General features: G+C 34.5%; 2 protein-coding genes and 1 long non-coding RNA gene across 5 annotated transcripts in view; 1 reads left to right on the forward strand and 2 right to left on the reverse strand.

Annotated features, from left to right (window-relative positions):
- The window catches only part of T3dh (Type III alcohol dehydrogenase), a 35,199-nt gene extending 14,645 nt beyond the window's left edge, over window positions 1-20,554 (reverse strand). The window contains exons 1-5 of the mRNA XM_069819160.1: window positions 20,229-20,554; window positions 14,661-14,781; window positions 8,819-9,027; window positions 6,989-7,185; window positions 797-965 (exon numbers count right to left, since the gene is read on the reverse strand). Coding sequence (XP_069675261.1) covers window positions 797-965; window positions 6,989-7,185; window positions 8,819-9,027; window positions 14,661-14,781; window positions 20,229-20,281 — 749 coding nt within the window. The 5' untranslated portion in view covers window positions 20,282-20,554. The remainder of the gene's footprint in view (window positions 1-796; window positions 966-6,988; window positions 7,186-8,818; window positions 9,028-14,660; window positions 14,782-20,228) is intronic.
- Window positions 20,555-53,829: 33,275 nt separating this feature from the next.
- LOC138695325 (uncharacterized) lies at window positions 53,830-64,295 on the forward strand. Its single transcript, XR_011331133.1, has 6 exons — window positions 53,830-54,363; window positions 55,598-55,652; window positions 55,742-55,857; window positions 56,422-56,553; window positions 59,439-59,534; window positions 64,054-64,295. It is a non-coding gene; the product is annotated as an uncharacterized lncRNA (long non-coding RNA).
- An 8,707-nt stretch (window positions 64,296-73,002) lies between these two features.
- Gp150 (glycoprotein 150) lies at window positions 73,003-236,757 on the reverse strand. 3 transcript variants are annotated; one of them, XM_069819159.1, is made up of 3 exons: window positions 188,245-188,406; window positions 98,936-99,017; window positions 73,003-80,457 (listed from the first exon to the last, which is right to left on the reverse strand). In XM_069819159.1, the coding sequence occupies exon 3, from the start codon at window positions 80,432-80,434 to the stop codon at window positions 78,134-78,136; it is 2,301 nt and encodes a 766-aa protein (XP_069675260.1). In that variant the 5' UTR covers window positions 80,435-80,457; window positions 98,936-99,017; window positions 188,245-188,406; the 3' UTR covers window positions 73,003-78,133. The 3 variants fall into 3 exon arrangements, with proteins under 3 accessions (XP_069675260.1, XP_069675258.1, XP_069675257.1); XM_069819157.1 differs by lacking the exons at window positions 98,936-99,017; window positions 188,245-188,406 and adding an exon at window positions 236,602-236,757; XM_069819156.1 differs by lacking the exon at window positions 98,936-99,017 and having other exon boundaries at window positions 188,245-188,405.
- Window positions 236,758-248,509: the final 11,752 nt, after the last annotated feature.

Here is a 248,509-nt window from a genome sequence, read left to right on the forward strand (position 1 = left end):
ACATTTTAATGGGTTCTAAAGGAAAATGTCCAAGACAGAGACTCAAACCTTGTAAGTGTATAGCATTTTAATGGGTTCTAAAGGAAAATGTCCAAGACAGAGACTCAAACCTTGTAAGTGTATAGCATTTTAATGGGTTCTAAAGGAAAATGTCCAAGACAGAGACTCAAACCTTGTAAATGTATAGCATTTTAATGGGTTCTAAAGGAAAATGTCCAAGACAGAGACTCAAACCTTGTAAGTGTATAGCATTTTAATGGGTTCTAAAGGAAAATGTCCAAGACAGAGACTCAAACCTTGTAAATGTACAGCATTTTAATGGGTTCTAAAGGAAAATGTCCAAGACAGAGACTCAAACCTTGTAAGTGTAGAGCATTTTAATGGGTTCTAAAGGAAAATGTCCAAGACAGAGACTCAAACCTTGTAAATGTACAGCATTTTAATGGGTTCTAAAGGAAAATGTCCAAGACAGAGACTCAAACCTTGTAAGTGTATAGCATTTTAATGGGTTCTAAAGGAAAATGTCCAAGACAGAGACTCAAACCTTGTAAGTGTAGAGCATTTTAATGGGTTCTAAAGGAAAATGTCCAAGACAGAGACTCAAACCTTGTAAGTGTATAGCATTTTAATGGGTTCTAAAGGAAAATGTTCAAGATAGAGCGGTTTTCAGGATATAGAGGTGTCCAACTTGAGAGCTTTTACTGTACTTTGAATTTTAACGTCTTATACAGATTCACAGAGCACTTATAAGTCAAAGTCAGACGTGTACAACTATAGTGGATGTCACTTCTCTTACCCACTGTAAATGCAGACCCTTTCTGGCATTGACAACGTATGAAGGGGATCCACAACACCCAGAGTTGGCCTTATAGCACGGTTCGCTATACCAGTCTTCGCTTTCAAAGGTTCGTAATCAAAAATACTGACTCCAGTGGTTTCACTGCCGGTACCAGAGGTTGTAGGCACTGCAACAAAGTGACACAGTTATTAATTATTGCAATATTCTCGTACAGACAGCAAGAAACGCAGTTTTTAACACATTCGTTAACCCTGTTCTGATTATTAACCAGGAAGAAAATAGAGATAAAAGCAGTAATTATGTCTTGGTGTGTTGTCTAGGGTTGCCAGATTCTCAAATTGAAAATAAGGAACAAATTTATGACTACTGTAAACTAGAGATTAGAGTAGGTGATTGCTGATATTGGAATCCGATGAGAAAATATATATTCTTTAAACAAAACCACAATAAACTTTATTACTTAAACAAAACTTGCATTACCTCTGCTTAAATTTTGTACTGATTATTTTCCAATTAGATATATATACAGCTTGCAATAAATTTGAACTCATCAGTTTCATACTCACTGCTCTTTCTAGCCATATTTAACAAAGCATTTTGGGAAACAGTATTATCATAAAATTACCTGCATGATTTTTTTGCAACTTTAAATATGATATGATATATGATATATATTCATTTGTCAGTCAACTTTACAATTCACAGTTATTGTGGGCCTTCACATTTCTGTTTTTCGATCCACCATCCCTTTAATACATACAACTCTTTTCTATTTATGTATTCTTTGCCGAGAATTTCTTGATTACTTTCTAATGTCTGTTATGACTGAATTGCTATATGTCCTTCCCCCTCTATCCTCTTCTATTCTCTCCCTCCTACCTAGACTGTCTCCCTTCCATTTCTCGCTCACCTATTAAATATTGCATATTCCTTCCTTAATAATTTGCGTTATTTATTTATTTTCTTCTCTACCCTCAAATCCTACCTACTATTAATCATTGTTTTCACGCTATTTTCTCCTACATTACTTGCTGACTTTTCTGTTTACTCTATTTTACAACACTTACATCACTTTTTTTTCCTACCCTTTGTTTATTTACGTATTGATCCCTTTCTCTTCGCTTCACTCCTAAATTTTCTATTCTATTCCTCTTTCCATATATTTATTTCTATAATACTCCTACAGTTATAGTACCCCTCATTCTACTCTCAACCCATAACATTGAAAAACATCAAATACAGTATCTAATTCACTTAATTACACTTGCAATTTCTCTCTCATTCCACTTCACATTTGCAACTTTAAATAAGTCAACAGCTCGTTCTTCTATCAAGTTTACTGAGCTCCTCTTTCTTTGAATCCTCCATTTCAACTTCACTACAGAAAATATTCTTTCAGTGAAAGCATTGGATGGAAACACACTCAGTACAAATTTTACCAATACCAGTACCGAAACATTTTTAAATTTTTCTTTGTCAATCAAATCAATAACAAGAAACCATCTTTCAGCAATGGACATACTCATAACATTTTCCTGAAAATCAGTATTTTTATCATGGCAGTAAAAGTCCTTGATTAAAAAGATTTCTGAGTACAGTAGTAGCAAAAAAAAAAAAAAAAAACCGGACCGCCCTTGTAGCTGATTTCAGAGCCTTGTTCACTCCAGAGCACGATAGACTGGTAACTAAGACTTTCGTGATTCGAAACCTACCTGGGAAGGAAACTCTTTTTTGTTCCTTATTCAAATTTATTCCCAATACTTTTCGATTGCAGCGATATTTTACTACTTAATTAACTTATTATTCCCAGAAGATGAATTTTACCAGCAATCGAAAAGTATTGGGAATAAATTTGAATAAGGAACAAAAAAAAGTTTCCTTCCCAGGCAGGATTCGAACCACGAAAGTCTTAGTTACCAGTCTATTGTGGCTCTGGAGTGAACAAGGCTCTGAAATCAGATACAAGGGTCGATCCGGTTTTTTTTTTGCCACTACTGTACATGCCATCAGTAGGTTACATAAATATGTTGTCAACAAGAGAAGGTGATTTGTCATATGGTACCTATTTTATACCATACGTGGAACAAAAAAGAATCATACCGTACTGTTCCTTAAAAAAACCTTATCCTACATCTGGCAACCCTAGTGTCAGATGCTAGTCCAAAAGTTTATGCCCAGCATATTTCAATTTATGTGAAAATGAATTTTATTATATATTTTATTGGAGTGGAATTAAGTTACATCAACCTCAATGGAAGTATAGTGCCAACCTCTTTAATATAATCTTTATCAGTCAATCTTCTTAATGTATTGAACAGGATGCTGATAATGTAAAGTCCAGTGTGGCCTTCAGTTAGAGTACTTTGTTTGGGCTTCGTTATAGTTGCATAGCATTAGTGAAGATGTTATCATTATCAATACTTAGCAGAGCTGAGTCTTATGCAATTTATATTGAAAGTGACTTTAATTCGTTTCGTTTAGGATTTATGGATGTGCAGCATAAAATAATGTATTCCAGATCTACTTCACGATTATTACACCATATACAAATAGTACTAACAAAAAAGTAGACTGTTAGACAATATTAATAGAGAAGAGATGGGAATACAATAAAGTTACTTTAATTGCATTTATAGACATAAGTAAAGCTTTTGACTCAATTGACAGGAATAAAATATGAGAAGCTTTAGAGAAACTCAAAATTATAGAAATATGTTTGCAAGAATTAAAAATATACATATATTCACATTGCATAAATTGTGTAAGAGTAGAAAATAAAACGTAAAAAGGAGTTAGACAAAGAACTGTACTCTTTCCATTTTGTTTAATGTTGCATTAGATGTCTCGAAAAAAATCGAAAAATCGAAGGAGAATTGGGAGGAAAATTTAAAAGGTACGCAAAACGCGTCCTTGCAAGGGGTTGGGGGCTGTACAAAACTAAATATGTGAGCTCCAAGCCTGTTGGCCACTAGTCTCACTCCGGGTTACGCTGCTCCCCTGAAGGAGCTCTAGAAAATTTTGAAGGGGAAGCCGAAATTGGACGTAACCTCTTAGGTACCACATACGCGAGGGGGGCTGAGATTGATCAATTGATCACGGAACGGGGCGAGGAGGAGTTGGCTGGTGTTTGCCGTTAGGATGGCAAGACGCCGTCATCTGTTGTTCGATGACAAAGCAGGTGAAGGCCGTCGGAAGAAGCGCCGTGAAATCTAAGCTGCAATTTGAGAGGTCCCTGTCCTTTCAATTTGCGACTTATTGAGTGACCTCGTATGTTTAATAGACTATTAATATTATCTGAACTAGGGCATACATAATTTATAATAAAGGTGGAATATATATGGGGAAGGGCATATAGGTCCGTGGCCCATTTCTTATAGGGCTCATCCCGACATTTGTCTTACGCCTGAGGAAAACCACGGAATACCTTAGGCAGGATGAGTTGTCTCATATAAGAGACTAGCCAATTTGGCTATTATGTAGGAGGTCATGAGCCTTGTTGATTTGTCTCAATTTCGAGACCAGCCGTTTGGCTATATGATGGCTCAATTGCGAAGAGGGGGGAGAGATGTAATTGTTAATTAGGGAGATTCATGGGGATATGAGTGCAGGTCCGTGGCCCATTTCTTTTAGGGCTCATCCCGACATTTGTCTTAGCGCCTTAGGAAAACCACGGAAAAACCTTAGGCAGGATGATGCATTAGATGAAATTCTAAAATTATGAAAAATAAAGACACAGAAGAAAATCTGAAAATTTTGACATTTGCAGATAATATATTAATATAGAAAAAAAAGTAATTGAAATTACAAAAAGAGCTGGAAGAATGACAGGAGAATTAGAAAAATATTGCCTACATTTAAATCTTGATAAGTGTTTAGTGATGAGGATTGGAAGAGGACAGTCAGATAGTGGTTATATTAAGATCGGAAATCACGTTTTTAAAGAAGCTGAGGAAGTAGATTATCTAGGGAGCCGGATTTCCAGATATTTATTTATTTATTTATTCTGGTGTAGTTAAGGCCATCAGGCCTTCTCTTCCACAACACCAGGAATACAAATACAATAATATAAATAAACAGAAATAAATACACTATAATATACAAAGTAAAGCTGCTCAAGAAATAAAGAGAGAGAAAAAAACACTATAAACAAAGTAAAGCCACACAAAAATATACAGGTTGCAGTCACACAAACTTTAAATGAGTGATTAAGTATCATAATTAATTCCATCCTAACTAATTAACTAACATAAACAAGAAACAAAGGAAAAATTAAACAAGAAATCACTAATAGGATTGGACTGAGTGCTGAATTTTATAACACAATAAAACATATTTTGTGGAACTAGGAGGTGTCAAAAGGAATCAAAATTATGATGTATAAATGTTGATACATGCCTATAGTCACGTACAGTTCTGAAATCTGGTCCATGACTAAGAAGGACTTAAGTAGAATCCAGGCAGGAGAAATGAAAACAATTAGGGACAAAATCAGAAATGAAGTTATTAGAGAGACATTAGGAGTTCAAAAATTAAAAGATACAATAACGAAAATGAGATTAAAATGGTTCGGTCATTTGAAAAGAATGAATGAAAAAAGAATACTAAGAAGGGCATTGGAAATGAAAGTCAAAGGTATAGACTATCAGTCAGAACATTAGGAAGACCCCGGACAAGATGGTTAGAACAAGTACGCATAGATTTAAAAGAGAGATGCAGTAATTGGAAAAGAATTCAAGAGGAGGAATTGTGGCAAGACAGGCCTGACAAAAGTAATATCGGTGTAGATATAACCTGAGAAAATGTGACCTGTTCTGTTTGTGGCTCTTGTTAAAAATGTCGGAATATGTCTTGGCAAGTTTTTGTACATCAGATAATTTGGTTTCTTTGTATGACTTCTGTCAGAAGACAGCCATAGATTTGTAAAATGTTAACACAGTGAAGTCGTTATCTATTTATTTAAATTTTCTCAGTTATTTAAGAGTTAGTAGGTAATTTGTCATTTCACATTTCACATAGACCTCTTGAGCAGAAACTTATGATTGGAGCAGTACATATCAAATATATGGCGGGTATATAAATTATACAAATAATACATCTAAAATTTGTAAATAATTGATTAAATGGTGATCTTACTCGTGTTAATTATGTAAGCATGTGCGGCTTACAGCTGTTTCGGTGCTATTCGACACCATCCTCAGAGCCTACTAGATTTTGGCGCTATCTTAACTTCGCTGCCTGTTGTGTGGGTGCGTTCGTGTGATGAAGAGTTGTGTCAAATAGTGTGTGTGTTCTGAAATTGATCTGTGTGTTGAGAATTTGATTAGGGTGTGTTTTAGTGTGTCTGTATATTTCATATTGTTCTAGGGTGTTGAGTTTTTGGTTTTTGGGTTGTATGTGTAGGATTTCCATGTCTGTATTTATGTTATTGTATGTGTGGTTAGCATTAGTTATGTGTTCGGCATATGTAGATGTATTGTGTCCTCTGGTTATTGCTTTAATGTGCTCTTTGTATCGAGTTCGGAATGATCTGCCTGTCTGTCCAATGTAGAAACTGTCGCAACTATTGCATGTTAGTTTGTAAACGCCTGTGTGGTTGTATTTATTTGTTTGTGTTGTTTGTGTGTTGAGAAGTCTTTGTAGTATACCCAAAAACCACGAGTAAGATCACCATTTAATCAATTATTTATATTCAAGTATTAAAAGTAGTGTACGAAAGATTCAACATGGATTATTAAAATTTGTACTGCAGTTGTATAAATAACTACATTACTTAATCTAGTCTATTTGTCTTTTCATATTATTTTATGTGCAGTAATGATTTAACTGTTAACTAGGACAAAAAACCATTTATTTATGGACTAACAACACTACATATTGTTGTCTTTCTGCCATAAATATATGTTAATTTATTTTTTAAATTATATTCGTTCATGAGGAAAATATATGTCGTCTGAAAGTTACATGGACATTTTATTTGTAAAAAAATTGTATCTTTCTGTTGCCTATATATTTTCTTAGCTATTTAAAGGTTCATATGGTTCCACTTTACATCTCCTTCAACTGTTGAAATGTTTGTAAAGCGATATATCTATATATTAATCTATGAGGATAATATATGTAGTCGTAAAGTTGCGTGGACGTTTTATATACACTAAATCCTGATACTGCAATTACTATAATTTGACTTACCAGCAATGAGAGGCTTCAAATTGCAGGTAACAGGCTTTCCCTTTCCAATGGGTTGATTTACATAATCAAGAAACTCAGCTTCTGGGTCAGAGCAATATAAGTTTGCAGCTTTGCATGTGTCGATTACAGACCCACCACCAACAGCAACAAATGCGTCAAATTTGCCAGCTTTCGCAAATTTTGTTGCAGCCTGCAAACTGTTAAAATAAAGCACAATACAGTAAAGTATTAGTTGTGAAGTCCGGTAAGATTAATTTTCAATGGTAACACTGATTTTTATTTAATGTTTGTATACAGTCTGCATGACACTTCAAAAGATATACTGTGCAGGGATAAGAAATGCTTTGCTTTGAGATAGTTATAGGCGTTTTACGAATCTGTGAGCCAGGTATGATCTTCACAAAGTGAATTCTCTCTTTCAGCACTGCTGATTTGAATATTACAACTTTTTACTTTTCTTAATATATAAATTATGGAATGAAAATCAAAATCAATTTTGAAATTTTTCATTGTAAAGTACACGTTTCTTGTTCTTAGCATACAGAAAAGGCAGATTCTAACATGCAGAGCTTGTCTGTTTGTCTGACTACAGTACAATGTAAACATATTTTGTTTATATAATAATAAAAAACTAATATTTTTTAAATTGTAGAACAAAATGACAATTTACTTGGAATCGAGTGAAACAATTTCCTTCCTTAAATAGTTCCTTGCTTAGGATAAGAATGTCAAAGAAAAGAAACGATCTCCTACAACTTTGCATCAGAGAAATACATTAAAGAATTTTGTGTCCAATAAAAGCTATAGAGTAAGAAATTACGAGTTAATGAAATCTACATGAATAGTTTTGAAAAATTAATTTAATCTTAGTATTTAAAAGTGTTCACTGGATTATTTTATTTTACATACTATCGTATTTGTCTTCAATATTCAATTCTATGAATTTATTAATTCGTAATTAAGATTCAAATTCTAATGGAAAATTTAATAAATTAACGAAGGTATCTGTATACAAATCACTGAGGCAACGAGATACAGCTCCCATGTTATTCATTGAAGCACATTTCCCTTCCACTTTTCTAAATTGACTGAAAATTCCTCTCTTTAAATGGTTATTTTACTTTTACAAAAAGTCAGAAGTCGCAGGGTGCCAAATCTGGGCTGTATGGAGTCTGGAAAACTTGGTTGATGCTATGTTTCGTTAAAAACCATTCAGAAGACATAAAGAATGAGCAGATACATTACCATGATGAAGCTGCCAGTCACCACTTGCCTGAGATCCTCCATCAAAGTCTCGGAAATAACAGTCCTTGGAATTCAAAAATCTTCTAATTCTCACACTACCACTCACTGATTTTCGTTGATTACAGCCAATATAAGTTTAATATTTTTGGACATACTATTTATTCAATGGCTTTCAGAACATTGATCACTTTCAACCGATTCCCAGCCAATTTTGAAGCATAAGGACCATAGTTTCATCTAAGCTTCTTAATATTCAAATAGTTTTTGCGGATGAATGTCCAAGTTAGAAGGAAAACTTGTTCAGTCATTGTAAATGTGATGAGGATGACCATGCAGTACACAAGTTCATTCAAGGCATCTCACTGCCAATTGAGTAGCCCCATGGGAGAGTGGCTGTTCAACCCTCTGATTGGTTACAAAGTTACATAAAGTTTAAGTACCGGTAACTAGTTTTGGATACATTCCAGGCAGACTTAATATTTAATATTACGCATTTACTATCTTTATCGTGAAAAATTATTCAACAATCTATATATTATATTTATACTTATCTTCATCATGTTTATTGTAAAATCACAGACTTACCTGGCTTCTGTAGGTTCAACTCGAACTTTATCATAGACTTCAAATTTGACGCCTTCTTTAGTCAGTGAATCTAATGTCGTTTTGAGTGGTGCCAGCTTTGCAATGTTGGGATCTGTCATCACGCACACATTCTTAGATTTCATGTTTACCAGATCCATCCCAATCTCCCGTGTTACCCCTGGTCCATAACGGATGGTGGAACAAGCCATCTGCACAATAGAAATATATAGCTTAGCATCATATGAGTTTATCTCTAGGCATATGGAAGGAGATCGAAGAAAATTAACACAGTCATACTTCCTACAATAGATAGACGCAACAGGTAAACATCAAACCAGTTACATAATTTTTATTGTAGTATCTCTTATGTTGTTTTCTAGTGTCTTCATTTGTGATCAATGAATAGGTACCTTTCTGGATTGTGTTACAGAGAATAGCAGCTGAGAAGTAGACTTAGAAATCTTATGAACTGTTACTTTCTTGCAACATTCCTAAAGTTTCACTTACGGTACTCTATTGAAACGAAGTGCACAGAATTAGCAGGTATTATTATGAAATATATTGCTTGCTTTTTTATTTAAATTTCATTTCATTTATTGTGTTCCATAGATTTTACATTAGAATTGAAGCTATGAGATGTGGAACAAGTCGAGATTATACAGGGACATCATTTTATTTTTACTTCAATTTTTATTGTAGCAAACTTCCACAAGCCGCAAAGTCATCTTACAGTCAAAATGAACAGTACAGAGTGAGTGAGTATAGTATGTTTCAGAAATATGATCACATTTTTCAGAGAAGAAAGAGCATTCATTCACTATTGAATCATATTTTCGCACAGGTACTGTGCGTCCATTTAGTGACGTCGCATCCCGGTTTCCCCCATCCGTTTATGCTGGCCCCTCTGTAAAGGCTAGTGGCTGAGCTATCTTAGCTCTTTTCTGAAAACATTTGCTGTTAGGAATTGGACATCTACCTAATATTATACAACTATTTAAAATAATTTAAATAAAAGGGCATCGTTAAGTAAGGAATTGTAACGTGATTTCCCCCCTTTCTAAGACCCTCCTACATAACCACATGGACGGGAAGTAGATAGTATATGAGTAAATTTATCTATGTAGATCGGGCAGAAGTGAAGATTGAATTGACAGTACGTAACGTACACTCTTATAGAGTAGGTACAGAATTATTTCAACAGGCGTAGGATTATGGCTCCACCATGTCGCCTAATTTGAGTGCTTTGCATTATTTCTTTTGGGTTACTGTGAAACAGTTGTATTTGCTAAATATCCTACAACAATAGAAGAATTAAATACAATAATTACATTCAAGAAACCATACATTCAATTTCAGAAGATATTCTTGAGAACGTTTTTGATAATATGCACAAAAGATTTGAAGCCTGTATCGAAATGAACGACCACCATTTTCAATAATTTGTTTAAATATCCATATTTTAATTATTTTTAAAATTTAAATGAATTGTATTTTGATTTAAAAAAAGCCGACGAAAATGATCAAATTCAAAATCGTAACATTTCCTAGTTTATGTAAATGGATGCACTAATTTTCTTCCCTCCTATACCTAGTGAAGTTATTTGTATTGTATTTTACACTAGTGTCGTCAAACTTCGTTCGTGGAAGGGGGTAGCAAACAGTGTTTTCGGTTCTCAATCGTTATTCCAAAGGTATAGTCAGGTTAATATTGAAAATGTTAGTAAAAACAAAATGATGTCCCTGTACAATTTTTTAGCGAGAGTAGTATGTATAAGACTAGGCTTCGGTCAATGAAGAATATAATTTCGAAACTAGTCAGTCAGGTAATTTCCTAAGTTAACACAGTAAAGAAGTTATAAAGTTAATCAGTAATTATAAAAGTGTAATATAGAACAATGAAGTTGACTGACAAGTGAAGAAAGCACGAATTTCAATCATTTTGGTTTTGTGCAGGGTGGTTGTACACTAAATGGAATGACCCTTGTTGCACTGATACACTGGAATTGCAGCAATAACGTCTGTCCTGTATGTAATCGTTTGTGTCTTAAGCTGAGTTCGTAAATATGTGTTAAATGGATGACTCTCTTTTTTCCTCAACATTTATGAAAGTAAACACTTCCACTTCGTTGCTGTTTGTTGAAGACATTACCGGTACCATTTCCAAGAAAAAGAGATGCCAGGTACTTTTATTGTACTCGTATATTTTGTGTGTGCATAAATTACTGCAAGTGAAGTTAGAGAACCAATGTTACTGTAAGACCCCACAGTCTACTCTGAAGTATGAATTTCCTGAAGTCTAATGAAGTGAAATTCTGTTTTTGAATCTGGGTGGAATCCATTACCATTGAAGTTAAGATGATATGCGAGACTGGTAATAAACAAAACTGAATTTTAATAGGCTCTAAAAAAAACATTCGTTAAATGTTGCCCTGAACCCTCTTTTTCAAAGACACTAATCCTTAAGGTGTCGGTAATCTGTAATGTTGGAATCCTGACTTTACTTCCCTCCTGAAAGAAACAGTGCTAAAATTTCTTATCACTTATCACTCTAAATCATCAATTAAAAATGAGCTCGACTAGAGTTTTATATGAAGAAATTTCAAGTTTCTATTTTCGTTCTTTTTAGGCTATTGAAGTTTCCAAATTTCACTCTTGTAATTTCGAAGATAATTGAAGAGGAAGAAAACATTTGAAGGATTGAAATTAGAAGATTAAATAATCAAATATTTTTCAAAACAGGTATCGGTTAGCTTTATAAGATAAAATATCAGCAAGTTCAATTTGAAGTTTAGTTCAACAAGAGCTGTTGAGATAGCTTTCTAGAAATGTTCTCGTTGACCTGACAAGATTTCACTAATTTCTCATAATAGTCTATAATCAGTAGAAATAAAATGGGAACTCGTAACACTGCCATCAGATCCCAAGAGTAACATTATGATGTAATCATGTCAACTCGTCTATAAAGCTAAATAATGTATATGTGCAACTTATTCATACATAGTGATGGAATCAAGGGGTGGCCCAGGGACGAAATTCCGTCAAAACTTCCTCCCCTCCCTCCAAGGATTTCAGGTCCATCTCAATTATTTAATTTTAAGCTACTTATGGTAAGTTCAACTAAAAAGAACTGAATTAAAAATTAACGGATCCTTAAAATAGATAAGCCTAAACAACAGAACAATAGCAGCTTTCCATTAGGCTCATACTACAATGCTACAGATGATGATGATGATGAGGACAGTGCGTTAGTGGAAGTTCAAAGCATTACCATTTGAAAAATATCCTGTAACTTATTTGCATCTCCCTTCGTTATTTCATTCTTTCCTCCTGGGAAAAATATTCAGAAATCGTCACTGCAAATATATTTCATAATATACAGTACCGTAATTTCCCATAACTATGGTCCAGGCACCCAACTATGGTCCAAAACGCATTATGTATTACTTATTCCCCCAAGAGCTCGGTGTTTGCCATTTAAGGCGCCACTGTGATGGAATTATGTTCCCCATAATGCTTCTATCTACCATTACACGTGACAATGATATGGATGCTTAACAAGGTCAGTGTGCATCTTTCTATTGAATGCGTGAAGACACGAAATCATTCAGTTTGTGTTTGTCTGTTTTATTAAGCTCTCCTCTGTAGAACTGGTAAATTATAGATATATGATTCTTTGTACAATTAAACCTGGCTATATAGTGTTTACTTTCACGTAATAATTAGACTGGCAGAGGTTAAGGACTCTGCGTGAAAAATGTTTAACCTCAAGGCTAGAAGTCAGTCCTCAACCATGTACCACAATTTTTCGTGGACCATAATTGTATTTCATTTTGAAATATTTGTTTTAATGAAATGTGAACAATTTGATTATTTACTTCTGCAAATACGGTATCTCAGTATATTCTAAAACACCATTTAACATTATAGTCCAGTAAATAAAGAAACAGACTGTTCCAGCATCAATGGTACTAGCACGAATAATGGTCCGGTAAAACGAAAACTTCAGGGTAGAAGGATCACAATCGTCCCTGTAAGTGACTATGAGAGCGATGAAATTGAATTGGATACAGATTATGATGTTTCCGGTGTACTCTCCATATTTACAGACAGTGAGTCAGATGTGGAAAAGAAGACGAAATCTGTTAAAATAATGCTAAAGGCATATAGTTATATGGTAGTTACTTATGAGGAGGAATTGTGGCCAGGGAAAGTTTTGGAAATGAAGAACAATGGAGCTGTTGTTTCTTGTACAGTAAAAAGCGGCAATTACTGAGGGGAGGCAATATCCGCTATTAGTAACATCTGAGTGGTCACAAAATCAGTTGAACATTTGGAAGAAAATTGAAACAATTTGTAAGTTTTTACACCTTTTAATTACTCGTATATCCATTGTTTGGCGTTGAAAATAATACTGCAAATGATAATGAATAAGTTTTTTTTTTTTTTCTGGGAAGCAATGTTTTCTTCATTTCATAATGGGTTTTCTGATTCTCACCTCATAAAAAAAATTGAGAAACTTTAGATGGCCTGGTATTTTTGCCGGTGAGTGTAGTTGTTCATTATTGCAGGAAAATGACTTTCAGATTTCACTTGTTTATTGTGTGTTTATGCAATGTGTACGAATAAAAAGAATCCATGTAGTTTTCATTTATTTTTAATATTTCTGTGCTAGATTATGTTTCTACCCTTAAATTAGAAACTCAATTTATTGATTTACGAATAATTACAGCTCCAGCTATAGTCCATTCATGCTTTCAAGCATGAATATATGAGTGGACCATAGTTGGGCAACTCAGAATACAACTATGTACCAATGCTTATTATTTTTTCAACACTTGTAATTAAATAATTTCAAACACATATGTCAATATTTATTTAATATACACTTACAAGAGTCCGAAGCCAAAATTTCACTTAATCTGGATGAATAGTATTGAATATACAAAGAAAAATGTGACATTTGTGGACCATAGTTCGGGGAAACTACGGTAATTAATTTTCCTACCACATAGCGTTTTAGACTAGAAAGATACTGTGATTTTCCTGATTCTTTATACTGTTAATTTTTCAATATAAATTTTAGGATAAGCCAAATGGAAAGGCACTTATACTGTAATACTTGCCGCAGATTTTTAGGTTCAGAACTACTGTATTCTATTTCTATAGAATTATTTAGGCATTTTAAGTTCCAGTAGCCAAGACATAAGAATTTAATAGGACCTACAAGACCTCATTTGGAAGGTGCCACATAAAATAATAGATTACTCTTTTCACTTCCCTGTTAGTACGATGACTTATTTATTTTTTCGAATAAATGATTGTAAAATAACTGAATTCATAGCAAATACTTTTCAGTGTCATTCAACAAATATAGTACCAATATTAAATTATTGGCATAACTCAATGTGAGTGTTTAGTTACGTTATAAAATGCGTGAAAGTACCATATTTTCAGTCTATAAGAGGCATGGGTTTTAGAACTTTTATAGGGCGGAAAAAATAATTTTGATACATCTCATCTCAAGCACAAAATAGCAGAAATTTTTAAAGGGGAAAAAATACTTCTTGTAGGGCGGTAAATACGTTGTTTGAAAAATGTGTTCACTTAAATAGTGCTGCAAACTTTTTCTTTCCCCCCTCCCTAAGAGACATAAGATCCTATATACGTATGTAGTATTTTAGAAAGCTTTAAATTTAAAGTAAAAAAATAAAGAAATAAAGAAAAACTAGAATACTTGAGTTCTTTAGATCCTAAAATTTTGGTTTATTTTTTATCTTAAATTATATATCTAACTTATTAAATTATAAAGATTCGTATTCTTACAACTCTTTGTGAAACTGACCTCGAATGCATAATCTTTTGAAGCCTTGGCGTCTGGAATTGAACTTGCATGAGATCGATGGTCGATAATACTTGATACGCCATAACTGGTTCCAGGATGTGCATGAGCAGGACATTTGCACCTGAAATATAAGACCAAATTAACAAATGTTTATTTATTTTAAATTCTGTAATTTTTTCTTTGTATAAAGAAAATGGTACTGTTTTCAAACCCCTTTGATTCAAAGTGAGATTTCTAATAACGATTTTCATGCTACTAAAGTGGCCTTTTAAAATTAAATCTCAAAATATGTTACATAAATTCTAAAATCATCTAAATAATGTTTATTACTTACTACTAGACTTAAAAATAATTTCAGTGCTTTCAGTATTGAAATTACAGCGAAAAACTATAGATCCATCAGCAAAATGACCCTTATACATATCTTCTTCAAATATTAATCAGGGCTTGGATGTTATTAATTAGCTTTTGCTAACTACGTTAATCCGTAGAACTGACAAAATAATATTTACCTGAACTAATCAGAACTAAACCATTTAATAAAATATCAAGTTTTAAAGAATTTTGGTGTACCATTATTATTTGATATATTGCAATCATACAATTCCATTATATAACGTGAGACTGAGAACATAAAAGAATGTTGAGATGATTTTAAACTCTGAAAAGTTTAAATCTAAATATCGATTCTTAATACGGTATTTTTTTCCATGTAGTATTGAAAAACACTCGAGCTCAAGCATTGTTCGAATCCCGCTTGGGCACATTATCTGAGTTGGTCTCTCCTCCCGCCAGTTTTCCCCAACTGTAAGCTGAATGTCAAGTAATCTCATAGCGAATTCTCGTACTCCTCTCGCCGCAATATCATCTCTGTCAACTAGAGCATCGACACTAAATAACCGCATAGTTGAGAAAGCTTAACTAAATAAATAACAAGCTTAAAAACCCTATTTAAAAAATATATTTTAGACTTATTGAACAGTTCTCGTTAGGTTGGCTCTTATCCATCAACGAATAATAACATATTAAAAGACCATAATATATACTGCATTTGGGGATATGCAATTGCTTATCTGTTTTTGAAAATGCTAATTTCATATTATGCAACAGGTGACAAGATCAGGAATGAATGAATGAATGAATGTTAGCCATATTGTCCCATGTTGGGCACAGGCCTCCTTTGATGGGGTTAGAACCCCCTCGACAGGGATGGCTCAAGTGTACTCGCTTGGTGAGCCAATCCAGGCAAGCTATATTATATATTAAATATCATATTATATTATGTTAATTTTCCTTTGTTAACTGCATAATAGTAGAACGGAACAGCTTACCTGCGGCAATCTTTCAGGGTGGTCCTCTCAAAATCAATACATTTAAGGAAAGATTGAGAAGATTAGGCTAAAAATTTAATTGTAGGTTCAGTGTAATTATCTAACAAGTTGTAAGTTGTGTCATGTAATTAATTAAGTTGATATGCAATTAATTAAGATGACTTGTAGCCTAATTACTTAAGTTGATAATAGTTGGGTTTAATATAAGTACTTATAAGTTAGATTTACTTTTGCTTATAGTACGCGTTATTATAGCATAGTTCTTATTTATAGTCCTAGGTTTATTGCATTTATTTAGGCCTATAGTTAGATTTAAATTTACGTTTATTTTATTTTTTTATTACTGTAATTATTGTAATGTTATTATTGTATATTATGTATCACTGCCGCTGGGTGTATACCCAATTGTAGTGTTAATAAATACATACATACAAAATATACCCTATAATCAGTGCTGGTTTTTTTTTATCAGTGATAAACACGAAATGTCACTGATTTATGACAGCAAGTTTGTCGCGAATTTTCGCGAAAATAGGCTATTTCTGCGAAAAAAATGTTCGTTTCTGCGGTAATTTTTAGAATCATATTAAACAACTACAGTATATTACTTCTAAAGGTGTTAACTGCAAAAAATAGGCAGACAAATTATTTGGGAATTATATTCAGAGGCAGTGCTTTTCTTCTGGAGAAAAAGGTGGTGGAAGGAACTTTGTGTAGAATATATTACCCTATAACGGAAGGGGAGATGATTACTGCCTAGTGCAAGGAAATTTTGTCGTTTTTAACATACTTTTCGTCCAACTTTAAGACTTTCAAGGCCTAAGCGGAGTTCAAAACAGAATTATGTTAAAAAACATATTCTCAGTTCCACCAGAAAAAAAGCACTGTTCAGGGGTATATTTCAGATCTGGTGGGCCCTGACAGTGCCAGGATACTATTTTTCCAGGCTGGGTGGCAATAGGGCACTTTTATGATCTTCATATTATCGTCAAATTTTGCATTTACAAAAAGTCATGTTTTGTTCATATTTAAACAATTTCATAATGAGGTCTACTCCGCAGATCCAACAACCTCTATATCAGATTCGAACCCATGCATTTTCGTCTAACATTCCATTAATATTCCTGCGGAAATGGTGGTAACGGCGACAACGACGAAGACAACTATTACCGGTATGGTACTACCAAAACTACAGAGCCAAGGTACTTTTTTGTTTAGAAATACAATACCGATACTGATTATATTATTTTTCTAATGGCCTGGCCTACAGGAAGGGTTGCCAAATGTCCCAATATGGCGGGGCATTCCCGATTTTCAGGAAATGTTCCCATGTCCTGCTCTTACTCGTCACGGGACTCAGAATGTCCCACTTTTAAAGATATTACCCATCCCTAAGCGGAATTGAAATTCGTAGACGACGCAGAACAATAATGCACCACGCACCATGTTCAGACTTGAGTGGTATCCAGATTTAAGAGAATACTCTCCTATTACTTTAAGTTTGTACTTTGATGTTTATATGTTAATCTAAACCACAACATGTCGGAGACTGTCGGACATTGTCTAGTTTCAAAAATAAACTAAAATTGCACTTTTTCAATTCAGATTCCTTTCAGTTATAAGCCCTTTTCTTTGCAATAGTTTTGTGTATGTATGTATATATATATATATATATATATATATATATATATATATATATATATATATATTTCTTTTCCTTCCTTTCCCCTTTTTTGTTCTCTTGATCACCAGATAAATTTATCATACCCTTTTTATTGTGAATTTTATTTAATTTTCGTATTTTTTTATAATTATTTTCTTACATTCCATTTTGTTATATTCTTCCTTACGTTTTTCATATTAACTGTTTGTACTAAATGAGTTGCTTTTACTATATTCCAATCTATTTTAATTTCTTTTTTTCTATTATGGTATTATTTTCATGTTGTTTAGTGTCGATTTTATTATACTATTATTATTATTTTTGTAATATATTAGTATTCTGTTCTTTAACTTTTTGTTACCTTTTCACTGCTTGTATACTTTGTGACCTGGAAGGGTGTAAGAGAAGGCCCTATGGCCTTAACTCTGCCAGTATAAATAAAGAATTATTATGATTATTATGATTATTATTATTATTATTATTATTATTGTTATTAAATGTTACTTAACAAAAATGTATTTTTGTTTTGTTTTTTAATAGGGCCTAATCAATTGTCATATTAAATTACACAATATTGTAAATTATAACAATGTTGCAAACTGCAGCAGTGCTGACATCCACTCCTTCATAGTTTCCTTGGACATTGTTCACTTTATTTCGTTTTCTTTCCTTTTAGTCTTTATCGCCATTGTACGGCCAATGACTCTAGTCAAGTGCCACTGCATTGAATAAAAAAAAAACAATGTTGCAAATAAAATACCGTACCGGTACTATATGAGATTGTTGCTAATTAAGGTTGTGTATGAATGTATGACATTGCATGGTGAAAAAAGAAAACAAACGAAATTGTCACATTTTTAACCGTAGGCCTAAGTGCTATACAGTACTTTATTAATTTTTCACGAAAAATTTGAAACATTTTCACCAAGAAACCTTGCCCTGCCTATAAGTGGTTATCATAGCAGTATGTACGGTTTTTCCTCTTTACTACTACAGTACAGTACCAATATACAGGGTGAACCGTAAGTAAATGCCATTAATTTCAAGAGAGTATTCTTTGAGATATTTAAAACAAAAAAAGTATAATACAATTTTGCTCGGTTTTGCTTCCTTTTCGAGATAAAAAAGTTTTATATGAAACATTTCATAGCGTGTTTTGGGAAAACCATTAGTTTAATTCCCAATATGCTCAGTCAGTTTAAGAAAGCAGAGTATTATGATAATAAATGACTGAAATAATTTTAGTTTTCTCCTTTAAATATGCAGAAATTTGATCCCAACAAATGTACTGTAACATTGTAAAATTCCTTTGCAGTACGAAAAGTTATTTGTTCGAATCAAATTTCTGCACATTTAAAGGACAAAACTAAAATTCTTTCAAACATCTATTGTCATAATTCACTGCTCTCTTAAATTGACTGAGCATGTTGAAAATTAAATCAATGGCTTTCCCAAAACATGCTTTTTATCTCGAAAAGGAAACAAAATTGTATTTAACTTTTTTTTTTTAATATCTCAAACAATAATCCCCTGAAATTAATGACATTACTTACAGTTAACCTTGTGTATACGTATGTGCATATTATCGTTTTCATAATACGGTATACGATTTGGTTAAGGGGACACTCAACTTAAAAATTGCAGAAAAAGTGTCACAGAAATGAAAAATTAAATTTCTACACTAATTTACGTGACAGAACGAAATCAATACGCAGAATTCTTCCCCGATTCATTGAGAAGTCACAGTCAAATGCACAAAGCCAAAAAAATAAAAAATGATAATTAAAAAGGTGATATTTCAATTAATGATTGATTAAAAATTGAAATATTTTTTTATTTTGAAAAGTATTGGATCTAATGAGCTGAGATTTTGCATGTTACTTTCCATGTGTATATTAAACTTTTTCTCCAAATTTGAAAAAAATTGGTTAAATAGGAAAAAAGTTCCAAAATATAGTTGAGTGTCCCCTTAAATTCTGCCAAAGCGGTATACATATGGTCACAAAGAATATTTTAATAAAACAAGAGTTATTTTCCTTAGCCAAACCGCTTTGGCAATTTACGGCTGTAAAATACAGTATTAAGTTACGAGTCAACCAGGCAAAGGCCGGATCTTTTAGTTGCACACTTTCTGCGCACTTCGAACGCAATAGGCGTACCGGTATTATATAACTTTTTTTACTTGTAATCCAAGCTACTTTTTCCTTTCCATGATTAAAATATTGATTCTATGAGGTCCATATTTTATAATCAAGTGCACTTTCTATTGCCTATACAATACATTATTTGCTGATGTAGGTGCTGTGGCACCTGTTGGCACACCAATTTTTATTTATTTATTTATTTATTTATTTTTTTTGCGCGAACCTTTCCACATTTTACGTACCGTATCGGTATCGTTAATAAATCATATTCTCTTATTATATTCTCATAGTATACGTCCCAATAGTAACAAAACAAATTCATTTAGGCCTATATCCGCTCACCAATAAACAACTTATATCCGTTCACCAATCCCCACTCACACATTTTGTGGAACACATTTAAATAACTATGCACGAAATTCATACTTACGATGCACTTGAAATGACTTGTAGAAGGTTCAGAACTTTTCTCCGTGACACCATTTTCTGCTGCTTGTGATAGAATGACTTTCTTTCGTCAGTGGATGCAGAGACAACGTCAAAGTCAAATTATTTAAGCTAATAACTGCACGTAGTTCAAAGCGTGATTGCTCTAGCACAGCAGCGACAAGACAAGATCGTAAACAGTCTGCAAGGACACCACACGTCATCAGTTTGCATAAAGTACAGTCTGTTGCTACAGATAACACAGATCGCTTCAAAGTCTTTTCAAACAGTATAATGCCAAGACTTTGTACTGAACTCCCTACCGAGTATTACGTAAGAGAGTGTAGGGAATTATTCAATATCAACTGCATGTCTATGTCTTGATTCCCTTAGCGACAGACTGCTGCGCGTGACGCCATATTGAATGTCATATGTTGTCCTCACTCCTCACCACGTAAAATACACCAACGTCATCACACGGCCTTGTTTGAAACGTGGTTCAAAATTGCGCGGCGTACGAACTAATACACAATAGTAAATTTCGTGAGTTTCTTTAAATAACTTTATACGACGAACTGTGAAACGTGCAGGGTCGGGTTCAATTCCTGGTTGAGACAAGTTAGCCTACCTGGTTGAGGTTTTTCCCGAGGTTTTTGAAAGCAGAATTGCTGGGTAACTTTCGGCTTTGAACCTCGGACTCATTTCGGCACTAAAATTACTACACTTCTCTTTTATCATCGTCTCCGTTTCTTAACCATATTTCCGGTTTGCTCCGATGTAGAGTCGACTGTGGGCCGCCACTGAACTTGAACCCCATGGTATGTGGTCATCAGTTGCTGGTAGTACTGCCACAGTCTAGTATATACGGGCTATTCCATCTCAAATCGACCGAAATATAGAGAAAATTGACCTTGCAATTTTTAAATACAATGAAACTTTTTCTGTCCGTTGACAACTGTGATACAATGCTTTGTGCAAAATTTAAGGCATCAGAACTTCATAGTGTTTAAATTAAAAATATTTAAATTTATCGTATTTTCATAAAATTAGCAACTTTAAATTGTTGTGGCTCCGAAACCCTTTCACCCAAAGATCAAAATCATGGTTTATTTTGATGCTGAGGAATTATAGTTTATATTGACATGTAAACAGTTTTTCTTACTTTTTATGGAGAAATTTAGATTTTTCTTCATTAAGACGCCTTTGCCCACGAAAACATATTTTTAAAATATATAGTTAGATTCCGCATTGAAAGTACAAATAAACACTTATTTTTTACTGGTGCACCGTTGATAAGAAAGTATTGAAAATATCAAATAAAGAAAATAAATAGTACGCGCGTGAACTAACCAGCTGACTGTAGGTAGTCGAGACAAGCAAGGCCAGGAGACAAACATGTCATGTGTTGTCTAGCAGTCATTGCTGGGTTAGCTTTATCACAAGTTTTCATAAACACAGAAGTAAAATGACGCCCAATGCTCGCTTATCTTCAGCTCTCGGCCAGTGTGTGGGGTACTGCGCCGTTCAAGTCTAGGCGTGTGAAAATAATCTATTTAATACCCTCGAAACTTACTGGCGAGCCACTAAGCAAACAATGCCGAATCCCTCTTAATAATGTAAGGTTTTTTCTCAATATTTTTTACATTTTTACAAATGGGCAAAAAGCCTAAAAGTAAGTAAAATCAGATCTGTCTCTCTGTATACAATAAAAATAAGTATTACTTCTTATCATAACCTACTAAATGTCAGCTTCAAAATGAGCTCCCGTTCAATGTTCTGCAGTAAACAGTTCCAGAGTTCTGAGCGCTGAAAGAGGCTTGTTTTTATAACATACGCTAAATTTGTCGCTCAATAGTACGAAAACCGTTTGACTTTCGATAATATACAAAAAAATGCCAGGTTTTTTACTGATCGATTTCATGTGGAATAGTCCATACAGTCACGAAGCTTGGGATGATTTTCTGCATTTCTCGCGATAGTTGCTAGCCGCTTGGAGCGCTGTGAGTAGGTACTAGGAACAATAGACTGTGCCACTGACATCGTGATTTAATACAGGCCGTAAGGCAGACCAAGTGACTCGCTTAACCCGATCACGAAGGGCAGCGTTTCAACCATATAAAATAGTTGGAATACATAAAAGAGTAATATATATTTCTCTAAAATGTAGTGTCAAAGTAGCCCATAGAGACGGCCAACTTTGAACTACAAAGAAAACATATGACATGTCAAAGTAACCCCAAGTAGTATTATTTGACGGAAATCATACCATTACGGGTTCATAGCCGAATGATCATTTCGTGTGATTAATAGTAATATACGTTACAAGAGCGGTATGTTGAAGTTTTCATGTTCGAGGAAAAATTTGAAAAAGCGAAACGTAGTTGAGCTTTTTTAATTTCCGAGAATTGAAAGAAAACATACCGCTCTTGTATCGTACATTATTTTGTGCTAAGATCGTTTATTACATACCTGAAAGAGGAATTTCTAATTAGTTGCAATGAAATCTCCATCTTGGTTTCTGTTCAATGACGGCAAATTTGCAAAACAAAAATATCTATCTTCAAATTTCTTGCTTTAAAATGTTTTCTGGGTTTACTATACTCCAGCAGGCCGTGATATACGTCTGTCTTTCTTTTCCCCAGTCTATGATGAGTCTGGAATATTGTTGATTTTTTCACGGCTTCCATAATGTTACTTGCATCACGAATGCAGTAACTTTAGTGGAGTTCTAGAGTTTACTTAATTTTTGCAAATATTTAAAAACAATAATTAACAGCGCAATTTAGGTGAAATTGCAGTGGTAAGTTTCCAATTTATAATTATTACTATATTGAATGTCTCTAAAAATAATATGTTAAAAGCCTAAAGCAGTAAAATCAATATGTCACTTAAGTGGTAAGAAGAGGGAAAATGTTATGTGTGTTAGGTTGGGAATACTGAATGTGGAATTTTAGACTTTCCGCGGATTGGTTTTGTGCGGAAACCAAGCAAATACGCACGATCCCGCACAAAAACATTTTGCATATCAACGAACGTTACAAAACTTACATTTAAAAAACTTAAAACTATGTCAAAGTAGCTCCGGTTTACAGTACGATTGTGGATTGGCTTTTCCATTAACATATTATTCATACTGATTCTTGAATACTTGCTCAGTATTTCAACCTACGCAACAAATTACATTAAAACAACACATTACTTTATCGCATGTAACAGCCATTTTTCAAAATATAAACCATTTTTAACAATCTTGTTTAAACTCTTACCTATAAGTTTATGTTTGCCAAAATTCTTCTTATGTTCAAGATCGAAGTGCTGTCTGATATTAAGTTTTATATAAATCTCAACTGAACAGTTAAGGCATTGAATTTTACCTTTCTTCGTAATAACAAAATACGAGTAGTCTTGTTCCCACGTGTCTTGAAAATTAAAAAGAAACCTACAATTCTGCAGTGCTCGGGAAAAGTGACACAAGTCAGATTCCACAAACCTTTTTTGATAATCTATTGACAACTTACGGAACATCTGCTCGCTTGGGAAAAAATACATATTATTTCTCCCATTACAATAATTCATACAGAAAAAAAATCAAATCGACATAAACCAGTGTAAGTTGTCAATAAATTATCAAAAAAGGTTTGTGGAAACTGACTTATGTCACTTTTCCCAAGCACTGCAGAATTTATTCGCCATATTCCACCACTTTACAAACCCCTGATTATAACGCTATGGTACCGAGTTCAACCTCTACTTGCTGTACGCACAGGTAGAATATTTGTTGAGGGAGAAATGAATGGGTGGTGTATACAGTGCCCGCGCGGGAATATAGTGCCCATCCTTGCCTAAAACCGTAATAGATTTTAAAATGAAAAATCCACAAAATCATCACGACAGCTTATAACCAGGCCGATTCTCATGATATTTCCTATGACGTTAGATAAGCAGTAATTTTTCGTCTTGTTTCTTTCCCTTTTTAATAGAGAGTTTTCATTTCGAATGGATTTTTTTATTTTGTTTATTTTACGACGCATTATCAACTGCTATGATGTCTAGCGTCTGAGTGAGATGAAAGTGATAATGCCAACGAAATAAGTTCGGGGCCCAGCGTCGAAAGCTACCCAGGATTTGCTCTTAATGGATTGAAGGAAACTCTCGAAAAAGATCTCAACCAGATAATTTGTTTCAACCAGGATTTTAACTTGGATCCTCTCGATTCTCGTTTCGTTAGGTTGGGGTTATCAGCCTGAACGACTTCAGGCTGGTATTAATTATTGTTTTATACTTGTTGGCGTCTCTGCCTTTATTGGTTGGTATATTTTATGTTTATAATTTTCTAGGTCTATTATATAGGCCTATTCCTTTATTGGTGAATAATTTGTTTTATTTGTGTATAATTATGGCATTTTTGGTTAAGATACCAATATTTTTAGTGCATTTATGGTTACCTGAGGCTCATGTAGAAGCTCCAGTTCCAGGTTCAATAATTTTGGCTGGTGCATTATTACAGTTAGGAGGATATGGTTTATTACGTGTATTTGTTATTTTAATTATTTTCTCTGTATTTAATTATATTTGAATTTTTATTAGATTAGTTGGTGGTGTAATTATCAGTTTAATTTGTATACGTCAGACTGACTTAAAATCTTTAATTGCTTATTTTTCTGTGGCTCATATAGGAATTGTTATTGGTGGATTAATTAATAACTTTATATTGTACTAACCATTACCCCATAGCTGTGGATAATTTCGGATGGATAATAGTACATTATGCAACGAGCCTGTAATGAAGGTACTTAAGAAGTGAGTATGGATATTTATGAAACGAGCGCAAGAGAGTTTCATAATTTTCATACGAGCTTCTTAATTACCATTATAGGCGAGTTTCATACGACTTTTTATGCTCGACCATATTTCTAACTTGATATTATTAATTTTAATTGTATCTGACCTTCAGCAATGTTCCGTATGTTGTGAGATGTGCGCAGACGCGAAAGTATTGATTTTTTCCGAGGAACAGATGTCCACATTGACCTTGCTAGGCCATAAGAACCTACAGAGATAACATTGAAATTAAATTAGACATTGAAAAACGAGATGACAAATTGAATTTATTTGAATATTATTTACAATTAACGCTAATTATTATAGTAACAGAACATAACCTTCTGCGACAGTATTGGATTTCCAGCCTCCGTGACTTTTCGCTAATTCTCTTTCGATTGCATATCCGAGAATAATCGATACTTGCGGTTTTATAACGGTAGAAAGCTGACCTGTCATTGGCTGAACAGTTGTAACCTGAGTCGTCATTGGCTGAAAGACCTGACCTTTAATGAGTAGGTGTACTTTAATGACATGCATTAAAGGTCTGCTACCAGGTGTATAATTACTACGTTTCGGCATGGTCGAGCATAAAATAGCATTTCTAAACAAGTAGGTCCACTAGGGAAAGAATTCTTCATATTTTCCTATCTTAGTTCCTTCCAGTGATGTTCTTAATTTTATTGTTTATTTTATTTTTATTGGGTTATTTTACGATGCTGTATCAACATCTAGGTTATTTAGCGTCCGCATGAAATGAAGGTAATAATGCCGGTGAAATGAGTCCGGGGTCCAGCACCGAAAGTTACCCCCAGCATTTGCTCGTATTGGGTTGAGGGAAAACCCCGGAAAAAATCTCAACCAGGTAACTTGCCCCGACCGGGATTCGAACCCGGGCCACCTGATTTCGCGGCCAGAGGTGCTGACCGTTACTCCACAGGTGTGGACTATTTTATTGTAAGATTATTTCTGATATAAATAATTATTTACGATCTCGCAGTGGAATAAATGATCATAATATTCTCAGGATACATTATGTTTTTATTCTCAACTTGAATAAGGAACAGATTTTTGTGTAATATTTAAGTCTTCTTATAGATAAAAACAAACGCTGAAATGTACTTAAAATAAATTACAATATGTATGGCAGAAAGGGAAGGACTCCTTCGCCTGGGATTTGTGGATAAGGTAAGCGTCTTCGTATTCAAACAGTCCGTGGTTTTATCTCTGACGTAGCGAATGGAAAAAAATTCATCTTCCGTTCACGGTGCTGGCTATTTGTCCCTTCTCATATGAGAGGTTTGGTGCAAGAACCAGTTAAGTCCAGAAAAAACACGAAGTAACTGCAAAAACAAAGTTTGACGTCCATTAAAGGGGTGTATTTTTAGAAATGGTAAAAAAGTAGTTGTACTGGACGATTTCTATATGTTGTGTGTGTCACATATGAATATGAATGAAAAAAAATACACAGGTACATATTAAAATTAAGAGTGTTATCCCAAAACGCGTTCAGTCCAGTTTTATGGAAGGACCGGGCTAATTTTTGTATCCACCAGTCTACGAACTGGGCGAGTTTTCAAGTGACATGCACAATAACACAACCTCTTATACAAGATTTACCGTTGTTTTGAAAGAAAACATGCTTAAATACAGGGACATCATTTTATTTTTACTTGCATTTTTATTGTACCTGCATTTCTGAATGTACTTCACTCTCACCCCTTCACTAATATCCTTGCTCCCGTCAGACACACAAACTTACGGCCGCTGTTGCATTCGAAGTCTTCAAGCAGTGAAGTAAACACTGCAGTGTATAGTGTGTTTCATAAATATGATTGCGTTTTCTATAGAAGAAAGAACCTATATTAATAATATCGTACTAAAAATTATATTCAAGAAACGATAAATTCAATTTCAGAGAATATGCTTCAAAATGTTTTTAATAATATGCATAAAGAATTGAAGCCTGCATTGTAATGAACGGCAACCATTTTCAGCAACTTGTTTAAAAATTCAGATTAGCTTTTTTTTGAATTGAGGTGGCTAGAAGCAAAGGAATGCTAGTGACATTTGTAATAACATGAGTTAAGTGCATCCAGTGTAAGCAAAAGTATCTAAAATTTTAGTGGCAAAGGGATATTTTAATCGCATCACACATTAAAATTTAAATAAAAAATTTCACCGATTTTACGAAAGCTTAAACATTTAAACCCCATTTTCTCAAAAGTAACTTAAGTGCACTTACAGCCCTTTACTTATGACCCCCTCAATTTAAATGTACTCTCTATATTGTATGATAACATCAATAATTAATATGCTAAATAAAGTAGACATTACATAACGAACATAGCCGCCTGAAAAGTTCAGTTTTTGAAAAAAAAAAAATGTTACTACTCTACTGTATTTTGATAAATTCCGTAAAAGTGATGATCAAACTGAAAATCGTAATATCGTATTTCCCTACAACATAAATGGATACACTACTTTTCTCTCCTCCTATACCTAGTAAAATGATTTGTTTACATATTGCACTAGTAACATCAAACTCCTGTAATGGAAGAGGGGAACAGTGTTTCCGAGTATAGCCAGGTTAATGTTAAAAATGTTGGTAAAAATAAAGTGATGTCCCTGTATAAATCATAAAAATGACCAAATGGGCAGAGAGAGTTTTGGGATCTATTATCAAAACTGGTGCATACATGCACAGTAAAATAATGTTTAAAAGCGATAATCAATTTACTTTTAGTATTTAATTTAATACATAGAAATATGTAGGCCTAGTCTACTGTCATGGCATGCATATCACTGATGTCGCTTAGCCCACTCTTACTGGAACGGAATACCTTGAGCACGTCTTGATGTAAACAGCTAGCACTGCAGTTCAAAGCTCGAGGTTGTGGGGTGAGTGAATATCGGCATCTACCCATCTCCTACCGTCCTCCCCATGTCTGTATTAAGGGATTAGGTACAGCTTATAGCAGTAAAATTTTGAAAATATTCAACATTTGTTTCCATCTTTACTGTATCTTGTACGATAATGAAAATTAGTATGTGTAAAACACTGTCCTTCTGCTATATGAAATATATATATATATATATATATATATATTTACGATTTAAAAAAATTATTTACTTTTTTTTTTTTTTTTTTTTTTTTTCAAAATTCAGTTCTCTGTGCAGTGATGAAGCGTTTCTCACATAACTAAAAAATTATCCAACATTCTCCGATTAAATTTTTGTGTGTATTTATGCATGTCATATCTACAATATGATGCAAGATCACTTCTCTACCTTTGATAGATTATCTGATAAAAATAAATTCATTAAAAATGGTCAAATATTATTTTCTTCTAAAGCAAAATAAAAAAGAACATTATTTATTAAGGAATGTAGTTGAAAGAGCATGATATTGTAAACATGAATTTCAGCAATAAAATAAAAGAGAGATAACATGAAAAAGTTAACAAGTTTATGAGTTATAAGGGAAACGCTTCATCACTGCACAATGAACTGCCAACATTTTGATCTGAAAAAAAAAATGTAAATAATTTTTTTTTTTTTTTTTTTCAAATCGTAAAAATATTTTCTTCATATAGCAGGACAGTATTTACACATACCAATTTTCATTATTGTACAAGATACAGTAATGGAGGAAAAAATGTTAAATATTTCCAAACATTTTACTGCTGTAAGCTGTACCTAATCCCTTAAGAACATAAATGATTACATGGATGATGAATCAACTCCCTGTGATAGTTATACGTACCTCTTTTTTTTTTTTGTTACCATAACCACTTATTCATGGTTCCTCCATTTGTATTTATTACTGTGTGAGATATTGTTTTCTTACACCGTGTCGTAGATGAAGAAATATCCAATGTTTCAGAATCGACAAAGGACAACGAGAACAACCCAGGTAACGAATACTGGGTGTTCATTTCAAAGTGTGTCATGACGTCACTGTTATGAATCAACGATTTGAAGCGAGTTTCAGCTTTTATGTCAGAGAAGCTGTCTATTAATCAAGGCGTTCAATCTGAACTTGAGAACGTGTACGGTATAACTTGAACGTCGTAGCAACAGATGGCGGTCTGTACTGTCTGTGTGCTACCATAACCTCTTTCGAACTGTGTTTTGCGGGACCAAGTCGTACGCAGGGTATTTGTGATCATCGGTTGGTACGGCAACATTCCACAATACAAATCAAATGCTCCGTGTCCATGTTGACCGTCGAAGTTAATGTCAACAAATACGTAAGAAATCGTCTTAACCCTCTCCCCATATCCCGACAGTAAGCAAAAAACCCACATCAGTACGTGTTTCCAAACAGTTCACATTCCTGCCACTACCGGCGTTACCGTACATAGGCTATCAGTGAGTATTCTTCAGAATGAACGCCGTACTTGCTATGCAACTTCTCTAACGCATAGGTAATACACCTCTGCGGAAGTGTAGGAAGATTGAATTCTCTAGGCTCATCGACTAGCCATATGACGGCATACAGCGAGCAATGACACACTTTGAACTGAACACCCAGTACAATAGGCAGTTTCCTCTTTACTTGCTTTCACTCTTGTTGAAAGTAATACGGAACTCCGAAACTGAGGATGATTCTGTATCTGTAATTCGGTGTAAAATATAAAAATCTATCAGCATAATAAACACCGTGGAAGTATTAAATCACCAGAGAGCGCAACTTGTTGCCCGATTAAACAGGTTTGCAGTTTCTTTACTGTACAGTAGGTACGGGTTTGTTTACTTGCGCGTGAGTAGAGTCATGGTCAGAGATGGAGAGGGATAGACAGAGATCACAGATTTTCGTATAATGACTTCAAGTGTAGAATTAATACAGTAATTTCTGGTAATATAGGGGAGTCGGTGGAAAAATTAATTAACCATTTCAGTTTGGACTTAAACACTAAAACACAAGAACTACGTACGGGCTATTCCATATGAAATCGATCAGTAAAAAACCTCGCATTTTTTAATACTCTAATTGTTTCCCTACTTTATACAAGATGCTGAGGAGAGTGCATTTTCAAAAATATACTATCGAAAGTCAAACGGTTTCGTACTATTGAGCGACAAATTTAGCGTATTTTATAAAAACAAGCCTCTTTCAGCGCTCAGAACTCTGGAACCATTTACTGCAGAACATTGAACGGGAGCTCATTTTGAAGCTGACATTTGGTAGGTTATGTTAAGACGTAACCCTTATTTTTATTGTATACAGAGAGAGAGATAATCTGATTTTACTTACTTTTAGGCTTTTTGCAAATTTGTAAAAATGTAAAAAAAAATATTGAGAAAAACCCTTGCATTATTAATAGGGATTCGGCATTGTTTGCTTAGTGGCTCGGCAATAAGTTTCGAGGGTATTAAATAAATTATTTTCACACGCCTAGACTTGAACGGCGCAGTACCGCTCGCACTGGCCGAGAGATGAAGATAAGAGAGCTTTGGGCGTCATTTTACTCCTGTGTTTATGAAAACCTGTGATAAAGCTAGCCCAGCTATGCGCTACTAGACGAAACATAACGTGTTTGTCTCCTGGCCTTGCTTCCCTTGGCTATCCCCTGCCTCACAGTCAGCTGGTTAGCTCACGCGCGTACTATTTATTTTCTTTATTTGATATTTTCAATACTTTCTTATCAACGGTGCACCAGTAAAAAATATGTGTTTATTTGTACTTTCAATGCGGAATGTAACCATATATTTTAAAAATACTTTTTCGTGGGCAAAGGCGTCTTAAGGAAGAAAAATCTAAATTTCTCCATTTCCATGAAAAGTAAGAAAAACTGTTCACATGTCAATATAAACTCTAATTTCTCAGCATCAAAATAACCCATGATTTTGATCATTGGGTGAAAGGGTTTCGGAGCCACAACAGTTTAAAGTTGCTAATTTTATGAAAATACGATAAATTTAAATATTTTTAATTTAAACACTATGAAGGTCTGATGCCTCAAACTTTGCACAAAGCATTGTATCACAGTTGTCAACGGACAGAAAAAGTTACATTGTATTTAAAAATTGCAACGTCAATTTTCTCTATATTTCGGTCGATTTGAGATGGAATAGCTCATACGTATTTAAGCACATCAGTAAACTAGTGATTAAGAAAATTGAAAATTACGAGTTACATGATTCATATTCATTGTTTGTAAATTTTAATGAATTATTCAAGCAACCAAATATTGTACAAATAAATGTTGATAATGTTAATGCACTCACAGAAGAGGTTAAAACAATGAGTTACTTCAAGAATATATACGGATTGCAGTGTAGAATTTCTTACTTTGAAATAAATAGTTTTGAAACAATCATCCAACACTTTCAATGTTAAAGCTGATGTGATTGAAGCATTACGAGCTTCATGTTGAATTACTCCGAATTTAATCTGCTGTGTTGCAATGTGTTTGGATTCCTTGTGAATCTGTTGACGCAGAAAGATTTTTCTAAAGATGTAATTTGATTTGTTAGTGACCTCAGGCGCAGAATGAAAGGAAATAATATTGTGATTTCTGTATAAGCTCGTACCTACCAATTATCATTTTAAGATTAGTTTATAATATCCGTAATGCAATATCTATTACGTTATGGCATAGCGGAATGGGGCAGTATTTCTAAATCCATAACAAAGCTATTGGAATTAACTTTACAAGAGAACAATAAAAATTTGTCGAAAAAACTATTGGTTACGCTAGTAAACTCTATTACTTGGAATTTAACTTTTTGAAGTTGGAACACATGAAAATGTCAACGCGTATTGGCATACATTAAATACAATAAGGAACATATTATTTCATTTCAAAGAGTCGAAAAATTTAACGGCTGCTGATATAAAACATGGCGTCTTTATATTTATGTTTTATTTAAATATCTGACATGTTCATTATTGTTTGAAGTACGAGTATATAATAGTTTTTTAATGTATCATTGTTTCTATTACATATAATATGTATTTGAGTGATTTCCTGATTGTAATAATTAAATGTATATTTAAATTAAAATAAATAAGTAAATCATCATCATCATATTCCAGGCACGAAATTAGGCCATTGTTGGCCTGTTTCGGTTCCAGCTATACAGGATCCAATAGACGTTTCTGTGGACGTCCAGGTCGTCGTCGTCGTCCTTGAGGGTGGTATTTTAGCATTTCTTGGGGTGTCCGGCCAGCTTCCATACGAGAAATGTGTTCAAGCCATCTGTTTCTGTATTCTGTAATTTTTTCTTCTAATGGTTGCATGTTGAGTTCCTGCAGTATATCCTCGTTCCTCTTGTGGTCCAGAAGTGTGTATCCTGCAGTTCGTCGCAGATATTTCATTTCAGCTGCTCTTAATCTGCTGATATCTCTTTGTTTCAGAACCCAAATTTCGCTTCCATAGAGGAGAGTTGGTAGTGCAAGGGTTTTATATAGCTTTATTCTGGAATATTTCTGTACTAAACTTGATTTTATGGTATGGTTTAGCGGTCCAAATATTTGTAAAAATTGGTTAATTTTTCTGCTTACATAATTCTCTCCTTCGTATGATATATTATATCCTAAGTATGAAAAGGAATTTATCTGTTCTAAAATCACATTTTCAGTAACAATTTTGCTTCGGATTGGGTTTGTACCTTCAAATGCCATTATTATTTTTTTTTTGGTGAAATCTTCCTGCCATGTTCTTCTATGATATTATTTAGTTGAAATATACCCATCTGTAAATTGTCTTCGGAGTTTGCAACTAATACTTGGTCGTCCGCGAAAAGAACTGTGTTTAGTCTTATGGGGCCGTATTCATAAACATTCTTAGCGCGGGCTTTCGGTGGATGATCAGCGAACTAACGTTTTTCGTATTCATAAACCAGTGTCAGCGATATGATATGATATATGAATCCTATTTAGCACGCTCGTAGCCCGGGCTAGCGAAATGTCTATGAATAGCACCCATGGAATTTGAAATTTGAATTCCTAATTTGTACTCCTCACACCAAAGGCGTATTATTTCATCCATGTATATATTGAAGAGACTTGGTGGCAATGGGCAACCTTGTCGTACTCCTTGAGTTATGGATCTATAGTTAGAAGTAAAATTATTAAATTTTATATTTAAATAAATAAATAAATACATAAATACAGGAGGAAAAAAATTGTTTTTATGTATATGTATACATTGTACTGAACATACATGCCGCATTGAGCTACCATGCTTCTATCTAAATAAACTATGTCTTAAAACTATATAATAATTTTATTTCTCAATATCCTGATTTAGAATATAAGTAGAATGAAATTTAAACTTGAAATTAAACAAATGAAGAAAAATTAGCATAGGGTAAGTAATTAATAGATGAATATTAATTGTGTTTACGTAGGAATATTAATTATAAACTCTTTCAGTAGTTATTTCAAACTCTTTCAATTTGTAAATTACTGATTTTTTTTCCTAGCGCATATTGTTTATAATCTATACTGTTCTATTTTCATTACTTCAAGTTCTTTATTTTTCCTCCTTCTTGCTGCCGATCTATATGTAACATTAAACTCCGGAATACATGTGTTGCTCATACGGGGTGAATTAATTTAACTTAATTTTATGGTTTAATATTTAATATCTTCGGTATTGTAATGTATTTAATAGATTTTTGTGTATTTAATAGTATTTGCATTCTATTTTGTAGCTGTATTAGGCCTATACTTTCAACATTTCTTATAACATTTCAGTACTGCTTGTCAGATACTGTGTAATTTAAAAAATATATATATCGTGTATAAATCACAAAAAACTAGGAGGACTGGAATCGTCTCAAACTTATGAACAGCAGCAAAACGACATCAAGAATTTACGCAAATAAAAAATGTATAGTACACCCTACAACACGTAGTAATTTCAGAGTGCGCTGCTGTCGAGGAAGTAGTTCCCATATTTTGTTAATTTATTAAGGTTAACTGAAACCAGTATGTAATATATAATTATTTATTATTTGTAATATGAAGTAAATTACTAAGTTTAGCTTACGATAAAACATTAAAGAAGACTATTAAAATAATTTACATAAACACGTGTAGCCATAGGATTGGTAGAAGATCACGTGACATGATAAAAATTGAACATCGGGATCGGAATAATATCCAGGTGGATACTGCCTTCACTACCCTTCGTTCATTTCAGGTTTTGAGCTTGTGGGCATCAGTTCAATAGTGAGAAGCAGCAACGTAGGATCAGCTGGTCTAGACGCAGTGAATTCGGCACGAGATATATTTGCTGTCTGGGTATTTATTACGAGCGCTTTTAATTCTTCACGAAATGCGTCTAATCTTAAAAGTGAAATTAACTTCTATAAGACTTCACGTGCAAAATTTAACGTGAATTTAGGATATACTGTATACTAAAACGCTAATGTTTTCGGTTTTATTTTGTATTTTTGGATGTAACGGCATCTATGAAGTTTCACAATTGTGAATGCTAGTATTTTTAGTTACATTTTTAGATTTAAATAAAGAAATTTTAATTTGAGGAAAAACGTTTCTGAAAGTTTAATTTTAAATAATGAAGAAAACTGTGGTTACAGATGCGTACTTGTTTAAATTTCTTATTGACCTATAGTGTAAAATGTACAGAAAGTACAGCCCAAAGGAACGAAAATGCTAATTATTTGCAATTATTTGATGTGAATATAATCAGCAGTTTTCAGTGTAAGCTTTTCGGTGCTTCGTTTGTAAATGTGGAAATCTATTTCATCGTAATTTAGAAAACTAGAAAAGCTGTCAGTTTTCAGAATCTCACTAAAGACTAGATCTTGAAACCTTTTGAGATACGTACCGTAATTTCTAATACGAGAAGGAAATGCGGATTATTTTTATTGCAATTGTTCTGAATTTCACACACCCGTCTCAAATGTCTTAACTTCCTGAAATTAAATTAATTTTCATTAAATGCACTGAAGGAAGCTTGACTTCATAAAACGGGCATTTACTATTAAATTCCGCAGTTAATTTCATTTACGTAACGAAGTTTTGCTATTCCACTTGGCAATCAAATTTGCTTAATTGTCTTGTTTAAACTTAAGTCTGGAGTATGCATCGACATTACCAGTGTAGTAAGTATTCACGCTTCACTGATGAATATTTCTCTGCTCGCGAATAAATATTCTATCTATTTTCTTTCCATTGCAAATACTTAAATGGCTAAATACTGAATCACATTTGATGTCTATACTTCATCAAAGAACACGCTTAGAGGAACTAATAGCTTCTTATTCGGTCTTTGGGTTGTTTCGGTTCTGGTTGTAATATTAATGTAGTTGTAGCATTTTGTAGCTTGGTAGTCTGTAGTTCCATAGTGTAAGGTGGATGGTTGATCTGTTTTGAATTCTATTACACACACTTAACATTTGCTGGCGCACATTTAAAACTGAAGTATTAGACATTCAATGTGATATCTTTAAAATAAAGTTCTTTTCATTGTTAATTTGGATCTCAAGCTTCCTAATTTAGTCTATAAATCATAGATTGACAGTTGCTTGTTACAAAGTTCGGTCTTCAAATCATAAGATTTTTTTCAAAAATAGAAACATTGTATAGACTCTAGTTCGTTAACAAAATGGACGCCTGTGTAATGGAAAGAGATAGACATAATTTCATAAAATTTGTTCGAAGTTCGAAAGTATATCTAGGAAAATTATAGTTGGCTTAAAACTATCGGAATGTAATAGTAACTTCATTTTTCTGCAAAATGAATTCGATACAAGGTAAAGTTAATAAATTACCTACGAATCATTCCAATAAGAACGCAAATTATTTTAAATTTCATTTAGTAAGGATTAAAAAATGGTAGCTTAAGGTACGTGGTCTCAAATTTTATCCTAATTTGATACACTTCAGCTTATCAGACCTTCATAAACCCTGACTGCAAATATATCTAAAATGCCTCGAAGTTAACAATATCGGACCTGAAGAGCAGAAGAAATTACTCTAAGGTAAGATTACTAGTCATTGAGACCAATTATAGATATGTAAAATGAGGCACGAGTATTTCATTAATCATTCTTTGACTATATATTTTTCAGACTTTGGACTACAGATCCTGAACCTGAGACAGCCTGTTAACTTCCGAGTGGATGTCTACTACAGATCGTGAAGTCTGAAGAGGACTCTTCAAGTTAGTTCGGTTCTTTGCTCTCGAACAAGGCTGTATTAAAAAGCTAAAAAAAAATATTTATATTCAGAAATTACTCTTTTGAAATGCTTTTATCTTCCAAATTTTGTTGGCTACTTAATTTAATATTGTATGTTTTTTAAAATTTCAATGATGTGCAGCATTAGATTAAGAGAAAAGCTACACTTTCGGTAGTTAGAATGTTACTAGTATTTAAATATTTTTTTCCCCTCAGAATCTATAGTTTCTTTAGAAATAAAAATTGGCTTACTTTGTACACTCTACATCTTCTGCATGTCGCAAAGTAATTTTTTGTTTTTGAAAGCCTAATCATTATTTCTTTAGTTATGCAAATTTGTGTAGTATTTTGTCCAGTCGGACTAAGTTTACGTAACTCGTAGTACACAAGACAATTTTATTGGAACTTCGTGCATGTATATTCTCCGGGTAAACAAAACTCTAGAAAGTTTAATATAGAATGTAGAGTAAATTTTTAAGAAATGGTACACTTCTGAAGTCAATTCAATACATTACTTAAAAATAAAGCATACATTTTATATTATGTCTCGTGACTTTTGTTTACAGAAAAAAATCAGTACATAAATTGAGTTTCATTAAAATATCTTAAGTACTTGAGTTGTCGAGTAAAATGTGTCTGAACAAAATAATCCAGATATTCAAATTTAAAAAACGATAAGTATTGAAATTAAAAGAAGACTAGATTCGTTATTGATGTACAGATGCTTCATACAAACTTTTATTTCGTCAGAACTTGCAGATTGAGGAAAATAAAATTGAAATGCAATCAAATTGCATTAGCGGAAGGTGTACCTCGCTCCTTAAGAGTTCCTCATTGTTGTCTTATAAGTAAATATTTCGGATTTATTTTCAGGTTTGTTCCAGCATCAAGGATATACAGCTCCAAACCTGCACGATCGCCAGCTGGGTCAGTTTCCCCTGGCCCCTCCAACTGGACTTCCATCTCCACTCGTTTCAACCGCAGTCCAATGACGAGGCCTCCACGAATAGTAGGACTGAACATTTTGTCCCTTTTGTTGCTTTATGGTCAGTAAGGGTCGCTGGCTGAACCATTCAGAATTTCGCGAACCACCCCTGGCAAGGTGGTTGTAGTTTCGTGTAGGGTTTTAGTTTATAAGCGTCAAGTTGGCTGGCCTGATTAGAGATGTCACTGCATAATTAAGGACGTAGTACTGCATTCTTTTGTTTGTGTTGTGATTTTCCTTTTTTTTCCCCGCGCGTCGATCAGGTTGTTAGGCCTTGCTATTTGAGGTTGTTAGGTTGTGATTTCATGTTAGTTGTAAGACGTGCCAATGTGCGGGGTTGCATTGGTAGAGCAGTGCATCGGCAGGCTGTATGAGACTTGACAACCATGTGGTTCAGTCAGAGACGGACATAAGGCAACAGTGTGAAGAGGTCGGCATTACACTGACAAAGTACAAAAACTCGTAAGTGCTGAGAATCTATTTTCAAAAATGCAATGAAACTGTTTCGTGTTAAATTTGCTTGATATACGAACAGAAGTATGATTGATGAAACTACTTCAATAATTTGACATATTTTCATGAATCTTATTTGTGTTAATATATGAAGCAAACATGACAATAGTTTTATTGCTACTCTGAAAATTTCGGCTATCAGGACTTGTCGATGTTTTGCACTTTGTCCAGCGATTAATTCTTCCAATTTTGTGAATTCATAAACTTCAGAAATGTTAATTAAAATCACTCCTAATACTTGCTAGTAAATATCTGAGTGTAATTGGATTGTCTATATTGTAAAACAAGTAACATTGCAAGATGGACAAAAGTAACTTCAATTGACACTAGTAATCATGATGGATTGAAATGTAAAGTCACGAATGCGATCTCTTCACAGAATCTATCGGCATGCGTCAGGGTAGGGTTGAAATGCTGAAACGCTTCGTTCGATTTCGAGTGATGGGTATGGCATAAAACTCTTAACCTAACTAGTTCACTTACATTAGCTGGGTACCTTCTGAAACAAAATTTATTTTACCTAGTCAGAAATAACCTGGTTAATTTTTACACTAATTAATCAGAATCTCATCGAAGACTCGTGCAATTTGGAATATGAATTTCATTAAATCACAGAAGGTATCCATACATATTAAATTGACGCATGCAATGGATTCGTCCCCTTGGATTGCAGAGAGAAGCAGCTGTAGTTCTGATCGTAAACATAATGGAGCACAATTTAATGGTAAATGTAACTTGTGAGTAAATATAATGAAGCTTTGAGACTAATATTGGAGATACATATTTTAACACAGTTAATAATGAATGAATGAATATTTAATGATAATGTAATGAATTGAGATTTAATATATAAATACAATGAGAATTAATATATAAATACAGTTCACTTATGTCAATGTGATGAAGCAATTGAGTTGATAATAATAAATAATTGAATGTTTTGATGGATGATGATGCATATTATGTTTACGATCGTGTTAATTATTGTTGTTAGAATGCTGTGGATCTCGACCGGCTTATTGGCTGCCGGCTTCGGTGAGCGGCGTTATCTTCCGATCTCGTTATGTGTGTGTTCTCGCCTATTACGCGCATCTTTAGTTCTCAAGCCCCCGTAGGTAGTGAGGAAGGCGTGATCAGATGCATATCAAGGTGTGAGTAGATGCTACGTGAGCCATAAATGCCAATTTCTTCCAAATTTATAAAAGAATATTATGTAGTGGCGGCCATTATTAACTTTCCCCTTCATGATCCTGTGACTCAACGTGTCGAAGGGGTGGCAACAAGGAAATGTGCCGGAAATACGAAGTTTGAAGAACGTAATGTGTCGTGAAATTCTTTCGGAAAGAATTTTATGAAACTGACGTCTGCGAAATGAGAATTTGGCCGATTTAAATCTGTTTTTTAACGCTCAGTGTGTACTCTAATAAAATTATACTAGTCTCTTGAGACTGAATATGTTGTATGCAATACGATGGTGAAAAATGTTTGCATTATGTATAAATCTATGTGAATGCGATCATAAATTAAGGGAATATGATGCTGAAATATAGAGGAAAATGGTAAATTTGGAACAATTCCTTTGCATTGTGGTACTGTTCGAAACGTAGATCCATTACATAACACTTCAGTGGAACGTTTGATTTCATTAACCGCAGGGACGTCAATTTGTATCATATGGCGCACAGTGCATTTTTAAATGTCTATATTTGATTGTATATTCTAATAAATTTAAATTTTTTTGCTTTATTCTCAATAGCAGTTGTAAATTATAACACTATTACTGCTACAGGCACGACATTTGTTACACACACGTAGGTCATTAGGAAAACTTCCTCTCAAATATTATTTTTTGCATTTAATAAATATGCCTTCATTTCTTATGAATGTAGGTTTACCTCTAAAATTTATTAGTCGGATGTAATTTATCATAAAATTGTGTCAAATTGCTTTTAAAAGTATTGTCGCAGACATGTTCAATTTATTGCAAATTGGCTGAGATACATCCATTTAGCCTAATGCTCTTTATTTTATTATTTTTTTCGAAATATGGCAACGATTTAATAACTTGTCTTGAATTTCATTTCCTACATTATTACAGAAAATGAAGATTGTGCATCTATAAAAAAAAAACTTCAAATTTCAGTATCTTCTTCCCTTTCACATTTAATGCGAATATTAAACGTTTCCGGGACTATTTCGTATCTTCGTATTCGATAATTGATCTTCCTTAGTGGAATAAAACTAGAAATTAATTTTCTCTTAAACTCGTGTTCTGAGGCACATTTTCTTGGCGAAACAGGATCAATATAAACATTGCGGACTTTTATTGGAAAGTTACGCCTTATTTGTATTCTTATTTCAGGCGTTGCCCTGGAGACTGAAGATGCGTTGTGCCGAGGGATGCTGTGGGAGCATGGAGTGTACCGAAACATTACAGGCCTAAGCATTGGACATCAAGTGGACAGTGTTGGTAACTTAGATTATCTTGGCATAAACTAACATATTATGGAGAACTGTTGGAAATTTGATATTTTGTAACTGCTTTAATTTGGAGCCAATCATAAAAATATTCTTAGAATAAATTTAAACTAAAAACTAGGAAAATTAAAAGACCAGTCGCAGTCTGATGAATTCAGATTCTTTCCTGAAGATTGTCGGGTCGAATTTCTGGTTGTCCAAAATCCTGTTGATATAGAGGTTGATAGGTTGAGATTGTAGACTGACATTGAAATTATTTTACTGCAATGATAGTGAAGGTATTCGGTTATAAAAAAATCATAGCATCACTTGCAGATTTAGTAAATTGTAGTGCACCCAGGAATTGTAGGGCTCGTACCCATAAATATTTGTCAAGACCCTGTCCCCTCGGAAATATTTCAATGAATATTTATAAGTTTTATAATTTGAATACAGTACTAAGAGAACAAGTGAAGGAATTATTAGTTTGGCAACCTTGTTTGCTACTGAATTTGAAATATTACTTTCGCGAGAGAAATAAAAACACTGTTTATAAACGTGTTCAATGTTCTATGATCAAAAAAAAAATGTAGCGGAGTAGAAACCCTTGGGCATGTTTTGGGTTATTGCCCTAAAGGAGAACTACTGAGGAAAAAATCGCCACCATAAAGTGAGAAGCTCCATCGCAACCACTCTTCGGAAGGCTAGGAGATTTACGAAGAAGTGCACTGCTTGGCTGAGAATGGGTCAACGAGAAGAGCAGACATTATAGCCATCGATCGCCGGAATCAAAGAAGCCTCATTCTTGACCCCACTGTCCGTTTTGAGAAGGATAATCAACAAGCCAATAACGTTAACGATGAAAAGAAGTCTATTTACAACCCATGTATTCCTCACTTCAGTGAGAGATACGAAATGAATATTAATACATGGGAAGTGAAAGGACTTCTTTTTGGCGCTAGGGGAACTTCATTTAAGTTAACCAAAACCATTCTCCTTTCTCTTAAATTTTCTAATGAGGACATTAACAAAATTTGTCTAATGATATTGAGAGATTCATTACCCATTTTACACAATCACTTGTATAATACTATGTAATTTTTTTTCTTCGTTTCATTACTCTTAAATGTATTTTCATCTCGTGTTTCTCCGAAATCAAATTGTACTTTATTTTTAAATTTATCATCGTTCCGTATTCTCTCCGCAATCATATTGTATTTTTCATTTAACCTCTGCTTTGTATTCTGGATCCTAGTGTTCAGCCGTAGATTTCGGCCAAATGTCCCAAATTGTGGAATTTGTTGTAAAAATAAATTCAGTCATAATGTACTGAAGAATTAAAACTGTGTAGTGTAGCCTAATTGAAATATATTTCGTGGGATTGCAAGGAAAAGCCGTTAACTCTCAAACTTACTTTTGCGAATTTAAAAGTTGGAAGGTCGCTAAAAATCTGTATTATAGAAAGTTTTTATTATATAAATGTAATTTCGTATGCTTTATAAATAATAAAGCTGGTTCTCCCAGATTGTACAACTGCTTCTGTAAGGGCTAATGGCTGGACTCTATTAATACTTCCTGAAAAAAATTTGCTGATCGAAATTGGACGTTCTATGTAATATTAAAAGATTATTTAAAATATCTTAAAATGGACATTTTCTTTGAGCAATTGTCGTGCATCCCCCCCCCTCTTTCGATGATCCTGCGACATAACCACTCGGACAATACAAATACGGAATTAAGGAGGGAGGATGGTATTTTTTGGTGAAAAATGAGTAAATTTTCAACAAAAAAAAATTCTTTAAAATACTTCGTGATATGTATGGAATGCATAGCATAAAATTTTGTGGGTATTTGTGCCCTTATCGGATGTTGAGTCTCCATTTTTAAACGTCCTGCGTTATGGATTTTTAAATCACTCGCCCACTTTAGTTTCCGGTAAATTAAATTTAAAAAAAAAAAAAAAAATTTTTTTCTTTAAAATGCCCTTTGATATGTGTGGAATGCATTGCATAACCTTTTGTGGGTATTTGTGCCCTTATCGGATGTTGAGACGTAATTTTTAAACTTCCTGCGCTATGGATTTTAAATCACACGCCCGCTTTTATCGGTTTTCTTTTTTTTTTTGCTGCATTGCCAGACAAAAATGGATATAATTTCTGAACTATTAAAGATACATGCATGAAATTTAGAACACACATTCTTTAGACTATTAGGAAACTTATCTCTGTAACAGAATTTTAATTGATTTCATTTTAAAAATGTGTTTGTTTGCAAGAAAAGAAATCAGAAAATTATTAAATTTTAATTGTTTATTTTACGAACATAGGGACTAATATCAAAATTCTGTTAGTTTGTAGAACATGCTTTTGCAAATACATTGCAAAAAACTGTTTGAATCTGTCTTTAAAAACGGTTTAGATATATTGGTTTCAGTACAATCCTGCATTGGGTATATTTGTTCAAATCTGGGTCCCCAAATAATTTTTTTTTTCAAAATATTTTTATTTGGTTGAGTTGCCACAGCTATGAGCTCTCTACATACAAAAAATTATTTTATACCAAATAGGAAAGGAGTTTTAAAAAAAAATACCATCCTCTCCCCTTAAAAATGGGGCAGTTTCGGTAGCAGTCCTTTATGTAGGCAACAAGCTTCGCAAGATTATCCACAAGTAACATACATTTAGGGCCCTTGTTTACTGCACATGCGCAATTCGCTATGTCTGGAACTTAGTAAAATTAGGTGGCCCAAATTTTGTTCCTGGGTCTGCTTCCAGTTTAGACACAAATGTGCATGATGTTGAGTGAAAAGTTTCCACTGTTCAATTCATAATGAAGCAGTCAAAAAGGGGTGTTAATGGAAAATTTCATAAAATGTCTATAATTTGTGTACCAACAGTTCTTTTAACCCCATTTTTATTTCTCGATGAAATTTTTTTAATCTAAATTTTTGTCAATGGTTGGAAACTCTTCCTTACTCGAAGGAATCAAACCTCACTAATCTGTTTCAGAAAACGTGAGAAGTTCTTGGTTCCTCAACAGCCAGCCGATGAAGATAAGTCAGGGAGTTGGAGTTCATATCAGCATGAGCCTTGCATGTGGAATGAAGTTTGAAGCTAGATCAGTGAGATTTTCAGCGTCAGTGTCTCATTTCATGGATATAATCGAGTACGCAGTGAACATAATATGAACTGTAGAAAAAAAACTTGCTTTGATGTAGCGTTGAAATATTGTAATTTTAAGAAAATAAATTGTTTAAAATCTTACATATTTGAATTTTTGTGTATTGAGAGAATCTTACAAATTTCCCACAATCTGCAAATCCTTGACCGATACAAGATCCTAACACTCTGGTAATTTTGACTGGACCAACGCAATTTATTAAACTAGGACTCTTCATATTTTAACTTTTTTCTCAGTTACTCTGCGGTAAATGGCAGACGGAATTTTTAATTATATACCTTGACGTGATAATGTAATTGAGTTAATACCAATTACCTTGATATCGTACCCTCTGTAAAATAGTGCTCACATCTCAAATGTGAATTTTTTAGTTTAAGGCATGGACTGTCTTTCAGTGCACCATAAGGAACATTGTGTAAATCGAACTTCAATCAAAATGGGGGAAAAAATCTAAATTCTTCCTATATCATGTCCTAGTTAAAAGGATTTCATAATTTTCTGAAAAATGATACATAAAGTTCTTGTAATGAATCATAATTTTGAATTGTATTCTCAGTTACGAAACAAAAGGTATGAATTCTTTAAGATTGTTTGAACCAAAATGCAACACTGTTACAGTATTTAATCATACTAGTAATTTAGGCCCAAGAATATATAACAAATTTACATTTAAATATCCTAATCTTGTCAATTCTAATAGTTCTCGTATTAAATTTAAAAAGTTGCGAGTATTTATGGATTTTATAAAAATTGAAAAAATTGTAAATTTAAATTTGTATATGCTAATTGCATAGTAAACAGACGACAAATTGTATTGTATACTTGTTTATTTCAATTCAGGAATCCGCCCCTGAGCACGAGTTCTACTCTTTCAGGTTTCTGAATGTTTTCTGTATACGTTTATAAAAAAAGCCGTCCTAAATAAGGTTCGAATAGATCGGCCTACTAATCAATTCATAAAGAATAATCATTAAAACCAATTGTGTGACAATTTGAAAGGAAACGGAAAACATTAGGATAAATGATGAAAACATAGGAAATCATTTACAATAAAAGTTTGTTGGGTACAAATGATTACTAATTATAGCTAAGGATTGTATTGTTAAAATTATTAGCAAAATGAATGAATAAAAAATAAGAATATAAATCTGTGATAAGATGTCAAAACTGAATTTTAATTAAAATACGGGCAAATTATTTTTTAGAATTCAGAAATGAGAGAAGATTTTAATGTCTAGTGCATGTCGTATAGTGTTTTTTTTTTTTCTATTTCTATTGAATTAAATGTTTTCTGAGCAGAATAAATGCAATGCAAACGTTCCACTTGTGACAATGGAATGACCCTAAAATAATTAAATCTGCAATCAAAACTTGCAGTACAGTTACTCAAAACTGCAAAACACTTCTCAACCTTTAGAATTCAAAGACAACAATGGAGGATAATAACAAAGATAACTGATCCAAAATGTTCTCTTAACCATGATCATTAAAGCTCTGAAATGTCAGGTTATGATGGTCTTACAATTTAAAGTCCGTTATCTGGTAGTGCGTAATATGTTAGGAATCCAAATGAGGTTATTTAGTTCTTTTGTTTCTTTACCCATCCTTAACATGAACTTTGTAAAATATTTATTTTGTTATTTATTTTATTCTGCCAGAGTTAGAGTTGCATAAATATTTGCATAAAATCTCCGAATGCTATGAAGGAAATAAATGCTGCGACGTTAGAGTGGGCGAAGAGGTATCGATCTGATTTTTGACAATTGAATCATTCTTCCATCCATCCACCCAACCCTCCTTCCATCAATTCATCCACCCACTCACTCACCCCTCCATCTATGCATCCATCTACCCACACAACAAACCACCTACACACTCCTCCCTTCATCCAGTTCGTTCATCTATCCGTACATTTCATTCATTCATAGAGTTCTGCTTAAAGTCAGGTCTCACTGCAAACCCAGCATTATTCAGTATTTTCTATTAAGATTTACTAAGTGATATTTTATATTTATTCAGTATGAATGAATTGCAGTTGATGATTCTTTGAAAAATTATCACTTTAACGGCCACTTTCTGAAGGCATAGTGAAACTGAGGTTGAGAGAAGAAAGAAAAAAATCACAACCATTGACTTGACATCAATTTTGAAATGTTTCGTTTTAAAGAATGAAATACTCCGTAGAGTAGATCATTCAAAGAAGCAGATGCTAGAAATTGTCCAGATTCTTCTTATAAGCATTAGTAAAATTTTATTCACTAAAAAAAGTGAAATGTTAATGCAGTACTAAATGCTAGAAATTGTCGCTTTGCTAGAATTTAACAGTACTTACAATTGCTTAAGTTTTATAATCGTAGCTCATGGTAAGTATAAATTTGTTTTATATTAACTATAATACTTCATCATAAATGGTAGGAGCCCATGCAAAACTAACAGTCTGAACTATAGGCCTAATCTAAGCAATGTAATTAATTTACAAGGAAAGGTGGCTTTGTTTGATTGGAGGGAACTCGACATGCGTCATTCTCCTCGTGATGAGTTGTGGGTTGTTTTTATTTTTTATTTTAGGTTATTTTACGACGCTGTATCAACATCTAATGTTATTTAGCGTCTGAATGAGATGAAGGTGATAATGACGGTGAAATGAGTCCGGGGTCCAGCACCGAAATTTACCCAGCATTTGCTCATATTGGGTTGAGGGAAAACCCCGGAAAAAACCTCAACCAGGTAACTTGCCCCGACCGGGATTCGAACCCGGGCCACCTGGTTTCACGGCCAGACTCGCTGACCGTTACTCCACAGGTGTGGACTTGTGGGTTGTTTCAGTTGAGTAAAAGAAACAGGTGAAGACCTGCATTTTACACCGTTTTCATGTAATCGATTTAATTTTGCTTAATAATATAGCATTAAATATCATTTTTTTATTTCATTGTACCGTACTTCGGAAGTTTTGCATTTGGATTATAAACTATCTTTGGGTGAACATTTAAATTACTAGCGAAAAGTTTGAAATTTAATAAATCCGTGCGCATCATTAACAAGTTTCGAAGCCACCATTAGTAAAAAAAATAAACCCAAATTCGCCTATATAGAATAACGGATAAACCGGTTCTGCGTTGTGGTAGCGAAGTAAGCATGGATAATCTCAAAGACAGACGTAAGCAGATTAACAGATTGCGAGTTGAGATTCATGTGTCGAACAGCCTGTTACGCAAAATGGGACAAGAAGGAATGGAATGGAAGTTACGGGAGGGAGGCACTATGGCCCAGCACTGCGTCCTGCTATGATCTATTGCGCTTACCCTCAAGTTAGGCGCATTCCCAAACTCACACCGAATGACTTCAAGTTTCGCTGCGTACTGCAGGCAACCCCACTCGTCCCTAGGCCAGCCCCCTCCGTGCGTCACCAGCCGGCGATCGGGAAATGCTATGGAATGATGACGAAATGGAGAAATGGTGACGGAATGATGTAGATGCCTAATATTGAGAAAAACGGGAGAACCCTGAGGAGAAAATCCAACTGCGACCTTGTCCGCCACAAGTGTTACTATAGAATTTTCAATGGGAACGCCCAGAACTGGTCGGGACTCGAACCTGGGCCGCCTGGAAGCCTGACCACCCAGTCACCGCAGCAGTCACGTACACCAGTCATGTCAATTGATGCCCATAGGAGCAAGCGCTCGCTTCAGAGCCCAGGAGAGCCTGAGCGCTTTACAGCGGAAAGGAAAGAGACAGACGAAAGAGGTGGTATATGCCGCTTGGCCGAGCTATATTCAGGGATGGCCAGCACTGATTCAATGGATAAAGGGAAGAGGACTTATTAAAACTGTATCCATGTTAACTTTTAGATTTGTTTGAGAAGTATAAGTCCATTATAAGAATGTAAGTTTTAATTTTAATGCTCATTTTTCACAAGTTTGACTTTTTTATTCAAAATTGATATTTTCTCGACTTTTTTTTTTTATAGAAAAGTGAAATTTTCAGATATAGCCTATTTATTTAGTAGCCTTACATAATGTTTTCGTAAATCTAATATACCGTATATACGTATTACTGAAGATAGTGTATTGAAAATTTTGAAAATATTCGCATGGAAATTGTTTGTAAAAATGAATTAACAAAGCAATTACTGTTATATTATAAGTAAAATATACATGCCCATGTGTTGTAAAAACGTCAGCTCTATAGCTTCAGCACATTTCGAGAAATAATTTAATACTCTGATGATAGGAAGTTGCTCACCAACATCACCTTAAAAGCATAATGCGATAAGAGTTTTGTTATGGAATACTTGTTACACTCAAAACATATATAGCACTTAGGTAACGTTGCTTTGTACTGTAATATTCTTTTGATTAGTTTGTTGATTACTTTTATAGGACTAAAGGTACCATCAATATCAATTCCAGCTTATCATGTCATACTCAATCTTTTTTTTTTTTTTTTTTGGGATGTCACTTTCTTTATGAATGATGTGTTTCATCCATTTAGTACAGTATACTGTAATTGTACTACTAAGGAATTTATATTAACATTCCTTCTTAACTCTCTATTATGTTATCAACATTTAAAACACAACTGCAATATTAAGAAATTGATATTATACTTTTGTTTTACAGACAATATAGATAAAATCAAACAGAAAGAAGCCATATAAAAATAACGACATAAAATTTCACGTTCCGTTTGAAGTTTGTGCACCACTGTTTTCTTAATCCAACAGGCTGCTTATTCATATACACAACCCTTCCTCTTTCCATACTTAGCGCTTGATGTCCGCGCACTACGTCAAGGTCAGAAAATGTGCTTGCTTTGACATCACTACGCTAGGGAGTTGGCCGAAGTGTTCACACAAAGCCAATAATTTTATGCCAGTCAACTGTCTTTCAAATACTGTCTTATTGTCCGGCCTCGTGTAAATGCGGCTTTACCCTACTACGACGGAACACAGTGAGCACGTCTTGATGTAAACAACAAGCGGTTCAGAGCCCGAGTTTGTGGGGTGAGTGAGTGTATGCCTTTAGAATCTGTACATTCCCTACCGGCCTTCATAACTGTATTAAAAGTGCTGTATGTATAAATGATTACACGGACGATGAATCAGCTCTATTTTACTACCCATACGTGTGTCGTAATTATATATTTTATTAGTTACCATAACCACTTACACATGATCCCTCCATATTGTTACTGAACAATTTTTATTACTGTGTAAGAGATATTTGTTTCCAATTCACTGTGGGCTAAAGCAAGGAGATGCAGTATCACCTTTACTTTTTAACTTTACACTAGAGTATGCTATTAGGAAAGTCCAGGATAACAGAGAGAGTTTGGAATTGAACGGGTTACATCAGCTGCTTGTCTATGCGGATGACGTGAATATGTTAGGAGAAAATCCACAGACGATTAGGGAAAACACGGGAATTTTACTGGAAGCAAGTAAAGAGATAGGTCTGGAAGTAAATCCCGAAAAGACAAAGTATATGATTATGTCTCGTGACGAGAATATTGTACGAAATGGAAATATAAAAATTGGAAATTTATCTTTTGAAGAGGTGGAGAAGTTCAAATATCTGGGAGCAACAGTAACAAATATAAATGATACTCGGGAGGAAATGAAACATAGAATAAATATGGGAAATGCCTGTTATTATTCGTTTGAGAAGCTTTTATCATCCAGTCTGCTATCGAAAAATCTGAAAGTTAGAATTTATAAAACAGTTATATTACCCGTTGTTCTGTATGGTTGTGAAACTTGGACTCTCACTTTGAGAGAGGAACATACATTAAGGGTGTTTGAGAATAAGGTGTTTAGGAAAATATTTGGGGCTAAGAGGGATGAAGTTACAGGAGAACGTAGAAAGTTACACACCACAGAACTGCACGCATTGTATTCTTCACCTGACATAATTAGGAACATTAAATCCAGACGTTTGAGATGGGCAGGGCATGTAGCACGTATGGGCGAATTCAGAAATGCATATAGAGTGTTAGTTGGGAGGCCGGAGGGAAAAAGACCTTTAGGGAGGCCGAGACGTAGATGGGAAGATAATATAAAAATGGATTTGAGGGAGGTGGGATATGATGATAGAGACTGGATTAATCTTGCTCAGGATAGGGACCAATGGCGGGCTTATGTGAGGGCGGCAATGAACCTCCGGGTTCCTTAAAAGCCAATAAGTAAGTAAGTAAGTAAGAGATATTTGTTTTCTTACACAGTGTCATAGATCAAGAAATACCCCATTAAATTATAAATTACATATATTTTTCCGTGGCATAACATCCCATGGATCGACGCTAAATAAAGTACTTGATGCAGCTTCATTAAATAACCGAGTAAGAAAGAAGGCATCCCATGGAGGGCAGGGCCGATCAGCCGGCTGTCATCTCACATCCACATGCCTCAGCAAAGATGAAATGAATTATCCCATAGCACGACGATCCAATCGTCCGGTATAATTGGATTTCACTACGCGTTGTGGCTCCCCAGATTCATCACGATGCTGGCTGCTTACCGGTAGGACACACTGGTAGAGAATTCATGAGGAAATTTATTATTATCGTACGAGGACTCGATGCAGAGCTAGTTCCGTAGTAACTTCTTGATGGCAGGTTAGACATGCGGAAGAAGTACAGGACTTGTATTAAGATTTAATTTAACATAAAATTTAATTGTAAATATACATATGAACATAGGAAAGATTGGAGAATGCTGGGTTTGCGGTGAAAGACCTGGCCTTGGACAGAAAACTATGAATGGATGAAAGTGAATTATTATTATTATTATTATTATTATTATTATTATTATTATTATTATTATTACATTTACTGTATTATTATTGCTTGTTTCGTCAACAGTCCTAAGACTGGTTTAAACCTCACTTGACAGTTTGACACAATAAGTTAGCCTATCTTTCATGAACAGTTTTCGAGACTTTGGACCCGATACAATAAGTTTACTGTGCATGCACTATAGGTTGTTGACTCGCTGCAGGTAGATAGAGATGTGTTGAGGTAACAACGTTGCTATTTAGAGTAGAGTACAGTAGTATGGGGAAACACACATATGTACATTCTGAAAGTAAATATACATTACACAATGACAATGTCAAAAGAATGTGAAAAGCATTTATTCTCCTGTCTTTTATAAGCATTTGTGTTTAATTAGCCTATACACAATGTTAATGGTGGAAATAAACATGTAGCAATTTTAATTTTTTTTTCATTTATCCTATTGGTCGTCTTTGGAAGTGCAGTTACAGTACCGAATTGCAATGTACCTACTACAAGATACATTTTAAGTGTCTCAAACGTAAATCTTTTTCGGTTATCTGCCAAACACAGTTTGTACTGTGACAAGCTACGCTCTACGTCGCATGATGTGATAGGAGAAAACGAAAAAACCTAACATCATCGCAGTCTCTAAGAGATAGTCCTTTATTCTCGGGTGACTCTATATCCACTAATTTGCTGTTTATGTTACACAATGTTCCATATCCGTTATTTTTACATAAAATTGATTTCCACTTCTGTTTTACACGTTCAGTAACCGTGTACTTGGTGTCTCATTAATTCTCTGCATCATTTTCTAAATTAATTTGAGGGTTTCCAGCATCTCTTGCTCTGACTTTTATAACCGTGTAATAGTTTCAGACACAGTTTGAAAATAGGTTAGTATGAAAACCAAATTATTCGTCAGAACCTTCAAATCCAGAGCGTTTTTCTTTGCGTATTTGTTGGCATTCATTCTACAGTACACCCATCCACTGTACGCTTTACCACTACACTCAGTACGCCGTTATGCGGATTTCCCACTGAACTGCTCTATTGGGTCCGAAGTCTCGAAGCCTGCTCATGAAGGAACTTAGCCAGAAGATAATGGTGTAGGGCGGCTACTTCCTTTCCCCTTACATAGCATACATCGCTTATTATTATTATTATTATTATTATTATTATTATTATTATTATTATTATTATTATCATCATCATCATCATCATCATCATCATCATCATCATCATCATCATCATCAGAACAATTTATAAGTTAATACATTGTACATGTTAGGCTTAAGCCATGATGACATTATTATTTGAATATACAATTTCTTGAACCCTGTTTACTCGAAAGTACATTAGGGTTATAGTTATAGCCTGAGTTCATTTTATTATAATGAGAATTTATTTGACGTGGGTAACCAAATCTTGCTACTTAAAATTAGCACTTATATCTACTACATTAATTTGAATTAATTACAAGTTCTTAAACATCGAGAAGGATAGTGTTGAATTAACAAGCGTGCTTTGGTAGCCAGTAAATTTTAAAGTGTGGTTCCTATTCCTGTATCTTTTCCACGTGTGTTAACATACACGAATATAAATACATACTTTAATAGTAATTATTATACACAATTTATTGCTATAAAATATGCTATCACCACTCCAATGCCTATGTTGTTGATAGGCCTATTTATCTGTCATATTATTACAATCATTATTTCATTTGTATGGATTTATTAAAAAAATTGGAAAATTTATAGGAACTAAATTCTGTAGAAAATACTTAAATTCTTGTGACATTTTCATTAATATCACACAATGCTATACAAATTCACTTTAATCACAATATTAAAATTTACAATTACAATTACAATTGTACGTGCATCATCTCTAAATTGTGGCTGTCCCTATTTAAACAATTCTTCTACAGTTAAATATCGACCAACACCTTAGAGGGGACAAACATATTGCATTAATTCATTCATTCATTGTTTTATGCCCAATGGCAATATTTCATTGCAAACTCACCATTCTCCAATCGTTCCTATTTTCTGTATTCCTCTTTGGCTCCACATAATCTGATCCATACATCTTATTGTTGTTTATCATCTTATACCTTCTTCCGCTCCAAACTTTTAATGAAAATAATGAAAATGTGTCTAAAAATCGACTGATTACACAACTAAACTTCTTTATTCGGAATGTAACATTTTCAAGTCGAAGCAGATATACAAACATACATAAATAATTCTTTAATAAGAACAAGAAAAATTTCAACACATTTTGGAATAATTATAATAAGAGAAGGAACATGCTATCTACTTTATTTCACAGAATCGAAAAGTTTAACCCTTAAATTCGCAAAGTATCCTATAGGGTACAACAGGTTGATGGGCTATATGCTATAATTTTAATAGTACAATAGACAAAAAATTGGTAGGAAAATTAAAATTGTACGACATATTATAAAATATGGACAGTGCGATAGTTGTTTTCTTTACAGTCCGACACGGCTTAATAAACTAGTGTGAGAAATGAAGTTTTCCTAATTTAAGGGTTAACGACTATATATATGAAATGTTGCTTCAACTATGTCTTAAGACTGTATAATAATTTAATTGCTTAACATCCTAATTATAGTAATATATACCTAAACAGAGTGACATTTAAAGTGAAATTAAATAATAAAGAAATTAACATAAGGTAGATAATTAACTGCTAGATATTAATTTTATTTACTTAGGAACATTAGTTATATATTCTTCAAATTTATAATGACTTATTTTATCGTATTCCGAATATTGTTTGTAATCGATACTGTTTGATTTTTGTTATTTCAGTTTCTTTATTTTTGTTTCTTTTCCTTTCTGCCGATCTATAATGTTGAACTCCCGAACACGTATGTTGCTCATATAAGAATTTCATTTAAGTTGATTTTATGCCTTAATTCGATATTTATCTGAGGAAGAACAATTGTTCGCATACATCTGAAGTCTGATTTGTGTAATTTGTAACTAGTCAGTAATGTATGCAATGGGGACGGAAATGAACTGGCCACACTGCCACATTATCTCCTGGCCTAGTTTCCTCATACGTGGTGCCTTGTTGGTATCACTTGTGAGGTTCAGACCTGTCTTCGGACAGTTGACAAAACAACTTATGCCTTAATTGATAATATATTTATTACTGTTTCATGCGTATATTAGCTTTTGCATTCTACTCTTGCTTCTAATACATTTCATAATTGCTTTTAATATTTCAATATTGCTTGCGAGATACTGTGTAAATTATATGAAAAATAAGTTGAATGAATCACATTATAAGAGGTAAAAATATTGAAATCGTCTGAAAATTATGAGCAGCAGCAATATGACGTCAAGAATTTATTTAAAGAAAAAATTTGTAGTACACTCAATATCATTTCAGAGTGCGTTGCTATCGAGAAAGTTAGTTCCAATACTTTATTAATTTATAGAGATTAACATAAATCTGTATATTACATATTTGTTATTCGTATTATGAGATAATTAGTAAGTTTAATTTACGATTAAACACTAAATAAAACAATTAAAATAATTTATATATTACACGTGGAGCTACATGATTGGTAGAAAATCACGTGACAGGGTAAAAATTGAACATCGGGATTGGAATAATATCCAGGTGGAGACTGTCTTCAGAATTCTTCGTTCATTTCAGCTCTTGAGCTTTGCGGGCATCAGTTCAGTCGAAAGAAGCAGCTAGTCTAGACGTAGGGACTTCGGAATGAGATATATTTGCTGTCTGGGTATTTATTGTGAACACATTTAAGACTTTATAATAGCGGTTTGATGTTAAATATGTGATCGGTAAGGTGCGAAATTTTAGCGTGGAATTAGGATATAGATCTGCTTACACGTTCATCTTTTCGATTTCGTCTATTTTGGATTTAATGAACTTCATACCGTTCAGTTATTACGAACTCTAGTATTCTTATTCATTCATGTTTCATTCATATTACTAATTTCTCGCAATTATTTGATGTGAATATAATCAGTAGTTTTCAATACAAGCTTTCGAATAATTAAAGTTCGTAATTTGAACGTATTTTACTACAGATTAGACTAAATTAGACAAGTTGAAAGTTCTCAAAATGGTTCTCAATTTTTCGTATTTAAACTTATTATAAATTCTAATGTAACGGGGATAAGTTGCAAGAAATTTCGTTTGTAACCGTACTGGATTTCACTTAAGTCTCCAATATGTAAGTAACTTCGAAATTTAATTAAATTAATATTGCACTATTAAAAGTTTCACTTCAGAAAACGCAGCATTTAACAAGACCTCGATTGAATTCCATGCATGTAACAAATTTGTTCATAATATTGTCAATCATAAAAATTGAACTTTCGTAATAAGAATTTTTTTCTTCTTAGGAAATTCACACTCCAGCATTCATGTCTGGAATAAATGTTGAGATTGCACGTATATTAGAACCGTTTAACTGAAAGAGACATTTGAGTGCTAGTAAATTTTTATATTTCACGTCTATTTTCTTTTCATTACAAATGCTTGCAGCTAAATGCTGAATCACATTTAATGTCTGCACTTCATCGAAAAACACACATTTAGACTGACTAATAAATAGCTTTTTAACTGTAGTCTCTGTGGATATTTGTGGTTGTAATATTAATGTAGTTGTAGCATCTTGTAGCTTGCTAATCAGTAGTTCCATAGACTAAGGTGGATGGTTGATCTGTTCTGACTCAAACACACTGCATTTTACTAACAGACTAAACGTTCGCTGGCGCACATTTCAAGCACATCAAGTGTCAGGCATTGAATGTGATACATTTAAAACGGCTTTATTCGTTGTTAATTTGTGTAGACTACATGGATTTTGATTTTTAGATAATTAAAGAATAAATCACAGGCGTAAACGAAACTCTTCCATCACAAACATTCAAAAATTTTTTTAGCAGTAATAATGGCTACCTATGCACTACGTAATAGTTGCTGCTTACCGGGAACCTTTCACTTACTACATAGATTGATATTAAACAAATCTCTAACTTTGTAAGATAATTTATATATTAAAGAGGCACTTAATATTTATTACAGAATTCAGTCTTAAACCATACAGTTCAGTTTTTAAAAACTTAGTTATATTTTAGTTCGTGTTTAAGTGAATGTCTACGTAAAACTCGTAGATAATTGTTACTAAGGATCATAAATAGTCTTGAGTTTAAAAGTGCCCTATATTAGGAAATGTTCACTTAGAACTATCGGAAATGTAAAGGAAAATTTTTCCTCTAAAGTAAATCCGATGAATTTAATAAATTACCGGTACCTAATTCATTTAATTACAAACAAAAATTAACATTTTATTTGGTAAAGATGCTAGTTCATGGTAGATGGGGGGAGAAATTTTGTTCGAAATTGACATTTATACTTAATCTTACTGGAGCTACATAAACCCTGACGGCAAATATGTCCAGGATGTCTGACGTCGACAGTATCGGACCTGAAGAAAATTGATACATTTACTTTAAGGTAAGGTATCTCTAGTCACTCATGCGATTACTGATTTAGAATAGTGAATGGAAATTTCATTATCATGAAGTTCATCGAATCTCTTCCAGATTATGGACCGCAAACCCTGAACCTGAGAACGCCTGGTACCATAGGCCTACCTTCCAAGCGAGTGGATGCTACAGATCCTGAACTCTGGAAAAGAAAACTGAAGAGGATTGCCAAAGTGAGTTCGGTTTTGTTTTTGAACACTCCTGTATTAACTCTTTAAGAATATGTTCAGATATTCATTGGATTTACAAAATTAATTTTTCTTCCAAATTTTGTTAGCTAATTAATTCAATAGTTCATCTTAAGAGCCAAATATTATAAAGGATTGAATTAGGACCGTAAACTTTTCGGTAAAAAATAACAAGATAAAATTTGTTAGAGATTTGCAAATGTTCACGTGGGAGAAATTTACATGCATGCAAAGTTTCATTCAAATGCCTTGCGTGGTTCATAACTTATCTAAACGCTATTAGACTGAACACAGTCCAAGAATTACATTTTTAAACAAATGACGTAGGCCTATTTTCAAATGCTGAAATTTCTTCGTGATGTGTAGATATTAGGCATTCAATTATTTCCAAGGAACTCGGATACTAAGAAACATACCGTTGAAATATATTAGAATTATGTTGAAATGTGTACTCCCTCTTTTCAAGAGGTTGAATTCCAGACTTGCTACAGTAAAAAGAATCTCTAGACTTGCATTATCAAATAAGTAAAAAAGTCGTTTATTTTTCAGGTTCCAGCGTCCAGGCCATGTAGCTCCAAAGATGCATGGTCACCAGCTGGGTCAGTTTCCCCTGGCCCCTCCAACTGGACTTCCAACTCCACCCGTTTCAACCGCAGTCCAATTACGAGATCTCCACGAACAGTAGGACTGAACATTTTGTCCCTTTTTGTTGCTCTATGATCAGTAAGGGTCGCTGGCTGAACCATTCACAATTTCGCGAACCACCCCTGGCAAGGTGGTTGTAGTTTCGTGCAGGGTTTTAGTTTATAAGCGTCAAGTTGGCTGGCCTGATTAGAGATGTCACTGCATAATTAAGGACGTAGTACTGCATTCTTTTGTTTGTGTTGTGATTTTTCCTTTTTTCCCGCGCGTCGATCAGGTTGTTAGGTCTTGCGATTTGAGGTTGTTAGGTTTTGTGATTTCATGTTAGTTGTAAGACGTGCCAATGTGCGGGGTTGCATTGGTAGGGCAGTGCATCGGCAGGCTGTACGAGACTTGACAACCATGTGGTTCAGTCAGAGGCGGACATAAGGCAACAGTGTGAAGAGGTCGGCATTACGCGGACAAAGTACAAAAACTCGTAAGTCCTGAGAATCAATTTTCAAAAATGCAATGAAACTGTTTCGTGTTAAATTTGCTTGATATATGAACAGAAGTATGATTGATGAAACTATTTCAATCATTTGACATATTTTCATGAATCTTATTTGTGTTAATATATGAAGCAAACATGACAATAGTTTTATTGCTACTCTGAAAATTTCGGCTATCAGGACTTGTCGATGTTTTGCACTTTGTCCAGCGATTAATTCTTCCAAATTTTGTGAATTCATAAACTTCAGAAATTTCCATTAAAATCACTAAAACTTGCTAGTAAATATCAGTGTAATTGGATTGTCTATATTGTAAATGAAGTAACATTGCAAGATGGACAAAAGTAACTTCAATTGACACTAGTAATCATGATGGATTGAAATGTAAAGTCACGAATGCGATCTCTTCACAGAATCTATCGGCATGCGTCAGGGTAGGGTTGAAATGCTGAAACGCTTCATTCGATTTCGAGTGATGGGTATGGCATAAAACTCTTAACCTAACTAGTTCACTTACATTAGCTGGGTGGGTACCTTCTGAAACAAAATTTACTTTACCTAGTCAGAAATAACCTGGTTAATTTTTACACTAATTAATCAGAATCTCATCGAAGACTGGTGCAATTTGGAATACGAATTTCATTAAATCACAGAAGGTATCCATACATATTAAATTGACGCATGCAATGGATTCGTCCCCTTGGATTGCAGAGAGAAGCAGCTGTAGTTCTGATCGTAAACATAATGGAGCACAATTTAATGGTAAATGTAACTTGAGTAAATATAATGAAGCTTTGAGACTAATATTGGAGATACATATTTTAACACAGTTAATAATGAATGAATGAATTTTTAATGATAATGTAATGAATTGAGATTTAATATATAAATACAATGAGAATTAATATATAAATACAGTTCACTTATGTCAATGTGATGAAGCAATTGAGTTGATAATAATAAATAATTGAATGTTTTGATGGATGATGCATATTATGTTTACGATCGTGTTAATTATTGTTAGAATGCTGTGGATCTCGACCGGCGTATTGGCTGCCGGCTTCGGTGAGCGGCGTTATCTTCCGATCTCGTTATGTGTGTGTTCTCGCCTATTACGCGCATCTTTAGTTCTCAAGCCCCCGTAGGTAGTGAGGAAGGCGTGATCAGATACATATCAAGGTGTGAGGAGATGCTACGTGAGCCATAAATGCCAATTTCTTCCAAATTTATAAAAGAATATTATAAAGTAGTGGCGGCCATTATTAACTTTCCCCTTCATGATCCTGTAACTCAACGTGTCGAAGGGGTGGCAACAAGGAAATGTGCCGGAATTACGAAGTTTGAAAATGTCTTTCAGTTAAGAATTTATAAATCTGAAATTCTCCAAATAAAAATTGGCCATGATTTGAAATGCTGATTTGTCCACATTAGTGTTCTTGTGTAGCTAAATAAAATTGAGCCAGTACCTAATCACTGTAAATGTTGCAGTAAAAAGTTTGATTGGTGGACGAGTTCTTGCTTTTAATGGGCCTACAGATGCAGATGCGAATGCGTCCATAAATCGGGGGAAGATTATGGTGAAAAGTGATAAATCTCAAAATTTTGAAGAATTCCTTTGAAGTCCGGTACTCTCTGAAATGTGAAAGATAAATTATAAAATCCACCTTTTTTTGCCTTGTTGGCAGCTGTAATTAAATTTTTTAAAGCTGTTGTGCACAGGGATTTTGACACGAAACTTTGATTGAAATTTCCAGTATATTTGATTTTATTTTACTCCATACAAAAAAAAAATAATAATTTTGAAAACTATTAACCCTGATTGCATGGTATTTGATACAGGCATTCTTTGATATTAGGAAAGTTTGAAATTTACTTTGCTGATCTTGAAAAATATACCTCCGCATTTCTATGATAGTACTTAACGTGTAATTTTTCTCAAATCTTGGAACAGTCCCAAAATTGTATTTGTGCTCTTAGGAGTAATGTCATAGAAATGTCGGATTTGTTTCTAAATTTTAGCAGACTTAGATATTGATTTTAGTAATTGCTGTTTTTCTGGAGTCCTTTCCATAATTTAAAGTTTTTTTTTTTTTTTTTTTTTTTTTTTTTCCAAATTTAGTGTTGAATTTTACATTAATGGCATTTCTTCGTACAAGAAAATATCTTGCATCAATTTAGCGAATTTCACCATCTTCTTCCGTTAAATTTTGATCAACAATTTTTATTTAATGTCGATATTACAAATGCTTAAGCGTATATTGCTTTACATTCTACTTCTATTTGTATCAGATATTTATTCTGTTTCTTGGTGTGGATGAAATGAGAAACTTTGTCTTAACTTCGTGTTCTGAGGCACATTTTCTTGGCGAAACAGGATCGATCTAACCATTGCTAACTTTTATTAGAAACTTGCTCCTTATTTCGATATTTCAGGTGTTGGGAGGTTGACGATACGTTATGCTGAGGGATGCTGTGGAACTTGAAGTGTACAGATGCATCAACCACAGAACAGGAACAACTGGATAGTTTGTTAGTAACTTTTAACATTATTTCTCTCAAATTTTTACATTATTTTCCTTGGCGTAAGGTACTGTATTGTTGAGCACTGTTGGTAATTTTATGTTATTTACTTAAAAATGGCTTTTAGAAAACCTGGAGGTTCATTGCCGCCCTCACATAAGCCCGCCATCGGTTCCTATCCTGAGCCAAATTAATCCAGTTTCCCTCATATCTCATCTCCCTCAAATCCACTTTAATATTGTCTCATCTACGTCTCGACCTACCCAAAGATCTTTTTCCCTCCGGCCTCCCAACTAACACTATATGCATTTCTGGATTCACTCTTACGTGCTACATGTCCTTCCCAGCTCAAACTTCTAGATTTAATGTTCCTAATTGTTAGGTGAAGAATACAATGCTTGTAGTTCTGTGTTGCGTAACTTTCTCCATTCTCTTATAACTTCATTTTATCCCTAAATATTTTCCTATGCACCTTATTCTTGAACACCCTTAACCTCTGTTCCTCTCAAAGTTTCACAATGCAGAACGGGTGACGTAACTGTTTCATAAATTTTTACTTTCAACATTTTTTAGAGCAGACTGGATGATGAAAGCTTCTTAACAATAGCAGGCATTTCGCATATTATTTTGCGTTTAATTTCCTCTAGAGTATCATTTATATTAGTTAATGTTGCTCTGAAGTACTTGAATTTTTCCACCATTCTAAAGAATAAATTTCAAATTTTTATATTTCCATTTCGTACTATGTTCTTTCTGGTAAAGAGACATAATCATATACTTTGTCTTTTCAGGATTTACTTCCGAACCTCTTTACTTGCTTCAAGTAAAATTCTCGTGTTTCCCTAGTTTTGGTTTGTGGATTTTCTCCCAACATATTCAAATCCTCATAGACAAGCACCTGATGTAACCCGTTCAATTCCAAACCCTCTCTGTTATCCTGGACTTTCCTAATGGCATACTCTAGAGCAAAGTTAAAAAGTAAAGGTGATAGTGCATCTCCTTGCTTTAGTCCGCAGTCAATTGGAAAATTATCATACATAGACTAGCCTATACGGACTCTGTTTCACCGAGACAGATTTTAATTAATCTAACTAGCTGCTTGAGAATATCAAATTTGATAAGAATAATTTGATATCTGTTGTAATTTTGAATCACTCAGAAAAGTATGCTCGGAATATTCAAGCTAAGACTTGTAGAAATCATTTTAAGACCGGTAGCAGTCTGATAAATTAGAGAACTTTTTCCGGTAGAATTTCTAATCCTGTTTAAATTGGTGGTGATATAGCGGTTAACAACTTGAAATTTGAATAACTTTCAAATTATTTTATCGCAGTAATATTGAAAATGTTCGGTCATAAAACTTTCTAACGTCAGATCTAGTAGATTGTAGTTGCACCCAGGGCCTAGCATAGAATTTGCGGGGTCCCTTAAAGACAAATACTTGTAAGGGCCCTGCTCCCTCGAAAATATTTTAATTAATGTTTAAATTCTATAATTTTAATACAAACTAGAAATAGCAAAGGAAATTTTTATAACACTTTGAAACGTTGCTTGTTACTGAAATTGAATTATTTTGGAAAGGAGTAACAACTTTTATGAACATGTTTAATGTCTTACAATCGGTAAAAAAATGTAAATTTAAAAATAGAGGCCCACTTTGTCGAAAAATTAAAACGAAGTCTGTGTAGTTTAATGAAATTGCTGTAAAGTAGTATCATAGTTGAAACGTCACATTTATTGAAGGTGTTAAAAAAGTCTGATAAACATGGGTGCTAAAATTCTTCCCCAAGTATGAACACTTGTTCATCATAGATGTTCAATGTAGTTTTCATTAAAAAAATTAATATTCAAAGAAGTGGTAGTAGTCTTCAAAACAAGTGTAATAGCAATTTTCTCTAAAATTAAATTGCATTCACCGCTGTGAAGTAATGGTTAGCATGCCTAACCTTGAAACGAACGGGTCCGGATTCAAATCCTGGCCGGGATAAGTTAGCTGGTTGAGGTTTTTTCTGTTTTTTCCCTCAACCCATTAAAAGCAAATGCTGGGCAACGTTCGGCGCTGGACTCTGGATTCATATCTCTGGCATTATCACATTCATCTCATTCAGACGCTAGATAACCATTGCAGTTGATAAAGCGTCGTAAAATAACCAATTAAAATTGTTTTGGACGAAACAAAATCTTTGATATTGATATTTTAAGACTAGCATACCTTCAAATAAGAGTACTTTGTCGTTTATTGGGTATACAATAGGAAATGCAGTAAACATAGGGTGACGAGATTTTATTCCCCAAGACGTAGGACGGACTTCAGATATTAGAATTTTTTAAAAACTTTTATGGTTTATCCATTTAAGTCTTGAGTAGAAAATGATTACCAGCATTGCTCGAACCACTTCATAATCTGCAGCTTAGTTTTTAATCCAGGCAATTTTATTAATCTCTTGAAATTTGAAACTTTAATACGAGTATTCCGTCATTTTTTAAATGACTGGTGAAGCCTAATTTAAAGTTTCACATTTATTTACATTGTGTAAATATATGCAGGATTAAATGGAATAGTTAGGGAAAATACGGGAATTTTACTGGAAGCAAGTAAACCGATCGGTTTGGAAGTAAATCCCGAAAAGACAAAGTATATGATTATGTCTCGTGACCAGAATATTGTACGAAATGGAAATATAAAAATTGGAGATTTATCCTTCGAAGGGGTGGAAAAATTCAAATACCTTGGAGCAACAGTAACAAAAATAAATGACTCGGGAGGAAATTAAGCACGGAATAAATATGGGAAATGCGTGTTATTATTCGGTTGAGAAGCTTTTATTATCTAGTCTGCTGTCAAAAAATCTGAAAGTTAGAATTTATAAAAGTTATATTACCGGTTGTTCTGTATGGTTGTGAAATTTGGACATAGGTTAAGGGTGTTTGAGAATAAGGTGCTTAGGAAAATATTTGGGGCTAAGAGGGATGAAGTTACAGGAGAATGGAGAAAGTTACACAACGCAGAACTGCACGCATTGTATTCTTCACCTGACATAATTAGGAACATTAAATCCAGACGTTTGAGATGGGTAGGGCATGTAGCACGTATGGGCGAATCCAGAAATGCATATAGTGTTAGTTGGGAGACCGGAGGGAAAAAGACCTTTAGGGGGGCAGAGACGTAGATGGGAGGATAATATTAAAATGGATTTGAGGGAGGTGGGATGTGATGATAGACTGGATTAATCTTGCACAGGATAGGGACCGATGGCGGGCTTATGTGAGGGCGGCAATGAACCTTCGGGTTCCTTAAAAGCCATTTGTAGGTAGGTAGGAAATGGAAAAGTCTTGTAGATTTTCAGAGCGAATAGCTCATGTTGTAACAAAAAAAAAAAAACTATCATATTGGTGGAAAGTTCATAGTTTTTTTTTTAGAAAAAAATCTCAAATGTTTAACACTCTCTTATTCGAAAACTGTTGCGAGTAAGATAGTGATTTTTGTTCATATGTATAGGGAAACTAATAAAGAATAATTTATCCATCTGGCGTATTTCAATAGCGTGGACGGTTTTGGTGCAAACTTAATTTTAAAAAACCTTTAATTTCAAGCCATTGTGGTAACTTCGAGGCAGAGAATAGTTCACCTACCGAGAAAGAGTTCGTTGACCTCTTGCATCTGTATTACGAGTAGTATGTTAGAGGCGTTTGTCAGCCACCGGAGTAGCTCAGGTGGTAGCGCGTTTGCCTGCTGATCCGGAATTGCGCTCAGTTGTGGGTTCGATTCCCACTTGGGCTGGTTGTCTGGCTGGGTTTTCAAAGGTTTTCTCCCCATTGTAAGGCGAATGTAGGGTAAGCTATGACTAATCCTCGGCCTAATCTCTCCAAATACAATCTCGTTTCCAGGAATTCCATCGACGCTAAATAACCCACTATAAAATAGTTGATGCAGCGTTGTTAAATAACTAAGTAAAGTTGCTCGGCTAGCAGTGGTGGTGTACCAGAAATTAACACTTCGAAAGCAGTTAACTCGTTTTCTTTTGGAAAAATTACTCTGACAGCCTGTAACGTTTGTGTCTTAGAGGGATTCCATTAACCTTCAAAACTTGTTTAATTTTAAATTAAATATTGCAACTAACATTTCTAAAGTCTAATTAGCCTTTATCTTCTTCGAAATTAGTCTAATCGAATAATATTAATGAAAGTCAATGAATATAGACTTGCCTTTTAACTTACATGCTAATTACTCGTTTGCCACCTTACTAAACCAGATTCCAATATTTCAGTTCATAGGGCACAAATTTATGAATGTGGGGATAAATGGAGCGGGAGTCGGAGGCCTACAGAAGTTTTATAATGTAACAGTAAAATTGAATACAACAAAATTGTTATAAAATTAGTGCAATTGTTCTGTATATTAAGTTCATTTATTCCGATGTTAATTTTATTTCCTGTTGAAAACTAGTTTACATCTCAATTTTTTTAGTGATCAGAAACTGTTGAGTTTACTTGAAAGAATCTTAACATTATTATGACTGTATTTCAGGAAACGTGTGCAGTTCCTTAGCTGCCAGGTGATGACTCGTCAGGAAGTTGGAAGCTCGTGTCGGGATGTCAGTCATTCACGTGAATGAAGATTGGAACAAAAGCGATGTGAGGTTATGTTCATTGTGCAATGCAATGTTTCACGTAGTGGAATTAAATTGTTTGAAGTGGGGATGCAGTGAACATGTGAACTATAGTAAAACTTGTATATTTCCGTGTAGCATTTAAAAATTGTAATTTTAAGAAAATAAAGCTGTGTTTAACGAATCTATTGCAATTTTTGTTCATTTAAGAAATCTTTCAAATTCCCAGAATATCTGTAAAACAAATACTTTCAGATTAAAAGGTCTGAATATACTGGTGGTAAATGTGAACTAATATGGTTTATTAAACTTCTCATTGCTTAATTTCAATTTCCTATAATTACTCGAAAATGAAGGAAAAGTTTTCGAATTATTTACCGCAGATTTGTATTGGGGGGGGGGGTAATAACACAGTTCGAGTGATTTTAATTTTGCACCCCAGTAAAATGGTGCAGGATCTCAAATTTTCATTTTGAAATCTTCAGTGCTACAGATGGAAGAATAAGAAAAATCTTTTATTTTTTATTCTTCTACAAGAAGTTGCCACAAAGACGAATAATTGAGGAAAGGTGTAAAAAAATTAACGAAATCAATACCTTTATCTGACTTAAATGCTGAGAAAGAATAAATTAAAAATTACAAAGCAAAAAAAAAATTGTGCAGATGTCAATCAAGAAAAGATCAACATTTATCTGCCAACAGTAGATTACTTCAAAGCAAAATACCAGCTTGAAAACGTTGAGGTGATTGGTCTTATTGGAGCTCGTGGTGTGATTCCCAAGTTCTTTGAAAGCTTCAGGAAGACTTTTGAACTACCACAGACACTACTGATATAACTTGTTTCGAAACGCTCTTGCCAAATTTTGAGTCGTCATTCACCGTTTAATTTCTTTTTCTTCACTTTATAATTCATATGTGTTTATTTTAATTTTGTCGACAAAATTCATGTAAACATTTTATATTATAAAATTCATGTAGGGGAGTATAGAGTCCTTCTGGGCTACCTCCAATAGGAGGCAGTGAACAATTTAAATTTAAAAAAAAAAAACATTAAGACCACTGGAGTAACGCCTTGTTCTATAAATGTCTAAAAATTGCTATAGAACCTTCAATAGCCTTTAGGCTTATCTTCTAACAACGTATTAAGGCCAACATCTTTTAAAATCTGGGCCGTCAGTTTTGGTATTCTGCCCCGAGCTCCGACGAAAAGGTCTTTGCTTTCTAGATCTAGTTGGCACCGTTCTTTATAGAAATCCACAGTAGGGAGATGAGCTTTTCTCTTTGTCTATTTCCTGTGATTGTGCGAAATGACTCTCTAATTTAGTTCAAGAGTTTTAATTTTCTGAGAAATAGCTGACTTGCTGCAATATTTTAATGGGGTGCTTGCAATTTCCTTCAAAAAGTGATGTGTAGCGAATAATAGAATTTACTAGGTAATACGTCGTGTAGTATTTTGTGTATAAGGGTGTTTTAGCATTGAATATTTCCTTGCGATTCTCCTTTTCAGCAGCGAGACAAGTACATAGCATCACAGTCTAGTATATACAGTCGCGAAGCTCAATACGTAGTAAATATGCAAACATTAGATAGTTGCTCACTACTAGGATCGCTAATATCGCCTCATTACAGGCAATGCAAAATAGTACCGTCACAGTCTATTGCTTCTAGCACCCTCAAAACTCAAGCTTCGTGACTATATAGTAAACTGTGATAGCATACTGAAATTTAATCGAGTGTGATCCAAAAATGCGTTGTCTATTTTTATGAAAGTACTAGCACAGTCTAGTATATAGTCACGAAGCTCAATACGTAGTAAATATGCATCCATAGATAGTTGCTAACCACTAGGATCGCTATCACCTCATTACAGACAATGCGAAATAGTACCGGCACAGTGTATTGTTCCTAGCAACTTCACAACTCAAGCTTCGTGACTGTATATACTAGACTGTGGTACTAGCATAGTTGTTTTTATCCACTGGTCTACTGACTGAGCTAGTTTTCAAGTGACATGCACAATAACAGACTTTTAGTCGAGGATTGGAAGTTTCAAACATAATCATATACCATGTAAAAATATGGCCAAATTGTTTGTAAGATCTCCAGCGTTTTTACACTAATTTGTCTTAATGAAAATGCAAGAACCTGACTAAAATTAAGAGCCCTAAGGCAAAGGGAAAGTGTAAAAACTACGATTTCAGAATAAAATCGTACCGCATCACAAAAGATTCAGGTTGTTCCGAAGTGAAATTTAAAATTTAAAAATAGTGGACTAGTTTCTATTTTTTTTTTGTAGAGCCATTATTTAACATAGTATACACAAACTACAGTATTTTGATCTCAATTGGTAAATATTTTAATCCCTGATGTCATGAATATAAGATCGGCCATTTCCATGTTACGAAATGGCGACATGAAATGAGAACCACCAGAGCCTTTTCTTTTTCAATGATTGTTTCTTCATAAGTACAGGTCGAATTTGACCCTTTTCTTTTAAAAGAAGTGTAGGAGATCATATGACAACTTAGAACCTAAAATATTTCAAGGCAACGTAACTCTACCAATAGTAGAGTGAGCAAATTCTGCAGTGCTCGGGAAAAGTGACACAAATCAGTTCCCACAAACCTTTTTTGATAATTTATTGACAACTTACGGAACATCTGCTCGCTTGGAAAAAAAAAAAAAAACATAAGTATTTCCCCCATTACTATAGTTCAAACAGAAAAAAATCAAATCGACATAAATCAGTGTAAGTTGTCAATAAATTATCAAAAAAGGTTTGCGGAAACTGACTTATGTCACTTTTCCCATGCACTGCAGAATTGATAATGTCATGTAAGAGGAACCGGTATATTTTTTACTTATTAGTGGATTTGGATGGTTGTGGAGGGATGCTAGAAATTTTGTACGAAGAGTTTTGAGATAATCTAAGAAGTATAGCAAGATCGTCATACAGTTGACTATTTCGGATGAGATAGTCCGCTCCAGTGATGGTTCTACAGATGGCTCGTTGAAGTCCGTCTAGTCGTTGAAGATGTCGTGTATTTGCTTGAACCCATATTTCACAGCAGAATGTCATGTAAGATCGAATTAAAACTTTGTGCAGCATTGTTTTGATATTTAAAGATGTATAACTCTTGAAAAATCAATAGAGAAACATATATCTTACCTGAGCCTCCACTGTCGAAAAGACTTTTTTTGGTAACGACTGATAGATGTAAGTACAGTTGCTCCATGTAATTCCATAACGGTTATAACGTGACTTCTTTTGCAGTTGCTAGATGGCAGCATAGTCAATTTGTTAAAAGTGGTTGCCTTGAAAGCCCATTAGGCTGCTCAACCTGTTATGTGATCAGAGCTTTAATTCAACTTCTTGCTTAACAAGAGTGCCAACTTAACCAAGAGCACTCATGTTAATTCTCCATTTTTAAAGTCTAAATTCAGTGGCGGAATGTTGGTAAGAAACGATGTTAGTGCTCTATGGCAGATGCAGAGGTCAGTATAAGTAGCGAGTAACAAGATTAGGCTACAGGAATGAACCCCTCTCTCTGTTATAGCTCTCTTGTTTGAAGTACATCGTCGTCATCTAGTGGACAACGAAAATAGAAAATATGTGAATTTGTGGTGTTTTTTCATTATGAATCTAGATGTCTAGCATAATGGTACCGGTATGTAATATATATAGATCATTTCCATATTGAAGAAGTGGTGATGAAGGGGTAAATAGGATTGGAAAGAAACCGGATCGTGGCCCATGAAATTGATCCTAACCCAGCATTCGCCTGGAGGGACATGGGAAACCTCGGAAAATAGGTACCAACATACTGTAGATTGTATGGTAATGAAGGTGCTGACTATCTTGCAAGTTTTGGACAATTATTAGGGCCTATTATTTTTTGTGAGAAATTAATTAAGCAATCTCCATGTGGGAAAAGTATTGCAAAAACGAATTTTTATAGATAAGACAATCAACAGCATGTCGATACCATTTTAATCTCTTCCAGATATGAAGAGCAGTTTATCACAGTGGATATGTTAATAGCTAGAGACCGACACAATACTAAGACAAATTTTTCCAATATATGGAATTTATTTTGGCAAAATATGAAATATGTCAATGCTGAAATACCTTCGGATTTCGTTTCTAAATCATTTCGAGTAGGTTTACATCATTATTTACAAAATAAACCTTTAGAGATTAATGGTTTTGTCTATACTTAATAAGTCACCTAATAGAATACGAATACAGCAAACTGCATAAATAAACAGTACATCAGAATCATCAAATCCCTACCTGAATGCAAGAACTCAATTATTTACGCTGAAGAGAACAACAAATCTTTTACACTGACTGGACTCAACACTGGTTACAATACAAATAACTTTTCTGTATTTTCTGGTAAAATATTACACCTTCTGTCAGCTGATATTATGTTGTATGATGAAAAACCCATTAATTTGCAAAATGAGGAAAAACTAAGTAGGGAGCAAAATTGATGATTGATACTCGTTTAAAATATTAATTTACACGTATAAAATAAGGCATGACAACACTGAAAAGACTTTCACTCCATTCGAAGGAATGAACAAAGGCGAATAGGAATCACTTATTTTGTTTTGGCTTCTCAAATTTATTGACGCGAGTTCAATGACTCTAAAGGGGAATTTGGAGATTTTACTTGCCCTTGGGAATCCTGTAATTGATTGAAATGGGTGGCCTGGTTTTTTCAAGTGTTTCCTGGAAAATATCTCTATTGTCACGTTATAAAATGTAGAAATCGCGGTTCAGTGGCAGTTGTAAAAGTATTAATGAAGAAGGGAAAATTGTAGAAAATATAAAAATTTTACCAACATATTGTGAAATATGAAAATTTTTGCGTTAATTGTATTCCGCATATCGTGAATCGTAAAAATAATAATTGTTTCCATGCCACTAGCAGAAATGGATTAGAACATGAAATTTCATATTTTGCCTGTCTGTATTAATACTTACTTACTGGCTTTTAAGGAACCCGGAGGTTCATTGCCGCCCTCACATAAGCCCGCCATTGGTCCCTATCCTAAGCAAAATTAATCCAGTCTCTACCATCATATCCCACCTCCCTCAAATCCATTTTAATATTATCTTCCCATCTACGTCTCGGCCTCCCTAAAGGTCTTTTTCCCTCCGGCCTCTCAACTAACACTCTATATTCATTTCTGGGTTCGCCCATACGTGCTACATGCCCTGCCCATCTCAAACGTCTGGATTTAATGTTCCTAATTATGTCAGGTGAAGTATACAATGCGTGCAGGTCTGTGTTGTGTAACTTTCTCCATTCTCCTGTAACTTCATCCCTCGTAGCCCCAAATATTTTCCTAAGAACCTTATTCTCAAACATCCTTAATCTCTGTTCCTCTCTCAAAGTGAGAGTCCGAGTTTCACAACCATACAGAACAACCGGTAATATAACTGTTTTATAAATTCTAACTTTCAGATTTTTTGACAGCAGACTAGATGACAAAAGCTTCTCAACCGAATAATAACAGGCATTTCCCCTATTTATTCTGCGTTTAATTTCCTCCCGAGTGTCATTTATATTTGTTACTGTTGCTCCAAGATATTTGAATTTTTCCACCTCTTCGAAGGATAAATCTCCAATTTTTATAGTTCCATTTCGTACAATATTCTGGTCACGAGACATAATCGTATACTTAGATAAAACCAATGGCTCACCTTGGTTTTCTCACTAGTTGCTGGATCAGTATTACATCTGTACCCTACTTATCGATGGAAACCACTCTCTGTATTAATAACCGTTATTAAAGGAGGGTAAAACCACATGAGATGTTGGAGAAATCTGAGCGTGGAGTGTTCACAGTAGGCTGCTAAGATGATTGAAACCATTCATTTATCACTGGCTCACTATATAAACTATAAAGAGAAGGTATTGTGATGATGAAAAGAAAGTCGATTTATACATTTTTACGGAACACTCATTGTCAGCAGTCATGATATTGAAAAGAGTAGTTTTGGACCTGCCATCTGCAGTTTCTCTGGCAAATCCTTGTGACTTTTATTGGAATAGCTATTGTAATCGACAGTAATGTGTACGTAAACTGTTTTAGCATCAAGAATGCTATTTTACGGTGAATAAAAATCTTAAATTTCAGTATAACAATATGCAAAAAAAAAAAAAAAAAAAATCTCTCTCTCCCCCTCCTCTCAACCCTCCCCGCCATCTCTCTCTGCACGCAGTAAGAGAAAATCCTTAATTGATTAAATGGCGATCTTACTTGTGTTAATTGTGTAAGCATGTGCGGCTTACAGCTGTTTCGGTGCTTTTCACACCATCCTCAGAGCCTACTAGGTCTCGGCGTCATCTCGAACTTCGCTGCCTGTTGTGTGGGTGCGTTCGATTGTTGAAAAGTGTTGAAATTTTGATCAGGGTGTGTTTTAGTGTGTCTGTATATTTCATATTGTTCTAGTGTGTTGAGTTTTTGGTTTTTGGGTTGTACTATGTGCAGGATTTCCATGTCTGTATTTATGTTATTGTATGTGTGATTAGCATTAGTTATGTGTTCGGCATATGTAGATGTATTGTGTCCTCTGGTTATTGCTTTAATGTGTTCTTTGTATCGAGTTTGGAGTGATCTGCCTGTCTGTCCAATGTAGAAACTGTCGCAACTATTGCATGTGAGTTTGTATACGCCTGTGTTGTTTGTGTGTTGAGCTGTCTTTGTAGTGTGTTTTCTGTTCTGTATGCTATGTTGTATTTCTGTTTTCTGAATGAAGATGCGATCTTGTGTGTGTTTTTGTTTTCGTATGTTAGTGTGATGTATTTCTTGTGTCCTTGTGTTTGTGTTTTGTGTGTGTTTGTGTTTGTTGAGTTTTTGTTTTGTCTTCCTTATAATGTTGCCTATTATGTTTGGGTTGTAACCTTTTTCTTGTGCTATGTATTTGTGTTCACTTCTTCATTGTAGTGTTGTTGGCTCATGGGCATGTTGAGTAATCTGTGTACCATTGTCCTGAATGCAGCATGTTTGTGTTTTGTGGGGTGATTAGATGTGTTTGTTGTCAACTTTTGTTATGGTGATATCTAGGAAATTTATGGAGTTATTGTTTTCGAGTTCCAGTGTGTATTGGAGTTTTGGGTGTATTTTGTTTATGTATTGGTGTACTTTGTGTATTTGTCGTTTGTTTCCTTTGTATAGTATGAGTATGTCGTTTACGTATCTGTGCCAGTATATTACGTTGTCTGCATATTTGTTGTGTTCATTGTTGAATATGTATGTTTGTTCTATGTTGTGTAAAAATATCTCTGCACATGCTTACACAATTAACACGAGTAAGATCGTCATTTAATCAATTACAGTGAAACCTGCCTTTGCGGTCACTTCATTTAAACGGCCACCTGGCCAAAAGGCCAATTTTCTCTGGAACCAATTGGATTTTCCATAAGATCAATACAAATTCTCTCTTTATTTAGCGGCCACCTCATGCTTCGGCCAGCGGCCGGGGTCTCTTTGGATTGGAACCTGACTATAACAGTCACTGTCCAACAAAAATTTTTTTCACGGATACTGTCTGACCTATTTTTTCGATGGTTAGAGAGAGCAATATCACGAGTACAACAGTACACCCTCCATATCTTGGGGTTAGTTGGTTAGTTTTATGACTCTTTTGTCACTTTCCACTCCGACCCTGCACAGCCATAAATTCTTACTCGTTTTTAAAGGATTGAAACACGGACGTTTTCTATCGAAAATGTCACAGTATGTTTTAGGTCAGTAGTTAACCATTCGACATTTTTTTATTTTTTTTCTCCTCTTTCCATCTTTTTCTATTTGGACCAGCTTTTACGAATTTTTCTTCTTTTCATTCAGTTGATTCAAAGGAACTGTGACGTTAGTTTGAGTCTAACAATAAATCTAGAGTGGTATTAAGTTTAGAGGTGAGACGAAAAATGTTTGAAGAAAGCGAGAAGGGAACATCTGCGAGAAAAATTGCAGAAATATTCAAATGTGGAAGGACACAAATACACGGTATAATTAAGATGAAATATTAAAACAGTGGGAGGAAAATATGCATGGTGGCCAAAAAAAGAAGAGAGAATATGTGTTTAGTAATGTGAATGATTTCGTTTACGAATGGTTCAAGTGTGCGAGGGCGAAGAAATTGAGTTTTGAAAAGGCTAGTTGCAACAATGGAAGAGGCTGACATTAATATGCACGATTCTTGTACGCGCACAGTCCTAAAAAGTCAATGAAATTCAGTACTTTTATGCTGATTCATAAAAAACCGCAACCTTAATCAAGCGGCCACCTGATAAAACGGCCATTTTACAAGGTAACTTCAGATGGCCGCTTTAGACAGGTTTCACTGTATTTATATTCAAGTGTTAAAAGTAGTGTACGAAAGATTCAATATGGATGGAATCCTTAGCCTCGTAGCATTGGTTTATGCCTTTATAGCGTATGAAGGAAGTCACACACAGACAGAATTATAGGTTAGATGTTTCTCGTCCCATCAAGTTCCCAGTTCAGCAAAATATTTTGCAGTACATCAGTGGTATACACTCTGTTCCAGGCAGATCCTACAATACGCCCGTTGCCGCCTTGAAGGATGCAACGAGACGGAAACTCTCTCTCATGTATTGAGTTCTGTTGGAAAAGCGTAACAACATGTAAGTACAACAGATTGAGAATATCGGTAGCCATTATTGTCAGTACACGAGGTTAGGAGGTTTTTGAGGAAGTTCATTGTATTTCCGAAGTTGGTTCCAACAGAAAAGCAGACGTTATTGCTATTAATAAACAATACCATGAAGCAGTGATCTTGGATTCAACTGTATGCTACGAAAGAGATAATAAACAGGCCATACAAGTTGACCATGAAAAGAAAGGCATTTATTAACTCTTAAATTGACAAAGTATCCTATAGGATACAACAGGTTAATAGGCTATATGCTATTTAATAGAACAATAGAAAAAAAATTGGTAGGAAAATTGAAATTTCACAATGCAATAATGTTGTAGCCTACAACATATAAAATATGGACATTGCATTAGTTGTTTTCTTTACAGTCCGACAAGGTTTAATAAACTAGTGTGGGAAATGAAGTTTTGCCAATTTAAAGGTTTATCTTAGCGGTATGTTCCCTATTCCTTTTAGAACCTGGATTGTCATTGGTCTATTATTTGGTGCAAAAGGATCTCTGCCGAATTCATATACAAATCCTTGAAAACTTTCGATTTAAGATTTGCAACCATAAATAGAATTGTCATTCATAAAGGATTATTCTGTACATATTTCATATTTGCATTTTGGAAGACATTATTTCAAAAACAGCCCTTGTCAAAAATGTTGATTTTTCAGGAGAATAAAAAAACAACCCCCAGCCCATGTAAATTATAACATCGAAATAAAAAAAATGTAGACTCTTTCTTCACGATATAAGAATCAGATATATGATAAACACATATACGTTCTTACATATTAGAGACCTATAATTAATTATTGAATGTGGGAGCGTGTGACATGGGCTATTTTTGTATTAAAATAATACAAAAGAAGATCGTAATAATATTAATTCAATATTTAATATTGTATTGTAATATCAGTAAATTGTCAGGAAATCACAACACACATTAATAACTTTTATCCATGACCATAACGAAAAGCATGCCTTTACTAAATACTTTTGCGTTTGTAAAGTAGGCTTTTATTCAACGTTACTTTATTTCACTAGTGAGATAAAGACTTTACCTCACAGTATGAACTTTATCTCACAGTTCATTAGTATTTTCCTAGTAGGCCTACCCGGGTACACACGTATACTTTTCCATTGAACTATTACTCAAGAAGTTAATATATTAGTTACTAGATGTCACTACCTCTACTTCTTTATCATCATTTCTTAAATATACATACACTCAATCTCCTTCTCTTTTCTCTATCTGCTACGTCGTAATTTGTACATTACATCCATACCTAATATGCATCTTTTTAAAATTTTGTAATAATTTACCTTTTGGGATGCGAGGAGACTTGAACCTACAAAGTTGGGTTTATAGGATTTTAAATTTTAAAACTTTAAAACGACACGCGTTAGCCAACTGAGCTAAACAGGCACAATGATTAATTAAGTTTTAATATTCCTCTTAAGTTTACAGAAGTAAAATGTGAAATTATTTTAATCACATTAGTTCCGTGAACACTTCTAAATAATCCCTGAAACTTCAAAAAGACGAAAATACACGTTTAAAGTGAAAAAATATATATTAAAATTATATAATTAATTATAATTTATTTATCCAACGCCTTAGATACCATTCTTTACTAATCATGGCCTCCTACATGATGACCTACCTAGTAACGTATTGATTCTAAAATCCATGCCATGGTATGTGATTACATGAGGACTTATTTTCAACATATTTTCTTTTATAAAACATAATTTTTCGTTATGGTCATGGATAAAATTACGTATGGTACTTGTGAGCGTGATCTTTATTGCACTCGTGTAATTTAAGCACGAGGCTGACGCTTCGTGCTTAAATCTTTCCACTCGTGCAATAAAGATGCACTTACCTCACAAGTACCATAAATAACTACTTTTCTCCACTGCTGTTATTGGACCCTTCAATATCTACAACATGTGTATTGGTAGTTTCCGTTTCTGAAACTGGTTGGAGACTTTCAAAGAACCGGAGACTTCCTAGAGATAATAGTCCATACAGTTTTTTCAGGTCCTCTAATTTTTATTGTTTGATCTTCAAGGGTTCATTGTAAAGAGTGACAAACGTTAGTTCTTGAGGTATTGATACCCTTTTATGATTATCCACAGATCTCCATGGCCCCGAATAACTGTCCCTTAATCCTACATGTGGAGAGTCTCTGTCAATACTATACATTCTCAGTTGCTTTAGCTTCAGTTGACATCTAGAAGACTGAGCAAAATAGGGCTCCACTGTAGCCTTGATGATGTTGAGAAGATCTGGTGTATGAACCCTCTTCACTTCAAAAGGTTTTGGATGAACTCTGCAGCTAGTTATTATATCATCCCACTGATTTGGAGTTTGAACAAAACCAGTTCGTTTTTTCTTTGCAATTAACAAAAAGTCCTGATCGTTTGACAAAAATAGTGGCCCCTTATGGGGAACAAGTACATAACTCGTTTGAACATTCGAAAACAGTGTACTAGCATGTACAAGAAGTACACCATAATAAAATGTTTATTTTTGCCTGGACAGCCATCTGATACTACTGTAGGTGACCAAAGAGCAAAGACATAACTTCATTTTGTCCCTTCTTACCAACTGTTTCATGATAGGTAAACAGTGTTGCCTCATCATTTGACAAATCATGTACTCCAAAACAATAATGCCAAAGCTGGCGAGAGTAATAGATTACATTGGATCTTAGATATGGGACAGGCAAATTCTGCATGTAATCGAAAGTCAATACTGTAGCTATGCCTCTACGAGCTCTTTCTTTGTATGATCGTTTCATGTCATAGAAAGCCTCTGTTTGAAATATGTATTTGTTTCTGGTCATGTGTTTAACATTTTTCATCATTGCTTTCATAAGCTTCTATCTGTTGGGTCAAGGTAACACATAAGGTTCAGGTATCAGATCTAGGTAGTCCGAAGGAAATATTACATTTTTCTGCAAAACTATACCAGTAGGTAAGGATACTTGAATGTGATGTACCTCCATAAACATATTGCGCATTTCTTTAACTGAAAGTGTTTCTAGTAGGTACAATTATGAGGATTGATACTGCCAGGGTTTGAATGATAATCGATGCATAATCAGTGTTTCAATTTTCTTTGGAACCGCCTTCGGGCGATTAGTGTGTTTATCTCTGGAGTCAGTAGGAGATTTCTGATAGTTCAGCAATTATGCCTGTACAGTAGGAAGACGCCCTCTTGTTATCTCATGCAAACTCATAAACGTATTGCGACAATACATCTTTGGATATACCATCTGAACTTATTCTCACCTTATAATGCAAGCTGCTACATCTTTCCCTACGTGATTAGTATTTTATTTTCCCTCTAAATTAATTTTCTAAATAAAATCTTCCTTTCTACATTTCGTTTTCTTTTCTGAAAATTTAATCCACTTCCATCATTACTAGCCATGATGTACAGTAGTGGCAAAAAATAACCGGACCGACTCTTGTAGCTCATTTCAGATCCTTGTTCACTCCAAAGCACGATAGACTGGTAACTAAGATTTTCGTGGTTCGAATCCTGCCTGGGAAGGAAACTTTTTTTGTTCCTTATTTCGATTGCAGCGATATTTTACTGCTTAATTAACTCATTATTCCCAAAACATGAATTTTACTAGCAATCGAAAAGTATTATAAATAAATTTGAATAAGGAACAAAAAAAAGTTTCCTTCCCAGGCAGAATCCGAACCACGAAAGTCTTAGTTATCAGTCTACCGTTTTCTGGAGTGAACAAGGCTATGAAATCAGCTACAAGGATCGGTCCGATGTTTTTTTTTTTTTTTGCCAATACTGTACAAGAGACTAAAATGGAATGCTCAATGGCTTCATTGTTGCAATATGAAACATTTAAATATTTATTCAATGTAACACAAGCTGCCAATAATTATTATATAATGCATAATGTACCTAATCAATTAAGTGCTGAAAACATTTAACAAAAGAACAACCCATGTCAGCTGACAAGGGCAATTTTTGTACGAAAGCAGAATGACATGGGCTGTCTTTGTAGAATCGGTGTTTTTTCTTATGGCTACTGCACCTGACACAGATCGTTTTTGGCTTTTAAACACATTTCAGATTGTTGCAAAAATGCGCCTTCACGTGATGGTGCTCTTAACTCATTTTCGTTAAAAATTGACAAGGGCTGTTTTTGTAATAATGTCTTCATATGTATTGCATCTTATTGTTAAACGTAAGAATTGGACATGTTCTTTATTCTATGCTATAAAGCAAATGTAAGAATATTATGGAACGAATAGAAAAAAAAAAATTCAGTTCTAATCCTCAAACACCATTTGTATTTTAATTGTAATTAAAATTGTTAACAATTCAATTATGTATTCACTATATATATAGAATTTTCACTTTTTTAATCTTTTGGTTACCCCTGATATAGGGACAGATGAATTGTTTTTAGTAAATCTCGCTACTTTTTCAGATCAACATCTCAACTAAGGAACGTTACGTGAGACCATAGACATCTTTGGCAGAAAAAGTATCCCCCCCCCCCCAAATGCACACACATACACACATAAAATAGGCCTTCGGAGGCAATTACACTTCTTATACATATTTAGAATTAGATCATATCACAAGGTTTGTTTTCTTTCTCGAAAATGAGCCTAATGTAAACAGAACGTTTTTATATTATCTCTGTTGTTTTGTATAATATTAAATTTATTACACATGATATACAGTAGAAATAACATATCATAAACACTATTTATCAGTACCACAGCATTTAAATATAAAAATGCTTTTGCAAAGTCTCAGACTGCAGCCATTTTAGTTCTTGCTTATATATAGATATCACATCACTGTTACCAAAGTTCAACATGCAACACTGTAAAAGTATAAGATCCTTGCATTTATTACTTAGCACAATACATACAAAGTGACATTCTGTGTTGAACATTCCTATGGGAATTTTTAGATTAAACACATCTTCTCATACCATGTTTTAGTTTGTAGATTAGATTTTTTTCCCTGAATAGTTACACTCTATCAATTATAATTCATTCTATAGCATTTTCAGTTGAAAATAGAATTGTTTCAGAATTTCCTCAATTCACTGACTATAACAAAATGACTATAATCCCATGTTCAGAACCTAAACTAAACCCTTAACTTGAATAAGCTTAAAAAGCATTTAGTACTGTCTTAAATAAATGCTATATTGTATCCTATTGATGATAAAAAAATACAGCCTTTTCATTCAGTCCTGTGCATGTGTGAAAAAAATACTGGTGCTTACAAACACTTCAACATTCCAATGTTTCATACAGATTCTGGAACGATGTTCGAGTGATGAAATGGACTACTTTGATATGAAGCACGGTTAGCTGGTTGTGCAGCTGATGTTGGGACTATTCCATTAGTTTCTTTTTCTGGGAAGGTGTATGTTTTCTGTTCAGGCGCGTGCTGTTCTGGGAGCTTGGATGGCATTACTGGGGTCGTAGGGGTGTGTGGATCTTCGTAAAGCTGTTGATAGACTGTTGATCCTCCACGTCTGATTCTTGGAGTATTGCAAATAGAATTGTGTCGTTTAATTATTTTATTCCTGTAGCTGTTCTTCTGCCTGGTCCATCGGAGCAGGAGAGCTGCCAGCACTACCAGCGCCAAAATTATAGAAAATGCCGACAGTGATACAATAATAATTGGCCACATGTAATTTGTCTTTGTGGGTCTGACACGCTCCATGTGGATCTCCTCTTCGAAGTAATTCAGTATATCTTCTGAATCGGGTGTAGTTGGGATGAAATAAATCTCTTCCTCTTCAATCACTTCAGTGGAATCTTCACCGGGATTAGTATCTGTAATTTTGTTTGTGGATTCATCTATCTTTGGTAGAGGATCGATTAGGTTCTGCTTTTTGCCACATACTTGTTTCAAGAAAGTTCTCCATCCTAGTTGGTCTTTTCCATTTGTGAATTCCAAAGCATCGTGATTCTTCATTTCTTCACGTTCCTTCTTTTCTGTAGCTTCTGATAATGCAACACCATTTTCGATCAACTTCTTAGTAAGGTTTTTCAAATCGTTGTCACAAGCTAGAGGATTTCCAGTTAGGACAAGAGTCTGCACATGCTCTATGTACTTAAAATCTTTCAAAGACAGATTCTTGATATTGTTGTTCGCAACATTCAAGTAACGAAGGACTTTCAGAGTGTGAAGTTCTGAATCATTTACATCCCACAGTTGCTTCAGTTCACATGACTTCAAATTAAGCTTCGTTAATCTAGGAGTATTAACGAAGTAAGCAGGTGACAATTTCTTGATTGGATTTGCAGAAAGAAAGAGGTTTCTTAGTGATGAACTAGGAGGAAAACTCAACTGATCAAGATGGACAATTTTGTTCTCTGATAAGTCTAGATTGATTATTCTAGTATTCAAGACACCAGGTTTTATATACTGAATTTCATTCCCTCTGAGGTATAACTGTGCAAGCCGATTAAATGCTTTCAAACTGTCTTCTTCCAAATGTGTTAAACCGCACATTGACAAATCCAACAAGTACAGCTCACTAAAATGACCTTTAAATCCTGTCTCTGGTAAATTCTTCATTTCTGGATTATTTCCCAACTTCAGAGTTTCTATCTGTATGTTATAGAGGAAGAGATCATCAGGAAGAGGGCCAGTCAGTTTATTGCTAGAAAGATCCAAATTTTGAAGCTTTTGCATGTTCTTAAATGCGTTTCCATCTACTGAAGTTATAGAATTGCCACTCATATTTAAATTCCTTACATTTGGAAACCCTGCAAAAGTAGCTTCATCTACTGTCGTAAATTTGCACAAGCTGAGATCCATTGTCTGCAAACTTTCTATTCTGACTTCCGCCAAATTTGACAGAGGATTGTTCCTCAAATTTAATTCTAAGATTTCTGTATTGTGTTCAAACATATCCGTTCTCAGCTGTCTCAGGTTGTTGTCGGAGAGGTCAACTTCTGATAGCTCGAGCAATGGCGCAAATGTTTCGTTTGGGATATCAGAAATCTGATTGGAGGCAAGGTTGATGTATTCAACAGTTGTTAGTTTTTTGAACATTGTAGGTAGGAGATTAGAGAGGTTGCAATTTGAGAGGTCAAGATCTAGAAGAGATGGTATATTGAGGAAGTATTCTGAATAGGGGGAAGTTTTATTAGCTTGCATGTTCTCCAAAGGGTTCCGACTCAAGGATAATTTCTCTAGATGTGTATTGTTTGCAAACATGTCAGGTTCTAGAAGAAGCAGACGATTTCCACTAAGATTCAGGTTATTCAAGTTGTGTAGTCCATGAAATGCATTCACATCTATTTTCTCTAACGCGCTGTTCGCAATTGTAATGGAAGAAACACGCCTGAGACCCACTTCAGCGAAAATTCGATTCGTCAGCTGTAGTCCCGCGGAGCTGGGGATGTTGGAAAGGTCGAGATATGCTATCTCCAGGCCAAACTGCTGGTCGCTTCCGAAGGCGCTGCATTTTGCGAGGATGCCTGAGCTCCCTCCAGTTTCACACTTGCAGTATGATGGACAATCACTGCCATTGGCTAGCAGGGCTGATGCTAATAGCACCACGATGTTGTAGAGAAGAAGACGTCTCATTGCGGCAGCCTCTGACCAAAGCTCTGAAACAAAATATAGTAACATTGTAATGATGCACCGAAACAGACTACGAAAATAGAAATTAAATATATTTGAAGGATAAGAATCATCACCCTAGTCAAGTCTTTCATGGGCTGTCTGCCTCTAAGATAGAATAGTACATTATGCAACGAGCCTATAATGATAGTAATTAAGACCCAAGTATTGTTGTTTATGAAACGAGCGCAAGCGAGTTTCATAATTTTCATACGAGCGTCTTAATTACCATTATAGGCAAGTTTCATACGACTTTTTATGCTCGACCATATTTCTAACTTTAAATTATTCAGAAACATTCATTTTATTTGTATCTGACAGAAGATCGGAAGTGACCTTGTTCATAGCTCGAAATTGTGAGATGTGCGCAGACGCGAAAGTATTGATTTTTTTCCGAGGAACAATAATGTCATTGACCTTGATGTAATGCAGAGAATGTATAACCTGGAAATTGATTTAGAATTGAAAAACGAGATGACAAATTGAATTTATTTGAATATTATTTACAATTAACGCTAATTATTATAGTAACAGAACATAACCTTCTGCGACAGTATTGGATTTCCAGCCTCCGTGACGTTTCCCTCGTTGTCTTTCGATTGCATATCCGAGAATAATCGAAAACCTGAACTTTAATGAATAGGTGTACTTTAATGACATGCATTAAAGGACTGCTACCGGGTGTATAATTACTACATTTCGGCATGGTCGAGCATAAAATATTTTTAAATCTTAGAATTATATTATTTTTTTTTTGTAAAATACCAAATATATTTAAAAATTTGAACATATATAGATCTGTGAGATTTGAAAGCAATTATGAAATTACTGCCCAACAGGTTGCTGGCCCGAAAGGGTAGAATTTTATGAGTTATACAGCGGGATATACGAAATGGGATCACAAACGCAATGAAAATGTAATGGAAGAATTACAACTGGAACCTGTAATTAATCACATAAAACATTATCGGAACAACTGGATAAACCATCTGCATCGCATGCGTAAAGATAGAATCCCAAAAGTCATGCTCCACTATCGTCCAAACGGGAAGAGATCTCTCGATCGTCCAAAAAAGCGTTGGGTTCAAAAATTCAACTGTGAGATAGTAACAGGCCATATGGTCTAATACTTGAAGAGAAGAAAAAGAAGAAGAAGATATAGATCTGTAGGAATATTACGACCTGACATTTACTCTTACAAAAGTTTCTTTTTTTTTTTTCTCCTTCTCAAGGTTTAGGTTAAAAAAAAAAGAATAAAAATAATACGTGTATGTCATTCAATATATTCCATAGTATTCGTACATCGCTTCACAGCTAGAATAGGGAACGTGTCAAAAAAATCTTAATAGTAGGCCTACTACAAAGTCTTAAATCCATAGTCACAGTCTAGTTGAAATATATACAGAAGGGTTTTACAATACACCAGTACAATATAAGGGATTAGTATCAATACTCAATACAGAAATATTCATGCAGCGTTGTTGAATGTCATGAATTCACCTACAGAATAGAAGGCTTGAGAAATTGGGTACTTCTTTAATTTGGCCCTAAATAATCTTATATTTGAGTTTGACTTTTTATATCCATAGGAAGACTTAAAAATTGCTACTGCCATATAACGCACTCCTTTTTGATAGCACGATAGACTTGCCAATGGAATATGAAAGTCATTTTTGACGAGTATTTATACTAGGAACTATTGAATTAGTTGCAAAGTTTTAGCGATTAGATACGAGGAAGTTTATTATTGGAAAAATATACTGACAGACCATGGGCATTATTTGTAATTTTTTTTTCTAAATGTCCTACACGATTCCCTGGATTTGGAACATACTAACATTCTAATTACTCTTTCTTGTAGTAGAAATATACTGTCACTATCAGTATAATTTCCCCAGAATATCATTCCAAAACTTCTTTAACATTTTTTTTTTAATATTTATACTTTTATTTTTGTATAAATCATTAGACTGTTGACTGTAGAAATATACTGCCACTATCAGTATAATTTCCCCAGAATATAATTCCAAAACTTCTTTAACATCTTTTTTAAATATTTATACTTTTATTTTTGTATAAATCATTAGGCTGTTGATTTGAATATGGTTATCTTATGTGTTGGAAATCATTAATCTAATTTCCTCGTTGTAAGTTGAGAAAAGGCTACCTTCATCAGTTCTTATACTTTCTCACATAAAATATAGGCCTATTAACATTAATGTGTAATGAATGAAATCTCTAAAGAAAGAAGATGAAAGATGAAAGAGAAACAAACAAGACGAGAAAAAGTGGAAGAGAATAAGAGGGGAAGGGGAGGCTGAATAAGAATAAAAAAGAAGAAAGGACGAACAGAAATAAGGAACAAACATAAAACTATGTTTTAATAGGAAAATAAATAGAAAGAAGATAAATATGAAGAAAAAAGAAAAGAGAGAGAAATATGAATAAGAAAAAGGAAGAACAGGAGAAAAATGAAGACAGGAATAAAAGTAGAATGAACAGAAACAATACAAGATGAAAACAGGAATAGAACATACGAAGCCAGGAATAAATGAAGAGAACAGGGATAAAGCAAGATGAAGACGAGAACAACGTAAAATCAAGAGCACGGGAATAAGACTAGGTCACAACGAGAACCTTCTAATGTAACACTGTAAAGCTTTGACCTTAAAATGATTTATTTACACTTTTGAATTGTCTTTGACCTTACAAGGCAAAGCGAAGTTCACTTCGATCTGCTAATGATTCAATTAAATTAAAGCCCGCCATCAACCGATATTTCAGAAGGCGGTCAGAGAGAGGGGCACAAGGCCGTGCACACAATAGAGGTTAACCTTCACACAACACAATCGTCATCACTCTTCTATCACTGTGAATATACCACTGATGCACGTAGTGTTTAAATTTTGAACTGTGTCAGGCAAATGTTTACAAACGTTGTTGCTGCATTCTAAAAGGATAAGCACGTATGTTACTGACGAATGTGTGTCACTGGAAACGTCTGGTCATCATGTTGTTTCGTGGTCAGAGATAAGAGTTGTTCCTGAGAATTGATAGCCAGTCAGAGTAGGTTCTCGAAGAAACGATGAAGTTTTTGGGATTTGTGATGTTTCTTATCCCAGACTCTGTAAAATGTCTATGTTATAAAATTGAATTAGGCTAATCAATAATGTCTATCAAATGTCTTAATGTGTCTGCTTTTGATCTATATCAAGTTCAAGGCCCCATAAAATTTTGTACGCACAGCAGGCGTGTACGCAAGGGGGGGGGTTTCCGGGTTTGAACCGCTCCCCCTTGTGCGAGTTTTGGGATCCTAGTCTTCAATTGTGTTCCAGGAACTTCACAAAAAAAAGTTACTCAAATATAGATTTTCAACCATTTTTGGAAGTTGTTTGGTGCACTTTATAGTTTCTATTTGGGGGTTGCAAGGACTAGTAAAGTGTATACCATAACCTCTCCTACTCAAATCCCATCCTTACCTTCCCATGGTGCAACCTGATTTTAACAAACGAGACTCTGGGGATAGAGTCACAGCGGTGTAACTGTTCTATCAAAAATGGAGGAAATACCATTTCAGTATGCTGTCCTGACCTGCCATGGCATATATATAAGCGTCCCCTAAGTGGTGAAAGAGGATATGGTAGATGGAGTTATCTCAAAATCTTCCCAGCTAGGTCCGCAGGTGTGGCCCTCCAAACAATTTGGGGGTTGCGTGTAAAGGCTCGTTCACAATGAACCGGAAACGGGAATCGGAACGAAAACGAAAACGATAAAATTGTTAAAATGTGTACATTTAAATGTGAGCATTCACAATTAACGAAAAGCTTGCCGGAGCCCGGGATCGGGAACAGAGAGTTGGCCAAGTTTCAACTTTGGCGTTCACGTTTCCGATCACAGCCCACTGGATTCATTCTATTGCCATCTAAAACCTATTTTGTCGTCGTATATTTTGTAGTTGCTGTGCATCATGGAGCAAGTTTTATTTGATGAGATTCTAATGTTGAGTGTTGAGGAAAATCCTCACGTTTACGATAAGCGGCGCGCCTCGTATAAATATGAGAAAATGAAGGAGAATACGTGGCTTTCAATAGCTGCATCTTTGAACATCGATCGTAAGTGAATCATATTTTATTACTGTATTGTTTGTATTACACACTGCATATTCATGCTACAATTCAATAACTACTGTTGTGTTTATTTTTGTTCTATTACAAATGTTTCTTCTCAAATTATTTTACATTATGGTACACTTAAAATAGGTTGTGATAATAAAGATGCATGGGCATATTTATAGTACCGTACCTAATGAAATGTTTCAGTTGAAATTTCGAAGTTGGTTAACCTGTGTTTATGTTGACTGCCTTGTACTCATGAGAGAACGCCATTGGCAAATTATACACAAATAGCATCAGAATGCGTAATATCGACTTTACATATCGTTATTGACATGCATACCGTTATGCATAGTCGTCTACGTTCTCGGTTTATTGTGAATAAAAAATTTTCATATTCACGTCCTCTGCTTCTCGTTCCCGGTTTATTGTGAACCAGCCTTAAGTGACATAACCGCCATAACATAAGAAAATATGGTGCCTACATTAAAACGGTTATACGTTTTGCTAAAAACTCAGCATGGGTTAACAAGTTCCTACTGACGGCGTATTTTTGTACATTTTTTAAGATTTCCAGCATCCAGCATTATGACTCTTCAAAGGGAATGTCGGCCTGATGATTTTGGTCGTTACTTTATTACGTTTTTTTTTTTATTATATCATACAATGAAACTTCGTGACATGAAATCTATGAAAATATTTTGTCTTTACTTCATACGACAAGAGTAAATCTCTATGACACATATTCAAAAGGCATGCACAGACAGTATAATATGCTCTCATTCTAACTTCCTCGAATATGAAAGCATGCGAAGTAAGTTACTTGAAATTGTCACACATTGTTGAAGCCTTTAAATCATATCGCTCCATTTCAATAAAATCAATAAACTCATTTCATAGACAGTTACATATGACCTTGAAGATGAATAAACAATGCAAGGTTTCTGAACACGCACAATCAATATGTCAGCTTTGACATAAATCGCATGTGTAAAATTGCTTCCATCAAGTTGAAATTAAATGAACATTTATGACTCTCGAGCACAATAAAACGTGCATTTCGATAAGACAATTTTAAACTTCAATTAGCAAAAGGTTTCTTAATAGATTTTAAAATTTACATAAAAACTTAAACATGCAAATACAATACATTTATTTTTATCGAAGAAAGAAACGTTTATTTCTTAGTAACTAAAATAAAATGTGAAATGTTTCGTACACAACTTTTTGAACATATATTATGTAATGTGGTATAAATAGAACCCGGATTTGTAATGCAAAACGCATCACTCTGAAACATGAACAAAGAAATTTTCTGTAGATATTTCGCTCATGTACCAATTCACAAATGGAGTGTAAGAATCCATTTTCAACCAATCAAAGCCATCTGTCACTGCAATATTATGTTTCATATCATTTTTGTCGCTGATGATTAGAAATTGTTCCCACAAATCAATGAGGAACACATTCATTCATAGTGTTCGCTCAAGGGCAGGTCTTTCACTGCAAACCCAGCATTCTCCAGTCTTTCATATTTTCTGCCTTCCTCTATGTCTCCGCATATGATCCATATATCTTAATGTCATCTATCATCTGATATCTTCTTCTGCCACGAACTCTTCTCCTGTTCACCATTCCTTCCAGTGCATCCTTCAGTAGGCAGTTTCTTCTCAACCAGTGACCCAGCTAATTCCTTTTCCTCTTTCTGATCAGTTTCAGCATCATTCTTTCTTCATCCACTCTTTCCTACACAGCTTCGTTTCTTACTCAGTCCATGTCACACGCTCCATCCTTTTCCATATCCACATTTCAAATTCTTCTATTCGCTTCTCTTCACTTTGTCGTATTGTCCATGTTTCTTCCCCGTACAACGCTACACTCCACACAAAGTACTTTAGTAGTCTCTTCCTTGGTTCTTTCTCCAGAGGTTTGCAGAAGATACTCCTTTTTCTATTAAAAGCTTCCTTGACCATTGCTATCCTCCTTTTGACTTCTTGGCAGCAGCTCATGTTACTGCTTATAGTACACCCCAAGTATTTGAAGCTGTTCACTTGCTCTACTGCGTCATTTAGAATTTGCAAGTTTACCTGTTTTACTTTTCTTCCTATGACCATGATCTTCGTCTTGCTGTCTTCGTCCTAGCTTACAATTTACAGTATGCGATGGAATTATATAAATCAATTAGAAGAAATTGTTCACTGAACTTGTTAGCTTACATGCATTGTACCAACTCATTGAAATTCATTCCTGAGCATCTAATGCTCAATATCTTTTTAAACATAGCCCATTCCATCAGAATTTTATTTAAATTCAGATTCTCCAGAACTGATTAGTTCATACACATTTCTGATTTCATTTTATTCATTACCATCTTCGTTTCTGAAATCCAATGTCGTTGTCGCATTTTTGCATATTTACATTGAAAATTTGTTGCATTTTTTTAATCGAGTAGCAAAACGCGACAAATGCGACTGTAGCTTAAACCCTGCTTCATAACGTCAAAGATAGGTACTTCACGTCATTCATGTTCAGTAGCCGATATGAAATGTACTGTAAATTTAACCTGAATTATTTCCTGCGCAGGCAGGTTTAGAATGTATCATAGATAACGCAGAATGACATTTGTGAAATATTATAACTTGTCATGCGTCATATTTTGTGAATTACGTATTCTCTGACGTCACTAACATACTCGTCGCCATACTGAAAGCTACTATGTAAGTTATTATGTTATAGGGATCTTTGTTGCTAAAGTTATAGTAAAAGCCGTAAAATTCGTTCATGAAATTATAAAAGTTGCAACTATTCACTCTGTGACCATGTTGACAAATGTTATACAGGGTGAACCGTAAGTGATGTTATTAATTGCAGGGGGCTATTCTTTGAGACATTTCAAACAAAAAAAGTTCAATACAATTTTGCTCGTTTTTCCTTACTTTTCGAGATAAAAATTGTTTTATATGACACGTTTAAATGGGAATCATTGGAAAGCAGACGTAGAAGAACTAGAATAACATCACCGAAGCTCGGAACTTGGGGACTTGTGTCTCTGCACGTGGCTAAGCGACCGGACTTCAATGTCAACAAACTCCCGCTTCCAGCACGGAGGTACTGTCAGGTCTGCTATAAAAGTGGTTTCTGGCTGGAACAACATATTGATAGTATTATTGTAGGTTGAAACATGTAATTTTATAGCATATCTATACTAATAATAAATCTGTAGCCGAAATTTTTCTGGTAATTTTCGATTTTCCAAAAATAACTGGTCCTAACATATATATTTAACCGCCCTGAAACCGAAAATCGCTTTTTTGAAATTTTTGTTTGTATGTCTGTCTGTCTGTCTGTCTGTCTGTCTGTCTGGATGTTTGTTACCTTTTCACGCGATAATGGCTGAACCGATTTATATGAAAATTGGAATATAAATTAAGTTCGTTGTAACTTAGAATTTAGGCTATATGACATTCAAAATATTTTATTTACAAGGAGGGTTATAAGGGGGCTTGAATTAAATAAATCGAAATATCTCCCTTATTATTAATTTTCATGAAAAATATTACATAACAAAAGTTTCTTTAAAAATAATTTCCGATAAGTTTTATTCCTTGAAAAAATTTGATAGGACTGATATTTAATGAGATAAATGAGTTTCAAAATTACAATAACGCCATCTAAGGCGGTGTACTGAAATAAAAAACAAATGACTTCGTCTATAAGGGGCCTTGGACAACAACAATCGAAAGCTATGAAACATATGGTAGCCTACAGAGAATGTTTCTGTGTTTGTATGAAGTAATATCGGAAGCTAAATTAACCGATTTGTATAATTAATTATTATTTCACCATTGGAAAGTGTAGTTTCTCTAGATGGACATAATGCTATAATGTTATTACAATAACGTCTGACTGAATCCAGGACAGGTAAGATTAAAATAGCTTCTTATGCACAGAAAACTTCATAGGCATTCGTTTCCTGTATTTCCTAAAATAATTTTTATGACCAAATGAGTGGTCTCTGGATCAAAATGGTCGCATTTTATTTTTTTTCAATACAATTTAAATTAAGTAACATAATAAACGATTTATCCTTCTATCAAACACGAATGTTCCCTGGATCAGATGTCCTATTTTAATTGTGTAATTACTTTATATTTATTTGTAAAGGGTGCAGCGGAGCGCACAGTTACGGCTAGTATATAATAAAAATAAACATGAGAAAAATATCAAATTCACTGTTCTGCTCTGCACATTTTATTACAGTGTATGACTACGTACATTTGAAGATTTTCGAACCCATAATTTCTTCTCCTGTTAGTTAAATATGATTTGAAACGAAAAAAAAAAAATTACTTCCACGTTACATGAAGTGACGGAAGCAAACTTAAAATACTGAATGTTTTCACTGTCACTATTTTCTGTTCGATTTTCAGCAGTTGCTAGCTGATTTCGTATCTGAGAAAGATAAGTATGTATATACTAAATTGTTCTCGAAAAAAGTTTTCATTTTGTGTCTCACTACTGGGGCAGATTCCTTACGACTTGATCCATGGCTATGGACAAATTTCCCACCAATTTAAGGGACTGCAATGTCTTTCAATGAATGCCCATTTCCAGCGTCTAGTTTGTGTGGCACAACTTACAAAATATAAACTCTCCATCCGAAGAAAATAATGTATCTCCTCGGAATTCCTCCAAGAAATTTTGTAATTAAAATAAAAAAAAGTATTTTCAAACTTTTATAATACTCATTCGAATAACACTTTCTAATTCCTCGAACAGCCCGTTTACCTGTACTTCTCTGAATATCATTGGGTTTGGCATGACACAGTTTCTTCGTCCGTCTTCCTGTTATTGGATGTGATCACTTTCTTAGTACATACGACTGTCCCTGAGCACTTGCAGCGTGAGCTTTGTGTACGTTGTACCTGTAACCTCACTCATGTACAAGACACGCAAGTCCCCAAGTTCCGAGCATTGAACATCACAGTCAGAAGTGTGTGACGCCTAAGAAAAGTTGTAGTACACTGCTTGAAAATTATTTTACGACTCTTTCATTAGCTGGGATGCAGTATTTTGTAATTTCCGCTGAGTACGAGTTGTTAGTGTATAAGGTGGAGTTGTCATTAATTATTACCGGTACGTTTCAAGATAGGACCTACCCATGTTTGCCGTGGGTATTTACTTTGATAGGCACAAGTATAATTCGTAATATACCGATAATTCGTAAGTTAGTTCAAGGTTAAATAAATCTAAATCTAATGCAAACATTAATCACGGTTAATCCTTTTCTCAAGCTAAGGTGTGTGCTTGTTTATGATACTGAAAATTTCTGTCAATAATAAGAAAAGATAACATACGACTGAAAATGTGGTCATCTTTGATGTATAAATAGATCAGTGTCAGTAAATAAATAAATTAGTAATTAAACACTTCGTAGGCCTAAATTAAACATTTCGTATATTATAAAACAGGTTTACCCTGTATAACATTATAAATGTGTTTCATACGTTATTTTTTGTGTTCGACGAATGTTAAAGACTGTTTAGTTTTAGCTGCAGAAGATGTTTGTCCTAACATAGTCGAACAATTCTAGTTTTAGCTGCAGAAGATATGTCTTAACACAGTCGAACAATTCTAGTTTTAGCTGCAGAAGATGTTTGTCCTAACATAGTCGAACAATTCTAGTTTTAGTTGCAGAAGATGTTTGTTCTAACATAGTCGAACAATTCTAGTTTTAGCTGCAGAAGATGTTGGTCCTAACATAGTCGAACAATTATAGTTTTAGCTGCAGAAGATGTTTGCACTAACATTGTCGAACAATTCTAGTTTTAGCTGCAGAAGATGTTTGTTCTAACATTGTCGAACAATTCTAGTTTTAGCTGCAGAAGATGTTTGTCCTAAAATAGTCGAACAATTCTAGTTTTACCTGCAGAAGTTGTTTGCCCTAACATTGTCGAACAATTCTAGTTTTAGCTGCAGAAGATGTTTGTTCTAACATAGTCGAACAATTCTAGTTTTAGCTGCAGAAGATGTTTGTCCTAACATAGTCGAACAATTCTAGTTTTAGCTGCAGAAGATATTTGTCCTAACACAGTCGAACAATTTTAGTTTTAGCTGCAGAAGATGTTTGTCCTAACATAGTCGAACAATTCTAGTTTTAGTTGCAGAAGATGTTTGTTCTAACATTGTCGAACAATTCTAGTTTTAGCTGCAGAAGATGTTTGTCCTAAAATAGTCGAACAATTCTAGTTTTACCTGCAGAAGTTGTTTGCCCTAACATTGTCGAACAATTCTAGTTTTAGCTGCAGAAGATGTTTGTCCTAACATAGTCGAACAATTCAAGTGCATTAGTCTGTCACCTTACACAGTTGCGGACAGAATAGTGGTACTTAGTTCTGATGTAGAGGCACAATTAATGATTAAAATATAAACTAAGAAGTGGTACTCCTTGGAACTAGAGGAAAGTACAGATAATAAAGATATTGCTCAATTAGCCATATTTAATGTCATTAACCTTTCAGATGATAATGCTACGTCACTGGTGCAGACTGACTGTACTGAAAACGAGCGGCCGCTCATCGACTTAGTGTTGTGAGTGAGGTTGCCCTTCAGTATGAGCTCTCGACCCTGATATAAGGAGTTCCAGTTTCCATAAAAAAGCTAATTTTTACAAAAATGCAACATGTGTCCTTTTTGCAGAAGTTAATTCAATTATTAATTATGTTAATGAGTTTACAAGTTAGTGAACGGTTCATATACATAATTAATTTGTTTGTTTTGTTTAGGTTAAAAATTTAGAGGTTTATACTGAAGAATAGTGTTGGGCTACATTATTTTCATCCAGGAATTTAAAAATGTTTGAATGTAAAAATGAATGGTTTTTATAAATAATACTTTAAAAGTATCTATGCCATATGGTTATTGATTTTATAAAGGTTTATAACGTAGCTCACGACACTACTAAATACGTTTTATTTTCGAACAAGCATTAAGAATCATTGACAATGAAAATTAAACATAACATAAGCTTTAACTTAAAAATGTACTTAAACGTTACGATAAAATCTCATAACATCATTTACGATAGGAACATAAACATAACCGCAAAGATGTCTGGTAACCATGGAAACATAACAACGACATCATTTCCTCATATTCTGTCATATCCGTACTTCAGCGCTCCACGATTGTGTTCTGTTTGCAGATCACGTAAACATAAGCATGAAAGTTTGGAGTTCGCAAACTTTCATGTTAACGTTAACGGCAATGTCAGTGTTTATGTGAATCATTGTGAATGATCCCATTTGATAATCTGGCCGCAAACTTCTGTGTTATGTTACGGTTATGTTTAATTTCCATTGTGAATGGGCCTTTAAACGCGTTACCTGTGTGTTGCGGGATGCATTTCTTTGAATCTCCTCAGCTTATCGTTTTGCCATAAACGGAGGCGATCTAGATTATGAGGAATCTTTTTTTTTTTTAAGTTGTAGGGCGGACGAACTGGTATCTCTTATCAGAACTCTTACGATATATGAACAAGTAAAAAAATATATTGAAATAGATCTTTAGAAATGACAATTGCTTTAACTCAACGTTTTTTCCATGTTTATTGTAAGAGCCGATGTTTGGTGAGATAGCAGTCTTGTAATTCAAATTGATAAGCTAGTTGGCGCCTGATATGACAAAAGATACTAACTTGTTATCGAACTCCTAGCGACAAACTTGGCTCCACTCGACATCTGCCGTATACATGTTGCAAGTGTGAGATGTCTACAGTACATATTCAAGTGCTAATGACACTTTGTTTCTTTGTCTCCAGACGACCATGACCTACGAGCCGTCCTTGCTATCGCCTTATCTATTTATAAGCAATTTTTTCCGAAAGTTATGCTATATTCAATTAAAAGTAGAGGCAGAAGAAATAGGCGGGTTTTAGGTTTCGTACGGAAAGTACTCACCCCACACTTTCTCTAGTGGTTTACGACCTGAACAAAGAGATCTTCCTGTCGCTGCGTTCGAATGTTAGTTATTGACAAATTCTCGTCTGTGATACTACTGTGCTACATATTTTTCTCTCTTTAAACAGAAGAAAGCCACATTTCCTTAACTATGCATTGGTGCTGATATAAATAATGTATATAATGTGTGTAGCAGTTAAAAATGACAAATTTTGTAAAGTCCATTGGTAATTTTATCTATTTATTTAAAGAATATGGACAGATGTAAACAATATTGAATTTTACATTTAAATTAGTATTTTTTATATTGTTTTATTTGATTTTGTGTTTTATTAGCTTATTTATTAAAGACATTAACAATGGAAAACTATTTCATTATTATATTTTACGTAGTAGGTACTAATTATTTTAAAGTAATAGACGCTACTCTTTCATTGTTCGTCAAGCGTTATTATTTATTGGGACCATTGATACACAAATGTTGAAGAAAATATTATACTCCCAATTAATTACATGCAGTAGGACATTGTGAAGTTTTTACACTGAAATAATTTCCTTGCTGTATGTCAATATAAATTAAGATTTATATTAATAAATAATATAAATTAAGCTTGGAATTTAAATCCACATACAGTTTATTTGGAAAACGTTGAGAGCAAGTATCGACAAGTTGGGAACGTTACTCAAAGAAATTGAAGCGACGATATTCTATTTATGTGAGGTTTAAAGATTTTTTAATGTAAGTATATTAGCATAATATAGCGATGGGAGATGGAAAATTTGCCATTATATATTTTTCCAGAAAATTTTTCCGCCTTGCAAATAGTTTGTTTTGCCGTGAGAGTACTGATTAAGAAATAAGCGCTGGCAATATGACATTTTGAGAACTTTACTAATATGATCTAAACTGTCACAACACTATTATATCGACATGGGCTGATGAAAGCCTTTCATTTTAAAATAATTATTGTTGGCTGAGGAAAACATTATAACAATTATGTTATATGATTCGTAATTTCTCTTCTTCGTTATCTGTGAACTCCTCACTCTATTTATAACTCATTCACAGACAGCCAAATCAGTACCCGTACTGAAATTGCGTTACTGAAACAAAAGCTGATATGCTGTTGCAGGTATACTGCATAGCCCTGTCGCGTTCCCCTCCAAGGCGATTCACTCCCTCCAGGTAGGGGAATAGAAAGTGCACATCGCACAGAGACTGCTGCACAGTGTGCAGGGTTTTGACATGCCTCATTTATATAAACGTTACACCACGCAATCATAGGGATTTCCTCAAATTCCCTTTCACTTCTTTTTTTTATTACTTGAAGACGAAGATAGAGCCAATCTTCAAAAGATTGTGATTTCATTTTTTCATCACCAGCAATGGAAAAATTCCACCCAACACTTCTTCTGAATAATTCACCACTGCTTTATCTCTCAATCAAGTTTCAGTTACTGTATTCCAACCACGAGAAAGTCTCCAGGGAATGAGAGGGAGCGGGGTGATGCTGTGAATGAATGTTGATGTCATAAGATGTCATAAGGTCACACACGTGGGTACTCGTATCTCTATTACCTAAGTCTCACAGCACAAACAATAACACTGATATATACATTTTTATACTACCCTAGTTACAAAATTAGATCACGGTTAATCTCCTGGTCTTTTAATCCCTCCATACAGGAAATAACATATGCAGGAGAGCGCATGGTTTTTAAACTGACGTTATAACTCTATATCTACTTCGCTCCAATAGATGACGCAATAGTAAGCACATTCCTTTCACGGCTTATCTCCTGGTTGGAGAACAGTAACAATTTCTAGAGGCACTGGAAACCAGCTGCTGTACAAAATTCCATGGATGCGATAATATTAGACCCTATGCAAGAAGATCGTAAATGGTTGTATTGTCTTAGAAATAACGTATAAATAAAACACGATCGGCAGAATCAAAACACATCAAGTCTGCGTTACCTTGGCTAACCTATACACGGCCTCATAATCGGCAACATGACTATTACTGCAACAACATATTCGTGTTTCCTGTCTTATCTAATAACACACGGAGTGTTTGTGTGACGACCAGTCACATGAACTTAAGTTACTATTGTTAGCTGTAGTTCAAAGATAAAAAAAAAGTGGAGGTACGCAGAGTTGTGAAATCGGAAGGAATTTTCATTGGAGTTGCTAACAAGTGAGTTGTAGGGTATCTTACATAGGCCCAAAGAGATTCAATGATGCACCAAATTCATGAAATATTTAGGCGTAACATTATCTTCTATAATACAACGAGTGCGGATGATAGTTTCTCGATAATTTAATTGAGCTTAACGAATGTATGTTGTCATGATATTTTTTTTCGACAACGAAGGTCGAGAAAAATTATCTTATGACAACATACATGAATTTATAAGCTCAATTAAATTATCACAGAGAAAATATCAAGCACGAATTGTATTCAGTGAGATAATTTCGATGCGAGAAAGAAGCAATTTTGATTTGAATTTTTATAATACAATCATCATGTTCATGTTCATGGCAGTGACTATCTCTTTCATCTTCGCAAAACACAAAAATTATATTACCTTTATTGCAAGGAGAACAACGCGGATATCTGAAATTTAATTTATTTAAAAACAACTAAAATTTTAGGTTATAGTAACATAATGAACCGCTATTAATCCATAGCAGAATGTAATTGAATGAACCAGAGATGTTAGGAATAAAACAAATGAATTATAGAAAAAAACTAAACATTTGAGGTTATATACACATGCATGAGACTAGGTTTTTAACATTAAACGTAAGGTTATAGGCCTAATAATTTTATTAACTCTTTTTCCATCAACTCTTATTTGTAATAATTAATGGTACAATTGTTATAATTAATAACTGTTCCATGTTGAGAGTAAGATGTTAGCGTTTGATTGCTGGTATTTTCTTGGAGTGAATATGCATGAGTACAGGTTTACTATCGAAGCAGAGATAGATGATGGTAAAAAAAAAGAGCGTAAGATAACCAAATGAACGTAAGAGAAAAAATTATCGGTTATTAATTTTAGAGCACCACGCTATGTGCTATCAGTATAATCAGATTCTCATACGTAGGTCGGTCGAGTGTCAATGAGCTGGTGATTGGCTGTATGGCGCTCGCTAGGAATTATCTAATGAACTGCATTTCTCCAATCACCTGATTTCTATCAAAACTAAATTAACAAAACTAATCAAAATTATTGCAATTTTATTTCAATAGCTATTAACGTGAAAGAAATGACACTTTTTTAAAAATAAATCTCAGCTTTAAAACGGGCAGGTATCGCTAATGGCAAAGCTGTGGAATTGGAGTCAGAAGCAATTTTATTTTGGGTGTGGTTGACGTCGGTGAAAATGTACCGATTCCGCACCCTTCGTTGGAAGTGTTATAGGCTATAAATGATTTCCAATTCGCTGATTTCTTATGACAGTGTGCGTTTTCCCTATCCGAGCAGAGATATGCAGCATTCAAGGTCTATAAATTATGCCCATCCTGCTTGCTAAGTACAATCGGGGTCAATGAACAACTCGAATGAGCACATGAATGTATAAAGTAACCATTTGTAATATTAACATAATTTGAATCCGTCTGTGTTAATTCTTTTGTTGATAATTAGCTAATTAGCTGCTGTGGAAAACAAACAAGTTCAGGGAGTAATAAATGAGTTCTATAATTCCAAAATATGTCTTATCCACTTTTGATGTTTTTTCACAGTTCAAGAAAAAAAATTTTCCCATTTTTATATGTTAAAATAAGATTTTTTCATTCTTTAAAATAAATATTTTTATAGTATATAAGTCAGGAATAGAAGCTCAGTAGATTACTTTGTTCAGTAAAGTTTTTATTTAAATGTTAAAATTGGAGAATGCAGTTTTGGAATTATACCTAGGAGAAGGCAAGTTTTGGAAACAACATAGTTGGATAAGGCATGATTTGGAACAACAGAAAAACCTCCAATGTAAATTCAATGTTGTATTGCAAGATTTCAAATCAAAAGTTATACATTGTTAACGGTCAGTACAAAACTTCAATCTTATCTCTTTCAAATGTCGGTAAGATCATGTATTTGTATTCCATATTGGTGAAAATATAGCCTTCTGAAATAGTCCAATAATTTGTAACCACGGTGTACATATATTTTTCACCTAATAAAATTTAAAAGAAGTTAACTTCAAAATAGAAATTAAAATAAATATTTCTGGTGAAGATATTTCGAAGATTCTAGGTCATGTTGTTCATATGGCATTCGGGAATAAACAGAAAAAATAATCGCTCAGAAATTCTGACATTTGTGGAAATTATCCGAGAAATGGTATTTCAACGCATAAAATGCAGCTGCCATTTTGAATTGTTAATCAGTCGTAACAGTAATAGTTATACTAAATCTGAAAATAGCATACAATATACATAGTTATATGAAATTTTAACGTTATTCGTCCATTGTACCATTACATCGATTGTTTTACATGGGCCCTCCCCATCCTTTACCACAGGCTCAATTGACTGCAGTGGCCGGGACGCGAACCTGCGATCTTAGGCAAGATATACTGGCTGGACATATCTTGTGCGCCTTAAACCGATCGGCTAACGAACCAACACAAATTTACCCGATTATGCAGGTATACGAACCTCTTGTTAAGACTGATTGAAAGATTATATGATTTCAGTCAGCAACTTATCGAAGTGTAGGGACAGAATGAATTCTGTCACATCACATTAAATTATATATTTCACACATCACATTAAGTTATATTTCACGAATATTTTCGTCTTATATAAAAAAGTCATCTTCAGGTGACACAATAAAAGCAAACACCTGTGTTCAATTCTGTTTGCTTTTATTGTGTCACCTGAAGATGACTTTTTTATATAAGACGAAAATATTCGTGAAATATAACTTAATGTGATGTGTGAAATATATAATTTAATGTGATGTGACAGAATTCATTCTGTCCCTACACTTCGATAAGTTGCTGACTGAAATCATATAACCTTTCAATTATATTTCCAACTTATCTGAAACTAAATATGACCTTCAAACTCTTGTTTGCAATAGTGGTATAAGACTTCCGGCTTCTAACGGTGAAAGATTCTCAGGCGCATATTTTTGCAGCGGAATTTGGTGAGTGTTTTGAAGTGAATGACGGGAACTTACATGTAAATTATGTAATACAAACATACAAGATGACAAGCGGTATTATATACGTACAGAGACATTGTAGCACAAGAAAAGAACGGAGGAAACTCAAACCCACGAATAATTATATGATAGTTCTTCTACACATAACGAAAGGTACGTAAAATATATCTTTGTAATGCTGTGTAGCTTATATTTACTTTCAGAGCTGTCCAGATTTGTTTACGTACACATTGTTATTCGCGTAATTGACCGCAGAACAAAGTCAATGTCCTCGTACTAGCTCACGACTTCGGCCTATGTACCATGCTGCAGTCAACTTGTGCAGTCCCCAACATTACAAGTATAGATGATAAATAATTAACGAAGGGCATGCAATATATTTTCTCTCCATATGAAGCGAGATTCCGAAATTAGTCCCAACTCAAAACAAATGTTTCACTCAAAGTGTTTATTATCACTTTAATATTGCAGAACTCGCGATTACAAATCAAACGAGTGGTCGCACAGGTCTGTAGCTCCTCTCGATGCCGAGATATTACTGAGAGAAACAGCACGGCACGGCTAATTTTATACTCCACTTCGGCGGTCTCATGTCCGTAGCGTCATTGGGCGAGGGGGAAGGGCGTCATTGGGCGTTATCACACAAGTTGCAGTGCTTCATGGCTTAACTATTAATAATATTAGCATTCGGCTGAGGCTAATAGTATTGTTACAGTAAGATTTGGAATTCTTTTTTTTTTTTTTTTTTTTTTTTTTTTTGTTTCACCTGCGATCCTGAAACGGGTGCCAAAACTCGTTATGAAGAAGACGTAGCCTATATCCTACGTCAACAAATTTTATATTTATTTATTCTCGTAAAAATTCTTTGTTCTTAACTTCTATGATAAAATGTGTAGCTTTCATTAATCAGGTAATCTTGTCGTACCTTAATTTTTATTGTAATTGTAAATTTAATATTAATTGTAATTTTATTCTTCATATTGTAGTTGTAATCCCCTGGTAGAGGGGCAGAGAAGGCCTGACGGCCTTATCTCGACCAGGTTAAATAAATAAATCTACTACTAAATAAATACTACTACTACTAAAAATTCTAAATCAACATTAAGCATTTAAAATATTGTGGCTCTTTGGTTATGTGGTCAGCATGATGAAAAGGCACAGCTGAAGACAGCAAGACCAGAAGTACACCATAGCCTTGATGCATTACAAATACTCACTGATCTACCGAAAATCGAACCCGAGACAGCTGAATTTGCTGCTATAACTGAGACACTGCGGACGAATCTTGAATCTTGTGATCTATAACAACAGAAAACAGCGTACGAGTTGTCAGAAGGCTGCTTGCTTAATTCGGCCTAATTTATTACGTTGTGGTCAGTCGCGAATACGCTAAACCGCAAAATAAAGAATAGCACAAGATCAAAGTCTGGAACGTGTTCCGCCAGTTAGAACTAATGGAGCAATCTGTGATCATGGAGTGCGAAGACCAAGTTCTTCGTCCTCGCAAGCGTCTGCTGCCCACATTAAATTGTCATAGTTTACCTTTGCATCCCTAATGTGTTACAGCGCAATATCTGCAAAAAGTTACGTCAAAGCTATCTTTGTGACTGCAGAAGGTTAATGTCATGGGTAAAATGCAGCCTTAACGATGTAGAAGTCACGGTGAATTCGTTTATTGATTCTTGTTATCTTACGTCAAGACCAGGTGTCGGACTGATAACAAAGAAGCTTCGACAATTAATAATAATATTCATATGGTTCAAAAGTAATGCACTGCATTTGTTTTTTCAGCCGCCTTTCATTACAGAATAAAATCTTATACACAGGATGAACAACTATAGTCCCGTCGCTCTTATTTCCGGCAGCCAATCACGTTGCAGATCGGGTACATTTAAACGTGTGCGTCTTGTCATTCGCTATTGATGATGTAATGAATTTCCCAAGGCTCGATAAATACTTAATATAATCGTCCGCCATTTTGGCTCTTTCGTTGGCGTTCGCAGAAATCACACGAGGACGTTATTTGCCGCTCAATTATTTGCTCAATTACAGCGCGTTTTATTTATTATCATAGGAGCTACAACATGATAATGTTTAACTGTGAAGCAAAGAGCGTATTCCGAATCTCACCGGTGAGCAATCCCATGGCATCACGGTGTTCCTAATTCCACCGATGACGTCATTGATGCTCCACCGGTGTCGCACCGGTGCCATCAGCTTGCAGAGGTGGTGGCAGTCTCCATCAGCCGCCATAAGTGAATCTGATTGGTTCTTGTATAGGGCGGGAATTATCAGACGAATGACGTAGTGCACTGTTGTGTCATGGCGGTGTGTTCTGCTTTAGTTCTGCTGTATTGTTTGTAATGAGCACAACGTAAAAACAATGTGTTAATGGCTTATGAGCGAACATATCAACGGACCAATTATTACTACCGGTTGAAGAAATAAGTTGTTTATGATCTCTTTTCTTTGAACGAGATGGCAGTGCGGAAATTTCGCAAAATGTTGCTAGCGTAGCACAGATAACAACTTATACAGTCGCCATGACAGCCATCGATCCTTCCAGCAGTTTTGTTCCTATTCCACTGCAGCGTGACGTCATTGTTATCCACCGGTCCGGTGAGATTCGGAATACGCTGAAATAGATTCCTCATCTGGTGGCTCGGCAACGAAAGAACAAAAATGGCGAACGATATTACCTATCTAGGCTTTATAGAGCCTTCACTTCTTAAGACGTAAGCAAAGGGGAGGAGTCACACCGGAAATAACAGCGACACGACTATAGTAATCAATAATTTCAGGGGTTCAGTTTAATGCAACTTTGCTCGCTTTTGCTTCCTTTTCGAGATAAAAATTGTTTTGTATAAAACATTTCATAGCGTGTTTTGGGAAATCCATTCATTGAATTTCTAATATACTCAGTCAATTTAAGAGAGCAGTGTATTATGAAAATAGATTATTGAAAGAATTTTAGTTTTGTCCTTTAAATGTTCAGAAATTTGAGCCCAGCAAATGTAACATTGTAAAATTCCTTTGCAGAACGATCTGCACATTTAAAGGACAAAACTAACATTATTTCGATAGTTTGTTATCATAATACACTGCTCTCTTAAATTGACTGAGCATATTGGGAATTAAATCAGTGGCTTTCCCAGAACATGCTATGAAATGTTTCATATAAAACATTTTTATCTCGAAAGAAAGCAAAGACGAGCAAAATTATATTAAATTTTTTTTGTTTGAAATATCTCAAAGAATAATCCCCTGAAATTAATGACATAACGTACGGTTCATTCTGTACACACCATCTTGGAACCTTCCTGCGTAACTTCATGTAGCCTATTTTCATAATTTTCCTTTAAAGGACAGTGATGCAGTTAGTGTTCAAAATGAAGTACGTGTAAAGCAGAGAGCTGTGATTGAATTTCGTTTTGCAGAGAAGACCATTGCAAACATTCACAGGCGCTTTAAAAATGTCTATGGAGATAAGCTCCTGTCATGGCTTTAGTGTTCTGAGACTCTTGAAGAGGTAAATCTGCGACTCTGATTGGGTAATTCTGAAATTCTGAAGGGGATAATTCTGGGACTCTGAAGGGATAATCCTGAGACTGTAAAGGGGTAATTGTGGGACTCTGAAGGGGTAATTCTGGGACTCTAAAGATGTAATTCTGGGACACTGAAGGAGTAATTTTGGGATTCTGAAGAGGTAATTCTGAGACTCTGATGGGGTAATTTGGGACTCTGATGGGGTAATTCTGGGACTCTGAAGATGTAATTATGGGACTCTGAAGGGGTAATTCTGGGACTCTGAAGGGGTAATTCTGGGACTCTGAAGGGGTAATTCTGGGAGTCTGAAGGGATAATTCTAGAACTCTGATGGGATAATTCTGTAACTCTGAAGATGTCATTCTGGGACTTTGAATAGGTAATTCTGGGACTCTGAAGGAATAATTCTGAGACTTTGGAGGCATAATTCTGCGATTCTGAAGGAATAATTCTGAGACTCTGAAGGGGTAATTCTGAGACTTTGGACGCATAATTCTGCGATTCTGAAGGGGTAATTCTGAGACTCAAGAAGTAATTCTGGGACTCTGAAGTGGTAATTCTGGGACTCTGAAGGTGTAATTCTGGGACTCTGAAGGGGTAATTCTGAGACTTTGGAGTCATTATTCTGCGATTCTGAAGGAGTAATTCTGAGACTCAAGAAGTAATTCTGGGACTCTGAAGGGGTAATTCTGAGACTCTGAAGGAATAATTCTGGGACTCTGAAGGGGTAATTCTGAGACTTCGGAGACAATTCTGCGATTCTGAAGGGGTAATTCTGAGACTTTGGAGTCATTATTCTGCGATTCTGAAGGAGTAATTCTGAGACTCAAGAAGTAATTCTGGGACTCTGAAGGGGTAATTCTAAGACTCTGAAGGAATAATTTTGGGACTCTGAAGAGGTAATTCTGAGACTTTGGAGGCAATTCTGCGATTCTGAAGGGGTAATTCTGAGACTCAAGAAGTAATTCTGGGACTCTGAAGGGGTAATTCTGGGACTCTGAATGTGTAATTCTAGGACTCTGAAGGGGTAATTCTGGGACTCTGAATGGGTAGTCCTGGGACTTCTGGGTAATTTTGGGTCTCTGAAGGGTAATTCTGGGACTCTGATGGAGTAATTCTGGGACTCTGAAAGGGTAATTCTGATTGACACATTACCTGTAGTGAAAAAATAAACTCAGAAGTTTACATGAAGACTCTAAAGAAGCTTAAGAGACGATTTATGTGTATATTTGTCCCCGGCTGTAGATGCTGATTTTCTAGAGCGGATTCCGTTACTCATTGTACAGAATCCGCCGTATATGACGTCACGGGACGTATAGAAACGTTTCAAGCAATCACTGGGATTTCCTTAATCGTCTGTCATTTTTTGTTATTTAATGACGATATATCAATTACTACGTCATTACTACCGTTGATGGAATTACTTAAAATTCGTCTTACAGTTAGGGAAAAATTTCGGAAAGAATCCGACCAGATAATCAGCCCAAGCAGGAATCGAACCCACGCAGTTGCGGATCAACAGGCTAACGTGCCTACCGTCCGAGCTATACCTGTGGTTAATAACATCTCAAACATTAAAATCAAGATCCAAATTAAAGAAAGGGTTCCTATAATTAAGTTACTGTTTGACACAATGTTTGGTACGTTGTAGCATGATAACTTTTTCTTTAAATGGGCAAAACTAACTTTTTTACGTAGTGGCAAAGGAGAGGAAGTTTAGATTGCACTTTATACCGTAAACGACATTATTTATAACCCTAAATATGTCACGTTGCGCACGGAAGAAAATTTAATGGCAGATTATTTTGTTACGTGAGCTTCCAACCATCTTAATTGTTCATCATTTGTGACGTCAACGTGTCTCAGACAACACTTCCACCGCTCCATGTCTGTAAGTTAACTCTATTAACCAGGAGGAAATAACTGAAAGGTTCTGTCGAATTTCATATTCTTTGGATTTTAAATCCGAATTAAATTCTCAAGAGTTATTTATACTTCAATGAGAAGTGGGGAAGAATTGCAGCTACAGATATGGTTTTCTTAATATCTGTAGCATACTCGTAGTACAATGTAATGGACCGCAAAGGATACTAAACCATGAGAAAAAAGCTACAGAAGTCATCGACTGAACTTGTGAAATATGGTGACTACAACAATCGCTGTACTTTTATCAAACTATTTTTCCCAATGCAGCTTTTCCCCTCGTCTAAAATACGTATCCTGCAATGATTTCCTCAAAAGCAGGCAACAATAAGGCTAATGAATTGTAGTTGTAACCATGGATTTTATTTATTCGTGCTTAGTAATAAGAATCTGGTTTAAATCAAAATATCAGAAATCGTGTTTCAACATATCGGACGATCCTGGTGTAATCACTTCATCTAAACTAGAAAGAAGACTTATGCTAGTGGGTATGTATTTCATATTGTGACAATATTTTTATGATTGAAAATGTTCATTAACGAAAAGTTCGATTTTTAGTGAAGAGTGAAAAATGAATAATACGAGTACAGATTACGAGTTGAACACACCAAAGTAACACTGACTTATATCTACTAATTAAAACATAACTTTTCCTCTTGTACCAACTGCCACATTGGATCTGTGTACGTCATATAATTTCTGAATGCCCATAATATTAACCTCAATTATTTATTCTGAAATAAAGAAACATTAAGCAGTCCACCGTTGTGGAGTAATGGTTAGCATGCCTGATCGTGGAACGAGCGGGCCCGGGTTCAAATCCTGGTTGGGACAAGTTACCTGGTTGAGGTTTTTCCGGAGTTTTCCTCAATTCGTTAGGAGCAAATGCTGGGTAACTTTCGGCGCTGAACCCTGGACTCATTTCGCTGGCGTTATTACCTTCATCTCACTCAGGCGCTAGATAACCACAGCAGTTGACAAAGCGTCGTAAAATAACCAATTAAAAACATTAATCCCATCGAGTTCAATTTCGTCATATCAACAAACTTATCAGCAGTTCAGTTGTAAATAATAATCCACATTTAGTTCGAACTTAGATCTATTTAAATTTTTGTAATCTATCAATATATACAAAGATATTTAAATTAGTAAACTGTAAACTGTAATAATTATTTATGTGTTGTCGCGAAATGACTTGTTAAGTTAAAGCACATTAAATAAAAATATAATATACGGTATATATATATATATATATATATATATATATATATATATATTTTAAGTTTTTGAAATATCGTAGTATAATGAGGAGCGAATCGTAAGATGTGATACATTGAGAAGAATACTGCAAAGAAAACTAATTGATATTAACGTTCACTAGGGAAAAACATTAATTTGGAAACGTGATATTGGGAATAACTGTGTGAAAAAAAATCACTGGAAATAACGTTTTGTCAAAACTTGTCATTGTTTCGAGCAACTACCAAACGTTACATATCCAAGCTTAACAGCTTCGAAAATAGATGAAGAGCGTAAAGAAACGCCTACTTCTAAAAAGTATTTACAGTATTATTTTTCTTTTAAGATTTATGACGTCGAGTCGCCCTAGGTAGCGTACTTGGTATAGCGCTGGCCTTCTATGTTCGAGGTTGCGGGTTCGATCCCGGCCGAGATCGATGGCAATTAGTGTGTTTAAATGCGACAGGCTCATGTCAGTAGATTTACTGGCATGTAAAAGAACTCCTGCGGAACAAAATTCCGACACACCGGCGACGTTGATATAACCTCTGCAGTTGCGAGCGTCGTTAAATAAATCATAATTTAATTTAATTTATGACGTCGAAAATCAAGGCGAAGGGAAATTTCAGATAATGTGACAAGTGATTATTGGCATTGGTGCTTGGAAGGTTACAGAAAGACTAACTTTGCATTTGGGGCCTTCAAAAACTGTGGTTCCCAGTAACATGGTGCATATGTAGACAATGAAAAAATGTATTTATGTATTAAAATAATTATATTGAGTGACAGCCGAATTCAACGTTTACCTTGATATGTCTATTTTCGAGATAGTCTGAATTAATTTAAGGAAAGTCATTCTGATTAGAGAATGTTTGATCACAGCAAAGTGTTTTGTTGTGTTTACATACCAACTCTTATCTGTTTCTCATGCCTTATTGGTTTAAATTACGTTGTATAAATAAAGTTACATCAATCAAGTTACTTTTGTTTCGTCACACAATACGATCTGTCTTCATCTATCATACCCGTGTAGGCTTTCCAAAGGAAGTTTTGACCTTGAAGATTTTGGATATTTCCTTATCAGAAAAATAATTTTGGGTTATGAACCATAAGATTTGAAACTGCTTGCAGGTTATATCATCAGAATTATACAGGGATATCACTTTTTTTTAACTAACATTTTTAATATCAACCTGGCTATATCTTTGGATTAAAGTTCTAGAACCGGAAACACCTCTTGCTCCCCCTTCCAAGACTGGAGTTCGATGATACTGGCCTAAAATACAAGTCACTTTACTAGGTATAGGAGGGAAGAAAAGTAGTTCATCCATTTACGTAAACTAGGAAATATTGCGCTTTTGAGTTTGATAATTTTCATTAGGTTTTTGTTTAATAAAAATACAGTACTGTATTAACACTTAGTGTTTTTACTCACGAATTCAGCTATCCATTCGGACGTATTAATTATGCAGCGTACATTATACTGTCTACAGCACATTAGCGTACAATATAGAGAATGAAGTTAAATTGAAAAATAATCATAATATGGATATTTAAACACATTTTTGAAAACGGTGGCCGTTCATTTCGATACAGGCTTCAATTCTTTTGTGCATATTATCGCACTATAAACTATTGTACCTAATTCCAATTACCAGTTTCGTCCTTCGTACGAGTAACTCATGTTGAAATAATTCTGTACCTACTCTATAAAAGAGTACCTTACGTACTGTAAATTTAATCTTCACTTCTGCCCGATCCGAAATGATAAAATTACTCAGAAATGCTATCTACTTTCCGTTCAAGTGGTTTTGTCGCAGGGTCGTAGAAAAGGGGGAAAATCACGTGATAGTTAATTACTTAACGAGGCCCTTTTATTTAAGTTATTCTAACAGTTGTATAATATTACGTAGTCGTCCAATTCCTAACAGAAATTAATGTTTTCAGAAAAGAGCTAAGACAGCCCAGCTACTAGACTTTACAGAGGGACGAACAGAAGCAGGTGGGGGAAACCGGATGCACGTAGGCAAACGGACCTGCGCGAAAATATGATTCAATATTGAAAGCTCTTTCGTCACTGGAAAACGCGAACATATTTCTGGAACGTACTATACTCACTAACTCAGTACTGCATACGCGGCCTCGGTTCTGTGTGGAGAACGATTGGAAGTTTACTAGTAGAGGAGGTGGGAGTGAAGTACATTCAAAAACTCAGGTACAATAAAAACTGAAATAAAAATAAAATGATGTCCCTGTATTACTCAGAATTCTCAAGACTTTTATATTGTGTTGGTTGCTTTATGCCTGGTTAGCCCAACTGCTTAGTTACACTGGTTGTTCTTTTCACTTCTGCTGCTTGAAACCTTTTTATCTGCCTTCTTAATTAATAATGACCCATTTTGCATATCGAAGTTGCTAGTTTCCTGTAAATATTCATCTGTGCACTGAGGGTTTGTAAACTTGAGTTAAGTTGCTGTATTTCATTTTATAAATCTTGAAATTCTGGATTACGTGTTTCTTTTTTATTTTCATACGACAAACTGTTATGTAAAATAAAATTAAAGAAGGCATTTCTCTTATAATATAGGCTGATTCAGAAGGAATAATAATATTTTACTATATCTTGATTACACAACTTTTAACACTTTATCACTTAGGAATACAATATATGATTACTTTCACGTATTAATTTGAACTAAGTTCATAAATACTTAGTTGACTAAACCCCATTTCAGCTTGGTTCATAGGCCTTTCCCCTCTACTCACACACTCTACCAGCAGTGAAGGGGAAGATGCTACTGTCCATTTCACAAACATTCAACTATTTGACTTTCAACACAGTGACAAATTTCATTATTTAACATTTGTACCAGTAATCTTTTTTCTGAAGTCTACACTAAGCGTTTGTATTTACTCCATTTTGAATTTTGCGTACACCACTTTTAACACTTGAATATAATTAATTGATGAACTACACCAATACATAAACAAATTACACCCAAAACTTCAATACACACTAGAACTTGAAAACAACAACTCCATAGATTTCCTAGACATCGCCATAACAAAAATCGACAACAAACACACCTTCAAAATATGCAGAAAACCAACCATCACCACCACACACATACACAACACATCTAACCACCCCATACAACACAAACATGCTGCATTCAGGACAATGGTACACAGATTACTCGACATACCCATGAGCCAACAACACTACAATGAAGAAGTGAACATAATCAAATACATTGCACAAGAAAACGGATACAATCCAAATATAATAGACAATATCATAAGGAAGACAAAACAAAGACTTAAGAAACACAAAAATACACAAAACACAACACAAACACAAGAAGTACATCACATTAACATATGAAAACAAAAGCACACATAAGATCGCATCTTCATTCAGGAAACAAAAATACAACATAACATACAGAACAGAAAACACACTACAAAGACATCTCAACACACAGAAAAACACAAACAAATAAATACGACCACACAGGTGTATATAAACTCGAATGTAATAGTTGCGACAAGTTCTACATAGGACAGACAGGCAGATCATTCCAAACACGCTACAAAGAACACATTAAAGCAATAACCAGAGGACACAATACATTTACATACGCCGATCACATAATCAATACTAACCATACATACAATAACATAAATACGGACATGGAAATCCTACACACACAAACCAAGAACCAAAAACTCAATACACTGGAACAATATGAAATATACAAACACACTAAAACACACCCCGATCAAATCCTCGACACACAGATCAATTTCAGTACACACACACTATTCGACTCCACAATTCAACACCTTCCGACAATAAAACACACCCTCCTAACAGGCAGAGAAGTTCGAGATGACGCCGCGATCTAGTAGGCTCTGATGATGGTGCGTGAAGCACTGAAACAGCTGTAAGCCGGACAGATATTTCATGTTTAACACGAGTAAGTCCACTAGTTCATCAATTAGGTTGTATTTAATTTTCATTGTTGTTAAAATCAACTGGCACATTAAAAAGCTACTGACAGCAGAAGATAAATGTTTTCTTCACCGCTAGTTGCTACTCTACGGCATACAGAATGGGACAGTCTGCACTGTGTCGTTCCCCTCTAAATGCATACTAGAAGCTAGCATTCCTTCATTTAATTAATTATTAGTTGAAACTTATTGTATGAACGGCACTAAAATATGCCCAAACATGTATCTGTCAAACATCTGTATGGCTGTATTTTATTATTTACTTAGTACTTTATTTAATATTTTATTTTCTCATGTGTCCAGCTTGGGGGGTGCAGGTATAAGAGGTAACTAGGTGCAAGTAGAAGAGGAATGAAATGCCTTTGCATCCTCTCAACTTGTATGCAATGTCGTTTAGTTTCGGCTTGGGAGCCAACTTCAGAACTGCGAAGTCCTTGCGTCTTCCTGTGCCTTCGATAATAATCTGATCCCAACAAATATAACATTGTAAAATTCCTTTGCAGAATGAAAAGCTACATTATTGTTCGGATCAAATTTCTGCACATTTAAAGGAAAAAACTAATATTCTTTCAATAATTTATTATTATAATACAATGCTCTCTTAGCCACTGGCGTAGCTCGGTCGGTTGAGGCGCTTGCCTGCCGATCCGGAGTTGGCTCGGGCGCGAGTTCGATTCCCGCTTGGGCTGATTATTTGGTTGGGTTTTCTCCGAGGTTTTCCTCAACCGTAAGGCAAATGTCAGGTAATCTATGACGAATTCTCGGTCTCATCTCGCTATCACCACTCTCATCGACGCTAAATAACCTCGCAGTTGATACAGCGTCGTTAAATAACCAAGTAAAAAAACAATGATCTCTTAAAATGACTGAAGATATTGGGAATCAAATCAATAGCTTTCCCAACATACACTATGATATTTTTCATATATTCAATTTATTAATTTAGTGTTCTGCCCAAGGGCAGGTCTTTCGCTGCAAACCCAGCTTTCTTCAAACATTTCTATTTTCTGCCAAATAAAACAATTTTTATCTTAAAAAGGAAGCAAAAACGAGCAAAATTGTATTAAACATTTTTGTTTCAAAATATCTCAAAGAATAACCCCCTGAAATTAATGACACTACATACAGATCATTCTGTATACAACCCCAGAAGCTGCCTCTTTTTTGCAACGAAACGATTGGAAGCTCAGCTCCAATCCCACTGTAACTTACTACCAAATACTCTGAATCACACCGTTCTTGTACTAAAAGGTCGGGCATATTTTTTAACATACGAAACATTTTTTTTTATTTAGTGTTCTGCCCAAGGGCAGATCTTTCACTGCTAACCCAGCTTTCTCCAATCTTTCCTATTTTCTGCCTTCCTCTTCGTTTCCTCATGTGATCCATAGGGTAGACCAGGGTAATAAACAGGGGGTAATTGTAAACAAATACTGTGAGAAATACAAAACTGTCAATATAAAAATTTTAATTTGGGTAATATTTAAATTAACATGTTGGCTAACCTACAAAGCAGTTTGGTGCCAAATAGGAGTACCTGCTTAGTTGTGAACGAATGTTTTGTAAGACTCTACAAAAAAAGGTTGAGAAAGAATTTTGCTTCACCTTCATTTTTGGCATTGTAAGTAAACGTACAGTGCTATTTTTAAGAATATGTTGTTTTTATGAGTAACGCATAGTATTTAACATATATTACAATGGTTTTGAGATCTCCCATAACCTCAGTTCATTAAATTATGACGTGTTTACATTTGCCCCATAGTTTTAATTGCTTGGGGGTAATTGTAAACATGTTTTACTATGGTTACATTTCGTACTTTTCAGTAATCAAAGAGACCCCCACCCAACTACACTGTGGAGGATTTCGAGAGGGTTGTCACAGATGTGAAAAATAATAACTACAGTGTTATCCTGAAGCTCAGGAGAGGTACTGAGTTCCTATATCCGTCATATATCATAGGTTAAAGGGACGAAATGTACCAGTGACCAAAATTGGAGTTAGGAGGAGTACAGCTCTTTCTTCTGAAACAGAACCAAAAATGTTCAGTGTCTTATAGTCCGTGCGAAAATTGATGTTTACAATTACCCTTCTCCAACAATTAAAATTTGAAAAAAAAAAGTCACCATTATTATTTTAAACCCATTTTCAGTGAAAAGAAATATATAAAAATAACACAATGTTTCTTTGTTACTGAGGGTTGTGTAATGTTGAAATATATTTGAAATCAGTGAAAAGTGTTTAGAATTACTCTGGTCTACCCTATATCTTAATGTCGTTTATGATCTGATATCTTCTTCTACCCCTAACTCTTTTCCCGTTCACCATTCCTTCCAGTACATCCTTCAGTAGGCAGTTTCTTCTCAGCCAGTGACCCAACCAATTCCTTTTCCTCTTTCTGATCAGATACGAAACAAGCAAAACATTAATTTCACCACAAAATGTTAGCCACCCACTTTTTTGCAGGGAGCCCTTCAATTGCTCGTGTATTTGTGCTGCACTGTTAGACGAACAAGTGAAGCAAGTTTAGGGAAGACAGATTAGCATTCTTCGTAGCGCAGAGTTTCACGGAGACTGGTTGTCGGATATGTACCGAGGAAAACAATAACCAGCCAAGCGAGACTTGAGCAGGCCTCGTTGATCGCTGTTGCAGGACCTCAATGTCTCCAAGGACAGACGAACCGGCCGGCCGACCGGCGCTATTCCATTCTTAGCAGAGCCAGACATCTTCCGGCGACTCAGCTGCTCGCAAAAACCTCCTGTACGAAACAATTACGACTCTTGCTTGCAGAATGAATATGGCACAGGACGACTGGTTCACACTGCTCCGCGCCGAGGAGAAACAGTTTCTAGATTGGTACTTTACATGATTCTGAGGTAGCCTATCGTCTCTTAGGTGCGTCTCCACTATTAAACATTTAACAACAACATGTTACATGTTAAATTGTTTACCGTTAACATCCCAACATGTTAATTGAACATGTTAATGCTAATTTCATTTAACACTTTGTCCACACTGTTAAACATGTTAAACTTGACTTTCTTTGCGTAGTCCACCATAAACAGTCTATGAGATTTTAATATAGATAGTGTTTTATTTTCAAACCTTGGACTATGGACTCAGATGATGATCTGACTTTTGTAATTGCCTCTATTGCTTGTTACAAGGCTTTGAAAAGGAAGAAAATGAGAATGTGGGTGCGGCAATATCTTAGTAAAAGACACTATGCAGGATACATTCTAAACGAGCTTAAAGTTGAATACTGTAACGATTTGGATTCAAAAACTTGCTGAGAAAGTCAGAACACGATTTTAATATAATGCTGCAAAAATACTTCCTGTTACATCAAAGAAATACACAATTTAAGAGCAGTCATTTTATCTCGATTAAAAAAATTACAGCGCGATTGATTATCACAGGACCTACGACATGATAGATGTTGAAGGAGTGGGTAATATCGTATAATTATTCTTTCCGAAGTTTTACGAACTTTAACATACATCACCAAATACGACCATTACTGACGTCAACATAGCATTAACGTTTAGCGTACGACGAGAGTGCGAAAACTCTCTATTGTATTCTCGAGAACAATTAAATAATAATTCCAGTTCTCTAAAACACTCGGCCTTCTTAGTTTTGCCCGTGTATTCTTTTACAGACACATCCCACAAACAAGGCCTTTCCATCAGTGCATTAATTTTATTCTAATGTATTTTCTTTCGTCCACTCCGTTACTTCGAACAACTTACAGCCAACACCAAGGACCAATGATAGTATAAAAATGATCAAGATACGCGCCACAAAATAGGAACTTATACTGTAGTTGTTGCTACGGAAACTGTACGAACTTTGCCGAACTGTACCGACGCTGCACGAGCAAATGAATTGACATATTTTCCATTTCTGCTGGAAAACACGCCAACATGTTAACCTCCTAGTTCGGCCACATGTTGATTGAACACGTTAATGCTAATTTCACTTAACACTTTGTCCACACTGTTAAACATGTTACACCTGACTTTCTTTGCGTAGTCCACCATAAATAGTGTATGAGATTTTAATGTGTGGTAACTGAAATAAATGGAAAGTTAAGAGACGAGATTAGAACGAACTGTGGTTTAAAACAGGGGTGTAGCCTATCCCCAACGCTTTTTAATATATATTTGGACGACATTCTTGATGAATGGAAACAAGTAGTTTATGGGTTTTTTAGAATTGGATCAAACAAAATATTGAATGCATTATGTTTTGCAGATGATAATATAGTTTTAATTTTTGACAGAGAGGACAGGCTACAAAAAAGCAGTTTATCAACTAAACAAAATATGTAAGAATTATTATATGATAATATCAAAATCTAAAACTAAAGTAATGGCGTTCCAGGGAAGGAACTCGGTAAGGACAAAACTAGTAATAGAAGATAAAGTAATAGAACAAGTTTCACACTTCCAATATTTAGGCTGCGTTGTAACTTATGAAGAAGAGCAAGACTTAAATAAGAAAACACAAAAATTTCAACATGTTTGTGGAACACTAAGACGAACATTAAGGAATAAAGTACGAAAAGACACGCAGCTAAGATTTTACACAACGATGGCACTACCAGTGGTGATGTATGGAAGTGAGGCCTAGATTCTGAAGGAAAATGGAAAGAGTAAAATTCAGGCGGCTGAAATGAGCTTCCTACGGCCTGTGAAAGGTTGTACACGAGAAGAACATATTAGAAATGAGAAGATTAGAGAGGAACTAAAGTGTTTCTACAGCAAATAGAAGAACACAGATATAATTGGGTGGAACATCTAGGGAGAATGACAGAAGACAGAATACCGAAGATGGTAATGACATATAGACCTAGAGGAAGAAGAATAATAGTCAAAAAAAGAAGACCAAAAAATTGCTGGACTGAACAGATGTGAGATCGGAACAGACGAAGACCTAATCCGTGAAAGCAGATGATGATGATGATGATGATGATGATGGTGATTTTAATGTAGGTAGTGTCTTATTTTCAAACCTTGGACAATGGACTCAGATGATAATTTGGCTTTTGTAATTGCCTCTATTGCTTGTAACAAGGCCTTGAAAAGGAAGAAAATGAGAATATGGGTGCGGCAATATCTTAGTAAAAGACACTATGCAGGATACAATCTAAACGAGCTTAAAGTTGAAGATCGATTTGGATTCAAAAATTTTCTGAGAATGTCAGAACAGATTTTAATATAGTGCTGCAAAAAATACTTCCTGTTATATCAAAGAAAGATACACAATTAAGAGCAGCTATTTCATCTCAATTAAAAATAATTACAGCGCGATTGACTATCACAGAACCTACGACAATGATAAATGCTAAAGAAGCGGGTAATGTATAATTATTCTTTCCGAAGTTTTACGAACGTTAATATACGTCACCAAATACGACCATTACTGACGTCAACATAGCATTAACGTTTAGCGTACGACGAGGGTGAGAAAACTCTCTATTGTATTCTCGAGAACAGTTAATAATTCCAGTTCTGTAATACAGTCGACCTTCTTTGTTTTGTCTCTGTATTCCTTTGCAGCCACATCCCACAAACAAGGCCTTTCCATCAGTGCATTAATAAATTTTATTCTAACGTATTTTCTTTCGGCCACCCCATTACTTCGAACAACTTACAGCGAACACCAGGGATCGTATAAAAACGATCAAGATACGCGACAAAAAATCGGAAGTTACTTGTTGCTATGGAAACTGTACGAACCTTGCCGAATTGTACCGACGCTGCACGAGCAAGTGAATTGACTTGACATGTTTTCCATTGCTGCTGGAAAACACGCCAACATGTTAAAAGTGTTAATTTCAACATGCTAAGTCAACATGTTAAGTCAATTGAGACTTGAAATGTCCATTACATGTTAAATTCAACATGTTAAATTGTTGTTAAATGTTTATCACGAAAAAAAAATTCCTTTTACTTCACTAGAATCTTAATATTGGTCACACACTGGTGAACTCTTGTAACTTTTAGTTTTCAGTCTGTTATTGAAGGATGCTCTATCAACAACGTGATTATGAGTGTCGGTGGAATAACGAAATGGTATTGGCGATGAGTCCGGGGATTCGCTATTGGATATTCTGACAATCGCCTTACAGTTCGAAAAAATCTCGGGGAAAAAATCCAAGCAGGTAATAGGGCCAACAGGGCTTCGATCCTACGTTGGAGTGCAACAATAGATCACGAGTCACTCTCGTTACCCCTACACACTCGTCGGTGACTGCTCTTGTCCTAAAATAAGGCTAAATTATATTTTTGGTATTGTAGATTCAACTGAATAACACGTCTTACTCATAACAGTAAAGATAATGTTAATATTTGCTTACATATTATAGCGGAAATATATGGAAATGATTAATAGGCCTACTTCTGTTTCCAAAACTGTTTTTAATCCTGTAGATTTTAACATTTTTTTGTTAAATAGGCCTGTAATATTGTAACAGAATTAGTAAAAACTTGTTTGAGTAAGTTTTATTTGCATTGCTAATAAAATTTGCAGGCAATTAACCTCTGAATTGTCTCTGGTACTGGTTATTAAATGTTTATGAAAATAATCATAATCACATTAAAAATTGAGTCTACAGAAATAAAATAAGAAATTCTTGCCTTACCAGCCAACAGTCTTTTAGAATTTATAATGGCCACCGGCGTAGCTCTGTCGGCTAAGGCACTTGCCTGCCGATCCGGAGTTGCGTTCGTGCGCGGGTTCGATTCCCGCTTGGGCTAATTATCTGGTTGGATTTTTTCCGAGGTTTCCCCCAACCGTAAGGCAAATGTCAGCTTACCTATGGCGAATCCTCGGCCTCATCTCGCCAAATACCATCTCGCTATCACCAATCCCATCGACGTAGTTGTTACAGCATCGTTAAATAACCAAGGAAAAAAATATAGGATTTATAATACTGATCTGACGAGCCACTGTCGGATTGGAAAACTCGTTTACAGATTAAAAAACTTATATGATTTTTTTTACAGGAAGACAAAAAAAAGTCACATAAAATATATAATTTCGCTCTTATTTCACAGAAATCCATACATTTCTCATGTTGTACTCGCATTTCGCATTTTATCGCGAATTAAAAAATTATAATAACATAGGCCTACTTAATATCCTTTTAAACATAAAATTACTTATTTTGACAATATTTGAGCACATTTCACATTTATCGTAATTGCGAAAATTTATCACCTCTTAGAAATGGTCCTAATGGGAATACAGTGTAACGCGGAGGAAGGGGAAACGAAAATACTTGTAGAAAACCTGCCCACAGTCACTTCATCCTCCACAAATCTCACAGCAATTGCCGGTAATTAAATTTCCGAGCTGCGTGTGTTGCCAGTGAATCACTCTTTACTTCATGGAAGGGTTAATTGTGTGAAGGCAATAAACGCAAGTACGTTTTCATATTACAGCCTTTTTTTTTTAACAGCTTACCTCTACAGGAAATGTTTAAAATTACCCACACGGAGCATGGAAATACGTTATAGCACTCCCCACTCGCCCAAAGGCACCAGGTGTTTTTCAGATTCGCTGACAGTCTTGTCCTTTGACGGGACGTTTTAATGTTTTCATTTGGTGTGAAATAAGCTATCGCTTGCAAGGCATTGATGTACCGTCTGAAAGGTTTAGCTGATTGGCAAACGAATACGGAATTTTATTACAAGCTGTCTGCTTTCCCTAACTGCTTTGAATTTCGTATTTCCACACATGAATTGCAACTCTGCTATGTTTACACTTCGTTCCATAATATCTGACAGGAGAAGTAAACATTGCCGGCAGAGGAGGAGAGAAGTATAATTGCTATTCAACCAATAGAAGAGGTCTCATTCCACGTTTCTCTTGGAGTTGGGTGGGGGTAGAACGCTTCAGACCAACCAACTTCAAGTCAGGCTTGGAATTAAACCTCTGCCTTTGGTTGAATTAGCAATAATTATACTTCTCTCCTCCTCTGCCGGCAATGTTTATATTTCCTGCCAGACATCATGGAACGAAGTATAGATGTGAGCAGTGTTGCCAAGTCAGCGGTTTTGTAGATAAATCTGGTGTTTTCAGGACTATGGTCAGCTACAGAATTTTACTGTCAACGGCTAGCTATTTATTTGGCGTTAATTTTTTTTTCTGGAAAGATGTTATAATTGTTTTTATGCTCGACCATGCCGAAATGTAGTAATTATACACCTGGTAGCAGTCCTTTAATGCATGTAATTAAAGTACACCTATTCAATAAAGTTCAGATTTTCGATTATTCTCGGATATGCAATCGAAAGACAACGGAGGGAAACGTCACGGAGGCTGGAAATCCAATACTGTCGCAGAAGGTTATGTTCTGTTACTATAATAATTAGCGTTAATTGTAAATAATATTAAAATAAATTCAATTTGTCATCTCGTTTTTCAACTCTAAATCAATATCCAGGTTATATCAAAATTAGTTCATATTATTCACATCAAGGTCAATGACATTATTGTTCCTCGGAAAAAATCAATACTGTCGCGTCTGCGCACATCTCACAATTCACGAGCTATGCACAACGTTACTTCCGATCTTCAGTCAGATACAAATAAAATGAATACTTCTGAATAATTTCAAGTTAGAAATATGGTCGAGCATAAAAAGTCGTATGAAACTTGCCTATAATGGTAATTAAGACGCTCGTATGAAAATTATAAGACTCGCTTGCGCTCGTTTCATAAACAAACATACTCGCGTCTTAATTACTATCATTATAGACTCGTTGCATAATGTACTATTATATGTACTTGCCGACAACAATGTTAGTTAATCACAGACCAGAGATTAATATGGTATCACAATTTTTCATTGTGCTCGTTTGAAGATCTGGTTCATGATTGGCTGCTTGGTTAACCGCACGAGATTTTATGACGTGGTTAAGGCAACGATGTCATTTCATTTGAATACATTAAAACGGCTGATTGTTAGTTATTGATGGAGATAAAATATCAATGTTCTATGTTAACTCGATTTGGTACAATCACGTCCATTTCCTGTCTCAGCCATTGTTGTTGTACAAATAAGGTATGCCACATTCGTTAAACTGTATCCATTGTTTTTGTAAATGTATTGATATGTTTAATCATAAAGAGTAGATAATGAACTGAATTATTATTTTAATTTATGATAACATATTATGATTCATTCATTCATAGTGTTCTGCCCATGGCCTGGTCTTTCACTACAAACCCAGCATTCTCTAGTCTTTCCTACTTTCTGCCTTCCTCTTTCTCTCCTCTTATGATCCATACATCTTAATGTCGTCTTATATTATATATTATTTAATTTATCATTCCGATTGTAGTTTATGTAACACAGACATACTTAAAACTTAAAACCAGACTCATTGTTGGCAGGCACGTCTCCAGCTCAGTGTGAAATCAGATTTCGAACGGACTGGTGTGATTGTGAATGTGATTGTTTCCAAAGTGTCCAGTATGATATACTTAATTCAATTTTGAAGAAATATGCCGCATAAAACTCCATACGTACAAAAGTTTAGAGATGTGTGAAAAAACATAATGTGTTGAAAGATTGGGTGGAAGAAGTTGCCGGTGATAGTTGGAAAGCTCGATGTAAATGATGTAAGGTGATGTTGAATGCAAAATATTCAGATTAAATTGTCCATACGATTTTGCATAGAACATAGAGCCTACGAAGTGATACACACTTTCCATAATTTAGTCTACATTTTTATAAAATGCTTCAGTTCCTAAAATTGTGTAGTTTATACGATAAAAGAGTAATAGAACGGAGAAAAATTCCCTCCGGCACCGGGATTTGAACCCGGGTTTTCAGCTCTACATGCTGATGCTTTATCCACTAAGCCACACCGGATACCCACCCCGGCGCCGGACAGAATCGTCTTAGATTAAGTTCCAATTCTTGAGTTCCCTCTAGTGGCCGCCCTCTGCACTACGTCTGCACACACACACACACACACACACACACACACACACACACACACATATATATATATATATATATATATATATGTATATGTAGTTTATATTTCAAATTTAGAAGTGCTGTATTAAGAAAAATCTGCAGTTTTTCAACTACAGTTTAGCGGTTTTTTAAGCTTGTGCAGCGGTAAATGAATTCTGAGTTGGCAACACTGGATGTGAGATCAACAAAATGTATTTATTGTCATCTTCACTGGCGTTCAAAGATATCTGACCTGCAATTTTCTGATCATATAAGCGAATTTTCTAACCAGAGAACCAAAGATATAACAAATTGACAAACTTAGAAATAGTTCCGCCAGTTTTAAATACTGTAATTGACATTTTTATTGAGACGGGTAAAAAGTCTAACCTCGCCTCTAAATTTATAGTAGTAGCTCGAACTGAAACTAAAATTGATTCACTGGTATCTTCTGTGTGATACATTTTGATTTAAATTGTGCAGTAAGGAAAGCGCTGTATATTTTGACTCAATTGAATGAGCTATACCTTTATTCTGTGTCTGCATTAGCTCGTTTGAAGATCTGGTTCATGATTGGCTGCTTGGTTAACCGCACGAGATTTATGACGTGGTTAAGGGAACGATGTCATTTCATTTGAATACATTAAAACGGCTGATTGTTAGTTATTGATGGAGATAAAACGTCTGCGGTTTCTGTATACCTTTGCCGTGACAATAGCATAACATGAATATTCAGCTCGTGTAATCTAATTGTCCAGAGCCCGTATGGAGCTTCATTTATTGTACAGTAACTTCATTTAGGTCCGCATCACATTTCTACATGTTTTGATAACGCGACACTCAACAGCTCCATTCGGAAAAGTACGCAGTGCCTAAAGCGCAGTTTTAACTCTGCGTGGAACTCGTGGAAGCCATGGTTATGCGTCCCAATTCCGTCTAGGGCAGAGTTCTCCAACCACTGACAAGTATAAGTAGTATGTAATAATTTTCGTAACAGAGTCAATTAATTTTTAACCAAATTTAATTACGATACGTACAAAGACCACCTCTGTGGTGTAGGGTCAGCATGCTGGTCTCTTACGCAGAGGACCCGGGTACGATTCCCGGTTGGGTTGAATTTCCTGGTTGAGGTTTTTCAGGGGTTTTTCCTCAACCGTAAGGCAAATGCCAGAAAATTCAGGCCACGACATCCCTGAATATCACCGGCTTCATTCATCACCGAAAATCATATTCGTAACAGTCGCCATCTAGTTCACAACAATAGAATCAGCCTCAACAATAGTACACAGGCCTTCGGATTTAACCAAAGATTAACTCGCGATATGACCAAAGATGTTAAAGCGAGGAAAAAAAAATACGTACAAGTCAAACATATTACCACAGTCACGAAGCTTGAGTTGCGAGGGTGCTAGGAACAATAGACTGTGCCGGTACTATTTCGCATTGTCTGTAATGAGGCGATATTAGCGACCCTAGTGGTTAGCAACTATCTATGGATGCATAGTTACTAAATATTGAGCTTCATGACTGTATATACTAGACTGTGATATTACTAGGGCATTCAATAAGTAATGGTAACAATACTGTAAATCAGCGCTTCTAGAGGTAAGCATCGGAATCTTTTAATACGTAATAGAGGAGCGATTGTTGCATTAATGTGGAATATTAAAAGTCTTTAAGTAACCATATTTTGTGAATACAGGAACTGTTTCTGATTCGTATTAAGTAATACCATCCTAAAAATGTTCAGTAGGTATGGACAAAGGTGCTTAATAAAAATCCAAGTTGCAAGAGGAAAAAAAAATGCAACTCAGTGCTTTAGGGTATTAAAAGAAGCTTATGGGAGAGAAGTCCTACCATACCGAACTATTGTAAGATGGGTGGAGACGAGGCATTCGCTTTCAATCAAGAGTTGACATCCGAAGAGCTTTAGATTGATCAGTGAAAGAGATATTCAGAAATGCTGCTGCAGATGGAGTCCGCCGTCTTCCAAGAATTTGGCAACGTATTATTGACATGGCAGGAGACTATATTTGAAGTATGTAATGTCAAAAGTAACCTAAATAAATTTATGAAACAGTAACTATGTTGCCATTACTTTTCGAATGCCTGGTAGATTGTTGTTGTTCTTGTTTAGTCAACTGTCCGAAGGCAGGTCTAGACCTCACGAATGACACCACCAAAGCAACTAGGCCAGGAGATAATGGGGTATTCTTTTGTTTCTGGGTGAGTGGAAGAGAAGCCTCATAAATAAAAAAAATAATTGAGCGAATGAATAAATGGAAAAATGGATAGATTAATAAATAAATAAATCTATAAATAGACAGACATTTTTAATTGTTTACTTTGTCGGACTGTCTTGCGATAGACTGTTTAAAACTGGTTATAGCGCCAGAGTAACATTGCATAAAATGGACTATATTTATGGCTATTAAAATAATAAAATGTTCATATTTTTGGTTCCACGTTCACTTCTAAGGCACTCCTCTTATTGTAGTGACATTATTTGAATGGTGGCGAAGAAGGATTTTCCTACCAAGGGTCACGAATTCCTTACACCTATTAGTATTTAACTTTTTAAAATTATGTTTCTTACTTTTGATGACTTGAAACATTCTACCTATTGAAAACAATGGGAAGTCCCCGATGCAATCCTACATGTGGCGTTCGTGTCGGTTTCATAATCAACACTGGGATTCACATACTGTCTGCATCGATAAGAAAGCGTAGATTAGTGATGACTAACATAATTGTATTAAAGAACATTATTCTCTCTTATCTTTAGTAGCAGCTGCAATTACAAGATGCAATGAGTCAATTTATTTAATTAATACCTTTTATGTTCTCATATATAAGAGTCCGCTTGCTACCGTCTCACTGTGCCTCATCTTGTAAAGACGCGGAGCTGGGACGCGAACAGTTTTCCACCTCCCCTTCTTTATTTTTACTTTCTCATTATGCGATATACAGGGTGTTTCAGAAATACTTTGACAAACCTTGAGGACATGTTCCTCACACCAAAACAAGAAAAGAAGTTCATAATTTTTTTATTTTATTTTATTGGGTTATTTTACGACGCTGTATCAACATCTAGGTTACTTAGCGTCTGAATGATATGAATGTAATAATGCCGGTGAAATGAGTCCGGGGTCCAGCACCGAAAGTTACCCAGCATTTGCTCGGATTGGGTTGAGGAAAAACCCCGGAAAAAACCTCAACCAGGTAACTTGCCCCGACCGGGATTCGAACCCGGGCCACCTGGTTTCGCAGCCAGACGCTCTGACCGTTACTCCACAGGTGTGGACAAGTTCATATAAACATATGTCCGAAAATCCATAGTTTTTTAAATAATAATTGATAGAACATAATGAAACATCTGTTAGATATTGTCAGCTTGGCAGCAAGTATTGCAAATTTAATGAATTCAGAAACTCATAACAAATGTTCAAAATGTTCTCCTCTTGCTTCCACTTTCATTTTTATGAGTTTCTGAATTCATTAAAGTTACAACACTTGCTACCAAGTTGACAATAACTAACATACGGTATTCCATTATGTTCTTTCATTAATAACTAAAAAACTAAGGATTTTTGGACATATGTTTATATGAACTTTTTTTCTTATTTGGTGTGAGGAACGTGCCCGCAAGATTTGTCAAAGTATTTCTGAAACACTCTGTATAGTAGAAAGTATTGCGATTAGAAATCTTTGCGAAAATTCACGTTTTCAGTAAAACTGATGCTGAAAAAGTGGTTTCTTGCAAACCATCTCTATGTGCACAAAGATTTTTCTTCAGCTATTGAAAAGGTTTTATTCATATTCAGTATCTATGAGTCTATCCGGAAATTTTGCACATGAAATATAGCAGTTTATTTAGAAATAAAATTAGTACGTCTCTATTTACAAATCAAATACAGCCAACAGAACGATCATGAACTTAAAATCTATCCAGATAAATCTTTTGTAATTTTGTTTCTTGCATAATGTCACGATGAAGGAAATGAACAGCCCACTTTTTCTCGAGATCCATATGTTTCGGGTGAAGTTAATTATTATAATACGTAGAACTGGATTTGACTGCGAATATTGCAAGCTCAAACAGTTTCCAGGTTACGAGAGATAGGCATTCTGTATATCAGGTCTGGGTGCTATTAGCTCGATTGAGTTATATTATTACGATGTACCGAAGTACATATGATATTTCCGTGCAGAAATTCTGCGTCATCATATGATGAAGGATGGACAGAACAGAGAAAAATTCTCTTCGGTACCGGGATTTGAACTCGGGTTTTCAACTCTACGTGCTGACGCTCTGTCCACTAAGCCACACCGGATTCCCATCCCGATGTCGGATCGAATCCTCTCAGTTTAAGTTCCACCTCTTGGATTCCCTCTAGTGGCCTACCCTCATGCACTGCGTCATAGATGTATGACAGTGGGAACATATCCAGTCTACACATGTGCAGAGGAATCGATGTACTTCAGTACATCGTAATAATATATGATATGCGAAAAATAATCTCTTCGTGATTTAAGACGGCGCTTACTCCGTCGGATCCCGGCCAGTTAGTCACTCATAACGAGTGCACCTCTGCACATGTATGGACATTGTGCCACTGTCATACATCTATGACGCAGTGCATGAGGGTAAGCCATTAGAGGGAACCCAAGAGGTAGAACTTAAATTGAGAGGATTCGATCCGACATCGGGATGGGAATCCGGTGTGGCTTAGTGGAGAGAGCGTCAGCACGTAGAGCTGGAAACCCGGGTTCAAATCCCGGTGCCTGAGAGAATTTTTCTCTGTTCCACTCATCTTTCATCGATTGAGTTATGTTTTAGCGGCCAGGATGGTCAATGACGGATTGTATCAGGCTTTTACGAACTTTCGGCTCTCGCTATTCGCCTAAAATCCACCATCGATGCACAGAGGCGGTGTAAGCGTGAAGGACAAGGGCGGGAGTTACTGCGTCCCTTCCACTTCCCCTCTCATGCCTAGAGCTGATGTATATTCTAGCGAAGAGGACCCCCACTCTACCACGGATTCTTAACACGTCTTATAGACATTACCATATTTAAAATACAATGCAATATTATAAGAATGGCTAAAATAAGCAACAGTTTTGCGTAGGAGAAGTACGCCTGCCTGAACACAGTGAAGTAAAGTTACCTACTGTATCGTACTGTATGATAACAGCATGCATTACACAGCGAGTTGCAAATGTGAAGCATAATGCAAAAGTGGGTCAGATTAAAACACGACAGTGGGGAGTTGTAACACCCATGAGTGCAATGAAGCTTTTTCGCGCGAGTTGAATGCAATATTTCATCGTGTTGTGTATTTTGCTGGAAATAGGAAATAAATCTGTAAAATTATAAAATTCTGTTTTCACAATCCAGGATGCCACGTTTAGCTCTTCTTAATAACCACATTAAAACAACGTAAAATCAACAAGCTTTGTTGCTGCTGCTGTCGTCGCCGCCATTTTTTCCTTCTGTGAACGCCTGGTGAAAATTATGAAAGACGACAAAGTCTTATAGACTCTGTTTTTCATTCTTCTGTGGATTTCCATAATGATCATAGTCATAATTTTAAAGAAAATGTTACTAGCTGTGAAGAAAACTAGTATGGAAAGATGTGATTTCATCGAATGTGCCATCTAAGTAAATGTTCAAAACTGTAGTAACTGCCACATTACAATAATGTTAAGGCCCATTCACAATGAAAATTAAACATAAACGTAACATAAACATAGAGGTTTGCGGTCAGGTTACCAGATGGGATCATTCACAATGATTCATATAAACACTGATATTAACATTACCGTTAGACGTTAGCATGAAAGTTTGCAAACTGCAAAATGACGTCGTTGTTATGTTTCCATGGTTACCAAGTATCTTTGCGGTTTGTTTATGTTCCCATCGTGAATGATAGTTTGACTTTTTCATGTTACGGTAACGTTTACCTTAAATTAACGCTTACGTTATGTTTAATTTACATTGTGAATGGGCCTTTAGTTTCATGCATTTTTTAAAGTAATGATGCAAAGGGTATATTATATAATAATAATAATAATAATAATAATAATATTATTATTATTATTATTATTATTATTATTGTTATAACTCGTTTCACAGTCTGCTCTATTATAATACCCAGGGTCGGGTATTTATGGAGATCGCGAAAATCACGACATAATAGATATACAATAGATTTTACTAATCTCTACGAATTAAGTGATTCTGATTAATAATATCCGGATAAAACAATCGCGACAAATCGCGAAATAGAGTTCTAATAGCGAAATATGAACACATTCGCGAATTATTACTACCACGTCGTTTTATAGTGAATTTCATATTCTGAGTTTTTTCGGATTTTTTTTCACTTGAATTTCTTATATATCCAAGCAGGCTACATTACATAGTATTCCAGGTGTTCTGATTACATTGATGAATTCAAAAGACGGAGAATTCAACATTTCACAGATAATTTGAAAGTGTTAATTTGAGGGCTGCAAGTCTTTTTGTTTTAATGAATGTGTTAAATACAGTTTCAACCCAACAAATATTGTCTATTGGCCATACGGCACCTTTACCACAATCCAACGAAACTTTAATGTTCATTATTTGGAAAGTAATATTCATACTGAGTTAATACTCCAATTTCAAAACAATTGTATTTTCCAAAATTTCCATTAATCTCCGCCAAGAGTACAAATCAATCTCTAACAATTTCCGCCGACACTAATACACTGGTCAAAAAAAGTTAAGCATAATTAGGCATATAACGGTTTTTATTAATTAAAATAAAATAGATAAATTATAATTGGGTTTCTTGGTTCCACAGAATAAACTTAAAAGTAGAAATACACTATTTGTTAACAATGGACTCAATATGAAATGAAAAAGTTGCATTGTTTGGAAACAACGGAAAAGATAAAGGAAGTTGAAATTCGTACATCATCAAAGAAAAGGAAATGGTGCTTTCAGTACCCTGTTTAATAACGTGTTGGTCCTCCACGAACCCTGAGGCACTCTTGTACGCGACGGGGCATACTCAGTACCAACGCATCTAAGCTCTCCTGAGGCAAATTGTCCCATTCTTCCAAGGCAGCATTCCTGAGTTCTTGAATCGTTAATGGGTGATGTGGACGATTGGAAATGGCTCTCCTGAGAAAGCTCCATGCATGCTCTATGCAGTTCATATCCGGTGAGCATGCTGGCCAATTCATTCTTCGGATCCCATGTTCTACCAGATACCGCTGCACACTATGAGCACGATGAGGCCGAGCACTATCGTCCTGTAGAGTGAACCCTTCTCCTACAGTCTCTGCAAAACCACTTACTATGGGTTGGAGGATGTTGTTCTCATACACGGCAGCAGTCATGTTTCCCTCTATTGAAACCAGTGGTGTGCGGCGGCCAAACATGACACCTGCCCAAAACAAGATTGAACCACCAAACTGTTGGTGACATTCCACGGTCATTGAGGGATGATTTCGTTCCCCTGTTTGTCTCCATACGCGAATAGAGTTGTTGTCAGGGTGTAGGCCCATTCTCACTTCGTCTGAGAATAAAGTTCTGGCCCATTGGTCTCGTGTCCAATTCTCATGTGCTCTAGCCCATCTTGCACGAGCACCCCTGTGATGTGGACGGAGTGCTGGAGTCTTGAGTGGTCTTCGAGCATACAACCCTATGTCATGAAGTCTATTGCGCACAGTTTGGCTACTTACAACAACACCAGTGGCTTCGCGCAGGTCATGGCGCAGAGTTGTAGCTGAGCCTATAGGGTTCCTACGTGCAGATAACCTTACATACCGGTCCTGACCTGGTGTTGTTTTGCGTGGACGGCCCTCGCGAGGTCGATCTACTATTGACTGGGTTTCCTGGAACTTTCTCCACAGTCTGGAGACAATACTCTGATTCACATGAAGGATGTTAGCAACATCAACTTGTCTCATGTTTTGTTCCATCAAAGTGATGATTTTGATGCGGTCTGCCATTGTAAGGGTGTTCCGAGCCATTGCACTGCACTATGAAGCAAAACGACACTGATTGAACTTTGCTCCAATTACAGGCTTTGTTTACTAGCCGTGATTTGGATGTTACCTAGTGATGCAGGATAAAACAAATGAAAGAGTTTGAATTGGTAAACATAATACGTGCCACATGAAACCAAAATAAACATAAATATCAGGCATTATTGGGTAAACTGGAAATATGCTTAACTTTTTTTGACCAGTGTATTAAAAAACACAAATGATAAAACTAAACTCCACAAATACCTGCCCCTGTATATCACCTACCACCATAGAAACAGAATGCTATTAAGCTGTGGTTCCTTTATGGCGATCATCGCCAAGCGAACAACGTCGACGAATAACGTTAGCTGAGCTGTTTCCTTTACAACGAACATCGTCGTCTTTCCTAATGAAAATATTATGCCATCAGAAAATTAGATCTATAACGAACTAAGAAAAGAGGCAATAATTCTGCTGAATCATTCAGCGTTACGGACAAGTTTAGGGCTTATTTTTCTAGTAACGAAGGAAGAACTAAATGGTATCAATGAGATATATTGTTGTACTTATGGCACTTTAAACAGAGGTGTACAGTATATTTAAATTATTTTCCGAGCGAGCGATCTGTGTCAAAATAAATTACGTAATTCGTTATAAATTATAGTGGTTACAATATTCAAGCTTTCGTCCAAGGTATTCAACTTAAAAATAGTTCTAAAACACACTCCGAAAGGATTTTAAAATAATCTCAAGTAATTGGTTACATTAATCGTCGTTATTAAAGGTTCTAATTCCGGAAAGGATATTCCCTTGACACCTTATATACACATCCCTGCCCTTACTTACTTACTGGCTTTTAAGGAACCCGGAGGTTCATTGCCGCCCTCACATAAACCCGCCATCGGTCCCTATCCTGAGCAAGATTAATCCAGTCTCTACTATGTATCCCACCTCCCACAAATCCGTTTAATATTATCCTCCCATCTACGTCTCGGCATCCCCAAAGGTCTTTTTCCCTCCGGCCTCCCAACTAACACTCTATATACATTTCTGGATTCGCCAAAACGTGCTACATGCCCTGCCCATCTCAAACGTCTGGATTTAATGTTCCTAATTATGTCAAGTGAAGAATACAATGCGTGCAGTTCTGCGCTGTGTAACTTTCTCCACTCTCTTGTAACTTCATCCCTCTTAGCCCCAAATATTTTCCTAAGAACCTTATTCTCAAACACCCTTAATCTCTCTTCCTCTCTCAAAATGAGAGCCCATCCCTGCTCTAACAATACTAAATCCATTTTTTTTTATAAATACGGTCTTTAAAAATAGACAATATATATAATTATTCTTTTTCTAATGTATTGGAATATACATAGAATTAACCTGTGTTGAAATACAGATACTTTACCAATCTTGCCTACAATTTCACCAACTTCCTTCCATAATATTTTCTTGTTATGGTTATCTGTGCATTTTTTGGAACTCATATTGTACAGGGCAGGATCTTTGGAAAAATATTAATTAAAGTTTTATTATTTGTTTCGGAGAAATTGCTAAATACACGATGTTTTGCAGCCATATTGTGTTATAGTCATTCGATTGTTTTCTAAATGAACGCCAGCGCTGAACGTTGTAATGTAAAGAAACTCTCCGTATATTTACACATAGAGCTATTTCAAGGAAAATTTTTCTTGCAGCTAATCGAGCGGCGATGATCGCCTTAGCGGAGCCATAGCTTTACTATTAATGTTAGAAATCGATCCATGACCTACTGTATAACCTACTAGAGGTTCCATCCTCTTTGGACATTGTGGGATGTATTTTTATTATGAGAGTAGAATAAATTTCTTCTAGAAAATGTGCCTTTTTGTTGCGGTAATAAATAAAATTATGTATGCAACTTGTGTGTGGCGTGAACTTTTTTCACTCGTGTTATTTCAGCGGATTTATACTAGTTAGGACCAAACACACACACACACACACACACACACGCACACAAACACATACAGATATATATGTATATATTGGATTCAGGGTTAAAAGTGATATAGCGTCATTTTGGTCCCGAGTTAAAAACGGTGTGAAACTAGTTGGGTTCGATTCGTGTATGTAGGCCTATATAGACTTCGAAAAGGCAATATCAACTGTGTGGGAAGATATTGAAATCAAAGATTTCAGGTTTAATTTAGGGCAATTTTGGCGACGATGTATACAGAAGCTAAATTTAGTATCAGAATATAAGAAACACTCAGAAACTGGAGTACCGGTATATCTCAAGTACATTTCTCGGCTTCCGTTCTTGCTATTGCAAGAAGAGGATAATATTTTCACAAAAGAGTTGATGGGCACTCAACCTCAACACGGAAGAGTGTACGAGTTTGCCGATTATGTGATAGAGGAGTTCGTTAAACCTGAAGCTACTTCCCTGTCAGTGATATGGACCGAATTCAGCGCTATTACGGAAATTACAAACAGATGCGAACCATTTCATACTAACAAAGTTAAGTGGCTTAGATTAATGTTTGTCAATTTATAATAACCTTAAAATAATAAAAATTGATACAAAGAAATGGGAAATCCAGGAACAAACAAAAGACTGACTCGATTAAAGAAGGAACAGTTTATAGGAGACAAAGTCAGAAAGTCAAGAAGCAGATTAGAATATACTCGTATAAAAGCTTGTCCTATAAGCTTCTTGCAAAAAAATAAAAAAAGACAGTTCAGATTGACTGTGCTCTCCTTTGTATATCAATTTTTAGACTTGGAATGAACATATGTTTCGATTAACCTCTTGTGTGTATAAGAGTGTATTTTGCTGACTCGAGTCAAGATTTGTTTTTTTTTTTTTATTTAATGAAATTTATTGAATATACAATTTGTGGTCTTGCTAAGCATGACTTGATAATAGGTTTCAATGTAGAACAATTGCATTAATCTTACAACAACAAATTTTACATAACAATATATCGCTGTTGATTTTATGAAACCTCCTATGAAACAGTACAGAAAATATTTTTTTCAGGAGGAAGAAAAAATTAATTAAATATCAATAGGCCTACACTGATCCTCCATGATGTCATTTATATTCATAATTCATTCATTCATAGTGTTCTGTCTTTCACTGCAAACCCAGCATTCTCCAGTCTTTCCTATTTTCTGCCTTCCTCTTTGTCTCCTCATATGATCATATATCGGAATAATTTCTACGATCCTCCTGGCTCCGCTTACAAGATCGAAGTTTAGTATATACATTCTCTTTGCCTGCTATATCGAATTATACATGATTCCACACCCAACTACCTTGCCTCTCGGTTTACTCTCCTAGCTTCACATCATAATCGAAATACACGTTCACAGCACAATCTGTTGCTATCAATACCACGTCATCAGACATCTCTGTACTCAAGTTCTTTCTCAATATAGCCATGGTCCGCTCATGGAATTCGCTGCCGCTGGAAATCAGGGGTAGTCTTAGTACTCAGTTGTTTAAAATTAGGTTGTGTAGAAATATTTTAAATGTATAGAATTAATTTTTTTAGGTATAATTTTTATTTATTTATTTATTATTATTATTATTATTATTATTATTATTATTATCATTTTATACAGTCATTACTTTATTCTTCCATTAACACTAATATCTAAGTAATTGTCATTGTCTCAATGTAACCCGTGCTGTGCTGATCATTGTACTATTCCTTTAGTTGTGAGATTATATTTATATGTATTAATGTTTTTTTTTAAGTTAATACTTGTATACTAGAATGTATTTTCCTGTTTGTGATGATGTATTTAGTCTCTTTTTATTATATTTATTTTTTATTATTATTATTTTTAAGTTAATCCTGATTGTGTATATGTATTCAATCTCTCTTTTTATTTGGTTATTTTTATTATTTTTTAAGTTAATATTTGTATACCGGTATGTATTTTTCTGTATGTGATTTAATTCTGGTTTAGTGGAAGAGAAGGCCTGATGGTCTTAACTCTGCCAGGGAAAATAAAACTATTATTATTATTATTATTATTATTATTATTATTATTATTATTATTATTATTATTATTATTATCATCCATACATCTTAAGGGGAGGCAGAGGTGAATATTTCAAAATCCACAAACTTTATCCGATTTGTTTGAAATTGATCATGGATACTAAGTATGTTATTAGTAGTGGACATACCAAGTTTCAACTTTCTAAGTACAATAGTTCTGTAAATATTAATAATTTTATAAAACTTTATATCGTTTGATATAAAATGCTCCATGCACCATAGTGTAAGAAATTTTCATTATTTCTTTTTATATATATGTTCAGAGAAGGTATATAAATAATGATAAGTATTAGTTTATTATGGGAATAATATAGTAATACAGTTATCTTGGTTTTAATTTCATATTTTTAAGGGCACAAAATCAAAAACTAACATCGGAATATCAAAATAAAGATAATAAAAATGGAAAAAACCAAATTTTCATTATTTCTTCAGTTTTGTTCGAAAATTTCACCTCTGCCTCCCCTTAATGTCTGATATCTTCTTCTGCCCCGAACTCTTTTCCCGTTCACCATTCCTTCCAGTGCATCCTTCAGAAGGCAGTTTCTTCTCAGTCAGTGACCCAACCAATTCCTTTTCCTCTTCTGATCAGTTTCAGCATCATTCTTTCTTTACCCACTCATTTCAACACAACTTCGTTTCTTAATCTGTCCGTCCACTTCACACGCTCCATTCTTCTCCATCAAATATTCATAATGTAATGAAAATGGCGGTAAATATAGTCAACTGCATTGGAAATATGCTTGAATTTTTTTTGGAACCTGTAGTGCAAAACGTTTCTGAGGAACATGTTCCTAAAAATATCCATGAAGGGCATTATATAATTAAAGCTATCACCTCCACATTGAGTTAAGGTCAGTTCCTTAACACTGAGGCGGACTGCATAGTAAATACGCAGGATTGTATGCGACTGCTTTGAATAACGGGGGGAGCGGGAAGTAATTAACGAGGCTTCAGTCGTGCCAAGGCCATAATTATTTATATCGTGCACCTCTGTAGTTCACGGCTAATAAGAAGAAACACATAAGGCGCCGCCCATCTCCGTGGAAGGGCATTGCACTCCACTCCATGTGCTCTGTTTATAACCAAATACATTTTCCAGACTTTCGTTGTTGTGAATTACGTCACCGAGAGACGAGCTGTAAGGAAGATGGCTAAATGGATCTGAAGTTCAGTTAACTTTCTGAAGATTCGCTGTTAAGGAGTGAGATTTATTTCCTTCAGGTATTAGATCATATTATTATATTTTCCATTACATTATACTGCATTCTGGGTTGGAAAAGTGTATATATTGGCCCTTTAACTCGTAAGAGAGAAGATGGTTGAGAATAAAACTAGGATCCGGATGTTTATGACGTCATTTTGTTTCCTTTGTGTTTTTTTCCTTAGCAAATATAAGTTAAACATGATATCATCTAATCTGATTAGAATTATGTAATTTTCATTGGTCATGTAATATATTTTCACTTTTTAAAGTTGTCTTTTTTCATTACGGTCATATTTTCAATCATTAGGGAAAACACGGGAATTTTACTGGAAGCAAGTAAAGAGATAGGTTTGGAAGTAAATCCCGAAAAGACAAAGTATATGATTATGTCTCGTGACGGGAATATTGTACGAAATGGAAATATAAAAATTGGAAATTTATCTTTTGAAGAGGTGGAGAAGTACAAATATCTTGGAGCAACAGTAACAAATATAAATGATACTCGGGAGGAAATTAAACGCAGAATAAATATGGGAAATGCGTGTTATTATTCGGTTGAGAAGCTTTTATCATCCAGTCTGCTGTCAAAAAATCTGAAAGTTAGAATTTATAAAACAGTTATATTACCGGTTGTTCTTTATGGTTGTGAAACTTGGACTCTCATTTTGAGAGAGGAACGTAGGTTAAGGGTGTTTGAGAATAAGGTGCTTAGGAAAATATTTGGGGCTAAGAGGGATGAAGTTACAGGGGAATGGAGAAAGTTACACAACGCAGAACTGCACGAATTGTATTCTTCACCTGACATAATTAGGAACATTAAATCCAGGCGTTTGAGATGGGCAGGACATGTAGCATTTATGGGTGAATCCAGAAATGCATATAGAGTGTTAGTTGGAAGACCGGAGGGAAAAGACCTTTAGGGAGGCTGAGACGTAGATGGGAGGATAATATTAAAATGGATTTGAGAGAGGTGGGAAATGATGATAGAGACTGGATTGATCTTGCACAGGATAGGGACCGAAGGCGGGCTTATGTGAGGGCGGCAATGAACCTTCGGGTTCCTTAGAAGCCAGTAAGTAAGTAAGTAAGTAAGAGGGTGCATACGAATTGAACACAATATACCTGAACAACCTTATTTCTTATTCGGGCAATCTGAAAATGGCCGAAATTTCACCTGTCTCTCCCCTTAACGTACCTAAAAGTTGAGTTGCACGAATGGCAATTAACGTTAAAATGGTTAGCTAAACAGTATTCTTATAGATCTGATTTTGATTCTCTGAGAAGTTAATATGTTCTTTGTTGAGTGAGTGAGTGAGTGAGGAGTGAGTGAGTGAGTGAGTGAGTGAGTGAGTGAGTGAGTGGGTGAGTGAACGGATCGCCTAATCAATGAATTAAAGAATAAATGAATAGATTAAAATCCCATATGGGCAACGGTCTCCTATAATAATAATTATTGCAGGATGGGCTCGAATATTTACTTCATTTGGTGAGTCAATCGAAGAGAGTTTAGCTACTACATTCTTAAAGCACAATTTAAATGTTTGCTATCCCTGTTTCCAGGGTCCTCCCCGCCTGCCTCCCCTCGCTGTCCTCGCCCACTACGCGTCCTTCGGCCTCTGGAATACATCAGATCATCTATACCTTAGACGTCCTCTACTCCTCTTCCCAATACGCAAGTCCCACATATACAAAACGTAGATTCATCTGCTGCAATCCATCCTGCTAGTATGTCCACACCATTTCCATTTAAGCCGTTGAGCCACCATTATATCCTTCATGTAGCTTCTTTTGATGTATCTTATACTGTCTTGCAGCCTCAAAAATAGGACATTTCTCTCCATTTTTCTTTGGCACACACAAAGCAGATCCTTTTGTTGCTCTCCCAAGGGAAGCAAATTGCAGGCCTCGCTGGTCGTGTGGTCACCACAGCTCAGGGACACCAGACAATAAACGACAGAACATGGCAATGGACAAATACCCAGTCCCGTGAACGAGAGATAAAGTAAAGACTTGTCAAGGAATCTAAATATTTTCTTTCAGTTGCTTTATTTATTGTGTAGCCACAGCTGCACCAACTTCAAATCTTTACCAAAGACCGTTATTTTTGCCTCACCAAGTTGACATTCCTGTTCAGAAGAAAGCGTTGAAAAAACTCGCCATCAGTATTTCTTCTGAGAATGAAACTTTTTACAGTTTCCGAGAAAGGTAATAATAAAAGCAATATAACTGGCACTTCAAACCTTGTTTTTGTGGAGTTCTTCATGCTAGTGTTGTTTAATTTTTCCTTACATGATCCTGCCGTACTGCACCATCCTAATTAACGAAGTCAAATAGTTTGCTTTTCCGGCATGGCTTCGCGGTCGAGTTAGCATCATATAACAACTGCACTTGTGATGAAGCGCTTATTTTTTTGCGTGCCAATGCTCTGATCGAATACATGCACTCTCAGGAACACAATTCTGCCGAATCTAAGTGCAGATTGCGTAAGGCCAGAGAACGGGTGATAATAACGACAATTTATGTTGGGTACAGTACAGGGTGATTCAAAAGTCTCTTGACATTTTATGGAAAATGGCATGCAATTGCAAAAGTTCCTATACTTCTGAAACATACTATACCAAAGACTACATTTAGTGCATTTCAATGTGGTTGCCCTCTACGTCTAGGCAGAGCCTCCATCTTTCTTCCGTAGACCGGAACAATTTGTTCAGCATAGCATGCGTGACCCCGTCTGCTGCTGTCGTAATTTCTATAGGATGTCGACCCGTAATCGATACACATTAGACTTAATGAATCCCCAAGCGAAAAAGTCTAAGGGCATCAGGTCTGGAGAGCGGGGCGACCAAATTCTCGATGAGCCACGACCTGTCCACCTATTGGGAAAGCGTTCATTGAGGTATTCTCTTACAATTAAGGCAAAATGGGGTGGTGCGCCGTTATGCTGGAAAACAACGGTGTTTGTTATTCCATCCTGTTCCAGCTGGGGTATCAAGAAGTGTTGTAGCATGTCAAGGTAGGTATTCCCTGTAATTGTTTGCTCTGCGAACATAAACGGCCCTTCATCACTGAACAGTACATTGTTCATCAGGTTTTCATTCTCGACTGCATCTAACAAGTCAAAACACATTGCCTGTAGAGCTGCAAAATCCTCAGGTCCAAGCTTGTGCATTATCTGGATGTGATATGGCGTATAACGTAAGGTACGCCATACAGTGCTTTGTGAAACATTAAGCTCCCTCCTCAGTCTCCTCGTAGAAGCGGTGGGACTCCGTGTGATGACATCATCTATGGCTTGCACTGTTTGTGGTGTTGTAGCCGGTCTCCCCGAACGCTCATCTGCAAAATTGCCAGTTCGTTGGAATTTGTTTACCAGATCTCTGATAGCTTGCCTGCTAGGCTCTGGTTTCCTGAATCTTCTCTCGAAATCTTGCTGGACCTATTCGTAGGTCATTCCACGTAGTCGAGCTCAAACGACTGCTATTCTTTCTTGTATGGTGAGCATTCTTTCCAATTATATATAAAAGAAATCCATACATTGGCGATATCAGGAAAATGTCAAGAGACTTTTGAACCACCCTGTAAAAGCCAGATAGAACGCGATAGTCGAGGACATAATTCATCCTCGTGTTGTAACTTGATCTCTAGTATATCGAAAGGTGACCTTTAGAGTGACAAAAGAAGGGTCTTGAGAAAGAAAGCGGTGCATGCGATTTGCATACCATGGCTTTCTAGAGACATCCCAATTGCGTGCCATCACATTCACAAGTACAAACAAATTTAAAGTAATGTAGCATTTCCCTTCGCATTTTTCAGACTTACTGAAAGCACCGAAAATACCGAAGTTTCATCAGAAGATGATCGGATGTTTCAGAATTCAATCGAAGAAATTTAAGGAACTGTGGAGGGGTCCTAGATAAGTACAGAGCGTTCGCCTACGGGTGGGGCCAGGAAAGCGGCCTGCCTGCGGTGTCGCTTGCGGAAATCGTCTATTCGTAAGCTTCCGCTTTCTATACTATACTCTGTAGGGCTTTAATTTTAAAAGTTTAGCAGCAGTAAAGGCTGATGTTTTTTAAACACTAACTTCCTGTGAAACACGTCCTAGAGATTTATTAGGAGAGCGTGTAAATTATGAACTGATTTCATCAATTTTTTCTTCCGTCAATACTCTTTGTTTTCGCTTAGGAATTGTAGCATTTATCGACCCTGTTATCCTTCATTTGTTAACAAGACGTCTAACAGTTTCTCTACCCTGAATTGGAGCACCCGGATATTTCACTTCAAATTGCCTACGCATCTCTTTACATGACTCTGTTTTCACGTATGCATCATACATAAAAAAACTCTCTGTTCAAGCGTGAATTTTGCGTTTTGCATTGTTAACAAATTTTACACACACGCTGAATATTTAAGAAACTGTGTCAAGAAACTGCACTGTACGTGTTAAATACTGCAACATCTGGCTCACAACTGATAACTTGTCGACCTTGATGTCCTTGGTTGTCGAGCGTGTCTCAACAACTGCGCGCAAAAAGCGGCGTATCAGTAGACCTACATGCCGCTTTCCTGGCCTCACCCGTAGGCGAACGCTCTGTACTTTGAGATTGGAAAATATAGGTCTCAAGGTTCAAAGTTCATGTAATGCAGTGAAATATTTTTGAGCCAGTACGTCACTGAATGAACCTGCACGTGGCATAGCGCTACAATTTTGTTACGTCTCTATGGCACAATCAGTCTCTGTCAAAAGATGAGATCGAACATTGAAACTTCAGCAGGTACTTTTATAGTACAATAACAAAAATGAATGAAGTGATGATGGATGAGTGGAACAGAGAAAAATCCTCTCCGGCACCGGGATTTGAACCCGGGTTTTCAGATCTACGTGCTGACGCTCTATCCACTAAGCCACACCGGATTCCCATCCCGATGTCGGATTGAATCCTCTCAGTTTAAGTTCCACCTCTTGGGATCCCTCTACTGCCCTACCCTCATCCACTGCGTCATAGATGTATGACAGTGGCACAATGTCCACACATGTGCAGAGGTGCACTCGTTATGAGTGACTAAGTAGACGGGATGCGACGGAATAAGCGCCGTCTTAAATCACGAAGAGATTATTTTTCACATATCATATATTATTACGATGTACCGAAGTACATATGATATTTCAGTGCAGAAATTCTGCGTCATCATATAATGATGGATGAATGGAATTCGGTGTGGCTTAGTGGATAGAGCGTCAGCACGTAGAGCTGAAAACCCAGGTTCAAATCCCGGTGCCGGAGAGAATTTTTTCTGTTCCACTCATCCAACATCATATGATGACGCAGAATTTCTGCACTGAAATATCATATGTACTTCGGTACATCGTAATAAAAATTATTGAGGGTAAACAAAAACCACTGCAGTGTTTTATTTGCCGGCAATTTTACATATTTTGTAAAAGTCAAATTTTGAAAACACGGTTGATTATATCTTAACAGTTGGGCGTCATCCAATCCCCAAAACTTCCGAAAGCGTCCCATACCATTCCATTATCCTTATTTCATTTTAATACTGGATTAAGTTTATCAAATGTAATCACCATTAACTGATAACTCATAATATATTTTTCTTCGGAGACCCTCGGTTCCCTATCTCAAATTGTTTGTCTACACCACATAAATTTCTTCGGCTAATTCTGAAACACCCGGTATATATATATATATATATATATATATATATATATATATATATATATATATATATATAGGGCGGAAATTTGATAATGTGAAAAATCTAAAAAGCGTTTTGGGAAGAAACATTTCAAATAAAAGTTAATTGACTTTAAGGGCAAAGCAAATTTCATCTTCTACTGTACATTATATTTGGAGGACTATTTCAAAATAATCTGAAGATCAATCTACTTTTTATAGGGAAGTTTATAGTTTTACTTTTATTATTATTCCTCATGCAGAAATAAACGATATTTGTATAAACAGTTTTTTTTTTTTATTTAGAGGATACTTTCACAGATATTTTAAAAGTAAAAATTGATAAAAGTAGTTAATGCATTGTATAAATTCATATTTTCTATTATAAAAACAAAACAACATACAGTAACATTAAATTAGACTATTCTAACGAGTAAGTTGATCGATGTAGCAACAACTCCAGAAAACATGCAGGAAAGCATACGAAATGCTTGTGCGATTGAGAGAGAAAAATTTTTTCGTAGCTACACATCAATCTTTTCTTGAAAGAAATGAAAAGTGTGCTGATGTAGTACAGCATCACTTTGAGCATTTGTTTTTAATATTCTAATCGAATGTTACCATTTTTTGTTTTTATAATAACAATTTGGATGCTTATGAAATGTATGAATTTATTTTATGAAGTTTTTCTTTTCAAATATCTGTGAAACTAAGCGCTAAATTGAAATATGATTAATACAAAAGTAGTTTTATTTTTATCCGAGGAATGAGAATAAAAAATAAAACCTACTTAGGCTTTCCTTTAAAATAATTATATTGACCTTCAAATGACCTTTAAAAGTTCTCCAAATATAACATACATAATGCGATCTGCTTTTCCCTTTGAAGTCAATCAACATTATTTATCTAAAACATTTCTTACTAAAATGCTTCTTTTTTTTTCGTATTAGCAACTTAAATGGTCCACCTGGTATACCGATATACACACACACAAACATGTACATACTTGGGAATGTGTACTACTATTGAATTGCGTTTGCATAATATGTCATTGAAGGCGTGTGAAGTCCTTGTCAACTGTCGTCGGATTTCTAATGAATGCTATTTGTGCAAAGGATCGCATAGCTGACAATGCTATTGAAATACTTCCCATAACCACTGATACGATAAATCAAAATATGAGAACTATTATAGAATGGAATGTGAAGAATGACAATTCAGTCGAAGAAAAATTAATAGCCTACGACACTTGACGGGAATGTGACAGAAGGTAACGACAATCACAGTCGTTTGTGTAGAGTGAAAGGCACGTCGAAGATGCATGTCCTTAAAGGTGACACGAGGAGAGCCGGAAGATCTCACGAGGAGCTAATTGTAGCTAATCGACGAGCCTTGATGGATGTAGGTTTCTAGATGAATGCGTGTCACTACTGAAGGCCCCTCTTGCAATTAAAGGTTATGCTAGACCACGACTGTAATATGTAACTAGAGCACGGATCTTCAGGCAGAAACTTAATTTTTCTGCCTTATTATAAAAGGTATAAAGAAACAAGTGATGTGTTGCATCAAACTATGGATGTCGAAATTAAGAAATATTGACGAAATGTTATCGAGAACCCCAAGTAAAAGTTTGATTACGTGTTGGTGCGATTATTATCTGTCGACAACTAGCTTTACTATTCTGCATATCTTTAGTACGTATAAGTACGTGTGGGTGCAATCACCTGTGCATAACTAGCTTTATTATTCTGCACGTAGAACTACTTGTGAGTACAGTCACCTGTCAACAGCTGCATGGGCTTTTAGGCCTTTACGTCTAAGAGTACACGATCTAATGTACATAACGTCGGTTTACAAGCAAAACACATTAAGGGAAGACTCCACTGAAAATCATGAAAAGTTTTCCAAATTTTTTTTAGCTATTTCACTTATTCAGAATTTATATTTTCATACCCCAAATGGATTCAGCTCAATTCTGATTACAAATACTCGTATGTTTACACTTTTTAAATTAAGGCTGGAAGGGGGCGTGGAATTTAAAGAGCTGTCAAAATTGTTTTTCATCGAAGAATTCTTTTTTAAAATTTCTGATTATAAATCTAGTAACTTTTTGTTGGCTCCCTGAAGTTACTAGATGAATGTAGCGGAGGAGAATATTAATTTACATCAATATTCATTATCTATTTTTCTGTCTTCATTTTTGTTGATTCAACACCAACTTTCTTAGCCAAATATTAATCAATCTGGATGAAATTTTTACTGCAAGTATTTGTGAGGTAGCTGCATGTTTCTATGCATTTATTTTATGAGAAATGCTGCTAGTTTATTTTATTAATATTATCATTTATTAATTTTAAGAAAAATATTAATAAAATAAACTAGGAGCATTAAGAAAAATATAAATAAAATAAACTAGCAGCATTTCTCACAAAATAAATGCATAAATACTTGCAGTAAAAATGTCATCCAGATTGATTAATATTTGGCATAAGAAAGTTGGTGTTGAATCAACAAAAATGAATACAGAAAAATAGATTTGAAAATAAAATGAATATTTATGTAAATTAATATTCTCCTCCGCTACATTCATCTAGTAACTTCAGGGAGCCAACAAAAAGTTACTAGATTTATAATCAGAAATTTTAAAAAAGAATTCTTCGATGAAAAACAATTTTGACAGCTCTTTCAATTCCACGCCCCCTTCCAGCCTTAATTAAAAAAGTGTAAACATACGAGTATTTGTAATCAGAACTGAGCTGAATCCATTTGGGGTATGAAAATATAAATTATGAATAAGTGAAATAGCTAAAAAAAATTTGGAAAAAAATTTCATGATTTTCAGTGGAGTCTTCCCTTAAGTCAAAAATATTACTTCTGAGAAAAAGGCATATACAGAGTGTCCCGAATTGATGTATACACATTTTGAAACACTATTTCTCAGCAACGAGCTGAGCCAGAAATACGATTTTTGCGGTTTTGTATTCCTTAAGCCCGTACTTGTTCAAAATGGCCCTCTTCCGCAACAGTATACACCCAATAACGACGTACAACATAGCGGCATACCAACTGGATTGTTGCTAATGGAATATCATTACAGGCATGTTCAATCTGAACTTCAGTTCCTCCAGTGTTTGTGGTTTTGTGGCGTGCACTATGTCCTTTAGAGCTCCCCATAGATAGAAGTCTGGAGGGGTTAAATCCAAAGATAGAGACGGAAACTCCGCAACACTTCCTCTTCGTCCTATCCATCTCTGATTCAGTGTGCGATCAAGAAAATTCCCTCACATTGACATGAAAGAGAGCTTGTTGAAAGTAAAACCCATTTTTATTCTCAAAGAGGTCATTAAGACGTGAAATCGTGGTTTCCAACATTTGCAGGTATTTCTCACCCGTGACAGTCCCTTCGAAGAAGTACGGCCTAATTATTTCTCTGGAAGACAGACCACACCATACTGTTACTCCTGGAAGATTGACGACCCTTTCTGTGGGTTTTCGTTAGCCCAGTACATACAATTGTGCCGGTTAATTGTGCCATTAAGTTTAAATGTGGCTTCATCTGACCAAACAATTAACTCTTGAAAATCTTTCCTTTCATCAGACATGTTCAAGACCCACTCACAAAATTCCAGTTGTCTATCAGGGTCGTCCACATTTAGTGCGTGGACAAGTCTCGGAATGTAAAGCTTCCATTTTTGAGCTCGCAAAATTCGATGAACATTGGATTTGCCGATACCAATCTCACGAGAACATTGCATCTTTGACTTCTTTGGGGATTATGCAAAAGCCTGCACGACTGCATCAACACTCCCATTATCGGTAGAACTTCTCTTTCTTCCGCACCGCCCTTTCAACACATCTTCTACCGTTCCATCGACTTCAAACTTGTCTCGGATCCTTGTGATAGTTAACCTTGGTGGTTGTGTTCCAAATTCAACCCTCCAACGTTTAACCTCAACAACATTCTCCACTTTTCAATAACATTTCAATATCCACTTATGTTCATCGAACGATAATTGCACCGCCATGTTGTTTATAAACAGATGAACATGTTTCCATGCTTTCCACTGCCTTCTGAATCATAAACTGCAAAAATCGTATTTATATCTCATTTCTTTGCTGTGAAATAGTATTTCAAAGAGTGTATACAACAATTTGGAACACTCCGTATAATGTATAGTAGTGACAAAAAAAACCGGACCGACCCTTGTAGCTGATTTCAGAGCCTTGTTCACTCCAGAGCACGATAGATTGGTAACTAAAACTTTCGTGGTTCGAATCCTGCCTGGGAAGGAAACTTTTATTTTTGTTCCTTATTCAAATTCATTCCCAATACTTTTCAATTGCTGGTAAAATTCATGTTCTGGGAATAATAAGTTAATTAAGTAGCAAAATATCGCTGTCAAGGACATCCGCACTTTTAACATAAATTATACAATGTTATGTTGAATTTTAACTATTTTTATGCTCGACCATACCGAAATGTAGTAATTATACACCTGGTAGCAGTACTTTAATGCATGTCATTAAAGTACACCTATTCATTAAAATTCAGGTTTTCGATTATTCTCGGATATGCAATCGAAAGATAACGAGGGAAACGTCACGGAGGCTGGAAATCCAATAGTGTCGCAGAAGGTTATGTTCTGTTACTATAATAATTAGCGTTAATTGTAAATAATATTCAAATAAATTCAATTTGTCATCTCGTTTTTCAATTCTAAATCAATTTCCAGGTTATACCAAAATTAGTTCATGTTATTCTCTACACCAAGGTCAATGATATTATTGTTCCTCGGAAAAAAATCAATACTTTCGCGTCTGCGCACATCTCACACGAGCTATGCACAAGGTCACTTCCGATCTTGAGTCAGATACAAATAAAATGATACCTCTGAATAATTTCAAGTTAGAAATATGATCGAGCATAAAGAGTCGTATGAAACTTGCCATAAACAAACATACTTGCGTCTTAATTAGGCCTACTATCATTATAGGCTCGTTGCATAATGTACTATTACTGGTTTATTTTTAGTTCTTTTAACATAAATTGATGCGTCTATGGTAAGAGGACACATTTCAATTAAAAAAAATGAATTTTGAAAAAAAATGTGACTTCTGCCCTTTTAATAAATAGCGATTCACTTGTGGACAGTCGTGTGAAATTGTTGCCTGTATACAGATCGACTCATCATATCTCGCTCCAAATTTTAATTACGTATCTGTACATAGCCAGGATGATCTCTTTAATTCAGAGCACTGCAAGCAAAGTCGCATCACATTGCCAGGTACTCATTTAACACGTGTAATTTTTTTCTGTCTCGTCCTTTGAAATTCGACCCTAAAAAGATGTCAATCATCACCATTCGAGTGTGCGTATCTGTCTTTATCTCGTTCCTTTCTTCTCATATTAAGTACCCAGTTCACTATACTCTTAAAACCACCAGCCATGAGTAAGAGCACAAAGTACTGCATTTGCTGCCGTATAACAATAACTATCAAAGTTCTTGACTTTCTGTTGACCACAGAAAAATAAACATTCGCTGATGTGTTACTTGGGATGGACTTTGTACCTAACCAAGAACTGTTGTTTCACACAGCATCGGTGTTTTTATTTCAACATACAATAAACTCAATAGTCTGACAATGAAATCAGGGTCTAAAAATCATCGTCGTCATCATCATCATAAACTAGACAATCAACTTCAAGGTGGACCATTTGCTCTGTTCGGTTTCACAATGAATATTCTTCCATGTCTTCGTGATGTTCCGACCTCACGAAGATCCTTCACTTGTAATTCATTACGTGTTATGTAAATTGTAAAATATGACATGCAGTTATTTTATACACAGCAATTCTTTCGCTCATGTTACAACTATGTATTAATATCTCCCCGATAATCCAGACTTACAATGCATAAGTAAAAAGTAAGTACTTCTTACAATGTAACAGCAAATGAATTTATGCCGAAACCTCGCATCAAATTGGACTTATGATCTCTAAATAAGATAAAAAATATAAAATAAACAGTTTATTCGTAATAATTCTAGAGGTGTGTGAAAACGTAATTGACATGCTGCTTTAAGATATAAAATTGTCTATTCCGTCTGTTACGCTGGCGGTCCAGGTTCGAGTCCAGGTCAATATTGAAATTTTTTTCATCGACACTTGTGGCGGACAAGATCTCAGTTTGGGTTTTTCTCTTGTTTCGTCTCATTAGGCATGCATAAAACACACACACACACACACACGTCAAAATTTCAGAAAAAACGTTTCTATATTCAGTAGAATATTCAGAAATTCATATATATTTTTTTTAAGTTCTGATATTTTGTAAATATGTTAGGTACTGTAAACTGATGTACTGAAATTACAAACCATGTAGTATTACTATGTAATGGGGCATGCAGTTAAAAATAAGCAAATAAACACACACGCACGCACGCACACAAACACACGCACACAAAAATTAGTTGTCCCTCCAGCTGCAAGGGTATGAAAACTTACATGGAATGTTGTAAACCTACTGTGTTAAGAAACAATCGCGTAGAAGGTAGTTTATTCGTACACAAATGGAGTAAATTAAAGAATGCGGGAAGATAAAGTCAGAAATAGTTAAATGAACTTATTGTAGTGTGATTATAAAGTACTTAACTGTGGTATTGTTTTTCAAATGAACCCAATTCTCTGTAAATATAGAAGTAGCCTATACTATTATTCATTATAAAATTTCAACCAACTCCTTGGCGTCATATTGATTTGAATCGTTTCGACTATCAGTTGCAGTGTTGTCTCGAGACTAGGCCTCATGCAATGAGGAAGCGATTATGAAGTAAATAAGGGAAACACTCTGCCTTATTAAATTTAAATGCAGGAAAAATGAAGACAGAAATGGAAAGAAATATCTAACTTATACCTATTTAAAATCCCAAACATCCTCAGGCTCACAATAGCAATCACAAACAGCACAAATGTTTCAAGCAATTATACGGATTCGATTAATCCTCTGTCACTTTTTTATATTATCACAATAACGAGGAGGGAATCGCTAGATGTAACATACCACTGAGTTGTGCCTGTGTAGATCGTTCGGAGTTTAGAAAATACCTTTGGGTATAAGATTATAGAGTAGTTTAGTTGGGCCGGAACGTGCTTCGTCGGCGGACTTCTTCGAAGAACCTGCACCACCTGGAGATGTTGTTATGCTCCAGTCAATCAAACGCCATACAACTCCAATATGTCCCTGTGGATTTTACTAGAATTTTTCGTTTTCTTCTTTCGCAAAAAAAAAAAAAAAAAAAAAAAAAAAAGGACTGCACCTAGCTGCCCTTCACAAGTGAAGGATGGTAGAAAACGCGCCATTTTTACTCAATAGTTACAGGTCGTTCCGCGAGGGTGACATCCGATCGAATCATTGCTGTCTGTAGCGCAAGATTCAAACTAACTATCTGCCAATTTTGAACGTCCTAACCAAAACAGTATTCCGTAAAATAATTGTTGTGCGTTACTTTCCGATCTACCCTGATACATCCATTATAAGAAGAATAGAAAATCAAACTCTTAAATGGTATGGCCAAATGCAAAGAATGGGGAGTGAAAGATGGCCCAATAATAGACTAAACGTGGAAGACCAAGATTGAAATGGAAAACCCATGTCAGAACCATAATGGAAGACAGGGAATTAAAACAGGGAGACTGGAATGATAGATACAGAAGGACAATGAAGACGGCAGACCTATTAAGGGGGAAAAGCAGAAGAAGAAGAAGAAGAAGAAGAAGAAGAAGAAGACGTATTTTCTAACGTATATAAAATAACATAAGCAAATATATTCCATTAATTCTGTTACCAGAAATACAACAAACTAATATATATCTATTTATAAACAAAATAAAGCGTTTATATTTGAAGCAATTCTTTGTTGCGGTATTTAGATTTACTTCTGTTATTTTCTGTGCGTTAGAAACACGTACGAGGAAATAGCTAATTTTAGTTATATTACAAAGGGAGATATCCGCTAAGTTTCTTTGATTAAAAAATCTTTTATAAAATGTAAGTGCATCTTTTTTATCTTTGATAACAGATTTCTATACCTTGAAACAAATATGGCGGAATGCAAATATAACTGGACTGTTCTACCACAAAAATTCTGATATCGGAATGTGAAGGAAATTAAATGTTGTAAATAAATAATTTAATAATTGAGGTCAACAAAGAGAAACAACAAATTTATGAGCCTACTATTCCGTATTTTCGAGAAAAATATCAGATGGAAGGCACCTGGGAAGTACATGGTTTAATGATCGGAGCGAGGGGCACCATCCCACGATCAACTGTAAACACTATCAAAACATTTGGAATCCATGACATCATTCCAAAAATAATTACTTCTAGCATTAAAGGATCTGTGGCGATTCTGAAAAATCATTTATACGGAATATCATAATCCCCCTCCTCTTTCTATCCGTTAGTGTGTGATTGTTACAATATATGTACAAATTTATTATTTCTTAAATTTAAGCTCCTAGTTCACATTTCAATTTGACTCATCTATTTTACTGTAATCGTTATTATTCTTATACAGGGTGCGTCAGAAAGAACGGATGGATTTCACATGGCAAGAAAATTGTAAAGATTCATCAAATCAAAAATTTATTGTTATCAACATATTCACCAATACATGCAGTTTATTTATGTAAAACAACATTATCCATATGATGTCCTTGGCTTTCAATACAGGCATCGAGGCGTTTTCTGATGTTCGCCATCACTTTCACAGTCATAGCTGGTGCAATTGCCACGATTTCTTCACGAATCGCTGTCTTCAGTTCGTCCAGTGTATGTGATCGATGTTTACAAACTTACGCCTTCAAATGGTCCCAAAGAAAGAAGTCGCAGGGCGCGAGATCTTACCGTAGCATCGGACAATCTCAGTGCAATAGAACTTCGTCCAGGTGATTTCTTCTTTAATGTTGAACCTGTGATACGAAATGAAGCCACCCACCGCAAAATTGTATTCCGAATTGGAATCCTAGCGTGACATCCGATGTCGAAATGAGTCCTGAGTGGCGATCACAAACTCTTCATTTTTCAAAAATGTCTCTACGATGAAAGCACGTTGTACACCACACCAACACCATATTCTCAACTGAAACTGCATTCTATGGCTGACCCAACAGTCGTGGTCCCCCTCACTATATCTCTCTCCTCGTTGCGTATCGATAGTTTGAAATCCATCCGTTCTTTCTGACGCATCTTTATGTGTGTTATTCTGTGTTTTTGGCAACCCAGGATGCCTGGGCAGACTATTTCTTGGAAATAAATTATATAATAATAATAATAATAATAATAATAATAATAATAATAATTTGTATAACTTTTCAAGTCCTCGCATTGTAGCTCTTTCAGTAAGTTCTGATGGATATCGCTCTTATCACGTTTTGCAATCCACGGTTTAACCCACAGACGTTTCTTTTCCTGTTAGACTACTTTTGTAGTAAAATGCTTATGTAATAATTGAACTAATTGTAGCTAAACAAGCATAATACTGTTCTTCATTCACGGTGTTATAAACTTAACGTGTAAATATTAGTGCCAACAAATCATGAATTTAACGCGTATAAATATTAGTATCAACAAATCATAAACTTAACGCGTAAATATTGGTATAAAAAAATTCTCGGAACACGTGTTAACTGTTGAGAAACAAGTGTTAGGTGAGCTTTTGTTCCTAATTTTAGGTTATCTTTGATAGAATATTTTATAAAAGATTTTATATAGTGTAACACCCCAAATCCTATCTTTTATCAAAGATCTTTGATAAAATATTTTATATTCTTTGTCAAAGAACCTTGGTAGTGTAATAGCAGCCTAAGAAGACGCCTATATACCCAACGGCATTTTCTAAATTCCGCACACAAGTGGTGTACACATTTTCACAGTGAAGAGGTTGGCAGCACTTGTCACTTATGTGGTCAACAAGGTCATGTGCTGTCAACACAGGTATGCAATACAATACTCCCACCAGGTGGGGGCGACGGGCGTGCCAGCTGGTCTATCAGCCGTGCCGTCCCGTACCACCACTATTGTTAATAACGATAACAGGCTGCAGATGTGTCACAGCCACGTCTGTTCATTTCCCGTAACTGATAGGACAGCCGAAGCCCCTATCTGAAGTGCCTGCAAATAATTTCTCCAGAAGTGAAAAGGAGTAATTATTTTGGATAAGTGTTGTCAACCATATCGAAATTATCTTCCTTGCAGATTTCTACAACCTGATTTAGTTTACTTGTACCCCAAACGCAATTTATTTTCTCTTTCGAAGTATTTCTAATTTCTCTTCTGTACAGCAATCTATTTCAGGATAACACAGAGGGCTTGGAATTGAACGGGTTACATCAGCTTCTTGTCTATGCGGATGACGTGAATATGTTAGCAGAAAATCCACAAACGATTAGGGAAAACACAGAAATTCTACTTGAAGCAAGTAAAGCTATAGGGTTGGAAGTAAATCCCGAAAAAGACTAAGTAGGCCTATATGATTATGTCTCGTGACCAGAATATTGTACGAAATAGAACTATAAAAATTGGAGATTTATCCTTCAAAGAGGTGGAAAAATTCAAATATCTCGGGCCAACAGTAACAAATATAAATGACACTTGGGAGGAAATTAAACGCGGAATAAATATGGGAAATGCCTGTTATTATTCGGTTCAGAAGCTTTTGTCATCTTGTCTGCTGTAAAAAGATGTGAAAGTTAGAAAAAACAGTTATTTTACCTGTTGTTCTGTATGGCTGTGAAACTTGAACTCTCACTTTGAGAGAGGAACAGAGATTAAGGGTGTTTGAAAATAAGGTTCTTAGGAAAATATTTGGGGATAAGAGGGATGAAGTTACAGGAGAATGGAGAAAGTTACACAACGCAGAGCTGCACGCATTGTATTCTTCACCTGACATAATTAGAAACATTAAATCCAGGCGTTTGAGATGGGCAGGGCATGTAGCACGTATGGGCGAATCCAGAAATGCATATAGAGTGTTAGTTGGGAGGCTGGTGGGAAAAAGACCTTTGGGGAGGCCGAGACGTAGATGGGAAGATAATATTAAAATGGATTTGAGGGAGGTGGGATATGATGGTAGAGACTGGATTAATCTTGCTGAGGATAGGGATCAATGGCGGGCTTATGTGAGGGCGGCAATAAACCTCCGGGTTCCTTAAAAGCCAATAAGTAAGTACAGCAATCTATAGCATGTCTTCTTTTCTAGGTAATGTTTTGACGGAGTATGGTCATCCGTTCGGGTTGAAACAAAAATGACAAAATGTCAAATGCTTACTGTAACAACATCAAGAGCCACTGCCGAGTATTAGTAGTTAGGACATGAACCAATGTAATTTGTGTGGCCACGCCCAATGACGCCACCTTCCCTCGCTATGAACATGAAGGCGCCGAAGTTGTGCACAAAATTAACAGTGACGCGCAGCCTCTCTCAGTAATATCTCGACATCGAGAGCAGCTACAGACCCGTGCTACCACACGTTTGATTTGTAATCGCGATTTTCTTCAATATTAAAGAGCTAATAAACACGTAAAATTTCCCTCATGTTTGGTTACTAAAAAATTCATCACTTCCCACTTACTGCATTTATATACAGAATGTCACAAAAGTCGTTATACACAGGAAATGTAAACTCAAAATGAAAATGTCACATAGTGTGCTCAATGTGGTTAACTCGCTCCCCAGATCTCAGATACCATGATTTTTATCTTTGAGGTCACCTTAAGTTGCAGGTCTGCCAGGAGAATCCGGGACTTGTAACATCTTAAAGGTGTCGGGAGAAAACAGGTAATGTCACGACACATCATTAACGGGAAAACAACTTTTAATACCTGAACACTCCTGTTTTTTTTATGAACCAAATGTCCAATGTTACCTTACACGAACATTTCCACTTTTAATTTTTTTTCTGTTATTGGACAGTTCTGTAGTCCCAGTTGTTACCTATAGAATGCGCTGTGTACAATAAAATCGCTCAAAATTGTCATTTCTTGAGTTCCTCCAACACCCTTCATCTACAAGCCCGTATCGTCGATGCCTGTCATGTAACGACGGACATGTTGCAGCTCTTGAATCGGAACAGGTTGGAACACATTCACCGACCTGTGCATGACTTTCGAAAGCCGTTATATTGAGCACGTTATGTGACATTTCTATTTTGAACTGATATTCCCTATGTATGGAGGCTTTTGGAACATCCTGTAGAACTCATTATCACAATGTCTATTTAAACACAAGGGATTCCAAACCAAGCTAAATTTTGCATAGTATACTTTGTTTTACAGGCCTATATTCTAATGTAAAATAAAACAAACAAAATTAATGAATTTGTACGCTTTAAAACTGAATCAATTCAATGTACAGAATGAACCAGAACTCTACCGACAAACTTTCACAGGTTGTTCAGGGATGTTGGCTGAGTCTCCGGTGACTTATTACTGAGTAATGTGTTCTTGCTGTGTTTACTTGTAGCATGTCTTTTGGACGGTGATAAGATGGGTTCTGATAGATTACAAAGAAAAATAAAAAAGTAATCAACTAAGTTCTGAAGTAGGACTGTAATATCATAAACTATATTACAAACAATACAAAAATTACATAAATAACGAAACAAACCTTAGAACAAAACGCATACTAGTTTGTTAAACACTTCACTGTACTAGATTTCTTCTTCTTCTGGGGTCATGTGAAGAGCCTCGTTTACGAGACTCCAGTCGATACTGAACTGTATCTGGTTGCAAGGTTTCTCGCAGTCGCTGAAGAGATGTACCAATCGCCTGGGATGCTAGAGCGTATGCGACAGTCAATGGTGCGTCGCTGTACAGTTTGTAGAGATAATGGCGGTCGACATTTCGAACAGCTGCTTTAAACGAAGTCAACTGTACACAGTGTGTTCTAAGGTTTGTTTCATTACTCATGTAATTTTTGTATTACAGTTCATGATATTACAGTACCTACTTTAAACCTTAGTTGATTACTTTTTTTATTTTTCCTTGTAATCTATTATAACCCATCTTATCACCGTTCAAACGACATGCTACAAGTAAACACATCAATAACACATTGCTCAATAATAGGTTCCTTAAATCAAAACATTCAGCCAACATCTCTGAACAACCTGTGAGAGTTTGTCGGTAGAGTTCTGGTTCACCCTGTATATCGAGCTAATTCTATTTAACGTGTAATACCATTATCTGAACATCAGAAGTTGCTGTGGATGCAATAGATTGCATTTTTAACCAGATCCTACTTACATCTCCAGTTTCTCAGCTATCCAGGTCAAGAATTTGATAGCGGTCTGACCTACTTTGAAGTAATACCGCAGAATGAAAACCCGAATCTATTAAATTTTTACGATATAACGCTGCTGAATTGTTAAAACAATGTTGCAAGTCTTGGAACTTTGCAATAGGCCTGCTTTAGTGTTAATTACAGTAGATTAAACGGATTTCGTATTTCATTTTTGGGTCCGTCACTCATTCCAGAAACGTTTCCAAGTTTCCCTCATTCTTTCATAGAATGGGCATCGTACGATCCTTTTCTTAGTTTCCTGCGGTTCGAAGGTTTTATTTCTTAGTAATTTCCGGCAGCCAGTTGTTTGAAATTCCATTCCTTTAAAAGCCGGTCAGAATCGAAATCAGTGACTCACTTCCATACAGCATTGCTGGTACGTCACATAGGCCTACACCTTGTCCTTCCACATTTGCACACCTGTCATTATGTTAACCTCAAGGACAGCTACGAAATTCGGTACAGGAAGGAAAATGTACCGTATGGGTAGTAATCTAAGAATCAGTAAAGTTTAATACACTGTTGTCAATCTGGAACGTCGCAGCTCTCTTAAAATACTGATAAAAATATCTTAAAAACCACGAAAAAGAATTACTAATAGTAAACAAAAATAAATCAAGTCTTTTTGTAAAATTTAGTATCACTATCCTTTTCTCCTTTTTCATATATTGCATTTCTCCACTCCTATTTCGCATCTCGTTTTCAATATTAATCCACCCACCATAATCTACGAGTAAGCACACGATCACAACACTCCTCAATATTATCTATTCCCTTCCAACGAACATCCTCATACTCATCATCTTTTACTGTTAACTGTTCCTCGACTTAGGGATTCCCTACCGAGTGATGTCAGAGACTGATAGACGTCAAACATTAGGAATAAACTAAGGAAGCATTTTTATCAGTTAATTCTCGCTACCAAAAGTAGTCGTTTCAATTTTTTATTGCTTATATCCATACAGAGCTTTCATTTCAAAACTTTCCAGTCTAAATAACTAATTATATAAATTGAATTCAATTTAAACAAAAAACACGTCAATTTAGATATTGAGGGGGAAGTCTAAAACCAGGCTTAATTGCATTTTATATTTCACCCCCACCCCGAGCTGTTCCCATTTTGAAATTTCAAATGGCACCCCTATATTTTTATACATAAATATGAAAGAGCATTCAATTGTTTATACATCTCATTCATTTTTTCTCGCATCTTTTGTTTTCTATCGTCGGCTGGGAATCTGTATTTTTGTTATTATCAGTTGATTGTAGGATGAAAACACAGCTTACCTTGTGTAATTTCCTAAATTTAATCAATAAGGATGATTTGTGTTCTCTCTTGAAGGGTACATCCATTTTACATAATCACTTGTATAACACTACGTAATATATTTTTTTACTTAATTTCATTACTCTTCATTGTACTTTCATCTCACGTTTCGTCGAAATCAAATTGTACTTTATTTCGGAATGTGTATTATATGACTTTCTTGTGTTAAATACTGTCGTACCTGGTTTACGTGTTTCGACCTTTTATGGGTCATCCTCAGAACTGGTCGTTGTTAGTCTTGGCGCCTCTTGTTTTGTTTCCTGTGAGGGTGTGTTCGTGTGGTGTAATGTAGACTCAAACGACCAGTTCTGAGGATGACCCATAAAAGATCAAAACATGTGAACCAGGTACGACAGTATTTAATACAAGAAAGTCATACAATACATATTCCGAAGTGATACAGCGTTAAAAGTTGTGTAATCAAGATGTATGTACTTTATTTTTAAATTTATCATTGTTCTATATTCTCACCACAAATCATATTGTATTTTATTTTTAATTTAACCTCTATATTGTATTCTAGATCCTAGTGGTCATCCGTAGATGTAGGCCAGATTTCCCAAATTGTGGAATTAGTAGTAGCTTTATTCTCTTCAGCTCTAATCAACAATAACAAAAATCCCGGTTGCTAGGCGACGATAGAAAACAAAAGATGCGAAAACAAATGAATGAGGTGTATAAACAACTGAATGCTCTTTCATATTTAAGTATACAAATATAGGAGTGCCATTTGAAATTTCAAAGTGGGGGTGGCTGAGGGGTGGGGGTGAAATCTAAAATGCAATTAAGCCTGGTTTCAGACTTCCCCCTCAATATCTAAATTGGCGTGTTTTTTGTTGAAATTGAAATCAATTTAAATAATTAGTTATTTAGACGAGGAAGTTTTGAAATGAAAGCCCTGTATAATAAATAACAGGATAGTAATCAAATTACTTCATGATACTTTTTACTATTATTATTATTATTATTATTATTATTATTATTATTATTATTATTATTATTATTCATCCACCACAGATTCTACTCGCTCGGGAACCGAACTCAGATGTCCAGAATGGGAAGTCGATGCCGTAACTACTTGTCTGTGTTCAAGGATTAGTTTATTTGGATGCGTTCACAATTACTTTTTTTTTTCTCCTTTATTTTTAACTGTAATTGGTTTAAGACCGCCCGACACACATGAATGCACGCAGTCGAAACTGTTGTAGCGTTAATTATAATTTTAACACTGTTTCAAATTACTTTTTCTGTCGTAGTTGATACTGTAGCTACTACTCCCAGTGGATGACTGAATGCATTAATGTTATTGTTTAAAGAGATTGGCTTCTAGTTGAATGACCCTCGTGTTTTTTTTTTTTTCTAGTGGTAACCGGTTCTGTGAATTAGTGAAAATCATGGAAGCTAAGGCCGAATTTCACTTGTTAACATGTTTATATTGAAACATTTATTAGTCATAAAATGGGACACAGTAATCCCTGTAAGAGGATAATAAGTGAACAAGAACAGATAGCTAGCTAAGTAATTGATGAGTCATTTTAATCACGGAAATTTATTTCTGTTCAACAGTTTTAAGGAATTGATTAACTAGCGGACTTACTCGGGTTAATTATGTAAGTCTGTGCGGCTTACAGCTGTTTCGGTGCTTCATCACACCATCCTCAGAGCCTACTAGATCTCGGCGTCATCTCGTACTTCTCTGCCTGTTGTGTGGGTGCGTTTGATTGTTGAAAAGTGGAGTCAAATAGTGTGTGTGTGTACTGAAATTGATCTGTGTGTTGAGAATTTGTTCGGAGTGTGTTTAGTGTGTTTGTATATTTCGTATTGTTCTAGTGTGTTGAGTTTTTGGTTCTTGGGTTGTACTATGTGTAGGATTTCCATGTCCGCATTTATGTTATTGTATGTATGGTTAGCATTGGTTATGTGATCGGCGTATGTAGATGTATTGTGTCCTCTGGTTATTGCTTTAATGTGTTCTTTGTAGCGTGTTTGGAATGATCTGCCTGTCTGTCCAATGTAGAACTTGTCGCAACTATTACATGTGAGTTTGTATACACCTGTGTGATCGTATTTATTTGTTTGTGTTTTTTGTGTGTTGAGATGTCTTTGTAGTGTGTTTTCTGTTCTGTATGCTATGTTGTATTTCTGCTTTCTGAATGAAGGCAGAGAAGTACGAGATGACGCCGAGATCTAGTAGGCTTTGAGGATGGTGTGATGAAGCACCGAAACAGCTGTAAGCCGCACAGACTTACATAATTAACACGAGTAAGTCCGCTAGTTAATCAATTACTTATATTCAAGCGTTAAAAGTAAAGTACGCAAGATTCAAAATGGATTATCAAGACAACTCTGCAAGTTTTAAGAAATTTAAAAACAATTTAAGGCCTCACATACGATAACAAATACATCCCTACTTATGTCCATGTATTATACGGAAAAAAGGTAATTTCCTTCTGTAATAAATAATAACTAATAAGTCTTATTTCGTAATTAAAATTACAATGCCACGCCTAAACAACATAACTTTTCGTTCTGCAAAGGAATTTTACAAAGTTACAGTTGTTCGGATCGGATAAAATTTCTGCACATTTAAAGGACAAAACTAAAATTCTTTCAATCATCCATTATCATAATACACCGCTCTCTTAAACTGACTAAGTATATTGGGAATTAAATCAAAGGCTTTCCTAAAACACAGTATGAAATGTTTCATATAAAGCAATTTTTATCCCGAAAAGAAAGCAAAAACGAACAAAATTACATTAAACTTTTTTGATTGAAGTAACTCAAAGAATAACGCCCTGAAATTAACGACATTAGTTACAGTTCACCCTGTATATTTCTCTGGATCAACAAGCTCATTATCATTGAACCAAAATAAATAGTAATACAGCTGTTAAGTATTCATTTAAACATTTACAGCATCGATACTTACATATTATTTTAATGTACCGAAGTACATATGATATTTCCATCCACATATTCTGCGTCATCATACGATGAAAGAGTAATGGAACGGAGAAAAACTCTCTCTCCGGTGCAGAGGGCGGCCACTAGAGGGAACCCAAGAGTTGGAACTTAAACTGAGACTATTCTGTCCGACGCCGGGGTGGGTATCCAGTGTGGCTTAGTGGATAAAGCATCAGCACGTAGAGCTGAAAACCCGGGTTCAAATCCCGGCGCCGGAGAGAGTTTTTATCCGTTCCATTACTCTTTCATCGTATGATCACGCAGAATATCTGCATGGAAATATCATATGTACTTCGGTACATTAAAATAATATATATGATATGCGTAAATCACTTCGTGATTTAAGACGGCGCTTATTCCGTCCGATCCCGGCCAACTAGTCACTCATAACGAGTGCACCTCAGCACATGTGTGTGGACTTCAGTCCTACGTTCATAGACATCTATGACGTAGTGCAGAGGGCGGCCACTAGAGGGAACCCAAGAGTTGGAACTTAAAACTGAGACGATTCTGTCCGGCGCCGGGGTGGGTATCCGGTGTGGCTTAGTGGATAAAGCATCAGCACGTAGAGCTGAAAACCCGGATTCAAATCCCGGCGCCGCCGCCGGAGAGAGTTTTTCTCCGTTCCATTACTCTTTCATCGTATCGATACTTACGTTAATCGAATCGCTACTTCCGTTTACTCCTTTTCGCGGCTACTGTACACGGAGTGGGTCCCATAATGCATCTGTTCCATAATAAATGAAGTCATAGAGGATTTAACACCAACGAACACTAAAATAAATAAATGAGGGTAACCGTTTCAGTGCACGGAATGCTGTGGGAGTCAAATTGGGATATTACGTGATAGCCGAGATCATGAGAGTGTGGGTTTTGATGGGCTCGCTGCCGATTGAGATAGGAGAAAGAGAAAAGTAAGCAGTGATTCATAAGCATCGTCGATTGGAATTTTCGGTCAATACTAGACATCACGTAGATAAAGGGGAAGCGAGCATTCCATATACCAGGCCTGGGCGCTATTAGCTCAAGTGACTCATTGCAGACCACTCCTTAACTCGTTCTAGTAGTTTCGGGAAAGCCAAATTCCGCACAAAATTTTAGGTTGGTCTAAACACACAAGTAAATACCGCATAAATATTTTCAGATATATTATTCACACGGGTAAATTACGTATAAGATGTTATCATTAATTCTTGAGCTACAGGGAAATTCCGCATCAGTGGTTGGTACTCTGTGCCTGATGCCACAACAGAAAATACTACACATGCGTGCGAATCATTTCATTCCCGTTTTAATCGCAGTTTTTATAATACACACCCAAATTTTAATCTTTTTACAGACACTTTAAAGCAATTTCAAACTGAGTCCTATGTAAAAATCTTCAATAATGAATGAGGTTAAAAAACGCTACAAGTACTCAAAAGTAACGCTGAGACCACAGCATATTTTAGAAGACTTGGTAAAGTGCTATGTAGAAGGGAGTGTACAATGTACATAGATGGCAGTAATGAAATTTGCTTCTTATAAATATAATGTTAAGTAACGGAAATGTATTATTGAATTTCTTTTTGTTGCCATTGACGCCCAGAAATAGAAAGAGACAAATTGTTAACCATCTGATTTCTTGTAAATCAGCCAGAAATGGAAAGAGACTAGTTTTCAACCACACCTGATTTCTTGTGAACCAATTAGAAACGGAAAGAGACAAATTTTTAACCACACGTGATTTCTTCTAAGTCAGCCAAAAATGGATAGAGACAAGATTTTAACCACACCTGATTTCTTGTAAATCGGCCAGAAATTGAAAGAGACAAGTTTTTACCCACATCTGATTTCTTGTGAATCAGCCAGAAATGGAAAGAGACAAATTTTTAACCACATTTGATTTCTTGTGAATCAGTCAGAAATGGAAAGAGACAAATTTTTAACCACACCTGATTTCTTGTAAATCAGCCAGAAATTGAAAGAGACTAACTTTTAACCACATTTGATTTCTTGTGAATCAGTCAGAAATGTAAAGAGACAAATTTTTAACCACACCTGATTTCTTCTAAATCAGCCAGAAATGGAAAGAGACAAATTTTTAACCACACCTGATTTCTTGAGATTCAGCCAGAAATGGAAAGAGACAAATTTTTAACCATACCTGATTTCTTCTAAATCAGCTAGGAATTGAAAGAGACAAATTTTTAACCACACCTGATTTCTTGTAAATCAGCCAGATATTGAAAGAGACCAATTTTTAACCACACCTGATTTCTTGTGAATCAGCCAGAAATGGAAAGAGACAAATTTTTAACCACATTTGATTTCTTGTAAATCAGCCAGAAATGGAAAGGACAAGTTTTTAACCACACCTGATTTCTTGTGAATCAGCTAGAAATGGAAAGAGACGAATTTTTAATCACATCTGATTTCGTGTGAATCAATCATAAATGGAAAGAGACAAATTTTTAACCACATTTGATTTCTTGTAAATCAGCCAGAAATGGAAAGAGACAAGTTTTTAACCACACCTGATTTCTTGTGAATCAGCTAGAAATGGAAAGAGACAAATTTTTAACCACATCTGATTTCTTGTGAATCAGCCAGAAATGGAAAGAGACAAATTTTTAACCACATTTGATTTCTTGTAAATCAGCCAGAAATGGAAAGAGACAAACTTTTAACCACATCTGATTTCTTGTGAATGAGCCAGAAATTGAAAGAGACAAGTTTTTACCCACATCTGATTTCTTATGACTCAGCCAGAAATGGAAAGAGACAAACTTTTAACCATACCTGATTTCTTGTGACTCAATCAGGAATGGGAAGAGAAATTTTTAACCACGCCTTATTTCTTTAAATCAGCCAGAAATGGAAAGAAGCAAGTTTTTAACCACACCTGATTTCTTGTAAATCAGTCATTTCTAAGTCTGGAAAAACTGGAAAAGAAAATGTCACCCCTTTCACTTTCCTGTTGAACATTGTTAGGAAATTGCCTATGGTTATTGGCATTATCGTACTGACCATCTATCTTTTTTGCGGAACTTGCCTATGTAAATGCGAAATTTGACAATGCCTTTATGTTTTGGTGCGATTTTAGAGGGCAGTGACGGATTGTATCAGACGTTTACAAACTTTCGGTTCTCGCTGGTCGCCTTAAAACCCATCACTGACGCACAGAGCCTTACTCTGCGTGTGTTTAAAATGCGATTATAAGCGAAAAGGGCATGGGCGGGGGTTTCTGCATCCCTTCCACTTCCCCTCTTATGCCCATGACTGTCCTAATTAAGTTTTACCGAAAATGAGTTCATAGTAAAATTAATATTTTGAAATATAAGTAAATAAAACCTATTTCACAATAAAGTGTTATGATATTATAACCTCAAATATTTACCCATGAATTTTCTATTTTCAGGTGACTAATGTGTATTTATAATCTCTGCTTCTACAGCAAAAATATTTGAACGCACTCATGCAGTAGGATCCAGTTGTTCGCATAGGAATTACGTATACAGCCGAATTTTATAGGCTACGTGAAAAATAAGTTTTCACCGGTAATTTAATTCCGTTTTTAAACTCATGTTTCTTGTCATCAGATAATTATTTCAAGGCTTGTGATTTCGAAATAATTATTATCATGACAAGAACATTCGTTAAACTCAATTAAATTACCCAAAAACTATCAGCACTTGTCATACGTACTCTTTTACTGTTGACAGTTAACTTCCAGGTCACTGAAGAGTGTACTACAAGAAGAACATGGGTTCGCGGAATTAACAGTCATTGCTATTATTACAACCAAAGAACATCACGGTGATCAGACAGTCTTAGAGCTGAGTTAAACGTCCAAAAAGAGAATAATAAAAAACATACTATAAAGTAGTTAAAATTCACAGAGAAAACAAACATATTGCAGTGTTTAGTTGCCACAAATTGCTACGAGAACTTAGAGAATCATCAGTTATGTACAAACCAGCTGACTTCAGTTTTTGAAATGTAACCTTGAACGAAGCATCTACCAGCATTGATCACTCCATGTTTGGCGTTTGTATAATAAAGTAATGTCACATTATCCACAAATAGCCTTGCATTCAGAAATAATTATGTAACTGGACGACAGGAGAAGGAAGCTTGTCACGCAAACGATGGTTATTTACCAGCAATTGTTTTTGCTTAGCAACGAAATCGTGTTTTTTGTTAATAGACGCAAAATAAAGTACAGAGGGATTTAATAATTTGTATTGTTGGTATTTCCATAGCTACATTCACTTTTTTCTCCATCACGAAACAAATTTAATAATTTTGAGGGAATGACACGGAGTGATATATGACGTAAATATGTAAAAAACAGTTATCAGTAGCTGCATTATTATGCACTTTACTTCTTTAAATGTTAATATTTTATAACAAGCAAAATTATATAATTGATTTTGGTATCTGTGGCTATAAATTCGAACTGTATGGACATTGTCACTGAATACGAATATTTATAACTACAGTATATACTGCAGATATACAATACACAGCACACAGAGTGGAAGGTGTTCAATTACAGTCCTTTTAAGGGACGAATCGTTAGCATAGTATGAATGAAAAAGTCCTTTAACATTTTGCTCCTTTGCGCTTAAATTTTCCACAAATTATTTATTTTATATTATAAATTTTGGATCCTTTTAACTATTAAACGGAATTATAAATACACATTTTATAATAGTACATTATGCAACGAGCCTATAATGGTAGTAATTAAGACGCGAGTATGTTTATGAAACGAGCCTATAATGGTAGTAATTAAGACGCGAGTATGTTTATGAAACGAGCGCAAGCGAGTTTCATAATTTTCATACGAGCGTCTTAATTACCATTATAGGCAAGTTTCATATGACTTTTTATGCTCGACCATATTTCTAACTTGAAATTATTCATAAGTATTCATGTTATTCTTATCTGACTGAGGAGCGGAACTGACCTTGTGCAATACCTCGTAAATTGTGAGATGTGCGCAGACGCGAAAATATTGATTTTTTCCGAGAAACAAATGTCGACAATGACCTTGATATAATTTAGAGAGTAAAATAAACATTAATCGTGATATAACCTTGAAATTGAATTAGACATTGAAAAACGAGATGACAAATTGAATTTATTTGAATATTATTTACAATTAACGCTAATTATTATAGTAACAGAACTGACTTTATTTCAAATATAGGTGATTTATTGTGCAATTGGTGAAATGAATTTTGCGGGAATGTGCTTTGTGAAAGGCTTTGTCTAATCTCGTGCTAGTTGTCTTTCGATTGCATATCCGAGAATAATCGATACTTGTGCTTTCATATTGCTACAGTGGTATTTTCTGATTGGTGGAATACCTGAACTTTAATGAATAGGTGTAGTTTAAAGGGTTGCTACCAGGTTTATAATTACTACATTTCGGCATTGTCGAGCATAAACGTATTTACATTACTGTTCTAGGTTACAACAAATATTTTGCATAATGTTTGTCACATTTACGGCTTTAGAGTATTTTAATACTTTAATTTTTATTAATAAATAAATCACAACGCTGTTACGGTTCTTTTATATCTCTGTCGCTGAGTGACCGTTAAATTACAACAGGCTTATCTTGGTCGTGGCCGTCAGAGCATTAAAAAACATAACTTTCTCCTAGCTCTATTTAACCCCTCCCGCAAACTGTGACGTTGCACAGAGGGCCAGATATAATAAAAGATCTGTACCGAAATGCAAGCGCATGCTTCACCATAAGGCCTGATTTCCGCAGGACGTAGGTCGTAGAGCGTTTTGCAGAGCGAAGCGTGCAGCAGGCAGTGTTTGTTTACTTCTTCTTCCGCATTGTATTGTATTGTATTGTATTTATTAACATTCCATGGTATTCATACATTGCTTCACAGCTAGAATATGGAACAAGTCAAAAAACTTAATACTATTATAAAATCTTAATTTATAGTCACAGTCTAGATGAAATATATACAGACGAGATTTACAATATAGTCTACTAGTACAACACACAGTTTTAGTATCAATTTCATGAAGTGTTATTGAATGTCATGAATTCACCTACAGAATAGAAGGCGTGAGAAATTAGGTACTTCTTTAATTTGGCCCTAAATAACTTTATGTTTTGAGTTTCATTTTTTATATCGATAGGGAGGCTATTAAAAATTTTTACTGCCATATAACGCACTCCTTTCTGATAGCACGATAGACTTGCCGATGGAGTATGAAAGTCATTTTTTTACGTGTATTCATGCTATGAACTGTTGAATTAGTTACAAAGTTATCACGATTACATACGAGGAAGACTATTAATGAAAAGATATACTGACAAGCCATGGGCATTATTTGTAGTTTTTTTTAAATAGTCCTACACGACTCCCTAGATTTCGCACCTACTATTATTCTAATTACTCTTTTTTGTAATATAAATATATTGTTACCATCTGTGGAATTCCCCCAGAATATTATTCCAAAACTCATTACCGAGTGGAAGTATGCAAAGTATATTGTTTTTAAGGTATTGATATTTACTATCTTTTGCATAGATCTAATAGCAAAACAAGATGAATTTAGTTTGGGGGTAATTTCTTTAATATGATTTTTCCGTCACTGCTGCGGAGAACTGTTGTAAGTGCTACAGAATTTTGCATTTTTTCTACAAAAAATTAGATATCCTACTGTATAAAAAGATATAATGCAAATGGCAAAGGAAAGTTCGGTTCCTCTTTTCTTAGCTATTTATTCTGTGACGTTACTACTATTAAACAGTCCACACCTGTGGAGTAACGGCTAGCGCGTCTGGCCGCGAAACCAGATGGCCCGGGTTCGATTCCCGGTCGGGGCAAGTCACCTGGTTGAGGTTTTTTCCGGGGTTTTCCCTCAACCCAATATGAGCAAATGCTGGGTAACTTTCGGTGCTGGACCCCGGACTCATTTCACCGGCGTTATCACCTTCATCTCATTCAGACGCTGAACAACCTAAGCTGTTGATAAAGCATCGTAAAATAACCTACTAAAATAAAAATAAAAAAATAAAAAAACCATTAAACACCTTCCACCCATATAGGCATATAAGTATGCTGTATAGTATATTATATTACTGATCAAGCTTTTTCATATCCCGCTCAGGCTCAGTGGCTAAGTGATCCTCTAAAATATTAGATGAAAAATCACACCTGTGTCAGAGTTTGGACAGTCTTCTAATTCTGTGCTTAGGAAAATTTCATGCCAAGTATTTCTGAAGAACATTATTATCAGAAACTGTTTCGAATTTAAGTGTAAATCGATTCCACCCACTGTACATGTTACATAATCTGTCCTATGTTTGTTTTTCTTAGAAATCTACTTACAAATGGGTAAAGCCACAGTATTTGTGTGTTACGTATGGGACATTTGCAATACATTTTCTTGAAATGGAATATAATTTACAGTTTTTAAAAATACAGACTCACATATAATTCAACAGAATGCTTTTCTGTTGAATTATATGTGAGTCTGTATTTTTAAAAACTGTAAATTATATTCCATTTCAAGAAAATGTATTGCAAATGTCCCATACGTAACACACAAATACTGTGGCTTTACCCATATTTCCTTATTATTTATTTCGGTAAATATTAGTTTATGCCTCATTTGCGAATGTATTCTTTTAATAAAACTGTCAATGTGACAAGACATAAACTGTTGAAATGTGTTTGGCATAGGGATACTATCTAACAAAACATCCATTCCTGAGTTACGTCCCATTCTGACAATTCTTCATGCAACCTTGACGTAAGATAAACAGTTTATCTTTGTTTACCAGAATGAATTGTTATGGCGTTGCATTGTAATTTAGTTACGAAATTAAGGCTTATTAGTTATGACAGAAGGAAGTTGCTTTTTTTTTCTCATAATACAAGGACATGTGGTAGGGAAGTGTTTGTTACCTTTGAAGCTTTAAATTGTTTTATGATCCTTAAAACTAATTAACAGAAATTAATATCTGTAATTAAATGAGCGACTCATCAATTACTGAGCGTTCTTTTCTGAAAATCCTGCATTATATCGTAAAGTCTGGCTAAGAAAAATCGTATTTTTCCTTCGCTTTTTAACGTAGACTCTTGAGTAAAGACTTGTTTATTTTAAATGCCCGCAATGAGGTATTTCTTTTAGCTCATTTGTTTATAAAAATTAAACCTCTTCCTTTCGAAACATACAGGGCAGATGCCAGATAACTTAAGGTAGTTTATAGTGTATAGGACCGATGCCCACCCACAATCGTAATGCACTTGGGGAGCTACGATAGGTAGCGGAAGCTAGCTATAACGGCTGGGGGGATCAATGTGCTAACCACACGATACCTCTATTCCGGTTAGATGATGGTCCACCTCTGCTTCGACATGTGAACGTGAAGCCAGCAGCCGGCTGGTCGGTCTGGACCTTTCATGGGCAGTGGCACCACGGATTATTAGTATTAACTTTGTTTAAATTTCTACTCAGTTTGTATTTCCCTATTTAATTCATAACTTACGTATATGTACTCGTAATTTTCATAGAGCGAAATTTTTGTAACTTGTTAACTTTATTCATACACCGAAATTATATGTATACCTACTCTTTGCTGGTTGAGTGGACGAGAAGGCCTTAAGGTTTTAACTGTGCCAGCTGAAATAAATTATTATTATTATTATTATTATTATTGTTATTATTATTATTATTATTATTATTATTTAAACGCAGAATAAATATGGGAAATGTCTGTTATTATTCGATTGAGAAGCTTTTGTCATCCAGTCTGCTCTCAAAAAAGCTGAAAGTTGGAATTTGGACTCTCTCACTTTCAGAGAGAAACAGAGACCAAGGGTGTTCGAGAATATGGTGCTTAGGAAAATATTTGGGGCTAAGAGAGATAGGTTACAGGAGAATGGAGAAAGTTACACAACGCAGAACTGCACGCATTGCATTCTTCACCTGACATAATTAGGAACATTAAATCCAGACGTCTGAGATGGGCAGGGCATGTAGCACGTATGGGCTAATCCAGAAATATATATATATATATATATATATATATATATATATATATATATATATATATAGAGTGTTAATTGGAAGGCCAGACAGAAAAATACCTTTTGGGGAGACCGAGGATGGGAGGATAATATTAAAATGGATTTGAGGGAGGTGGGATACGATGATGGAGACTGGATTAATGTTTCGCAGGATAGGGACCGATGGCGGGCTTATGTGAGGGCGGCAATGAACCTCCGGGTTCCTTGAAAGTCATAAGTAAGTATTATTATTATTATTATTATTATTATTATTATTATTATTATTATTAAGACTGTAACTACGTATGGGTGAGAAACATGGAACATGAAAAAGGAAAACAATATCAAATGTCGACACAGTATTGTATAGCAAAACTTAGATTCTTTCATAAAATCTCATTTGTATTAAAAATGGTAAATCCCCTACAGTGGTAAGTGCTATGTAACTTATTTCATGAATATCATGTCAATCATCAAGCCACTTTTTACACTTATAACCTGCAATTAATTATAGATATATGGGTATTGTAGACCTCGGTCATAAATCAGCTCCTAAATTGCCGGAAACAAATTTAGGCCAACGTAGTATTATTTCCACACCACGTGGTCAATGCGTCATTGAATCACCGTGCGAGGCTGCGGGCAAAGCGAGCGATAGCGAAAATGGTAACATTCTCTTGTAACATTTTATATGGAGGTCGAAATTAGTATGTTTTTACAGACAGCGACTTCACAACCGTAATCAAAACTCAGCAGTTACGATAGTAGAGACATGGAAGAGGTTAAGCTACCAAAATAGATTTCAAAATGGGTAAGTGGTGACCTCTGGAAGAGACAAAAACAGAGAACAACTTGAAAAGATGTAGTTTAAAACTGTATACAAGAAAGGAATCTAGAAGGACAGTGGAACGATGAACTGGCTTCAGTGATGACCAGGGAGCGAAACTTGTTGCCCCATGAAACAACTTTGCTGTATATAGGGTACGGGTTTGTTTACTTGCGCGTGATTGGTCATTAGAGATGAACAACGATCGAGAAAGCAAGACTAACAGCGGCCGCAAAGCCGAAAACCCGCACGACAATGTTGTATACATCGCGTCGTTGACGTAAAGACTGCTTGTGAGTGTTTCGAAAGTCGAGATTGATCACTCCTGAAGTCCCGAACGTCAAGCAGCCTTGAATGCCACAGTTGTTTATACCTGACTGAACTTTTATCTACTTTGGCATGTAGGCCTATAAACAATCAAGTAGCCTATTTGAAACATCATCTCTACCTTTTAATGTATAATAATCCGTTCCCCAGTCTTTATTTAATTACTAGGCCCTTATTAAAATGCTAGGAATTTTCTTTTCATATGTTTGAGATCAAGTGTGCAATCTCAAGTAAAAAGATATTAACGTTATGTTTTATATTTCTTAGAAATGAAAATTTATATATATATATATATATATATATATATATATATATATATATATATATAACCATCAGGGGCGATTTCTCAGGGCATGCTATGCTTGCTGCGCAAGCCCAATATTTTCGTAGAATGTGTATTTCCAAAATGGGATTACGTACATTAAAGTTTATTTTGATTTTTGGAATACTGTATAGGCGTAATACCATCCGCAGGTTGCATACCGCAAGTATCGCAACGCTTGCTCGTTTCTCAGAGCTACAGGAAAGACGTAGAAATAGCGAGAATATGATGCGCGCGCAAGTGCCTTCCTCCTTAGTCCGTCCTAGGCGCACATGCTTCTGTTATGTGTAGTTTGAAGCTTTGGTCCGAGAGCTACACCAACGACTATTTAACGTTACACAGAGTAGTATTGACGGCGGGAATGTGCTGTGATTTGCGAGTGCAATGTAATTGTATGAGCGGAATGCATGTGTTAGCTGCTGCATGTATTATTAATTCTTAAACACTAATTTGAAGTATTGCAATGACTTCGGAATTGTGTGTTATTGAAACCTTATTATTAAATCCATTTTCCCAAAGGAGTATTCGAGAGAAGACAGACATTATAGAGAATATGTGCGCTCGTTCAGTGCAGCTCAATACAACAATGTGCATTGGTTGGCAGGGTTGAAAAAACTAAATAAACTGTTTTGTTGGCCATGTTTGTTATATTATATCGAACTTCTACATCTGATAAACGAATATGATCCATGACTCATAATAATTTCATAATTATAAAATAAATTATTTATGTGGGTCTGATTATTTTTACTAATTATGAATTATTATATCCTTTCTTCCCCTATGAATAAAAGAGCAAGCCTAACTTTCGTGACTAGTATTCGCCCCTGATAACCATAGGTAATATCATATTATAATAGAACCAGAACATTTTGACAACTAAGATACTGCTTTGTTTTGTCTTTTTGTCTCCTGTAAACATTTATAATGTTATTTATTTCAATGATGTATGTTATTCAAAGTTACGAAATCTTTCCACGCCGACCAAATGCTATATCGGGAATGATGAGCGAGACTCGAAGCGCGCGAGAACGACGAGACGAGACTCGAAAGACAAATGCAACGAACACAGCGACCGAGAGCGACAGTTAATTTTGTTCATCTCAGCGGTGGAGAGGGATAGGTAGAGACCACAGATTTTCGCAAAATGATATGAAACGTAGAATGAATATAGTAATTTCTGGTAATGTAGGGGAGTCGGTAGGCAAATTAATTAACTATTTCAGTTTGGACTTAAAAGACTTTAATATAAGAATTAATTAAGCATGTCAGTGATTCAGAAAATTAATTGAAAAATACGAGTTACATAATTCATATTCATTGTTTGTAAATTTAAATGAATTATTCAGCACAGAAAATATTGTACAGGTAAGTGTTGATAATGTTAATGTACTTACAAAAAGGATTAAAACAATGATTTACTTCAAGGATATAAAAAGTACTGATTGCAATGTAGCATTTGTTAATTTGAAAGAAGTAGTTTTGAAACAATCATCCAACACTTACAATGTTAAAGTTGACGTGACTGAAGCATTACGAGCTCTCATGTTTAATTATCCTGAATTTACGTCTGCTGTGTTGAAATGTGGTTTCAATGTGCATCTGTTGACGCAGAAAGGTTTTTTCTCAATGTATAATTTAAATGTCAGTGACTGTAGGCACAGAATGAAAGAAAATAATATTGTCACCTCTGCTGTGCTTTCTTTCGATAAATAAAAACAGCAGGTGTTACATAATACAAATAATGTATTTTCTCAGTGTTATAAAGTTGTGTTTTATTTTAATGCATATGTAGAATAAATTGTTTTATGAAACTTTTTTTAATCATTATTTTGACGCCTAATACATAATATTTGACCCGTTGTGCGAAAAAGGACCTAAAGTAGTGAAAGAAAATTTTACAGGAGAACAAAATAACGAATTTGCGGTGTAAAAACTGCATTTCTATGTCTTGACATCTTGCGCTACCTGTAGGCTTTTTTACATGCTAAACTAGGACGTAGTTTTACACAGTGCTTCTTAAATACCTAAATCTTTCTTACAGTTGCTAAGAAAACAAGTGAAAACTTTAATTGCATTTTTCTCGAATAGTACATAATGTAATGTCAATATTCAATAAGTAATATATTAGAAACTATAGCACCTAGAACCATGAATTGTTTTAAATGCTCCGTATTTCATCCTCTTTTTGAACCCCTCCCCCCCCCCCAAAAAAAAACAAAAAAATGAAAAATCCTGCAACTAGTCACATATAGGGTTATTTTTTCACGTAAAAGTCGCTTTCCAATTTATACGAAATTACTGCGATTATCTTACAACTAATTAGCAATAAAAAACGAAATATAATATTTTATCACGATTTTTTTTTTCGAAAATAATAATGAAATTCTGTGGTCTCTAGCCCATGATGTAAGTTACTCGTCGCAGTTGATAAAGGGTCGTAAAATAACCAATTAAAAAAGTTACTCGTCGACTGCAACACAAAGCAAGTAAACAGCGAACAATTAAGGCGCAGTAGCTCCACGGGACATGACCCACGACGCCTTCTATTGTACACAGTAGAACACAGTTAAACTGAAACCACTTTCCTCTCTCCCATTGGGCACTAAGTTTCGCTCCCTGGTGATGACAATTGAAATATGTTATACACGTTAAAAACATTAATGGAAAAAGAAATTTAGATTGACCATCGAAAAAAAAGATCGAAACAGTAAATAAAACAGTAGAAGAATAATAAATCTATGAATAGTTCTGACAACTGGCAGAAGTTCGTTGCCAGTCATTGCCATCTTTTAATTTGCAATTGATCACTAAATAACATCTGTAGTTGACAGATACATTAAGGCAACTAATTAATTCTGTTCTTTACAAGGATGTAATGATTGCTCGTAAAAGCAATCATTCTGCAGCAACTAGAATTTTAAAAACGCTTGTCTTACGTCCATTCCGCTACCCAGACTGGTAATGGAAACACGTGATAGCTTAAATTTATAACTTCAACTTATTTCCTGAGACGTGTTTAAGGCAATGAATCTTATTTTTTATTTCTTATGCAATTTTTAAGAAAATAGTATTTATGCGTTAGTAAAAAATTAAATTATACAACTGAAGAATTAGAGGGTCATCGCAGGTGTTCCAGATATCTCGCAACATGTGCAAATATTCTGTAGTGTAACATTTTTTTGTGAACAGCCTTCGTGTGTTATTAAACGATATAAAGACTGTTGTAAGAAGGAGTTTTTGTGTGGCAATAAGTTCTCAAGTGCATTGGCCGTACATTTAATATGTAATAGGCTATTTCAGACAATAATAGAGATAATTGAATAAAATTTTCAGGGCGCATTATCACATTATACATGAATAATCTGTAAGAAGAAATTGTCAATTGCAAATTAAAGAATAAGCTAAAAACAGGTGTGCAATTTTTATTTCTGTTCATAAAAATGCAAAATAAATATTATTTTATTTATTTATTTAACCTGGTAGCCTAGAGATAAGGCCATCAGGCCTTCTCTGCCCCTCTACCAGGGGATTACAACTACAATATTAAGAACGCAATTACAATTATAATTACAATTAATATTAAATTTACAAATACAATAAAAATCAAAGTACTGAAAGATTAACTGATTAATAAAAGCTAGACAGTTTATTGTAAAAGTTAAGAAGAGATAAACTTTTTTTTATTAATTAAGTAAAAATTAAACCTACTCTACGCAGTAAGAAAATAAGTTTGCTTTTGAACGCTACTAAATTCCGACAGTCTCTGATGTCACTGGGTAGGGTATTCTATAAGCGCGAGAGCGAGATTGTGTATGATGATGAATACGATGATGTCTTATGTGTTGGTATGGCTAGTATGCGGCTATTTTGCGTGCGTGTGAAGAGATTATGATATGATGATAGATAACTGAAACGGGAGGCAAGGTAGGTAGGTGTAGAGGTGTGAAGGACTTGGAAAAGGAGAACAAGAGAATGAAAATTTCTACGTTCGTTAAGCCGTAACCAGTTTAGAGTTTGGAAGGATGGGGTAATATGGTCTGTAATGTGGTAATGTGGTAATATAAACATATTAAAAATTAATTTTCTAAAAATCTCAAACAAAAATGATTTGCAGTCTTTTAGCTTTCATTTAAGACAAGATTTGTGATTCTGTAATACTCTTGAGAGAAGATATATCATTTTCTTTACAATACTGCATTTTTTATGTCTGTGACTATAAAGGGCAAAAGTGAAAATGTTATATTTATTCATACATTGATATGAAACTATGTTAAGGAAATCAAGGCTCACTTATAATAATATGAGAAAAGAGATTTCCTATAGATTCTTTTCCTTAAATGACAAATTAATTAATTAATTAATTAATTTTTTATTTATTGTTTATTGCTAGTAAGTTTGAAATGAATACAAATTAATAAATACAATGAAAAATAAGCTAGCCCACTCCTGAATGAATAAGACTCGTGCTCAGGAGGGAATTCCAATACAGACAAAAATAAAATTAAAATTGAGAGTGAATACAGATTAAATAGTGTTTAATATGTTTAAACCCAAACTATAAATCCAATATAATTTTTTATATTTTTTATTAATTTGGAGAGGATTCGTGTTTGAAATATTATTGGAATAAAATTTGTTTAATAATCTGGGACCTTGACTCATGCTATGATAAAAAGCTGCATTGGTTTTACATTTTGGTTCAGACAAACGCAGAGAATTCATATTTTTAGTTCTATATATATGTATATACCTTTCAAAGTTATTAAAATTTCTATGGAAATATTTTAATAAAATAAAATAATACATTTGTTTAATGTTGAAAACTTTGAAATGTTTAAACAATTCAGTTGGGTAATCTTTCTGCTTTTTTAAACAAATTTGTAATACTTTTTTCTGTAGTAAAATTAACGGATAAAGGTTGGATTTAGAAGTTCCACCCCAACCTATAATACCGTACGTAAATATAGATTGAAATAATGCTAAATAAATTACACGTAAACAGTTAACTGACAAAATATTTCTCAGAATAACAAAGTAACATAATGTTTACGTAATTTATTACAAATATAATTAATATGATTATTCCATTTTAAATGATTTAACCTCATTAACTTCATTAATAACTGAACAATTGCAATTTATATCGGAACAATCAGAATTATGCATTTTAATTTGTAGTATAGATAAAATTGGTTTATTACCTTTATTATTTAAAGAAAATGGGATAACTATTGTTTTATCTTTATTAATTACAAGTGAATTTAAATCGAACCATTTTTTATTAATTTTAAGCCGCAATTTGCATTACTTTCGAAAATCCTTACATTACAAGCTCACCTTAATCAACGTTTCTATAGTGTGCCAGATGAAATCCACTTGGTCAGGTTTAGCTGTTTATATTAATTTCAAAAGATCCTTCAATTGCTGCATACCTATATGATGTTTTGATCCCTACTTTTAGCACATATTTTCATATGCTTTCCTCTTTAACTTTCTTCTCACACGAATATCGCTGTTTCCACCCCACCTTTATATTTACACATAACAATGGCTGCCATATTTCGTGATCTGAGAAGATGTAGGTTAACTTACTTGTTACATATGACCGTCCCATTTTTCAGTTCCACTTTACAACCTCTTTTGTTTCATAAGAAAATTGCGTGTACGGAGTACAAGGGCACAGTAGAATCCCCACGTAACTGAATCGGGGAAAACCTAATTCTACCAACTGTGTTAAATGGCATTGATGACGAAAATTATGTGACGGAGCGTTCAGCCTTATCGGTGAAATACTAAACTGAACGTCTTAAGTACCTACGTCATTCGTGACAGTCACAGAGCACATGTAACGTCAAGAAGGCTAGGGTAGTTATGTAATAACTTTTTTCTGTTTGATTAATACATGTGCACATCGTAATATATGCACTCAGCAATGTTTAACCATTCAGAAAATGTATTTTTTATAATGCATGTGTTTGCATATTATTGGATTTTTTTTCATAATTGCATAATATTTTAAAAGAGTCCTTATAATGATACATATTTTGCGATCTTCACGGAGAAATGTTTAAAAACATTAGTCTATGTATTAAATTATTATTAATAATTTAATATTTAAACAAAATGTGTAGTCCTATGCCTAAGTTAAGAGTTTGTTGTTGTTGTAGTATTACCAATTCAGCGGGTTTTCCGCTAGATCTGGCGTTTTTCAATGTTAGTTTAGCGAGTAAAATTTATGAAATTTGTACTGGTCAGATAGGGATTTAGCGGATTTTTTAACACTCATAATGGTAAAATAATTTTATTTTACATTGACAATATAGCAGCTTAGCGGTTTCTGCATTGTATCTTAGCCGGTTTTTAAGAATCGGGTTGGCAACACTGTGTTGTTGTTTAGTCAACTGTCCGAAGATAGGTCTGAACCTCACAAGTGATACTAAGAAGGACACCACCTATGAGGGAACTAGGCCAGGAGATAATAGGGTAGGGTGGCTAGTCCCTTTCCCCCTCCATTGCATACATCACCGACTAGCTATATATTACACTATAGTCAGACTTCAGATGCATACATACAATTGGACGGAGTTACGCAATAATAGACCAACCGACAATTTGAAAAAAAAAAAAAAAAGAGATATTTGCACAAATCTGTTGGTGGCAGGCTAATTTAACTTGGAAATTAGGTGATGACATCACCCTTATGATAATTGTGACTTTGACTTTTTTTCCCTCTTGTACTCTTCATATGGTTTTTGGTTTAACATATGCATATGAATATAATGGTTGAATATTAAACTGAAAAACATGTTCAAGAAATATGGAGCAAAATAACATCGCGACCGGCGAACTGTACTAAGAGGGATGGATGGGCAAGGGTGCAAGGATTCAGAAAAGACCACATAAGTTGAAAGCCAAACGAAAACGAGAGTAAAGGGCCCAATTGAAGGCCGCGCGGGAGTGGAAATTCGCTTCATTGTGTAGTGGAAACAGAGCTACTGCAAATATAGGTGGCTTTGACATGAAGTTGTATCACAGTCTAGTACATACCTGCACAAACAGCGCTCAACGAGCGCGCGCGCTCCTTCGGAGCGGGAGAGCTGTGTTTACCGCTCGCCGAAACGGAGAGGAAGATACGTCAGAATGACATAGACTTGCTATAGGTAGAGGAGAGGGAAACGACCACTCACTTATCTAGTGGAGTGCAGTGTGTAGGCCTATTCTCAGTAACTGTTTCACGTTACTTACCTACTGCTACAGTACAGTATGGAGGAATCTAAAAGACGGAACGTAACATTTAACATTTAACGATTTACAGCTCGAACTTATTGATCTTCAATGTGACCTAAGGGCCAAAGATCGTTTTAATAATACTACTAGCCTGGTTGAGTTTTACAAGACTAAACATTAGCAATAATATCCACGATTACACAGGCTGGCTCTGAAAATGATTCCTATGTTTGGCTCAACATTTATATTTGTGAGCAACTGTTTTCTATAATCAACTTAATAAAGGCAGACATCGAACATCTGTAACTGATGTTTCATTACGATCAGTAGGCTACTGTTCCTTTCAGCTGCCAACAGCATAAAACCTCGTTTTGATGTACTGATAAATAAAAATATAACAAAATGATATTTTACATTTAAGTAGCTATAGAATTTCTATTATTTCTGTAAAATAAATATTTCTTTATTAATTAATAATAGTCAACGATAGCTTTGCAAACATGAACGGGAATTCATTTCATAAACACTCGTAATAGTACTGTATTTCCTTTTGTGTACATTTTTACGAGATCACCCCTTCTTCCAGTCCACCCTTACACAGAGCACAGCTAATATCTTCATTCCGCTCATGAGCTGTGAGCCGGCTCGGAGAGCGCAAACCTTGTGCAGGCCTGGTCTAGTATATACAGTCACGAAGCTCAATACGTAGAAAATATGCATCCATAGATAGTTGCTAACCACTAGGATCGCTACTATCGCCTCATCACAGACAATGCGAAATAGTACCTGCACAGTCTATTGTTCGTAGTACACTCATCAACTCAAGCTTCGTGACTGTATATACTAGTCTGTGGTAGTATGAAGATATTTTTGTGTTTGAGGGTTTTGTAGTTATTGATTTGTTTTTATTTATTTTTTCGCTGTTATTTATACTCGCTTTAACATCTTTGGGCATAATTATCGCGAGTTAATCTTGCGTGTGAAATCCGAAGGCCTGTGTACTATTGTTGAGACTGGTTCTATTGTTGTGAACTATATGGCGACTGTGTATGTATTACTGATTTGTTATGAATATAATTTCGGTGATGAATGAGGCCGGTGATATTCAGGGATGTTGTGGCCCCAATTTCCCTGGCATTTGCCTTACGGTTGAGGGAAAAACCCTGAAAAACCTCAACCAGGAAATTCAACCCGACGGGGAATCGAACCCGGGCCCTCTGTGTAAGGGACCAGCATGCTCAACCCTACACCACAGTAGTGGTCATTGTTTTTATTGTTAGCATCAGAGAAATTAAATGGAGAAAAAGATCTATTTCATTACTTTTAGTAGCATATTATATTAGTTTTAACAAAAGCTTGAAGGGTAACACGACTTAAGTTTCGGAATATTTTTGTTGAATCGCACCTCCATAGACGTATTTACGTCAAAAATAATAATGGCTCCTCATTTCGAAGAAACTCTCTGGCTACGGACTGGCAAGCCTGAAGGAAGTAATGTCTTCGTCGCACCTGTCATAGAGCCCTTATCAGTGAGATATAACCGGTCATTAAGTCTTCCCCAGGTCATTTCACGTGTTACATTTATGATAATGGGACTTCGGCCCCAAATCGTTCGAGAAGGAAGGCTTGCTAGAGATATTCATCGCATTAGCAGCTGTATGGAAAACGCGTATTCCTCGATCGAGGCATACTAAGCGCAGCTTTAAGAGAGTTCAGAACGCCCTATCCCTCTGGTGCTAAAAAAGAACTATATACTCTATCTTACTAGCTTCTATTGAACATAGAATAATGCAAATTTTTGTTGCACGTATACCTTATTCACAGTTTTCAATTTTAACACAGAGAATTCCTCTGGTACACAATACTTTTAAGCAAACTAAATTTAATATTGTACTTCTAATTTGTATTTATTAACAATGTTCGAATTGATAAAAAAATAGAGAGTGTAGAAATTTTCGTTGATATAATATTTGTTTAAGTATTTATGCCAATTATAATATATATTCGGTTTTAAACTTTATTATAAAGTTATGTATTATTATTATTATTATTATTATTAATGTATTTTTTGTGTATTTACTTACTTACACTGCAAGTGGGCAAGCACCCGGTGGCAGTAGTATACACAATATAAACAATACACAATAAAATGATAAGCAATACACAATAAAATTTACAGTACACAATACAATTTTACAATACATATACAATTTTATACACAATACAATAAGAATACACAATACAATTTAACACAATAATAATAAAACATAAATAAAATACTTAATTTTACAATACAACCTACATAATTATGTATAGGCCCTACATAAGTTTCAATAGTCTTTCACTTTACTCTCATCTCACTCCCTGTAGTGGCACTATAACACATTTCACTGACACTCTATAACACATTTCACCGACATCATTATTAATGCTAATGTTTTTATTTCTGTATTATTATTATTATTATTATTATTTTTATTATTGTTATTAATGCTAATGTTTTTATTTCTGTATTATTATTATTATTATTATTATTATTATTATTATTATTATTATTATTATTATTATTTATTGCTAATGTTTTTATTTCTGTATTATTATTATTATTATTATTATTATTATTATTATTTATACAAAATAGCTTCCGATTACAATTTGAAGGTATCTACAAAGAAAACAAAGTTTTCGGATTCACAGGATCTCAACCCGAACGAACGAAAATTTCAATTTAGAACAGGTTTCAAATTTTAATTACCTAGGGTGTAATGTTACATATAGACCAAGAAGTTTTATAAGACAATGGCGATACCATTGTTAACATATGGAGCCGAAAATTGGGTACTGACCAAGCAACAACGTAGAAGAAAGAGGAGGCGGAGATGAAATTTTTAAGACCTCTTGCTGGTTACAGATTGGAAGATCAGAAGAGAAATAGTGAAATTCGTGAAGAGTTACGAATACAAAGTCCTCTTGACTTCATAGACTCTTCCAGACAGCAGTGGTACCAACATCTGATGAGAATGGACATAAACCGCACCCCTCTACAGATGTTCCTGTATCAACCAGTTGGTAGAAGGGATCTTGGCAGGCCCAGAAAGAGATGGAGAGAACAGTTCTGATTTTCTGGAAATGAAACAGGCCTAAAGGCCTAAACCATTATGTATTTGATGATGATTATGATGATGATGATGATTATTATTATTATTATTATTATTATTATTATTATTATTATTATTATTATTATTATTATTATTATTATTGCTAATGTTAATGTTTTTACTGGTGTTAAGCTAAATTACACTTAATTTTATTACCGTCTATCGAACATACAATAATGGAAATTTGTGTCACATGCATCTATAGTCCATTCGCTTTCATAAGTGACAACGCATAGCAGCAGTGCCTCCACTCAAGCGAAACAAACCCCCACCTCCATTGCTATCCCAGCTACTGTTCAGTGTACGGGTTGTCCAAATCTTTAAACTTGTAGCTATTTTATCATCAGACACGGGAAAACATATATACTGTAACTAACTCTCATTCATAGTTATTTAATACCCAATGTAAATAAAGTACCTAATATAATTTCTGTAATAAATAACATAATATGCATTAGGCCATCTCTTGGACATAAAAATAAGGATTGTTCACACCTTCCAGAAACCATAAGGGATCTGATACCAGTTGCCATACATGAATGGAACAATTTTCCTCAAAATGAATTAGATAACCTGGCTCCAGCATGCCACATCGTGTCCAGGGATGTCTATGAGTTCGTGGAGGCCACACACATTATTCAATTGGCTCAAGATGTGTTTTTGTTTTGTTTTGTGAAATCAATGAGATTTTTTTTTTTTTTTGCTAATTAAGACAATTCTTTTTTTCTTTATGTATGTTAGAAGTTCACAATTTGATTTGTTTTTTCTTTAAGCAATTGATGTGTAATAGAAATGCATAGAAATCTGTGGCACATCTGAAATAAAAAATTCTGTACTATACAATGTTTTATGCTCGACCATGCCGAAATGTAGTAATTATACACCTGGTAGCAGTCCTTTAATACATGTCATTAAAGTACACCTACTCATTAAAGTACAGGTGTTCAGCCAATGACAAGTCAGCTTCGTATCGTTATAAAACCTCAGCCAATGACAAGTCAGCTTTGTACCGTTATAAAACCGCAAGTATCGATTATTCTCGGATATGCAATCGAAAGAGAATTAGCGAAAAGTCACGGAGGCTGGAAATCCAATACTGTCGCAGAAGGTTATGTTCTGTTACTATAATAATTAGCGTTAATTGTAAATAATATTCAAATAAATTCAATTTGTCATCTCGTTTTTCAATGTCTAATTTAATTTCAATGTTATATCAAAGTTAATATTTAGTTTACTCTGTAGGTTCTTATAGGCTATCAAGGTCAATGTGGACATCTGTTCCTCGGAAAAAATCAATACTTTCACGTCTGCGCACATCTCACAATTTACGAGGTATTGCTCAAGGTCAGTTAGATACAAATAAAATGAATAATTTCAAGTTAGAAATATGGTCGAGCATAAAAAGTCGTATGAAACTCGCCTATAATGGTAATTAAGAAGCTCGTATGAAAATTATCCATCCATACTCGCTTCTTAATTACTATCATTATAGGCTCGTTGCATAATGTACTATTTTTTGACCAGTGTATTAGGTATCAAGCAGTACCTCTCAATTGACGGTATGTGTCAGAGGAAGAACAATAAATTGTTTGTATACGTCTGAAGCCTGGTTATTGTAATATGTAACTAGTCAGCGATGTAAGCAATGGAGGGGAAAAGAACTGGCCACCCTACCCCATTATCTTCTGGCTTAGTTGCCTCAAGAATGAGGCCTTATTGGTGTCACTTATGACGTTATAATCTGTCTTCTGACAGCTGATGAAACAACAACGGTGCTAAATTTTCGTGAAGAGACATTTAAAGCTTAAGCCTAATTGGAATACTGGAAAGAAATAAACCATGTAACATATTACGTGCATTTTCTGAGAACACTTGGCAAACAATTCTACGAAATAAAACTCCTTCCATATGCATCGTTTATTTCCACTGGCTTTGTAGTTGCATTGCAGTTCAATACAAAGAAAGTAAATATATTTAGAAACAATGAAATGAATATTTCAGAAGCCGGAACTTGTCAAAGGACAAAAATGAAAAAAAAAAAGAGGACTCTGTAGGAGAGCGAATATTTTTTTGTTTTCCATCTGAAGTTCCGTGTTCAAATTCATTTGTATTCACAACAGCTGTTTTACATTTTTCACCGTGTTTCCCCCATGACAAGGAGGTGAATCCGGTATAGTTCTTATCACTTAAACTGGTCACGGCCATTTCCACCTACATATTATTTGACTTTCTATTTTCATAGCCTCTACAATAGATAATCATTATTACATATTACGAAAGAGTATTTTAGGGCCTCAAGGATGCCACCTGCAATGCAAGATCTTGTTGCAACAACAAGACCCATATTGTGAAATACCAGACACATCAGAAAAAAATACGAGACACTCAGCACTGATTTTAATTTTTTTTTATTTTATTGGGTTATTTTACGACGCTGTATCAACATCTACGTTATCTAGCGTCTGAATGAAATGAAGGTGATAATGCCGGTGAAATGAGTCCGGGGTCCAGCACCGAAAGTTATCCAGCATTTGCTCGTATTGGGTTGAGGGAAAACCCCGGAAAAAACCTCAACCAGGCAAATTGCCCCGACCGGGATTCGAACCCGGGCCACCTGGTTTCGCGGCCAGACGCACTGACCGTTACTCCACAGGTGTGGACCTGAGTTTAAAAACTGAGCTTTGTTTTATATTTTCCATGCTGCTTTGAACAGATTACAACAGATGAAAACAGTACAATTAAATAAAATTAAACATTCATTATTATTATTATTATTATTATTATTATTATTATTATTATTATTATTATTATTAAATATAAAGTACTTAAAGAATGAATTGAATAGAATGAATTCAAAATGTACTTCTTACAAAATAAGTTCACTTTAGAATACAGACTCATTCCTACAATACTTTTCTGAGGAATGGACTTGTATATATATATATATATATATATATATATATATATATATATATATATATATATATATATTTGTTTAGCTAGTAAGCAAAGTGAGTGCAATTCAAAAGTACACAATAAAAAAATGTTTCTGGCCACTACCGTAAGAGCCAGGCTCGTGTACGGTGTGGTCTTAGCCAATAATATAACATAAAATTTACAAAGGCAGTTTACTAAATACACTAATTAACTTAACTCAGACCGACAACTAACACACAAGAGAAAAAAAGAAAGAGAAAAAATAACATTCAATATAAATTGACAATCAGAAACTATTCTAGTGGCATTCAATAAAAACATGAATATAGTCGACAGAAATAAAAAAGATAAAAAATACACACATTTGTTAATATTATATATCATGAATAGTTTCATAAATTTCTTTTTTAAAAGGTTCAATTTTAAACTATTTCAAGTTTGGAAAATGGTTTGTAATTTTATTATAAATTCTTGGTCCCAAACTAGCACCATGTTTAAGTGTTACACTTGTATGATATTTAGGCTCAGTCAATGAGAAAGTAGACTTTTGTCTTCGAGTATGATATTCATGTCGATTAGATTTATGTTTTATTTGATTTCTATGGTTGTAAGTTAGTAAGTTCGGCCCAAGACTTTATAATAAAATTTGTCGACCTTTTGTCGCCCAGATTCAATTTAAATGCTGAATAAATTCTACTTGAAAGCATTAGACCTATTAAATGAAATATTACTATTCTACTAGTGGTCGGACGGGTGATGTGGTTTTAATGCACATAAAAATCCGTTAAATAGCTTCCTGCGGAAGGACGATTTGCAGATTTAACACATGTAACAGAAATTTGTCAATGTGCACTGTATGCCTGAAGTCGCATAACCATTACAATCAGCCTGAACAGCACGACAAAGTGAAGTTTTATTTGCAAAATGTTCTACAACTCCCATAGTTTTGTTTACATTCAGTGCACCTCAACATATGTCCCTCTGGTTGCCCTCAGGATGTTAAGACGATATTCCACTTCTCACCATAAACGCTGCAGCATATCAATAACAACAGTTTGCATAGCTTCAGTTATCCTTCTGCGAAGGGTAAAAATATCTTGAACAGAGGTTTGATATACTGTATACACAATCCTTGAGGTAACTCTTAAAGAAAAAATTCAAGGAGATGATGTCAGGAGAACGCGGGGGCCAGGCGGTTGGTCCGCCACGACCTATCCACCTTCCAGGAAAATGTATATCCAAAATATCTCGAACTTCATTATTAGACTAATATGGGGGCACTCCGTCTTGTTGGAAAATTATGGATGGCTGTATCTCTTCCACCTGGGGCAGTAGATATTGTTCAAGTAGACTATGCTACAGTAAATTATCCCTGTAATGCTCTCTTCAGTAAAGAAAAATAGTGCACCATACCGCACAGAACAGTATAGTCCGAACGTCCAATTGGACATAGTTACGCAATAATAGACCAACCGACAATTTGAAAAAAGAAAAAAAAAAAAGAGATATTTGCACAAATCTGTTGATGGCAGGCTAATTTAATTCGGAAAAAATCAAGAATACGATATCTGAATTTTGCTGCTATTTATAAGCAAAAATTCCTTTATTGCATAAAATTCATGTATTTATTTTGCTTTGAAATATTAATTCAACTGCTGGTCACTTATTAATAATCGGTTAGCCTTTTTTGGTATTATTTGTGCTATGTTTTTGTAATAGTATGAATATTATAATATTGCTTACATACATTTTTTTATAAAAAAAAACGGATTTATTTCAATGGCCAATATCTCGAAACAGGTTTTTGGCGCTTGGTCTCTTATTGCATAATTCCGTCCAATTAATACGCAGGCGGAAGACTTTGTGTTGGCTATATCTTTTCTGCACGTATCAATACTTGACATGTCAAGCGGTGTTGTCACATTTTCTTTGCAAAGATTATTGCTGGTTACAATTATTTTATATCGACATCAATACATTGATTTCTACAACCACCATCCACCATTAAGCTATATGATTACTTTTAAATTAAGTTACAAAATCTTGAGTGTTGTAGAACATTCTGCAAAAAATCGCACTGCTCTCTATCATGAGGTTTCAGAGTTATAACTGATTGTAATGGTGATGGAAGTTCCGAGACACGGTTTATTGAAGGTTTCTGGGAAATGTTTGCCTTCTGTTTATCGCCCACGTCATATTTAAGCTGTATTATAGTCAGTATGAACACGCATTATTCTATCATCGGGGATATTAACAGCGTCTTGCTGGTAGTTTCGCCAAAGAAATCGTGGTGGCAGTACAGAGCGGTATTTTATGTAGATGAAGATATTATTGTTATTCAGTGTTAAGTCCTCTGTAAGGGACAGGGTTTTTTTAAATGCCGTTAACTCTTACCTCCCTCCCAGAGTGAGCCATGCAAAAGCTTTTGTGCGAGATCGTGCGTATTTGCTAGTTTTCCGCACAGAACCAATACGCGGTAAGTGTGAAATACCACATTCAGTATTCCCAACCTAACACACATAACAATTTCCCTCCTCTTACCGCTTAAGCGCGACATTCATTTTACTGCTTTAGGCTTTTAACATATTATTTTTAGAGACGTTTAACATAGTAATAATTATAAATTGGAAACTTACCACTGCAATTTCACCTAAATTGCACTGTTAATTATTGTTTTTAAATATTTGCAAAAATTAAGTAAAGTCTACTACTCCACGAAAGCTATTGTATTCCTGATACATGTAACATTAAGGAAGCCGTGAAAAAATCAACAAGACTCCAGATGCGGATGTTATTACTGCAATATGTTATATAAATAATATTGTTAAAATATTAAAATGAAAAAATAAATCATTACATAACCTTACCGTTTGTTTTAAGTTCGCATTTATAGACTGGGGAAAAAAAAAACAGACGTAGCTATATCACGGCCTGCTGGAGTATAGATATTTTTGTTTTCTAAAGTTGGCGTCATTAAACAGAAACCAAGATGGAGATTTAATTGCAACTAATTAGAAATTCGTCTTTCAGGTATGTAATAAACGATCTTCGCACAAAATAATGTACGATACACGAGCGGTATGTTTGTTTTCATGTTCTCGGAAATTAAAAAAGCTCAACTACGTTTCGCTTTTCCAATCTTTTCCTCGAACATGAAAACGTCAACATACCGCTCTTGTAACGTATATTACTATTATCGTCATCGCTCTCGGCTGTGTTTTAATCCGCGAACCTCCGGTTCAATGGTTGGAATACTAACCACTTGAGTCTGATTAAACCATCGAGATCGCAAATAATGTAATTTCGCATATTGGCAGATTAAGGGCCAGTTGTATAAAATTAACCTCAGATTAAGACATCAAATTACTCTTCAGTTAAACTCAAGTACGAATTTTTGGTTGTATAAATATTAACTTGTTGCATTGCTGAGTTGTGGTAAATAAAAATTCAATAAATAGTTTTATAAATTATAAATTCTTTTATTTAAGATTAAAATAACATCTGAATAGGCTTCAGATGCACAAGTCACATCCGTTACCTTTATCAGTCACGTCCGTTACTCTAACAAGAAATATTCAAATTTAAGGGGAGGCAGAGGTGAATATTTCAAAATCCACAAAATTTATCCGATTTGTTTGAAAAAATTGATCATGGATACTAAGTTTTATTTTATTGGGTTATTTTACGACGCTGTATCAACATCTAGGTTATTTAGCGTCTGAATGAAATGAAGGTGATAATGCCGGTGAAATGGGTCCGGGGTCCAGCACCGAAAGTTACCCAGCATTTGCTCGTATTGGGTTGAGGGAAAACACCGGAAAAAACCTCAACCAGGTAACTTGCCCCGACCGGGATTCGAACCCGGGCCACCTGGTTGGATACTAAGTATGTTATTAGTAATGGACATACCAAGTTTCAACTTTCTAAGTACAATAGTTCTGTAAATATTAAAAATTTAATAAAACTTTATATCGTTTGATATAAAATGCTCCATGCACCATATTGTAAGAAATGTTCAGTATTTCTTTTTATTTATATGTTCAGAGAAGGTATATAAATAATGATAAGTATTAGTTTATTATGGGAATAATATAGTAATACAGTTATCTTGGTTTTAATTTCATACTTTTAAGGGCAAAAATCAAAAACTAACATCGGAATAACAAAATAAAAATAATAAAAATGGAAAAAAACCAAATTTTCATTTTTTCTTCAGTTTTGTTCGAAAATTTCACCTCTGCCTCCCCTTAAATAATTCATAAATTAAACTTCCGAGAATAAAGCCATTATTTTCAGACATAAATTAACTCTAGACAAAATACTGTTATATACAGTAGAAGGAACCAGAATCGCAGAAATATTACAGTTTGTAATAACATGCAACACTATTCATTCCATGCGAGTCACATTCGTTACCACACTTATTACCTCTAAATACAGGGCTACATCTACGTAGATGTGCTATAAATGAACATATGTATAGGGTTTTAGATAAAGCATTCTTTTATACAGGGCTTTCACTTCAAAACTTCTCAGTCTAAATAACTGATTATTTAAATTGAATTCAATTTGAACAAAAAACACGTCAATTTAGATATTGAGGAGGAAGTCTGAAACCAGACTTAATTGCATTTTAGATTTCAACTCATCCCGAACCTCCCCCAGTTTGAAATTTCAAATGGCACATTTATGCTTAAATATGAAAAAGCATTCAATTGTTTATACAGTATACTTCATTATTTTTTTTCGGATCTTGTATTTTTGTTATTATCAGTTGATTGTAGAATGAAAACACAGCTTGTTTTGTGTAATTTCCTCAATTTAATCAATAAAGATGATTTATGTTCTCCCTTGAAGGGTATACACCATTTTAAAACACAACTATTACATGAAATGCTCAATAAATTTTTGTAGCTTTGTTCTCTTCAGCTCTAATCAACAATAACAATAATCCAGGTTGCAAGGTGACGATAGAAAACAAAAGATGCAAAAAAAATGAACTGTATAAATAAAATTGAATGTTCTTTCATATTTAAGTATAAAAATGTAGGAATGCTATTTGAAATTTAAAAGTGGGGATGGCTGAGGGCTGGGGGTGAAATCTAAAATTCAATTAAGCCTGGTTTCAGACTTCCCCTTCAATATCTAAATTGACATATTTTGTGTTTAAATCGAATTCAATTTAAATAATTAGTTATTTAGACTGGGAAGTTTTGAAATGAAAGCCCTGTATATTATATGCATACATATTAGGTTTAAATTTATTATCTTAACACAAACATTTTGTAAAAATATCCGTGAAAGTGTTACATCCATTACTTTGGAATGGCTGTTAAATTAAATTACGAATTACTATATTTACTTCCAGGTTTCTGATTATTCTGATATCTCATCTGATGATACTAAATTTCCACGAGCGAGAAAAAAATACCTTCATTGAACTCTATGACAAACAATTTAAAATTAGATTTCTATTTTCAAAATTTCTAGCAGAAAAACATGAACAAAAGTGACGTCTTCAGTTACATCCACAAACAAAACGAAATCATGTTCTGAATCCAATGTTCATGATTTATTGAAACACATATTCAGAAGGCGGTGATGATTGTTTTTTCTCTCAATGGCAAAACAGTTGAAAACCAACTGGCTTTACACATGAATTTCATTCATGTTTCGCGATGTTGCAACGTATTTTACTGACAATATCAGTTAGTACTAAATCTAATTTACATGTTCTTACGTTAATTTTATACAACATATTATTTGTAGAAATTAACCCAGATTTATTTACTAATGTTCAGTTACAAATAACCTATAGTTAGTGACTTTTAGGCTGGACTTAAGAGAGTTCAAGAAGAACTTAGCCGACCATATCTGGAACAGTTCACAACACCAATCAAAAAGCGATTTATCCACTTAACCACTAGAACGAAATTAAAGTGTAACCTTAGACCATGTCAGAAATAAACTGTCTCTCCTACTTGTAAATCAATTAGAAAGTAGTTATTACGTATCACCGCATAAACTCTAATATAAAGTAAAAAATATGAAAATGACCTCGAAAAAGGGTACGAGAACCACTGATAGGGCTATATATATAATCTGTTTTTGTGTGATTCTTACAACATTAATATGTATTCCACTATGTTTATTTTTATTTTACGAGGTAAATTTTTATGTAACTGCCTCTTTTGATCTCATTATGTACCCAAATCATATCAGTTTGTAATTACTTCATTTCTATCCAGTTGTATGTTCAACTATGTAAGCAAGTTTTAATCCTGGTTGAGTGTAAGAGAAGACCTTACGGCCTTAACTCTGCCAGGTTAAATAAAACCATTATTATTATTATTATTATTATTATTATTATTATTATTATTATTATTATTATTATTATATGGTCATACAAAAATGAAAACACTTACAAATTTGTACCCTATTACCTTTGATCATAAATATTATTATTATTATTATTATTATTATTATTATCATCATCGTTATCATAATCATTATCACAATCATTAAATTATAAAGCACGAATGCTTTTAACTATTTTCCATAGTGTTATTCCCGTTGTTAGGTTATTTCACCAATTGTTTATGCATGCTAGTAATTCTAAATATCTTTCCAGCATTATAAATGAATCCCAATCGAGTTCTTCCCCGCGGTCTCTTCCTTGAAGGCATTCTTCCATGACTACCTCAATTTTCCTTCTTACGGGGCTCTAATCGCGTGCACAGTTATTTACATTCTGTTTATGGATGCAAATATTCGTTTTAAAAATCTTCCTTTTAAAAACACAGCTAAACTCGTGTAGCCATTTTTACCATAGGAGTGAATACGTAAAATAGTGGCATTATATTATATATACAAATATAAATCGTCATTATTATTATTATTATTATTATTATTATTATTATTATTATTATTATTATTATTATTATTATTATTCTTTGAGATATTTCAAACAAAAAAATTTAATACAATTTTGCTCGTTTTTGCTTCCTTTTCGAGACATAAATTGTTATAGGCCTATATGAAACATTTCATAGAATATTTTGGGAAAGTCATTGATTTAATTCCCAATATGCTTAATCACTTTAAGAGATCGGTGTATTATGATAATACATGATTGAATGAATTGCAGTTTTGTCCTTTAAATGTGCAGAAATTTGATCTGAACAAATGTAATATTTTAAAATTATTTTTCAGAACGAAAAGTTACATTTGTTCGGATCAAATTTCTGCACATTTAAAGGAGAAAACTAAAATTCGCTCAATAATTTATTATCATAATACACTGCTACTGATCAGGAAGAGGAAAAGGAATTATTGGTTGGGTCACTGACTGAGAAGACTGCCTACTGAAGGATGCACTGGAAGAAAAGGTGAACGGGAGAAGAGTTCGGAGCAGAGAAAGATAATTCACCGTAACACTGAATAAGGTCAGGCCAATACGCTTTTGTGAAGGACAAACCATAATTTTCTTGTATGAATTTTCAATAATAATAATAATAATAATAATAATAATAATAATAATAATAATAATAATAATAATAATAATAATAAACTCAAGAACAGCTTGAATTGTTGTTTATTCATTTCATTTGTCATAGCAACAATGGTATAATATTTGAAACAAACGTTTCTATGACAATTAAGCCCATTCTTTTAAGAGCAAAATTTATTGTATCATTATTTTTCTAAAAACTTACTTTTTAACAAAATTACAGGATTTAAATCTTTCGTGACTTTTGAATAACGCTGTGGGTATGTGTGTAAAAAAGTACGGAATATTCATGACAAGTTTATAATTTTTAGTTTTACACATCATGCTACATACTTAAAAAGTTATTGGAAATAAATCAGGTAGCTTTGATTTATTATGCCAGTGTTCTATAAAAATAGTTATATAATACAGAGCGTGAAAAAAAATAATAAACGACATCTTGTGCCAATTTTTACATATATTTTAGATATAATTTTTTTTTATGAAATCGTAAACATTTCATTGATGTCGTATGTATAGTATGTAATTTCATATTTGATTTGAAATGATCTCATGGGGTTTATGATATAAATGAATGAGTATGTAAGTACTTATATTTAATTTTTCTTATACCACATTATAATGAGAAATTTAATGGTACTTGTAAAAAATATACTTCGATATTTTCACAGAAATGTTCGTTTTCATCATCTCTCAGGCTGGAAATGTGGTTTCTAGCATGCAATATAGATAGGCCTACAGTTCTTTCTCCTACACGTTCGATGGTTAATTCGTCCGGAAATAATACAATGAAATAAAATACATTACAATTTACTGGTAAAGTGTCCTAGCAATTTTTCTTTAATGTTTTTCTTACATCAGACAAAAAAATAAGTGAAACGTCACACATCGTTGGTAAAAAAAAAGCTTCAACATTTGCTCATTAATAATTAATTTGTCCAGTTTGTTACTGCTTACTTATTTTTTTAACTCCTTGATATTTTCACTATTACCCATTAAACGGAAATATTCGAATGCAGAAAGATTCGATTAGGGCATTTTCACTAAAATACACGCTTTCGTTACCCCATATACCGAAAAATTTTCGTATGCCGTCTTTCTATATTTGTGTGTTCGTACGTAGTACATAGCGATTTCTTAAGGCTAGTGAGCTGGTGTAGTTAGTATTAGATTAATACAGCCTGAAATGATGCAAATTGGACGTAATTTTACTAAGAAAAACAATGGACATTTATTTTAAACAATAAAATATCTTTGCAATGTATTCGGAAACGGTTCTAATGTATTTCTTATTAAACATTTTTTATTACGTACGTGGTAAAATTAAGTGACGAATGTAAATATAGTGTTTAAGTGAGAGACTTCAATTACTTATTGAATTATATCTCCAATCGAAAAGTCTCGAAGGAAATCGGAACTCAAAAGAGATATACCGGTATGCTATATTATTTATATTAAAACATTAGCCTAATTCTTCTTTCATATAAGTAACTGTGGACAGAATCAGATTATGAAGGGTCGTAAGTTCATTTGCCCACTCTTGTGATAACGTCGAAGTACATATTCCATTATCTTCTTATCATCGTCATGGAGATAAAAAGATAATAGAACAATTAAGAACAAACCTGAAGTATACAATAAGAAAAATTAAACTCATACGTATTCTACATAAATTTAATCGTAATCCTTTAACAACTAAATTCTACCAAACTCTAAAAAAACTAGAACGAAGAGCGTGAAATGTTGTCACAAAGTCCACTTTCTTTTGGGAACGATTCATTACTGCGCACTTAAAAATATCATCAAGTAACAAGATGTGACACTTTCGATAGGTTTTTGTTATTAAAACATATTGTCGCCATGGTTACTTACCACAATATTCGCTTCTTCTTTGAAACACAATTGTATCAACACGTTTTCACACTCTACTCGCAGTTTCACAACTGAAAGCAGTACGTTTCGTTGCGACAGGAAGGTGGAAACACTACCGCCACCAATGTGTTACCTGGATTATCTGCCACTCTGGCTGATATGGCGGTCCGTAATGCCTGCAGGTAGGACAAAGAGCTTCGCTCGGACAGATATCACACTGCCATCTACCAGAGAACTTCGTCCTGTCATCGGCGCGCATTGAGATCATGTTTGAAAAAGTATATTTTACGACTTATGTGGGTGAACAACAAGCTCCGGGTTTTAATGACGCGTCATCTTTTATTTGGTAGTTTATAGATCTTGCTAACTTATTTATAAAGTTTGTTCATAGTACCCTGGCTTCAGGTAGATATAAGCTCGTATAATCAATACTTCATATTTCTTATAATTTCGAAATGTGTTTTTTTAGGTCTATATTGCGTTTGCGTTTATTTTTCATAACTATTTTTGTTATTTTTATATTTTACAGTACTCTGTCGCTTTTATTTATTTTTGCAGTACAATTTTCAGCACTCATAGGCCTAGTTTTCGATTTGAAGAGGGGTGGAAGGCGGGAAATTTCTCCCCTTCTGGATTTTTTTTCCCAACTTCTTCATTCCTGTGTTCATTCCCAACCAGAGAAAGAAAATTCCCCTCTATGAATATAGTGACGGGCTAGTTAAAAAGGAAAACAACTCAAAATTTAAAATTTCCGGAAACAGTACTTTAAACCTTCATGTTAATGTGAAAAAAACCAATTAACATATTCTAACTTGAAACTTATAATAAATATAAAACATCATTAACAGAATTTGGAGTAATTTCAGTGATCCTTAGATTTTTATAGCACCATGAAACTTTAAAATGGAGATTTCTCAAAACTTTAATTTTGAGTTGTTTCCCTTTTGAACTGACCAGTCGATATGTTTTAATATTATTAGCACAACACCGGCCTGAATAGCGATATTTTTCTTGAAATTACATTTCCGAAAAAATACCTTTATTTTCTGTGTGACGGTCAAAACATTTTCCCCTCCAGATTGAATTTGCTTTAATGTGCTTGTTGTGATTGTCGTAAATATCACCTTGATTTCAACATTAAAAATAGTTATCCTTTAATACAGAAATAGTATATTAAAACATTTTAGATTGTGTCTTTTTTTAGAACTATGCTAGAAACACTACATGCTTGTTGTCTTCATGAACGTTTGTAGCTATTGTTTGCATAATATGATTTTGTAGTTGATTTGTGAATTATCTAATATCTATTAAGTCAGAAGGTAGGATAGAAAGAGTTAACTTGGTAACCGAAATTTGAAATACAATGTCAAGAATTAAAATGGATGTTAACAACAATAATAATAGCAACAATAATATTATATCTTCACCTGACATAATTAGGAACATTAAATCTAGACATTTGAGGTAGGCAGGGAATGTAGCACGTATGGGCGAATCCATTGACGTCATTCACCCAAGCATCCTCATCTCTGAGCGACGCGCCTAAAGTGTAGTTCTTTGTGCCACCTTAGGCGTTGCCCTCGGTGCACGATAGGAGGCGAACCACATAACACCGCATGATGATTATAATTAAAGGATCAATGGTGGAATTCCGGTAGTAGAAACGGGAGTGTCCCTCGAAAATTTACCACCGAACACCGATTCAGTCCACAACAAATTCCATTTGGAACAGCCAGAATTTGAACCCCGGTTATCAGAGTGAAAAGCCTACGCTCTAGCCTTTCGGCTAATGGTGTTATGAACTGAAACGTTAAATATTTCTGAACATCGGTTACGTTAATTTTACAAGCTAATTCAAGTAGATGTCTGAAATTGTGATATAAATTTTTGTCTATGATATAGTGTTTAAGGTGTAATTTTATTTTGTCAGTACGTATGTTGCTACACGGGGCCCTTAGGTCGAACGTAGCAAACGTACGGGCAAAATAAAATCAGTTTTAACAAGCATCATATATTTTCTAAACAGCCATTGCTAAATGTACTAACCGCGAAACTTTTCTTCATCCTTCTTTTTGCGGAACGAGGAGGCCGGAGGGAACTACTCCCGGCTTGCTTACCGCAGTGCTGCCAACCAAAAAAAAAAACTCAACATTGAACTAAACAAATAGTAAACAGACAGTAACCCTGTTCCGAACAGTTCTGAATAAAGTAAATATTTTAGCTCATAACTTGTCCCATATATACATACTATTATTATTATTATTATTATTATTATTATTATTATTATTATTATTATTATTATTATTATTATTATTATTCGTACTCACGAAAAACTACTTCCATAAAATTTAACTATTCTCTTAACAACGTCTGTATTATTAGGAAAAATTCTATTAAAGATCTTGGTGTACTACTCGATTCTAAATTATACTTTCACGATCATGTTCAATATATTTATAATCATTCAATAAGAATGCTTGGTTTAATAAGGTCTATAACTTATTCTTTTTCTACTCCAGAGTCACTATTAATTCTATACTTTACTTTGGTTCGATCTAAACTTGAATATGCATCTGTAGCCTGGAATTCCATTACTTCAACAGATTCGGTTAAATTGGAAAATATTCAAAGAAAATTTATTTCCTTATGTGCTTTTCGATTTATACCCAATTCCTCTGAATTTAACTATGAGATTACCTGTAAATATTTTAACTGTTGTAGCCTTTATTCTAGACGTCAAAATCTTGATTATCAATTTCTTTGCAAAGTTATCAATGGTGATATTGATTGTGAGTCTATCATAAACAACATCAGCCTTCGTATTCCTACAAAAGGTTTAAGATTTCAAAAAAATTTTTATAACAGAAATTCTAAATCACTTTCTCCAGTCTGTAGATGCATAAAATATGCCAATTTGCATGGGCACAATTTAGATCCTTTTAAGGTATAGTTTCGTTTTGATTATTAGTATTTACTGTTCTTGTTCTCAATTTTATTTATGTATGTTTTTGTTTATTTAAGATATTATTTATTTGTTTTTGCACCTTTGTATCTTCTGTTTGTGTATTGTGCTGAACTATAATTGGCCTCTGGCTGTTGTTCAGCACACAAATATTAATAATAAATAAATAAATAAATAATAATAAATTATTATTATTATTATTATTACGTAGATTAATCATATATTTTGGAATAAATAACACCTTCCTTCTATTATTGAAATACAGTATTAAATAGGCTACATAAGGTTTATTTATTATTTTCATGAAGTATATTAAATTCCACCATAAACTCGAAGATACAAGAAATAATAATAATAATAATAATAATAATAATAATAATAATAATAATAATAATATTGTTTTTGGGTGTTTAAGCAAAACGAACTGGAATGTAACATAACCTATGACAAACTTGTGATATATACCGGTAGTGAAATAGTGTAGGCGTGTAATAGATTTCAAGTTGTGCATATTTAAAATTGAATAATTTAATACACCGTTGTTAATGCTCTTTATTTATAATAATGTCTTTAATTTATAATAAAATACTTCCTCGAAATAGATAGTTATTTTGAACATAAAACAAAGATGGGAAATCTCAGGGACTATCGGACATTTGGTACGATCCATATCGTCCAATAGCAGTAATGGTCCATTGACATTTGGTACAAATAGAAAAATTCAGTAACATTTGATACAATCCATATGGTCCAGTGTTGAAAAAGGTCCAGGATATTTGGTACAATGGTTATAATTGGTACAATCCATTTGTTCTAATGTTGAAAAAGGCCCAGGATATTTGCTTCAGTGGTTATATTTGATACAATCCACATGGTCGAGTGTTGAAAAAGGTCCAGAATATGGGGTTTAATGTTTTTTCTTACAAATATATTATACTGTATGTTATATGAGTACTCATTGGTTATAATTGGTACAATCCATTTGTTCTAATGTTGAAAAAGGCCCAGGATATTTGCTTCAGTGATTATATTTGATACAATCCACATGGTCGAGTGTTGAAAAAGGTCCAGAATATGGGGTTTAATATTTTTTCTTACAAATATATTATACTGTATGTTATATGAGTACTCATTGTTGCATTTTCTCTAATTGACTATCAATCGGCAACAAAAACAAATATAAATTTTCAGTTTTATTGACTTTCAGAAACGAAATAGAAATAGAAGCCAATATTACATCATAAAGGATATTGTTATTTTGTAATTTATATAAGGACTATATTAAAAATAAAATTTTGAATATTACTAAATTGATAAAGAATTTTTAGTTGGGTTCTATTACTTAAATATGATTTAAATAAATTTATATATAGTATAAGTTTCAAATTAGTGTGTGTTAATTGGTTTTCTTCACGGCAACAAGGAGCTTTAAAATGAAGCTTTCTCGAAACTTTAAATTTTGAGTTGTCTCACTTTTGAACTGGCCCGTATATATGTACTGTAAAAAATATCTTTGGATTTAGTTATTGGACCAAATGCATTGTACCAAATATACTGTATCGACCATATGCATTGTCCCAAATGTCTCTGGACGTTTTATCTTTGGACCATATGCAATGTACCAAATATATTGTACCAAATGTCCCTGGGTGTTTTTTTTAACATTGGACCATATGCACTGTACCAATTAATGTCTTTGAATGAATCTCAGGTAACCACAACCCGGATCCTAACAATTAAATGTTAAATGTTGATGAATGATTTCTATTTTCTTACTTAGATGCAAGAACTTTCTAATCAGAAGCAGACGAAGACTGTTTTTGTGTCGCCTTACCAAGAAATAATCAGGAAAAAAATTCCATACATTTTTTTATATTGTACTCAACAGGAATTCCGTTGCGCTAGAATGAAAAGACCGAGAGAATTCTCGACTGAAGGTCACGGATGTCTTCATTCAGTAGTACAACACCGGCTCATTCTTTGTAGATTCCTGTTCTGAGGAACACCTGCCGTCTGTTGAATTTAAGGGGGAAGTTGATGTTCTCTTATGCTCGGTATTATGAAAAAATATAGGCGGTTTCGTGAAGCCATACCAGCCACAATTCTTGGAACGAATCGACGTTAATTAGCTATTTAAAACACGACACGTGTGTATTAATATACGTAGGCCTATTTACTGTGTTTCGAAAATTTTATCTTTATATTCTAACACACGGTTCAGTAATTATTTCATTTACTTACTTACTTACTGGCTTTTAAGGAACCCGGAGGTTCATTGTCGCCCTCAAATAAGCCCGCCATTGGTCCCTATCCTGAGCAAGATTAATCCAGTCTCTATCATCATATTCCACCTCCCTCAAATCCATTTTAATATTATCTTCCCATCTACGTCTCGGCCTCCCCAAAGGTCTTTCTCCCTCCGGTCTCCCAACTAATACTCTATATGCATTTCTGGATTCGCCCATACGTGTTACATGCCCTGCCCATCTCAAACGTCTGAATTTAATGTTCCTAATTATGTTAGGTGAAGAATACAATGTGTGCAGTTCTGTATTGTGTAACTTTCTACATTCTCCTGTAACTTCATCCCTCTTAGCCCCAAATATTTTCCTAAGCACCTTATTCTCAAACACCCTTAACCTATGTTCGTCTCTCAAAGTGAGAGTCCAAATTTCACAACCATAAAGAACAACCGATAATGTAATTGTTTTATAAATTCTAACTTTCAGATTTTTTTGACAGCAGACGGGATGATAAAAGCTTCTCAACCGAATAATAACAGGCATTTCCCATAAACTACTTCATTTACTATTATTATAAATTAATGGTAGCCAAATTACAGGAACCCTACCACATGGTGTATATTAGGGTTATAGTTTCTACGTACAACATGATTGCAGTAACTTAAATTACAGATGAAGGAACTATAAACAGTGAAATACAATAACAAAATAATATTTGCATTTGTTTCCTTCTAATTACTTACTTTTAAAATTGATAAAAATGAACAACAAGAATTTTGCGCCGACTCAAAACAATGTGTCCCTTATGGTTTGGTGTGTGCTGAATCCGAAAATATATCTCCTTTCTTCGTATCATGTAAGGTTTTTAAGATATATTATGATTTCACTTTTCGATAAACGCTTCCCCAGGAAACATCTGGCGCGAGTTGGGGGTATAAACCAAAACAAAAGCTAATGCATCTTATGAGCTTATGATTTATTTCCGGTTTCTTATTGTTGTTGGCATGTTCTTTTGTACTTCTAATAAATAAACAGATATTGATCCCTTCTATTAAGTAAATTTCATAACAGTTCAAAATGAGGTCTGTGCAATGAACAAAAAAGATTGTGGTTTACCAGTTTGAGTGATGGCAAATTAAAACAGGACATTGCATTGGACCACAAATTCACAAAGTTATGGCTGACCCTTTGTTTGAGGAAAAACTTTCCGTTACAGAAAGAATAGTATGGTGAGTTTTCAAAGACATTTGCTCAAATTTCCTCGGAAATTCTAGGTGAGAGAATTTGCTGTGGAAACCATGTTAAGTGCATATGACAAAATGGAGTGTAATATGTCTCTCAAAATACACTTTTTACATTCTCATTTGGATTTGTTTCCTCCTAACTTTGGAGCGGTAAGCGACGAGCATGGGGAAAGATTTAATTAAGAAATATCCGAAATGGAAAGGCGATATAAAGGAAGATCGTCATCCAGCATGCTTGCAGACTATTGTTGGTTCCTTGCAAAATACAGTCCCGGGTCTAGTTATAAACAGAAGTCATCCGGAAAATTATTTTAAGTGTAAGTTCAAATTCCAAGATTTTTCTCATGATACACATGAAATATTTTTTGTGCGAGATCGTGCGTATTTGCTTGCTTTCCGCACAGAACCAATACGCGGTAAGTGTGACATACCACATTCAGTATTCCCAACGTAACACACATAACAATTTCCCTCTTCTTACCGCTTAAGCGCCATATTCATTTACTGCTTTAGGCTTTTAACATATTATTTCTAGAGACGTTTAACATAGTAATAATTATAAATTGGAAAATTTACCGCTGCAATTTCACCTAAATTGCACTGTTAATTATTGTTTTTAAATATTTGCAAAAATTAAGTAAACTCTACAACACCACAAAAGTTACTGCATTTGTAATACAAGTAACATTAAGGAAGCCGTGAAAAAATCAACAAGATTCCAGATGCCGATGTTATTATTGCAATATGTTATATAAATAATATTGTTAAAATATTAAAATGAAAAATAAATCATTACATAACCTTACCGTTTGTTTTAAGTTCGCATTTATAGACTGGGGGAAAAAAAAAGACAGACGTATATCACGGCCTGCTGGAGTATAGTAAACACAGAAAACATTTTATAGCAACAATGTTGAAGATAGATATTTTGGTGTTCCGAAGTTGGCGTCATTAAACAGAAACCAAGATGGAGATTTCATTGCAACTAATTAGAAATTCGTCTTTCAGGTATGTAATAAACGATCTTTGCACAAAATAATGTACGATACACGAGCGGTATGTTTGTTTTCATGTTCTCGGAAATTAAAAAAGCTCAACTACGTTTCGCTTTTTCAATCTTTTCGTCGAACATGAAAACGTCAACATACCACTCTTGTAACGCATATTACTATATTGTTGTGTTTTGAACTATGTAACATCATTTTTGTATTCAGTACACATTTTTCAACTATTATGAGGAATTTTCAATCTCTAGTGTGTTGTAATTTTATCAGTAGCAGTGGAAAATTAAGAACAAGTAAGTTTTGTCATAAAAAATTAATTAATTTTCCCCGGAAAATGGTATGTGTTGGGACAATTTGGATTTTAAATTCAGATTTAGGGCACACATATTAATAATATTCACTCATTTTTATTTCGAGCGAGACCAAAAGTAAAAATATGTTGTTCAGTGTAATGTCAACACATCATGACCTAATTATACAAATTAATAGTGATGCCCCGGTGGAGGGGGAGGGACGAACACTTTCGCCATAAATGGCATCATCAGGTCCCATGTTAAGTGGTAAACGCTAAATGAACATCTTTAGTATCTGAAAGAATCTGTAGATGTGAAATACCTGGGAATTATTGTTGATCAGCACTTGAAATGGGATAGACAAATCACCTTTTTATGTAACAGGATACGTAAAACAATTTACAAATTTGTAAACCTTCGCCATTACTTGCCTACTCATGTATTACGTTTGGTTTATTTGGCTATAGTTGAATCTGTTATCCAATATGGTATAATTGGATGGGGAGGCATTACAAAAACTGCTCTTTTTCCTCTAATTATGTTGCAAAAACGTATAATCAAAATTTGTTTGAAAAGGCGACTGGATTATCCAACAAATTTGATCCAATCCGAATTGAATGTTTTTAGAATTGACCAAATTTATAAATACTCTTTAATGAAATTCTATCATAAAAATAGAATGAAATTTGTAGCTCAGCCACATGCTCATAATACAAGACGAAATGAAATTCTTAAATTAGTTGAACCTAAATGTTTCACATCTGCTGCTTTACTACACAGTACAAATTATGGCCCACGTCTATATAATTCGATAATAAAATTTCATCCAGAATTGACTACTACTTTAAGCAATGAAATTTTCAGATCCAGAATTAAAAAATTTATATGACAGACTTCCCTGTATATATATTATGTACCATGTATTGTAAAACAAGTTTATTTCTATTCTAAGCGTATTTTTCTATTTTATCTTGGTTACTATAGCAACATGCACTAATTATACTACTAATAATAATTTAATATTAATCCATCAATCTAAACAGCGTCTCTTTTTTCACTCAGTTATTACTAGTATTATTATTTACTAATTTTATTATCATCTTTATGTGAGCTTTTTCCTTAAGTACTTTGTCTACAAAGTATGTGTATCTATGTAACGGAACTGTCCCCGAACACGAGCTTTGCTCTTTCGGGGTATTTTAATGTAACGTATTTTATGTATATGTCATTATTAAATAAAATCTAAATAAATAAAATATCTGGTTCTCAAGAATATTCTCATACATACGGGCTATTCCATCTCAAATCGACCGAAATATAGAGAAAATTGACTTTGCAATTTTTAAATACAATGAAACTTTTTCTGTCCGCAGACAACTGTGATACAATGCTTTGTGCAAAGTTTGAGGCATCAGAACTTCATAGTGTTTAAATTAAAAATATTTAAATTTATCGTATTTTCATAAAATTAGCAACTTTAAACTGTTGTAGCTCCGAAACCCTTTCACCCAATGATCAAAATTATGGTTTATTTTGATGCTGAAAAGTTAAAGTTTATATTGACATGTAAACAGTTGTTCTTACTTTTTATGGAAATGGAAAAAATTTAGATTTTTCTTCATTAAGACGCCTTTGCCCACGAAAAAATATTTTAAAAATATATGGTTAGATTCCGCATTGAAAGTACAAATAAACACATATTTTTTTACTGGTGCAACGTTGATAAGAAAGTATTGAAAATGAATAATTTCAAGGGAAAAATTGTTCCGGGGCCGGGTATCGATCCCGGGACCTCTGGTTGAACGTACCCGGCCCCGGAACAATTTTTCCCTTGAAATTATTCAAATCTGCTTTACAGGGAGCTTCACCTGAAAGACTAGATTTGCAAGTATTGAAAATATCAAATAAAGAAAATAAATAGTACGCGCGTGAGCTAACCAGCTGACTGTGAGGCGGGAGCTAGCCTAGGCAAGCAAGGCCAGGAGACATAAACACGTGATGTTTCGTCTAGTAGCGCATAGCTGGGCTTTATCACAGGTTTTCATAAACACAGGAGTAAAATGACGCCCAATGCTCGCTTATCTTCATCTCTCGGCCAGTGCGTGCGGTACTGAGCCGTTCAAGTCCAGGCGTGTGAAAATATTTAATATCCTCTAAACTTATAGCCGTGACGCTAAGCAAACAATGCCGAATCCTCTTAATAATGCAAGGTTTTTTCTCAATATTTTTTTACATTTTACAAATGGGCAAAAAGCCTAAAAGTAAGTAAAATCATATTATCTCTCTCTCTCTGTGTATACAATAAAAGTAAGGATTACTTCTTATTATAACCTACCAAACGTCAGTTTCAAAATGAGCTCTCGTTCAATGTTCTGCAGTAAATGGTTCCAGAGTTCTGAGCGCTGAAAGAGGCTTGTTTTTCTAAAATACACTAAATTTGTCGCTCAACAATACGAAAACCGTTTGACTTTCGATAGTATATTTTTGCGAATGCACTCTCCTCAGCACCTTGTATAAACAGGGAAAAAATTAGGGTATAAAAATGCGAGGTTTTTTACTGATCGATTTCATATGGAATAGCCCATACACATGCAGGTATTGCACAATGGAACACTAAAATAATATTTTTAAAAACTATTAAAATATATACAGTATAACATGTTGTAGGCTACAGTTGAATTCTTACAATGTTTGTATTCTTACGATGATGTCAAATCTTACAGCATTGTTTTGTTATAATTTTAAGAGTAGTAGTTGTCTCTTTCATTTTTTTTATTATTTTTTTATTATAAGAATAAAGGGACTTTGTATCCACCCTATAGGTTTGCTTGGAGGAAGAAGCTAATTCAGATCTAATTTGAACGGAAATGGTGTTTAAATTGAATTAATCATATATAACCTTCAGTACTGTTTCGAAATCACTAATGATACAAGCTGAACTTTCCATTTCAGTATAGCTCTCAACAGTTTTATTTATTGCGAAATGTTCCACTTGGAGCAATGTGTACATTTAGGGGAAAGTTTGAATTACTTTCAGTTTAATTCCTGCATTGTCAAATAATAGGCTACTACAAATATGTATATGACGAAAAAATGCATTAATTTTAGCGTTCTTTGAGCGAGAACCGTCTGTGAAGATGCTGCAAGTGATTTTGTCATGCTGAGATGAGGTGCTGGTTTCTGATAAGTGTCTGGACGTCCTGCTGTCAAGCAGTTAGCGTGGCGTTCAATTTCCGTATCATGGAATTCCAATACGCTTCCTTTCTTGACATCCATGAGCATAGCTCTGTACATTTCTGTTAACTATAGCGGTTCAAAACCAGAAATCAATAAAGCAGCATCTGTGGGATCATACGATGTCTCTGGCGATGTTCAGTTTGAAGACTCGCTGGATTTGTAAGAGTTTCTTTTGTAACCATTTCTCAGTCAAGATTCCTTGGAAGGAAGACGCGCAATATAAAATCAGAGTCAAATACACTTTTGTATACAGTAAGCCTATTATGCAGAGAATTTCCGAGTTTAGTTTCCAAGCGAGCCTAATCGCGATGGTAAGTCAAGTGAGAAGTTTATTGACTTTGGTGGCTATAAAGTCAAAATGCGGTTCAAATGTTAATCTTTATGCCTGCATTACTCCGAGAAAAGGTGTTGTGTCATAGTATAATAATCTTTATTAAACATGAATGTGTACAACATTGTGCCATTTTTTATTTGTTCTGGAAGCTTGGCTCGAGACCTCGCAGAATGAGGACGATTGTGAAGTATTGGTGGAATGATTACAATGGTTAAGGGAGACGGGAGAACCCCGAAAAGAACTCCACGCGCTTGCCTTGTGCACCACAAATTGCTTCGTGACCCAAACGGAAATCGTGAAAGGCAGAGGCCAAGGGCGAGTTCGTTGTGTCATAATTATATATTTTATAAGGCAATTACATTTACACTACATCGTTCATTTTCTATGCTTGAACATTGTGCATCTTACAGTTTATCGTTGCTTTCTTGGAAAAAGAATATATACATATTTTGCATTGCAACGTTTATTTTCTATGAGACTAGATATGATTTATGTCACAGCGATTATTCTGTATGAGAAAGTATGTACTATACCTTACATTTCAACCTTTATTTGATATTAGGAAGCAAATATAGTTTATATTACACTGCTCGTGAATATTAGAGTACAATTTGAATTTGTACTCCCAATAAAATACTGCCTTATGTCGAAAATCATATACTACTTTCGTAAATTATTTCCAAAGCTGTTTTACTAACTAGAGGTATGAAATTCATCATCACCATCATCATCATCATCATCATCATCATTATCATCATCATCACCACCATCATCCGTCACGAATTAGGCCTGTGTAGACCTGTTTCGGCTCCATCTAGCAGTCTTCTAAAGGGTCCTCCTAATTGTCGATGTCCTCTGGGTTAATATTGCATCATCATTTTGGGAATTCTTGAATTGTCCATTCGTTTTACATAGTGTAGCCAATTTAGATTGTATCTGTTTATTTTTTCTTCTACTGACTCTACTTCTAATTGTTACAATATTTCTTCATTTCTTTTTCAATCTAAAAGAGTATATCCTGCTGTTCGTCTGAGAAATTTCATTTCCGGTGCTTTGATTCTGCTCATATCTCTTTTCCTTAATGTCCAAATCTCACTTCCATATAAAAGGGAGGATAATGCTAGAGTATTATATATTTTTATTCTTGTGGATTTTTGTACTAATTTAGCTTTTAATGTATTATTTATTATTCCTAAAATTTGTGTAAATTTGGTGATTTTTTTGTTCACATCTTTTTTATTTTGGTATGAAATTATAATAATAAAATATTATCAAAGGTTTTGGTACCTATTTATTAAAATATTTTTGCAGCACTATTTTACTAGGAAGTACCATATCTTTACGAATAATAACTTTCGAGTTACGATACTATTTTACCGGGAGTGCGAATTATACAATATACATTCTATAAGAAAAAATTCTATGCTACACTGGCACCAGAAAGTATTGACATACTCATTGTTTTCCTTATAAGATCTGTATAAAGGGCAAGTTTATTTATTTATTTTAGTAGGTTATTTTACGACGCTTTATCAATAGCTTAGGTTATTTAGCGTCTCAATGAGATGAAGGTGATAATGCCGGTGAAATGAGTCCGGGGTCCAGTACCGATAGTTACCCAGCATTTGCTCGTAAAGGGTTGAGGGAAAACCCCCCCCAAAAAAACCTCAAACAGGTAACTTGCCCCGACCGGGAATCGAACCCGGGCCACCTGGTTTCGGACAAGTTTAAGGAAAAAATGTTTATTCCTTAATATAATGTAAAACTAAAAATATTTCACAGAAATCACAAGAACAACACAAAATAATCATTTACAAAAGAAACTCTATTTTGTGATTTCAAAAAAAAAGTATTGGCACATTATACTAATGCATATAATAGGTCTCTGTAATGTCTCTGTATGCAAGCCATTAGCACGGATGACAACTTTCATTCGTCTCGGCATTGAATGAATCAAATTTCTCTGATAATATTGAGATTGGGACAAATGTTTATATGACTTTTTTTTGCTCAGAATGTTTTCGGAAATAAGCTCCATAAGGAACGGTAAATCCTCGTGAATCACCCTATACATACAACTTACACTGCAATATTTATATTCTTTTATGAAATATATATAATTTACATTGTACCGTTTATTTTGTACGAGAAAGATACAATTATTTTGTATTGTAGCGTCAGGTTTCTATAAAAATATCTAGCTATATTATTTTATATTCCGATACACTGGAACCTCAATTTTAGGCAGGGGAAATGTCTTGTATATCCTTTCTTTATAAGGCAGTAGGGAGTGGGGAGTGAGTGAACGAAGGTGAGCTATTCGTGTACAGTTGTCTCTTGGTAGTACTCGGTGTTTCGTATTGAGCGCAACCACTCTTAAAAGAAAAAGAAATTCGTACTCGATGAAAACTAAGTTCGCTGTGATAGTGAGACTAAAGAAAGGTGAATGTGTGGTAAGTTTAGCTATAGAACTGTCCATACCAGTCTACATTAGCGAAGTGGAAGGGGAGTATTACTGGCAACAGAGATTTGATACTATTTCCAGTTCAGTTCTTGAAAATAGAAAAACAGTAGACAACTATAAAGAATGGACAGAATATGTACTTTCTTTGCTCTTTCAAAAGGATAATTATGTACTGTGATATATAAAGGAAGTACAGGGACATCATTTTATTTTTACTTCAATTTTTATTGTAAGGCCACCGGCGTGGCTCAGTCGGTTAAGGCGCTTTCCTGCCGGTCTGAAGTTGCGTTCGGGCGCGGGTTCGATCCCCGCTTGGGCTGATTACCTGGTTGGGTTTTTCCGAGGTTTTCCCCATCCGTAATGTGAATGCAAGGTAATCTATGGCGAATCCTCGGCCTCATCTCGCCAAATATCATCTCACTATCACCAATCTCATCGACGCTAAATAACCTAGTAGTTGATACAGCGTCGTTAAATAACCAACTAAAATAAAAAAATTTATTGTACCTGAATTTTTTAATGTACTTCACTCCCACCCCTTCCACACAGATCCAAGACCGCATATAGTAGCCTTACGGTCATAGTAAACAGTACGTTCCAAAAATATGTTCGCGTTTTCCAGTGACGAAAGAGCTTTCAATATTGAATCATTTTCGCACAGGTACTGTCGTCCATTTGCCTACGTCGTATACCGGTTTCCCCCACCAGTTTTATTCGCCAGCTAGTGGCTGGGCTGTCTTAGCTCTTTTCTGAAAACATTAATTTCTGTTAGGAATTGGACGTCTACGTAATACAATACAACTGTTTAAAATAACTTAAATAAAAGGGTCTCGTTAAGTAATTAACTGTCACGTAATTACCTCCATTTCTACGACCCTACGACATAACCACTTGGTCGGACAGTAGATAGTATGTCTGAGTAATTTTATCTTTTCGGATCGGGCAGAAGTGAAGATTGAATTTACAGTACGTAAGGTACTCTTTTATAGAGTAGGTACAGAATTATTTCAACATGAGTTACTAGCACGAAGAACGAAACTGGTAATTGGGATTAGGTACAATAGTCTATAGTGCGATAATATGCACATTAGAACTGAAGCCTGTATCGAAATGAACGGCCACCATTTTCAAAAATATGTTTAAATATCCATAGTATGATTATTTTTCAATTTAACTTCATTCTCTATATTGTACGCTAATGTGCTGTAGGCAGTATAATATACACTGCATAATGAATACGTCCACATGGACAGCTCAGTTCGTGAGTAAAAACACTTATTGTTAATACTGTACTGTATTTTGATTAAACAAAAACCTAATGAAAATTATCAAACTCAAAAGCGCAATATTTCCTAGTTTACGTAAATGGATGAACTACTTTTCTTCCCTCCTATACCTAGTAAAGTGATTTGTTTGTACTGTATATTACTCCAGTATCATCGAACTCCAGTCGTGGAAGGGGTAGCAAACGGCGTTGAGTCAGAGGTATAGGCAAGCTAATATTAAAAATGTTAGTAAAAATAAAATGATGTCCCTGTATATTTTATGCGGTGGAACAAGCAATAATTAACTTTATTTCATTCATGAGTATTTTGTAATTCTCTAGAGTGCAGAGTTCTTCCATGAAAAAGATGTCCCAAAAGTTAAAAATCTTTCGTTGTTCTAATAATCGTCCATTTATTTATCAGATGTTTAAATTCAACCGCAATAAATTCATTCCTTTTAAAATATATCTATTTGTTACATTCTTGCGATGTAATTTACGAAATTGCCTCGATTCTTTGTTGGTAAAATTACGATTTATAATGAGAACCTGAAATAGTGAACATTGTTCTTGCGGACCCTGTAGTGGCTGAACTCTGAGTCGATGTGCTCCATCCTAGAATCGAAGTACCTAAAATTGAGGCTCCACTGTATGTATTTTCCATAGAAAGAATGTACAACTTTCAGTGTTTTTATAATAATGTAGGCTATACATATATATGTTAATTTACAGACCCATTTTTTATGTTCAAGTAAATATAACATGTTAAAACGTTTATTTTCGGAGCCTATTTTCTTCTATCAATAGAGGGATACCCTACGAAGTGGAAGTCTTCAAGTTCAGACCTCGCATAGGCAGGGTTTCTAACCTCGCTACAGGGTGCATTCACTCTGCCATGTTAAATTGATTATAACGTATCTTCCTGGTGGTAGAAGATGACAGACTCGGCATATCTTATTCTACTGCAGAAATTCAGAGACCTGGACACACTATCTTCTTGCTGGTATGTAGGCCTATATTATGAGGAACTTCATATTTTACCGTTTACTTTCTAATTTTTTCGTGGTGTCGTAGTTTAGAATGCCATTAGATATAAGTAATAGTTTCTACGTTTTTTAATTCTTTGCGTCGACCAATAATAAACTGATAAGCAATGCTTTGTACAAGTTGATCACTCTTGCCAAAAGTGTATGCTAACTAGATACGTATTGTACGTTTTCAGATCCTTGTTGTAATCAATATATCGCTTACATAAGTTCGGTGTAAACACGGCAAACTTGTAATCATGAAACAAATGAAGTTTACGTGACGCAGTTAGTTCCGTCATTTGTTCTTCTTGATTGACTCATCCTTACGCAATATTGAGTCAGAGACTGATGATATGAAGTTATCGTCTGCAATATGACAGCTTCCCGGGGAAGCGAAGTGACTGACATATTGCTTTTAAGATGATGGATTTCAAACTGACAATTCATTACGAATGTAACCAAGGAATAGGACTTTCAGTTTCGCCATCTTCTTAAAGATTCTTTATACTGTCAAATGAGTACGGGATTTAGGTGGTCGGAGCATAATGCTGTTTCTATTGGAAGGAATATGACTCTGCTTCTTTATCATTAGGCCTAACAATAACCATCATTATCGTCAATATAATGGGCAGATAGAGGATGGAATATAGTGCAACACGACACCTAGATATGACGCTACTACTAAAATGTGCCAAATATTGTAAACTCATGGTGAAGTACACAATTAGGTTAATTTATTATATTCTCATAACAATAATAATAATGATGATGATAATAATAATAATAATAATAATAATGATAATAATGTTTATTATAAATTGTCATTGTTTAGTGTAATTAATTACCACTGTCACCGGGTATATACACATTTGCAGTGTGAATAAATACATACATACACACATCTTCCATTGTATAAAAATTAGTTACAAAATGTCTAAACTTATATATGTATTAAGTTATGCATAAAATAATAATAATTAGGGGTAATTATAGTTGTAATCCTCTGGTAGAGGGGCAGAAAAGGCCCCACAGCATAATCTCTACCAGGCTAAATAAATAAATAAATAAATAAATAAATAAATAAATAAATAAGTAAATAAGTAAATAAATAAATAAATAAATAAAGTAAGTAAATAAGTAAATAAATAAATACTAGGGGTGTGATTTTTTGGTATTAACGACGATATATTTATTTTTATATTTATGTATGACTTTCCTATTTTTGTCATTGTTTCAATATGTATTTTACTTCTGGTAGTGTGGAAGAGAAGGCCTCATGGCCTTAACTCTGCCAGAATAAATAAATAAATAAATAAATAAATAAATAAATAAATAAATAAATAAATAAATAAATAAATAAATAAATAAATAGATAGATGGATGAATGGATAAATAAATAAATAAATAAATAAATAAATAAATAAATAAATCAATCAATCAATCAATGAATCAATAAATAAATAAATTAATTAATAACTAAATAAATAAATTAATTAATTAATAATTAAATTAATAAATTAATTAATTAATAATTAACTTAAGAAATTAATTAATTAATAATTAACTTAAGAAATTAATTAATTAATAATTAACTTAAGAAATTAATTCATTAATAATTGAATTAAGACATTAATTAATAAATTCATAAATAAATTAATACATTAATAAATTAATAAATAAATAAATAAATAAATTAATTAACTAATAAATAAATTAATTAATGTTGAAAACTTAATTGTATGCAGGGCAAATGCAAATCCCTTGATAAAAGTCCAAAATTAAGTGAAATATATCCGCGAAATTCATAGAAATTCACGAATTAGTTCATAAACGCGATATTTTCAACAAAAAAGGAGGTCTTATGGAGAATTCATACGAAAAAAACTCGGAGCGAATTTTTGTCCGTTAATAACATGTAATAACAATAACAGAGAATTCTGTAGGCTTAAAAACTGATAATATCATCGTATAGATGTAACTGTATAAAGATGTAATTGTCCAATAGTACATAACTGTTGGTTCCTAGCCGCCCAAGTCACTTAAAATGTGAGTGCGTTCCTGTATAATGACATATTGCAATCTCGAAATATGGAGTAGGCCAGGAAGGGAAAAAACCTAAGAGAAGGAGGAGGTTGATCAGGTACTGTGCATGGAGTTTCGGCGTAGTTCGGTGGTAGAGCACTCAGTACGTAGAACTGATGGTCCTGGGTTCGATCCCTAGTGCCGGAGCGAATATTTCTCCGTTAATAGCATATAATAACCATAACAAAGAATTCTGTAGGCTTAAAAACTAGTATCGTCATCGCCATCATCATAATATAGATCTAATTGTATAAAGACATTTTGACAAGTTAAATAATCCGTAAGAGCTCCCAGCTCTTTATGTTCAGTTAAACTGACTCCTAGTCATTCGAATATTTTCTTATATTCTAATCTTATTTATAACCTTCAGTTACATACAATTAATTTCTTTGTTCTTTTTTCTCCTTACTTCATTGCCTTTCCTAATCTATGCACAAATGTGTAAGATTTTATTTCCTATAAATTTTTACCTCCAGTTTTCCCTCTAGGTTTTGCTCCAGTAACGTTCTTAGTAAATCGCTGAAGTTAACAACGGATCTACGCGATTTTGTCTCTTTTTCAAGAAACAGGAAATTCATCTCTTTACTTAAGAATTACGTTATTTCAGAGATTTGCTTTTCCGAAGAAGTTATAATCGTTGTCTTCGTAGAACAAGATGTGCTATCAAGCGTTTCGTTAAATTGCATCATGAAAACACACACAGATAAGATAGCTCTGATCGAGCAAGTTCTGAAGATAAAATTCATATGCTGTATGACTTCGTGCAATGCTGCGGCCTTAATTGAAATGAGTTTATTGCCTTTATTAGTATCACTTTCTACTGAAAGTTGTTATTTTTTTAAAACTCAGTTCGCAATATGTTGTGAGCGTCTTCAATCTGGTCCAGTAAAACCTAGGTTGTGAAGAGGATTGATTAACGTATAAATAAATGTTAAAATGTAAGATAATTTTCGAAAGACTAATGCCCGGTTTCTGGAAAGACAGCTACCTGTACATACAGAGTTATCTAAGATTTAACGCGCTGATATGTTTGAAACGAGTTTCCGAAACAACAGTTATCGTCATCTTTACAGATATCTGTGCTTCAACTGGTAACTATACCTCGGCCTGTAGTTACCTGGCTGTTAGTACTGATTCGAACAAATACAGACATGTGGCGCTACTGCATTACTGTTTCGTAAACTGTAATTGATATTAAATAATAATATAAACCGGAATAAATTAATTTACTATATTATCTGTAGTAATGTCACGAGAGGTCTGAGATCTGCCGATAAATCTCAGACCTCGAGTTTCATTTATTAGGACTATTTCGTGAATAAAATAAAAATGTAAATAATATATCCCTAAAATTCGATCACAAAATGTTAATAATTGTATATTTACGAATACTTAACCTATTCAGACATTGTGAAGTAGAAATAGATGAATATCGATTATTGCAATAAAGAAATTCGATGTTATTATTCAGTAATGCCAATTGCGAAAAGCGAAATACAGGTTTAACAATGTTAATTACATGTACTGCACTTTTCTCTTATTATTATAACCAGACATCGGATTTTTAGGCAATAAAAATTGCAGTTTTAGGCGCCTAAAATAAGCTCAAAATTTGTAAAATTAGGCTCTATTTTAATGAAAATAGGCATTTTAGGCACATCAAGGTATCATACTTATTTCTTTCACTGAAATTTTTAGTTATACACTAAAATACGCACAAAAAAAGTATGTTTAAACATTAAAAAAGAATACTATATTATATTTATAAACAGAGCTGCACAAATTTAATATATTGAAACTAATGAAATAATTATTATTGATATCAAGATTACTCATTTTAAGTTATTGAAATTCAGTTCCATGCTCAGACTTTATTATAATTATCTGCACAGTACACCACCAGAATTTTTTCTAAATTCTCCACAGTTAACCTTTGCCTTTTGTCACTGAGAATCATTTTGAAAGCAGAAAAACTTCTTTCACCCGAAACTGATGTGAGAGGCGCAAATTTTAAATTAGGTACAATAGAAACATCAATACTTACTGGAACATTTACACTTTCCCCCGATATCACTCTTGATACTTTTTCCAACAATGAAAATCCTACATTCTTATTTAATACGTTGTCCCACTTATTTTTAACTTTTTTCCCAGTTTTGCCCAAAGCAGAATGTATGTTCACTTGAGTTTCCTTTACTATTGCTATTTGGCTACAAAGAGATTGTTTTTCACGTTCTAATTGTTCAATGCTTGCAGGTATGAAAGAAAAGTTTGATGTTATGTACGCAATATCGTTTTTCACTCGTGAGTCGTTCAGACAATCTTTCACTGCTTTCACACACGCTCCACTATCAGTTTCAGGTAATTTATCAATAACTGTGACCACTTCTTTAAAATACTTAGAATAATACACCACTGACTGAATCCAGGTTCCCCATCGTGTAACAACCGGCTGAGGTGGGAGTGGGATATCTGGAAAGTTCTCTCTGAATATTGAAATCCTGGATGGGGCTTTACAAAAACATTTTTTTGTGTTAGAAATAAACGAATTGACAAGAGGAAATTCATTCCGGATTGTTTCAGAAACCCTGTGAAGGCCATGTGCTAGACAGGTTACATGCGTGAGGTTAGGATAAAATGTTTTAAGAAGTGGAGCTGCAGCAACCATGTATGAGGCAGCATCAGTACAAGACAACAGAACTTTAGAATCGTCTATATTACCTGAGTATAAAGACTGTAGGCCTTTATTTACAAAACAAGCAATGGCTTGACTATTCACTTTCGAAAGTTCCTTAACACATACGAGGTGTGGAATCGAAGGTCCATCAGGACTAAGTTTTCCTACTACCATATTTGCTATATACCTATTCATAGGATCTGAGGTTTCATCAACAGAGACCCATATGTAAGAATCACCTATATCCTCCCGAATGGAAGCTAAAGTTTCATTGTATATTCTGTCTAAGTAATTTTTTCTTAGGGTCGACTCAGATGGGATATTTTGTTTGCAGTATTTTTGTAAAAACTGTCTTAAAACCGGATTTTCAATTGCATTCCAGGGAATGTTAGCAGCAACAAACGCTCTGGTTAAATCAGCATAGAAATTGCTGCTGAGATTGGATGAAGTAGGCTGTGTTAGTAAAGTTTGTTGCAGTTGATTTTTCTGCTGAGCTTTAGCCTTATGAGCCGCTCCTTGCACATGCTGCTTTAGGTGGCACTTCTTTTCTTGCGAAATCTAAAAATGTAAAGTAAACTGAATTAAAATAAAATCCTAATTGTTGTATTGCCGTATTTCTATCACAAAGTTAGTGGGTTCGAACAATCAAAATTTTAATGACCTGCAAATACTTTAACTATCGGAATTTAAAAGGTTAAAGTGTAGTGGTCTTAAAAAGAATTATACCTCAGGATAGCTCAGTCAATGTATAAATATTATAGGCCTACTCATTAAAATTAATAGAATTTATATATTTCAACTATTGTTACATACCTGTTTGCTACAAATCTTGCAGAATATTATTTTTCCATCATAAGTGAATTCTGAATATTCTGTTAGCCATTGCCGGATCAATGTAGATTTTGCACTTATATTTTTCGGCATTATCGCGTTAAACTTCACAGGAAAACGTCCTACCGCTCAAAACTTCTCAACACAAATAAGGTGAGGGAAAGAGCAACTGTTAACGAGCATTCAAATGAACCGTTGTTATTGAGATTCAATTGGACAAAAATACAAAGTTCCACTTATTGTTGCATTTCCTGGTAGTGTTAACACTAGGAGGGCCATTCTTTTAAATATTTTGTAACGGTTTACCCTACTAATTCGCAGTTTTACGACTTTTCATAAATATTTCAAAAACACTCTTTCTCCAAAAATTGTGATTTTATGACACTCTGAAGGGCAGTACAGCTAATCGGTTTCAGACCGAAAACAGTCATTTTTATAGTATAGTATATCTCTGAATCGGTAGCAGCACATGTTGTGATTGTTGCCTGCTTCAAAACTAAGGTTGGTTCTTTGTCGGCATTTATGCCTCCAAACATGTTAAATTCGGTGAAATCTATTGCGAGTGTCGTGAGATTCAAAACATTTTGTTTCCTTTATCAATGGTTTCATGGCCGGTGTGAAGCAAACTTTCCACTTTTTAAATGCCTTAAATTTCGCAGTGAATGCATGTATAAATTATAAAAAGTAAGAGTAAAATGCGAAACTTTACAGTGAGTTAGGCATTTTTAGGCGAATATTAACAAATTAGGCTCTAATAACCGTTTTAGGGCATTTTAGGGCACTATAAAACTCTTTGAATACCTTTCAATTTCCATGAAACACAGATATTAATAATTATTTTTACTTTTCTCCTAAAGAAACAAAATAGGCATTTGCCCTAGAATCCGATGTCTGATTATAACATACATACATTTTCATTATCTGCTGAAATCATGATTTAATTTAAAATTTTATAATATAATTATAGTAACCTAATTAATACATTAATTAAATTAAGAATTGTTGAAAACGCATTTATCTAATCTGAATGAAGAAATGTATTTTTTTTCAAATAGCCTACAATGGACATGGAATTAGAAGATGAAGATGTATTTTATAGGCTACAATAGGTAAGGTTAGCTGTGTGAGCAGGACCAGTGTCAGCTGTGCCTTATTTCGACCGTTACTACGTGCTACAGGAAAGCATTTTTTTTTTGCTCGACAAATGCATTCTCGCTGTAGTGTGTAACGGAACTAAAGCTGCATCTACACAGTTCAATATTCCAATCGCGTATGCATGTAATCAGTGTATAAACGTACGTTAAATTAAGATGCATGAAGATTTTGTGTCTATATTGTGCGTTGTTTTGAACGTCGTCTTCACTGCGTAAATATATTAATTAATATTAAATATTAATCTTGCATTCATTGCTTTAAAGTTGAAAGAAAAGTTTAACCCTGCAGTTGTATCTTAATTATTCACGATCATCAATTCACGGGGAAACAGTTGGCGACAACGACTAAACAAAAGAACGACCATGCGATAAATTGATAGCGATAAATCTAGCTGCAAAAATTATCGCAAAGTCTGACCGTGATTGGCTGGAATTCAAAATTTCATTACACTTCATTGGTCGAAAATGGAATGACGTCATATATATACGAAATAGTCGGTATAATTTAAAAAATTTGGCGTTTTATTTACGCAACTTACGGTAAATGTTCTACTTTCTATGACATATTAGGATAATAATGCGTGTTTGTCAAAACAATTTCGAATATCTTAAGCTTAATTTTCTTTATAAACTTCAGATTCTATATCGTCAGTCAAGGAATATTTTATTCTTGGTGTTCTACCAATGCCAATGTTATTTCGGTCTCCAAAAAGTCCATTTGAACACATGAAAGCATTCATATGGACGAATGTAACATATTTTTACATTACCAATATGGCTGCCATAACCATCACAGCTGACTGCGGTTCCAGTTTTGTAGCAGAAATTAAATCTAGCCCTCTCTCCACTAGTATTATTTACCTCGATGATCACGCCAAATACCAACAACTATTGCTTTTTTATTCATATTACGACTGAGATGGAAGTGTACATGTACATTATCGTTTATCACACGGTTCCCTAATTAAAAAACCTTGCTCCTACTAGTACAGAACTCACTACCATATTACTACTGAAAACTTCTGCAAATAAAAATAACTATAAATAACTAAAAAAGTCACTAACAAAATACAAGTGGAGACATCTATGGACAACAAGAGATACTGAACTTGAAGTTACCTCAACTGTTAGTTGTAGGATCTGATAAATCTACATTTAACTTTTCAGAAACTCATGAAAGTTATCAGTGCAGTCAAATTTATAAGTGCAGTTAAGTAACTGAGAGTTAACTGAGGTGTACCAGAAACCGGGCATAAGAATCAGTTCAACAGAATATAAAGACCTGAGAACACTTAAATATTCTTTTAACTTGCACAAATATTACTGTGGTGTACCGTTGGGTGATCAGACGTCCCGTTTTTAACGGGATTGTCCCTTTTTTCAGCCTCTTGTTCCCTGTCCCGAGAAAAGTATTTCTTGCAGTGTAATTCAGCTGAAAGTATGGAAATGTTAATAAATTTTACTGTTTTTTTTTTTTTGTTATTCACAAACTCTTAATAAAATAGGCCTACTGATGTTGAGAATTAGCCTACTTAAGTTTGTTCATTATGAATTGCAAGTTTATCTTTAAGTATTCCGTTCTGTTTACTTTATTCGTAAAAAATAATAGAACATTTATGGATTTTTGTCTTTAGAAAACACACTAACTTACAAATCAGCTGTTATCGAACTCCTCGTCACTGAAAGGTCTCTAAGGGCTTTCAATGCAAGCAGAAGCGAATCCTTTGCTTATTACTACTGCATTAGGCTGTAAACAAAGCATTGCTCTGTTGCAAGGTATCCAATTCGAACCTCTCAATGGAAATTCGATTTTTTCCACGATCATTATAGATAGAGAAAAGATTATTCGAACGTATCTACTACTTTTATTAATATCTATTACTAGTTCAAATTAATGCAGTAACACCCCTTTCACCCTATACAGCAAGAGTTTCGGCTTGAAATACTCTTGGACTTAAGGGAACCAGGTAGTGATTAGGGGATCAAAAATCCGGTTTTTTATTTTGTGTTTTATGTAAACAAACTTGGTCTTTAAAACATTATAAATGAATCGCTCCATGCAGAAATGGCTTCAGTCACAAATTTTGGGGGGGGGGGAGGGAAACGAGATATCGATGGAAATCATATCTTTATGGGTGGCTTCATTGGCCTGTGCAGAAAGGTATTCAGTCCAATGCTTGGAAAGACAGAAACTGAAGCGTCAGGCTCAGAGTTCTATGCAGAAAGGAATATAATGTACAGAATATTTTCTTAGTTTTCTCAAAACTAGGTCTAATGGACTGGAGCCCTTTCTGCATGGGACGATTCAAATATTGTGGGGGTATTTCTGCAGATGAGCCCTTTAAATAGCCTCTTTAAATTTGGCAGTGCATGTAATTCATAAATCCTTCTTTTAAAATGCAGTTTTTCATAATTTGACATTTTTCAAACTTAAGTGCATTTTTCTTTGAAACTACTGAATCCATTTACATGAAATTTTGACAGTGTTTTCTGCAGCCTGTGTTGTACATAGTAAACCTACGGGTTTAAGAATATCACAGACATAACACGAGAAAAAAACATATACATTTTAAAAAATTGCAAAAAAATGTTAAATAAAATTCAATATTTTTTTCTATTTTACTAGGGGTGAAATATTTAACTAAATTTTGCTTTATAATTTACAATGTACAGTAGTGGCAAAAAAACCGGACAGACCTTTATAGCTCATACAAAAGAATCCTGTGCTGTGTATTGTGTCAAACTGTGGTAATTTCAATATGTATAGTGAAGCCAGAGGTATGTACTGCTATTTAATGTAAAAATAGGCAGTTATCTTTGAATATTGATGCCAAATTAAAATAAAAATTTCAAAGCTTTTTCGTCTGTAAGTTTGAGGCACTGAAGGAAACAAAAGACGGTAAGAATCGAACAAATGCAATAAATTCCATTGTTACAATTAATTATACAAGATGGATATGTTTTGTGACTAGCAAAATTTGAATCTGTGACTCTGAAATCAGCTACAAGGGTCAGTCCGTGTTTTTTTTTGCCACTACTGTACATTACTAGATAACTGAAAAAAATACAAGGTATATGAGTGAAGATTGTAGCAAATAATGTGCACCTGGAGAATGAGTTACACTTAACAAAGTGAGAACATAGGTTATCAGTTAGGGCCTTTACGAAACTAATACAATTATTAGTTGTCTTTCATAGCACTGAATTCAGAGTGATTGATTGTACAGGGACATCATTTTATTTTTACTTCAATTTTTATTCTACCTGAGTTTTTGAATGCACTTCACTCCCACCCCTTCTACTAATGAAGTTCAACCGTCCTGCACACAGATGCAAGACCGCATATACAGTCATAGTAGCCTTACGGTCATAGTAAATACTACGTTCCAGAAATATGTTCGCGTTTTCCAGTGACGAAAGAGCTTTCAATATTGAATCATTTTCGCACAGGTACTGTCGTCCATTTGCCTACGTCGTATCCCGGTTTCCCCCACCTGCTTTTATTCGCCAGCTAGTGGCTGGGCTGTCGTCTTAGCTCTTTTGTGAGAACATTAATTTCTGTTAGGAATTGGACGTCTGCGTAATATTATACAACTGTTTAAAACAACTTAAATAAAAGGGCCTCGTTAAGTAATTAACTGTCACGTGATTTCCTCCCTTTCTACGACCCTACGACATAACCACTTGGATGGACAGTAGATAGTATGTCTGAGTAATTTTATCTTTTCGGATCGGGCAGAAGTGAAGATTGAATTTACAGTACGTAAAAATTATTTTATAGAATAGGTACAGGATTATTTCAACATGAGTTACTAGTTACTATTATTATTATTATTATTATTATTATTATTATTATTATAACTATTTCTTACCAATGTTTATTATTGTCACACTAACATTAGTTATCCAGTTTTCATTATTTACTTTCATGTTGTTTTATGATCTAGGCCTAGATATTAATGTAATAACTATGTAAGCAAATGTATTTAATTAGAATTAGAGTCTGGCTGGGCGGAAGAGAAGGCCTACTGGCCTTAGCTCTGCCAGATTAAATAAATAAATTATTATTATTATTAGTTACAAGGACGAAACTGGTAAGTACAATAGTCTATAGTGCGATAATATAAAAATTTGAACTGAATCCTGTATCGAAATGAACAACCACCATTTTCAAAAATGTGTTTAGTTATCCATATTATGATTATTTTTCAATTTAACTTCATTCTCTATATTGTAGGTTAATGTGCTGTAAACAGTATAATATACACTGCATAATGAATACGTCCACATGGACAGCTCAGTTCGTGAGTAAAAACACTCATTGTTAATATTGTACTGTATTTTGATTAAACAAAAACCTAATGAAAATGATCAAACTCAAAAGCGCAATATTTCCTAGTTTACGTAAATGGATGAACTACTTTTCTTCCCTCCTATACCTAGCAAAGTGATTTGTTTGTATATTACGCCAGTATCATCGAGCTCCGGTAGTGGAAGGGAGTAGCAAACGGTGTTGATCCAAAGGTATAGCCAGGTTAATATTAAAAATGTTAGTAAAAATAAAATGATGTCCCTGTATTTATAAGCATGGAAATTTTTATTCCATTCTGAGCACTAAAAACCTATATATATTGAACTAAACTTTTGTACTGAAATTTTTTTATCGCACACGCACTACTACCCAGTCACCTTAAGGGACGCGTTAGGATCATAATTTTCGCTAGATAGAGGTTGGTTACCTCTCGAAGCAAGAATTCCTAACTCAAAAGCATCATGGTGAGAAATCTGGACAGATTACTGGATAATGACATATGTCTGGTAAAACTGGATACACGTAACAGTGTAATTCACTTGCTCGGCTGTAATATCACGCGATGTTATTTCAGTAGTGAGAGCCAAATTCATCTCTCGTAACTACTGCTGAATTAGTAGGCTATAGCTTTAAAGATAGTGATATTCCAGTAATCAGGATGCCTCTTGTTGTTACACAATACGCACTTGCTTGTGTTTTTGTCTGTTTACATTGTTTAAGCGCATTCTTTATTGTACTTCTCGCAATCCTATGAATCTGCGAACATGTGACAATAACAATATTTCTTTGTGATGGCTGCCTCAGGAAGTGAACTATCCTTTTCCTGGGAAGTTTATATTCCTATTGTGATAGGAAGAAATGAACGCTTCATGGACACGTGTTTTCGCTGCATGTGATCGCATACCCTTTCCTTGTCAGACACATACCAGCACACGATGTCAAGTTGACACAAACATATCTCGTAGAACATTGCGTAAAATTAATTCCGTAAATGCTGTTACGAATTGAAACGTATTGAAGTAAAAAGCATTCAGATTGTTTGTACCTTTATTTTGATGCTTTAGGGTGCTATCCATAGACATTTCGCTAGCCCGCGCTACGAGCGTGCTAAACTAACCCCTGCTATCGACTGGTTACTTGTACAGGATTCATATCATATCATATCATATCATATCATATCATATCATATCATATCATATCATATCATATCATATCATATCATATCATATATCATATCATATCATATCATATCATATCATATCATATCATATCATATCATATCATATCATATCATATCATATCATATCATATCGCTAACACTGGTTTATGAATACGAAAAAACGTTAGTTCGCTGATCATCCACCGGAAGCCCGCGCTAAGAATATATATGAATACGGCCCTTAGAGTTTATACCTATACAGAATAGAATATAATATTTATTTCAGCAATCTAGTTTCTGTAAGATAGACCTGTTACATTATACTGAGTGATTTATATTAAATTAACACATTTCTTTCTTTATTTGAAAACGAATGATGCCACAATTTGTTATATCTCAAATGTAGAGTATCTTTGGGAGATTACTAACCTCTATAGCAAATGTTGAAAATTCTTTATTTATTCGGCTGGAAATTCACTTAATGACCAGTTTTTAACGTCAAATTAAGCAGGAGTTTTGATTCCCTGTCACGAGATGCGCAGATGTTTATTCTTTATTCTGTATGTTTATTGCCATCAAAATTATTATTCTTTTTGGAGATCCAGTTGTTTCCAATTTGTTTACTAGTCCCAGTATTGTGTTTCTTTGGGGGGGGGGGATTACAAACATCAAATTCTCTCTGGTATGTCCTTTGACTAGCTGTAATTGAATTCGTAATTCTATATTGCTTCACAAGGAAGAGCCGTTGATTTAATGTGTACTGCATTTTCAGTGATTAAAACAAAATGTCGAAAACAGCTGCCAACAATAAGAAATAAAGAATAAACATCTGCGCATCTAGTACTGCCAACAATAGAAATAAAACATAAACATCTGCGCATCTCGTGACAGGGAATCAAAACTCTGCTTAATTTGACGTTAAAAACGGGTCATTAAGTGAATTTCCAGCCGAATAAATAAAGAATTTTCAACATTTGCTGTATAGGTTAGTAATCCCCCAAAGATTCTCTATGTACATTTGAGGTATAACAAATTGTAGCTAGCATCATTCGTTTTGAAAGAAAGAAAGAAAGAAAGAAAGAAAGAAAGAAAGAAAGAAAGAAAGAAAGAAAGAAAGAAAGAAAGAAAGAAAGAAAGAAAGAAAGAAAGAAATGCGTTAGTTCTATATAAATCACTCTGTATTTACACAGTTCTACCTTACTCTATAACAGTGGTACTCAATCTTTTTTTGCTAACGTACCCCCAAAATACTTTTTTTTTTACCTTCTCACCCCAAACTGCATTGTAATTATATAAGAAATAACAAAAAACAATGAAAATATATCAACAAATAGCCTATAATAAAATATGCCAGCATTTTTACATACTGTACTGTACAGTAGCTGATTTCAAAGCCTTGTTCACTCCAGAGCACGATAGACTGGTAACTAAGACTTTTGTGGTTCGAATCCTGCCTGGGAGGGAAACTTTTTCTGTTCCTTATTCAAATTTATTCCCAATACTTTTCGATTGCTGGTAAAATTCATGTTCTGGGAATAATAAGTTAATTAAGTAGTAGAATATCGCTGCAATCGAAAAGTGTTTTTGTACGAAAGTGGTAAAATATGGACATTTACACATTGCGAGGTGATGATGGCAAGTTCGGATTACATTTTAAATATTAAATTGTTCACTAATCTTACCTGTTTTCCATAGAGTTCAATATATTTGGCTATTAAAATTCACGTAATAAATTGCACAATATCGTAGGTACTTTAAACAAACTTGTGTTTTCATGGCAACTGGAAATATGAGAAGCTATTGTAGACAGAAAATTAACGGGATGATATAATTTACTGTTTGAAAATATTAATGAGAACTAAGCCTACATTACGCTTCTGCTAAACGAATTTCTTCTTCGGTAGCCAACGGAAAGGTTTTATTTTTGTTAACTCCACTTTTTAGTAACAGGGGTAAGAGTATAGGGCTTCACAATATCGCATTCGTATAAAAGTAGCCTTTGGAACAACACTATAAAGCTAAACAAAATAAAAAATTCGATCATACGAGTAAATAATTGCTTGATACCTTCGGGTAACCATACAATGGAACATGTTGTCGAATTACACTGGAACATAGAATTAAGACAAATATGAATATAGATAGCACGGTATTTGTAGTATCTATTGCATCATCATATGTGAAAGTAAACGGGAAGATTTAATGAAACTATATCCTTTGATTTCAGGTACCCCAAAATTGTCCTTGACTGTGATACAGCATTCAGCTGCTTCTTCATCGTATAAGTATCTCTTCTTCGCAAGATGACTGCAAGAGAAGGTACAAAGATCAGAAGTACAGGACTTTCAAGATCAGCTGTGAATAAGCATAATTCGGTGAGTCACTTTCTAGTTGGTTTTTATTGTGAAGACATTTGTGTTTTTGTTTCAAAAGGTTCAAAGTCCAATAACTCATAGTTAAAAGTAATTTTGGATGCAATTAAGAAGCAGAACGTTAAATCGTTAACGTAAATAATTTATATTGTTGTTAATAGAGTGAAATTGAAGTTAAAGTACACACCTTTCAATAGCGAGCACCTCTTATTAGCGAACATTTTTTAAATCTTCGGCAGATTTACATACGCTACTGTAGGAAAGTAAATTTACCTTAACAGAAAGTTATTAACTATGAACATTTCTTATTAATGTATAGTTTAAAATTTCTCAATAGTTGCTACTGTAGGAAAATAAATTTACCTTAACGGAAACTTATTAAAGGTGAACACCTCTTATTAATGGACAGTTTAAAATTCCCTGGCAGATGCTATTATAGGAAAATAAATTTACCTTAACGGAAACCTCTGAAGAGTGAACACCTCTTATTAATGGACAAATTAAAATTTCCCGTCAGATTGAAACATTCACTGTAGGAAGAAAAAATACTTTAACCGAAAGCTCTGAAGAGTGAACAGCTCTTATTAATGGACAATTTAAAATTTCCCGTCAGATTGACATATTCCACTGTAGAAAGAAAAAATACCTTAACCGAAACCTCTGAAGAGTGAACACCTCTTATTAATGGACAATTTAAAATTTCCCGTCAGATTGACACATTCCACTGTAGGAAGAAAAAATACCTTAACCGAAACCTCTGAAGAGTGAACACCTCTTATTAATGGACAATTTAAAATTTCCCGACAGATTGACACATTCCACTGAAGAAAGAAAAATACCTTAACGGAAACCTCCGATGAGTGAACACCTCTTATTAATGGACAATTTAAAATTTCCCGTCAGATTGACACATTCCACTGAAGAAAGAAAAAATACCTTAACGGAAACCTCTGAAGAGTGAACACCTCTTATTAATGGACAATTTAAAATTTCCCGTCAAATTGACACATTCCACTGTAGGAAGAAAAAATACCTTAACCGAAACCTCTTAAGAGTGAACACCTCTTATTAATGGACAATTTAAAATTTCCCATCAGATTGACACATTCCACTGAAGAAAGAAAAAATACCTTAACGGAAACCTCCGAAGAGTGAACATCTCTTATTAATGGACAATTTAAAATTTCCCATCAGATTGACACATTCCACTGTAGGAAGAAAAAATACCTTAACCGAAACCTCTGAAGAGTGAACACTTCTTATTAATGGACAATTTAAAATTTTCCGTTAGATTGACACATTCCACTATGGGAGAAAAAAAAATACATTAATGGAAACCTCTCAAGAATGAACATCTCTTATTAATGGACAGTTTAAAATTCCCCGGCAGCTGCTACTGTAGGAAAATAAATTTAACTTAACGGAAACCTATTAAATGTGAACACCTCTTATTAATGGATGGTTTAAAATTTCCCGTAGTTGCTATTGTAGGAAAATAAATTTACCTTAACGGAAATCTCTGAAGAGTGAACATCTCTTATTAATGGACAATTTATAATTTCCCGTCAGATTGACACATTCCACTGTAGCAAAAAAAAAATACCTTAACGGAAACTTTTGGAGAGTGAACATCTCCTGTTAATGGACAGTTTAAAATTCCCCAGTAGTTGCTATTGTAGGAAAATAAATTTACCTTAACGGAAATCTCTGAAGAGTGAACACCTCTTATTAACGGGTAGTTTAAAATTATCAGCAGATTTACACATGCTATTGTAAAAAATAAATGAATAAATAAATTTATCTTAACGGAAAATTCTCAAGAGTGGACCCCTTCAATTAACAGACAGTTCAAAATTATCGACAGATTTACAGGTCCATAAATGGCGAAATAACTTTATAATTACGGAAATATTAAATAAAGGACGCGAATGAATAAAAATATTTTCTCAATAGCGGACAAAGATTTAATAGACGCTCAACTTTCGTTACTTCAGAATTGCTCATATCAACTGCTTGCTGTATTATACAACTCTTTTGTCAAAATTAATTGTGTAAAAGTGCACTTAGAAACATTGATTGATACTATGTCAAAGATATAAAGAACATCTCAGACTTACTTTAATGTAGAAAATATGCTTCTTTGCTACATTCATATCAGAATTTACCAGTATGTTCTCTATATTTAATTAAGCAATAAACATTAATAAACCAAGCTATGTATTTGTATTCAGCTTTGGAATAAACTCCAGAATTGTATAAAAGAAGGACAAGTCGAATCTCTTAAAATATTGAATAAATGCTTATTTTGATAATATATCTTAATATATAAAATTGAATGTGGGTATGTATGTATATATGTATGTGTGTATGTTCTCAATACAAATCTATACGCTTTGACCGATAATGTCCCAAAGTTTGCACATTTAACCTTCATAACCAGGAGAAGAACATAGGCTACATTAAAATTGTGCAAATGGAAGTTAAATTAATTAAAATTGTAAAAAATAAAAATAAATAGATCAAATATTCATGTTTAATATTAAAATGCAAAATCTTCTACAGTTAACTGTGTTTTATTATTGTCTGTTGTATTCAACATCGACTTTCACGAGGCCTTGGAAATTTTAACACGAAATTAAATTACATTGTTGTTACAGATCATGAAGGATAAAACTAGATAATTAATGCAATATGTATCTTTACGCAGTCCAGGACCGTATTATGAATTCCTCGATGCAGTTTTGTAGACAGTGAGCAAACCGTTTTATACAACTGAATTCTAGAATTCTTTGAAACTACAAGGATTGCTACCACATAATTTACTTAATATTGAATAACCAATAGTACTATTGCGAAATATTGACCCACCAAAATTATGCACGAATAAGAATTGGTGTAAAAAACTCATACGAAATGTAATAGAATTGGTAATATTAACTGCAAAAGTAAAAGGAGATGTTTTTATTACACGTATTGCTAGGATACTCATTCAATTTTAAGCAACTGCAATTTCAATGCCACTAGCATTTGTAATGGCCATATTAAAATGAAGCTCAAGGACAATCGCTCAAAGTTGCAGACATTAACTTAAAAACTGCGTGTTTTTCACATCCTCAACTATATTTTATACGAAGAAGAGAAAAAAAAAATATTTTACACATATCAATAAGCAATTCAATGATACTTTATATGTATATATTGATTCGATGCTGAAACTGATCAGAAAGATGAGAAGGAATTATATTTTCGTTGATTTTTACTTTGTTTATAGTTTGATTTTTCTATTAGGCTACTTTATTTGTTAATTAATATTTGAGGAGAAAAATTCGCTCCGGCGCCGGGGATCGAACCCGGGTCCTTGGTTCTACGTACCAAGCGCTCTGACCACTGAGCTACGTCGAATTCAATCCACAGCACCAGCATATGCCCAACTTGGAGTCAGGCCACAAAAGGGAAACACTGTAGGGGAAGAGTTCGATCTGGTGCTGTAGATTGAATTCGACGTAGCTCAGTGGTCAGAGCGCTTGGTACGTAGAACCAAGGACCCGGGTTCGATCCCCGGCGCCGGAGCGAATTTTCTCCTCAAATATTAATTGTCATTATAACAGATATTATTCTGTTGGCCCAATTAATAACATCTTTAGTAAAAAAAAAATACTTTATTTGTATTTCTGGCGGTGTGGAAGAGAAGGCCTAATGACCTTAACTACACCAGAATAAATAAATAAGTAAATAAACAAGTAAGTAAATACATAAATAAAAAGAAATGAATAAATGAAAACAAATAAGTAAATAAATAAAAACAAATAAATAAATAAAAACAAATAAATATATAAATAAAAAATAAATAAATAAATTTAAAACAACAGTTAAACGTTAGGAACATGATGAAATGTTTTCTTTTCGGTGGCCGATTTACAACTGTTTTAAATTGAGTTAACCCTGGCAGGCATTTGGCTAAGGAGTTCATTAATTCATGTAAGTGATGTTAAGTAAAGATTCATCTTTATGGGCGAGGAAAGCTTAGTAAAGACAATTCGTTTTGGTTGTGTATATACTTAGGTTTCCGAGATTTCCGAAAATTTGGGTAACCAGTTTAATTAAAAATAGAAGCAGAAAGGAAAACCCGGGCAACGCCGGGTGCTTTCAGCTAGTAGCCTATAATTAATATTGCATCATGTATCATGCTTGATTCATATCATATGGGTAAAGTTACAGTCAACCCCATTAGAGGTCATGAAGGCCCACAGAGTGGCAAGAGGTTAAACCTTCCACCTGTATAGACAACCGGCATTAATGACAGTAGGGATGTCAGTCCTACCTGCCCGCCGCCTTTATTCCCAACGAAATAGTCCTGGTATTAATTTCTGTTAGAGGCTGAGTAAGTCCCAGATCCATAATGCGGACGAAAGAATTAGAAGAATGGAGAAAATCCATGACCCCTTCGGGAATCGAACCCGCGGTCTTCCGACTTTGCAGCGTTTCGACGATACCGCACGAACCGTATAATGTACTTTCACTTTTTAAATATCAATGTAATAATAATAATAATAATAATAATAATAATAATAATAATAATAATAATAACTCTTAATAGCCTAATGATGAATGAATGTCCAAGGATTCTTTTGTGACTATCTAGCGGACTGCATGACGGAATCAGTAGTGCAGCAGTGGACAATAAAGAGCCGCATACTGTATCTGCAAGAAAATTACGGGAGCTCTGAGTCTCTTTTCTATTTACCTTTCTAGCTTACTGGAAGTCAAGTTATCCCCTGCGTGTCTTATTTTTGTAAAAATTTTCAGTAATTTCGTTTTTTCGAATAGTGGAAGGCAACTTCACGTTTTCTTTTATTGAGCTACAGAAAGTTTTCTATTCGTTTGAAAGCGGAAAATAAATTCTTTGCGAAAAAATATTAGAGGAAATAGCGGAGAGCCAATTCAATTTAAGAACCTTAAGAAAAATTCAACTACACTTCCTTCAACCAATACAGTGGCGCCAGTTCATTGTTCATAGCCTCGATGGAAACATTTCCTTCTGTTTATGGGTTTGGAGAAAGAGGTGTGCTCACTCATTCCGCACGGTCATAAAAGCCATCATGTAGACAGAGAGAGAAAGACAGACAGAAAGACTCTCATACTTTGCCAAATGTGCAACGCTTCCTCAGAAGTGCTATTTCATCACCATCCGTTAGAGACGAAAAGAAAAATGCGTATGCACTTATATTTTCAGTTTTTACTAATAAACGTTTATTTATATATTCTGAGATCACAGCGCACGTGTAGCATTCCTATCTCTACTGTTTTTGTACCAGCGAAACAGGAAGTAGTTTATGGGTGCGAGAAGAATGTGAATTGGAGCTGTAGTGAGTGCAGTTTTGGCACACGAGGCAGGGCGGAACAATTCACTGGGATTCCCCGTGCAAAATGTGTGCTGTTTACCGAACGAATTTTGGAGTTATCTCGCCAAATATGATTTAGTCTCTGAACTGGAGAATAGGTGTGAAAGCTTTCAGTCGTTCCGTTACTATGATAACCAAGTACACAATGTCGCCAACATATGGACATGACGTTTACCTATGCCGTCCTTATCAGGAGAAATTTAGTTTATTTCTCTCCCCCTCCATCGTCCTCCTCAACCTTACCGAAAAGTAGAGCCTCTCTTAGCGATAAGGTTAGGTAGGATTTGATGAGCTAGATTATTGTCAATTAGACACATTGTCAGTGATAAGGTTATGTAGGATTTGATGAGGAGATAGATTAGTGAGAATTAGCCCCATTATTGGTGATGAGGTTAGGTAGGGTTTGATGAGAGGACAGATTAGTGGCAAATAGCTTCACTGTCAATGATTAAATTATATATTCTTTGGTAAGAAGATAGATTAGTGACCAGTGTATCGCGCAAAATTGACACAAGTGAATGTGGAGCCCATTATCTCTCTGTTATAATATTTTTCTCCCATACGTTTATTTTCGTCAATTTCAACGATATTACCTCATATTTCGATGGCTAAGAAGTGACATCTCGTATATATAAATATTATAATTTAGTTTAACTATATAATTATTTAAAATAACATTATTATGCTCACAAAGTTGGGCAGTTAACTGATATTTTGTTCTTGTATAGAAGATCTTACAAAGCAATGTGTGTATATATATAAAGTTTGTCTATATAGAATTATCAAAATTTGTCTATATAAACCTTTTGATTACCCAACAAAATTAATTTTTCAGGAATTTGGTGTATCAAATCTAGAACAAATTTATAAGCAAACATTGCTGATTTATTTCCATAAAAACTACAATAAATTTAAATTTGATTCACATGAATACCATAAGAGACAAAACTACAGTTTCTTTCTAAATACTCCCAAATGCCACACAACTGCTGGATTAAAACACAGCAGAAATTTTGGACCCAAAATGTATAATACATTAATTAGAGCTTACCCTGAGCTAAGTACACCTAACACACATAGATTTAAGAAACAAATCAGATTAATTATTTAATTGTTTAAGCTAATTGAGTAAAAACTGATACTCTAATATTTATGTACTTTTGTATTTTCTATTTGTATATAGACCCTATTATTACATGCTGTATGTATTTTACCATTTATTAATGTTACTGTGCTCAATGAACTCTCTTAATTTTGTGATATATTTTGTATAACTGATCTGAACTGCGCCCGAGCACGAGCTTCTGCTCTTTCGGGCTGCAATGCCTAATGTAGCTCAAGTGTAAAGTATTAAATAAACGAAAATGAAACATGAAATGTGAAAAGCAGAAAAAAATAGATGAATAATTCATTGAAGTTAATAATATGTTGCTATGGTTTTTACCTATTTAGACATCTTCAGGCATATATATTCAAAATATCTCATGTGGTGCATTAAAATTTTACTTATATTGGCATAATCATTAAATACATAATTAAACAATCTTTAAAATAAACATATTAAAATAATACATAAAAATTAAATAAACAAATGATAGTTGTGTTAATTATTGCTTTCGATTAATTTATTTGTTTAATGGTTAAAACCAAACTAATATTCGAAATCTACTTCGATTTTATAACAATAATTAAAAAAAACTATTAATACATATAAGAATATTACACTAATTATATACATTAAAACAAGTTCAATTTCTATTAATGTTACACCTGCATTTAAGGTTCATTAATTTAGAAATTATATCTTTATTAATGTATTGCACATGTTCATATAATGTTTATGTATTTTGCAAATTAATGGTTTGTGTCATTGTGTGTCATATATGTTGTTTTATTGTTGTTGTTGTTGTTTTATTACAACTATAATTGTAGCAAAAAATATGATCGTATTGCTCATGTTAATTCCAGTATTAAACTTCATTACTTCATTTATTAGTAGACGTCGGAATTGTTTCAAATAGGTCCTTTGTTGGATTGCAAATTAGATCGTAGGTATATTTTTTAACTGGAAGTTGTTTGAACCTAATCGTGATGCATTTCATTCTGTAATACATGTTATATCGTAAGTATTAATATAATATGAAAAGTAAAAAATATATATATATACTGTATATACAGGGTGTTTCAAAAATATGCGGCATAATTTCAGGTATGTATTTCCCACATGTAGACAATCAAAATAGTTCATTACAACATGTGTCCGGAAATGCTTCATTTCCGAGTTATGGCATTCACAACATTACTGTATATAAAGTTCTTTGTCTGTTTTGAGAGAAATTAATTTTAAAACAGTTTTCTCATTCACCTGCAAATTTACAGATACGAGGTATTACTTTTTAGCCACCTATTTATTCTTCATTCCTCTTGATGTGTTATAAATATTTGAAAAAAAAAATGCATGTTCTTAGTGCATTAAAAACCCCCGCTATTATACTCGCTAAACCTCGAATCCACTATATTCAATTTTCAAAGAATAGAGTCACGAATTTTACTAGCGACATATCTCTTCTCTCTTATGCCACACGGCTCGGTACGGCCCAGTCACTAGTGGCGAGCATAGCCTATACGGTGCTGCTGTACCGCACGCATTGCCCAGTTCTTTTTGCTATCACCAATACCTTTGGCGTTATACGCAGTTTGATACAGCGTACTTAAATAACCAATAAAAATAAACTTAAAATTGTTGTCTACTAACAACAATTCGGCAGCATGTAGGCTAACAAATCTTACCTTTCGACACCACGTGGTACGAGCGTATAGCAGCGATCAGCCTTTAAGTCATTAATAATAATACTAATAATAATAATAATAATAATAATAATGATTTATTTAACCTGGCAGAGTTAAGGCCATACGGCCTTCTCTAACATTCAACCAGGAGTAAAGACTGCGTTACAAAAACACTACAAATTTACAAATTACACTACAATTTTACACACAAAACTGAATAAGATAATAATAATAATAAAAAATAAACAACAAATAAGAAGAAATCAGACATAGTATATAACATACAGAAAGAAAGAAAAAAGCATAATAATATGTGAACAGCAGGTCAAAATAAATGAGGCATACAAAAAAAAAGACAATTATTCATAATAATAATAATAATAATAATAATAATAATAATAATAATAATAATAAGAATAAGAATAGTAATAATGATGATAATAATAATAATAATACTAATAGTAGTAATAACATAGTGCAGTACAAAGTATACAGTGAATACAATATTTCTAAGTACACACAATAAGGAAAATTAAGATTATATATAGCTCAACTTATCACATTAGAGATATAACATTATCGGAAAATATGAAAACAAAAATATAAAATAAGTTGAATATCATTAGAACATAAAAAAATGTGAATACGTGGAAACATGCAATACAACACTTGTCATAATAGTAAGTTAGTTTGGCAACTCGTCATAAGATAATTTTCTAACTTGGATTTGAAAGAATTCAATGTTCGGCAGCCCTTGACTTCAGGCGGCAGAGAGTTCCAGTGACGAGAGGTAGCAACAGTGAAGGATGAGGAATACAGAGACGATGCGTGAAGTGGAATTTCTAGCGTGTTATCGCGTTGTGATCGAGTATTAATATTATGATAGCGAGAGAGAGTATGAAATCGAGCGAATAAATAATAGGGGGATGAAGAGTGCATAATTCGATATAAGAGAGAAAGTGAGTGCAGATTTCTCCTCTCATGTAACCTAAGCCATGATAACTTCTTGAAAGAAGGTGAGATATGATCATAGTATCGAACATTACAAATGAAGCGGACGCACGCGTTATGAACACGCTGTAGTTTCTGAGCGGAATCAATCCTGAGATCACTGAACAAAACGTCGCAATAATCGAAGTGAGGTAGAATGAGTGTCTGTACCAGCGTCTGTTTTAATTTAGATGGATAATGATACAATCTTTTTAGTGAATGGAGAATAGAGAATGCCTTCTTACATGTATATTTAATATGCGTATCCCAATTGAGATTAGATTCGAAATGTACTCCAAGATTTTTGACGGTAGAGCTAAACGGGATGATTGTTTTATTCAGTTTCACAGGTGGAATATTCAGGTCGTTGACTTCAGGAATTAATCTACGGTTCGCGAACAGAATAGCCTGTGATTTACATGCGTTTAGGTTAAGCCCAAATTGTTGAGACCAGGAAGAGATGGAATCAAGATCTTCATTCAGACTATTAATGCTATCGTTTAGTGCGTCGGGACGGGCTGAAATATACAATTGAACGTCGTCTGCATATACTATTATTGTGATTAAATGACTGATGCCTTGGCTCTTTTAATATCGTATGAACTTTTCTTGTAAGCGGTTTGTATTTCGATTCCCGGCGTGGGTAATGGAAGAGAATTATCTTTCATCCATGGGACTCGCTCTATATCCTTGTCATGTAATTTCATAATACACCATATGTTCTATCGTGATGAATTCGGGGAGCTACGGTAAGGAGTGAATGCCTGTTCTGCAGACCAACTGTAATAGCTGAGGGGGTAATCGTGCCGAACACACTGGTTACATGATCGTTCACTTCTGCTGAGCTATGTGAACAGCAACGGCTTATTGGCATTAGCCCTCTAAGGGTTGTAGCGCACAAGTGCACTACATTGAAAATATAACCACATTTTTACTGGAATAAAAATGTGTTGGTAAATAAAAATTTCCATTCTGCACTCACCTGTATGTATTCTTGTTTTGCTCCACGAAAATTAAATACTTTTTACAGTACTTACGACTTAAGAACATAGCAAACGTTTCCATTAGCGCACTTCCTTCAGTCAGCTGACTGAGCTATAGTCCGATACAGGAAATTTCCATAGTAACCAACATTATTGTTAACACAAAAATTCACAGCCGTAGATTGTTGTCGGTTGCATAGGATACGAATAGATTAAATTTCATTTCATACTGATCTGATTAATTTGTATATGGAACAACTGTGTTATCGTTGAATATTCGTCAGGAATTCTCCATTCTATCTGCTAATAGAAATCCGATATAATGCAAAATGTGAAAGATTGGATGTTTATATTTTTGTGCTAGATCGTGCGTATTTGCTTGGTTTCCGCACAAAACCAATCCGCGGAAAGTCTAAAATTCCACATTCAGTATTCCCAACCTAACACAAATAACAATTTCCCTCTTCTTACCGCTTAAGTGACATATTGATTTTACTGCTTTAGGCTTTTAACATATTATTTTTAGAGACGTTCAATATAGTAATAATTATAAATTGGAAACTTACCACTGCAATTTCAACTAAATTGCACTATTAATTATTGTTTTTAAATATTTGCAAAAATTAAGTAAACTCTACAACTCCACTAAAGTTACTGCATTCGTGATGCAAGTAACATTAAGGAAGCCGTGAAAAAATCAACAAGATTCCAGACTCATCATAGACTGGGGGGGGGGGGGGAAGACAGACGTATATCACGGCCTACTGGAGTATAGTAAACACAGAAAACATTTTAAAGCAACAATGTTGAAGATAGATGTTTTTGTTTTGCACATTTGCCGTCATTGAACAGAAACCAAGATGGAGATTTCATTGTAACTAATTAGAAATTCCTCTTTCAGGTATGTAATAAACGATCTTCGCACAAAATAATGTACGATACACGAGCGGTATGTTTTCTTTCAATTCTCGGAAATTAAAAAAGCTCAACTACATTTCGCTTTATCAAACTTTTCCTCGAACATGAAAACTTCAACATACCGCTCTTGTAACGCATATTACTGTTGTATACAGATCTAGCTGAGATAAGCTGTGTCAAGCACGTGTGTTTCAACAAATGGCTGCTCAAAAACAGTTTTAAGCTTATTTGAAATCTGTTTTCATGTCTACAATGCGTTTTTTTAGGCTTTATTTATAGTCTATTACTTGGGGTGTACTGTAAGCAGTAACATGAGCCGCTACCAGGAAGTCAAAAAGAGGATAGCAATGGCCAAGGAAGCTTTTAGTAGAAAAAGGAGCATCTTCTGCGAACATTTGGAAAAAGAACTAAGGAAGAGACTAGTGAAGTGCTTTGTATGGAGTGTGGCATTGTATGGGGCAGAAACGTGGACATTACGACGAAGTGAAGAGAAGCGAATAGAATCATTTGAAATGTGGATATGGAGAAGAATGGAGCGTGTGAAGTGGGCAGACAGAATAAGAAATGAAGCCGTATTGGAAAGAGTGTGTGAAGAAAGAATGATGCTGCAACTACCAGGAAGAGGAAAAGGAATTGGTTGGGTCACTGGCTGAGAAGAACTGCCTACTGAAGGATACACTGGAAGGAATGGTGAACGGAAGAAGACTTCGGGGTAGAAGAAGATATTAGATCATAGACGACATTAAGATATATGGATCATATGACGAAACAAAGAGGAAGGCAGAAAACAGAAAACACTGGAGAAAGCTGGGTTTGCAGTGAAAGACCTGCCCTTGGACAGAACACTAAATGAAATGACTAGTGTATAGTGAAGGTCACGTAATAACAGTTCCTAAACAGCAAATATTACCGTCTTGTCAGTGTTGCCAACTGCTACCAGATATCACGCGATTCTACGTACTGAATTACTTATTTACTTACCGTACTTTACCTTTATATTGGAAGGTTATTATAAATAATTCAATAATTTATAACATATTTTCGTGGGCAAACTGTATGAGAAAGGGATCGACATATTAGGTATTTTATCTGGAAATATGAAACTCAATGGTTTGACTAAACAATTGATTCACGAGACCTAACCTAAAAATGTCTAATGATTCGTGAATTTGTTTGACCACATGAAATTATTAGTAACTCCGACTATAGTCTTGAATTATAACCACAACGCAACACATAAAATAACGATTATGTGTTAATATTAATACTGATAATAATTAATTATTAGTTTGTTCAAATTTCAGTACCGACGACGTTTGTCTCAGCTGCCAACATACCAGTTACAAAATCACTACTATTTGTAGTATTTGTTAGCATCGAAATTCGAAATGAAGTTGGCAAAAGAAAATTCAACCTACAAACTAGAAAATCATCACAATCCACTAGCATATGTAGTGATGGGGGAAAAATGATTAACTTTCACCTTTAGGGTATGAAGTACCGGTAAGCTGACCCGGACTATAATTGTGGTTGCTGTAGTTGCTATTATAATATTGCAGTTGTGGTATAAATTATAGTTCTTAAGTTGTACTTGTAATTGCATGTGATGTACTCGCTGCAGTTGAACCTATAATATGGTTGTAAATGAGTCACGTCACACAACAAATATTCTAACACCACGAATTGAAGCCACGAGCCGGTACTGCTATTTTTATTTCAGGGAAACATTACTTCACACTATTGAAAGCTTTGTGGGAAGTCTGTGAAGTGAATTTATGCCATACTTCCGGCATTCCGGGTACTTGGCAGATCTATAAATATCTTTGTACAGTTGCATGCCAATGGATCATCTTCCGTTGTGAGTTGGCGCTAGTTATAAAAGTTTCAATAAGAATCACTTAAACATTGAACTCTTAAAATCGAATTTAATATTTTTCAAAACGATCAATTTCCAGAATACACAAAATAGATATAGTAAAACTCTTCAGTAGTCTAGCTATGTGACTTAAATTCAAGCTATAAATGCAGCCGACTGCGTAAAATATGAAACAAAAACAATACTACTTTGTTCAGCATGAGGTAGTTTTGTTATCATGAACAGTCTTAAGTTCTACCAGGTGAGTCACCTGCCCCTTAGTTATAGGAAGTTATGCAATCCCGCACATTCACAGTCAATAGTAAAGACAGTACTCGTTAAATGCAGAAGTGTGCCTGAATGCTAGATCAGGTGATGAAGACTTGCAGCTAATAATGGTTTGTGGGTTCCGATCTTGCACTATTTATTGCTTCATAATCTTATTTTAATGTGGGAATCCCGGAATGTTCCACAATTTCCTCCTCATAGATTCTACGCCAGCGGTGTCCTATACGCACTGTGCAACGAGACTAGCAGATCGGACATGTATTATGAAATGGTTGTGCTTTCAACACCAACATTTTAAATACATTTTGATAAATAAATTAAATACATGTATAAATAAATAAAATGAATGAATGAATAAATACATAAATAAATAATTAAATAAGTGAATAAATAACTAAGTAAATAAATAAATAAGTGAATAAGTAAGCAAATAAATAAATAAATATAAATAAATAAATAAGTGAATAAGTAAGCAAATAAATAAATAAATAAATAACTGAATAAGTAACTAATAAAATAAACAACTAAATAAGTAAATAAACAAATAACTGAATAAGTAACTAATAAAACGAATAACTAAATAAGTGAATAAATAAATAAATAAATAAACAAAATAAATAAATAAATAAGTGAATAAGTAACTGAATACGTGAATAAGTGAATAAATAAATAAATAAATAAACAAAATAAATAAATAAGTGAATAAGTAACTGAATACGTGAATAAGTGACTAAGTAAATAAGTGAATAAGTAAGTAAATAAATAAATACATAACTGAATGAGTAACTAATAAAAGAAACAACTAAATAAATCAATAAGTAAGTAAATAAATAACTGAATAAGTAACTAATAAAACAAATAACTAAATAAGTGAATAAATAAATAAATAAATAAACTAAATAAATGAATAAGTGAATAAATAAATAAATAAATAAGTGAATAAGCAAATAAATGACTAAATAAATAAATAAGTGAATAAGTAAATAAGTGAATGAGTAAATAAAAAAGTGAATAAGTAAATAAGTGAATAAATAAATAAGTGAATAAATAAATAAGTGAATAAGTAAATAAATAAATAAATAAATAACTGAATAAGTATCTAATAAAACAAATAACTGAATAAGTGAATAAATAAATAAATAATTAAATAAATAACTATATAATAAATAAGTGAATAAGTAAAAAAGAACATAAATAAATAAGTAAATAAGTGAATAAACAAAATAAAATAATGAATAAATAAATAAATAAATTAATAAGTGACACTAGATCTAGCGGGAAACCCACTGAATTGGCTACACTGCGGTGCGAAGCAAATGACTTCGTTTCATTATGCCTTTTAAATATTACTTACTTATTTACTTACTTACTGGCTTTTAAGGAACCCGGAGGTTCATTGCCGCCCTCACATAAGCCCGCCATCGGTCCCTATCCTGAGCAAGATTAATCCAGTCTCTACCATCATATCCCACCTCCCTCAAATCCATTTTAATATTATCTTTACTATAATTAATAGGTATGTCATTCACAACATAATTGCACTTCATGGAACTGAAGTTTAGAGCAGCTGTCAGCTTGACTTGGTGTTCACAAAAAAGAAACTCGTCAAACAGTATTCGACTTCGTCTAATTTCCTGTGTAATAAAAAAAATTCACGAGACAAAACTTGTATATAATTCTCTGAATGGAAGATGGTTATTGTGACGCATGAAAAATTATTGAAAAAATTTTCCTGAAATCAGATTGCCATAAATTTTGCCCTAATGACCGAGTCTTTTTTAATTTTTGAAGCTGAATAAGGAAACTAAGGAATTGTTATCTACTGCATTCATTGTAAGCAAGAAATTAATTTTGTTTTCTTTCTCCCCGAAAGTTAAAATTTTCGTTATATTGGTACACCTTTTTTTCTCTTTGGAAACTATTTAACTAGGGATTAAGGAAATTTAGGGCATGTTAATACATACAAGGTGGAAGTAATATAACTATGCAGATTTTAACAGCTTATTGCTTAGATAGAATACGAAAAAATAGTCTATTGTAATACTATTATTAGTCACAAATGAATACTTTTCTCAGAAAAAAAATTCCCTAAATGTTATCACTGTTTTACTCGATAAGTGCTATCCGTACGATTCTGCTTTTACCTCTTATCATTAGAGAAACTAATAAGGGATTATTTATCCCTTTGCAGTTTTTCAATAAAATGAACGGTTTTCTTGCAAATTAAATACTTACAAATTTAACTCATATCATTTCCTTGCTATTAGGAAGTCTGGCAACCATGTTGCAGTGATTAAGGGACGGAATGCTGTTATTCATATCTGAGTTCGTGTGTGTATTCGTAAGTGAACCGGTGGTGCGCTGTTGCCAAACTACGCATACTTTCGGCTTAATTTTCTAGTTAATCATGCACTTAATTACAAAACGCATAATAGGTTTTCTTTATTTATTTTATATATTGCATTCCCCTCTTCAATCTGCGCAGTTACATCACCTCCGCTCTGTATATGATAATCTTAATAATAATGGTATTAAAATATTAATAAAAAAATTTCTGAGATGTGTACATTTTTTTTATGGAAAAACGTAATTTTTTAATTATGAATATTCATTTGAGACCCACTACAGGAATAATGGACATAGGCCTAGTACAAAGATATTGTATGGATTTACTTCAGTGTCTTCTGAGAATAAGTAGTTGAAATTTCATTACTATCAGAACTATAGAAAATTAATAAAGTACAGCAATGTAGAGTGGTGTAAAAGTAAGGTAAAAAAAGTGTAAATACATAATTAAATTTAAAAAAATAATTTCTAGCTTGCAATGCAGTAGATAAGAACTATTTTAGATCAATTCAATAGCTAAAAATTTCCTTATTCAGCACAAAAAAAATTGCAAAATAAACGACAATAAAATTAGGACCAAATCTATAGCAAACTCTATACGCCCATTCTCAATGAAAATTAAACATAACCGTGACACAAACACAGAAGTTTGCGCCCAGGCTACCAAATGGGATCATTCACATAAGCATTGACATAAACATTACCGTAAGACGTTAACATAAAAGTTTGCAAACTCCAAACTTTCATGCTTATGCTTACGTGATTTGCGAACAGAACACAATCGTGGAGCGCTGAAGTATACGATAGAATATGAGGAAATGGCGTCGTTGTTATGTTTCCATGGTTATCAAGTATGTTTGTTGTTATGTTTATGTTCCCATCGTGAATGATGGTATGACTTCTTGATTTTACTGTAACGTTAAGTTAACGCTTACGTTATGTTTAATTTTTATTGTGAATGAGCCTTATAGTGAGGATCACGTAAGTGTAGTTCCTATGGGTGCTATTCATAGACATTTCGCTAGCCCGCGTTGCGAGCGTGCTAAACTAGCCCCGGCTATCGACTGATTACTTGTACAGGATTCATATCATATCATATCGCTAACACTGGTTTATGAATGCGAAAAACGTTAGTTCGCTGATCATCCACCGGAAGTCCGCGCTAAGAATGTCTATGAATACGGCCCTAAAAGTCTAATTTGGCCGTCTCTTCAGTGTTGCCAACTAATACCAGATATCACCAAAGAGAATAAAATCACAATTCTGGGTACTGAAATAATAATAATAATAATAATAATAATAATAATAATAATAATAATAATAATATAGTATTAACAATAACAATGTCTTGCCTATTTACCACATCTCATCTTTATGTTGGGAGGTGTTTCCTAAATGGTTCAATAATGTATGAAATAATACATTTTCCTTCTGGACTTCTCGCATATTACTTTGGTAATTAGGTTTAGTGTGATCTAATATTAAAATTTATTTTGTGTGGCAACATTAAATCATTGTTTTGACTAAACAGTTTGCGATTCACGAGACCTAACCTAAAAATGTATTTATTTACTTGCATTTTCCTCTACTGCAAACCGGAATTATTGTTGCCAACATAACAGTTAGAAAATAACTGCCAGTTGTAGTATTTTTCAGTACCCGAAATTCGAAATGAAGTTGGTAAAAGAAGATTAAACCTGAGAGCTAGAAAATCACTATAATCTACTAGAATATGTAGTAATAGGGGGAAATAGTTAGTTTTCACCCTTGGGGTAATAAGTAAGCTGATCCGAACTATAAACGGGGACGCTTAATATTCATCCGTAACGGCATCAACGCTGGGCGGTGTTCGGCGGAGCAGAAAGGGGTTGAAGAGAAGTCATATGGCTCCACGTGAGAGAGTAGAATTCGCTCTTGGTGCCCAGCCCTGCACTATAAGGACAATATTCCCAGAATGTCATAATCATAACACTCATAATCAGCTACACACAAGTATTATATCAGGTTAGAAATTCCCAATAACACGAAGGCGTGACGGCTTTAATTGAATCAACAACAGTTAATAGGCCTCTCCCTGCACAAACAGATGCTACATATGTAGAAAGTGACTGTGTAGTGTACTTACTTATCGCGCTGGGTGTGAGGCAGGCTTCAAACTTTCTTTCTCGGAAGAGGTCTTGACAGCTCGTTTCGCAATGTTGCAACGCACTGGCGTGTTCCCTGGCACACTACTCGCGACTGAGCAAGTCTGGTCTGCGGTGTGGCAAAGGAAATGGTCAATGTAGTTTGTTTACAGTGACGAAGTAGACCGCTTACGTATAGAACTTCCAGGATCAAAAGGCTCTCTTCATTTTTAGCACGCAATGTAAACATGGTATGGTAGCATCTCCAGCTGCAAATCCGCTGAGCTAGGTTCGAATCCCGATAGAGGAATACAAACAGACTGTCCTTTGTATTCTTGCTTGTCATTTTGTGCTGTGTGTTTGTACAATGATTGTCACATGACTGGGAATTCTGATACATAACAAATATACTGAGTGTTGACGTGAATGTGTTAGGAGAAAATCCACAAACAATTAGGTAAAACAGAAATTTTATTTGAAGCAAATAAAGCGATAGGTTTGGAAGTAACTCACGAAAAGACAAGGTATATAATTATGTCTCGTGACCAGAATATTGTACGAAATGGAAATATAAAAATTGGATATTTATCCTTTGAAGAGGTGGAAAAATTCAAATATCTAGGAGCAACAGTAATAAACATAAATGACACTAGGGACGAAATTAAACACAGAATAAATATGAGAAATGACTGTTATTATTCGGTTGAGAAGCTTTTGTCATCTAGTCTGCTGTCAAAAAATCTGAAAGTTAGAATTTATAAAACAGTTATATTACCGGTTGTTCTGTGTGATTGTGAAACTTGGAATCTCACTTTGAGAGATTAAGGGTGTTTGAGAATAAGGTTCTTTTAGGAAAATATTTGGGGCTAAGAGGGATAGTGTTAGTTGGGGAGTCGGGAAGGCCGAGATGTAGATGGGAGGATAATATTAAAATGGATTTGAGGAAGGTGAGATATGATTGTAGAGATTGGATAATCTTGCACAGAATAGGGACCGATGGTGGGCTTATGTGAGGGCGGCAATGAACCTGTGGGTTTCTTAAAAGCCATTTGTAAGTAAGTTAAATAAACCAGAAAAACTCACTTTAAAGTGATTTTCTACATAAATACCCTACCCATTGGACTTGTATACAGTCATGAGTGATGAAGTGTTCTTTTAATCTTCTAACGAGTGGCTGGATGTGAAATTCCTTTCTTATGTGCACTTCCTTTCAAAATCCATTTATTGCCATTTCGGATCAAAAGCCTCGAAATGGACCGGAGCGGACGGAAACGTGAATTTCAGGAATTTTTATGTTCCGTCTCTCACTGAAAATCTTGAAAATTTTCCAAAATATTTTTATTGACTATTTTACGTCTTTAGAAAGCATATTTTCATACCCAAATGGATTTAGTTCAGTTCTGATTACAAATATTTTAAAAATGTTTTCAAATTAATGCTGTAAGGGAGTGTGGCATTTAAAGAGCTCTCAAAATTATTTTTTCTTCAAATAATTCTTTTTTTAGAAATTTCTGATTACAAATCTAGTATTTTTTGTTCTAAAGTTGGCTCCCTGAAGTTACTAGATGAATGTAGCGGAGGAGAATTTTAATAGGTATGTGTTACATAAATATTCATTTTACTTTCAAATTCATTTTTCCGTAAGTTTATCATTCTTGATTCAACACCAACTTTTCTATGCCAAATATTAGTAAACCTGGATGAAATTTTTACTGCAAGTTTTTATGAGGTAGTTGCGTGTTTCTATGCATATATTTTGTAAGAAATGCTGCTAGTTTATTTTATAATTTTTCTCATGAACGATAGAAAAAATAACATATTCAAAATTTATTCATTTTAAGTCAATAAAAGAGATATTTAATAAAATAAATGCATAGAAATGTTCTCCTCTGTCTTGTGAATGTAACCAAAAAAAGGCCGCTTAAAAATTGAGATCTTCTACTAAAAACTTGGGTTTGAAAATATTTCTGAAAAAAAAAAAAATAGAAAAAAAAAATAAAAAATCAAAAGCCAAAAACATTTGGGAATTCAAAATTTGGATTTCTTTTAGTCCCTTACATACCAACATGCTCTCGAAACTTGGTTGAACAAACGATTAGAAAAAATATCAATTTTAGTGCAGTGTCCCCTTGCTTAAGAAATGGCTATGGTCCGTTCCGGTTCGATTTAATTAGGTGTGATATTTCAATTAAATGTGAATTAAATTGTTAAAACTACTTACAGCTGGACTATTGGCACTGTCGGTATTGCTGAATTTTACTACAGCATTCATATAAACTCTCGCTAATTTATACTGCTATAGCTATAGGCCTCTGATATATTTGATTCTGCATTGAGTATCGTTGAGGTTCTGAATAATAGCGCGACATTAATGAAATTAAAATGACCGAGACTTAGCAAAACACTTTATCACTTCATATCGGGGTAGTCAGCAAGTCGAATTTCTTACTGTTTAAACTTCTACCTGAGTATCCATTTCAAAGACTTTTCGAAGCAAATGTTGCAGTCATAAATGTAGAAAAGGAAATCATTCTTTCGCTAGTAGTGATAGGCCTCTACACGTCGAAGTGAATAAATTATTAAAGTTGTGCCCATTTTATTCAATTGTTTTTTCGACTAAATAAACTGACTACCGTTCGTGGTTTTCATCTGTGTAAATATGATAAAGAAAAGAACATTTCCAAAGACATGTGTCCGAAATTTTTATTTTAATTGATGTCTATAGGCTATAAATATTTCAATGTTAGTTATTGATGACTATTTCGTTTATATGACGTCATTCCATTTTCGGCCAATGAAGTGTAATAAAATTTTGAATTCCAACCAATCAGTCATACATTGCAATAATTTCTGCAGCTCGATTTATCACTATCAATTTATCGCATGGTCGTTCTTTTGTTTAGTCAGTGTCCTCAACTATTTCCGCGTAAATCGATGAGCATGAATCCATTGTACTAAATAAAGTGCGAAATCCTACTTCCACATACTCTACATCTTTACCTTCTAATTCTATGTCCATTGCATCTAAATAAAATGACACTCCTTCAAAACAATTGATCATTTAATTCATGTATTAATAATATTATTTGTAATTATACTATAAAATGTTTAAATTAAATTATGATTTCAACAGATAATGAAAATGTATTTCTGTTACAACAAGAGAAAAGCACAGTACATGTAATTAACATTTTAAAACCTGTGTTTCGCTTTTCTCAATTGGTATTACTGAATAATATTCAATTTCTTTTTTGACTTCACAATGTCTGAATAGGTTAAGTATTAATAAATATATAATTATTAACATTTGTGAGCGAATTTTAGGGATATATTATTGTATTTACGTTTTTATTTTATTCACGAAATAGTCCTAATAAATCTCAGACCTCTTGTGACATTACTATAGATATTACTTACTGTTCTCCAACCAGGAGATCAACCGTGAAAGGAATGTGCTTACTATTGCCTCATCTATTGGAACGAAGTAGATAGATAATATTACCGTATAACGTCAGTTTAAAAACCATGCGCTCTCCTGCATATGTTATTTCCTGTATGAAGAGATTAAAAGACCAGGAGATTAACTGTGATCTAATTTTGTAACTAGGGTAGTATAAATATGTGTGTATCAATGTTATTGTTTGTGTTGTGAGAGCTAGCCAATAGAGATACGAATACCCACATGTGTGACCTTATGACATCTTATGACAACAACATTCATTCACAGCATTACCCCGCTGCGTCTCATTCCCCAGAGACTTTCTCGTGGTTGGAGCACAGTACGGCTCACCTATCGACCTCCCAACTAACACTCTATATGCATTTCTGGATTCGCCCGTCTTATGTTGGGGTTTCGTAACAAGCTGTTTTCTTACAGTGATGGGTTGTTAGCCCTTCGCCCAACCCCCAAGCTGGAGGACTACCCCTTATCGGATGTCCACGACTGCTTATTCAATATATTCGCAGCTACCCTCCATATCTGGAGGCCGTCTCCTCTATCCGCAACCTGATTACGCGCCATGCCGTGATGATAAGTACAGATTTAAAAAATCTAAGCGAAAGATTTGTTGCAGTTTGTAAATGTTTTAAAAACGAACTAATGTAAACTTGTGTTATACAGTATTATAAGGGCCCATAAAAATTCCGATAAACCAACTCGCTCTTTAAGGAAGTTCATGATAAAAAAGAAGCATTTCATGATAAGGAAAAGCAGTTTGCACTCTTGATTCCCTCAATCGGTTTCCTTCTGTATATTAGTGTTCCTAATCTGTTTATTCTTACTGAACAATTTTACCTACTCGGACTAAATGTTGCAAGTGTAGTAATCTATATGGAAGAAAACAATAACCTTTTGAACATTACGTTATCTGTCTCCCGATTGCTTCGTAGGAGGGCAATGAACCAGCTATTTGCGAGGCCAAGAAAAAGCGTGACTGAGCTTCGTAAGTTACGTTATTTGCTGTAATGTGTTCACACTTCGGAATCGGAATCGCCTCATTGTCTACACAGATTTCCGCAAAAGATATGAAAGTGGCCATGCAGCACAAAGGGAAACGTTCGCTGCGCTGAGTCAAGTCGTCGGACTTTGTTGTCTTTGCGCTGCCAGCAGATTTGTTACCCTGCATTACATTACTGCCAGCTGTAAGATATCAAACACAGACACTATTTATTTAGGCTATACACAGTGGTATGTGACGTGTAACATTAACGATCACTTTCGAATGTGATATTCTTGGACAGTTATGCGTTGGACATCTAATTTTTTGTCATGTTAGAATGGATGGATGGATGGATGGATGGATTGGTGGGTGGATGGATAAGTGGATGGAATAAATAAATAAATAAATAAATAAATCTATACTAATAATAAATCTGTAGCCAAAATTTTTCTGGTAATTTTCGATTTTCTAAAAATAATTGGTGTTAACATGTATAATTAACCACCCTGAAACCGAAAATAGCTTTTTTTTTTAATTTTTGTTTGCATGTCTGTCTGTCTGTCTGTATGTTTGTTACCTTTTCACGCGATAATGGCTGAACGGATTTCGATGAAAATTGGAATATAAATTAAGTTCGTTGTAACTTAGATTTTAGGCTATATGGCAATCAAAATACGTTATTTAAAAGGGGGGTTATAAGGGGGCCTGAATTAAATAAATCGAAATATCTCGCTTATTATTGATTTTTGTGAAAAATATTACATAACAAACGTTTCTTTAAAAATGATTTGCGATAAGGTTTATTCTTTGAAAAATTTTGATAGGACTGATATTTAATGAGATAAATGAGTTTTAAAATTAAAATAACTGCCATCTAAGGCGGTGTATTGAAATAAAAAACAAATGACTTCGTCTATAAGGGGCCTTGGACACAACAATCGAAAGCTATGAAACATAGCCTACAGACAATGTTTCTGTGTTTATATGAAGTAATATAGGAAGCTAAATTAACCGATTTGTATAATTAATTATTATTTCATAGTTTCTCTGGATGGACATAATGCTATAATGTTATTATAGTAACTTGTGAGTGAATTGAGGACAGGTAAGATTAAAATAGCTTCTTATGCACAGAAAACTTGATAGGTTATTCTGTATATTCATTTCCTGTATTTCTTAAAATAATGTTTATGAACATATTCATTTTTATCTCACACAATTAACGAACAACGAGAGTGTATTGATTTAGTATGCAGTAATAGTACGTTAGCTTAGCAATGCATTATTTGTATAATTCAAATTTTAACTATGCTCAATTGAATCGTGTTAAAACACATCAAATATATATGCAATAAATGCAATGCAAAAAAATTGGGTAATGAGCCAAGCAGATTATGTTGCGCTGTTGTAAAAGCTGTTCCTCCTGAGATTCAAGAGCTCCCACAACAAATGAAAAACTTTCTAATTCGAGTACATCCGTTATCAACACACTCTTCACATAATATAATATAATATAATATAATATAATATAATATAATATAATATAATATAATAATAAATCTGTAGCCAAAATTTTTCTGTTAATTTTCGCTTTTCCAAAAATAATTGGTAATAACAATAACATGTTAAAGGAATTGGCATTGCACCAAATGAGTGGTCTCTGGATCAAAATGATCGCATTTTAATATTTCAAATACAATTTAAATTAAGTAACATATTAAACGATTTATCCTTCTATCAAACACGAATGTTCCCTGGATCAAACGTCCTATTTTAATTATGTAATTACTTTATATTTATTTCTAACGGGTGCAGCGGAGCGCACGGGTACGGCTAGTAAATAAATAAATAAAGAACATTGTATACACTATGTCACCTCCAATGTTGCCAATGCAGCGAATTGCAATGTCACCAACAGTGATTGAGCCTGATATTTTAATAAAATAGCCGTTGATATTCCCAGTTTTTTTAATCACTAATTTTTAAATACAGGACAAAAGAAAAGAACGTTCCCCTATTTTACGGGACGTATGAGAACCCTAGTCATATAACAATACATCATTTGAATCACAGACAAAACTCCATTCTTTTGGAAGGAATCGACACCCAAACCGAGTTCCAGCAGATTGAAGTTACACGAAGGTCGCCACGTAATTTAGCCACAAGTTTTCCTTGAAATATTATTTTGATCTAAAAGAGCTGCAGGAGTTGTGGGCTGTGCATCTCATGGCTCGAGGCATTATGCAGGCAACAGCAGCCTACGAATCGGTGTGCGGGATGCACCAGGCTGCCGCTATTCCGGTGTACAGGGTGAACCGTAAGTAATATCATTTAATTTTAGGAGATTATTCTTCGAAATATTTCAAACAAAAAGGTTAATACAATTTTGCTCGTTATTGTTTCATTTTCGAGATAAAAATAGTTTTATATGAAACATTTCATAGCGTGTTTTGAGAAAGCCATTGATTTAATTCCCAATATACTCAATCAATTTAAGAGAGTAGTATATTATGACATATCTATAGTTAATTGATTAAATGGCGATCTTACTCGTGTTAATTATGTAAGCATGTGCGACTTACAGATATTTCGGTGCTATTCGACACCATCCTCAGAGCCTACTAGATCTTGGCGCTATCTCGACTTCGCTGCCTGTTGTGTGGGTGCGTTCGTGTGATGAAGAGTTGTGTCAAATTGTGTGTGTTCTGAGATTGATCTGTGTGTTGAGAATTTGATTAGGGTGTGTTTTAGTGTGTCTGTATGTTTCATATTGTTCTAGTGTGTTGAGTTTTTGGTTTTTGGGTTGTATGTGTAGGATTTCCATGTCTGTATTTATGTTATTGTATGTGTGGTTAGCATTAGTTAAGTATTCGGCATATGTAGATGTATTGTGTCCTCTGGTTATTGCTTTAATGTGTTCTTTGTATCGAGTTTGGAATGATCTGCCTGTCTGTCCAATGTAGAAACTGTCGCAACTATTGCATGCGAGTTTGTATACGCCTGTGTGGTTGTATTTATTTGTTTGTATTGTTTGTGTGTTGAGATGTCTTTGCAGTGTGTTTTCTGTTCGGTATGCTATGTTGTATTTCTGTTTTCTAAATGAGGATGCGATCTTGTGTGTGTTTTTGTTTTCGCATGTTAGTGTGATGTATTTCTTGTGTTCTTGTATTTGTGTTCTGTTTTGTGTTTGTTGAGTTTTTGTTTTGTCTTCCTTATGATGTTGTCTATTATGTTTGGGTTGTAACCATTTTCTTGTGCTGTGTATTTGATTGTGTTCACTTCTTCATTGTAGTGATGTTGGCTCATGGGTATGTTGAGTAATCTTTGTACCTATATTTGTATATCTATAGTGTTTAGGTAAAATGGCTTATCCACCAAAGAAATAACAAAAATTAACTTTTAATGTACTATTATTAGGCTATTAGTTACTTTACACGAAGAAATGTAAACATAATTATCAAAAAATATATATATTCACGTTTTGTAATTTAATTTTAACTAATACACTAAAAACTCACATTTAAAAAATGAGAGTTAAGCCCTTTTACCTACACACCAATGATATGATTGAAATAATTTTAGTTTTGTCCTTTAAATTTGCAGAAATTTGATTCGAACAAATGTAACTTTTCACTCTGCAAAGGAATTTTACAATGTTACATTTGCGTATATGTATTTATTTATCCCTACAGTACAAATGGACGAACGCCTGATTGCAGTGGTAACTTAATTACAAACAGTAATTACAATTAGTAATAATAGTTAAATAAATTTTTATTAAAAACATCAGACCAACAATTTTGGTATACCACAAGATCCCGAATTTTGAAAAACGGAATATTCTGAATAAGAAATATAATACAGTATTATAATAGAAAGAATAGAATAGAAAATCAGCATTTTGAATCAACATAATAATACAATATTTAGTAAATATGTATAAACTTAGAAAGTAATTTATTTAATAATCTACACGTACTTACAACTTGCCTACAAATGGCTTTTAAGGAAACCGCAGGTTCATTGCTGCCCTCACATAAGCCCTCCATCGGTCTCTATCCTATGGAAGATTAATCCAGTCTCCATCATCATATCTCACCTCCCTCAAATCTATTTTAATATTATCCTCCCATCTACGTCTCGGCCTCCCCAAAGGTCTTTTTCCCTCCGGCCTCCCAACTAACACTCTATATGCACTTCTGGATTCGCCCATACGTGTATATGTCCTGCCCATCTCAAACGTCTGGATTTAATGTTCCTAATTATAAATAATTTATTAAATGGCGATCTTACTCATGTTAATTATGTAAGCATGTGCGACTTACAGCTGTTTCGGTGCTACTTGACACCATCCTCAAAGACTTCTGTGTCTCGGCGCCATCTCAACTTCGCTGCCTGTTGTGTGGGTGCGTTCGTGTGATGAAGAGTTGTGTCAGTGTGTGTTCTGAAATCCTAATTATGTCAGGTGAAGAATACAATGCTTGCAGTTCTGCATTGTGTAACTTTCTTCATTCTCCTGTAACTTCATCCCTTTTAGCCCCAAATATTTTCCTAAGAACCTTATTCTCAAACACTCTTAATAATGTACACGTATATACAGTAAAATAAGAAGTAATTTAAATCTAATATAATATAACGTAATTAATAAGTAAACCTAATTTTCCATTACAACCTACATGTAGAAACATAAATATGACGTGCACATATACAGAGTGTTTCAAAAATATAGGGCATAATTTCAAGTACGTATTCCGATATGTAGACAATACAAAAAGTTCATTACAACATGTGTCCAGAAATGCTTGGTTTCCGAGTTATGGCCTTCAAAACAGTGATATTCACCGGAACGTTTTTCTTCCCGCACGTAGGTGCAGTAACAGAAGATATTAAGAGGACACTCTTGACAGTTAGTTCCGAGGCGAAGGGTACATTGAGCGTTGTTTTTGGCGTTGTACTGTGCGACATGTACTCAAACCAGGAGCTGGCAGAAGTGCACTTCATGTACGGTAAGGCGGACGGCAATGCTGAGTTGGCTCGTCGTTTGTACCAGGAGAGGTAGGCCTATCCTGACCGATGGATCGGTAGAGGTGGCCCAATTGCTTGGCCTCCACGCTCACCTAATTTCAAGCCTATCGATTTCTACTTGTGGGGCCATTTAAAATCGTTGGTGTATTCGTCTCCGGTGCCTGACTTGGAATTCCTTCGGAATCGAATTGTGGCAGGTTGTGAGGAAATACGCAATACTCCTGGAATTTGGGATCGTGTTTGCAGGGCCATGAGACATCGATGTGAGGCCTGTATTCAAGCAGGAGGTGGACATTTTGAACATCTGCTGAAAGGCAACTACCTGCGGGAAGAAAAACTTTCCGGCGAATATCACTGTTTTGAAGGCCATAACTTGGAAACCAAGCATTTCCGGACACATGTTGTAATGAACTTTTTGTATCGTCTACATATGGGGAATACATATCTGAAATTATGCCCTATATTTTTGAAACACCCTATATATTATTTTGGTACTGAACTCTTTCACTACTTTCACTTCACTCTTATCTAACTCACTGCACTGGCACTATGACATATTTCACTGACACTTTACAACACATTTCACTGACACTATAGAACACAGTTCACTGGCACTATAAATTTTCACTGATTGAAACTATTCACTGCCACTGTAAACCATAACTTCACTAGCACAACACGCTTCACCGATACAACACTTCAAATAAAACAAACTATTACACCCTTATTATTCCGTAAAATCATACTTATAAACTATATTAACCTAAAATTGCTAGTCTAACATCTTAAAGCTGTTTTAAACTAATTCTCAATTAAAACTAGAGGAACAACTCGTGTCCACATCTGTGGAGTAACGGCTAGCGCGTCTGGCCGCGAAACCAGGTGGCCCGGGTTCGATTCCCGGTCGGGGCAAGTTACCTGGTTGAGGTTTTTTCCGGGGTTTTCCCTCAACCCAATATGAGCAAATGCTGGTGCTGGACCCCGGACTCATTTCATGGCATTATCACCTTCATTTCATTCAGACTCTAAATAACCTGAGATGTTGATACAGCGTGATAAAATAACCTACTAAAAAAAAAAAAATAAAAAACCCGTCAGGCTAAGTATATTCATGTCACCTTAATTATGTAATGGAACGTATCTTTTGTAACATTTACACTTAATGCACAACTTTTAAAGTTATTTTTTAATCTCCTTAAGGAAGGACATCCCTCATTTGTTCGGGACAAATTTCTGTACATTTAAAGAATGAAACTAAAATTATTTCAATCATGTATTATCATAATACACTGCTCTCTTAAACTGAGTGACCATATTGGGAATTAAATCAGTGACTTTCCCAAAACACGCTATTAAATATTATTTTAAAGTACCGAAGTACATATGATATTTCCATGCAGATATTCTGCGTCATCATACGATGAAAGAGTAATGGAACGGAGAAAAATTCTCTCCGGCGCCGTGATTTGAACCCGGGTTTTCAGCTCTACGTGCTGATGCTTTATCCACTAAGCCACACCGGAGAGAATTTTTCTCTGTTCCATTACTCTTTCATCGTATGATGACGCAGAATATCTGTATGGAAATATCATATGTACTTCGGTACTTTAAAATAATATATATTATATGCGTAAATCACTTCGTGATTTAAGACGGCGCTTATTCCGTCGGATCCCGGCCAACTAGTCACTCATAACGAGTGCACCTCAGCACATGTGTGGACTTCGGTCCTATGTTCATAGACATCTATGACTTAGTGCAGAGGGCGGCCGCTAGAGGGAACCCAAGAGTTGGAACTTAATCAGAGACAATTCTGTCCGACGCGGGGTGGTATCCGGTGTGGCTTAGTGGATAAAGCATCAGCACGTAGAGCTGAAAACCCGGGTTCAAATCCCGGCGCCGGAGAGAATTTTTCTCCGTTCCATTACTCTTTCATCGTATGATGACGCAGAATATCTGCATGGAAATATCATATGTACTTCGGTACATTGAAATAATATATATGATATGCGTAAATCACGAAGTGATTTAAGACGGCGCTTATTCCGTCGGATCCCGGCCAACTAGTCACTCATAACGAGTGCACCTCAGCACATATGTGGACTTCGGTCCTACGTTCATAGACATCTATGACTTAGTGCAGAGGGCGGCCACTAGAGGGAACCCAAGAGTTGGAACTTAATCAGAGACAATTCTGTCCGACGCCGGGGTGGTATCCGGTGTGGCTTAGTGGATAAAGCATCAGCACGTAGAACTGAAAACCCGGTTCAAATCCCGGCGCCGGAGAGAATATTTCTCCGTTCCATTACTCTTTCAACGCTATTAAATGTTTCGTATAAAACAAGTTTATCTCGAAAAGGAAGCAAAAACGAGCAGAAGTTTATTAAAACTTTTTTGTTTAAAATATCTCGATAATAACTCCTGAAATTAATGACGTTACTTACGG

This window comes from Periplaneta americana, chromosome 2 (genome assembly GCF_040183065.1).
Source record: "Periplaneta americana isolate PAMFEO1 chromosome 2, P.americana_PAMFEO1_priV1, whole genome shotgun sequence".
Taxonomy (NCBI): Eukaryota; Metazoa; Arthropoda; class Insecta; order Blattodea; family Blattidae; genus Periplaneta; species Periplaneta americana.

Bases quoted from the DNA above. Each gene is read 5' to 3' on its own strand.
- Gp150 (XM_069819157.1), bottom strand. From the start codon at position 80,434: ATGAGACGTCTTCTTCTCTACAACATCGTGGTGCTATTAGCATCAGCC.